General features: G+C 39.8%; 1 protein-coding gene, 1 long non-coding RNA gene and 3 pseudogenes across 9 annotated transcripts; 3 read left to right on the top strand and 2 right to left on the bottom strand.

Annotated features, from left to right (window-relative positions):
• The first annotated feature begins 10,929 nt into the window (after positions 1-10,929).
• On the top strand, positions 10,930-13,558 carry LOC142832806 (uncharacterized). Its single transcript, XR_012907276.1, has 2 exons — positions 10,930-10,995; positions 12,667-13,558. It is a non-coding gene; the product is annotated as an uncharacterized LOC142832806 (long non-coding RNA).
• Positions 13,559-92,869: 79,311 nt separating this feature from the next.
• Positions 92,870-93,147, top strand: LOC142832782 (large ribosomal subunit protein eL43-like; annotated as a pseudogene).
• A 23,024-nt stretch (positions 93,148-116,171) lies between these two features.
• Ccdc88a (coiled-coil domain containing 88A) lies at positions 116,172-275,935 on the top strand. Of its 8 annotated transcripts, XM_075942536.1 has the most exons (34): positions 116,172-116,308; positions 116,405-116,505; positions 156,435-156,543; positions 181,051-181,120; positions 183,383-183,441; positions 188,837-188,920; positions 189,735-189,875; positions 194,223-194,395; positions 197,860-197,941; positions 202,659-202,817; positions 203,147-203,293; positions 204,096-204,240; positions 211,361-211,545; positions 221,235-221,372; positions 222,652-223,722; positions 225,105-225,232; positions 232,820-232,961; positions 240,493-240,657; positions 243,742-243,903; positions 245,790-246,067; positions 246,284-246,427; positions 249,554-249,740; positions 257,528-257,673; positions 260,470-260,562; positions 260,688-260,902; positions 264,454-264,537; positions 265,496-265,699; positions 266,282-266,353; positions 268,057-268,137; positions 270,082-270,350; positions 270,536-270,642; positions 270,748-270,995; positions 275,101-275,198; positions 275,669-275,935. In XM_075942536.1, the coding sequence occupies exons 1-33, from the start codon at positions 116,246-116,248 to the stop codon at positions 275,163-275,165; spliced, it is 5,517 nt and encodes a 1,838-aa protein (XP_075798651.1). In that variant the 5' UTR covers positions 116,172-116,245; the 3' UTR covers positions 275,166-275,198; positions 275,669-275,935. The 8 variants fall into 8 exon arrangements, 7 of the variants coding, with proteins under 7 accessions (XP_075798651.1, XP_075798649.1, XP_075798648.1 ...); XR_012907212.1 differs by lacking the exon at positions 270,748-270,995; XM_075942534.1 differs by having other exon boundaries at positions 270,085-270,350; positions 270,536-270,995.
• Positions 161,984-162,508, bottom strand: LOC142832805 (large ribosomal subunit protein eL28 pseudogene; annotated as a pseudogene).
• Positions 275,936-282,825: 6,890 nt separating the features above from the next.
• LOC142832415 (prolyl-tRNA synthetase associated domain-containing protein 1-like) lies at positions 282,826-286,942 on the bottom strand (annotated as a pseudogene).
• Positions 286,943-288,358: the final 1,416 nt, after the last annotated feature.

Raw genomic sequence — 288,358 nt, 5'->3', positions numbered from 1 at the left:
CATATTTGAAGTCGTCCTGCATGTTGAGCCTCAAGGCTCTGCAGGCCCTCCCGGCCCTCCTGGCCCTCCGGGCCCTCCCGGCCCTCCCGACCCACCCTTCCTTCCCCTTTAGCCACCCATACCCTCCCAAACCCAATAAGAAATATTCAAAATCCTGGTAAGTTTCCCCACTGAACCAAATAAGCGTCCTGCTAGGGCAGATCCTTGGTTCAGTGTGAGCTGAACTCTGCTTCCTCCTTAGCAACAGAGTTCCCTGGGCATAGTGATGCGCTGTGAGCACACAATGGTGCTCAGCAGTAGTGCACCATGTGTATTCTGCGCATGCACATTTCAGACTCCACCAACAAAAGCATACAGTACTCAGCACATGTAGACAAATATTGTATGTTTTCTCTTTTAAGGATGTTCTCTTTTAAGGTTCTGATATGGCAACTACAATCATAATACACAGAGGTTTGGAACCTACAAAGGAACCAGGAGGGAGGAGAGTATCTCTCAAGGAAAGGAAGTAGTCTATAGTGTTTGAAAGCTAAAAGGAAAACTAGAATTGGATGGTTTAATAAAAGGGGGATGGGACAGAAAGGTAAAGAAGGGAAAATAGAGAGGGACAACCAATACTAAAGGTTCTTCGAAAAACTGTATGGAAACCGAGTACCCTAAAAGCTTCCTATACATATGTGAAAGGAACCCACATTGAGACAAAAAACAACAGGGGAGAAAAGGCTTCCGCTAGACATTTGTGCCACCAAATGAAACCTCCAGTGCCAGGAACAGGTTACCGCCTGTTGAGTCATAACCAAAGAGACCCATGGAAACCAGCAAACAGCACAGCTATTGCCAAGGCTCTTGGTTGCTCACAAAACCTGATGTTAGGGTCTTGTTTCTAAAGGTGACACTTCTGTCACTGAATATGGAGAAGTTGAGCTGCTGTCTAACTAGATTATTCACCTACTAACCAGAGTTCAGGGTACTGGAAGGTACTCTGTGTGCTCCTGGAGGAGAAAGAGAGTCCTCAATAGCTCTCAGCACAAACCCTTCAATCTAAAACCACACCTACATGGAAGGAAGCTCACAGACATCTGTAAGTTTATTTCTAGAGAATCTAGCACCCTCTTGTGTCTTTGCAGGCACCAGACATGCAGACATACATGCATGCAGACATACATGCATGCAGACAAAACATACATAGACATGGAAGAAATGTGATCTATAAATATTGAGACATAATTCATGTAGTAAATTCACTCTTTAAAAGTATACAACCTAGTAGTTTGTTTTAGTATGTTCTTAAAATTATGCAACCATCACCCTATTTATTTTAAAAATATTTTCATCGTTCGAGACAAAAACCCTTTATGTGTGAGTGGTTACTCTTCGTTCACCCAGACCCCACCCCCTATCAGTTACCAATATAACTTTTTGCTTCAAGTGTCTCATTCTGGGTATTTAATAGATATCAAATCATCTAATAAAGAAGTGTCCCATTCTCCAGTCCTTTGGCTACTTTCGACTGAGCTTAATGTTTGTGATATTTATTCATGTTTTAGGATGTATCAGCTCTCTACCTCTTTTCATGGCTAGAAACTAGACCATTGTATTAACATACCACCCTTTGTTTACCCACTCATCAAGCAGTAGGTAATTAGGGTTTCACCCTTCTTTCTTTTGTAAATGATCAGGTGCTAGTGGCTGCACTATCTTCATCTACAATTTCAGCAATAACATAGCAGGTTCCTGTTCTCCAGTATCTTTACACTTTCACATGTGTCCCAGCATCTGTGCATGCTAGACAAGTGCTCTACCTGTGACCTCAGCATGCAACATCTACTTCTCAATTTTTCTAGCAGATTTTGTTGTCCAGCTTCAACCTCATATATGTGACTCACACACACACACACACACACACACACACACACACACACACGCTTTCCTCTACCAAGTGCTGGGATTGCAGAGCTGTGCCACCATGACTGACTTATCTTTTGTATTTTCACCATCATAATGATATCAAGTATCAACTCATTGAGCTTTGATTTGCAGTACTTGAGGGTTGATGGTGTTAAAGAACTCCCAGTGTGCCAATAGGACATTTGGAAATCTTTCCCAGTCCCATAGCACGTGGGTGAGGTTCAAACCACGGATCATAAGGGAAAGACAAATATGACATGCAGATGGAAGGGGAGTGTAAAGAAGAGAAAAGGACATGAGGAAGGGAGAGAGAGAGTGAGGAGGGAGAAAGGAAAGAGGCTGAGACCTGCTTGCCTCAGTGGGGAAAAAAGAGAAAAAGACAGAAGGGGAAAGGAGGGAGGGAGGGAAGGAGGGAGGAAGAGAGCACTAGAGAGACTAGAAGTAGCCAGAGCATCTCTTAATGGGCCAGGGTACCATTTGCTGTACAGCCAGGCATAGGGCATGAGGTGCTGTGACAGGGTGTGCATAAATACTGACAAAATGTCTCTTGAGATCCATTGCTCTCTGTGACACTGGGCTCTCATTCTAGTGTTGAGTCATAGCAAATCTACACATTCTGAAGAAAATTTCCTATAGGCCTATATGTGGTTATATACAACACATGGGAATAAATCCAGCAGCAGGAGATATACAATGATTTCTTCTGGACCCAAAGGAATAAGGAAAACAGGGACTTGATCATCAGGTCCTTGTGTTTTCTATAATTACTGACTGTACTGAAAAATTGAAACGGCGTAAACAAATGCAGACAGATTGTAAATATATATATATATATATATATATATATATATATATATACAGCTTTAATGGAGAAATAGACGTAAAGAACCACCGTTCCAGTGGAGACCAGGAAAGTAGAAGCACGCTCACCAAATTTATGGGCAAACATTAGCCCGAGGCGAACACACCCCCTAAGGGGCGGGACTTATCCCTACATCTCCCCTTTTTGTCTAAATAAGACAGAACTAAACCAAATACGACTATATACAATAATAACAAATAATAAATATAACAAACAATATTGAGAACAAAAGTTTTGATAAACATTCTATCTCAAGGAATCTAAATAATGTAGAGAGTAACTACAATTATATAATCTTCAACTTCGTCAAAGATCTAAGAAGGGAATAAAAATTACTTAACGAACGAGATATATCCAAAATGTGCAACAATTGACAGAGACAACTGACTACCTGGGCAATCACCCAAAGTCTCGTATGCAATGTTGAGTCAACCAACTTTGGCTAAGGCATAACATAACTGACATACCATTATTAAAGGCAAGGAACTTTTCAAAACTATCTTACTCTGTCTTGGCAGGATATGACAGTCCTGTTTTATCCATTGATGCACGCTCTGTATCTCTGTCAGTGGTTGAAGCATGGGCATTTCTTTGCCCAAAGGCCAGTTCTGCCAAATAGAAAGGCTCCAGGTGGAGTGTCTTTGGTGCTCAACATTCTCTCAGGAATAGAGTGGTGTTGCCAGGAGCAATTGTGTCTCACTATCACGAAACTCTGAGTTAGATTAAAGGTCATTTTCTACAGCTCTTTGAAGAGGTTGAAGATTATCTATCTATACTAAGTATAATCTCTATATATCTAGAGAACCTGATTAGTCTAATTATTAATGACAAACTTAGTTGACTATCTATATAATTCTCAATAGCTATCTAACTTAAAGACTAAGACAATAAACAACTGTGTAACAAATGAGGATAATGACCTCCCAACCCCTAAATGATGTCCCTAAATCCAGCGACAAACTTTACTGGGAGAGGGGACGTCGTCCTCTAGAATTACTTCCAGCTGTCATGGGGGCGACGTTCTTTCTGGGGGATTCTGTGAAAGTAAAATGATGGTTAAATTTCAAGATCAATGTCTTTTAAAATTGCAAATAGTCTCTGAGTATTTTGTGGAGGTCTGGCCAGAATGTTGTACAAGATGTGCACCATTACAGAGAACCAAGTCGGGATCGTCTTGTGCAGCTGGTACCCAAAACAGGTCTTGTAGTAGCGCTATCAGTATCATGACGTCATATCAACCAGGTAGAGTTGTTGTTGTGGGGCCCCATCTTCTTCCTGGAAACTTCAAATGTCACTTCAGGAAAAACTCATTGTTCATTGTGAAAAACTTAAACATTAATCATATAGACATATATAGACACACACACACACACACACACACACATATATATATATATTCAATGAAAGGCATGATAGATATATTCAATGAAAAGTATGATAGATATGAAGAAAAGCAAAGATGTTTTCTAAACTCATATTTATTTCTGTCCCATATCATGGCTCCTGACATGAGACAGAAAGTCCAGAAACTCTGGGTTTTTCTCTTACTAACAGGCTTGGAATTGGAGAGGGACTGAGCCAGAGTCCAACTTCAAAACCATCTCTACATATTTATAAAGAAATGTTTAATAAGACATATATATATATATATTAATACTTACAAAATGTGTCCATCCATCAGTAATTAAATATTCAGGGTCCCTTAATTTCTTTGAAGATGAGTATTTTCCTGTGGCGATAAGAAAAGAACCCTGCCTCCAACCTATCTGTATTTCTTACCATCAGTATGCTCGCCATCCTTATGAAAGAATTGTTATTTATCTTTTCCAAATGGCTTCTCTTCTTCAAACCGAACCTTTATTAATTTTGACGGTATCCACAATTTTTCCTCACCTGTGGAGATAAGAGCAAAACCCCTTCCCCAATGTAGCACATCTCCTGGCTTCTATTGTGAGGTCAGCACATCCTTGAAATAAACTGGTTGATTTAGTTCGGTAGACTTTTCCATTATCCAATGTCTTTCTGCAGTCGTTGTTCCCTTCTCATTAGCATTGAGAAAATTCAAGGTTAACAAAGCATTATGTAACCTATTTCTGGGGGTGTTTTCCACCCTTTTCTGTTTGTTCAACACATCCTTTATAGTTCGATTTGATCTTTCTATGACTGCTTGACCTGTAGGATTGTATGGTATACCTGGAACATGCTTGATATTGTAATAATCAAAAAACTGTTTCATTTTCCTAGAGACATAAGCAGGACCATTATCCATCTTTATTTGTGTAGGTATACCCATGATAGCCATGGCTTCTAATAAATGGGTGATTACTGAATCAGCTTTTTCTGAATTTAAAGCAGTTGCCCACTGAAAGCCTGAATAAGTGTCAATGGTGTGATGAACATATTTTAATTTTCCAAATTCTGCAAAGTGGAACACATCCATCTGCCAGATTTCATTCCTTTGGGTGCCCTTTGGATTAGCCCCTGCAGGCAGTGGCATTTGGTTATAGAAAAAGCAAGTAGGGCATTTCTTTACAATCTCCTTAGCTTGTTGCATTGTAATTGAAAACTCTTTCTTCAAACCTTTGCTATTAACATGATGTTTTTTATGAAATTCAGAAGCACTACCAATCAATAATTGATCAATTTCTGCATTACCTTGTGCTAGAGGACCTGGCAGACCCGTATGGGATCGGATGTGTATTATGTACATAGGGCAAAGCCTGTTCCTGATCAAATCTTGAATCTGGAGGAACAATGAGGTTAGTTCTGTATCATCAGGTATAAATTCAGCACTTTCAATATGTAAAATAACTCTTTTTGCTTATTGTGAATCAGTGACTATATTAATAGGTTCTTTAAAATCCCTTAGCACCATAAGAATGGCATATAATTTCGCCTTATGGACAGAATTATAAGGACTTTGTTCCACCTTACCCAAGTCTTCTGATTTGTAACCTGCCTTCCCTGATTTATTGGCATCAGTGTAGAATGTACGGGCTCCAGTTATTGGAGCATCACAGACAATTCTAGGAAGAATCTAAGAAGTTCTCTTTATGAAGTTAAGCCTCTTGCTTTTTGGATAGTTGTTATTAATGTCTTCCAAAAAATTAGCACAAGCTCTTTGCAATGGTTCATTATCTTCCCATAATTTCTTTAGTTCATCAGCAGTGAAAGGCACTATAATTTCTGCTGGGTCTATGTCTGCTAGTTGACGAAGTCTCGGCTTGCCTTTTATAATTAACTCAGAGACTTTTTCCACATAAGTTTTCAGTTTCTTACTTGGTTTATGTGGTAAAAAGATCCATTCCAAAATAATATCATCTCTCTGCATTAAAATTCCTGTAGGAGAAATTTTTGATGGTAGTATGACGAGGATACAATCGAGCTCTGGATTCATCCTATCCACATGTGCCTGCTGTAATTTTTCTTCAATCATTGTCAGTTCCTTTTCTGCTTCAGCTGTTAATTCTCTGGGACTGTTTAAATCTTTATCAATATCCAAGGTTTTGTTCAAATGAATTATTAGATCAGGTGTTATTCCAATAGATGGTCATAGACTGGAAATGTCTCCTAACAATCTTTGAAAGTCATTAAGAGCCCGTAGGCGATCTTTTCTAATTTGTGCTTTTTGTGTCTTAATTTTTTGCAAACCTATTTTATAACCTAAATAATTAACAGAATCTCCCTTCTGAATTTTTTCAGGAACGATTTGCAATCCCCATTTAGGTAAAAGTATCTTTATTTCTTCAAACAGTCTGTTCAAGGTTTCCATGTTTGAATCGGATAACAAAATGTCGTCCATGTAATGGTATACTATAGATTTGGGAAATTTCTTGCGTATTATTTGCAATCATTGTTTCACAAAATATTGGCACAGGGAGGGGCTATTTAACATACCCTGGGGGAGGACAGCCCACTGGTACCTCCTCGAAGGTTGAGAATTGTTATAAGTAGGCACTGTGAAGGCAAATTTTTCTCTATCTTCTTTTTGCAAAGGTATAGTGAAAAAACAATCCTTTAAATCAATAACTATGAGAGGCCATCCTTTTGGTAATAAAGAGGGCAAAGGAATTCCAGATTGCAGAGGGCCCATAGGTTGAATAACCTTGTTGATAGCCCTGAGATCTGTCACCATTCTCCATTTACCTGATTTTTTCTTAACCACAAATAGAGGAGAATTCCAAGGGCTGGTAGATTCTTCTATATGTCCAGCATCTAATTGTTCTTATACCAGCTGTTCTAAAGCGTGTAACTTTTCCTCAGCTAAAGGCCATTGCTTTGTCCATATTGGTTTCTCAGTCAACCATTTTAGAGACAAGGCTGTTGGTATCTCTGAAGGGACATCAATTGCTTGTTCTTGTACAGTCCGAATGGCCGGTTTTCTCCGTTGGTAATATCTTTAATTATTATTCTCAGAAATATAGGATCTAGAAGTGTTGGGGACCAAGAATCCCCCCAACCAAATATACTGGTCAATCTTCCTCATTCTCTCTGCAAGGACAGCTTGCTGCCTGCTGCTGAAAGCACATTCAGTTGTGACACAGTTCTTGGAACAGCTTAACCACAAGATGGTTCAGAAAAATATAAAACAATTACTTCCCCCTTGGCCTAGGGCACAATAGTTTCCATTCCCCTCTAACCTTACCCCTCCCTGCCAGAACCATTCTATAAGAATAAACCCCTGCCTGCAATAAACGGAACCTAGACGCATGTCAGACTAACTCTGTCATTCTTTATACGGGCTTGGTTCTCTTTCTCTTTCCCCCCATTCCTACCCAGGTGATCTCGACTCGAGGCCCACGAATTACGTGGCCTGCTGGACAGGTCAATTGGCGCCCAATGTGGGGCTGCATGAGGATCGGTGGTCACAGGACAACCCCAATTGAAGGAAAATGCGTTCCGGAACGTGCTTTGGTAGAGATGCCCTGCATTGCTCATGCATCGTCTTTAGGTAAGTTCGGCTGTCTTATTAGGATGGGTAAGTCGGCTTCTAAAGAGGCCCTCTTTATAAGGGAGATAAGGAGTACTTTACGGGAAAGAGGAATAAGAGTTAAGAAAAAGGACCTCCTACAATTTTTCTGTTATACCGAGGAGAAATGTCCTTGGCTAGTCTTAAATTGCCCGGACTTTCACCCCCTAACATGGCATAAAGTAGGCAAAAGTATTAATGAACTTCTGAGAAAAGGTGAGGAGGTCCCTTAAGCATTTTTTAGTTTTTATGGTATAATTAGAGACATTCTTAAAGATTCTGAAAAGGAGGGGAAAGTCTCACATCTCCTGGAACTTTTTGAGGATTTCCTTAATGAGGACTAGAAATCAAATGAGACTGCCCAGTCCGACTTAATGACTCCCCCCAAAACCACACTTCAAAAGCCGGACCCCAAGCAGGTTGCATCTATAGATAAGTCCACTTCTCCAACACCCTCCCTCTTAGATGAAAAGATCCCTAAGAACCTTAAAAATCTCCATTTGCCTTTGACTGAGAAAACGCCCACAGAGGCTGCATCTTGGCCTTCTCTCTATTCTGTAATCCATAATAATGACAATGATGATTGGCTAGACCCCACTGAGGAGATAGACTTAGAAGAAGAGGCTGCTGCTTATGAGAGGGGAAAGTATGATTCGCCTCTTATAGCTCCCATAACAGCCCATGAAAGAAAAAGCAGTCCTCAAAGACTTGTATGGTCTCAGCCACCCCCTTATACATCAGTCCAGGATTATCAGGCTCAGCCATCAGCCCCTTCCTTCCCTATGACTTTGCCTTCCCACACCATGGAGACTCCTGGCCTGTATTGCCTTCCTTGTCTTTCCATTGTAGAACTTTAGAACTTTGGAGAGTGTTTTGACTTTGTCCGATGCCCTGAGGTTGTGTGGCTGTAGCCCTTAAGGGCCAATTCCACGGCCAATGGGTTTTAGACAGGACAGTGGCCAAGTGTGTATAGAGAATGACGGAGTCGGTCTGGGATGCGTCTGGGTTCTCTTTCTCTTTCCCCCCGTTCCTGCCCGGGTGGTCTCGGCTCGGGGCCCACGGATTGCGTGGCCTGCTGGACGGGTCAAGTGGCGCCCAACGTGGGGCCCCTTGGCCCGTCCGGCAGGCCGCGTGGTTCGTGGGCCTCAGGTCGGGGTTGCCTGGGTGGGGGTGGGAGGGGGAGGGCCTGGGCGCATCTCAGACTGACTCCCAAAAATTTCAAGTTAGAAAAGATTCCTTAAAAACATTACATGATTTTCAAAGGTTATTGGGTGATATTCAATGGTTACGGCCCTATTTACAGCTCACAAAAGGTGATATTCGTCCCCTTGAAGACACTCTTGCTGGGGATGCAGATCCCTTGTCCCCTCGGATACTTACCCCGGAAGCCCTTTTAGCCTTTAAAAGGGTGGAAGATGCTATTTTAAAACAACATATAGGATATTTCTGCCCTGAACAACCCCTACAGTTAATTTTCTTCCCTACAGAATTTTCCCCAACTGGCTTACTCTGGCAAGGCTCAGTTCTACTCCTCTGGGTCCATCTTCCTGTTGCCAAGCGAAAAGTGCTTCCTCTTTATCCCCTTTTGGTCTGTCAATTGATTATGCTGGGTTTAAGGACTGCAACCAAATATTTTGGCAAGGAACCTGATAAAGTTATACAACCTTATGATAAAACTAATCTAGAATGGCTGGCCCTTCATCATCCTGAATGGGCTGTTCTTGTTTGCTCATATAGAGGAAATTTTGATACTCAATTGCCTAGTGATAAATTGATTCAATTCTTTTCCCATACTCCCTTCATTTTTCTTCAAAATACAAAATTAGAGCCTATTCCAAATGCATTAACAATCTTCATTGATGGATCAAAAAATGGACGGGCTGCATATGTTCTTGATGGCATAACAACTGCCATCGACACCCCCTTTTGTTCTGCACAACTAGTAGAACTATATGCAGTGCTAACCGTGTTACAAAAATTCGAACACCATCCTGTTAATATTTATTCTGACAGTCATTATGTGGTTGGAGCGTTACAATAGTTGGAAATGGTCCCCACTATTCAACCACAAACACCCATTTTTGATATGTTTCATAAGATACAAAAATTTATTAGACAGAGAGACCACCCTTTTACATTGGACACATCCGCGTACATACAGGTCTCCCAGGCCCCTTGGCCTTAGGGAATGAGTTGGCGGATGCAGCCACCAAAATGCCCCAAGCATTTTTCTCAGAAATCAGAGGAATAGCAGCCGCAAAAGAGGCCCATCGACTCCATCATCTCAATGCTCAAACACTGCGTCATAAATTCCTTATTACAAGAGAACAAGCTAGGGAAATTGTCAAATCATGCAAAAATTGTTTGCCCTATTTACCAGACCCACATTTTGGGGTAAATCCACGAGGCCTTATGCCTGGACAACTCTGGCAAATGGATGTGACACATCTGCCTACCTTTGGGAAACTCAAATATATCCATGTTACCGTGGATACCTTCAGTGGGTTCATTGTTGCCTCTGCACATACCGGAGAGGCCACCAAGGATGTTATTAGCCACATGATGCAAGCTCTGGCTACCTTAGGTCAACCGACGTCTGTTAAAACAGATAATGGCCCTGGATATACTAGTTCAAAATTTAAACAGTTCTGCACAGCATTGGGAATCAAGCATGTCACCGGAATACCTTACAATCCTCAAGGACAAGGTATTGTTGAGAGAACCCACCAAACTTTAAAGAAAACCATTAACAAATTAAAAGCACAAGAGACATTGTTCCCCCACAAAGGTAACCAAAAATTGGTGCTTGCACAAGCCCTCTTTGTTCTAAATTTCCTGATGCTCGATGAACAAGGAAAATCGGCAGCAGACAGACACTGGCATCCCAAAACTCATCAGGGATATGCCAAGGTTCTATGGAAGGACCCCATAACTGGGCTATGGAATGGACCCGACCCAGTTCTAATCTGGGGTAAAGGTTCCGCTGCCATATATGATACAAAGGAAAAAGGAGCAAGATGGCTCCCAGTCAGGCTGGTTAAACCCTTCGCTGACACCAAATAGGCCCAGGGATGTACCTCCTGAGGAAATATTTTTCTGTTTATATTGCAGAAATGCCACGCTTGAAAATGCAAGATATATTCACAAAAAATATTGAGCCACTTTATGGAACCCTTGCTGTAACTTTGATGTTCCTGATTGTTCTTTTCTGCTGTTTTTGCCTTCGCTGTCACATGTCAGGCCAGGAATGCACTTGGTAAGATCACACATGGTAAGGATGTTATGCTTAAGAGCAGTCTGGTCCCTCTGGGCTGGGATAATTTTGGCCGGCTTTAAGCCCATTGACCTGGAAGGCATTATAAAGAGTCTGTATGGACCCCCTTGTGATTGCAAAGGAGGAGATGTTCTGTCCCCACCATCAACAAGTTTTAAAACTGTGGATTGTGGGACTAAGATGGCATACTTAGGGATCTCCACAACTGTTATAGGCTCCACCCAACAATGGACATGTGCTGCCAAACCTAAGCCTCTTTCCCATGATTCTCCATGTCCTAAAGACTGCAAATACACAGATCAGATGCATGCATGATGTTATTCTTCTTACTCAGAATGCATTAACAACGGCCAATCTTATTTTACTGCCCTGGTCACTCGTCACTGGAAAGGAAATGCTAGAGGTGACTGGTCAGTTCAGCCACAAATCCTAGGTTCCACTAACAAACTCTCACAGGCCTCATGCACAGTCCCCGTTGGCAAACTTGCATGCTGGAATAAAAACGCTCCAATCCATGTCTCCGATGGAGGAGGCCCCACGGATACAGTCTGTGAAGTTCAGATCCAAGAGGAGGTACAAAAATGGATTGACTCCCAGATTCCTCAGATTCATTATCACCCCTTACTACTTCCAAAACCTAGGGGTGTCGAAATTGATCCTCAAACGTTTGAGGTCCTTGAGGCCACTCATTACACCCTAAATATTACCAATCCTACATTGGCTCAGGACTGCTGGCTGTGCCTTGCCTATGGATCCTCCTGGCCTTTAGCATTACCGTCATCTTTTAATGGCACTTTTAAATCCTCCCTTGAGAACTGTATTCTTATGCCCCCTTTTAGGGTTCAACCTGTCGCATTTAATATGACATTATGCGTTTATAAGCATTATCAAAATAATAGCTTTGATATAGATGTAGGGCTTATTACCTTTACTGCCTGCAGTTTTTAATGCATCCTCTATGCTATGCCCCCCCACATGGGGCATGTGTTTGTGTGCGGTGGAAACATGGCTGTTCTCCCTATGAACTGGACAGGGCTTTGTGTCCTGGCAACTCTACTCCCTGATGTTGAATTACTACCAGGGAATGAACCAGTACCCATTCCCACTTTTGATTATTTTAGTCCCAGACATAAAAGAGCCGTTCAATTCATTTTCCTACTTGTGGGGCTAGGCGTTGCTGGCGCCCTGGGGACTGGAACTGCAGGATTGGCCACTAGCCTTTCTTCCTATACTAAGCTCTCCCAACAATTGGCAGATGACATTACTAAGGTCTATACCTCGGTACAGGATCTTCAAGATCAGATAGACTCCCTCGCGGAGGTCGTGCTTCAAAACCAGAGAGGTTTGGATTTGCTCACAGCAGATAAGGGCGGGCTATGCTTAACATTACAAGAAAGATGTTGTTTTTATGCCAATAAGTCCGGCGTTGTACGGGAACGAATAAAACATCATCAGGAGGAATTAGAACAATGCAGACGCGAGCTGCATGACCGGCCAATATGGACTGCTTGGGGAGGAATCCTCCCATACCTTCTTCCCTTTTTTGGTCCGCTTTTGGGACTCCTTTTGCTTATTTCCTTTGGGACGTGGGCTTTTAACCGTTAAACGCGTTTTATTAAGTCTCAAATACATTCTGCATTAAAACCTGTTTAGGTTCATTATCATCGCTTAGCTGCCAATGAAGAAGCTGCCAATGAAGAAGCTGCCAATGAAGAAGCTGCCAATGAAGAAGTTGCTGTGATCGAGCTACAGAAGATTTCCCTTCCTTCCCCTCAACCCTTATTCCTTTCCCACTCCCCACTTAGATTTCATACCCCAAGCCCAAGCCCAGGATGGAAATTCTGGACAAAATTGTAAAATTTGGCCTTGCTAGATCTGTCCCCATGGTGCTTTAACCCAAAAAAATCCCATGAGGAAGAAGACTGGAAAGTCAGTGACGGAAGAATTGTTTAAGCCTAGGCCCACCTAAGACAGGGCAATCCTAATGGGGAGAATGTCCCAAAGACGGGTAAAGGTCTAGCATCAGTCTTCTAACAGGCTCAGTCTCTCTCATGATTCTGACCTTGACACCAGCCATAGAGTTGCAGAACACCCACCGTCGAGGCCTTGCACGCTGAGGGCTAGTTCCCATTGCACCAGCTTAGGCTTGGATCAATTTTGTGTCTGCTCCGGCTACAGAGTCTTTGGTCTCTCGAATATCAAAGTAGCACCCAGATCCTAAATCCCAATTGGCTAATTTATATATATAGAGAGGGGGAGATGTTGGGGACCAACAAGCCCCCCGACCAAATATACTGGTCAATCTTCCTCATTCTCTCTGCAAGGACAGCTTGCTGCAAGAGCAGCCTGCTGCTGAAAGCACATTCAGTTGTGACACAGTTCTTGGAACGGCTTAACCACAAGATGGTTCAGAAAAATATAAAACAATTACTTCCCCCTTGGCCTAGGGCACAATAGTTTCCATTCCCCTCTAACCTTACCCCTCCCTGCCAGAACCATTCTATAAGAATAAATCCCTGCCTGCAATAAACGGAACTTAGACGCATGTCAGACTGACTCTGTCATTCTTCATACGTGCTTGGTTCTCTTTCTCTTTCCCCCCATTCCTACCCAAGTGATCTCGACTTGAGGCTCACAAATTACGTGGCCTTCTGGATGGGTCATAGAAGTAGCAGGAATGTTAATTTCGGTATTCCATTGTTGTAATAGGTCACGACCCCATAAATTCATTGCTATATTGGCTACATTTGGCTTTAATTTTCCTATTTGTCCCTCTGGCCCTATACATTCAACCCATCTCGTGCTCTGCCTTTCCAATTCCCAGGAGCTGAACATTTACATTCTGAAGAGGCCAATATGGATGCCAAGATTCTGGGGTAATGATACTTACATCAGCACCTGTGTCCAGCAGGCCAATAATAAAAATGCCATTTACACACACTCTCAGTTTAGGTCTTTGATCATTTATAGAAGTTTGCCAAAACACACATAACTTATCTTTCTGATCATTATTGCTTGTAACAGTAGGCATGGGGCTTCCTAATTGTCCTGACGAGGCACGTTCTCTCCAGAAACTGGAAATGACTGAACCATGTTTGCCATGGGGGCCTGTGAGGCCCCCCTCTCACGTTTTCCATCTATATCAGGTTGCCTTGTCTATCTCTTGTAGACCTGCATTCATTCATCCAATGTCTGCCTTTTCCACATCTTCTACATAAACCTGAAGGCTGAGTCCTTCTATTTCTGTTATTTCTAGGAGATACATTATTATTATTTCTGAAAGATGCATTATTATTATTATTATTATTATTTCTGAAAATCTGTTGTCTACAATTCCTTTTCATATGACCCATTTTGCCACAATTAAAACATTTGTTATTCTGGTGTCTCCTTTTACCATTGGAAATTGCTTCTTCTACCCATGCTTCAGTGCCATAATCAAATGTATCAACACTGAGTGTATGTAAGACCCATTTTTCCAAGGGCGCTGATCTGAGCTTTAAAGGCCCCAAAATCCTTTTGCATTCAACATTTGCATTTTCATAAGCCAAAGACTCAATCATTATACGTCTTGCTTCTGGGTCAGATATCACTATTTGTACAGCCTTAGTTAATCTTTGTAAAAAGTCACTAAAGGGTTCTCTCTGACCCTGTTTAACTCTGACAAATGATTCCATTCTCTGTCCTGGGTCTTGTACCCTGTCCCAAGCCCTTAAGGCTGCTGTAGTACACATGGAGAGTGTGTTTTCATCCAAATTAGCTTGTTCCTAAGGGTCGGAAAAGAGCCCTTCACCTAGAATTTTATCTAGGGAAATGTCAATTCCCTTTGCTTTTTCCTGCTGTTCTAAAAGTCTAGCCTCTTGCTTGAATAAGCATTTTCATTTCAATTGCGGTCCACTCTCAAGTACCGCAGAGCTCAGCTGGAGCCAGTCCGAGGGGGTTGCTCTGCTTGTCGTGGCCCAAGATCTTACCATCTCTTTAACAAAAGAGGCTTGCATCCCAAAAGTCATGACAGCCTGTTTAATTTCCTTGAGGTCATTCATACGGACAGGCTCCCATGTATCCTCCTTGATGACCCTAGGGTTTCTGGAACCAATCACCTTCTCTGTTGTTATTACTGGAAAGGCAGGTAGAGCTGTAAGTAGAGCTTTGTGGAAATTGTCCTGGAGAGATTTACCCACAGATGTAGTTAAAATTTGCCTTTCTACCCTTTGCTCTTCTTCATCAAAATTTAGAAATTCCTCAATCTTTTCAATTCGATTCACCATTGCCTTCTGCAATGTCTGAATCTCCTGTCCAGAATTATGTTCCAAAGCCTTCATTGAGGATTCTAAAGTATGAAGTTTGTCCGTTAGAGATAACATCTCATCTTTGGACATAATTTTTATGGCATAAACCGTGCCTTCTTGTATTGACAATCTTTCCGTCAATCTGTCATAAGCTTTAGACAAAATCCGTTTGTCACATTTAGCAGTTTTGATTCTCTCAGTCAATGTTTCATTTCCTACAGAAAGGGACTGAAGCTTACTATCCAAATCAGCTGTTCCCTCTTCCATAGTAATGAATTTCTCCTTAATATCAGCCACTAATGTTTCGGTTCCTACAGAAAGGGACTGAAGCTTATGATCCAAATCAGCTGTTCCCTCTTCCATAGTAATGAATTTCTCCTTAACATCAGCCTGGAGAACTTCAAACTGATTCTTGAGAAGATTGTTGTCATTCTCAATTGTTTATAAGCCTTCAATCTCTGCCTTAAGAATCCTGGATTTGTCTCGTAAAGACTTTATCATATTTCTATTATCAAACCATTTGGTGCCAATGAAAACTACGAATCCCAGAAGGATCCATAGATGTGGGGTGATAGACATGTCTTGTAAAATCTCCCACATGGTGCAATTAAAAAAACTGTTAAATTTTTGAATAGTAACATGTTCAGACATTTTATTTATAAAAGAAAATTTTTTTACCTGCAATGATCGGTTCCTGCCAGTGGTGGTCTCTGTTTTTGGAGCCTGTCCAGAACTAGCTCTTTAGACCAGGCTGGCCTCAAACTCACAGAGATCCACCTGCCTCAGCTTCCCAAGTGCTGGGATTAAAGGCATGCGCCACCACCGCCTGGCCGGCCTTGAACCCACAAAGATCCGCCTGCCTCTGCCTCCCAAGTGCAGGCAGAATGGGCCTGTGTGGCCGAGTGTGTCTCGGACTCGGCACTGGGGCCTGAGTCACGAACTAAAAAACAGCATCTGGGGGCATGCTGTGTTAGCTAGCAGGCTAGGAGCTCGAGTCGGGGGCAAAATAGCCCGACGTTGGATGTCAAAGTGTAACAGCGTAAATGAATGCAGACCGATTGTATACATTTTGTATACAGCTTTAATGGAGAAATAGACTTACAGAACCATTGTTCCTGCGGAGACCAGGAAAGCAGAAGCAGCAGCTGGGAGCACGCTCGCCAAATTTATAGGCAAACATTAGCCCGAGGCGAACATGCCCCCTTGCGGGACTTATCCCTACAAAGGTTAAGCTCAAAGGGCCCACAGTTAGGGTCTAAAGCTTGCTTTGTTGCTCTTGTGTTTTTTTTTTTCTTATTTGAAATGTTTGTATTAGAAAAAAAATGGGGGGGGGGTGAATTGGTGTCAAAAACAGAGGCTGCTCTCCCCAGGCTCTCAGCTCTGGGAGGGCACACTCAAGCAGGAGCTGCTAGCTCTACCCGGGCCTGAATCACTGAGGGTGGCAACACAGCCAAACAGGCATGGGAGTCTAACCCTGGCCAGCAGTGTAACTCCAACCAAGCCCCCACCCCATACTCTGTAGCTGGGGTTGACCAAAAGCAGCCAGATGAAGCAACCAGGAGTCTGCCCACCATAGGCACCAAGCAGTCAGGCTCTATAAGGATTTCCTTGTGATGAGGACCCATGGCCCAGCTCTGCATGACATGGCATGAGACAGGAAGACCCACACACAGGCCTGGAGATACCCACCCTGGGCTCTGAAGAGAAGGCAAGGGCCCACCTTGCACCTTGCAACACCAGCCAGAGGTTGTTATTAGAATGAGCAGATGTGTGGTATGATGCCTTAAGAGAGAGGGGGGGCAGGCTCAGGTCCTGTGGACAGAGACCAGAGAGGAAGGGAATGCTGGGCTGAGGTGGTGAGGGCTCACACCTTCACCCTTGGCAACCATGGGAGAGCAAGCTCTGCACTTTGGGCAGTACAGCGGAGATTGCCATGATGATGAGAGCACAGTGAGCCAATCCGGAGGATGAGAGTAGGAGACCTAGTCCCGCCCCTAATTTGCCACATGGCAGCATGGGCTGGGAAGAGATGCCCCCACCCACCCATTAATGCCTGGGGGCAGGTGAGAAACCAAGTCCTGTGGTCATAAGAGCAAGACAGCTGTCTCTGACCCCCACCAGCTGCAGCACTCAGGAGAGCAGGCCCAGGACCTCTCCAGGGCAGCACAATAGAGGCCTACCCTGTTAGTGCAGGTGTGGGTGAGCCAGCTCCGAAGATGTGACCAAGGGATATCTGTCCTCATTTTTCATCCGTTTTGTGGCAGTATGGGCAAGGGGAAGATGCCCCCACACACACTGCCCATCAATTCCAGAGGCAGGTGAGAGAGCAGGCCCTGCACCTTCCCCAGGCAACACAATAGAGCCAACCCTGTTGGTAGAGGTTGCTGTGGAATAATAACAATCATTTTGTACACTGTAAAGGTTTGTCACTTGAATTGGTTGAATAAAAAATTGACAGGCCGGTAGCCAGACAGGAAGTATAGGTGGGGACAAACTAAGGATGATGGGAAGGAGAAGGGTGGATTCAGAGGTGCCGCCACCAGCAGAAGATGAGGAAACAGGATGTGTAAGGACTGAGGTAACAAGCCATGAGCCACATACAAGAGGGTGGATAAGAAAAATGGGCTAATTTAAAGTGTAAGAGTCAGTTAGTAATAAGTCTGAGCTATCAGCTGAGTTTTTATAACTAATATTAAGACTCCATGTAGGTTATTTGGGAAATGATGTAGAAATAGGATAAAAAAGTAGGTTCAATAATTTACAGGTGAGCTTTATTTGTTTAAAGTATAAACAAAATATCACCACATTGGTGGGTAAAAAATTAAAATGCCTGCCAACAGAGGTGTGGGTGAGAGAGTCCCAAAGTTGTGAACAAGGGAGAGCTGTCCCCATTACTCATCTGTTATGAGATGGCATGGGCAGGAGAGGGTTGCCCTTCCCCACCACAACAATGCCTGGGGCAGGTGGAAGAGCCTTCCCTGACCCCCAACAGATGCAAGCAACACTTTGGAGAGCAGGTCCTGTACCTAATCAGGGGACCACAATAGAACTCACCCTGTTAGCAGAGGTGTGGATGAGCCAGCTTCAACGTTGTGAGCATGGCAGAGATGTCCCCACTTCTCATCTGTCTTGAGGTGGCATGGGCAGGGGAATGATGTCTTTTGCCTCTGCCCATCAACACCAGGGGCAGGTGGGAGAGATGACCCTATGGTCATAAGAGCGGGAGAACCGTCTCCGATCCCCACCAGCCGCAACACTCAAAGAGCAGGCCGTGGACCTTGCCAGGAGAGCACAATAGGTGTAGGTGAGCCAGCCCTGAAATTGTGACCATGGAGAGCTGTCCCCACTTTCCACTTGGCAGATCAACCCTCCAGATGCTCAGGCCCAGACCTAGGGTTATGACTTGGTCTGCCCCAACAGCCACCACATCTTTGATTTACCAGAGCATGTGAAGGAACCTGACCCACAGACCCAAAGCTGCAGGATCTCCACAATACAGGGTGCCAGTGGGATGTCCAGGAGGAGTCCTAGTGGGGGCCTAGCATCCAATGTGTAGTGGAGATCAGGGACCTTGAACCAGCAATGACTCTTTACAACAAACACTTGCAAGTAGAGATGTATGGACAAAGGGGTATACAGCCTGACTTGTTGGGTCATGCTGCAGCTTCCATGATACGATTTTTAATTCCTTCCCTTTTTGTTATTTTTCTTATTTTATTTTCTTCATTTCTTTCTCTTGAATTTTGTTTTATTGGGGTATAGGAGTGGAGTGCAGATGCGAAGGGATGGGAAATGAATAGGATCGAGATACACGATTGAAAGACACATAGAATAAGTAAATTTTGTTAAAAAGGAATAGAGGTGTTGTCTTAGTTAGGATTCTCTAGAGTAACAGAACTTATAGAATGAATTTCTCTCTCTCTCTTTTGCCTAGAGAAGTAGACTCAAATGCCAGTGAAGGAATGGACTCGCTAGTGAGGCAAGAGCAAACATGCAAAGAGAGAGGCTTCCTTCTTCCATGTTCTTGTAGAGGCCTCTAACAGAGAATGTGGCCCAGATTACAGGTGGATTTTCCCACAGAGGTTAAGAGCACTGCCTGCTCTTCCAAAGGTCCTGAGTTCAATTCCCAGCAACCACATGGTGGCTCACAACCATCTGTAATGAGATCTGGTGCCCTCTTCTGGCCTTCAGGCATACACAGACAGAATATTGTATACATAATAAATAAATAAAATATTTTTTTAAAAAAAGATCTGGATTAGAAGTGTATCTTCCCACTCCAAATTTAGCAGAAACACCTCACAGGCATGCCCTCCATTTTTTTTTTTTGGTTTTACTTAATTCCAGGTGTAGTTAAGTTGACAACTAAGAATAGCCATCACAGGGGCTGATGAGGTATTTCAGTGTAGAGTCCAAAGGCCTGTGTTTAGTCCCCTGGACTCACATTGCATACAGCTGATTTTACAGCTTGTCCACCAACCTTCACATGAATGCCTACACATGTGTGCATACATGCACACACACCACAAATAAATACATGTAAACAAAACAAGAATATTGTCTCACCAGTCGAGAGTCTTCAGTCAGATTCTCACCTCAAAGAGAGTAAAAGAAACTTTATTCTGAGCTAACTATGAGTGACCATGTCTCACAAAAGCACACTGGGTTCCCTCAAATGACACATTCCAAAGTGCAGTCAACAATATGAACTTTTTATAGAAAAGCAGAAGAAACTATTCAATCACTCGGGTGGACAGTGGTGGAACACACCTTTAATCCCAGCACTCAGGAGGCAGAGGCAGGTGGATCTCTGAGTCCAAGGCCAGCCTGGTTCACAGATCAAGTTCCAGGGCAGCCAGGGATACATAGAGAAATGTCTCAGGACAAAAACATAAACCGAGGCATTTACCAACTACGTGGCGGAGACAGCCGTAGAAACAGTCGCCTTAGTGGAGAAGACTGTGCTGTTACAGATTCAGTCTAATGATTTGACTTTCCCATTGGAAGCAAGTGGTCTACTAATAACACACCCCAAAGGCTTTGTGGGAGTCAAAAGCATGTTAGTTTACCACAGAGATGGGCAGCATGAGGCTATGAGGGGGACTCTAGAGAGCTCCAAATGCCTTGGGCTGTGGATGTACAACATTCCAGTTCTCCACAGGCATCAACCTTTTAGAATCCTCCTCACTTTCATTGACCTTTTCTGGGAACTTCTATTCCCACTGGAGTGGAGAGCTCCTATCCTTTCCCATGTTCCCTGGTGTGTGCGCACATGTGCATTTGTGCATATCATGAGGGTGCAGAGCACATGTATGCCAAGGTTATGTAGGAGGCCGAGGACAACTTTGTGGAGTAGCTCCTCGTACCTATGTGTGGGTTCCAGATACTGAACTCCGGTATTTAGGCTTGCACAGCGAGGTCAGCCCTCTTTCTGATCCCATTTAGGGTCTTCTGAGAACCATGGGTGCCTTCAAACTTAGACTTTACTTTCTGCAGGTGTCGGCTTCCATCCTGGCTGAGTAGTGAGACTTTAATGATTTTGAAGTTCCCTTACTGCTGTAGCATAACTTTTTCCTCTGCACATAATATGAACATCCCATCACCCTAGTGGAACAGAGGTGACCCTGGCCAGCTGGTCATTGTAACTAGTTAGGTGGTTAGTGCGCTTCATCTCTTGAGTGTGTTTCTGGCGAGGCTTATTCAGTTTTCCTTCCTAACTTTAAATATAGGAACCATAAAAAACATTCCCCTCAGGGCAATCATTCTTGATCATCTCCTTATATGCACTATTCTGTACGAGGCTTTATCTTTTGGGCTACCAATCAACTCCCAAATTGTGACATGGATGCTTAATATTAGTTATGAATGCTCAGCCTCGCTTAGGCTCATTTCTGGCTAGCTCTTTTAACTTAAATTAACCTGTTTCTCTTTATCTACCTTTTGCCTTTTTTTTTAACTCTTCTTCCTTTCTTCTTTCTGTATATGTTATTTTCACTGCTTCTGATATCTGACTGGCTGGCGGCGGCCTACCTACCTGGCACCTGGAGTCTCTCTCTCTTTCTTCCTCGCTCTCTCTTCTCTTCCATTCCCTTCCCTTCCCCTCCCCTCCCCTCCCTTCCCTTCCCTTTTCTTCCCTTCCCTTCCCTTCCCTTCCCTTCTCTTGTTCCTCTCCCAAGCCTACATTTCTCCTCCTATGTATTCTCTCTACTCTCCAGCCCAGCCTATCCCTCTACCATCTAGCTATTGGCCATTCAGCTTTTTATTTTATTAGGCCAGTTGGGTGCCTTAGGCAGGCAAGGTGAAACAAATGCAATACACCTTTACGTAATTAAATGCAAACCTTCCATCCTCACACAAATGCAGCATAAGCAGCCTTTACACAGTTACAGTAATTGCTGTATAAACAGTGTAACACATCTTTGCCCAGTTAAAATAATATTCCACAGCACAGTACACCATAATTACTTCAATTTTTAAAAATCCATAAACAAAGCTTGCATTCACCAAACTATTTATTTTAAATAATTTCCCCAATAAAAAGTTACCAAGCTGATTTTTTTCTTTTAAAGACAGGGTCTGTAGCCCAGGCTGGCCCTCCTGCCTCAGAGTCCTGTACTGTGCCAGCACACCAGAGCTTCCTGCTTGCCAGAGGTGTGTGCCCTCTGCCAGGTGCCGTGATGCTCCCAGCCCAGACAGATACATCTGTATCAACAGACAATTTCTATATGATACATAATTTTTATACACCTCTCTCGCAATGGAGAAGTTTCATATCCTTTGCCCACCTTTTTCTTTAGCTGAGATCCAGCAAAAAAGATGATTTATTATTGTACACATTACACTTGGCCGATAGGGAACAGAGCTAGTTCAAAATGCAACAGGTTCAGGGCAGAGGGCCAATGGGAATGTTCTGAACAAGGCAGTCTCTCAGGGATGGCCTCTGTGGTGCAAGGCTGCAATTCCAGACCCACTGAGACTTACTGAGAACGGTAGCATACATGTCACCTTGGAGCGCGTCCTGGTCTCCAGCATCCCTATTTCTGTTTCCTCAGCCTCTGTGTACACACCAGCTAGCTTACGTGGACTTCTGCCTGCACTCACTCCTCCCCTGCTGTGCTCTCAGGGCGCAGGAGTTTCAAGGAAGCTAGAACTAACAACAAGAGTTTTTAACCATATCTTATTGGGATATGGGGGGAATGATTTTGTTGTTGTTGTTGTTGCTGTCGTTTTTTTTTCTCTCATAGACCTGAAATCACTTTTTATCATTAGTAGGAGAATTTTGGTCAATATGTTACATGTCTATAATCTAGAACTTGGAAAGTGGAGGCAGGAAGATCAGGAGTTCAAGGACAGCTTTGGCTACAGAACAAACTTGATTGTTTGCCTTTAATGTTTGGCAAAGGGCACTCACTATGTAGCTTAGGCTGGCCTGAAACTCACTGTTATCCCAGCCTGGCCTCAGGACCCATGTGCCTCCCTAAGCCTCCCAAGAACTAGGATTATCAATGTTCCACACCATACTTGGCATATTACAACAAGTTTGAGGCCAGTTTTGGCTACTTTGTCTCACAAACAAACAAACCAAGTGAATTTGTTTTATACCTTACAATAACATTTCTCATTTGTTTTTGTTTTTGCTTTTTTAATCTAAAAAAATGTTTCGAAATGAGTGTGTTAGTATTTTGTAAAACCCGAACGGTCTTGTACACTACAGGTCTGTGCCACTACAGGTTGGTATAGGACCAGGGAACTGGGTCTGGAGACTTAAACACACACACACACACACAGACACACACACAGAGAGAGAGAGAGAGAGAGAGAGAGAGAGAGAGAGAGAGAGAGAGAGAGAGAGAGAGATGGGTCATTCTTGATACAAGAATGCCAAGTTTATTGTGCTCAGGGGAAGCTTATATAGGGCTCTGGCCATGCCCCAGCTCTTGGGATCTTTCAGCTGCACCCCCACCAGCCTGCTGTGAAGGTCTTGTGCTCAGAGCAGCTGCAGCCTGCTCAGAGCAGAGGAAAACAAGTTGTTTTCAAGAAATTCAGGGTCTGGGGAACCACATCCCCCAGCAGCTCCCAACAGTATTTGCCTGTGATCTTAGCACTGGGGAAGCAGGATTTCTGCAATGTGGAAACCAACTTCATTCATTTAATGAGTTCAGGGACAGGCAGGACTACATAGCAAGATGCTGTCTCAAACAAGAAAACAATATAAATATAAGGTTTTAAATGGAAAAATAAAAAATTTTGCTTATATGTGACACACCAGGATGGGTGACTAATTGCAAATTGACTAATTAAGCTAATTAACGTATACACTGTTTCCCTTTGTCTTGTGAGTTGCCTTTTTTTAAAATTTATAAATGCCCAACCAATAGCTCAGACTTATTACTAGCTAATTCTTAGATTTAAATTAACCCAATTTTCTATTTATGTTTTGCCACATGGGTCAAGACTTTTTACCTCATTTTGAACACGTCCTGATTGTTCAATGGTTGACTGACATCACTCCTGACTAACCCACGTCACCCGAGTTCTCAGTTTCATCGTTCCTCCTAACCTTATCCTGCCTGGCTATTGGTCAAACAGACTTTATTATTAACCAATAAGAGAATATATATTCACAGCATTTCCCCTTTCTGTCTAATCAAAAAGGAAGGATTTAACTTTAACATAGTAAAATTACATACCTTTCTGTACTGCAGTTCCTTTAAGAGTCTGTGGGAATCTGCCGTTCTGCTTAGATCATGGCAGCTGGCAGCCGGCTCTATCTCATGAGTAGCTGTCTGGAGATGCGTCTCTGCTTCACTGTCAGCATGAGGGATTAGGGAGTCTAGTACGGCTCCATTTCTGTGCATTTAGAACCTTTTTTTAAAAACTTTTTTAGGTTTTATGTGGATTCATGCCCAACAGTGGGTGCCATTTATAAGTGGAATGGAAGTTACTGCCCCACCAACAACTACCAAATAAACACACTGATACCTAATAGTACTTTTAAATACTCAACCAATAGCTCAGGGTTCTTACTATCTCTTACATTTAAATTAAGCCATATTTCTGTCTATGCTTTGCCACGTGGCTCAAGACTTTTTTACCTCATTTTCAACATATGCTGCTTGTTCAGAGGCTGACAGTATCTCTCCCAACTCTGCCCCCTCCTCCGTGAGGTGCCTTTTAATTTATTCCTTATGTCTTTTGCTTATTGGAGTTTTGTATTTCCCTGAGACTTGAAAATAGAAGGCAATAAGTTAATTTCCTCCTGCAGTGGACACCTGTGCTCCAGGCAGCGCTTGGATATGGCCACGGGTACAGGGATTTAATTACTAAGAAGAGGATGTTATCATTTTAGACTAAAACACCGTGACAGCTGAGGTGGATTACTGTCATTTATTTTCCGTTGGTCTGTCTTCAAAACCGGCTCAAAATAGAAATCCCATGGTGCTCTTGAGCCGGTCCTTTTATAGAAAGCCACTGGTGTGGTTTCTAATGAGCCTGTGAGCCACAAAGTGCCATCATCCAGCTCACTCTGAAACACTTGGCTTCCGAGTGTTACCTCCAGCCTTCCCCGCGTGCTTTTCAGTTTTGCTAGGAGCAGATCATTATGAAGCACAGGCTCCTCTTCGCTCTTTTCTTAAATGTGGGCAGTGAAGGTTCCTCAGCCATATACATGGTCTCATTATTTCAAATTCTTGAATTTGGCTCTCTCCCTATAATATGAGGCTTTTCTTGGTGTTCAGTATTTGAGGTTCTTATAATCAGGATGCTCACACAAAAATGTGTTTATCATGAAATAATACCAAACTCACAACAGATGTCCACTCTCACATGTGGATGCGGTGGGGTAAGTATAGAAACACGGCACGATGTGTGTTACAATATTTTCAGTGTTTCAACAGTAACACCCAACAGTCTTGAAGCCTCACAGCTCAGCTGCCAACCGTGTTACCCTTCTCTACCACACATGAACACAGTTCACATTCTAGACACACATAACAGAAAAGATTGAAACAGATACATTCAAATAAACACACACACACACACACACACACACACACACACCTACACTTCTACCATAGGACTAATATGAGGTTTAATTAGAACATATAAAAAAACGCTTCACACCATGCTAGTGTGTATCTAGCATTTGCTAAATACCAAGCACGGTGCCAAGTATTTTTTATGTGTGTTCTGTGACAGGCACCTGGACTGGTTCCAGACCTTGGTTATTGTGAATAGTGCCACAGTAAAGATGGCTCCACAGAAATGTGTTTGGCATTGCTGATTTAGTTCCTTCAGATCTGTACCCAGGAACACAATAGCTGGGACACATAGAAGCTATATTTTAAAGTCTCTCTGTTGTTTTGTTTGTTGGAAGCAGGGGTTCATGTGATTCAACTGGCCTTCTGAACTCACTACATAGCCAAGGGTGATCTTAGACTCCTCTTGCCTCCATTTCCCAAGTACCAGTGTTACAAGCATGTGCACTATTCCCTGTTTATATGGTATTGGGGATTGAAACCATTGCTTTGTCCTTGCTAAGCAAGCATTCTTGTTTATCCCTACGTAATTCCTTTATTTGTTTGTTTGGTTGGTTTTGGTTTTTCTAGCTGTCCTAGAACTAGCTCTAGTAGACCAGGCTGACCTTGAACTCTCAGAGATCTGCCTGCCTCTGCCTCTCAAATGCTGGGGATTTAAGGCATGCACCACCACTGTCTGGCCTACAATTTCTTTATTTTTCAACCTAGTGCAATGCTACAGCTGTAGTTAAAATTTTGTTTATGCATATGAGTGTTTTTTCCACTGTATGCGTACTGCTGGTATGTGCCTGGTGTCCACAGAGGCCAGAAAAAAGTACTGACGTAACTGGAGGTTTCTCTCCTGCCTGCCAGTTCCCAAATAACCACTCTGAGGTTTAATATTAATTGCAAACTATTTGGACTATTAGTTCAGTCTTGTTATTAACTAGCTCTTATAACTTAAATTAATCCATTTCTATTGTTTTATATTTTACCACAAAGCTTGTGGCTTGTTACCTCACATCTTGCTTCCCTGGTGGCTACTGGCATCTCCCTGACCTGCCTTCTTTCCCCTGTCTCTGTTTGAGTTTCCTGCCTAGTTATATTCTGCCCTGCCATAGGCCAAAGCAGTTTCTTTATTAACCAATGGTAATAAAACATATTCACACCATATAGAAGGGCATCACTGACTATACCAGATCCCTGGAACTTGAGTTACAGCCAGATGTGAGATGTCATGGAAATGCTGGAGCCCTCTCTATGATGTTTTCATCTTTTATATTTATTGTTCATTCAGGTAGCCCTTGATAGCCTGGTACTCGCTATGTACACCCAGACTAACCTCCAGCCTACAGTAATTCACCTGCCTCTGCCTCCAAAGCACTGAATTACAGGGATGAGCCAGCCTTGTCCAGCTCTCATCTTTTGATTGTAGTATTCTACATCCCTGATGTAAACAAGTCCATAACATATGTTCATATTCTCTGAGGAACATGTGAACAAGTTCAGGTTCTAATAACAAATCCAAAGTATAATTCCATCACAGTTTACTGACGTGGTTTGAAAGAAAATGGCCCCCAAAGGGAGTGGCACTATTGGGAGGTGTGGGCTTGTTGGAGTAGGTGTGGCTTTGTTGGAGGAAGTGTGTCACTGTGGGGGCAGGCTTTGAGGTCTCTTTTGCTCAAGCTGCCCTCAGTGTGATTCCAAGACCACTTTCTATTGCCTTCTGATCATGTCTGTCTGCATGCCTGATGGAGGAAGGTCATTGGCTAATAAAGGAACTGCCTTGGCCCATTTTATTGGTTAGAACATAGGTAGGTGGAGTAAACAGAACAGAATGCTGGGAGGAAGAGGAAGTGAGCTCAGACTCGATAGCTCTACTCTCGGGAGCAGACGCCTCAGAGAGATGCCATGCCCCAGCCCTGACCCAGGATGGACTTAGGCTAGAATCTTCCCGGTAAGACCGGTGCTCACAGATTATTAGAGATGGGTTGATCGGGATATCAGAATTAGCCAGTAAGGGCTAGAGCTAAAGAAGCAGCCCCGCCGCTCCTATTACTACACATGCCCCCTAATGGACTGAACCTCTGAACTGTAAGCAAGCCCCCTCAATTAAATGTTTTTCTTTATAAGAGTTTCCATGGTCATGGTGTTTCTTCACAGCAGTAGAAACCCTAAATAAGACAGTTGGGGAACCAATATGTTTATTGGACTTATTGATAGGTGAGGGATTTTTTTAAATTTATTTAGTTATTAAAGATTTCTGTCTCTTCCCCGCCACCGCCTCCCATTTCCCTCCCCCTCCCCCAATTAAGTCCCCCCCTCAGCCTGAAAAGCAATCAGGGTTCCCTGTCCTGTGGGAAGTCCAAGGAACCCCCACCTCCATCCAGGTCTAGCAAGTTGAGCATCCAAACTGCCTAGGCTCCCACAAAGCCAGTATGTGCAGTAGGATCAGAAACCCATTGCCATTGTTCTTGAGTTCTCAGTAGTCCTCATTGTCCTCTATGTTCAGAGAGTCCGGTTTTATCCCAGGCTTTTCCAGACCCAGGCCAGCTGGCCTTGGTGAGTTCCCAGTAGAACATCCCCATTGTCTCAGTGTGTGGGTGCACCCCTTGAGGTCCTGAGTTCCTTGCTCGTGCTCTCTCTCCTTCTGCTCCTGATTTAGACCTTGAGATTTCTGTCCGGTTCTCCAATGTGGGTCTCTGTCTCTGTCTCCTTTCATCGCCTGCTGAAGGTTAACATTCAGGAGGATGCCTATATGTTTTTCTTTGGGTTCTCCTTATTTAGCTTCTCTAGGATCACTAATTATAGGCTCAGTGTCCTTGGTTTATGGCTAGAAACCAAATATGAGTGAGTACATCCCATGTTAGGTGAGGGATTTTTTGTCAGGAGTGTGGGTGGCTCCAAAGCAGTCTCCCCAAAGGTCTTCACCCAGCCTGGATGATGGTTTTCCTATAGATGCCCTGCTTCCTCTACTCTTCCCCAGACCATCTGCCGCTCCCCAGGCCATACAGTTATCTCAGAATTGCATACAAATACTTGGGAGGAATGGCCAGATGCTTAGGTGCTTGGAGCTTGCTAACTTCGTAGAGGTCTGGGGAAATTGTGACTTCTTACTTTCACAGATGAAGCTTGAATGTTTGTCACTAAAAGACTGTGTTAGAATTCGGATCACAGCTAAGCATAGTGGTTCATGCCTTAAGTCCCCAGCACTCTGGAGATAGAGGCAGGAGGATCTCTGTGAGTTTGGGGTCAGCCTAATCTACATAGTTCCAGGACAACCTACCCAGTGAGACCCTACCTTGAAAACAGCAACAACAACAAAGAATTTGGATCTAACAAAGTATCTGGTCCAATCAACTCGAAGAGAGAAGGATAGTTTCTGAGGTTTCAGTGCTTGGCTGTGGAGGCCAATCATCCTGGTGGCAGAAGGCTGTGATAGGCTGTTCACCTCAAGACAGGAGGAAGAGGAGAGGGTCAAGGAAGTACAACCTCCAGAAGACAGGCCTTCAGTGACCTACTTACTCCAACTGGGCCTTGCTGCCTGATTTTACCTCAGAACAGCACCACTATATTATAACTCCCTCAAGAGGTTAATCCACTGATAGGTCAGGTCCCCAGAATCCAATCACCTTCCAAGAGCCTGTGAGCTGGAAGGAGCCAAGTCTCCAGGAGCCTGTGACAGGCATTTCCTATTCAAACTATGAAAGACTCTGTGAACATTCTATGAATAAGTTAATGATGACCTAGTAAACATGTCTCACATCAGCCTAAAAATAAAGCATTGCTCCTTTCTGACTCTGAGGAGGCGGTAAAGGTGTGACTCCCCACAGAAGAGGCTTTGTTTTTAACTCAGGATAAACATGCCTGAATTCTAGGTCAAATGCCTTAAAGTTATTATTAGCCATGGGTTTTAAAATACCAATGAAGCAGACATGTCATTTTAAAATATAATTTGTGGTCCATGTAGAATGTCACTAATGAACTACTTAATTGCATCTCTAAGCCGTACGAATTCAGCTTTCAAATAGAGGTGAAGGTCGGGACTGTGCTGCTCGGCGGTGTCTTTATTGAAGCTATAGGAATACTTTTGCAAGTTTTAATTATTGGTTCTTTGTAAAAATATTCTTACCCGGCTATTACATTATATAACGGCAAAGAGCTGGAGGAGGTTTCTTTGGGGTAGCGAATAAATAATCACCTGCCATATCTTCAGACGCTCCCGATGAGTCCTGCATTTTCAGCATTTGTGAATACAGTGTCTCAAATTTTCCATCCTCTGTAAGCTTTTGTGTTATGTTCCTCAAAAATCGGTAAAATATTCTCCAGCTCAGTTTAGAATAGAGGAAAAGAAATAGCAAAAATCCTTTCTCTTTCTAAATCCCATCTAAACCACATTTATTTGGTATATAGTACTATAACAATCTTTTTTTTACTTCTTTTTTATTTTTTTTAAAAAGAAAACAAGCTATCTTTTTTCATTATACATACCAATCCCAGTTTCCACTCCCTCCCATCGTCCTGTTCCCTACAAATCCCCCCATCCACTCCTCAGAGAGGATAAGGCATATTGCTTTAGGGAAGATCTGAGGCCCTCCCGACTATATCTAGTTTGAACACGATAGCCATCCAAAGAGAATAGGTTCCAAAAAAGTCAGTACAAACAATAGGGATAAATCCTGATGCCAATGCCAGTAGCCTCGCAGTTTGCCCCAGCCATGCAACTATCAACCCCATTCAGAGGGACTAGTTTGGTTCTATGCTGTTTTCTTCCCTGTCCAGCTGGAGTTGGTGGGCTCCCATTGGCTCAGGTAGGCTGTTTTCAGTGGGTGAACCCATCATGGTCTTGACCTCTTTGCTCATATTCTCACTCCTCCCACTCTTCAACTGAACTCTGGGAGCTCGGTCCAGGGCTCTGAAGCAGGTCTCTGTCTATGTTTCCATCAGTTGCTGGATGAAGGTTCTATGGTGATATTTAAGATAATCATCAGTCTGATTACAGGGCAAGGCCAGTTCAGGCACCCACTCCTCTATTGCTTAGGGTCTTAGCTGGGGTCATCCTTGTGGATTCCTGGGAATTTTTCTAGTGCCAGGTTTCTTGCTAGCCCCATAATGGCTCCCTCAATCAAGATATCTCTTTCCTTGCTCTCATCTCTGTTCTTCCTCCATCTCGACTATCCCATTCCCTCAAGTTCTCCTCCCCTCTCCCCGTCTCCTCTTCCCCTTCTGTCCTCCATATTCCTCCCACCCCCATGCTCCCAATTTTGCCAGGCAATCTTGTCTATTTCTCCATTTCAGGTCTATCTATGTATATTTAACTTGGGGCCTCTTTTACTTCTTGAGTTCATGTCGCCAAGAGCGCCATGCTGGACATGGTGATTGCAAGCTCGAGGGACACTGATTCTCGTGCCTTCTGTATGGAACTTGCTTATTTTCAGAATGGAACATTTGCTGTTGTTAGCTTGATATTTTTAGAGTCTCAAAACTTTTTTTTTTAGCCAAGGAGAACCTTGAACTTCTCCTCCTTCACCACCCAAATTTAGAGACTGTTGAGATTGCACACCCAACCTACATGTGGCTTGTTTTGTCTTTAAACGTTCAAGGTCTTTGTTTATTTTTTCCTTTTTTATTTTACCTACATTTTTAATCATTAGGGACCTTTTTACTATTTTATTTGTAATGTAGTTTTCTTATTTCTTTTCTCTTCCCTTCTGTATTTGTCTGTTTACTAAACCGACTCTTCAGTTTGTTTTCTTTGCACCTCCTCACCTACTGACCTCATCCTCGCTTCGCCTTTAATTACTGAATTTACACGTTTGGATAGCACACCTAATCTGCCGAAAATGCTTTTTATATGCCATGCTACTAATTGTAGTTATTCAAAGACATGTGACCTCAAGGACTGCTAAACTTTCCCCCGTATTTTTGGCCTAGCCTTCTTTGAGACAGAGTCTCACTCAGAAGCCCTCACTATGTAAACCAGGCTGACCTCAAACTCACAGCATTCCATCTGCCTCTGCTTTCTGAGTGCTGAGATTAAAGTCATGCACCACTGTAGAATGAATTCTAATTGTTCTGAATAATAAAAACGCAGAGTCAGATATAGGGGTTAATGCTGAAAGATAAGAGAAGTGGATCAGCCAACCACTAGAGAGTTCTTACCTCTACCAATGCTCAGACCGAAGGGGCAATTCTATCTCTACAAATCCTTAGACTGAATGTTGTTTCTACCAAATCTCAGACTGAATCTGAGCTCCTGTCTCCTCCCACCTTATACCTCTCTCTGCCCGGCCATATCGCTCCCATTTCCACCCCACTAGTGCTGGGATTAAAGGCCTGGGATCCCAAGTGCTGGGATAACCTTTATATGCACTCTGTTCAAGGTGGCCTTGAACTCACACAGATTGTCTGCCTCTACCTCTGGAGTGCTGGAACTAAAGGTGTGTGCCTCCAGCCTGGCCTCTATAGCTAACTAGTAGCTTAGCTCTGCATACTGATCTTCCAGCAAGCTTTATTTGTTAGATTGCAAACAAAATGTCACTACACACCACCGTGCCCAACTTGGTTTTTGCTTTACAGGTGGGGTATCTTGTATCACTGTCTGGATTCAAATCCTCTATATAGTGGAGCATGGACTTGAACTTCTTACCCTTCTGCCCCCACTTCTGAGCACTGGCACTACAGGCTCTCTCCACCATGCCTAGTTACGCTAGTTACACACCGTTGGTGACTGAACCCAAGGGCTTCATGTGTGCTAGGCAAACTATCAACCTCATTGTCACTCCTGGCCCTGAACAATTTTGATCTGATACTCCAGTAGAAAAAACATTTGAACACATTTCCTTTATTTTATGACTGTGTATGTCTGTAAACTAGGTACATATACATATACACACATGAATCGTTACATATATAATCATCATATACAATTTAAAAACAGAGCTACAGTTAAATTTAACAAAGGATAAAACTATTTAGGCTAAAGTTCCAACGCTTTTCCCTGAGTGCTAGCGGATCATCTTATGCACACAGGGATTCAGGTTTGTATTTTATTCATTGTTTATTCATCTGAGACAGCAAGAAGCCACATTCCAGGGAAAATGGTGAGGATTTTGAGATTCACATTTGGAACTCAGGACACTGAGTTCGGGATTCTCACCCAAAGGAGCTCTTCTTCCCACAGAGAGGAGCCATCCCTGACAAGGAAGAGGGCGGGGGCACGGGGTGGGGGGACCTCATTCCCCTGTGTAGAAGAGGGTGAGGTGGGGAGCACTTCTTGAGACCTCTTCAGTGATGACAGAAAAGTACATTTTTTATTATTTTACATTTTATTTAATTATTTTTTTCATGCATAGGTGGGTTTAGTTCAGCAGGAAGTTTGAAATTCTTCCCTTAAGCAAGGGCATTACCATTCTTACACTAGGACAGATGATTTCTGTCATTTCTTTTTTTTGTTGTTTATCTAGACAGGTTTCTCTGTGTCTGTTCCTGGCTGTCCTGGAAACTCGCTTTGTAGACCAGGCTGGCCTCAAATTCACTGTGATCCGCCTGCCTCTGCGTCCCAAATGCTGGGATTACAGGCGTGCGCCCCACCGCCCATCTCAGACTATTTCTTATACTGCTGAAGGTATAAAAGTTCTTGTGCTAGTGTGCTTTCTATTGCTGTGGGTAACACCATGATCAAAAGCAGCCACACTTTGTAGTCCATCAACAAGGGAAGTCAAGGTGGGAACTCAAGGAGGGAGTCTGGAGGCAGGAACTTCACCAGAGACTGTAGAGGAACACTGTGAATCCATCTTTAGCATAGCCCTAAAGACTGTTTACAGGCCATTCTGATGGAGACGTTCCTTAATTGAGGTTTCCTTTTGCCAGGTGGCCTTGCTCTCATCCAGCGGATGACAATCTGGCCAGCATAGTTCTGGGCTTTCCTCAGCACTATCAGCAAGCAGACTCACCTAAATGCTGTGTTCTGTCTGCTGAACTAACTTCAGCTTCTTGTCAGCTTCTGGTACTTCATCTGGAGCAGGAGGAGGGGACACTGAAGAGGAATGTATGTGCTCTGAGTCAGACTGAAGTGTTCGCATGTGGGGGCGTGTGTGCGCTCAAGTGTGTGGTGTATGTGTGTCTAGTCCTGTTTGCATGCGTGTGTGCAGATGCTTGTATACATCTGTGTGTAGAAGGAGCTGTGGGCTGCTTCCTGCTGCCCAGCTCCTGGGCGGCTAGCTTTACATCCAAAATAACAACACACAAATTGTATTTTTTTAAAGATTTTTATTTTTATGTATACAGGGTTCTTCCTGCATGTATCCTACCTTCAGTACAGAAGAGGGCACCAGATCTTATTACAGGTGGTTGTGAGCCACCATGTGGTTGCTGGGAATTGAACTCAGGACCTCTGGAAGAGTAGCCAGTGTTCTTTACCTCTGAGCCATCTCTCCAGCCGCCTAAATTGTATTCTTTTAAACACTGCCTGGCCCATTAGTTTCAGCCTCTTATTGGCTAACTCTCACTTCTTGATTAACCCATTTCTATTAATGAGTGTAGCACCACAAGGTGGTGGCTTACCAGGAAGGATCTTAACCTGCGTCCATCTTGGAGAGAAAAGCTATAGTGTCTGCCTCATTTCCCTTCTTCCCAGCATTCTGTTCTGTTTACTCTGCCTACCTAATTTTCTGTCCTATCAAAGGGCCAAGGCAGTTTCTTATTAACCAATGAAAGTAACACATAGACAGATGACCCTCCTCCATCATCTGTGTGGACACTAGAGGTGGGTGCCTTCTCGTACTCACTCTCCACCTATGTGATAAGGCAAAATCTGTCACTTGAACCCAGACCAGCTTGCTCTGTTGGTCCTCTGTCTCCTGGGATGACAGATGGGCCACCAACAGCATTTATATTAGAGCTATGGATCAGAATTCTGTTCCCCACAATTACATGAAAACTGCTTTACCCACTGAGCCACATATCTAGCCAAGATATTTATATTTTGTGGGATCAAAATTTTGTATTTCATTTGTATTTCCAATTTTGAACGTGCAAGTCTGCAAATGTATGTAGAAGAAGCACTGCTTCAGCAAGTCTCAGCATTATTTTGGCACTGAAATAGCATGCCAGTGTGTATGGGAAATAATTAAAGTTAGGAGGTGTTATCTGAGCCAAGTTAAAGGCAAACTCCCATGTCTGTTGGCTACCAGAAACAACTGGAGACTAAAGAATCTAAAAGTCAACTCTAGGCATCTTGTGACGGAAGAAATATTACTGACTCTGGCCACCAGAGGGCAGACCACTTAGAAAAAAAGGACAAATCTATAGCCACCAAGATCCACCTCAGGTCCAGTCATCTCCAGGAAACTTACTTTCTTGTTAGTTTCAGAGGGGAGAAGAGAGGGGCCTTGTTTTAAAACATAGTTATATATTTAGTTCCCTGGCAGTATGTTATTGTCACATAGACAGTCTTTTATGTTTTTTCCTTTTTTGTTTTTAAATATATTTTATTATTTTAAGGCCTTCAAAGTAACATATACGTATTTTGATTTTGCATCAATCTATAAGATAATTATTTTGGCGGGAAAATTGAGGTCTTTGGTATACTCATTTTTCCAATTGAACAACATGGTGTTGGAGCTGGGGATGCAGCTCCGCTGACAGACTGTATCTTCAGGATGGACAAAGATAGGTCTGTCCCCAGCACTCCATAGCAGCTGGTGTGTCAGTGCTGCGTGTAGTCCTGACACCAGAAATAGAGGGGGGACGATCAGAGGGCAGTGTTGCCATGGATACATGGTGAGCATTCAGGGCCAGCCTGCCCCAAGAGAGAAATGCTTTCTCCACTCATCTAAGACTTTGCGTCTCTCTTAAGAATTCTTTTTAGATCTACCTATTTTATCTTACGTGTGAGTGTCTCACCTTCATGCATAGGACGGAAGAGGGTGTTCCCTGAGCCTGGAGTTACTGATGCCTGTGACCCACCACGTGAATGCTGGTTCTTGTCCTCCATGAGAGTAGCAAGTACTCTACTGTTGAGCCATCTCTCCAGCCCCTCGGTTTTGTCTCATAGATTCCGATGCAGTTTACTGTTAAACAGGTGAATATCACTCATTAAAATTTTACATAGAGGGCTGGAGAGGTGGCTTAGAGGCTAAGAGCACTTGATGCTCTTGCAGAGGACTCAGGTTCCATTCCCAGCCAACAAGCCCTGCTTGTCTGTAATTGCAGTTCCAGGCTATCCAATGCCCTCTCTGGTCTACAAGAGCACCAAACAAAAACTCAGTACAATTACATATATTCAGGCAAACATTCACATTATAATTTTTTACATAGACATGACTTGGTGGTCAACATTCAATTGCTGTGTTTAATTAATTCTCTTAGGAGTTGATCTGGCCCCATCTCCAAAGTGCTGATGTAACAGGCTTGTGCTGCCATGCCTGGTTTATGTGAAGCTAGGACCGAATCCAGGGCACTGTGCTTGCCAGCCGAGCCCTCTTTTCTGTTGAGCTGCATCCTCAACCTCCCAGCTAGCTCTTCCTAATTTTCCTGCTTGTCAAACCTATGATACAAACAATATAAAATTTTTGTTTTGCCTTTATAATGTTTTGTTTTTTTCATATGTCATCACATGGGTTAAACTAGTTAGTTTATATAACATAATAATGATAAATAATACATTTTCACTCGATTCTGAATTTTTATTTTTAATCCTCCTTTTTGTTTAGTTTTACAATAGTAATATTTTTATTGAGACTATAAATGTTAAATTTTATTAGGTAACTTTTCAACATTTACTTAAAAGACCACGTAATTTTTCTTAATAAGTTAAAAAGGTCTACAAGAGCTAGTTCCAGGACTGGCACCAAAGCTACAGAGAAACCCTGTCTCAAAAAACAAAAAACAAAAAAAAAAAAATAAGTTAAAAAGAAATTAAAATTTTAAAAAAAGCTTGACTGGGTTGTATGTGTGGATAAAACTCTTTCCAGAAGCCCTATGTTCTTAAATAGAAATTCCACCACTGGATGGGCTAATTTCCTGTGAAAGTAATTTTTATTATTGAGTTGTTATTAAGTTGATGTGGCTACTTTATTAATATGTTCCTCTGTTATTTCAGTTTTTCACTCTGGAATAAGTTTCTTTGGTCTGGGTTAAAGTTGTAGTACATTATTGGACTATGTTTGCTAGTGTTTTGTTTTGAGATTTACAAAATTATCCTCCTTTTTAAAGTTTTTGGTGAACCACATCTTTGTTCCATTAGATGCTCAGAGTTTAGCTCATCGAAGATCTGCAAAACATCCAGTCATTTTTTGTGTTTCATTCTCCAGCATAATAATGATTTTATATTATTAAAATGCTCCTGACAGACTTCCAGAAATAATCCTGGATTGTTTGCTTGGTTTTTGAAACATATGTTCTTTATTGCTCTGCATTTCCATCACAGATAGTTTTTCTTTTATTACATTTTTTTCATTTATTTTACTTACCCATTACAGTTTTCCCTCCCTCCTCTCCTCCCATCCCTCCCCCACCTCCCATCTACCCCCCCCCCCCCAATTCCTCTTCCATTCAGAAAAGAACAGGCCTTCTATGGGAATCAATGAACCATGGCATATCGAGTTGAGACAGGACAAACTCCTCCTCCTGCATCAAAGCTGGGCAAGGCATCCCATCATAGGGAATAGGTTCCCAAAAGCCAGTTTATGCTCCAGGGACAAGTCCTGATCTCACTGCTAGGGACCCCACAAACAGACCGAGCTACACAGCTGTTACCCACACGCAGGGGGCCTATGATCCCATGCTGGTCTGCAGCTGTCAGTCCAGAGTCTGTGAGTTCCCGCTAGTTCAGATCAGATGCCTGTGAGTACCCAGGTCATGATCTTGACCCCCTGGCTTGTACAATCCCTCCTCCTTCTCTTCAACTGTACTCCTGGAGTTCAGGTCCAGTGCTTGGCTGTAGATCTCTGCATCTGCTCCCATCAGTTCCTGGATGAAGGCTCTATGCTGATGGTTGGGGTAGCCACCAATCTGATTGCAGGAAGGCCAACCAAGTCACCCTCTCCAATACTGCCAGAAGTCCCAGCTGGGGTCATCCTTGTGGATTCTTCTCCCTAACCTCAAAATGCACCCCATCTCCCACTCTATCTCACCCCCACCCCGACTAGCCCGATTCCTCACATTCCCCTCTCCCCAGCCTCTGCCCCCAGTTTACCCGGGAGATCTCATCTATTTCCCCTTCCTAGGGAAACCCATGCATCCCTCTTTGGGACCTCCTTGTTACCTAGCTTCTCCCTTCACAGAGATTTGCTGTGCTCTTTAAGGCTCTGACAATGTGATCCCCTCAGAGATTTGCTGGCTCTCCACGGCTCTGACCCTGTGCTCCCCTTACCTCTCCACAGCTCTGACCACATGATCTCCTCACAGAGATTTGCTGTGCTCTTTAAGGCTCTGACCGTGTGCTCCCCTCACAGAGATTTGCTTTGTATGCTTTTCCGTCAGTCACAGTCTTTCATTTCTTTCTGTCTTGGTAATTTTCCATCAATCTTACTGATTTTTTTTCTTGTTTGTTTTTTTTAAAAAATAAGGTGATTTGTTTTAACTACTACCTTGCCAAATATAATTCTGTAGATAAAATTGCCAGAGATGAAAATGATTAAGAAGAGATGGCAAAAAATGAATGAGAACCCTAAGTGGAGCCAGTACTTTGACATGAAAATTGAAGCTGTACATTAAACTGCTTTTCACAAAGGAATCCATTTCACCGAATCCATTACTGCAATTATGCTTTAAGCTTGCTAAAACTGCCCTTCAGTACCCAGCGTCTGCATGCAGCGGTGCATGCAGCTGCGCTGTTACTGCAGTGGGAAGGTTTGGCAGTTGTGTCAGGCAGCACCTCGCACACTTTGCTCCTGTGGGCAGCGTGGACGCATGCAGCGTGGCTGCGTATTTGAAAAGCAGGCAGTTTCAAATGACCTAGAAGCTCAAGGAATTATTTCAGTAAATTCTCCTTGGGTTAACGGCTCCAGAGTACTATTTTTAGAGACTGGAACAGCCATTTATTTGAAGCTAAATCATCTTTATGAATTCGTCTTTTAAGTCATAATTGTCAGTAGTTAGGAATAATGGTAGCTGAGTAATGACAAAAAGCCAGAAACTGATTTCAAACAAAATTGCCTGTGACCAAAATGCAGGCAGGGAAAGTTTTAAAATATAGGGCTAGTTGAATACTTAAAAATTCAATTTCAAGTTTGAAATATATATTTTCCTATCATGGAAAAAATTACTAACAGAGATGCCAAGTCTGGTGGCGGAGGAAGCTCCAGCCAGGGCTGACTGTCCAGGATGGGGAACAGAAGAGTTTAGTCATTTAGATCAGAACCGAGCTGCTTAGGCTGGTGTCTTGATGAAATACATTTTATTGTCTTGTCCCTCACTGATTGACAGTTTGTAGTATAATTTAAGCTTGTATGTTTACCCCAAGGAACACATTTTTCTAAGAAATGATAATACAGGAAATTATATGACCTGGGGCCAGTCAGGTGGCTCGGCAGGAAAAGGTGTTCACGGCAAGCCTGGTCACAGGAGCTCAATCGCAGGAACCCTATTGGTAGGAGGAGAGACCTGATCTCCTTCCTTTGTCCGCTGATGTCCACATGCTCAGCATGGTGATGTGTGTGCATGCACATAAAATAATAATAAATAAATGTGATAAAATTGTTAAATAGCAAGGTGGTGGTGGTGCACGCATTCAATTCCAGCACTCTAGAGGCAGAGGCAGGTGGATCTCTGTGAGTTCGAGGCCAGCCTGGTCTACAGAGTGAGTTCCAGGACAGGCTCCAAAGCCACACAGAGAAACCCTGTCTTGAAAAACTAGGAAAAAGAAATGAAAATGGTGTGGTAGTGTGGTGTTTAGGGAGTTCCTTGCTATTTTTTTTATTCTTTTTTTTTTTAGTTTGAGGATTTTGCACAGGGGTGCACTCATTTCATACATAAATACATTATATTTGCATCATTTTCACCTTCCCATCCCCCTCTCCAAACCTTCTATTTCTCCCCAGTTAGCCTCTGGAAATCATATCCTCTTGTATTTTTATTTTCTTTCACACGTGCATGCGCGCCCCCCACACACACACACACTAAATCCAATGAATGATACCCTTATTTACATGTGTTTCAAGCTGACTGACCATTTAGGATTGGGATCTCATCCCAGAAACAAACCCACTTCAAAGCAAACAAGTGGGTTCTGTCAGCCCTCAGCAGCCGTTCACTGCCTTTTCATCTGGGGTGGGACCTTGTTTTCCTCCATCTGCACTGACAGCGCCACTGGTGTGGTCTTTGCAGGTCTTACACAGACAGTCGTATCAATAGTTTATAGGAGCAACATTTCTTAAAAAGAGAGGGGGGGTGGGGCGGGAATATAACTCTTAGTTTTGAATATAGTTTGGGCAGTAATCTCATCAACTCAGGCTGTTGTTCGTTTGGTCCCTGCCCTAGCCACGCCCACTCCTTTTAACTCCTGACCTCTGCCCCGCCATCGCTCTCTTCCTGCTTTTCCTCTCACACGGGGCTTTGCCTCTCTCCTCCTCTCTCTCTCTCTCTCTCCTCCTCCTCCTCTCTCTCTCTCTCTCTCTCTCTCTCTCTCTCTCTCTCTCTTCCCCCCCCTTCTCTCTTTCCCTTTATTTCTTTCTCTCCTTGTTAATAAATTCTTATATGGCTATTTCCTGTGTTTACATGTCTGACCCGCCGCCACCGCCACCGACTGTAGACTGCTGGGACCCGCTGGAGTTTTCTGGGAGGGATATTTTTTAAGAATAAGACAGGCAACAAAACGAAACATTCTACACAATTCGAAGAGAAAGAACCTCTTCATTTTGCCTTTTGTTGCTTCTTGTTGATTTGTGTTGGAGTCTGCTCTATGCTGCCCAGGACAACTAAACTCCAAATCCCCCTTGTGCCTAAGATGATGGCCACACAGAACTGCATTCTGGGAAACAGAGAGCTGGAAGAGAAGCGTGGATGGGAAGACACCCACCTGATGCCAGGCACATTTCCATGTGGCTGTGGAGGAGCTCCCCATTCAGAGAAACGCTTTATAACCTGGATAACACTGTGTTGAGGAGCGCCACAGTGTTTCTTCTCCAACTGGTAACTCCCATTGGCTAAACTTGAATGGAAGCTAGCTGGCAGAAGTCTCTGGAAAAGAAGTGTTCAGACTTTTAGCCCTTACTTTGCAGTATAAAATACAACACCAAAGAGAGAGTTGACATATTAAAAAGTAATTGATGCGAATATAGTGTTAGTTAATTGGGTGGACGTTAAGTTGTTTTAAATAAATTACATTTGATAAAAATTTACTTCTGAACGGTTTGGGTAGCTGCAACTAGCCAACTCCTTTCTAGTCATTTAGTAGCAAGTCTGTTGTCGAGACTAAGTAGAATGTCAGAGCAGACCAAGAAGGAAGGGTGACCAGTGCAGGGTGCATCAGGGCAGATGCGAGGCAAGCAACTTGAAGGCCAGCAAAGGTTCTGAAAAATAAACTCACCTTTCCAACTAGAAAATATCAGCATTAGGAGTGAGGAAGGGGTACCACAATAAAAAGAAGCCCCTTTGTGTTAGGAAGCAAGAATCTGTGATTTACAGAAGACAAATCCATATAAAACTAGCAACTCTATGTAAAGTCTCCTTTATTATGGGAGAAGAATGCATCCATTCCAAACACAAAGGACTCATCCATGTTTAAACAGTGGTTTTAAACAGTGAACATTGAACAGCACTTTGGTGTTCCCTTTGGGCTAAAGGGAAGAATGCTTCCATAGATGCTTTTCTTAAGTGTGTGCAAAGTTCTCTCTCAGTTCTGGGTGTGAGGCAGTCAGCCCATTTCACAGCTAAGCCTAGGGAAACACTGGTGGGCTGAAAGCAACAAACGTGACAGGAGTCTCTATGGCTCAGTCATCCCCCTTTCAGGTTATAGGTTTAGAAACATTTGAAACACACCCATGGAGTACCACATAGACTCTTAGGAGATCACTATACAGAATATGTCTTCCAGCAATTTCCAAAGACGTTCTCCAAAGTTTTCCAGTCCCAAGTCCTCAGGAGCCTGTAAATGTGACCAAAGGACTTAGTGTGAGATTAAGGTTAAGGTCTTGGAATACAGAGAATGCTCTGGATTATCTAGGAGGGGCTAATCGAATTACTCAAGCCCTTGAAAGTGAAGGGCCTTTCAGAACTTCTATGGCCGTGGAGGATGGCCAGAATAAGGTGCACCATTGCTGCTTTGAAGACAGAGGAAGGTGGCCATGGGTCAAAGGAATGTGGATGGTGTTGAAAAGCTGAAGAAGACGAGAAGATTCTCCCTTAAGCCTTCACAAAAGAATGTGGTTGTGTCAGCTCCCTAAACTCAATTAAACCTATGCCTGACTTCTGCCTTAGCCAAGACATAATAAGTTCTGGTTGCTTTATGCACTGATATCTTCGGTCATTTGTCACCACAGAGTTGAAAAACAAACATACTCGAAAGACCACGATTCATCTATCACTCTGGCCTTTTGCTTCAGACACAGCCAGCACAAAAAGCAGCCCCGGTGCAGCAGCTTTCTAACACTGTAGCTGGCTTTAGCAATGCCTGGGCCGGCTGTGCCATGCCTTACCAGTTGGGACATATTTTGAACAAAGATTATGATTATGAGGGCTAAATCAGCACTTTTCGTGTGTGTGTGTGTGTGTGTGTGTGTGTGTGTGTGCGCACATGTGTGCTCATGTCCTCATCTGTGCCTGTGTCTATGGAGGCTGAGGTGGACTTCAAGTGTTCTCCTCTCTTACTCTCCTCCACCTTAGTTTTTGAGGCAGGATCTCTCTTTGTTTTACGGAGAGGGCCCGCTTGTTCTTCCTGGCCACCTGGCTTGCTTAGCCCCCAAATAACACACAGATATTGTATTAATTAAATCATTTCTTGGCCCATTAGCTCTAGATTCTTATTGGCTAACTCTCACATCTTGATTTAACCCATTTCTATTAATCTATATATTTCTTTTTTTTTTTTTTTTTGGTTTTTCGAGACAGGGTTTCTCTGTGGCTTTGGAGCCTGTCCTGGAACTAGCTCTTGTAGACCAGGCTGGTCTCGTACTCCCAGAGATCCGCCTGCCTCTGCCTCCCGAGTGCTGGGATTAAAGGCGTGCGCCACCACCGCCCGGCTCTGCCTATATATTTCCTGGCAGTGGTTTACCAAGAAAGATTCAGCATATCTGTCTCTGGTGGCTCCATGGCGTTCCTCTGACTCTGCTTTCTTCCTTCCAGAATTCAGTTCTGTCTTCTCTGCCTACCTTAGTTCTGCCCTATCAACTAGGCCAAGGCAGTTTCTTTATTCATTAACCAATGAAAGCAACATATAGACAGAAGGACCTCCTACACCATCTCTTTTAACCTGAAACTTGCTGCTTCTCTGGGGTTTTTGTTGTTTGTTTGTTTTTGTTTTATTTTTTTTGAGACAGGGTTTTTATGTTGCTTTGGAGCCTGTCCTAAAACTCGCTCTGTAGACCAGGCTTGCCTCGAGCTCACAGAGATCCACCTGCCTCTGCCTCCTGAGTGCTGGAATTAAAAGTGTGTGCCACCACCGCCTTGCATGAAATTTGCTGTTTCTGTTAGACTGGCTAGCCAGCAAGTCCCAAGGATTCCCCTGTCTTTTCCCTCATGTAGAGTGTTATAGGTGTAGACAGACACTTGGCTTTAATGTGAAATATGGTGTGCTGAAGCTACTCTGAGCCACCATTACCCACTGAGCCATCTCTCCAACCCTCAATTTTTTATTTCAACCTATGACTTGTAAGACACACATTTTAATATTAGTTGACATATGTAATATTTTCATGAAGCAGTACTTACCTTTATTTTAAGCATTGTTTTCTATATCCAAACTAAAATCAACCAAGAGACAAAGAAGGACATTTCATATTAGTCACAAGCAAAATCCATCAAGAGGAAATCTCAGTACTGAACATCTATACCCCAAATACAAGGGTACCCTCATATGTAAAAGAAACTTCTAAAGCTTAAATCATACATTAAACCTCATACACTAATAGTGGAAGACTTCAACACTCCATTCTCACCATTGGACAGGTCTGTCAGACAGAAAGTTAAGAGAGAACTAACAGATGTTATGAATCAAATGGACTTAACAGACATCTATAGAACATTCCATCCAAACATAAAAGAATATACCTTCTTCTCAGCACCTCATGGAACCTTCTCAAAAATTAATCACACACTAGTTAACAAAGCAAACTTCAAAACAATTGTAATAACCCCATGTATTTTATTGGATCGCCATGGCTTAAAATTAGAATTCAACAGCAACACTAATTTCAGAAAGTTCACAAACATACGGAAATTAAACAACGCTCACCTGAATCATCAGTGGATCAAGGAAGAAATTAAAGACTTCCTAAAATTCAAGGAAAATGACCACACAACATAATCAAATTTATGGGACACAATGAAAGCAGTGTTAAGAGGAAAGTTCATAGCATTAAATGCCTATATAACAAAGCTGAAAAAAATCCCACACTAGTGAGTTAATAAAACACCTGAAAATGCTAGAACAAAAATAAGCAAACTTGCCGGGCGGTGGTGGCGCACACCCTTAATCCTAGCACTCGGGAGGCAGAGGCAGGCGGATCTCTGTGAGTTCGAGACCAGCCTGATCTACAAGAGCTAGTTCCAGGACAGGCTCCAAAACCACAGAGAAACCCTGTCCCGAAAAACCAAAAAAAAAAAAAAAAAAAAAGCAAACTCACCCAGAAGGATTAGATGACAGGAAATAATCAAATTGAGAGCTGAAATCAACAAAATAGAAACAAAGAAAACAAAACAAAGAATCAATGAGACAAAGAGTTGGTTCTTTGAGAAAATCAACAAAATAGACTAACCTTTAACCAAACTAACCAAAAGGCAGTGAGAGAATATTCAAATTAACAAAATTAGAAATGAAAAGGGGGATATAATAACAGACATGGAGAAAATCCAGAGACTCACCAGAAAATCCAGAGGTCATTATTTCAAAATTGGAAAACTTAAGGAAATGGACAATTTTCTGGATAAATATCACTTACCAAAATTAAGTAAAGACCAGATAAATGAATTAAATAGACCTATAACTGCTAAATAAATAGAAACAGTCATCAAAAGTCTCTCATCCAAAAAAGTCCAGGGCCAGATGTTTCAGCACAGAATTCTACAAGATTTTCAAAGAAGCACTAATACCAATACTCCTCAAATCATTCCATACAATAGAAACAGAAGGAGCATTACCAAACTCTTTTCATGAAGCTACAATTACCGTGATATCCAAACTACACAACGATATTGCTAAGAAAGAGAATTACAGAACAATATCACTCATAAACATTGATGCAAAAATACTCAATAAAATACTGGCAAACCAAATCCAAGAACACATCAGAACCATCATCCACCATGATCAAGTTGGCCTCATCCTAGAGATGCAGTTCAACATATAAAAATCTGTCAACATAATCCACCATATAAGCAAACTGAAAAAATAAAACACACGATCATCTCATTAGATGATGAAAAATCCTTCGACAAAATACTACATCCTTCATGATAAAGGTCTTGGAGAGAACAGGAATACAAGGAACATACCTAAACATAATAAAGGCAATATACAGCAAGCTAACAGCCAACATTAAACTAAATGGGGAGACACTCACAGTGATCCCACTGAAATCAGGAACAAGGTAAGGTTGTCTACTCTTTCCATATCTATTCAATATAATATTCAAAAGAAGAAATCAAACTCTCACTATTTGCTAATGATATGATCGTTTACATAAATGACCCCCAAAAATTCTACCAAGGAACTTCTACAACTCATAAACACCTTAAGTAATGTAGCAGGATACAAGATTAACTCTAAAAAATCAGTAGCTTTCCTTTGCACAGATGATAAATGGGCTAAGAAATCAGAGAAATATCACCCTTCACAATAGCCACAAATAGCATAAAATATCTGGAGTAACTCTAACCAAACAAGTGGAAGACCTATATGATAAGAATTTTACATCTTTGAAGAAAGAAATTAAATTAAAGAAGACACCAGAAAATGATGTTCTCATGTTCTTGGGTAGGTAGAATTAACATAGTAAAAACGGCAATCTTACTGTTCCAGGGAGACCGCTTGTTCATCCCAGCCACCCAGAACCAAAATAATCACACAGAAACTGTATTAATTAAATCACTGCTTGGCCCATTAGCTCTAGCAACTTATTGGCTAATGCTTACATCTTAATTTAACCCATTTATAGTAATCTGTGTGTTGCCATGTGGCAGTGGCTTTACTGGGTAAAATTCCCAGCGTCTGTCTCTGGTGGCTCCATGGCATTCCTCTGATTCTTTCCTTCTCCCTCCCTGAATTCAGTTCCATCTTTCCTGCCTACCTAAGCTCTGCCCTATCAACAGGATAAGGCAGTTTCTTTATTCATTAATTGTAATTACAGCACATTGAGGGAACTCCCACATCATCTTACCAAAAGCAATCTACAGATTAAATGCAATGCCCATCCCAGCAAAATTTTTCACAGATCTAAAAAGAACAATACTCAGCTTCATATGGAAAAGCAAAAAACCCAAGATATCCAAAACAATCCTGAACAGTAAAGGAACTTCCGGAGGAATCACAATCCCTGACTTTAAACTCTACTACAGAGCTACAGTACTGAAAACAGCCTTGTATTGGCAAAAAAAAGAAAGAAAGAAAGAAAGAAAGAAAGAAAGAAGAAAAAAAAGACAGGAGAACCAATGGAACAGAATTGAAGACCCAGATATCAATCCACACACCTATGAACACCTGATTTTTGACAAAGAAGCAAAAAATATAAAATGGAAAAAGAAAGCATATTCAACAAATGGTGCTGTCATAACATAGATATCAACATGTAGAAGAATGAACATAGATCCATATCTATCACCATGCACAGAATTTAGTCCACCTGGATCAAAGACCTCAACATAAAAACAATCACACTGAACCTCACAGAAGAGAAAGTGGGAAGTACACTTGAACACATTAGCACAGGAGACCACTCCCTAAATATAGCCCCAGTATCACAGACACTGAGAGAAACAATTAATAAATGGGACCTCCTGAAACTGAAAAGCTTCTGTAAAGCAAAGAACAAGGTCAACAAGATGAAATGGCAAAGACTGGGGAAAGATCTTTACCAACCCCACATCAGAAAGATCTCCAAAATATATAAAGAACTCAATAAATTGGTCATCAAAAAAACAAATAATCCAATAAAAAATGAGGTACAGACCTAAACAGAGAACTCTCAATAGAGGAAGCCAAAATGGCTGAAAAATACTTAAGGAAATGCTCAACATCCTTAGCCATCAGAGAAATGAAAATCAAAACAACTCTGAGATTCCATCTTATACCAGTAAGCATGGCCAAGATCAAAAACACTGATGACAGCTTATACTGGAGAGGATGTGGGGTAAAGGGAACACTCCTCCATTGTTTGTGGGAGTGCAAACTGTTACAGCCCCTTTGGATATCAGTACAGTGATTTCTCAGAAAATTAGAAAACAACCTACCTCAAGACCCAACAATACCACTTTTGTGTATATACCCAAAGGATGCTCAATCATAACAAAAGGACATGTGTTCAACTATGTTCATAGCAGCATTGTTTGTCATAGCCAGAACTTGGAAACAACCTAAATGCTCCTCAACCGAAGAATGGATAAAAAAAAGATGTGGTACATTTACATAATAGAGTACTACACAGCAGAAAAAAATAATGATATCTTGAATTTTGTGGGCAAATGGATTGATCTAGAAAACACCATATCGAGTGAGATAACCCAGACCCAGGAAGACAAATATCATATGTACTCACTCAAAACTAGCTTTTAGACATAAAGCAAACAAATCAGCCTACAAATCACAACCTCAGAGAACCTAGACAACAAAGAAAACGTTAAGAGAGACATACATGAGTCTAATCTACATGGGAAGTAGAAAAAGACAAGCTCTCCTGAGTAAATTGGGTGCACGAGGATCATGAGAGAGAGTAGAAGGGAAGGGGAGAGGATGGGAGGGGAGTAGATTAAAATATATAGCTCAATAAAAACAATTTTTAAAAAGACATGAAAAACATAACAGATCACAAACTGATGTGGGAGTCCCTTCTGTGTGTTGCTTGTATTGATTAATGAATAAAAAGCTGCCTTGGCCTGATAGGACAGAACTTAGTAGGAGGAAAAAACAGAACTGAATTCTGGGAAGAAGAAAGCAGAGTCAGGGGAACACCATGAATCCTCCACCTGAGACAGACGTCTGTTAGAATTTTTGCCCATAATCCACTGCCATGTGGTGATATACGAATTAATAGAAATGGGTTAAATTAAGATGTAAGAATTAGCCAATAAGAAGTTAAAGCTAATGGGCCAAGCAGTGATTTAATTAATACAGTTTCTGTGTGGTTATTTCAGGGCTAAGCTAGCCAGGCGGCCGGGACAAACAAGTGGCCCTCCCATTACAACAACAAAGTTCAACTGAGTAATCCCCCAGGGTCAAGATGTAAAGTGTCTGATAGAATATTTTTCTCTTTTATTTTTATGGACCCCCTAACCATTTTTCCATAATACCTATAACATTATTTCATTTAAAATTTTCTTTTAGCCGGGAGATGGTGGCGCACGCCTTTAATCCCAGCACTCGGGAAGCAGAGGCAGGTGGATCTCTGTGAGTTTGAGACCAGCCTGGTCTATAGAGCTAGTTCCAGGACAGGCTCCAAAGCCACAGAGAAACCCTGTCTCGAAAAAGCAAAAAAAAAAAAATTTCTTTTAAATATTCATTTAAATATTCTTATTAATATGACAAAATGTATTTATTCGTTTAAAGTGAATCTTGGACCCAAGACAGTTTGGAAGTTAAGCTTAATGACAAAAAAAAAAAAAAAGCTTCTCAACAGTGAGAGGGCACTCTCTAGAAAAAAGGTCACCAGATTATGTTCTGCTTTTCTATTGCTCAGTTTGCTCATTTCTCCTTTTTATTTTTAATATTTCCCCTTTTGTCTCTAAGAAATAAATTATTTGCTTTTTTCCTATGTTTTAGGCTCATTTATTGCCACAGCTTCTCTGGCTACTATCTGTAATTGGAACATTATTTCAAAGTATTTCTTGTTTCATTATCCCCTTTGTATATAGGTTCAGGAGATTTCATTACATTTTCAAAGAAGGTTTTCTGTTTAAAATTATATCTGTTATAATTTTGCTAACTTTCTAGAGGTTGATAATGAATGAATGTTGAAATCAAAAATTATTTTTTGCTCTGTTATGCTGAGAAACAAACCTGCCCTCCAAATCATAGTAAGTTCAAAACAATAAAAGTTTACTAGTCATTTGTTGTGCATATGCATTGAAATTCTGTTCCTGAATCTGCGTTTTAGCATGTAGGCTGAAAGAGCAGCCCTTACAATGACATTTCAGCCCCTAGCTAAACCACAAGATTCCTCTTACACAGCTGCTTTTTCATAGGGGGTGGACATCAGCTCACACATATCAGAGGCCCAAGAAGGTCAAATGCTAAAAGTTGTAATTGATTTTTTCATACACTATATTCTGATTATGATTTTCCCTCACCTCCTCCCAAATACCCCCCACCTTCCCATATCCACACCCTTTCTTTTCTTTCTTTCTTTCTTTCTTTCTTTCTTTCTTTCTTTCTTTCTTTCTTTCTCTCATTAGAAAACAAACAGATATCTAAAAAGATAAGCATAAAGTTAGGTAAAATAAAAAACAAACAAGAATAGGACAAAACAAGCAAACAGAAAAGGCAGCCAAAGAAAAGGCACAAGAACACACATGGAAGCAGAGACACACACATCTGCACACACAGAAATCCTAATGTGGTGATAATTTGTGTTATAGCAAATAAGGCTTGCCTGAAGATCAGAGTGCGAAGCTAGCCATACTAATTACCCAGAGAGGCCAGGCAGTGGTGGCACACACCTTTAATCCCAGCACGCGGGAGGTGGAGACAGGAAGGGATATGGCTGGGCACAGGGAGAAATATAAGGTGGGAGGAGACAGGAAGTCATTGCATTTAGCCTGAGGGTTGTAGAGACAGACACCCTTCCTTATCTGGTCTGAGAATTTCAGAGGCAAGAACTCTGATGGCTGGCTGCTTTGCTTCTCTGATCTTTCAGCTTTCACTCCCCCCCCCAATATCTGACTCCAGGTTTTTATTATTAAGATAAAATAGAAGTCACACTATATGTATGGTTATAAAAAATAAAAATAATAAATAAAAAAAAAGCTCAGACAAAGCCAAAACATCCCATATCATCAAGTTCTGTTGGCCATCTCCTGCTGGCCATGGGGCCTGCTCTTAAGTGTGGTTTGTATCCAATGAGATTCTTCTGTTAGAGAAAATTAATTTTTCCTTAGGAAGAGTTATCAACTGGAGATAGCTTCTGGGTTAGGGATGGATACTTGTGTCCATTTTCCCCTCACAGTGCTGGGACCACATGTGATCTGGACCTGTGCAGGCCGTGTGCTACAGTCTCTGTGAGTTTATACGAGTGTCACTCCTGTTGTGTCTGGAAGGCACTGTTTCCTTGGTGTCTTTCAACCCTACTGTCTCTTACAATCTTTCTGCCTTCTCATCCGCAGGCTTCCCTGGACCCTGAGGGGAGGGATTTGATAGCAACATTCCTTTTGGGACTGTGTGCTCCAAGGTCTCTCACTCTCTGCAAGTTGTCCAGTTGTGTGTGTCTATATTTGTTCCCATCTACTGGGGGAGGAAGCTTCTCTGATGATGATTGAGCAACTCAGCTGATCTGTGAGAACAGCAAAATGTCACTAGGAGTCATTTTATGTTGTGTTCTTATAACGAAACAGTAATATTTGGTTTTCCCCCAAGGTCCCTGTCCTATCTAGTCTCATGTTCTTGACCACCAAGCAGTGTTGGGCATGGGTTTCTTTTCATGGAGTAGGCCTTAAATATGATCAGATAGTGGTTAGTTATTTCTACAATTCTGGTGCCACTATCTCACAAGTATATCTTGCAGATAGGTCATCATTGTAGATCAAAGCATTTGTAGCTGGGTTGGTGTCTGCCTTTCTTCTCTGGAGTACCTTCCAGTACCATGAACACTAGACATTAAAGGTGAAGGGTTTAGGTAGGCACTTGACTTTTCTCTGTTCCATGAGCTTTATAGGTGTTATTTTCAGCAATGGGGCCTTACTGTTTGCAGAGAGCAACCACTAGCCTTGGCAATAGCCTGAGTTATTTGGGGTTTCCAGGGTGCCTCTTTGGTCAATGACTCAACTAAAAATAACCTATACCTGGAATTAGAGGTTTCATTTGGTGAGAGATGCCTGGTGGGGCTTTGTCTCCACTATTATTTGATGATTTCATTTAGATTTCTTTCATATGTGTATTTTAAAGAAGCTTCTTGTGGTGGTCTGAAAGAAAATGACCCCCCCAAAAGGGAGTGGCACTATCAGGAGGTGTGGCTTTGTTGAAGTAGGTATGGCCTTGTTGGAAGAAGTATGTCACCATAGGGGTGGACTCATGTATGCTCAAGCAACACTAAGTGCTTCAGTCTACTTCCTGATGTCTTCTGATCAAAATGTAGGCAGCACCATGTCTACTGCATGCTGCCGTGTTTTATGCCATGATGATAATGGACCGAACCTCTGAATCGCAAGCCACCACCTCTGTTAAATGTTTTTCTTTATAAGAGTCACTGTGGTCATGGAGTCTCCACAGCAACAGAAGTTGTTTTCTTGTTATTCATTATTTGTTTTCTTTGATGTCCACTTTTTTGCTAGTTCTTTTTATATTTTAGATATTAGTCCTCTATGGATCGATAGTTGGTAAAAATGTTTTCCCATTCCACAGGCTGCTGCTTTGTCCAAATGATGGTGTCCTTTGCCTTACAGAGCTTTTTAGTTTTGTGAGGTTCCATTATTAATTGTTGATCTTAGTGCCTCCAATGAACAGTGTTCCTTTTAGAAAGTCCCCATGCCAATGAGTTCAAGACTTTTCCTCACTTTAGCTTCTATCAGGTTCAGTATATCTGCCCTATGTTAAAGTCATTGATCCATTTGGAATCAAGTTCGGTGCAGGGTGATAAGTATGAATCTATTTGTGGTGTAGGAGGTCCTTCTTTCTATGTGTTGCTTGTATTGGTTAATGAATAAAGAAATTGCCTTGGCCTGATAGAGGTAGAACTTAGGTAGGTGGGGAAGACAGAACTGAATTCTGGGAGGAAGAAAGCAGAGTCCGAGGAACGCCATGGAGCCACCAGAGACAGACATGCTGAATCTTTTGTATTAAGCCACTGCCATGTGGCGATATACAGATTAATAGAAATGGGTTAAATCAAGATGTGAGAGTTAGCCAATAAGAAGAAAGAGCTAATGGGCCAAGCAATGATTTAATTAATACAATATCTATGTGGTTATTTCAAGGCTAAGCAAGCCAGGCAGCCAGGACAAACAAGCAGGCTCTCCTCCAACAATTTTGAGTCTTGTACATGCAGACATTTAGTTTGACTAGCACTATTTTTTTTGATGGACTTAACCTCTGAACTATAAGCCACAACCTCAATTAAATATCTATCTTTTTTCCAATGTGTATTTCTGGCTTCTTTATAAAGAGCTAGATTTTCTTGTATGTGTGAATTTATGTCTGGGTCTTCAGTTCTGTTCCATTGATCAATACCATGCTGGGTTTTTTTTTGTTTTGTTTTGTTTTGTTTTGTTTTCTGTACCTCTGGAATACAGTTTGGTAGTAGGAATGATGCTGCCTCCAGCAGTTCTTTTTTTTTTTTCTTGTTTTTTTTTTTTGAGACATATTTTGCTGTAGCTTTGGAGCCTGTCTTGAACTAGTTCTTGTAGACCAGGCTGGCCTCGAACTGAGAGATCTGCCTCCCGAGTGTTGGGATTAAAGCCATGCACCACTACTGGCACATCCAGTAGTTCTTTTATTTATTCAGAATTGCATTAGCTATCCTGGACTTTTTCTGTTTCCAATATGAAGTTGAGTATTGTCCTTTCAATTTCTCTGAAGAGTTGTGTGGTAATTTTGATTGTATTGAATCTGTGGATTGCTTTTGGTAGGATGGCCATTTTTACTATGTTAATCCTATTGATCCATGAGCATGGGAGGTCCTTCCATCTTCTGATATCGTCTTCAATTTTTTCTTCAATGCCTTAAAGCTTTTATTATGCAAGCCTTTCACTTGCTTGGTTAGAGTTGTCGGAGACATTTTTTAGGCCATTGTGGAAGCTGTTGTTTTCCTGATTTCTTTCTTAGTCTGTCGTTCGTACTGATTTTTTTGTTAATGTTGAGACCTGTTGCTTTACAGAAAGTGTTTATCAGTTGTAGGAGATTTTTGGTGGATTTTTTTAATGTCATATATGTGTACAATCATATTATCTGAAAATAAAGATACTTTGACTTCTCTTCCTATTTGTATTCCCTTGATCTCCTTCAGTTGTCTTGGTTTCTTTATATCTTAAGAATGTGTGGGCTGTGGATTGCCTGGTAGGGAGTGCTTCTGGGTTCCTGCTGGGTGTGACCACTAGGGGTCCCCAGGTACACTGGGTTTCTAGGTATTGGGGGTTGTCACAAAGAATGGGGATGATCAAGAAGGGGTAGGAGCTGAAAGGGCCCTTGGGAAGGAGCAAACCTGGCTTTACCACAAGGTTTGGCAGAGTCTACAGGGGGTGATGCCATAGAGGGAGAACAGACCCTTGCAAGTGATCTGCTATAGGACCGAGGATCAGACTGGGGATTAGAAACAGGGGCTAGGAAGGAGAGTGAAGATTGCCTACCTGATTTCCAGGCCAGCATGGCCAGTGGGTTCCCAGGTGGAGACGTAAGTTTGATATGCTAATATGAGAGTTTTGAGGAACATAATTCTTTCCTAGGGAGGACAGCAAGCAAAGGAATTGAAGATGTATTAACCTGTTCCATGTCATCTTCTAGAATGCTACCACCAGACAGTTTGACCTTGCATCTCTGTCAGTTTCTATGGTCCTGAAGTAGCACCTGTAGATGAATCCAAAGGAAATGAAGTCAGTATAGCAAAGAGACACTTGGACTTTCTTGTTTTCTTGTTGCCAATTGGTGGGTGAAATAGACAGACAGACGCCTGTTGAATCGGTCTCCAGGGAGATCTGGGCATAGCTCCTTTTTCAAGTTGCTTAGTGCAGTGGTAAGAATAGAACATTATTCCTATAAGTGTTCTAGAGAGAGTGGAAGTGTAATTTAAGAAGGGGAAGAGCGTGTTCTAGCTGAAAGACTAAAGAGATGTTTCCATTAAATGACGAGTGGAGAAAGAATTCATTGTTTTGTGTGGCGCAGAGAATGATTTACAGTAGCCATATTCAGTTTTGAATGAGCAAGCTTAAGTATAGAGCAAGCTAAAGTAAAATAATACATAGTAAAATACACAAATAGTAGATAGACAGACAGACAGAGAAAAACATCAAACAGGGTATTCAAAGCATCTAATAGCTCTGTTGAGGCAGTTGGCTGGAGCTCCTGACAGACAGTCCTGAGAAGAGCAGAGTGCTCTTTGGTGAGGCTTTCAGGTTAAAGAAGGAATAACAACAGACAGAAATGACGTCATCAAATTGGGCATTTAGAACATTCAGCAGAGCCTGACTGGGGTGCGGAGGGAGCCAGATGAAGTTCCCAACTTCGCTTTCTTACCATGGATTAGTGTCCCATGGACGAAGTTCTGACTTCTTTTCCCCACCCGTAGGCCTGTTTAAAATTTTATTTATCTTTGTACGTATGAGTGTTTAGTTTGCATGCACGTAAATTCACCAATTGCATGCCTGGCGACCGAGGAGTCAAGAAGGGAGCGTGCAAGTGGAGTGATGGGCAGTTGTGAGTCACCACGTGGGTGCTAGGAACCTAACCCAGTTTCTCTGCAAGAACAGCAAAGGCCACTGTCTGGCATCTTTGCAGCCCCTCTGCTCTGAGCACTTCCCAGCATGGGCTAAACAGTAGCAACAACTATTGGAAACAGCTCCTAGCCCTGCTGTTGCTCTTGGTCTCTGCCCCCAAAATGCCCTCCCATTCCAGTGATCTCTCCCTGTATGTGGTACATATATACACACTGGAGTGCTGGAGGAAGGCTTGCAGCTTGTGGTACCTGCCTACTAGGGCGTGGCCTCTTAGATCATATATGCTGGCGCACAGCCTGCCTCAACCCCATTATCCTCCTTTTCGCCGGCTGCTCGTTCGGATTGCTGGATTCAATCTCTGTCCACCGTTCAAGCAGAGAATTCTGATTTGTGAGTTTACCCCTAAATAAATAACTATTTCTCAATTCTGAGCTACTGTGGGATTTCTTTTAAGCATCCGTTCATCACGTATCATTTGAGTATTTCTCAACTGTTACAAAAATGACATGAAATTTGAAGGCAAATGAATAGAACTAGGGGGAAAAATCATCCCGAGTGAGGTAATCCAGAAACACAAACATGGTATGCACTCACTTATAAGTGGATATTGGCTGTTAAGTAAATAATAATCATGCTACAATCCACAGACCAAGAGAGGCTGAGTAGCAGGAGAGCTCAGGGTGGAATACATGGATCTCCCTGGGATAGATTGTGCAGGTGGACCGGAGATGGTGGGGGGGGATGGGGACAGGAGGGATGAGGTGGTGCTGGAAGAACAGAGAGGGAGAGCACTGGAAGAGAATACTGGAAAGGGGGGCATTCCAGGGTCAGGTAGAAACCTGGCACAAGAGAATCTCCCAGGAATCTACAGGATGACCCCAGCTAAGACTCCCAGAAATAGCAGATGCATGGCCTGAACTATCCATCTCCTGTGACCAGAATAGTGCTTAGCCTAACTGTCATCAGAGCAACTGATGGAAACAGATGCAGACACACAGCCAAACTAGGCAGAGCTCAGGGAATCTATAGAAGAGGAAAGAAGATTGTAGGAGCCAGAGTGGTCAAGGACACCAAAACAAACAAACAAACAAGACAAACAGAAACCCACAGAACTAATTAACCTGGGCTCACAGAGACTGAACTGACAACCAGGGAGTTTGCATGGGACTGATCTAGGCCCTCTACATGTACGTTGCAGTTGAGTAGCTTGACTCTCTTGTGGGACTCCTAACAGAGATAACAGGGGCTATTTCTGACTCTTTTACTGTCTTTTACGACCCTACTCCTCATACTGCCCAGGCTTAGTGCATGTGGAGTTGCTTAGTCTTACTGCAACTTGATCTGCCATGCTTGTTGATACTCATGGGAGACCAACCCTTTCCTAAACAGAAACAGAGAATGGATTGAGGGTTGGGAACAGAGGGGGGTTGGGAGGAGGTGCTGGGAGGAGAGGAAGGAGGAAAAACTGTGGCCTGAATGTAAAATAAATTTATTAAAAATTAAAATAAAATAAAAATTTGTGTGTGTATCTATCAACCCCACCCCCCGTGTCTGTGTCAGTGTGTATGCGTGCACACGCAAACTCAGAAAGAACAACCTCCTCAGAAAGATGACATCAAACTCCTTTGAGACTGGACCTCCTTGGCCTGGAGCTCACCGGTTAGACACTTTAGCCACCAAGCCCCACCTCAATGTCAGGATTATAATCATGCATCACCATGCTAGGCATTTTCATTTGAGTTCAGGAAATCAAACTCAGATTGCCATGCTTATAGGGAAAGCATTTTACTAACCGAGCTATCAACCTTCCCTCATTTCATGGTGGCCTTATCTGGCTAGCTTCCATGAAGGTCGTCTTAGCTACGCTTCTATTTCTGTGCTACGATGCTGTGACTAAGGCAACTCCTGGAAGGAAGGGTTTATTTGGGGTTTACAGTTCTAGAGGGGTAAAAGTCCATTGCTGTCATGGCTGGAAAGTGTGGCAGCAAGCAGACAGCCGCTGGAGCAACAGTTGAGAGCTCGCATCTCTAAGTGCAGGAAGTTAGACAGGAAGCCAAGAGAGCGAACTCAAAATGACGTAAGTCTTCTGAAAGCTCTGAGTCCACCCCCAGTAACATGTTTCCCCCTGCAAGGCCATGCTAACTGGGGTTACCACTAACTGGGGCCCCAACATGCAAATCCCAGAGACAATGAAGGACATCTCATTCAAACCACTGCAAGAGCCTTCTGTCTGCACCCCAACATGGTGGAGAAACACACGCAGAAGAGCACACATGGGACAGAGTAACACAGCAAGTCTAGAAGCCGAATCCCTTTTATAGCAAGCTGCTCCCATGGTAACCAGTCTTTATAGTTCACTAGTCCTAACCCACTCTTGTAAGAGACGCGTTAACCCTTGAGAGGGTGTTGCCTGCGATACCTAATCACCTCTCTGTGATAACATTTACCTTCTGAACCCTTTCATCTGCTCTTTTGAGATAAACAGCATACAGTGTGCATCACCGTCACCCGCCACACAGCAATGCAGCAGTACTACCTAACTGCAGCGAGGCACCCATGCATCAACCTCCCCACCTCTCCCTGTCCTTCACTCTCTCCCTAGTCTCTGGTGACCACTGTTGTTTTGTTTTGGCTATTTGAGACAGGATGCCCCAGAACCTAGGCTGGCCTTGACCTTACTATTCTCCTGCCTCCGCATCCCAAAGCCGGGGGTCCGAGCTCGGAGGCACTGCATCCAGCACTCCAGTGCCATCAATGTACACTGTTTCAATGCCCTCGGTCTTTGTATCGCAACCATTTCACTTAACAACCTTCAGTTCTATCAGTGTTGTGACAGATGACATTCTTTCTATGAATGAATCATTGTGATGCGCATTATGTTAGTAAGTTGTTGTCTGTGGTTTGAGTTCACCGAGAGGTTGACTCTGGAAGCAGGGCCACCTGTCCCCCATTTCATACCCCAACATTCTTTCTCAAAGTGTCCCCTAGGACTCCCTATCTAGAGATGGTCCTTTAGCTTTGACAAAGACTGAAGAGAACAGTAAAGAGACCAAGAGCAACAGCAGGGCTAGGAGCTGTTTCCAATAGTTGTTGCTACTGTTTAGCCCATGCTGGGAAGTGCTCAGAGCAGAGGGGCTGCAAAGATGCCAGACAGTGGCCTTTGCTGTTCTTGCAGAGAAACTGGGTTAGGTTCCTAGCACCCACGTGGTGACTCACAACTGCCCATCACTCCACTTGCACACTCTCTTCTTGACTCTTCGGTTGCCAGGGTATAACTAATATAAGAAAAACTGTATACAATAATTATGCAATCTTTGGGGGTTGGAGCCTTGCTGGAGGATGTATGTCACTAGAAGTGGTATGGGAGGACTTGTAGCCTTGCCTCCCTTCCTCTCTCCTTCCTGGGTGTGTGCATGAAAATGTGACTAACCAACTTCCCACTTCTGCCATCCTAATTCCCCTGACTTCTGCCAAGACTTCCTTGGTGTTTGACCCCATCCCTCTGGAAGTATAAGCCAAAAATGAACCCCCTTTCTCTTTTAAGTAGATTCTGTGAAGGTATTTTGTCCAGGTAACTGAAAAGTAGCTAAGGCAGACAAAAGCAACTAATGCAGGCTAACACAGACCTTATTCCAGTCTTGGTTCATATGGCTCTCTATCGGAGAGGATTTTCTGAGCATCCTGGCTTAGCAATTGGCTTCTACTTGGCGCTCTCTACTCTTCCCCTAGCTGTAGTACTCATAACCACCTGGTACAGTTTTATCTAATTTTATTTTAGTGATCTCTCTGAGATGTGTTTACATACTATACAATATACTCTAATCATACTCATCCTGCTTCTAGTTCCCTTGTTCCTCCCGATTCTGTTTTGCTTTGTGTTGTGGAGGACGACCTTGATCTCCTGTCCCCCTGCCTCCACACCCCACATGCTAAGATTATAGGCATGTGCCACCACACCCGGCTTTATGCAGTGTTAGGGACAGAGCCCAGGTTTTGTGCGTGCTAGACAAGCCCTCTACCAAGAGAGCTATGGCACCAGCCCCTTCATTTGAATCTTAATTGGAATAAAACAACTTTAAAATGGCATTTTTGAGATAATTAGGGATATTTGAATATAGACCAGGATCAGATAATATTAAAGTGTTATGCTGTTTTGCTCGGTACGGCATTTGTGTGGAAAAAATGACAAGTCCTTGTGTATTAGAGATGAAAGGGAAGTATCTGTTAGGAAACTGAGACAATTTCCTTTATTCAAGGATGAGTCCGAGATGTTTGCCCTGAGCAACTGCAAGAGCAGAGCTGCTGTTCGTGGGATTGCTGAAGACTATGAGAAGAAGCAATTTTGCAGAGGAGGAGAGCAGGGTAAAATAATGGGTTTGGTTTGCACATGTCAAGCTTGAGACGTGGGTAGACACCCAAGCAGAGACGTTGAGTAAGCACTTGTATATAGCAGTCTCAAGTTCAAGGAGAGATAACCCTCTGGGAGTCATCATGGATACATGATATCCAAAGTGGTGAGACGGGTGAGAACATACAGGAGATAAAAGTCGTCTTCTTTTTTAAGAAAAAGGAAAAAAGGTCCAGAGAGATGGCTTAGTATGTAAAGGGCTTGCTGGGTGAGAACATACAGGAGATAAAAGTCGTCTTCTTTTTTAAGAAAAAGGAAAAAGGTCCAGAGAGATGGCTTAGTATGTAAAGGGCTTGCTGTGTAAGAGTGGAGATTTGAGTTCAGATTCCTTGACCCCAAGTTAAAAACTGGGAGAAGTGGTTCATGCCTGTAATCCCAACCTGGGGCAGATGAAAACAGGCGTCTCTCTGGGTCTTGCTGGCAAGCCAGTTTAATCCAACAGGCAGGCAGGATCTAGGCTCCATGAGATAAACTGTTCCAAATAATAGGATAGAGTGAGCGTGGTGATCCACACCTTTAATCCCAGAGGCAGAAGCATGCAGATCTCCATGACTTCAAGGCCAGCCTGGTGTACAGAGCTCCAGGCTGGCTAAAACTACACAGTGAGACCCTGCCTCTAAAAACAGAAACAAACACACAAATAAGGTGGAGAGTAGTTCGGGAAGACACTCAACGGCATCCTCTGGCCTCCATGTGCACACATGTGTATGTGTGCCTGCATATACATATGAGCACACGCACACACGCACACATTTTAAAAATGAAGGGACAGCCAGTTGGTTCCATGGGTAAAGGCCCTTCCTGCCAAGACTAATGATACAAGTTCTACTCCAGGACCCACAACGTAGAAGGAAAGAGCCAACTCCCGAGAGTTGTCCTCTGACTTGGCATATATGCACCTCACACAAATAAATAACAACAACAAAATTAAAATAGAGAAGGAGAATCCAAGCCTACTACTGTCTTAGTTAGTGTTTCTATTGCTGTGAAGAGACACCATGACCACAGCAACTCTTAAGGAAAACTATTAAACTGGGGAGGGGTGTCTTGTTTACAGTTCAGTTGATTGTCATCATGATGGGAAGCATGGTAGTGTGCAGGCAGATGTGGTTCTGGCTACATCTTCACCAGAAGGTAACAGAAAGTCAATTGACTGTCACACAGAGGGAAGTTTAAACAAAGAGACCTCAAACCCTGCCCCCACAGTGACACACTTCCTCCAACAAGGCCACACCTCTTAACAGTGTCACTCTTTTGGGAGCCACTTTCTTTCAAATGTGGGCCACCGCATTCCACTCCCTGGCCCACAAAGGCATGTAGCCATATCATAATGTAAAAAAATGCATCCAGTCCAGCTTCCAAAGTCCATATAGTCTATAACAGTCTCAAATTCATTTCAAAGTCCAAGGTCTCTTCTGGGATGAATGGCAATCTCATAACTGTAATCCCCTTGTAAAAAATCAAAACCAAAAAGCAGATCACAGTCTTCCAACATATGATGGCACAGGATGTACATTAGCATTCCAAAATGTAGGGAAGGGAGCACAGCGAGAAATCCTGGAGCAAACAGGACCAAAAACCACTGGAGCAAACTCCAAACTGTGCATCTCCATGTCTGATGTCAAAATGCTCTTCAGAGCTCCAACTCTGTTTGCTTTGTTGACTGCAACACACTTCTTTCTCCGGGCTGGTTCCACTCTCTGTTGGCAGTTATCCTCAGCAGGTGTTCCATGGCTCTGGCATTGCTAACATCTTGGGGTCTTCAAGGCAATCTAGGCTTCAACCTCACAGCTGTACAAAATGGCCTCCCTAAGCCTGCATTCAGGGACACGCTGATACATGCCTGGCTTCAGCAGCTTTATTCCACATGAGCAAAGCTGCCAAGTTCTGCTACTTGCTGGGACTGGAACATGAATGGCCCCTTCATTCAGTTATTTCTTCACCTGCCTTTTGTCCATTGCCTAAGCTTGGCTGTCCTGAAACTTGCTCTGTAGACCAGGCTGGTCTCAGACTCAGAGATCTGCCAGCCTCCGTCTTCCCAGTGCTGAGATTAAAGGTGTGTAATACCTCACCGGGCTCTAAGCTCTTCTTTATTTAGTTCCTTCTCACAAGTTGGAATTTTCTATGGGTATAATCTTTCCCTGAGGTTGCTACTCCCTTTATTCTGTTTCTTAATCTGTTTATCTCCTTGAACACAGAATTTAACTCTGTTCTATCTCCTAGTGCTCTTTTTCTTCTCAAAATTTTCATGCTGCTCATCTTGTTCCTTTGCATTATAAATCTTCATTAGAGTTACCACTAAGAACCATATGACAAAGTCTATACTAGACTGATTGAGATTTCTTCTGCCAATGGAATTAATTCAAACTTTTCACTTTAGCCTCAGGTAGACTCTTCAGACAAGAGCAAAAGGCAGCAACTTTCTTCACCAAAATATCGTAAGAACAATCTCTAGGCAACATACTAAAATTCTCCTCTGAAATCTCTTGATTCAGAGTTCATCAAATCACTGTCTTCTATGCTCCTATTAGTATGACCCATTAAGCAGCCCTTGTCCATTCCACTGCTTTCCTACCCCAAACTGTCAAAGCCCATATTACTATAAACAAAATTGATAAGTGTTTTGAAATCTCTGGTAGCTGGTTTCTCCATTGAGGCAATAAGCCAAATCAAATTGAATCAAAAGTTTAGGTTTAATTAGCAAAGCATTCCCAGGTTATCTCAGGGAAATGGAGGGGGAGAAATTACAACATGGTCTAGGGGCTGGGTTTTAAATGTTGTGTAGGTAAGGTCTTGAGTAGCTTCAGGGGAAATGCTGACCCTTTGGTGGGCTTTCTGAGGGCAGGGTTTGGAATGGGAGGAGTGGAGTCAAGAGTTTCCAGCCAGAACATCTGGGTGGGGTTTTGAATGGGGCCTGACAAAAAAATCTAGTCAAGCCTGTCATAACAATACCCCAGTCCCTGGTACCCCAGTACCTGGTCTTAGGGTTTTTATTGCTGTGAAGAGACACATGGAAACTTTTATTTAAAACAAATTTAATTGGGGTGTCTTACAGTTTCAGAGGTTCAGTCATTAACATCATGATGAGGAGCATGGCAGCGTGCAGGCAGACATGGCACTGGCTGCATCTTGACCAGAAGGTAGCAGGAAGTCAACTGTTTGTCACACTGAAGGAAGCTAAAGCAAAAGAGACCTCAAAGTCCACCCCCATAGTGGCACACTTCCTCCAACAAGGCCACACCTCCTAATAGTGTCATTCCCTTTGTGAGCGTTATTTTTTTTTTCAAACGACCACACTTATCTAAAGCATTCCTTAGTTTAATGGCCAGAAATGATAGAAAATGATCAAAGAATCGGGAGGTAGACCCACAGAGGTGAGAGGGTAAGTAGGAGAGTCTAAGAGCCGAGCAAAAACACACCCCTGCCCATAGCTCAAAGGATGGTCTTAAATGTAAATGTCTAACAAATGAATATAACAAAGTAATTTCTTTCCCTACATCAAAATATACAACTGAAAAGAATTGTTATGAAATATCTGGACTTCTATGGAAATCTTTAGAATAAAGTATCCATTATATACAAATTATGGTTTGAGTATTGCTAACTGTTGACAGTAATCTCAGGCTTTGACTCTGTTTGTATGATTATAGTTGGTAGCAATGCTCTCCATGGGTGTGATTCTGTCTTCATCTCTGGTTGACTGGGATCATTTGCAAGTGTGCTCCACTGAGAACATCCCCAAGCAACAGGAACTTTCTCTGCTAAAGTGTGTACCCTACCAAGAGGCAGCAACAGGAACTTCCTCTCCTAAAGTGTGTACCCTACCAAGAGGCAGCAACAGGAACTTCCTCTCCTAAAGTGTGTATCCTACCAAAAGGCAGCAACAGGAACTTCCTCTCCTAAAGTGTGTATCCTACCAAAAGGCAGCAACAGGAACTTCCTCTCCTAAAGTGTGTATCCTACCAAAAGGCAGCAACAGGAACTTCCTCTCCTAAAGTGTGTATCCTACCAAAAGGCAGCAACAGGAACTTCCTCTCCTAAAGTGTGTATCCTACCAAGAGGCAGCAACAGGAACTTCCTCTTCTAAAGTGTGTATCCTACCAAAAGGCAGCTCCCGTCCACATCAAATGAGACTGGACCTCTTGGCCTCAGTGTGGGACAACTAAGAAAGGTTGGCTCCACTCCAGAATTTCCCCCATGTGGTTACTGAGGGCTCGGATGAAGCCTCACTGGGCTCAGCTTCTCCAGTACACCATCCAGTTTTCCTCCCCTTCTCAAAGAGTTGTGCACCTGCAGTCAGCTTCTCCAGTCAGAGGAGTTACCTAAGGAGAAAGGAAGCCTCAGTGTCCTACTGGAGGGGCATTGTCCTCCACTGGTATTGGGCCATTTACAAAATAATTCTAGAAAGTACTACTTGTTGAAAAGCCAGGTCATTTTGTGCTGAAGAAGTTTTCATATTCTGGATTTGGCTGATCTAGTCCCATGTGCTTTTCTTAGCTGATATTTTCTGTAATCTAGTAGTATAGTGGCTTGATTAGAGCCCGATGAGACTGGAATCCTGAAATCCTTTTACTTTTCTTTGTACCTTGTAAAATTTATATACTGACTTCTGATGCTGAGAAAGGGAAAAAAAAATCAAAGCTCCCAAGATCAGAAGGCATTACTATGACTGCGTGGGCCCTTTTCTGATCCACACCATCACAGATGACATATGCAACCAAAAGCCACGCCACATTCACACTCAGAGCTGGGGACAAAAGAACATTTACCTTAAATACCGGGTCCCTTCCTCCCAGAGCAGAATTCGACCGTCTTGTTCTCGTCTCAAAAGGAAGCCAACACCATCTTTGTTACTAATTTTAAAAGCCATCCTGGCTTTCTTCTGTTAAACGGTTTGATTGTGGATCGCATTCTTTCACTGGCAGCTGGCGTGTTGTAAATCAATTAATCAACATGCATTTATCAGGCACCTGCTGTGTGATCAGTGTTGTTCTTGGAGTATTCACGCTGATGAAATTCTCTGTAAAACAATCAGGAAACTCTCTCTTGACTTCACTCTCCCCTCCGCCCCACCCCCAATCCTCAGGCCTGCGGTCCAAAATCAAACAAATGCTCCATTTTTGTATCCGTTGGCTGTTTTGAATGAACTGCACTCTGCTCTGCTCTGGGGAGAACTGATAACACCCTGAACAGTTATGATTTTTCTAAGGCAGTCAAAGCAGTTTTATGTATATAGACCTGCATAATTATGTTTTTTATAGGTTTCTCTTGAAGGGAAGCTGTTTGCTGTGATTTTTCCGTTAGTTTTCTATTTACTATTATTACAAACAACAAAAACCACCTTGAGCTGGCTGGTGTGGGGGGAACTTGCTGGAAGGAAGTGTAGCAGTTTTTCCTCACAGATTTCAGATGAGAACTGAAAGGCAGAAGCCCAGTGGCTCTGAGGACCCTGTCTGCAGCCTAGAACAGTGTCCTCTTACTTTGTCCCTTTGCTGAGACTACTGGCATATACCAGCACCCCCAGATTAGTCATCAGATTTTTTAGTGACTACATGTTGAAATAATAACATTTTCATCATGCTGTTTAAACAAACTGATCCATCTTACTTACTCTTTTTACTTTTGAAGAATTATAGCTGCGATTATTAAGGTCCATATGTAATACATGCTACATTTCTCTGCAATGGTGTCAGTTTGCAGCTACTGAGAATTTGTTCCTGAGCTGGGGCAGTTCTGCAAGACAGAGTGCAAGACCTGACAGAACAGATGTCCTCCAAGGAGTCACCTGTGCAATACGGGGGTGGGGAGATGGGGGGATAAAATCAGGTTTCCAGTGCAACACTATGTATGGAATTTGTGTGGACTCATTTTCAATTCTAGTTGTCTACCACACTTCACACTCATTCCCATTAAGGATTATTGAAAGCTATAGTCCCAGACTTTAATGTTTGATGCTAAAACATATCCAGTCAGTATTCATTAGCAAAGCCCTGTCCCTGCAAACCTGGAGGTCTTGCAGCAAGGAGAGAGATAATAAACAGATGACCAAAGGCATAGCAATCAGGAATTGACAGATGTTGGGGGGAGGGGGCTTAAGAACAAAGAGAACGAGAGAAAATTGTACGGGTTTCATCTGGACAACAGTGAAGGTTTGGTCAGGTGACCTTGAAGTAGTAGCTGGAACAAAGGGAAAGGGCAAGTCATGTGATTTAAGAAACACTAGTGTTTAGGGAGGTGAAATTATTTTAGTGTGTTTTGGGGTTCGTAAAGGCAGCTTTAGTGGTAAAACCCAGAGAACATGGGCAGTCTAGAGAAGGCAGTAAGAGCAGGGTATCAGAGTGAGATGGCTCCAGGCACTGAAGAGCCTTGGAGTAGCTGGGAACAAGCTCTTCCTCTGTGACATTGCTGCTTTGTCTGTTACTCTTTGTCTTAGGAACCTGCTTCTGCACCCCCTCCCTGTCATACCTCCTCAGGATTCGGGTGGCCGAAATTAGAACTGCCTCATCTCACTGCAGGTCCCTTGTCTCTCTTGTTTCCAAGGGTATCCTCACCAACACATAAGTAAACAAACATTTAAAAAGAGGAGGGGCATCCCACCTATGTTTTTTGCTATGATTCTTCAAATCGTACAGGATGACCCAATATTTTGTTTCCTTTTTTTCTCCTCACAGTTACATTAAAAAATTAACTCTTGCTTTATTTCTTTGCTTTATTGTATAAAAAAATAAGAGAAGTAAGACAAAAAATAAAAAATATGAAAAAGTAGTTGAAAAACTAAAGCTAGAACCATGATTTTCTTCCTGGGTTTTGGAATCTTTAAAAAGTTGTTTTTTTATTTTATTTTAAGAGTGTGGGTGATTTGCCTCCACATACATCTGTGTGCCCTGGAACTTGAGTCACAGATAGTTGTTAAACTTCTATGTGGGTGATAAAAATCAAATCTGGGTCCTGTGGAAGGACAGCCACTACTCTTAACTGCTGAGCCATTTCTCCAGCCCCAATTAATTGGAATATTAAAATATATGAAGTGTGTGTGTGTGTGTGTGTGTGCATTATTGTGTGTTATACATCATCATGAACACAAATGTGTGAACCTATGCAGAGGCCGGAACAAAATATCTGGTGTCCTCTCTACTTTTGTCTAACCTGTGATTTTGAGGTAGGTGCTCTCACTGAACCAGAAGCTCACTGTTTCAGCTAGGCTGACTGACCAGTGAGCTCTCGGGACCCATCAGCCTTGACACCCCAGTGCTGGTGTTTCAAGCATTCATGATCAAACCTAGCTTTTTACATGGGTGATGGAGATTTGCACACAGGTCTTTACCCTCGCAAGGCAAGTGTTCTTGTTCACTGACTCATCTCCCAGGCCCTGAAATTCTCCACACTTAAACACACAAAGAAACCAACATCTGTGAAACTTAGTAACAACATGAATATGCACACATGTTCCTAAAGCTTACCATATACATAATTTATAAAATATCTACATACTAATTACAAGTTATACATGATCAGTACCACTTTTTTAACATATTCTATTAATTTTTGAGAATTTCATACATGATACAATGTACTATGGTCATACTTACAGTCCCAGTCCTCCCAACTCCTCTCAGATCTGCCCCCAACTCCATGTCCTTTTTATTAATGGTCCACGGGTTTTGATTTGGGCTTCCCATATGCTCATGGGTATGGTTCCATCCCACGGGACTAGATATAACTACACACTTTCAGCAGATAACTTTTCTTTCCTTGGAGGCCATCAGCTATCAGTAGTTCCTCTACCAGGGACAAGATTTGTAAGCCCCTCCTCTCCATGTTGGAATATCTGCTAACTTGATCATATGCGGGCAACAGCAGATGCTGGGAGTTCATGCATGTATCACTCCTCCCATGTCCTGAAACTTTTCGTTCTAATCCTCCCTGACCTCTTGTTGGAGAAGGGAGCCGCTTGTTCCTCTTGGCTGCCCAGAACCAAAATAATCACACAGAAACTGTATTAATTATATCACTGCTTGGCCCATTAGCTCTAGCTTCTTATTAGCTTATTTCTTACATCTTAATTTAACCCATCTCCATTAATCTGTGCATCACCACGAGGTCATGATCTACCAGCAAAGTTTCAACACGTCTATCTCCGGCAGTGGATCCATGGCATCTCTCCGTCTCTGCCTTCTTCCTCCCAGCATTCAGTCCAGTTTTCTCCGCCTACCTAAGTTCTGCCCTATGAACAGGCCAAGGCAGTTTCTTTATTTATTAACCAATAAAAGCAACACACAGATAGAAGGACCTCCCACACCAACCTTTGATTCCTGTTGTCTTCCTGCCCTCTCTTCTCCGAGCATTGTGGAAGGGTGTGATCTAGCTTTGCAGCAGAGTGCCTTACAAACACTTTTTCTCTCAACTTTGGCCACTTGTGAGTTTTTCCGCTAACTGCCATCCAAAGAAACTTCTCTGAAGAGGTCTTCGGGCTGCATTAACAGATGAGTGTAGAGGTAGGCAGTTTGGTTCTGTGTCCATTAGCAAAATAGCAGAAGCTTCTAGGGTGTATGTGCTCTCCAGCCATGGGTTCTTGGCCAGATTCCAGGGCCAGGCAAGCATATCCTCCTACAGAGTAGGCTTTAAATCCAATTACAAAGTGACTGGTTACTCTCATAACATCGGTCCACTCTTGCACCAAGGTCCGTCTCTTGTCACTTTTAAAGCTTTTTTCAATTGTAACTTTTCAATGACTTCATTGACTTACTGAGGCCATAAGAAAATATCAGTTTGGGCAGCTTGAACAGTAAAAACTTATCCTCATAGCTCTGGGAATTAGAAGATCATGGTGGCACATGCTTGGTTTCTTCTATGCATGTTTCTGGGCGCCATGTATCTAAATTTTCTCTTTTTTCAAGGATACCAGTCATTCTGATTAGGACTTCCCAAGTGGCCTCATTTTAGCCAAATCGCCTCTTTCAAGGCACTGTCTGCAAATGCCCTTTCTGAAGTAGTAGAGCTAGGATTTCAGCAAATAAATTAATGGTACACAGCTCAACCCTTACCACTGTGACTTTACATAGAGCTGTAAAGTTGAGAAGCCCAGGGTTACCGAGGAGGCAACAATGCAGTAAGTTTTGACACGAGTGTGCTGGCGGTTCACCTTCGGCACAGTGGCTACACTTACAACTACTAGTGGCTCCGAGAGTTAGAATAGCAACTGGCTAACTTTCTCTCTTTGCTGGTGACCCGGAGCCCACCCCATCCATACCGCCCTAACTAAAACACCCACACTAAGTTCCTTCCTTCTACTTCTGGTCAACCAGTTGTTAATCCCACCTCTGTGAGCCCGGGTTAATGTTAATTAAAGCAAATCAACATATCTTTACATAGTCAGCAAATATAGAATGAACAAATGTAAGGAAGCTTTGCTTGGTTAAATAAATATTACACAACACACTGGTTAGGTTTTGTTTTTGTTTTTTTCTTTCCTTTTTTGTTTTTAAATCAAATTGACATAAACTAAGCTCATCTGGGAAGAGGAAACCCCAAATGAGAAAAGGCCTCCTTGAGATCTGCATGTAGGCAAGTCTGTGGGATATTTTCTTAATTAATTATTAATGTGAAAGGGCCCAGCTCTTTGTTAGCGGTGCTAACCTTGGGTTGTATAAGGAAACAAACTGAACAGGACAGGGAGAACAAGCCAGTAAACAGCACACTATCATGGTCCCTGCTACAGTTCCTGCCTCCAGGTTCCTGCCAGGACTTCTCTCAGTGCTGGATAAAGACCTCAGGGTTGAAAGGTGAGATAAACTTTTTCTTCCCCAAGTTCCTTTTGACCCTGGTGTTTATCACAAAACAGGAACCAAACTAGGACAATGGAAATAAGAGGAAGTAATTGGTCTTCTTTGTTCCTAAGAGAGAGAAGTCCCTGTCTCGTGCAGGAGTTGAGGAAGGGGAGTCAGAAAACTACAAGGAGGTTTCACTGAAATAGGCTCAGAGATCAATTAGACATTGCTTAATTTGTGCTAATATTCATGATAGTAGTGTCTAAAATATTGTTGAACTTTTCTGTCCTGCCAACCAACTCCCAATTAACCACACAGAAACTTATTATTAATTATAAATGCTCAGCAGATAGCTCAGGCTTATTACTAACTAGACCTTACAACTTCAATCAATCCATATTTCTTATCTATGCTCTACCATGTAACAGTACCTTTTTCCAGCACTGCATATTCATCCCCTGTTTCCTCTGCTTCTGGCTGGTGACTCTGCCCTCCTCTGCTTCTGGCTGGTGACTCTGCCCTCCTCTGCTTCTGGCTGGTGACTCTGCACTCCTCTGCTTCTGGCTGGCGATGGCCCTCCTTCTTCTCAGTGTTCTCTCAGTCTGGCTCTCCCGCCTAACCTCTTTCTACCTAGCTATTGGCCAGTTAGCTCTTTTTAAACTAATGAGAGAAAACTATCTTCACTCACGGTGTACACAAAAGGATTGCCCCACAGCAGAGTATCAACTGTTGTAGAAAGTGTCTACGAGCACGTGGTCAGGAAGCAATATGTGATTCTTTTCATTTTTCATTCCTCTAATTAATACGATGAATTGCCCATCTTCTTTATTTCTCAAAAAACCACATCGCTAGTGAAAGCGTCCATACATACTGTGCTTCCTTCCTTTATACTCCAATACTTGACAAAATATCTTGTTGTTTCTCCTTGCATTCTTTCTGCCTTTTGTTGCTCCAGGCGATACAAAATAGCTCATATAAGGCTTGAATTTTTTTCTGGGATGGAGAGAGTGAGGGAAGAATGCAAGGTTGGTAAGACTTTTACATGTGATCCTGTCTGGCTACAGAACCTAAGGGTGGCTATTATTTGTGGTAGGAACAAGATGGACTATATACCTGGCAAAGTTCTATTATGCAGTTAGTTGAATAAGTCTCGAGGACATGTCAAATGGAATTCTCCGGAGTTCTTTTGTTTCAACGCCCCAAATATATAAAATATTAGTCTCAAAATAAAACAATGTAAATTCATTTGATTATAATTTAAAGTTAAATATTATTACTTTAATATAGTAGAAATTTATTTCTAACATAATAAGCTATAAATGAAAAATATAAAAGTCTCAAATATAAGACAGTCTCTACAGAGTGGTAATAGCTTCTTTTTAAAAAGATTTGATTGTTATTTATGTGTATATATGTTTTGTCTATATGTATGAGTATAACGTGTGCATTCCTGGTGCCTACAAAAGCTATAAAAAGGCCCTGGATCCCTGGAACTCGAGTTACAGGTGATTGTGAGCTGCCACGTGGGTACTAGAACCAAAGCTGGGTTCTTTGCAAGAGCTCTTAACCACTGCGCATCTCTCCAGCCCTTAGCTATAACAGCTTCCCTTCAAACTGTAAAGTAAATTTCACTGCCTGCTCCCGGGAAGCTTTCGATGTCACTCCCAGGGATAGCATTCCGAGGTTATTGGCAAGTTGCCCTCTCCCTGGAGAAGGTGGTTGTGCAGTCTTTGTGGTTTCTGTGGCTCACACTGTGATAGTTACATCAGATTTACGTTAATAAATTATGCTCACACTACTCATATGGCCTGACATGGGAGTAAACTCCCAAGCCTACTAATTAAATTAGGAAGAAGAAGATTGCTTTCCATTAAAAGGTGAAATGCTTTTTATAACACTTACGCTTCTCCCAACTCTCATTGCTGTGTAAACTACATCCTGGAGAATGTGTGGCGCTATATTTAGCTAGCATGTGATGAGACCACCTCCTGCAAGGGCACAAGTGGCTTCTTGACAACTCTTTTGTTTTGCCAATGAATACCTTGTATTAAACATTAAAATGCCACGGTCTTCATAATTGTCACAGCTTAACTGGAAGTGACTTGGAAACACAATTTGTTTAAAAAATTTAGCAGGCTAAGGGCAATATGCTCTCTTGGTTTGGATTCTGGAATGAAAAGAGAATATTAGTGGAAACCTGGTAATCCCTGCCGCCTGCCATTCAGTTAATAATGACATATAGATGGTAATTGCCTCTCTGACAAGGGAACCCTGGCTGAACAAGATGTCCCCTTAGGGGGTACTGGGAAGAGGCTATGCAGGGATTCTGCACTGTCTTTTGCCATTTCCTGCTAATGTAAAAAGACTGAGAAATAAGAGGGCTTCCAAGTGAGCTGTTGAGAAATTTCTTAACTAGAGAGTAATTCCCCAAGTTAGGATTACATATATTCACGGAGTGATTATAAGTCTAAAAGTGATACTTTAAAAGCATGTTGTTATGGAAACAAAACACATGTGTAAATGGAAATGATGACTGTAACGCTAAATGAGACCTCGTCTAAAGCGCTTTTGAAATTGAAATTCTGTGTGTTAAGTATTTGGAAACTTCCAACAGGCACACCGAGGATGCTGTTGAACCCTCAAAGGATTGGCACGTGTTCTTATGGTGCCAATGGATGAAGTTGGATGACTGTCTTCTGTTGCTTGCTTTGTTTCTGAGTCTTTTTGTTCTGAGATCACCTTGTCATTTTACTTTGTTTGTTTGTTTGTTATGTTTTGTTTGTCGAGACAGGGTTTCTCTGCATAACAGTCCTGGCTGTCCTGGAGCCTGCTTTCTAGACCAGGCTGGTCTTGAACTCATCGAGATCCTTCTGCCTCTGCCTCCCGAGTGCCAAGATTAAAGGTGTGTGCCACCACCGCCCGGACACTTTGTCATTTTAAATAATTTTTTAAACTCATAGATTTATAGTTTCAGTTTCAAATTTTTAGAGAAATTAAAAGACTCTAAAAGACCACCCTGCAATTTGTTATCTGCTTCAATATACGTTCCCACTCCTCTTTGTTCAGAGATGCCCCTCAGAAGAGGGGCTCACTACTCTGCTCCAGTCAAATACGGTACCTCCTTCCTCTGAACATACTACCAAAGAGGGGTAAAATGCAAACCGACCGGAACAAAGAGGAAACCCTGGAGTCTAAAGAGGAGGAGAGGGCCAAAACTCGTGCTCAGCAATCAGGCCCCAGGAGCAGGGAGGCCCATCCTGACTCAGCCAGTAGCCCAGGTGCACTGAGAGTCTCATAGGAGTTCTTCCTGCACTCTGAAAAACTGAATTTTGTCCTCAAACGCGAAACTAATACAAAAGAGGGAGACAGGAAACACATTGGGGACTTGGCAAGAACCCCCAAATTAGGGAACCCTGCCCCTTCCTCTCAATTTTGTTGTCCCTACTAAACTAGTGAAAGTTCATACCTGCAATGAAGCACTACCCAGTGGGATGCAGGGGTGAGGCGGCCATGGTGAGAGACTATAGGGTGGACAAAGCTGAGGTCTGTTGCTAAGAAACAGAAGTTACAAGGGCAAGTGAGATCTCTGATGTTGGTGACTGGTTTATGAAATCCCCAGGTATAAAACTGGCAAAGATCCAGCTGAGGTCTGAAGGGAATTGTATCATCAGGAAACCACAGCTTGGAGACAAACTTGTGGCTGTTTATAGCTGAGGGCTACTCAGGCTCCAGAAAGGTTGGTTGGTGACATAGCATGGCCCTGGTATGTAATGGGCAGGGATGGTTTACTTTTCAGATGTGTAGACTCATGGCAACAAGACTGAGTCACAAAGCACTTACTTCAGAGTTAGGGAAGAAAATTTAGACAGCATTTGTGTTATAAGACCACAAGGAGCCCAAACTTCAGCTGCCATGAGGAACAGCCTACACCCCAGGATTCCCGTGTTAATGCGATACAGTCACTGAATGAGCCTGTATTGTTTTGTTGGATGATGAACTGTTGCTTTAAATTCAAGGGGTTTTTTGGAATTGCATATATGAAAAAGCAAGGTGTGCATGAGGACAGTGAATTGTGGTAGACATCTGTAATCCCGGTACTCAGGAAGCTGAGGCAGAAGAATAGCCACGAGCTTCAAGCCAGCCTGGGCTCCAGCGTGAAACTCTATCTTAAAATATAAAGCAAAACCAACAACAGTAAAAGGTACTACTGCAGGATTCTACGATGCCTGTGTCTTTCTTCATTTGGCTGGTGTCGGCCCTTTTTCTCTCCCAGCCCTAGAACAGCTCTTCCTGTGAGCATATGCCACAAGCCCACCTGGTCCTAGCTCTCCCTTCCCCAGATACTGACTGGGGATTGAACATGTGGTCCAAGCAGGAACTTGAGAGTCCTTCTCTGGAACTCATAAAGAGACACAAGGGAGAAAGAGGGCTCTCTCAAAGATTCTCAAAGAAGATGATGTAATCCTGGAGTTGTGGACTGTCTACTTCCCTGTAGTGATATTTTATTTGTATTTTAATAAAAGTTTGCCTGAAGGTTAGAAAAGCAAAACAGCCAGCCACTGGATCTCACCTCTACCTCAGTCCGAAGTGGCGATACTGCCTCCAGGAATCTCAGAATGAGACTCTCTGAGAGCTGTCTCCTCCCATCTTATATTCCTCTCTAGGGTTGGGATTAAAGGCGTGCACCACTACTGCCCAGTTTCTATAGTAAACTAGTGTGGCTACTGGGATTAAAGGTGTGTGTCACCACTGCCTGGTCTATAAGGCTGACCAGTGGGACTGTTTTACTCTCTAATCTTTAGGCAAGCTTTATTTATTAAAATACAGATGAAATATCACTACAGAGACCCTATCTCAAAATACTATATATATATATATATATATATATATATATATATATATGCATTTATATGTGTCTCTATAAAGTAAAAGAACACAAGCTATAATTGATAGCTGTTTTTAATGGCGAGGAACTAATTTCTGTTGTTTAAATTAGATAGTATCTCTTACTTTGTGATGACAGCCTTGGCTTACTGGGAGAGGTTAGGACAAACAAGAAAACAAAACATTTGCCTAAACTTAATGGCAATGGAATGGGAGAAGAGAGGATGAATCTGAGACTTTGGAAAGAAATGAAAAGGTTTAGATGTAGGGCCTGAGTCTAGATCAGTGGTTCCAACCTTCCTAGCACTGCAACCCTTTCATACGATTCCTCATGTTGTAGTGATCCCCGGCCATGAAATTATCTTCATGCTATTTCAGAACTGTAATTCTGCTACTCTCATGAATCATAATGTAAATACCTGATATGTTGGATGTCTGGTATGTGGCCAAAGGGTTGGTTGACCCTCAAGGGATCGTGACCCACAGGTTGAGAACCTCTGGTCTTTCTGACTTGAACCCCTGGGAATGATTCACAGCTGAGAATGGGGTACTCTTTTCCCCATCTCTTTACTTAGCTCCTACCTGTCTACATCTGGACTCCTAAAGCAAAGCCCTGTGGTTTGTATCTGAAAAGACAACATGAAGACCGATATCTTTTGCCCACTAGAATGCAAGGAACCTCTTTACATCACCTCCTGACCTCGGGAAGAAACAGTGTACCCCAAGCTGCTCTTGTGGTGGCTGATACATGCCATATGCTCACCAAACATTTGCTGGCTGAATAAATGAGCTATGTGCCCATCTGCTCACCTTAAAGCTGGCGACAAAACTGAACTGTGCCATCTTATTTTGAAGGCAAGAATAAGGAAGCAGGAAAAGATTTAAATGTATTCAAATGGTTTTCCATCCTATTATCTGCCAGCATAGAATTACTCTTTAAATCAGTTTTTAAGTTAGCATTCAAAGTAATGGATTTCCCTGTAGCATTTTCATACTTGTATGTAATTATACTTTTTAGTCCACCCCCTCCATTGGCTCCTCCCAGTCCTCTGTCCCTTCTTGCTGGTCCTCTTCTCCCAAATACTTCTCCTTTCTTGAGGCTTTCATGTTACAAGATTCTGTCATCACCACTCCCCTCCCCATCCTTAAGATCTTTTCCGTTTTAAGGTCTCTTTCCACTGTCATGACCTCCACCAACACATAAAGGAGGTCCTCAAGAACCCATAATAAAGAATAACAAATGTTTATCGGCGATCACTTACAATAGAAGGCCTCTGCGTTCCTCTGCTCTGTGGATGCTGGAGTTGAGAATGGAACACCGGCCACCAGTGGAGCGAAAGGACAAAAGGGGGGCAAGCATCTTCCTGTCTGTGCTTACAGTACCTCAGACCAGACCCTAATGGGCTGGCATCTAAAAGGCTATTCACTGAGTGAATTCCCGCCACACACACACACACACTCACAATACTAGAGCAGTGGTTCTCAATCTGTGGGTCACGACCCATTTGGGGGTCAAACATGACCCTTTCACAGGCTCACATATCAGATCCTGCATATCAGATATTTATAGTACAATTCATAAAAGTAGCAAAATTACATTGTGACGTAGCAATGAAAATAATTTCATGGTTGGGGTCACCACAACATGAGGAACTGCATTAAAGGGCTGCAACATTAGAAAGGTTGTGAGCCACTGCTCTAGAGTCTCAGTACGGAAGAAAGCAAGTGCTCTTTGTTTTTCTGAGTCTGGCTTATCTTGTTTAACATAGTGATACCTAGTTCTCCCCACCTTCTTCCAACTGTCATCATTTCCTCAGTCATTTCCTCAGTCTGCTGCTGTTCTTGTTTGGCATTTGTTGTCATAGTTAAGAGTCTGTTACTAAATCCAAACCCATAAAGATTTTTCCCTATTTCATTTCGAGAGTTTTATAGCTCTTACATTTAGGTCTTTGGCTCATTTATTAAAAATAAAAAACATAATATGAGAACAGGGGTCCAATATTACTCTTTGGCATAAAAATATACAGTTGTTCAAATTTCATATTTCTTGAAAAGATTATTCATATCCAGAATGAATTATTTTGGTACCTTAAAACAAGCAATTGGGGCTAGGCATTGGTGGTGCATGCTTTTAATCCCAGCACTTGGGAGGCAGAGGCAGGCAGATCTCTGTGAGTTTGAGGTCAGCCTGGTCTACAAGAGTTCCAGGTCAGGCTCTAAAGCTATAGCAAAACCCTGTCTCTAAAAAACAAAAACAAACAAACAAACAAAAAAGCAGTTGGGAACTAGTGATATAATTCAGTGGCTAAAGGCACCTCCCTCCAAGCCTGATGACCTGAGTTCAGTCTTCAGACCAATATGGTGGAAGGAGAGAATTGACTTTTCCAATCGTCCCCTCACCTCCACACGTGTGCTGTGGCATGTGCACCCTCTATACACAAAATAAAAAAATCACTTGGCTATAGCTGCCATATCCTTATTTCTGAAGTCTTGTTTCTAGTCCGCCTTGGTGATAAGTTTTGAGATTGAGTTGTAGAAGTCCTTTGACTTTGTTTTGTCTTTGCACGACTATTTTTGCTGTTTAGGGTCATTTGAGTTTGATATAAAATTTGAGGCGTGGGCCTTTTATTTCTTTAATAAAAAGTTATGTTCTTCACATACTGCAGATCATGAAGGCAGTCAGGCAGCTTTCCCACTCACAAATCCGGCGTATCTTCTCCTTTATTTTGATCTTTCATTCCTTTCAGTAGTGTTTACAACACTGGAATTATTCTGCTTCTCATTGGTTACATTTATCATTATCATTGGGTTCTCTTGATGCTACTGTGAGTAGAATCGATTGTTTTAATTTTCTTTAGAGATTGTAGGTAATTTAGTAACACAGTTGAGTTTTATGTGTTGGCCTTTTGTTTTAGAGTTTAGCTAAACTTGTTTATTAGCTCTGACAGTTTTAGGATTATGCCATCTACACATAGAGGTAACTTTACACTTTATTTCCTGATTGCATGACTCTTTCTTGCATGAGCTGTCTTTCCAGAACGCCCAGTGGGATGCTGAATAGAAGTGACAAGAGCAGCTGTCCTTTCTTCTGTTACTCCTGGTGTAAGCGGAAGTGCTCTGAGTTTTTAACTACGGAGAATGATGCTGACTGTGAGTTTTCACACACGGCCTTCAACAAATAGAAGCTTCTATTTGTAGATTGTTAAGTGTTTTGTCATGAAAGGATGTTTTTTGTTTGGTTGATTAGGATATCAGTCTGTAGTCCAGGTTATCCTAGAACTCAGCATATAGCCCAGGCTGGCCTCAAATGCACAGTGATCTTCCTGTCTTAGCTTCTCAAATGCTGTGTTTCCAGGTACATGACACTATGTCAGGCTTGCACGGATTCTGTTTATGTTTAGCTTCTCTAGTGTTCCTTGAATAAGGCCTAGTTGCTTGTTCATGGCATGTAACTTCTTCTATATGTGGTTGGATTAATTTACTAGTATTCTGTTGAGTATATTTGTATACATCTCCAGAAGAGATATTGATCTGTAGTTACCTTGTAATGTCTTTGGCTTTGAGTTTGGAACTTTATCCTCTGAACATGATACAGTTGCCATCTTAGAAGCAGATCTGTAATGAGTCTTTCTCTGTCCCTCCAGCTCCCAAATAATGACACAGAAACTTATTAATTATGAAAATTAGGGCTTAGCTTAGGCTTGTCCCACTAGCTCTTAAAGCTTAAATTACCCGTTTATATTAATCTACATTTTGACTTGCGGCTTTTTACCTTTTTTCCATTCTGTTTATCTGACTCCCTCGATGTCTTGTTAGCATCTCCTCTGCACCTTGATTATCACCTCCTACTTGCTCTCTGTATGCCCAGAAGTCCTGCCTATACTTCCCGACAAGCTATTGGCTGTTCAGCTTTTTATTACACCAATCACAGCAATACATTTTCACACAGCTTACAAATGTCCCACCACACAAATCAACTGTGATTACCTGTGTGAAGATGCCCCCACAATTGCACACATTCCTTTGTGAAAGGTAGACAAGAGCCCATGGACATACATCCAAAGCCCTGCCACTCAGGTTTGCTATATGAGCAGTTAGCAAGAGCTAGGGGGGAGGTTCTTCTTCAGTGTTGTTGCTGACTATGAGTTGCTGTGCTCCTGTCAGTAGCCTTGAATCGTGTAGACTTGTTCCTTTGGTTTGTTATTGGTGCTGTATCTGGCATAAGGAGCTGTTTGTTCATGTTTTCACAGGAAAAGCAACACAACACTTTGATATCAAGGTAACATGAGATTCTTGGGGTTCTTGCCTATGTTTTGGAATAGCTCGAAGATTGCTTGGTAGAAAGCAATAACAATCTGGGTCTAGTTTTCTTTTTTTTTCTGGGAAACTTTTGAGTATCCGTTTAGCTCCTTTTGTTGCATTAGGTGTAGTAGAAAATGTTACTCCTTCTTGAAGTGATTTTGGGAGTGTGTGTGTTTCTAGGAATTTGTCTATTTCTTTTAGGTTATAAATTTCTTTCTTTCTTTCCTTCCTTCCTTCTCCCGCCCCCTTTTCAATGCCTCACAGAGTCCAGGTCATCCTCAAACTTGCTTTGTAGTAGAAGATTGTTTGTGGAGACTGCTCATCCGTTTCTCAACTGCTCAGACCCAAATAATCACACAGAATCTATATTAATTAAAACACTGCTTGGCCAATAGCTTATGAATATTTTTAGCTAGATCTTACATCTTGAATTATCCCATTTCTATTATTTTGTATTTTAATACGAGGTTCCTGGTTTACTGGTAAATTTCCAGGCGCCTGTCTCCTTTGGCAGCTGCATGGCGTCTCATTGATTCCACCTACTTTCTCTCTATATCTCTGTTCAGATTTCCCACCTAGCTTTATTCTGCCCTGCCATAGGCCCAAAGCAGCTTCTTTATTAACCAATGGTAATAAAACATATTCACAGTATACCAAGGGGCATCCCACATCACCTCCCATTTTCTCTCTAAATGAAAAGGAAGGTTTTAACTTTAAATTACATATAACAAAACAAGTATCAAGCAAGAATTATAGTTTACAATATTTAGTCCATTTAGATTTGACAAATTAAGGAAAATACTCTATCATCTATCCTATCTTTGTGAGTCTAAAGTTTTATATCTAATTTATCCTTTATCATAACTAAGGAAAACTATAACTATCTTTCTTCAACTCTTCAAAGACCCCAGAAGGATAATATTAACAGGAAGTGCATTGTAAGCAACTTCCAAAACTCTAGAATTGACAGAGACATTATGCTACCTGGACAGTCACCCAAAGTTTTTCTGTAACATCTTCAGCCTACAGGCCTATAGTATCTGGCAGACTGTTCCATGAAGCAGGAAATTTCAAAGACAGTTTTGCCTATATTAGCAATTCATCAGTCACTTTCTTCTGTGTCCTGCGGAATGTCTGGCAGACTCTTTCATGAAGCAGAACCCTGAAGGACTGTCTTGCCTTCTTTAGACAAGCTCAGCAGTCATTTTCTGTGGGTCCTGCATGTCCGGTTTATATGGTATACTATCAAGCAGTCCAGGCAAGAGAAGTTTCTTGCCCAAATGGCTAGTCTTGTCACATTGAAGGCAAATTCCATAACGAGTTTCTTCAATGCCCATCAACTTCTCTGTAGTAATTGGTACTCCTAGAAGCAGACATGTCTCACTGTTGAGAAAAGTCTGTTCTTAAAACATTTTAAATACCATATTCTGTATGCCTTTGAAAGATTAAAAGTATACTTATCCATCTGAAATATATCTCTGTACATCTAGAAAACCTAACTAACATGACTACAAGTTTGACTATTATAAATGACTATTAATCTGTATTTTTCAACTATACACTACATTTTTAAGTGAGCTGCACAAACACAGTACCTTAAACAAGAGCAGAAATATATACAATAAAATTGACCTTAAATTTGTATCAATAGGATGACCTTCAAATTCTGACCCTCCTACCCTCACCGCTTGAGAGCTGGGATTACAGGTGTGTATCACACAAATGATTGACACAATACTGGGATTCAGACCCTGGGCTTTTTCTCCTCAACTACATTCTGAGTTTGATTCTTTTTATTTCTATAAATTGGTAATGATATATTCATTTTGAAAATACTATGGCTGAACTTTTAACTATGAAAAAAATTGAATACATACAAAGGTAAATAGATTAAAAACTTTTACCTACACTTCACCAAGATGAGCGGATATCAGGGTGTGCCACACTTCCTTCACAGCTTTTCTCTCCATTCCGGCGAATGCGGCCAGTCCTGTTCTGCCTAGAGAAGAAGGTATTTTTCAAAAGCATAGAGGACAAACACGAGTACGTGCAGCTAATGGCTTGCTGGCACTGAGCTAGCCCATGCCTTTTAGCTGTTCTCCTCTCTTACACGAGATCAAGTTTCCAGGCAAGTTTCTCCTGCTGGAGTATGATCTCCAGCCAACCGGAGGCACCTGGGAGCTGTAAAATATATTAGCATGTCTGGGTCCTACCGCAGAGGTTCTTATTTTATTGGTCTGGGATATGGTCTGGGCATCAAGAGATGTTTTAAAGCTTAATCTAACATATAGCCAAGATTGAGAGTTTCTGCTCTAAAGTATAAGAACTCCATTTTCTTCTATTTTTCCATTTGTAATACATTCCTGAGTCGTTCTTAGGGGAAAAATTCCCTGAGAACATGTGCTGTGAGACCCAGCTGCCTACTTACAGGGGTATTTACAAATAAGTAATGAATTTAAAGATGAAGTCAAACGAAAGCCAGGAATCAGTTCGGGAGTTAAGTCTGAAATCTGTTGAGTTGTTGCTAATCTTTCACGGAAAGAGACCTAAATCAGGATGTGGGGAGCGCAGCCAGGTGTAAGGAATGGAGGCTTAGTCAATGGGGAATTCTTTTGAGTTCCTTGGGGCTTTTGTCCAAAGCGGTGCTCTCAAAGCTGGCTGTACATCAGCAGCTGAAGCAATACGTTTTACTCGTGCGTTCTAATTTAATTTGCCAATGCCAAACAGTCTTACGTTTTAGTGAGCATGTAAACCACCCAGAGGGATGCTAAAACAATTGCTGGACACATCTTCAGAATATCTGCATCACTGGATCTGAGGTAGGGGTTCAAAATTTGCATCTTTAGCAAATTCTTGGGTCACATGTAAGAGTTACTGGCAGGTAAGCTGTTTCCGTGGGTGAACCCATCATGGTCTTGACCTCTTTGCTCATATTCTCATTCCTCCCACTCTTCAACCAGACTTTGGGAGCTCAGTCTAGTGCTCCGATGCAACTCTCTGTCTCTGTTTCAATCAACTGCTGGATGAGGTCAAGACCATGATGGGTTCACCCATGGAAACAGTTTACCTGAGCTAACGGGAGCTCACCAACCCCAGCCAGACAGGGAAGGAAAGAGAAAAAGTCCAAACTAGTCCCTCTGAATGTGGGTGACAGCTGTGTGGCTGGGGAGACTGCGGGCCACTGGCACTGGCACCAGGATTTATCCCTACTGTTTGTATTGGCTTTTGGGGAACCTATTCTCTTTGGATAGATGCTTTGCTCAACGTAGATATAGTAGGGAAAGCCTCGGACCTTCCCCAAAGCAATGTATCTTACCCTCTCCAAGGAGTGGATGAGGGGCGGGGGGGGGCGGGGGGGGAGTTAGGCGAAGGGAAGGGGAGGATGGAAGGGAGTGGGAACTGGAATTGGTATGTAAAATGAAAAAGATAGTTTGTTTTCTCTTTAAAAACGTAAAATAAAGGCACCTGCACCATGCCTGCCTGTTGCCTGTGCTTGCCGGCTGCAGGCCTTCTTCTGGGGCTGCTGCTGCCCACCCCTCTCTCAGGTGCAGGACTGGCTGAGGAAGAGCTCTGGGATACTTCTTCATCTGTCAACCCTACTTTTCCATCAGAGGGAGGGCAAGTTTCCACCACGGCACCTGCTGTGGCCATGGACGAAGGTGTCCTTGAAAAGCAGGGCTCCTGACCCAGTGTGGACTTCCCCAAGCTCGGCATCTGTGAGGACCAGTTCCAGGTGGATAGCCAGTGTCCTGGAAACATGAAATGCTGCCGCAATGGCTGTGGGAAGATGACTTGTGCCACACCCAAATTCTGAGCTGCAGTCACCACCAGCCTGAGGAATGGGACGAGAATGCTTCTGCCAGGCCGTGCATCTGGCATCATTCCCAGGGCCTCCCTTCCCTCTGGTCTTTGTGTTTCTTCCTAGACCTGCAAAAGCATCTCCCTTTTCTAACCAATAAAGAGCTCCCTTTCAGAAAAAAAAAAATTACAAAACCAAAAAAAGCACACTAGGAAAAAAGAAAAGAAAAAAGTTGCTGTCTTAGAGCAAGGTCCAAACATTAGTTTGTGGGGAAAATGTGTCCAGGTAATTTCAACATACATCAGGGGTGGAAAATTAGTGCCTTGGAACGCCATACTTTCTAATTAAAGTGTAGCAGAAACTACAGCAAACCTGGTCCTTTGGAACCACAGCATTTCAGGCGAATGAACAAATTTCAGATAGAGTCCTGGACACAGTCCATGAAGGCCTAACTCTATGCTGGGAAAAAGAATGGTTAAATTCAACTCTCAAATTCTGTCAGTAGAAGAAACACAACCGAAGAACGTTTTCCCCTTTCATGTAACTATCAGAGAAGTAAAGCAGCTCTTCCAGCACAGATTGTGTGGTACAGTGAGACACGAGGAAGAGGTTGCTTCTGCTGCTGACCAGCAGGGGTAAGTAGCTAGTCCTTGGGAGAGGAGAGGACAGTCAGTATCTTCAGTGGTGAGAAGCAAGCATGCTGCTTGTGGGAACTAGTGCTGACAGTCTGCTTATGCAGATAGAGCCTTCTGTGACAAGATATTCAAAGAAAGTATCCCCATCCCCAAGAAGCCACTGTTAGCTTAATATATTGTAGGTGGCTTGCTTTCGAGTTTTACATTATACATTTGTCCCTGATTTGAATTAACTCTGTAACACAGTTGTGTAATAAATATCATGCCAACCTTACAGCAGCATTGGCCAAGGAGTAGACATGCTGGGACAGTTGGGAGGAACTCTGGTCTTCAAGTCCCTGGTGTTTCCATACTTTAGGGGTTCATAACCACTCATGTTCCTCTGAAAGCCACCCCTCTCTACCACCCCTTCCCCACTCCACACCCTTTCATCCCACCATGTCCATGCTGAGTTTGGGTTCAGGCCATTTTCTCAAAATGCTCCTAAGTCACAGCGCCTAGTACCCAGCTATCCTGAAAGACCACTTTCCTCAGCCCTTATACTATGTGTAAATGGGGTGCAGGTCTCTGCAAAACAAACCCCCTCCCCCCCCTGCATTCTTGACTACTCAGTTGAATTCCCCGTTGGGTCTTTGCTTATTGCTCTGCGTGCAGGTCAATACAATGAATCTAGAAGCCTACTGTTGTAGATCAAAAGAACCCCTAAGTGACTTTTTGTTGGGAGTTAAATTACCTTTTTACTCTTTTCAACCAGCAAAGCAAGTGACTTGGAGCTAGCCAGATGCTAATATGTCAATAAATTAGTCTGCCTCCAAAGAAAAGGGACTCCACTCAAGAGCACACGTTTGTGGCAGAAGCTTGAGAAGTGCATAGGACGTGACAATAGCTAACAATAATTTATTACACATTCCAAAACAGCTGGGAGAAATGATTGGTAATGCTTTTTGTATAAGAAAGGAAGACATGTGAGGTGGATACATTGATTATCTTGATTCTATCATTACGTACCGTATACATGTGTCAAATATCACACTGTACTCCACTTACATATTATTGAAAAATAGAGTAAAAATTGCAAATATTATCACTATGATTTATCACAATGAAAGCTTGTGTCAGACCCAAATTTTTCATACTTCTAAACTGTGTATTAGTGAATGGGCCAAATGAGAACAGCCAGTTAACAGCTCCCGGAGACTTGATAAAGTCTACACTGCCTTGTCCTGATGGTCTAAGGAACGCATAGCAGAGAAGATGGACTTGGAGCTGATGCGGACTTATGCTGACAGAGGGCCTTCCGGTCAGTTCAAAAGAAGCAATTCTGCGTGGAGAAGGCTGACCTTGGTGCTACTATTCAGTCTCTGCAGCTGCCAGGCTGCCACGTTCTCTGGCGATGTTTGTGCACAGTGTAAGTACTTGCACAAGGGAACTCGAGTAACAACCATTTCACTGTGAAAATGAGCAGGTTCACATAGTGACATCAGACACTGCCCTAGCTGCCTTTGGAGGGTAACCTAAGACAAGGGACCTTCAGCTGCTAACTATTCATCCTCTACTGAGTGTGAACTCCTGATCAGCAGTGTCGAAAAGGGTAAATATTTGTCATTGCGGATTCATTTACACAAACACGCATGCACACTCACACACATACATATACATACACATACACTTACACATGCATATATACATAGACACACACACACACATGAATACGCACACACTTTCACAGAAACGCACACATAAAGACACACAGATGCACGCTCATACATACATACACACACCGACTCACACACATTCATATACACACAGAGACACATGCATGCACAGAGATACATAGAGAGACAGGCACACAGACACACACACACACACACACACACTTAGCACATTTTCAAACTCCAGGTAAATATTTAGCTAAAGATACTTCAGCCACTCTCTCTCTCTTTTTTTTTGGGGGGGGGGGGAACGGAGTATTTTTTTCTCCTAAATATAAAAGTGAGACTGACTTTAAAAATAGGTGCATTACTCAGAAATGGGCAAAGTGTCTTTCTGTTAGTTAAGGAGCAGAAAATCTCACTCAGTCTTAGTCATTTATGCCAAGAACAGAAGTTAGCATCTCATATTATCCCTGGGGATAAGAGGGAAAGATTTCGGCCATATGTACTCCGAACCCAGGGATTCAGAGAATTTTGAATCTCTCCATCCTCCTCTTTCCTGCTCCCTCCTGTCTCCCTCACAAGTTTGTGTTTCCATGCATTGGTGTGATTCTCTTCTGACACACCTTTGCACGAGGTGTGCAAACTCTTCCAGCTTACGTCCTTTTGGCCCTATCACCCCAGAGCCTAGGGGATCCACTTCAAGAACCGGTTACAGGAAGATGTGAGTTGCCTCGATTTGTGTCACTCACTGTAATAGCAATCCCTAAGCAATCTTCCCAGCAAAGGGTTCTGGTACTCTGCAAACCCTGGGTCACAGACTTGGTGTTTTGTTGATGACAGGGGACAATTACAAGAAGTAGGGTAGGAGTGCTTGCTTCTGTAGCACAGATGTTAAGGTTAATAGAATACAAAGATTAGTGCGAACCATGCATGGAGGGCATGTGACTTCATGAAGTTTCCCCAGTTTGCTTTCTTCTGAGACATGGTTCTGCTTTGGGGCCAGACTGGTATGGAATGTGCCACAGAGCCCAGGACAGCCTCCCAGCTGACAGCCTCTGGTCTCATCCTCTTGGGACCTGGGCTTACAGATATTTACCCTGTGTCCAGTCACATTCCCTACCTTTTAATTTTTTTTTTTAATCTTAAGTGTTGTTTCTTTATTTTCTAAACTGTGAGGCTCTGGATTTGTTCGTTAGTTTATTCCATGATGCATATGCCACACCATGAGTTATAATCCTTAACCATATGTAGTTTTTATTTGTCAGTTATACATCAAGAAGAAGTGGTCGGACTGGCTCAGAGGATGAATTGCTTGTTCTACAAGCATGAGCCTGGATCTGCAGTGTGATGGCTAAAGAAGCTCCATTTTTATGCTAGGTACCCATCTCGGTACCCACTATCCTTTGTCTGTGACTCCAGTCTGGGGAGGATAAGTTCCCAGTATCCGTGACTCAGTGACCGCCACCCAGACATGTACAGCTATGACGACTGCTTCGTTGCTTCAGCGACCTGGTTGCACAGATACCCACATATTCTTTTTTTTTTTTTTTGACTTTTGAGACAGGGTTTCTCCGTAGCTTTTGGTTCCTGTCCTGGAACTAGCTCTTGTAGACCAGGCTGGCCTCGAACTCACAGAGATCCGCCTGCCTCTGCCTCCCGAGTGCTGGGATTAAAGGTGTGCGCCAGCACTGCCCGCCCCCACAGATTCTTTTGATTGCTTTAACTACTTCACTTGGCAGAGCAAACCAGTTTTTGCTTGCTTGTGTAGCTATCCAAGGTCTTCTTGTGGTTTTGCCCTTGAAAAAGTCTCCCCTCAATCGCCTTCTCTCAGGGATCTCAAATTTGGCTCAGAGATCGTTCATCCTGCCAACAGGTAATCAATAAATCTTTTAATTATAACTGGATTAAGTCTACAGTCTTTTCCCAGGAAGTCACAAACTCTGTAACACCAGCGTCACCCCTGTAAGAGCCAGGAGATGCGGCATAGCCTATAGTCTCGAGCTGGGCGACTGGAGATGGGTGGGTCTCTGGAACTTGATGACCAGCTAGTCCAGACAAACGCCTAGGTTCATAAAGGCTTGCTCCAGGTTCAGTGAGAGGTTCTATCTCAAAAAACAAAATGGATGGCAATAGAGGACGACAGCACCCTGCATACACATCCACACATAGGCAGGAAAAGTTAAAAACGAAAGCTGTACTCCATTCCCCCAGGCTGCGGTTGCCATGGTCTCTGCAGCCCTTCCTGCTCTCCTTACACTGCTTCCTGTACTTGGGATCACCATATGTGCGTAAACTGAGTGTTATGAAAGATGAGAAATATTAAGACTTTCTGTATGCTTTGTTATTTGTATTTATTTTAATTAATTTAAGTTATATTTATTTATTTTTATTTTACTCCTGTGGTTCCAGGAATTGTGCATGCATTGAAGCGCTTTGCTGGCGAGCCTCAGGTCCAGCCCTGTCACCTTGGTGTTGGCCTTCTCCCTCTGTTTTCTGTGTCTCAGCATTCTGTAAGCCATCAATCAGCATTAGTCTATTTCATGTTTTGCAGTAGCTGGAATCATGGAGAACCACTGGCATAAAAACTTTCTGGGTTTCTTCTTCCAGCCGTCATTTATTTACTTGTTTTGCTTTGGGAGGCAGGGTTTCTCTGTGTAGCCCTGGCTGTCCTGGAACTGACTTTGTAGACCAGGCTGGCCTTGAATTTAGAGATCCGCCTGCCTCTGCCTCTGAAGTGCTGGGATTAGAGGCATTTGCCACCACTGCCGGGTTCTTTAAGTGGTTATTATGAGCAGCTGTGGGTTGCCCTGAGAGGAGGTGTGAGTGAATTTCATGAACAAAATTAATTTTCTAATTCAGTGCAGTCACCTGAATTTGAGAGTATAGAAACTGTTTGTTTACGTACTTGTCACCATACACAGGCAAGAAATGCTGAGTTTTCCAGGTGAACAAGCCCCTGATGAGTTTATCTCCGTCCTGTGGACAATAAAAGATTCCATGGATGCCATATGCAGTATTTAGCTCCCAAGGAGACCTACGGCCTACTTGGAACACATCCTATTCACTGTACCCACTGGAGAGTAGAGAGAACAGATTGCTGCTAATAGCTCGCGCCATGCAGTGTCTGCCAGACATAAAGTGCCAGGCCGGGCACTGACCACAGTCAATGTGGACACCATTTTTCTCCGCTTTTTTCAGTAAGCAAGAACTTCTTCAAAGTAGAACAAAGTGAACGAATTGTATGGGCACTATTAGACAATGATAAGTTATGGTTTATCTGACCACTATATTATAGGGACTAACTCATAGTTGATTTAAAAATGGTCAAGTGCTATCAGTTGTAATGTTAATGCTCATGGGTATCTTAGTTGCCTTTCCACTGCCGCGATAAAACACCACAAGCAAGGCAATTTAAGGAAGAATTTATATTGACCTATGGTTTCACAGGGTTAGGACCTATGTTTTCACAGGGACAGCATGGCAGAAGCAGCAGGCATGGTGGTTGGAGCTGAGAGCAGAGAGTCCACATCTTAAGTATAACATGAAGCTGTGAGAGCAAACCGAGAATGGCATGTCTTTAAACTCTCAAAACCCACCCCCAGTGACATACTTCCTCCAGCAAGGTCACACCTCCTAAGCCTTTCCAAGCAGTGCCACCCACTGGGACCAAGTGTTCAAATACGTGAGCTCATAGGACATGCTCTTTCAAACCACAGTAACAGGACACCTCAATGCTTTATTGGTATCTTCTGGGATAAATTTCTATACTGAATATATTCTGAAGAGTAGTAAAACATGTCATGCTTCTTTGTCAACTTCATTTTTGAAAAAAAAAACCTTTATTGATTCTTTGCGAATTTCACATCACACATCCTGATCTAACCTATCTCCCCTTCCCCCGACATTCACCCTCCACCCTAGCAATCTTCTCCCCAAATACAAAACAAAATTAAAAAAGGAAAACCAAAAACAAATAAAGCAAAAGAAGAAGGAGGAGGAGAAGAAGGAGAAGAAGGAAGAAGAAGAAGAAGAAGAAGAAGAAGAAGAAGAAGAAGAAGAAGAAGAAGAAGAAGAAGAAGAAGAAGAAGAAGAAGAAGAAGAAGAATCTGCTGTGGAAGGGCCCTTTGAGTTACAGCATCAATCCTTTAGCCCTTTCATCTTCACTTGTAAGTGTTCATTTGCCAAGTGTTCATGGACTCTGCTACCCCACCAATAATGAACTCTCACTGGGCCTTCTCTTGGATAGCCTGTTGTTGTCCTGTGTCATGGAGATCCTGTTAGTTTTGGATCTGTAGGTTCACCCCCTTCACATGCTCCAACAGTTCTTAGATGAGGTGGATGTTGGGGTGGGCCAACTGGTAGCCCTGAATCTGACCCTGAGTGGTAGCTGGGTTGGTCAACCCTCCAGCTTGCCCACATTGTCACCATCCAAGAGAGCTCTCCAGCTCTGCCTCAGCTGGGATGCTCACTGCAGCATACAGCAAGGGTCAAGGCTGGTTCTCCTGCTCTCAAGCCCTTGGGTTGGGCTCACCCACACTCATCTACCAGGGCCAGCTCCACAGTCTTGCCCCAGTGAGGTGCAGAGCCCTCTCTTTAGACTGATGTAGAGGGTAAAAGGGGAGGGTGGGGTCAGCTCTCCTGCTCTCTATGCTGCCCTGGTGGGGTGCAGGGTCCACCCTCCTATGTGCTGCAGCTGGTGAGGGACAGGACTATTTCTCCCACTCTCATGACCCCGGGGCCAGCTCTCTTGCCTGCAACAGGTAGCAAGCGGTGGGAGAGGGCATCAAGGGCAGACAAGGGGAGTCAGGATCAGCTCTGCTGCTCTCAAGCCCACAGGGCCAGCTCACCTGTGTCCCTGACAACAGGATCATCTCTAGGGGAGGTGCACTCTTGTGGTGAGGGTTGGGGCTGTCTTTCCCAAGTATGGATACTCTTGCTATAGTATCCAGCAAGGGTCAGGGCCAGTTTGTCCCAGGTCCAGTCAGGGGCAGGGCTGGCTCAACACAGCCCTCAGTTTTCAACACGCATGGTTCCTATGAGCCCTTGTGGTTGTATGGGCCGTGGACATCAACGTAGACCCCAGCTACAGCAGAATCATGGCCCCTGACTAGGCCCTAGGCAGCAGCCCAGGTGGCAGCACAGGCCACCAGGTCAGCATGGTTTGGCAATGGCATGGCCCTCAGGTACCAACATGGTCTCCGGCATCCTCATGGTCCTCGTTGGAACAGGAACCACAGCTACCAACTCAGTTCCTGGCTACTGGGTCATAGACCCAGACATGGCCCTTAACAACAGCCCTGGCCCAGAGAACACCATGGCCCTGGATGACTCAACATGGTCCTGGTGGTAGCATGACCCTCAGACACCCACATGGCCACAGGTTTTGGTCAAGAACCTGGGCATCCATGTGGCTTTTGTTAGCAACATTGGCCACAGACATCAGCACAAACCCTGGCTGTGGTAGGACCACAGACCCAGACATGACCTTGGCAGCAGCCCAGGCCTGGATGTCACTTTGGCTCTGGGTAGCAAGCAGCATAGGCTCCTCAGATCAGCATGGCCCCCAAGTCAGTATGGCCCTTGGACACCAACATGGCCCCAGGTGGCAACCCAGACTACAGGCCTCTGTACAGGCCTCAGTGGGACAGGAGCCACAAACATCAACTTAGGCCCCCTCGGCTGCTTCAGGGCCTCAGACCAAGAAAGACTTGGCCCATGGCAATGGCCCAAGCTGAGACATCACCTTGAACTCAGGTGGTTAGCAGGTCATTCGGGGCAGCCTGTTACTCACCACACTCACCTCTTCAGATCCACCTCTCTCAGCCCAAGAATCGCTCTTCCTCTTTCTCTTCCACCTTCTACTCCCTCACTGTGATGATGTCTGACCACCTGGCACCAGAAGCTAAAGACCCCGGGTGGTCTTGGTTGAGTCTTGCCCACCCCAGCCACAAGACATGGCACAGAGCCGTTGCTCCATTATTCTTATATAAGAGAGAATAGCGACACAGATACGGGAAAGAGCAAAATAAAGGCAACCTCCAAGCACCGGGTTTGCATTTGGTACACATACACACATAGGCAAAACCATTCATACACGTGACGTAAAAATAAATACATCATTAAAAAAATGAAAAATCTTTGACCTTGAGGTTTGAACTGGTGAGCCATTTTATATATCTCTGATAGCAGATAAAAATCATGTCTAATGTGACTCCTGATGGAAAAGGACTTTTTGGTTTTTGGGTTCAACTCAAAAGTTATCCTTTTCCTGATGATTTCTTGGTACCTTTTGTGATAATAAGCTTTAGCCATGAGTATAGCCTGATATTAAGCCTTATAAGATTTTCTGGTAAGTAGTCAGGCAGGATTCAGGTGGGCATGGCACCCCAAGCCATATGGGAAAGCATGCAAATTGCATAGAAATGTTTCAGATGAACACATACATCTGAATCTGGTGTCAATTTTTGGTTCTTGTAGCTATATAAAAGTATGCCGTATTCACTATATTATTATTTAACATGTTCTGAAGATTTGAAAGTTTTCAAGATATGAATTTGTAGAAAATGTTTGCATACGGGCATGAGGCTGTGGCGAGCGCTGCCAAGAGAATAATTCCTAGGTCAGTTTCCTGTGGTGTTTCTGGGTCAGTAGTGCCAAGACTAATATTCTTAAGTCAGGCTGCCAACTGCAGTCAGGACAATGAGAAATGCTGTAATTCAAAGCTGACGTATGTGACAGAGACCATAATGCAGATAGCCAAACAAGACGAAGGCCTCTGCCTGAAATGACCCCTCGGGGAAAGGGCTGGCACATGGCCACAGTTCCAGGTGTGTCTGGAAAGGAAGAACAATGGGGACATGAGCAATTGTGTTTACAGCGTGCCCCTTTTCTCTGGCTGTTTCAGGAGGACCTACATACACCGTAGCCAACAACGTGAACTCTGGAGTCAAACTCCTGGAGCCAAATTTTAGCTCTGGCACCTAACAATTAATTAACCACATTAGTTAGCTTAGAGACATCTCGGTTTCTTCACACAGGAAATGCAGATACAAGTATCACTTCCTTCCAGCTACAGGGTTGTTAGTAGTAATGAGTATACACAGTGCTCAGACTGTCGCTTTCCTAATTTCAAAGATTTGTTTTAGTTTTATTTTTTTAATTTTTTTTGGCTGTCGTTGTTGTTTGGTTTTTCAACATAGTATTTCCCAGTAGCTATGGAGCCAGTCCTGGAACACGCTCTGTAGACCAGGCTGGCCTCGAACTCACAAAGATCCACCTGCCTCTGCCTCCTGAGTGCTGGGATTAAAGGTGTGTGGCATTAACTCGCGCCCCCTCCTGTGTGTGTGTGTGTGTGTGTGTGTGCGCGTGCGTGCATGCGTGTGTGTGTGCATGCATGTGTGAATGTGTGTGCGTGTGTGTGCATGTATGTGTGAATGTGTATGTGTGTGCGTGTGTGTGTGCATGTATGTGTGAATGTGTATGTGTGTGCGTGTGTATGTGTACCTATGTGTGTGTATGTGCATGTATGTGTGAATGTGTATGTGTGTGAGTGTGTGTGTGTGCCTGTGTGTGTGAATGTGTATGTGTGTGCCTGTATGTGTGTGCATGTGTGTGTGAATGTGTATGTGTGTGCCTGTGTGTGTGTGTGTGCCAATGAGTGCAAATAAACAGAGTCCAGAAGAGAGTGTTGGGTCCCTAGGAGGTAGAGTTACAGGCTGTACTGGGCTGCCCAGGTCCTCTGCAAGAGCAGTACATGCCCTTAACACCTGAGCCATCTGTTCAACCTTCTAAATACAATTTTCCAAGAGAACTTTTACAAATTAATTAATAATTAATTAATTAATTAAGGGTCCTGGAAGAAATGACAAATTACAGAGCTGCCAGGGAAGGAACATATTAGTATCTTGCCATTTCGAAACTCAATCCCTCTAACCTTGATGGGGCATGTGGGAAGAATGCAGGAGCTGGTGGTTTGAATGACACATGGCCCTCACAGTTACGTGTATTTGAACACTTGGACCAAGTTGATGGAGCTCTTCTGGGAGGTTACAGAACTTTTAGAATATGAAACCTTGCTGGAGGAAGCTCATCATTGGGGTGGGCTTTGAGAACGTATAGCCCCATCCCACTTCCTGTTTGCTCACTCTGCTTCCTGCATGTGGAAGGACAACTTCCTGCTGTGACATTACCTACAGTCACTTAGTGGAGAAGGCTCTCCCCAGTTTCTCAACAGCTTTACTGCTTTGCTCTTTCTAGTCCAGTTCCCTTCTGAGGAGATATTTTAACACTATAAAAAAAATCTTATTTCTTCAATACTGCCAAAGCATTAGAGCTGGTTTTAGTCATAGGGAAAAGTCAGGCAGAACCCAAATGAAGTCCTTTCTACAGAATCACTGGCATGTGCTGTGCCAATGCATTGGGTTATGAGAGACAAAGAAAGGTTAAGAAGCTGCCCCAGGTTAAATAGTCCACAGAGACAAGTCAGGAAATGCACTGTGTGACTCTGGGTAGCATACCGGCCAGGAAACAAGATGACACAGTGTGATAGTCGACAAGATTCAAATGCAGCCTGTAGGTTAGCTGACCACTACTTTTTCTGTTTATCATATTGTTTTATTGTGATATGTAATTTAATAATCAGGGACACTGAGTGAAGACTAGAGAATTCTTTGTACTATTTGTGCCTGTCTGAGACTTCTTCATAATGCAGTTGAAAATAAAATATATTCCACTCACACAGCCTTTGAATACATATCACAAAAGTCTCTACTGCAGGATTAGCAATGGGCGTATTTTATCTGGAGCTTTGGTTTTTCTTGTTTTAAAGAAATGCAGTTGTGTGGGACTGGAGAGATGGCTCAGTGGTTAAGAGCACTGGCTGCACTTCCAGAGGTCCTGAGTTCAATTCCCAGCACCCACATGGTGACTCACAGCTATGTGTAATGAGATCTGGCACCCTCCTCTGGCATGCGGGCATACATGGAGGCAGAATATTATATACATAATAAATAAATCAATCTTTTTTTGAAAAAGAAAAATGCAGTTATCTCTGGGCTTGGGCTTAGGTTCCGTGACATGGCTAAATGCACCAAGAATGTTGGGGTCACTGGGAAATATGGGACCCACCATGGTGCTTCCTTCTGGGAAATGGTGAATGGCTAAATGCACCAAGAATGTTGGGGTCACTGGGAAATATGGGACCCACCATGGTGCTTCCTTCTGGGAAATGGTGAAGAAAATTAACTTCAGCCCATGTGCTAGGTCCTCTTGCTCCTTCTGTGGCAAGATCAAGATGGAGAGATGAACCTTTGACATCTGGCACTGTGGTCCCTGCATTAAAACAGTGGCTGGCTGGACCTGGACCTACAACACCATTTCTGCTGTCACAGTGAAGTCTCCACCAGAAGACAGAAGAAACTGAAAGATCAGTAGAAGAAGTGCTACCATTTGAGACTTGCCTGTAATAAATGGGTTAATTTACATAACAGCAACAACAACAACAAAGAAATACAGTTGTACTGCTGGGTCTTTTTTGTGTCTGCTCAAATAGGTCCTGTGGTGGTTTGAATGTAATTGGCCCTCATAATCCCATAGGGAGTGCCATTTTTAATTAGGAGGTATGGCTTTGTTGGAGTGGGTATGGCCTTGTAGAGGAATTGTGTCACTGGAGGGACAGGCTTTGAGGTTTCCTATGCTCAGAATATCACCCAGTGTCTCAGTCTACTTCCTGTTGCCTAGGAGATGTGGGGCTCTCAGCTACTACTCCATCACCACATCTGTCTGCAGGCTGCCATGCTCCCTGTCATGATGAGACTGTACTGAACCTCTGAAACTGTAAGCCATCAACTAAATGCTTTCCTTATAAGAGTTGCCGTAACCATGGTATCTCTTCACAGCAGTAGAAATCCTAACTAAAATAGATCCTTAGCCCGGCGGTGGTGGTACAGGCATTTAATCCCAACACTCAAAGAGGCAGAGGCAGGCAGATCTCTGTGAGTTCGAGGCCAGCCTGGTCAACAAGAGCTAGTTCCAGGATAGGCTCCGAAGCTACTGAGAAACCCTGTCTCGAAAAACCAAAAAAAAAAATCGTTTGGGGGGGCAGTTGGCTCATTGCATAATGACTCTGCTTGTTTCCTCTCTTTAAAGCAGGCTCCAGACATGTCTATATCTCTACTGTACCCCTTCATGCTTGGTCAAAGAAAATCAGACCACACAGAGACATGTGACCCAAACTGTGCATGTCAAATTCTTTCTACCAGAAATTTGACATTGGAACCATAAGATACTTATTGGCAGTGATCTTTTCTCCCCAGTGAAAGAAAGTTCAGATTGTCAAAGCTGAATTAGTCGTAACCTTATGAGTGGCCTGAACAGCAGAATTCGTTCCAACGTGAGAGATGAGGATCAAGTGGAAGCGTGGGGATAAGACAGGAGGAGGCACTTCCCAGGTTCCTGTTTGCTGATCATGTTTTTAACACGGTGCCTGCCTGAGGGGCCAGTGCCCTGGGATCCCACAAGACACTTCATTTTTCCTGCAGTGCTGGGAGAGGCTTGAACCCAAGGGCTTTGTGCTCATGAGACAGGTAGTCTAAGATCTACTTCACAGTCCACATTAAACATTTGAATTTGGCAACTGATGAGCCAAAACAGCACCACAGAAGTAGCAAATACAGGAAGCAGCTGCAAATCCTTGTCTTCAGAGCTGGAAGGGGTATCGGGATGTGGACATGACTCTAAGAACTTAAGGACTTGGATGCTCCAGTCCCAACACCACGAGTGTGAGGCAGAGGAGTGATCATGTAGTCACTGTCACACCAGATCAGGCCACTTTCTGCTAGTTGCAAATGAAGAGTTTCAATTAACAAAAGTTATTTTGTGAAAATTTTGCATGATGATATATGCAGATTAGTTTAAATAACTGTACGGCAATGAGTGCAACGTACCACAATAATCCACAGAGCTCTGCTTTCAAATCTTTACATGATTTCTAGCTCATTTTATGCACAAGACTACATTGCTAGGAACATCCTTTTATATTCTCCAATGTACATGCATCTGTGTATCTTTTTGCTCTGAGTAAATTCCCAAAACTTCTAGATCAGAAAATCACACACACTTGAAAATAAAGCTTCAGAGAATGGAAAATTTTAAATGATGGGGGAAAAGCACACAATTAGATGACATATCTCTTTGTCGTTGAAACTTTAGTCTCTTTTAGGAGATAAGGCTCTGGGCAGGAAGCGAGGCTGAGATATGGTCATAACCCTCATGAATGGCAGCAGAGCCAGGAAAGCTTGCCTTTTTTCAGTGGAGTGGATGAGACTGCCCTCACCTGTGCCAGGCCAGGTCTCCATCACTTACCTACACTTTCTATCAAGAGCTTGCTTCTTCTTGCTCTTTACCTGTGGAGAAAATGAAAAGTTGACGGTTTGGAACCCAGGAGTCCTCACCAGACCCCACCGTTCTGGAGCTTTCGGTTGTAACCTCTGGAACTTGGAGGGAAAGAAAACTTCCATTGATCACAATCTACTGAGTTTGTGCTAATTTTTATAGTAGCCCAGACTAAGATAATAACCATCACCTGTTTCTGACTTCCACTTTCTTCCCATTCATTTTTCTTTTTCTCCTCTTCCTTCTTCTTGAACAAGAAATAAATATACTTTCTTAGGGTTTTTATTGCTGTGAAGAGGCACCATGACCTCAACAATTCTTATAAAGGAAAGCATTTAATCAGGGCTGGCTTACAGTTCAGAGGTTTAGCCCATTATTGCCGTGGCAGGAAGCATAGTGGCATGCAGGCAAGTGTATTAGAGGAGTAGCTGAGAGTTTCTACATCCGGGTCCTCAGGCAGCAGGACAAGAGAATGCTACACTGGGCCTGGCTTGACCATTTGAAACTTCAAAGCCCACACCCAGTGGCATACTTCATCCAACAAGGCCACACCTTCTAATAGTGCCACTCCCTGAGAGCCTATTGCCCTCAGAGAGCCATTTTCATTCAACACATATCCAAGTATTTACTAATTTTCTTACATAGAGCGTATCATTCTATAAATATTCTTTTGCACCTTGCTTGCTCTTCCCAGGTAACAATAGTTCATGAAATCAGCCTATGTTCATTCCTGGAGATCTTCATCTCGAGAGTTCTTTAGTATTTCTTTCTGTTGCGTACACTGCTTATTTCATTATTATACCACTGGAGATTATTTTTAAACTGTATACAGCATAGGGCTGGAGAGACGGCTGAGTGGCCAAAAGCACGTACTGTTTATCTTAGTTATTCTTCTATTACTGTGAAGAGACACTGTGACCAAGGCAACTCATAAAAGAAAGCATTTAATCGGGAGCTTGATTGCAGTATCAGAGGTTTAGTCCATGGTAATTATAGTATGATTCATGGCAGCAAGCATACCAGGCACGGTGCTGGAACATGAGCTGAGGAGACACTGGGCCTGGCAAGAGCTTCTGGAACCTCAAAGCCCACCCCCAGTGGCACTGCTCCTCCAACAAGACCACACCTCCTAACTCTTCTCAAACAGCTCCACTCCCTGGTGACATATGAAACCATGGGGGACATTTTGTTCAAATACCACAGAAATGGAACTCAGGTCTTCAGGCCTAGACAGCCACTGCTTTGCCAGCTAAGCCATCTTATGGCTCAGTCTCATGTCTATTCCTATTTATCCATCTTAGTTTGGAAGACATTTGCATTCCAAGTTTGAAAATTTTATAAAAAAAATACCACATGGACACTCCTACACACTCACGTCTTGGCCATACATAGGAATATATTTCTTTTGAGTACCTCCCGAGTAGTAAAATTATTGTATGTAAAGTGTGATTTTCATGTAGGCTGGTATAAACAGTCTTGCAAAGTGTCAATTTGCTCTCTCACCTTACCTACTCCCACAAGGCCACGTCTCCAATTAGTGCCACTCCCTATAAGTCAGGCATTCAAATCCTTGAGTCTATGGGGGCCACACCTATTAAAACCAGCACAATAAGCATACATGAATTTGTAGATATGCAAAAAAGGAACATATTGTTTTAATTTTAAAATGTCCTTGACATTTGTCTCAAAAATCTACTTCTGGGAATTTATCATAAAGAAATAAGCAATGGAGAGGAGCAATAAGCAAGTGGGAGGAGGGGAGGTGATAAATAAATAAATAAAAGAAATAAGCAATGGTGAGAGTCCAGAGTTGAAGAGATGTTTGTTAATATACCATCTAAAATTTTAAAAAAATGTAGGAAGCAACAATATAAAATCATACTTAAAAGCAGTTCCCATCTAATTCAATTTTATGTTATCAAAGCTTAGTTATTGATGCATATATACGGCCCTGGTATATTGTTATATGTGAAAACAGCGATTCATCCTGTCTATACTCTTATCATATGCACGAATGTCTGTGTATACGTGTGCATGTGTGGTTGTGAGCCCAGAGTGACAGAAACACACTATTTAGAATCACCTATGTAGATGGGATTGTAGGTATAATATTTTTTCTTTCTCTGGTCATTTTTGTATTTACCTGTAATATCTGATTTTTCTATGCCAGATATATGTGTAAAACTCAGCTTATCTAAAAAATTTATAATTTTGTTGATTTTATTTATATTGAGTGTCTGTAGCCCAGCACTCCTGGGATAGACACAGGAGGAGGAGAAGTCCACACTTGCCTAATGGCAAGTTCGAGGTCAGCAGACTGTCTCATTAAGAGAAAGAAAAAAATTCCAGATGTAGATGTAAGAAGTTATACTTGTGTTTCGTACCAAATATGTTCGTTTTTGTGACTACCACACTAATGATACTTTTAAATTTTGTTCTTCTATACTTATTGAATTTTTTTATCCACGTGGTGGTGGCACACACCTTTAATCCCAGCACTTGAGGAGCAGAGGCAGGTGGATCTCTATGACTTTGAAGTCAGCCTGGCCTTCAGAGCTAGTCCAAGAAAGCCAGGGTTACATGGAGAAATACTGTTTCAAAAATTTTTTGTATTATATTATAGACACAGTTTTAGTAGGTTTTTCAAAAGAGTTTGATTTTAAAGTAGGATCAAAATACAGGCATGTTGGCTCATGTCTATAACCCCAGCACTCACGAGTTTGAGGCAGGATTGCCAAGAGTTCCAAGACAGTCTGGGTTACTAAAAGTCCCTGCTCAAGAAAGAAGGGAGGAAGGAAGGAAGGAAGGAAGGAAGGAAGGAAGGAAGGGAGGGAGGGAGGGAGGGAGGGAGGGAGGGAGGAAAGTAGGGAGGGAAGAAGGAAGGGGGGATGGAAGAGGAGGAGGAATCAAGCTATGTGGAGCAGGTAATAATGTAGAAAGAATAAGTCAATATCTTGCAGAGCTATGCACATAAGATCGCGCATAATGCACATGTCTTCGCACTACCAATGTAACAAACATTATTTTAGGGAAATCTAAACACCTGAGAATATAAAATGTGGAATGATGCTCTTGATAGTGATTTACTTTCTGCCACCAGAAAGCATCATGAGCAAGTTGTTGGATACTGAAGTGCTCAGAGCCCCCCATCTCACAAAATTTCAAGACAGGCAGCATTGATCTTCCACAAAGAAACTAAAGGCGCAGTTCAAACTGTAGCTTTAGCAGGAGGACTTCCTGTCTGCTTTCCCTGCAGTCCCACCCTTAAAAACCCCTTTGCACTGTCTCTCTCTGTCTCATCCTTCTGTGTCTTACTCTCCCATTTTTGCTTGCTTGTTTTAAACATTTATTTTTAATTTAATTTTATTATTTTATGTGTGTTTGTGCACTTTGTGTGTGCAGTGCACATGGAGGCCAGAAGAGGACCTCAGATCCTGGAATTAGGAATACAGAAGTACAAGAGCTGCTATGCCAGAACTGGGAATTGAACCGGGGCTCTCTAAAAGCAGCCAGGGCTATTAGGCACGGAGCCATCTTTTCAGCCATGTCTTGATTTTTGAGACAGCATCTCACTTAGCCTGGGCTGTCATTAAATTCAACACATAGTTGAGGCTAGCCTCAACTCCTTGATCCCCGTTCCTCCATCTGCTGAGTTCTGGAATTGTAGGGGTGCAGCGCCATCCTCAAGTCACACCCAGCAGGATAAAGTCAGGACATTTGACTTTCTTATTCAATGAACTCCAACTTTCATTTCTCACCATTGTCCAGTCTTGCAGCTACATGTTCTTTTTTAGCCACGTGAAGCCATTCAGGGTCCCTCGGTGCACTACGCTCTTCTATGCTTTCTCTCTCTCTCTCTCTCTCTCTCTCTCTCTCTCTCTCTCTCTCTCTCTCTCTCTCTCTCTTACCTGAAATTCTCCATGTTACCCTTCCCCAATCACACACTGGTTTTTCATGTGAAGGATGGCTTGACCGTGATGCTTGTCTTGACTTTCTCACTGAAAGTGAACCTTGCTAGCCCCTCAAGGGCACACAGCACGTTCCTTGACGGCTCACGTGTCAAAAAGGAAGTGTGCTAATCTTACACTGTCTGTGCCTGGAGTCTGCCTTACAGTAAATACTCATCTTGTGTGTGCAGAGAGTGAACAAGAAAAGAAGCTGAACAGGATGGCCCTCGGACTGTCCAGACACCCTGGCTACACGCTAGACTGGCGTCATACTGAGGTGTGTGGACGTGCTTCTATGGGTTCCGGAAACAGCAAACGTTTCTTACTATAAGATTGCTTTTAGACTCCTTGGAACTTCTTGGCAAATTTTAATTTCCTCGCGACTTAGTGGCCAGTATTCTAGAAGATGGTGGTGCTTCAGCGTAGATACACGATCTCAGGTTGCTTGGAGTTTTTCAGAAATCTGAGTAACATCAGGTCATTTGATTTGTAAACCAGGTGGGATTCTACTTTCCTGCCTCTCCCGAGACGGAGATGATCTATAAAGTATGTGTGCTCAGTCTATTTAATAACCAGCTCCAGTCTCGGTGAGACGGGTCTGCTGAAGTTAGCTTTCCAGGGTGCAGTGAGGAGAGAGGGAAGCATTCCTTTCACAATTTCACCTCAGACAGGATCACATGGAATGTCGAAAAACACATGATATATAGAAAAGCAGACACAGATGATATTTTCTCAAGGTGCTGGCCGCTCTACCATCTGCCACGTTTGCAGCTGGTTAAAAAAGAAAGAAGAAAAGAAATTAGTTTGGCAGGGTTTACTCTTACAAAAAGAATCATGTTGATTTTGCCAGTCCTATGTAATCTGATATGCCTTTTGCAAATTGAGTAAGAGGAAAAAGCTTTCGCATTTGTGCTCCAGGAAAAAATGTGGCCATTGTCCTTCTGACCCTTGTCATGTGAGTGTGTGCATTTGTGTGTGTGTGTGTGTGTGTGTGTGTGTGTGAGAGAGAGAGAGAGAGAGAGAGAGAGAGAGAGAGAGAGAGAGAGAGAGAGTTTTCAACTGTACGTTAGCTAGGCCCTTAGTAAACAAAAGAGACTGAGATAACTCATTGACTAATTCACAACAGCCACGCTGAAGAGCATATCTGTGGCCAGCACGGTATTGATGATATGCTATCAAATAGCTTCAAATAAAAGGAAGGTGATGAGATTTAAAGTTAACATTTTAGGCAGCCTCTGGAGTCAAAGTATACTCAGTGCAGAACCCTGTGTACTATACTTCTTCACAAGAGGTTTGTATACATCTGCACAAAGTAAAATTTGCTCATAAATTTTTTTCTTCCTCATTTAGAAATAAAACCCTCTCGTGAATGATATACTTCGAAGAACTGATTTACTTGATGATTAGAAAAAAATAAGTAAATTTGCTGGAGAGATTGTCTACTATCTCAGTCAATATCAGCTACCTACTATATTGCTTGCATAACTTTGAAGAGACTGATTGAGGTTTATGAAACGTAAGTAAAGGAGAGACTGGAGATATGGATCAGTCGCTAGGAACACAGGCTCTTCCTCCACCAGTCCTCCAGAGGAAGAGCCAGTGTTGGGACTGGTGTTCAATTCTCAGCATCAGCACGAAGGTTCACAACTATCTGTAACTCCAGTTCCAGGGAATTCAAAACCCTTTTCCGGCATCTGCCAGAACCACCAGGCATGCTAATGGTTCACGGGCATAAGTGCAGGCAAAATAGCTATACACATTTTAAAAGTTTTTTTTAAACATCAGTAGAAGATATAAATTCCAATTTCTTACTGATTTTTATTACAGGGAATGGGTATACATTCTCACTGAGTAGCTGATTTTTGCTGAATGTGGAGACACATGGAAGAGAATCACTAGCAATGTACTCCACACTCAAGTTAACCTTACTTTGTTATTTTCATTTTCAAACAATATCTCTTTATAAATTATATTTTGTGCTACTTAAAAATTATCCAAACAAAAGCTACAAAAATTGTTCATTGTAGCAAATATGACACAGAACTATGAATGAGATACTAAAGGATATTGGTCCTGAATATTTGTCTATAAAAAATAAGTTAAACTGGATATGGTGGTGCACATTTTAATTCCTACCCTGGCGTGGCAGAAACAGGCAGAGCCTTGAGTTCAAGGCCAGCATGGCTATGTGGTGAGACCATGTTTCGGAACAAAGTTAGTCACTACTGTGCATGAAAGATTGCAGACATCAAATGATATACCAGACATCGAGCTGTTAACATCCAAATCAGCTCCCTCTGTTTCTTCATGATAGTCTACCAATGGTTAAGCTTCTGCAAGCCGGAGAGATGGCTCGTCAATTAAGAACACTGGCCAGTCTTGCAGAGGACCTGAATCTGATTCCCAGCACCTACATAGTGGTTCACAGGCAACAGTAATTCCAGTTCCAGGGGACCCAATGCCCTCTTCTGAACTTTACAGGCACCAGGTTCACAGGCACGTGGTTCACAGATACACATTGAGGTAAAACACTCATTCCCATAAAAAATAAAAACAAGGAAATATTTTTAAAAACAAATTTAAACCTCTGTTTGAGAAGCTGAGACACTTGGTATGTCAGGAAATCTATAGACCCGGCTCTGGTTGTTACCCAAAGTTATATTGGGCAGTTCCATGCTCTATAGTCTTTTCTTGGAGATTTTCATCCCATTGCCTGCTGTCTGTGTCCATAAACTGATCTCTGCCAACTGCACTGTCTACAGTGTCTTTCTCTATGCTTCCCAGAGGGCAGGTAAGCACACACTGACAAGCACAGAGCCCCTGATAGCCACAGGGAAGCACGGTGAGAAATGTATGTACAGAAAGACTGGGCTATTTGCTTGGTCTCAGGTCATAATTAGAGTGGTTCCATGCTTTCTGGGTGCAACTCCAGTCCAGGGGCCCCTATTCTCCTCGGCTAAACACCTTGAATAGTCCCTGCAGTTCCAAATAGAGCCCAAAGAGACGGGGGGGGGGAGCAGGTTGGGGGAGCCTTTATGCACTAAGGAAAAGTATGATGTCGCATCTTCATTGCCACTATTGCTGGGCTTGCAGTCACCTCTGGGTGTGTTTCCAAAGCTTTAACTAGGAGGAACAATCCACCTTGATTATGGATAACAGGATCCTGGTATTGGGGTCCCAAACGGAATAAAAGGGGAAAAGGAGGAAGCATGAGCACCTGTTGGTTTCCTGACCGACCCCCGACACACTGTGACCTATAGTCCTTGTTAGATGTAGCCTAAATAAATCTTTCTTCCTTTAATTTGTTTCTGCCAGGTAGTTTCCTCCTGTCATGAGAAAACTAATACCAGTGATAATGGGACTGGAAACTGAAAGTTGTTTAAACTGTATCTGAAGCGCTTGAGGCATGGAATTCAGCTTCTACGCAACTCGTGTAGCTCTGGGAAATACACAATATTGAAGGTTAATTTACTTGTTTGGAAAGCGAACTAGTAAGCTAGGGAATTGTCAACTCTGTTTATTTTCTTTGCATTTAAGCATTCAAATAAGTTAGAGATTGACAAACTCTTTCTTGGGAACCAAACCTCGACCCACCGCCTCTCCTTGTATAGAGTTTAGCTATTCCTACTCTTTGTGTTGCAGTGACAGAGCCAAACAGCCAGGACATAGGCCTACGGACCACAGAGTCTCAAATATTTACATATGGCCTTTACAGAGAAGGTTACAAACCTCTGAACCGACTGAATGATCTTCTTGTCACTTCTTTTCTCCTTACTTAGACCCAGTCTTCTCTGTGTCTTTTACAGCCAATACATTTGTCTCACACGCATGCTCGTAGTAGGAAGTGACCACAGAGAAAGTCAGGGTGCACTGGGAAATACACAGTCTGTTGTTCCTTTGCGGAACTACAGCTCTCAGCATTCTCCTGGACTACGGACATATTCCCAGAAGCCTTTGCATTCCCCGTTAAAAAGCGAGGGCCACCACGAGCCGTGTCTCTCTCTTTCTCTCTCTCTCTCTCTCTCTCTCTCTCTCTTTCTCCCTCCCTCTCTCTCTCTCTCTCTCTCTCTCTCTCTCTCTCTCTCTCCCCCCCCCCGCCTTTCCTGTCGTGTCAGCACACCTGTACCTGCCCGTTGTTACCCCTCCCCCATTAAAAGTGCACCCACGTGGGACCTCCGCGTGTCTGTGTTTTCTTCCCCGTGTAATGTCTTTACCCTCTAACCCGCAGACAAGAAAGCCAGCCAGAAATTAGGAACAACACAGTCCTCTTCCACTTGTACTTTAAACTCAGAGTGCATTTTTGGCCTTTTTAAAAGACTTACTATTTAAATTTAACATGACTGTTGGAATTTACATCAAATATTTTAAAATTTGTTCACAAGGAGCTGGGAAGATAACTTGGTGGGTGAAATCACCTGCCACCATGATTGATGACTTGAGTTTGATTCCTGGGACTCACAAGAGGAAGGAAAGAACTAACTACTGCAAGTTGTCCTCTGACTACTGCATGCACACAGCAGGGCACACCCACACTCATGCACACTTCCACACCCACACTCATGCACACTTCCACACCCACACTCATGCACACTTCCACACCCACACTCATGCACACTTCCACACCCACACTCATGCACACTTCCACACCCACACTCATGCACACTTCCACACCCACACTCATGCACACTTCCACACCCACACTCATGCACACTTCCACACCCACACTCATGCACACTTCACCACACCCACACTCATGCACACTTCACCACACCCACACTCATGCACACAGCAGGGCACACCCACACTCATGCACACTTCCACACCCACACTCATGCACACTTCACCACACCCACACTCATGCACACTTCCTCACCCACACTCATGCACACTTCCACACCCACACTCATGCACACTTCCACACCCACACTCATGCACACTTCCACACCCACACTCATGCACACTTCCACACCCACACTCATGCACACAGCAGGGCACACCCACACTCATGCACACTTCACCACACCCACACTCATGCACACTTCCACACACCCACACTCATGCACACTTCCACACCCACACTCATGCACACTTCCACACACCCACACTCATGCACACTTCCTCACAGCCACACTCATGCACACTTCCACACCCACACTCATGCACACTTCCACACCCACACTCATGCACACTTCTACAACCACACTCATGCACACTTCACCACACCCACACTCATGCACACTTCACCACACACACACTCATGCACACTTCACCACACACACACTCATGCACACTTCACCACACACACACTCATGCACACTTCCACATCCACACTCATGCATACTTCCTCACACCCACACTCATGCACACTTCACCACAACCACACTCATGCACACTTCCACATCCACACTCATGCACACTTCCACACACACACTCATGCACACTTCCACATCCACACTCATGCATACTTCCTCACACCCACACTCATGCACACTTCACCACAACCACACTCATGCACACTTCCACACCCACACTCATGCATACTTCCTCACACCCACACTCATGCACACTTCCACACCCACACTCATGCATACTTCCTCACACCCACACTCATGCACACTTCCTCACACCCACACTCATTCACACTTCCACACCCACACTCATGCACACTTCCACACACCCACACTCATGCACACTTCCTCACACCCACACTCATTCACACTTCCACACCCACACTCATGCACACTTCCACACACACACTCATGCACACTTCCACACCCACACTCATGCATACTTCCTCACACCCACACTCATGCACACTTCCTCACACCCACACTCATTCACACTTCCACACCCACACTCATGCACACTTCCACACACCCACACTCATGCACACTTCCTCACAGCCACACTCATGCACACTTCCTCACACCCACACTCATGCACACTTCACCACACCCACACTCATGCACACAGCAGGGCACACCCACACTCATGCACACTTCCACACCCACACTCATGCACACTTCTACACACCCACACTCATGCACACTTCCTCACACCCACACTCATGCACACTTCCACACCCACACTCATGCACACTTCTACAACCACACTCATGCACACTTCACCACACCCACACTCATGCACACTTCACCACACACACACTCATGCACACTTCACCACACACACACTCATGCACACTTCCACATCCACACTCATGCATACTTCCTCACACCCACACTCATGCACACTTCACCACAACCACACTCATGCACACTTCCACACCCACACTCATGCACACTTCCACACACACACTCATGCACACTTCCACATCCACACTCATGCATACTTCCTCACACCCACACTCATGCACACTTCACCACAACCACACTCATGCACACTTCCACACCCACACTCATGCATACTTCCTCACACCCACACTCATGCACACTTCCACACCCACACTCATGCATACTTCCTCACACCCACACTCATGCACACTTCCTCACACCCACACTCATTCACACTTCCACACCCACACTCATGCACACTTCCACACACCCACACTCATGCACACTTCCTCACAGCCACACTCATGCATACTTCCTCACACCCACACTCATGCACACTTCACCACACCCACACTCATGCACACTTCCACACCCACACTCATGCACACTTCACCACACCCACACTCATGCACACTTCCACACATCCACACTCATACAATAGCAAATGTAATTTAAAATAAAAAATGTTCACCAGGAAGTTCTATATACTTTAATGCCATTCACAAAATGATATTAAAATTTTATTTATTGAGTAATTCAAACTGAGAAGCGTCATCTAATTTATATCATTCCTATATTTTCCAATGATCTTCTGAGAGTAGTATAAGTCATTTAAATATTATAGGAAATTGTAGGGTACATTGCTCTATGAGGAAAAGGTTTATACATTGTTTCGTTGCTTCTTCGTTATGTTACTAACTTTTTTCAGTTATGACAATAAAAATCATTCTTCTAGTAAAATAAAATAACTTTAGGTACATGAAACACAGATCAACTAGCAGAATACTTTATATTGTTATTTTAGGTTTAGAAACGAATCTGAGAACTCTTCTTTCTTTCCTTTTTAACTTATTTATAATTTTATGTATGAGTGCTCTGCATGTATATCTGCTGCCAAAGAGGGCATCACATCCTATTACATATAGATGGTTGTGAGAACCATGTAGTTGTTAGGAATTGAACTCAAGACCTCTAGAAGATCAGCCAGTGCTATTAACCTCTGAGTCATTGTTCCAGCCCCTGAGTGTAATTGGATGTTTCTCTCCCACCTACTTGTTCCCAAATAACCACTCAGAAGCTAAATTTAATTACAAAATGCTCAGCCAATAGCGCAGGCTTATTACTAATTCGCTCTTACATTTTTAAGCTAACCCATATTCTTTATTTATGCTCTGCCATATAGCAGTAACTTTGTTAGCATGGCATATTCATCTTCTGCTCCCTCCCTCTGTGTCTGGCTGACTGGTGACTCGGCCCTTCTCATTCCCATCATCCTTAGTTTGGTCACCACACCTATACTTCCTGCCTGGCTACTGACCAATCAGTATTTTATTAAACCAATTCAACTAACAAATATTTACAGTATACAAGAGGATTAATGTATAGCACCTGAGAACTCAAGATAATCTTGTAAGTAAATAACCATCAGATCGTGGTGGCGCACACCTTTAATCCCAGCACTCAGGGGGCAGAGGCAGGGGGATCGCTGTGAGTTTAGGCCATCCTGGTCTACAAAACAAGTTCTAGGACAGCCAGGGCTGTTACAGGCACCTTGTCTTGAACCCACTCCTTTCCCACCCACCCCCAAAAAAACAACTAACACATTTTAGAAAATAAAAACATTCATTTTCTAGTTTTTAAGGTTTTGTCTGAATTTTTAAATTTTTCAGCAGTAGACTATCAAATATACACTCACTATAGTAAGAAGCCTGTTTCCCTGTTGTTACTGCCAATCAACTAAGGAAAGTATTTAGTTATTTTAATCTACACTTATTTTTAGTGCTTTGAGGTGCAAATGGCAACTGGGCAGGTGGAGCACACCTTTAACCGCAGCACGCTGGAGGTGCAGATCTCTCTGCATTTGCGGGCAGGGTCTACAATGTGAGCTCACATCAACCAGAGCTACATGGTGAGACCCTGGCTCAAAACAGAACCAAAACCAAGGCCAAAACCAAAAAAACCTTTATATGAAAATCTTGTTTGCCTTTCCTTTTGTTTGTCTTTCTCTTCCTCTCTTCCTCTCTTCCTCTCTTCCTCTCTCCCTCCCTCCCTCCCTCCCTCCCTCCCTCCCTCCTTCCCTCTCTCCTTCCCTCCCTCCCTCCCTCCCTCCCTCCCTCCCTTTCTCCCTTTCCTCTTCCTTGCTGTTTATTACTTCTTTCAGGAGCTGGAAAGATAGATTAGTAGTTAAGAATGCTCTCTGCGGCCGGGCGGTGGTGGCGCACGCCTTTAATCCCAGCACTTGGGAGGCAGAGGCAGGCGGATCTCTGTGAGTTCAAGACCAGCCTGGCCTACAAGAGCTAGTTCCAGGACAGGCTCCAAAACGACAGAGAAACCCTGTCTCGAAAAACAAAACAAAACGAAAGAAAAAAAAAAGAATGCTCTCTGCTCTTGCAGAAGACACAAGTTTGGTTTTCAGAATTCATGTCGGGCAGTTTACAACCACCTGTAATTCCAGTTCCAGGGAGTCTGATGCCCTTTTAACTCCCTCTGGCACTGCATACACATAGTGCCCAGACATACATTCAGATAAATATACATATTCATTAAATAAATAACATTGGAAAAGCAAAACTATTATTTCAAACTGTTTTAACTGTATATTTCTAACATTCAGAAAACTAGAAAAAACAACTTTAAATGGGGACTGTAATAGATGGAGATATTGTCAGGCACAAAACAAGACAAGACTGTTCAAAGTAAGGCCACACTTAAACCAAAACCACTGGAGCCTGTGGGTGCACCTTCGCACTTCTTTTTTAATTAAAAAGATTTAGTATGTTTTTAATTGAAATAGGGTTGCACCATTTTCTCCCTTCCTTCCCTCCCTTTAGCCCCTTTGCCTCTCAGGCACCCTCCCCCGAAGACCTCCGGTGTCTCCCTAACTCAAGTTTATAGCCTCTCTTTATTATTCCTATATCCATCCATAAACATGTATGTACAAACATACATATAACCCATTGAATCCAGTTTTATTGTGTATACAGTGTCAGGCCCGACCACCTCATTATTGGGCAACCAGTGCAGGATCTCATTCCTGGGAGAGGCTAAGTCTTCTCACCGTAGTCCTCAGTTGCTTGTAGTTTTTGTCTAGGGGTGGGTCCCCACGAAAATCTTTTCGTGTTAGTAGATCTACTGATATTGCTTTGTTCAGGTGATTGTTTAGCCATTTCTATGAGAGACTTTCACAACAGACTTCCTGATGCTCTGTCTAACCATCTTTACACTCCCTCTTCCAAGACATTCCCTGATCCATAGACGCAAGAGTTACATCATAGATGTATCCATTGAGTTGCTCTCTGGGTTGCGTCCAGTTGTGGTTTTCTGTAATGTAAAGAGAGGTTTCTTTGATGAGGGCTGTCAGCTAGGCTTACCCAGGAAAGCTGGCTTGCACAGAGAAAGGGGTCACAGACTGTGGTCTTTGAACTTCTTCAGAGCCTCTGTGGGGCTGGAGAGATGACTTGGTGGTCAAGAGCACATGCTGCTCTTGTAGAGGACCTGGGTTCGGTTCCCAGCATGCACACGGTAGCTCACAGCCTCTGTAACACCAGTTCTACAGTAGCTAGTGCTCTTGTCTGGGATCTGAGGGTACCAGGCACACAAGTGATGTGCATGAAGGTGAACTGTACACATAAAATAAAAAGATTTTTAAAAGCCTCTGAATGTGTCTCCTTTGTTAAAGCACTTTTTCATTAGAGCAAAGATGATGATGGAATTTCTTATGAAAATGGCCAACTTATGTCCAGAATGCATTTTGAAATAAATATTAGTAGATTATAAAACATTTTTAGGAGATGTTTGTCAAATGGTGAAAAAAAATGGTGGACTGTAGTGTCATCTCCTAGGGAGGAGTTGCTTGGGAGGCCAGATCTTCCTGCTTCCACCAGCCAAATTTTAGGCCTTCCTCCTTTCAAGTCTAAGCAGGAAAATGGATAGAGTCTAGCTGTCTAAGATGAGATCCCATTTCCAAACAAAACAAAACATGCACATACTTTGGTAGTTTGAATGTAATTGGCTCCCATAATCTCATAGGGAGTGGCTCTATTAGGAGGTGTGACTTTACCAGAGTAGGTGTGGCCTTGTTGAAAGCAGTGTATCACTATGGGGTTGGGCTTTGAGGTCTCAGTTCCTAAGCCCAGGCTCAGTGGCACACAGCTCTTTCCTGCTCCTTGCAGATGAAGATGTAGAACTCTCAGCTCCATCTCTAGCACCATGTCTGCCTGCATGCTGCCATGTTCCCCGTCATGATGACAATGGACTGGACTAGAAGTCTGAAACCATAAGCTGCTCCCTCAGTGAAATGAGTTGCCTTTAAGTGTTGTCACGGTTACGGTGTCTCTTCACAGCAATAGAAACTACAACCAAGACACATACAAAAACTAAGAATAATTCGGGTGTTGAGAAGCATAATTCTATTACATATGGACTTGAGAAAAATAAAAAGATTACAAACGAAATAAGGTTTCATTTGGAAAAACTTGTACAGACTTGGGTAAAGGCTTTCTTGAGGGATTTTTTTTTTTGTGAATTCAATGTCCTGGGGCAAGTAGTTTAGTCCTTAAATTTTGCTTGAAGCAATACATCTCTAGGTAATGTCTCTCCAAGGTCATTAGCTAATTACAAGAGCTGCCAGAAGCTGCTTGCTGTGAGCTTCTTATGATATGGACATTAAATGTCCCAAAAGACCTTGTGCTGGAGGACTGGCAGCCAGTGTATGCTGCTTTTAAAACCCAGGGCCCGTGAGAGGGATCAGCAGGTGAGGGTGCTTTCAGTCAAGGCTCCCAACTTAAATTCTAGCTCGTGGACTCGTGTGGTGGAAGGGAGAACCCGCTTCTACAAGTTATCCCTGACACACACTCTCTCTCTCTCTCTCTCTCTCTTTCTCTCTCTCTCTCTCTCTCTCTCTCTCACACACACACACACACACACACACACACACACACACACACACACACCATTGAAGGTACATCTACTCCTAACACAAAATAAAAGGTTTGGTTTTTTTTGAGAGGCTGGGATAGGGAGGGTTTGAGACACGGTTTCACTACGGCCTGTAACTCACTCTGTAGATCAGGCTGGCCTTAAACTCATAGAAATCTGCCTGCCTCTGCCTCTGGAGTCCTGGGATTAAGGACATGCGCCTTGTAAAATTAATAAGTTTTAAATAGAGAGAGATCAGAACCTTTAGGCAATGAGACCTTATGGGAAAAAGCAAGATCCTGTGCCCTAGGAGGGGCTATGGTGCCCTGGGGACTTCCTTTCCCTGTTTTTGTGCTTAGCCCTGAGGCGATCAGTTTTTTTCTTGTTCTCCCCCACTAAGGCCTCAGAACAATAGAACGAACCAACTATAGACTGAAGCCTCTGAGCTTATGAACAAAAATAAGTTTTTCTTCATTTTTAGTGGATTGTCTCAAGTATTTTGTTTTTGTTTTTTTTGGGGGGGGGGGGGAATAAGGTTTTGCTGTATAACCCAGGAGAGTCTGGGCCTTGCTATGTAGCAGTCTGGTATTGATTTGATGATCTTCTGGCCTCAGGCTAGTTATTGGGAATTTAAACTTGTCAGCTGAATTGAGAGAAGATGCTTTGCTCTACTAATGGAGGTGCCCATCACTGAGAGGGTGACTCTAGACTCAGGAGGCACAGACAAGCAAAGCAGAGTCACTTAGGAGAAGGGCATGTGCCATTCAGAGCAAGTTACAGAAATAAAGTGGGGATTACTTACCATGTAGCCACAAAAGGTGAGTGCTCCATTTGCCTGTGGTAGAAGAGGTGACATTGGCTGTCATGAAGAGGTGACAGTTGAATCTCAGAGGATGGATAGGAGTTTGCCTGGCTGACAGGCAGTCTGAAGCGGGTGTCATGGCACCGGTGCGTGGAATATTATACTGAATCGGAGACGGTTCACTTTGGAGCACAGAATTGGGGCTTTGGGGAAGAACAGCTGATACCTGATGGAAAGAAGGACCCCTCCTTTCTTCTCTGTCATTTCTTGTTTTAGCGATCAATTCATTGGTCTAGGCAGACGTACAGCATGCTATGAAAACAGTACCCCCTCTTTACACCCGAGAGAACTATGCCCAAAGAAGTTAGACAGTGTGGTTGATTTTGATCTTTCTCCTTCAACACTGTGTTGGATAGTTATGACCGTATCACACATATGTTATTAGTTGAGCCTGAAAACTTGTTTCTTCCACCGAGAGGCTCTTGGAAAAGTCTATGAGAGATCAGATTTCTCCTCTTCCTTTCCCTGTCCTTCTGCCTTTCTTCTGTCCTCCCTCTCCCTATTTCTTCTCGCTCTCTCTCCCCTCCCTATCTCTTGATCACTTCCTCTCTTTCTTTCTTTGGCAGGTCATAATAGGCTACCCAAGATTGCCATAAACTCACTTTTGGACTCAAGTGATCTCGCTGCTTTAACCACTCAGGCAATGGAGACTACAGACATAGCTACCATGCCAAACTTGAGGGTGGGCATGCTGCTGATAGAAACATTCTTTTCAGGAGGCAATGATTTATTCTGTTTTGGAAAACTGTATTGAGATATAGTTTATATCCTACACAATTAACTCATTTAAGATCTATAATCCAGTGACTTTTAAACATACTTACACAGTTATATGTCTATTACTGAAATCGATTTTCTGATATTTAATTTTCTCAGAAGAAACCATGTACCTGCCCTCTTAGACACCCCCTTTTCAGCCCTGGGCAGACACTAATCTTCTGTGGGACTCTACAGTGCTTTGTCTTATGAGCATTTGCATAAAGGGACTCATACACTATGTTGTCCTTTGTGCCTGGCTCCTCACTTAACACAGCACTCTAGGTTCACCCAGGACGTAGCTCCTCTCACTACTTTACACTGTTTATTTACAATAGAGTTGGGTTCGGTTCTTACATTCCCTTTTCAACGGACATTTCAGATACTTCTACTCTGTGGGGGGTCTTAAATAACAGTACCGTTTTACTGTTTATAGATGTGGTCATTTCTCCAAATCTGTACTTAAAATATTTGTCCCCAAGGAGGTTGGTTGGAGGCAAGTCTGTTACTTCCTGTAGTATCCATCAAAATACACACTGGTTGTGGTGGGTAGGGGAGCTCCTGGTATACAGCTTGTGTTATAGATGTGTAGAATGTGGTGGGGACTCAGTTATAATATGTAGGATGGACCTTTCTGTAATGACTTCTCAATGGCGCACTCCAACCGTGTGTAGTGAAGAGGCCTGGTCAAGTAACTTAGGCTCTAACCAGATGGAGTGTTTTTCTCATGTCTTTTCCTGTTAGATTTACTATTTTGAGAAAGGATAGATGGAAACACGTCTTCAAAACACAAAACTGAAGAACATTAAAGAAGTCTTTACAAATATCTTCCTAACTGAAAGGAGGATAGAAAAGTTTTGAATCTAATTGTCCAGGACGTTGTAATTCAGAGACTCTTAAACGGTGCATAACGCACCGTCCCTCCTCTGCCAGACAGGGGAGTTTCCTGATTGCACTCTTGAGATATTATAAAGCATTTCTACGGCTGCTGTTAAACTAAAGAATGGCAAATTGCGAGGTTTTCAAATAAGTTCCTGCAGACCTCAGTCTGGTCTAAAGTTTCCTGTTTTTACAATTAACTCCTCATGTTTCTTTGTTGAAGTGTGTGTGTGTGTGTGTGTGTGTGTGTGTGTGTGTGTGTAACCTAAAGATAGACCAGGAAGCATCTGGACCCTCTGGTTCCAGAGGGGAATCCAGACTTTAGTGCAGGATAGGTTGGATACTTCATGGGTTTTCTCTTTTAAGTGAGACAGCTCAGCCTGTCTTAGAAGAACCCAAGTACAGGTAGGGATACTTTTGCATCATCAGGCTTCTGAGGGATTGTGAAGAGAAGTCCAAATGTCTGGCGTTGGTGTTCCTGAAAGTTAGGCTTCCATCTTGGTGCCTGATGGAGGAAGGTCATTGGTTAAATAAAAAGCTGCTTGGCTCTCATTGGTTAGGAGATAGGTGGGAGGAGTAAACAGGACAGAACGCTGGGAGGAAGAGGAAGTGAGGTCAGACTCCACAGCTCTGCTCTCCGGAGCAGACGCAGAGAGAGACCCCATGCTACCTGCTCCAGGGAAGATGCACGCCATGCCCCAGCTCCGACCCAGGATGGACTTAGGCTAGAATCTTCCCGGTAAGCGCACCTAGGGGCGCTACACAGATGATTAGAAATGGGCTAAATTAATATGTGACAATTAGCCAGTAAGGGCTAGAGCTAAGGGCCAAGCAGTGTTTAAAAGAATACAGTGTCTGTGTAATTATTTCGGGCATAAGCTAGCCGAGCCGAGCCGGCGGCTGGGGTTTTGGGGACATAGCCCCGCTGCCGCTCCATATTACTACAGGTGCCAACTCTCCCGCTACATCTCGCTCACCAAATAAAGAACTGTGATTAAGAACGAGTCAGCAAGAACAAAAGGAAAAGATTGCTTGCAACCAGGATGACTCAAGATCTGTGTATAGGCCAGGGAAATTCAAGGCTGTGTTCTGTACCACATGAATGCATGCTAATTTGAATTAAGATGATTTTGGAAGGGTGTTTATTTCCAGATTCTCCAAAAGCAAGGTATTTCTTCCTGGAACTGAACTCAAGTAAAACCTGCGATATTTCAAGCGTTTGGTAAAGATTTCGTGTTTGGGGGAATAATGATGAAAAGACCACTCCTCATAGTAGCAAAGCATTTACTATGAACTGCCACTTCACTGAATCGTATTGCTTTTCTGGTTTACATATGAAGGCAACGAAGTACAGAGGACTCAGTAATGTGTCTAGAGAGTCTTTCCATCAGAGGTCCAGAGGTCCTTCAGGCTCCAAGGAATTGTGCTGATTAATCCAGTTTATGACAAAGCATTTTTACTGATATAAAATATGAGGAGAGATAGCCCAGCAGTTAAGAGCACTGGCTGCTCATGCAGAGGACTAGGGTTTGACTCCCAGCACCCACATAATGGATCAGAGCTGCCTCTAACCCCTGTTTCAGGGGATCTCATGCCCTCTTTTGACCTCCACAGGGACCAAGTGTGTATGTGGCCAACAGACCTACATAAAAGGCTAATCATTCATACAATAAAAGTAAAATAAAGATACAAATATGAAAATAGATACAAAAAGTATGCATCATTAAAAAAATAAAATAGAGTAGTGGAAGTAGATAAGTACATGTAAACACCATGCAAACACGGAATGCACTGTAAAACAATACTATATTGCTTTGGAAAACATAGTGTTTTATACTCCATTTTATCCTGGGTATAACTTGGATATGAGAAGAAATAACGTTTGGACGTTAGGAAGAATAACATCTAATTTGCTGGGTTATTTTGATGCGCCCACTAGAGCATAACATAAATGATTTTTGACAAATGTTTGTCACACAGCTTGGATGACTTCCAAATATTTTCTCTTGTGGCTCTTAGTTTGGGATATTTTTCGATGACCAACCAATCCAAAAACAAAGCCCGAATCACCGTAGCACCCGTCAGGAAATGCCCTGTTGAAAGGCAGCTTTGATTACTCAAAAGCCTATATTTCACTCGAACTTTCAAGACTATTCTTGTTTAGAGGACGGACTTTTCTTTTCTTTTTGTGTGTGTCGGGGGGGGGGACGGACAAAATCAACCCCCTGTTCTGCCTTCCCAAGATATGCCTTTGCTTTTTGCTGCAGTTTTCCTACTCCTTTTCGCGGGCGAAAATGCATGTTTAACAGAGCAAATCAAAGTGTCCGAAAAAGGATGTCTGCATCCATCCTGTTTAAAAGAGATGGGTTTCGTTCCCTTTCCTTCGCACATCAAAGAAGGCACTCCGGGAGGAAATAAGCCATAATTAGGCACGAGCGAGCAAGCAGCAGACCCCCTTCCTCAGCCTAGCCCATCCCCGCCCCTGGGCCCTGGCAACCGTCCGGGGCGCGGGCGCGACGCGGTCCGTGGCCGCAGCTGCAGCCCCCTCGCGCCCGCGCGCGCGCCCGGTCCCGCGCGCGCACCAACACGCCGCCAGAACCTGGGCGGCGGCGGGCCGGCCGGGGGCGCGCGCTCGGGGGCGCGCTCATGCAGCGGTTTTCTTCTCCCACAATCCAGAGGCAGAGGCGTGGAGGGCGGGGAGTCGGCGGAAGGATATCGGCGCGGAGGGAGCGGCGCGCTCGCCCGACCGGCGGCGGGCGCGGGTGTGCTGCGGCACTGCGGTTCTGAGGCCGTTACCCCAGCTCCTCCAGAGGGCGGTGGAGGAGGCTGGAGCGCGGCGGCGGAGCGCCCGGGCGTCGCTGAGGCACCGGAGGCTGGCGGGGCTCCCGCGGCCGGACGGTCAGGGACACGCAGCGGAACCTTCGGTCCCGGGCAGGGCAAAAGGGCTGAGGCGAGCGCGAGCCCGCGGAGGGATGGTGAGCGCCCGGCGAGGGGGGAGCCGCGCCTGAGAAGGCGAGGACACGCTGCGGGCGGACGCTCCCGGCGCCCGTGCCCGCCGGCCGCTGAAACGCCCAGCGCCGCTCTCCAAGGGCCAGCCCGGCCGCCCCGCAGCCTCCGCGGCGCTCGCGATTCATCGGCGGCCGCTGCGCTGAACGACTCCCTCCGGGAGCGGGGCCACCTCGACGGGCTTTTTGTCTCGTGCCCCGGCCGCTCTTCGCGTCCTCCTCCTCCAGATGCCTTTCTTCTGCCCCTCCTCTCCGGGTGCAGACATTGCCAGCGCCGGCTGCGGCTCCGCGCGGGATTTGGGCTCGTTTCCCCTGGGGGGTTTTGAGGAGCGAGAGTCCTTCCCCCTCTTCGATGGGATTTTCCTGCCTTGCCGAAATGGACTTTCATTGATTTCGTCTTACTTCTACGTTTAGTGACCAATTCCCTAGGCGTTTTTGTGGTACTTCCCTTTTTCCTCCCCGCCCGAATATATAATCTGTAAAATGGAGAACGAAATCTTTACTCCCCTTCTGGAGCAGTTCATGACCAGCCCCTTGGTCACTTGGGTAAGTAGGATGTCCTTTATTGTGTATTTTGCTGTGTTATTTGCGGCTGCAGAGATGGAGGTGGGCGTTAACGCCGTGATAATCCTTGTGTTCTAGGTTAAAACGTTTGGACCTCTGGCTGCAGGAAATGGGACCAACCTGGATGAATACGTGGCTTTGGTGGATGGGGTATTCTTGAACCAGGTCATGCTCCAAATGTAAGTGTTTTCTTCTTCTCTCGCTAACTTATTTTCTGTGAAAAATAACATACTTTGAACTTAGATTTCACGTCATAAACCCTTAATTTGGTTCTTTGGCCAGAAAAAAAATCAGGTGGTTTAATTGGATCTTGGAAGGAGTGCCCTTCCTGCTTATTAACCAAGTAGTTATACCTCCTGAAATTGAGAAACTGAATCTTTCACTCTGCCAGTCCTGTCTGTATTGTCTGAAGTGCTGAAATTCAAACCACATTGTGATATCTTTGGCAATTTGGTAAAATGACGGAGACAGAGAAATCTTGTCTACGAAAGAAAAAGACTTAACTGTGAAGTTATGTGCAAAGGTGTGTTCTTATTAACCTTTTAAATCTAAGAATAAATGATTCAAAAATTGAAACTGGTGAAGTAACATTTCAGCGGTGAAAAATTCAGTTAACATTGCTGATTGGTCAAGAAGACTTCTGTAGCCAGCAATTTAAATATCTAAGTTTGATCAGATGACTTACCGTGTTATTGATGAGTTATTAAATTAGTATTTGGGGAATTATTTAAAGGTATTTTGAGGTTTATGTAAATAACTGAAGTCATGAGAGCTGGGTTAATTAAGTCTTTTGTTTGACATGTTGAGTTTCTGCTAAGAAGAAATGTGGCTTTTGAGATAGAAATGGAGTGTTGGAAGCATGTTAGTACCTAGATCAGAGAGGTCAAAGTGACTCCATTTTATCGCTATGGTATTGTTGCACAGGTGCACTGTAAGTACTTCAGTGGTTATCATTGCTGGTATTACAGTTGGGTTTGGACACTTCTTTCTTAATAGAGTCTCATTGCAACAGTAATCTTGCAACTTTTGATTTGAAGATATTTCTGTCTTATATATGTGAAAATTGATGCAGTATAAAAACTTGTTATTTAAATTCATATTCTATTAATTTTGCACATGTCAGTTCTGTATTTTCCTGGAAATTATTTTTCTTTCTAGATTTGTGCTGGTTAGTTTTTTGTCATCTTGACACAAGTGTCATCAGGAAAAGGGGGACCTCAGCTGAGATTTTAAACTACTCTGCCATTTTCGCATGTAGGCGAGTCTCTGGGGCATTTTCTTGGTTGCTGGAGGTGGGATGGCCCACCCCACTGCTGGCAGTGCCATCCCTGGGCAGGTGGTCAGTTGTATGAGAAAGGTTTAACATTTTTGTTTTATTTTTTAAACTTAGTACTTGGGTGAAGAGTTAAAAACATAATAGCTGCTTTCACTTTGAGTTCACACTCATTTAAAAAATACATATTTTGAAAATAGTGATGTTCCAAAAGAATAGCTGCCAGGTTCTCCCTAGCGCCTTGGGAGGGGACTAGCTGCTTTCTTAACCTCAGGTCTACTTCTGTGTTTTCAGTTCCACCTCTCAGTTTCTCTAAGTGATTTTTAGTGTCCTAATTCTGTTCTGAATGACCTATATAAGGGAAATAAAAGGAAAAGTACTATTCTTTGCTTTCTTAAAAGAATAGTTTATTAAAATTGGGTCAACACAGTATGTTTAAGCAGTAGAGCAACAAAATACCTTATTACTATTTTGTTTATTTATTTTTAGGTACAGAGTCTTGTTTTTCCCTGGCTATATAGATCAGGCTGGTCTGGAACTCTTGGAGAGCCACCTGCCTCTGCCTTACAGTTTCTGGGATTAAACGCATGTCTCACCACAATACATTATTTTTATGAACTATGGTTAGAAAATGTGCTGCATAGTTTATTCAGTTGGCTGCATGACTTAATGAACTCTATTAAAGTGCCATTTGAAACTCTGTGTCATGAAAGGATAGTTAACCTAAAGATGAACCTTAATTAAAAAACATTTCTAGATTACATTTAGTTATAGAATTTGTGAGCAAGAATCCTTTGTAAATGAAATGGTGTATTTTTCTTTGTGTTCCTTATACTTGAAGTTTATTGAGCTTGGATCTGTGGGTTTCATTTTTATCAAATTTGGAAAAAAATGAAGGCATTGTTTCTTTAAATATAGTGTGTGTGTGTGTGTGTGTGTGTGTGTGTGTGTGTGTGTGTGTGTACGTGTACCTGAACTTACTTGTCTTTCCTCCTTTTGGAAGCCCAGTTACATGTATATTAAGTTCCTAGATGTGTTTAAAGCTTATTGAGAGGTTCATGGATGTGTTTTTGTTGTTGTTTTTTCTTTGATTTTGACTAGTCTGTTGTGGTATCTGTGAATATTTTCTATTATGTTTACTCCTACCCAGCATGTATTTCATTTTAGACATAGTTTGCTCTGTAGAAAACTTGCCATTATACCTTCCATGTCCAGGTTTTCTGTTTTATCTCTTTAGATTCTTAAACATGGGACATAGTTATAATTGTCTTATTGCCCATATATACTAATTGTGTCATTTCATTTAGTTGGTTTTGATTGAGTTTTCTCCTTAGTATGAATTATGTTTCTTTGCTTTTGTATCCTGGTGATTTTTATTTGATGATCTTGTTGGATATTGGATATTTTATTATTCCACAAAATATCGATATTTTGAGCTTTATTCTGGGATGTATTTATGTTACTCAGAAACAGTTTTATCTTTTCAGAATTTGCATTTAGTTAATTAATTGATTATTTTGGGACAGGGTCTTTTTATGTGGCCCTGACTTTCCTAGAACTTACTGAATAGACCAGACTGGTCTTACAGAGATCTGCCTGCCTCTGCCTCCCAAGTACTAGAATCAAAAGTGAACACATCCATAGTGGCAGTAAGTTTGTTAAGCAGTACCTTTTTGTACTACTGAGTCAAAACTCTTACAAGTACAGTAATTGGTGGGAACAGTAACTGTGTTGTTACCTGAAATAACTTTTTGGTTTTTTTCAGTGACTTTGCATAGTTTCTTCACACTTAGAGGTACTGACAGCTCAGAAGTCTGTAGGGATATCCTCTGCAATCTTTTTCTTGTTTAGCTCTCTTCTCTGTGATATTCTTCATGAGTATTTAGCTGCATTATCTCCAGACTTCATTCCCTCTACTCAGCTAATGTACTACCTAGGTTCCCTCCTCCCTGTTCACGGACTAGAGATCTTCTAGGCAGTAAGATGCGACTGTTGTTGGGTTCAGGCTTGGTACCCATCTATCAAGGATCATGGTTTTTGTTGTCCAGTATCTTGAAAAATACTTCTATGTTTTGTCTTCCCCCTGGTGCCCAATTGTCTCAGGAAGTAGAAATCAGCTTATATACTTTAATGACATTTTCGCTCTTACTGCTTTCATATGGAATATAGATGTTTTTGTTTATTTGTTTGGATTTTGATTTTTTTGTTTTGTTTTGTTTTCCAAAACAGTGTTTCTCTGTAGCTTTGGAGCCTGTCCTGGAACTCGCTTTGTAAAACAGACTTACCTCGAACTCACAGAGATCTGCTTGTCTCTGCTTCCCGAGTGCTGGGATCAAAGGCGTGCACCACCACCGCCTGGCTCAGAATATAGATTTTTATTAGGGGAGACTTACTTTGGAAATATTTTTGTTCAAAGTATTTGCTAAGAATAAGAATGTTTATTATGTCAGCGATGCTGGTGTTACCAGTGTGGACCCAGACTCTGAAAATGAGGCGACTGCGTTGTGACGTTTTCTATTAATTACTTTGTCATAGAACTTTGTCCTTTGTTCAGTGATGTGTAATTCATTATATTTAGAGCTAAATCTTGGATTTCATTGAGTAGCCCCTAGAATCAAAGAATGTCACAGCATTAGCCATCTTTAACAGGAGGGAAAAGCTCTGCAGAACTCTGGAATGATAAGCCAGCTACTATCTATGCTTCAGGGCATTTTCCTACTTTAACTGACTGAAATAGTTTTTTTTTCCATGACGCTTACAAGACATAAGACTTGATATCAATAAAGTAGAAACCCTCCTCTTGTGTTGTATCTCCCATGAGGGAAAGTGGTCTGAATGACAGGCTGTGGTTTTGCACATACTGTCGTCAGCATTGCTTGCAGTTTGGTTTTCAGTAACTTTCAGGGTAATGTCCATCATGTTGAGAGTTTGTTCATTGCCCTGCTGTAGACTGATGTCTTCAAGAGCAGTATGTAGTGGTCGATGGTTCTCTGTGTAACTAATCCTAAACTTGAGATTATGAGAACTAGAGAAGAATAGGGTGATTAGTTACATGTGCACATACATTTAAGTGTTTCACTGAGAATTATCTTTGTAATGTTAAGTATGAGAAACATCCTTACAGGATAAATGGAACTTAAGACTTTCTTAACTGTTTTTTTAGAAAGATATGTGTTGACTTTCCTTTTGGTTCTATGAAACAGTTTGATACTAACTGAGTAATAGTTTCAAATTTAAAAATAATATTTGAGATTTTATTAGGACATTTAATTCATCAGTATCAATTTGTTTTCATATTGGTGTGATATAAAGACAGAAATTATAGTTTTAAGATTTAAGGTGTAGACTTGTTATTTTAATAAAATAGTTAACCAGTTGTTGATATTCGAAAATAATCTTTCTCATTTCTGACTTTACTTCTATGCTTTCTTCAGCCATATAATGATATTTTAATAATTTATAAAGTGGGTTAATGAAAGAGATCTGCCCCTAATATTTGTGAGACCTAGGGAAGACATTGATTTATAATAGGTATAATATTATACCTATTATATAAGACAATCTAGCAAATGGTTAAATGTATTTTAGCATTTTACCATGATTGTGTGTGTGTGTGTGTGTGTGTGTGTGTGTATATATATATATATATATATATATATATATATATATAATCTCGTAATATCTTTAAAGGGTTTATATTTATAATTAGTAAAATTTAGAATTTATAAATTGACCATTCACAGTAGAGCATGATTGAGCACAGACTCCTTTCATCATTCCAGGCTCCTCTGTTACCACAGAGGTTTCATGCAAAGGCATACCTAGTGTGTCCAATTCAGGCTCTTAGAATCACTTTTCCAAATTGCTGCTCCTTTGCATTCACCTGTAGTGCATTCCATCCTAAGCACAGACTTGGGGGGAAGTTAAAAGTGTCGTCTGCAAGAGAGGAGTTGGTATGTATCATCTTGTTTATATGCACTTCTTTAGTGGAAGTGTGTGGCCCAGTGAGGCCAAGAGTGGAAGTCAGAACAGAAATGTTTTGCCAGTATCTAGATATAGTACTGGGTGAGATGAATGAAGGGATGGTTCATTCAAAGGTAATTTCATTAAGTGGGTAGTTTCTGAGTGCTGTCTGCGAGGTCATGGGATATGCTCATTTCTCTACCAATAAAGTCTTTTATGCTAAGTGGTAGAAGTAGGATCTTAATACAGTGTTGGCCTAAAGAGGGAAGTGGTGTTTTACATGGAAGAACTTTTGTAGGTCCAGGAATGTGGTTACCTAGTGTGTAAAGTCCCTGAGCTTGAGTCCCAGCCCTGGGTGGGTGGAGACATTTTAAGGAGGACATAACTGAACAGGAGTCATAAACAGCAGAATAGAAGGAAAGACATTTTAAACATATACAGTAAACAAAAAGCATGAAGATGTAAATAAAAGTGGTAAAATTAATAGACTTGAGGGAGATGGAGAAATTGGCAAAACTATTGGTGAGAGGTCACAAAGGGAGTTAAATACAAGTATAGTTAGGGCAGGCCCATTGAAAGTTCGGAAATCACATATTCATGTAAGAAGAGCCAGTCAACATGGTTGGTTAAGCAATACTCTTTAGCTGCTCAGGAACTGGCAAAAACATCTGTAAAATAAAATTTATTTATAATTGGAAGTACAGGATAAAAGAAAATATATTACAAATTCTAAAGTGAGTGAATTCTTTTTGGAATATATTTTATTTTTGGTTAGCATACATCATGACTTCTTGTCTTTGTTAGGGTTTCTGTTGCTGCAACAAAACACCATGACCAAAAAGCAAGTTGGGGAGGAACACTTCATCACTGAAGGGATTCAGCACAGGAACTCAAACAGGAAAGAATCCTGGAGGCAGGAGTTGATGCAGAGGTCATGGAGGGGTGCTGCTTACTGGCTTCCTCCTCATGGCTTACTCAGCCTGCTTTCTCATAGAATCCAGGACCAGCTGCCCAGGGATGGCACCACCCACCATGGGCTGGGCCTACCCCTATTGATCACTAAATGAGAAATGCCTTACAGCTGGATCTCAAGAAGGCATTTCCTCAGCTGAGACTCCTTCCTCTGATGACTCTAGCTTGTGTCACATTGACACTCAAAACCACCCAGTCCAGCCTCTTTAGATTTCATAAAGTTATTGAGCATGAGATTGTACACACTGATCAATAAATGGTCACTGTAATGCCATGGTTACTATTACTCCTCTCAGACCTCCTCTATACACAACTGAGAGTGTGTAAACCAAAAGCATCATAAGATTGTACACACTGATCAATAAATGGTCACTGTAATGCCATGGTTACTATTACTCCTCTCAGACCTCCTCTATACACAACTGAGAGTGTGTAAACCAAAAGCATTCGTCAGCACAGTCACACACACAAACACAAATCAAAGACTCATGAGTACTTAGGAGATGAAAGACCTCCTACATTGTTTTGACCACATCATATATCACACTAGCTTGGTTTAGTTGATTTGGTAAAAATTGCTTCCCATGGCTTGCTCAGCACACCTTCTTAGAGAACCCAGGACCATCCATCAGCCAAAGGATGACACCACCCACCATGGGCTGGGCCTTCCCCCATTGGTCACATAATGAGGAGATGCCTTACAGCAGGATCTCGAGGAGGCATTTCCTCATTTGAGGCTCCTTCCTCCGATGACTCTAGCTTGTGCCATATTGACACTCAAAACCACCCAGTACAGTTTCATTATATCATTTATGAATGATAAGTCAAAATAATTGTACTTTGTTAATATTTTCTTCCCTGCTGTACTCCGTCATCCTCTCCCCTCCCCTCCTCTTTTTTGTCTTTCTGCAGTTAGTTTTCCAGTAATTGAATTCTTTAGTAGTAGTGTGTGAGCATTGAGGAAGAAAAGCAGATGGCATCAAAGGGCGGCTGGTAGACTAGAGCAGAGCTCAAACTTTTCCACTGATGACCTCTTTGCACTTGAGAAATTTTTCCATGAGCTTAGCTGTATAGCTGTATAGAACAGGTATACAAGTCAAGCATAAATATACAAATCAGGAATAAATCGTTTATTTTAAAGCAATTCTTTGATATTCATATAACTATCATTTATTAAAAACAAAAGCAAATTCACATGCTAAGTATAAAGATATGTTTACTTTTACATAAAGAGTAAAGTCTTGGCTGAATACTTGATACTGTAGGATATAAAGCATCTTTAGCATTTTTCAGAGATGATCATTATTTTAATAGGGCCATTAGAAATTCTGATTTTTAATCCCAAGCCAAAATTTATTGTCATTGAGCAGCTTTTTTAAAAAAATGAAACTTGACTCAGCAATTTTAAAAATCAAATACTTTAACATAATACCATATAAAAATACACAAATTTGATACATTCTAAAGAATGATCACAGGAAAATATTAATAGTATTTGTTTCCCATAATTAAACCTTCATTGGTTCTTTAAGAGCAGAAAACAGGGTATATCCATTCAAAACGCTGACGTTTATGGCACACAATAGTCTTGAATCTGAACCAAGATGTTTTAGCAATGTGATCATTGTCATGGCATGGTGTGATGACATGCACTGTGCAGTGTATGTATGCAGTGTAGAGTCAAGGCTGAAGTGCAGTTTCATGGCCCAGCAGGTAAGTGCTGCCAGAGATGTCTTGGTTTCATTACACATTTTATTTCGGAAGTTTTGGTTGCTGTATATTCAGAAACCTTTCACTGTTGCCAGATTTTTTTTGACCTTATATTTAATTATGTGACGTCCCTATGGGATTGTAACCTACATTTTTAAGAAACTGGACTTAAGAAACATTTTTTTTTCAGTTTCTTACAAAACTAAACTTTGTCTTACCATATGAACTAGCAATCCACTCATAGGAATTTGTCCCAATGAGGTGAAAACTGGGTTTTAAATACAACAAAAAAATATATTATAGGACCTTTATTCTTAGTTTCCCCAAACTGAAAGCAAACACTATATCCTTTTAAAAAAATAAATGTATAAACTGCTGTATCCATGCAGTGGAATACTGCCAATAATTTGTAAACCCTGATTTCAGTTTTATGACTCCAAACAGGGTTGAAACTCACATTAAGAATTTGGAACCAGATGTTGTAGTAAGAATAAAGGACAAATAGGTTTTAAAAGAAACAATGAAAGGGGATAGAAAATTGAAGTTTTGGGGACTTGGAGAATTTGAAATTTGATTAGTGATGAAGGCCAGAATATAGACAATTGCTAGCAGGTACATAAATTGACTAGAGTAGAGATAACTGAAGTTGAGAAGGAACTAAATTCATTATTCTTTATGAAGCCCATGATTTCTTGGTTACCACTAGAGGTAGAAATGACTATGAATTCAAAATTAAAGTAGAAAACAAGGCAGTAATTGGCTGATTTATCAGTGCTTTTAACAATGATTTTGTATAAAAAACTTCTAATTTACAGGTTTATAAATATAATCTTTTTCTATTTGGTTTTGAGCCTAGCCTTTAATGGCCGAGTCATCTCTTCAGCCCATAATCTTTATGTTGAAAAATAAAAATTTGTAAACTATCTTAGTAATGCTTCAGAAAAATGTGTTAATATTACCGTGTGACTGATTTTCCTAGTAAAGACTACAGAAGAAGTTAAAATTCACTATGTCGTTGGCAACATTACCCGTCCCCTACTGTGGACACTGAGAGGTGCTGGGTCTTAGTCTTTTATTAAGACATGGGTTATTTACAGAGAATGAAGGATAAAGAAGTTGTACAGAAATACATTTTTACAAAGTATGGTTAAAAGAATAAATGAACTGTAATAAAATGCCAGATTATAAATAGTTGGAGTAGATTAGTGAGCCCTGATATTTGCAAGGTTATGTTTGACCGTGGAAGTGTGGCTACTTATGGAAACCAGTATATGGAAGAATTTAGATTTGAATCAGTCCTTGAAGGATAACTGGGTTAATTTGCCTTTATTTTTATTACTTGCACCTAAAAACATTTAAATATATAAAACATCAGTGTATATAGTTTTCTTTGAGAACATTCAGTAGCTGTGTGTCTTAGTCAGTGTTCTGTTGCCGTCAGGAGACACTGACCATAGCAACTCTTATAAAGAAAACATTTAATTGGGACTTGCCTACGGTTTCAGAGATTTATTCTCATGGCAGACAGACATGATAACTGAGAGCTCAACACATCCAGTTGCAAAGGCAGCAAGGAAAGAAGAGACACTGGGTCTGGCTTGAGCTTTTGAAACTTCAAAGCCCACCCCCAATGACATTCTTCCTCCAAGGCCACGACTACCCCCAAAAGATCACACCTGCTAATCCCTGTCAAGAAGCACCACTTTCTAATGACCAAGCATTCAGATCTTTGGAGGAGACCATTCCCAATCACTGTATATTTGCACATTTGTTTAAATTTTCCTTACTGATAAAAGTGCATATTTCACTCGAATTCATTTAGTGAATAAGAATTTTCAGGTTTTGTTATTCCAGTTACTCTTTAGGATGTTGGAGTACTTTTCACATGGGTGCTGAGTCTTGAACTCAGATGATCAGGCTTGTATTGTTGGTCAGCAAACACTGTTATCTGATGAGCCATCTGCCAAACCCAATTCATATTTTAGTTAGCTACTAGTGATCTTTGTGCCATACTTCTAAATAATTGTGAAGGTTCAAAGTTGTGTCTGTGCTAAGAAGTGTTAAGCACCTTTTCAGAGTTAGGACAGTACTAATTTCAGCAAATTTTACTATTGAAAGAATCATATAATCACTCTGCTTTATAATTATTCTATCAACTGTAAGATGTATAGTTGCTTGGTTGTTTTCAGAGAAGGTATCACTGTGGAACTCTGGCTGGTCTGGAGCTGGTAAGCAATCTGCCTGCTTCTGCCTCTTGAGTGCTAGGATTAAAGTGTACACTACCACATCCAGCCCATAATTGTATTTGAGTTGTATTTTGGAAGAAAATTCTGATCTTATTTGTAACATGAGGGCCTGCTTGTTGGGGTTTCTGTCCCGCCAAGTTCCTGCAGTCAAGTTCCAAAGAAAAATCAAGTTCCAAAGAAAATCACACTATAAACTAATTGGCCCATTAGCTTAGGCTTCTTATTAACTCTTATAACTTATATTAACCCATTATTCTTATCTATGTTAGACACATGGCTCAGTACCTTTTTCAGTGGGGCAGGTCACATTCTGTTTCTTCGGTGTCTGGACAGGACTGCAGAGAGAGCTTCCTTCTTCCCAGAATACTCCTGTTCTCATTGTCCCTCCTCTACTTCTGGTCTGGTTGTCCTGCCTATACTTCCTGCCTGGCTACTGGCCAATCAGCATTTATTTAAAACATAATTGATAGAATACAAAATTGCCCTACACCACTTACTTGCATAGTTAACCAGAGGGTTGTATTGTTTTTCTGCAATGGAGAAATTTGTTTCGGTACTTAATATTAAAACTTCTAAAAAGCTGGGCACGGTGGTATATTCCTGTAATATCAATACTTGGGATGCTGAGGCAAGATCTCTAGGTTGCAATTAGCCTAGGTTACATAGTAACTTTGAAGTCTACATGGGCTACAAATCCTGTCTGGAAAAACCCAATCCTGTCCTCTCTTCCAGGCTTTTTAAAAGATATAATCCAGGCTGGCCTCCAACTCATGATCTTCCTGCCTGTCTTCAGTATTTGCTTACTGTCAGGTGCTACCATAGTCAGCACATTTTTTTGTTTTGTTTTTTTAAAAAAAGTGCTTGGGTTTGTGTCTATGCCTTGTGTGAATTCCCTCAGAGGCCAGAAGTGTGACTTGGATTATTTGGAACTGTAGTTACTGACAATAAGTTGTGACCTGCTCTTTAAACTCTTGGGGCATTTTCCAGCCTACGTTTTTTCTTTTAAATACTATGTTCAACAATATTGGTTGTCCTCAGTTCATTTGGACATATTCTAAATCTTCTACAACTTACAAACTAGTGTCTCATTTTACTAGAGTCGAAGTGTACTAAACAGGTTGTTTCTCTTGTAGACTCTGCTGCAAGTTTGTTTCTGTACCTTTCTTCTAACCTGAGTTTCAGTAGATCATAACTTTTGCAGTCTTGCTCGTGTTTGTCTGGACCTTTTTGCTTTATGCTTTACTATTTTTATTGTATTTATTGTTTTTTGCCTGTCTTTACCAGGACTTAAATAAATATCTTTTTATCTTGTCTTAAATTGGTGGCATATAATGAAATGCTTAGTATTAATCCATTTGAAGTCTGTTTTACTGGTAGATTGAAAAAGCCCACTTTTAAATTTGTTGCCCAAAGACTAGATTTTGAGCAAATGTGGCCCAGGTTACTAATGAAGGCAGGCCTCTCTGACTTTGTCTTAGGGTTCAAGGGCGGTGGGTTAAAGCTTCACAGATGGTTGCCATAACCTTATCGCCTTGTGCTGATTGTGTGGTGACTCACAACAGTCTAAGAACATGAGTTGATTTGCCCAATACTGTGGTTCTCAAACACTCTAGAGGCTCTGGAGGTTGTCTGTGAGATCAGAATTATTTTTATACTATTAAAATGCCATTTGCACCAGACTAAGAGAATTGTGGGAAGAGGGAAGGCAAAGATGCAGTTGCCATCCAAGTGTTACAAAAGTGCTGATTATGAAATAAAGGTTGGGTAGGTATATGTGTTTGGGGCACTTGAGCTAAGTAAAGAGACCTGATCTGTAAATAAATAAGTAAATAGTGGGTAAATTGTTGCCACCTTGATATGATCAAAACTTCTACTACCTTGTACTGGTAGTTAATAGATTCTTCACACGGTGCTTGTAGTTAAAAATTTGTTTTCACATAAAAATGATGAAGTAGTAAAAGTTACTGCCTAGAGTACAGCTTGTCTTTTATTTTGTTTGAGGTGGGTTCTTGTTTTGCAGCCTAGGCTGGACTTGAACTCAGTGTGTAGCCCAGGCTAGCCTTAATCCTTTTAGTCTCTTAATGTGCTGAGATTACAGGTGTAAGCCACTGTGCCTGGTCAAGCTTGTCTAGTTAATATACATATTTTAAAATATTTATTTTTATTTTAATGTGGTTTGCCTACAAGTGTCTCTTACCTGTTGCTGCAAAAGTCAGAAGAGGGTGTCTGATTCCCTGGAACTAGGGTTGCAAGCAGTGTGAGGAGCCAGGAGGGTGTTTCCAGTCCTCTGCTAGAGCAGCCAGTGCTCCTAAGCACTGAACCCCTATTTGATATTTAATATGTCTTTTTAATGGAAACTATGCCAAAAATACTTGTGTTGCTATCGCTAGAAATACTTAGATGAAATTTTGAATTGTAAGCTAAACAAGTCCAGGGTTTTTGGACACTTATTTTTGCTTGAAAGAACAACTGATGATGATTATTTGGGACAGACACATACTCTTAAATAACTTAAACAACTTTTTTTTAAAGAAAAACAACTAATTGTATTTGTTGCTAAAATGATATCTGAGTTACAGAAACGATTGACATCTCAATATTTAAATACTTAGCATGTTTACTTTTTTATTTTACATGTATGAGTGTTTTGCCTGCCTGTGTGTATGTGTTACGTGTGTCTGGTGCCCAAAAACAGAAGAAAGTGAATTTCCTGAAACCGGAGTTACAGATTTTTGTGAGGTACCATGTGGGTGCTGGGAACTGAACTGAGTCCTCTTCAAGAACAAGTATGTGAATTTTATAGTTCTAATAAAATATCTCAACATTTGAAATGTATGCATAATTCAGTGAATCACATTTTGTTTTGACACAGTCTCTCAACATAGCCTAGACTTGCCACAAACTTATATACAAGGTTTTCTTAAATTCCTGATTTTTCTGCCTCAGTCTTTCCCAGCTCTGGGTTTATAGCTCTGCATCACTATGCCCAGCTATAAAGCAGTATATTTAAAATTACCTGTCTATTAGCTAAGAAAACCACATACGTCCTTGTATTGTATTGTAGGTAGACCAGTGCATTTTTTCTTTCCCTCCTTTCTTACACCCTTCCCTCCTCTTTCTCCTTTCCTCACTACTCTTCCCTTCCCTTTCTCCTTTCTTTCTTTCCCTTCCCTCATTCTTTCTCTACCTCCCTCCCAATGCGTGGTACTGGACCAATAGGTTTTAATTTCAAATTAAGAAAAGATAAGTTTCATAATCCACATTGCAAATAAGTGTTAAGATAGCAGTACCTCTTACTGGATTTTGAGAGCATCAAATAGTAATATCAATACAATTTGAAAAGGCTATAATATATGACTACATCATTCTTCTGGTTGTATGTTTGTGTGAAAATAAATTTTTTCTTTTTATACTTTAAGCAAAACAGTGTATAAACACACTGAATACAGATGCACATAGTTGATTTCCTGAAATCAGGAAAGAAAGAAAGATAGCATAGCTCTCCTGGTATTTTATACAGTTATGCAACACCCAAAGGTAAGACCTGTATGGCATTGGACTTCGATGATTGCTGTATCTCTGTGATGTTTTCAAAATCACTGCTTCTGTGTGTTAAATGAGGGACTGTGAGGCTGCACTTGATAGATCTTTCTGGGCCAATGAGAGAAACCAAGATTTTTTTTCTATCTTTTGAAGAAATAACTTGATATATCTGAAAATACGCCTGTAATTTCTGTGATAGTTATATTATGTATCTTTCCAAGAGTTACTGTAAACACACACACACACACACACACACACACACACACTCACACACTCACGTTGTTAATGTTTGGTTATATTGTTGCCATGCACAGTGAGTGAGTTTATGAGAAGGTTAGAGGGAAAATTAAACCAAAGGACTTTTTTTTTTAAAGTAACTTTTCTTCCTGATCATACTCAAGGATGAGCTATTTAGTATTTAAATAATTCTTAATGGTGATTATATTTATCTAGTTGTTTTCATAAAGCAAAATTTTGGTTTATGTGTGTTTTAATTTAGATATATGAATCAGTTATTTCAAATGTTTCATAATTAAATACAAATGTCCATATTTACAAAATGTAAAATTATCACAAAAATAAAAACAAATTGTATACAGGTATTTTTAAGTTACAGGGGCGTGATCACAAAAATGTACACAACAAAAATGGACACAAATTTAGCAACATACTGAAGCATTGGTGGTTAAGCACCAACGTTTAAGTACCAGCACAGAACAGATGGCCTGAGAGGAGACACAACAGGCCTGGAGTCTGGAGAAAAGAGCATAATACCATTAAAACTATCAGGTTTCTGTTTTTCATAGATATAGTCAACGAAGAGATAAAGGTGTAATCCTGGTTTGTACCACTGAAAAGTTTAGACTACTCACTTTGTAAATGTGCTGATCTTTCCTTTACATTTTTCTTAATTATAAAGTGTATGTGGGCAGTGGTAGGTAACATCCTTACCTGCATAGTCTTTAATTGGAATTGGCGCAGCATGTTGTGAGTCATTTACCTATGATTACTTGTTTGAGGCTCTGTTTTACTGACAGATTGGTTTAACCTCTTACAAGACCATTTTTGAGCTATATTGCTAGGCTGTTTGCCACTAGAACATTCTTTTTCTCGTGAAAAGAGATGGCGGTCTGTGATTAGGTTGTTTGCAAATAGCTGTGTTTGATTGGAAAGGAATTGTTCATCTTGTACATGTTACATGTGTAGCATTTAGAGACTAATCTTTTTTAAAAGTCTTTTCCAAAAATAATATAAGAATTTTTGATTATTAATTTTTTAGCATTGGAAATATTGAAATGAAAGATAGGCTATTTAGAATACTTAATATACTATATAGTTTTCTTTTAGAAAATTCTGGAGTATTTTAAAGAATATTTTACTGAGATTTGTATACATATATATTTAAATAACAAAATATACAAAGGAATAGGGGTATTTATGTCTATCTAAGGTATATTCTTTTTTTTTTTTTTTTTGGTTTTTTGAGACAGGGTTTCTCTGTGGCTTTGGTGCCTGTCCTGGAACTAGTTCTGGCCTCGAACTCCCAGAGATCCGCCTGCCTCTGTCTCCCGAGTGCTGGGATTAGAGGCGTGCGCCACCACCGCCCGGCCTAAGGTATATTCTTTATAGATTAGTTGTTGATTAGAATTCTTAGGTTCTGTAAAAGGGATAGTATGGCTTCATAAGTGTGTACTTCAGCTACATAACTATCAGACAGAATTACTAGTATTTGCCCCTAGGAGTAAATAAAATGGATAAGGTTCATAAAGCAGAAAGGTTTTTTGGTTGCTTTTCAGTATTTTTTAAAAAGGTGTTTGCATGGTTAAAGGCTTATAGTGAAAACCAGTGCTCCTCTGTTATACCCCTCCTCTCATCTCACTGCAGATCTCCGGCAAAAGAAGTTACAGCCTTTTTATAAGTAGTATTTTTTTTCTGTTTCTAGACACACACACAGACACAGATATACATACATGTGTATATGTTTGCACACAAAGTACTTTCTCTCTGGCAAACAATAGAAAAGTACTGTTTACAGAGAAGTTATATAGAATAAGAGTACCCATATATCTACCTACTTTTATCTGTTCATGTATCATTTTTAAACTTTGATCTATTGACTTCTTTTAGTAGTATGTAGTAATCTGTGTTTTTCCTTATCATATCCTTCTAACATGGTTTTCACAAGATAGACAGCAATCAGTTTCTACATTATTGTTACTATAAAATATTTAGTACACAACTAGATATTTCTTTTCCTGGAGTTACTGAAATTGATATTTTTGTGCGTGTGATTCTCCGTAAATTCATTCTTTAAAAGTAAAATATTTTTCATGGGTTTAAGATTTGAGGCTCTTTTCTTGTGGACTATTTTACCCAAGAGCAGTATATATCACATAAAGAATCACATCCTTGGGGTGAAAAGGTTTGCTTTCCATGACCCTAACATATGTCAGTGTGACTCAAAATTAGGCATGCATCACATCAGAAACCTGAGCCTTATAATTGAAAGTTTATTGCTCTGTCTACTCACGCCTAGAGTGCTAATGACTATCATATTTTCCAAGGCCAGAGAGTTTATGGTTTTAGAACAGTGATGTGATGTCCACTTACTCTAATCAGGTAGGAACCTCTCGGCTCTATTTTCATAATAAAAAGAGCATTCAGTTAGATACAGGATAGATAGAAAACTAAAACTAGTAGGGTTCAGCCTTATTCAAGTAACTCTACTTTCTGTTGAACACTTTTCAAGTCTGGATAATCATATAAATTTCCTCAGATTTCATGTGTGTACTTAACAGATTTGTTCGTACAAAACAGTTTTAATGAAACAAATTTATTTTTTTAAATCCCTTTTCTTAAAGAGCCCCATTGAATATAAGGATTAATTTTAGGTGTTCTTTCCCTACTGTTTTGCTTTTTCTAGCTTAACTTGTCATTTTTATTTCCCCTCTAGTTTTTAAAGTAATTTTCTCTCATATCATTAATACATAAAATGTTGGGGATTAGTACTCTGAACTCTCAGGATGCTGGGGCAGGAGGATTACGAGTGTGAAACTAGCTTGGACTACATAGTGAGATCCCATGTTAAAAAAAACAACTCCCTTTTGTAGATTTAGAATTATCTTGATTGTTTAAAGCAGTTTTTCTCAGAAGCTTAATAGAAAAAAAAACTTTAACACCTAACAATTGTTTTTAACATGAAGTTCTTGAAATATTTTGGTCAAACCAAAGGTTAAGGTATGAATACATGGAAGTTCTTAGAAGAGCAAAAGAATTTTGAGATGTCATGTGTAAATGTTGGGTATGACTCACCACGTACCATCATCACAAGGCTACTACAATGGTACCTTGTTGATGCAGGCCAGGGCATCCTTTCTGTAATTCTTTCCTACGTATCTGTCTATAAGTTGTGGTTTGAATGTCAAATGCTTGTCATGGGCTTACAAGTTTGAACACATGGCCTCTATCTGATATCACTGTTAGGAAAGTTATGGACTCTTTAGGAACAAGCATCTTACTGGAGGATTTGAGTTTCAGGGCTGAGTTTTTGGAGTTTATCGTCAGCCTCATTTCCTTCTACTTGCTGCTTTTAAGATTCAGATGCCACTCTAAGTCAAACTCAGTGCTTTCTCCCTGAAGTTGCTTTTGAGTATTTCATCACAGCAAAAGGAAAGGAAATCAAGAGATAAAATTAATAATGAGAAGTGGGGCAATGCTGGGGGAACTCCTTTAGCCAATGGCCTTTGAGATGCTGGACCACTTTGGGCATGTTGGGCATGACCTTGGGTACCATAAAAACAGATGTATAATTGTGCACACTCTCTCTTGGTTGCTGGACTCAGTTCCTGTTATCCTGCTTGTGCAGAGGACTGTTGATCTGCGAGTCTACCCCTAAATAAAAAGCCCTTTATTATACCCCCCCCAAAAAAACTTTGAGGTTTGGGTATGTCCTTGTCATGATCAAGGCATGGAATTATAATATATATGGAATTATTATTAAGTATGTACAGTTATTTTAGTATCTATACGTTTTCAGTAGTGACATTGAAATTATATTGTTAGATTTAAATAACCCATATTCATAATAAAACATCTTTGTGATGGCAGCTGGCAGGAAAAAGCAAGTACATCATCTTTAGCTTGACTGCCTAGTGTGGAAACAGAATTGGAATATCTCAAAAATAAAATAAATGGTGATTTATTATTTACTTGGGTTTTGTAGATGATATTGATGGAACTTCCTATTGGCCTTTTGTTTCCTTAAGTGAGAATAAAGTCAAAGAGCTCAGTAGATCTAAGTAGAGTGTAAATTTGGAATTCAGTTTAGTGGTTTATATTACTTCTAGGTATCAGTAAAATATTTTCTAGTTCTAAACATTGTCAGTGTATGAATACAAATGATCAAGGTTATGAAATGCATAAAAGGCCTCAAATATATAACACAAATTTATATGAAAGCTTGAAGGTAGCTAGAGAGCTGTGGTATTTACTGGATGCTTATGGTTGCAAGTAAAGTGTGTGTGTTTACACATAGGCATATCTAATATTTTGTTTTGTTGCGAACATAGAAAAAGATTTCCTCCAGATTTCTGCAGTTGTAACCGTGACTTTCTGACCATGCTTCTGTTGTCTTTGTTTGCAATTATGTGCAATCTGACTTCTGGGATAAAGTATCATTTTTATAAGGAACTAGTTCTAATTGATCATTTTCCTTCAAAGACTTAGCGAATTTTCTATTTAAATTCTCATTTGCCTTGGGCTGTTTGTCTTTATTCATTGTTCTCTTGTTGTAAGCATGAGCCAGTCACAGGTTTAGCCTGTCTTAGCAATATTCAATATTTTGCTTTGCATACCCCATACCTTGATTTAGGAATCTTGTTATTCAGTAGAATAATTGTCATCAGTATTTACTTTGTGTGAGATAAAAGTATGAGGGGAGTGACTGTTTCAGGCTGCCAAGTAGATTGGAGAATGACAAATTAAAAGAGTTGATATTAGAAAGCAACTATTAAAACAGTTGTTGTGTAGTCAGTGATTATTTTTATTTAATCAGCAGTGTTTGTGTCTGGAATTATGCCCTTAGAAATAAAATGTTATGAGATCCTGTGCTTCTCTCAGGGAGCTTTCAGGTTAAATGAGAGACCAAGAGTCAGAAAAACATAGGATAAAACTATGTACCAAGTCAGGGAACAGTTATTATACCATGACTTAGACCTGAAAGAATATGTAGTCTAGGATTTGGGGGATTATTCTTAGGAAATATAACAGGAAACTCTCCATATTAACATGGAGGGATTGGAGAAAACCCTGACAGAGTGAAGTCCTGGGCGAATGTGTGGTGTTAATAAGAGCTGGCCACGTTAATGACCTGTAGCCTCAGACCCATGGAGGAATGGCAAAGCCTTCCTCTTTCCTGTGGTCCACGTGTGGATGTTGACTGTGTGTCTTCCATGGTTTTCTCCCCTTGAATGTTTATGACCTAAAGACTGCAGACTGGCTAAACCCTGCTTTCTTGTTTATCTGTATGTAATAACTTTTATCTCCTGTTCTGCCGTATGCAGTGTCCTGCCTCTCTGTTCAAATCCATGCTGAGTGGGAGTGCTGAGACTTCTCCAGCTAGAGCCCAGCCCACCAGCTTTCTGCCTGTGTATCTCTGTCTGCCTGTCTTTTTCTTCATTCCCTTGTTGCTCCCAGTTATATTTATCTTGACAGTCAGGCTATATAACATTGGACATGGCATTAACATATTAAAAGAAAAGGATCAGACTAGATTTTAAAAATAGACCTGTACTTGGAAGTTGGGTATATCATTAACTCTTTAATAAGTGGTATTGAGGTAATTGGAGAAAAGCTACAAATTTTCTTCAGGAACTTTTAAGACTGATTAATAGACAGCCCTTATATAGTGATAGGGTGAGCAGACCTGCTTTTCATCCCACCCAGCTCCCGCATGGCTAGCTTTACACCCGAAATAACAACATGGAAACTGTATTCATTTAAACACTGCCTGGCCCGTTAGCTCTAACCTCTTATTGGCTAATTCTCACATCTTGATTAACCCATTTCTAATAATCTGTGTAGCACCACGAGGGGGTGGCTTACCGGGAAAGATTCAGCATGTCTGACCTGGCAGCTGGCTCCATCGCATCTCTGACCCAGAGAGGAGAAGCATGGCGATTGTCTCACTTCCCTCTTCCTCCCAGCATTCTGTTCTGTCTACTCCTCCCACCTATGGGCTGACCTATCAAATAGCCAAGGCAGTTTCTTTATTAATCAATGAAATCAACACAAAACAGAAGACCCTCCCACATCACCCTTACGAATTAGTTTCGCATGATTGCTAAAGAACATTACACAAAATTTAAGTGATTGTATACATATAGTGAGTATTCTGCTATCAAGTGTATTGGTTACTTTTTGTTATTCTGTTATTCAAGGAAGGAAAGATTTCTCTTAATTTATGGTTTCAGAGAGTTCTGTTCATGTTTGGTCCCATAGCAGTGGAGGTATCTTGCAGAGGGTAGCTGTTTATATGTTGGAGGCTCAGGAAGCAGAGAAGTAAACCAAGTAATGGGCAGCGATAATCCATGTGAAAGGACATGCCCCTATTGACAGACTTCTCCAGCTAGGTCCCACCTCCCAGAGTTTTCAAAACCTCCTAAATAGCATAATTAACTGGGAATTAAGTATTCAAAACATGAGCTGTAGGAAATGGGGGACACTTCAGATTCAAACTGTGACATTTAGCCCCCAATAGCACATGATCATCTCATAATGCAAAATGCATCTAATTCTTAAATATTCAACTTTGTTCAAAAAGCCTTGCATTCAAAATCTCCTCTAAGACTCAAGGCAAATGCCCATAAAAAGATACAAAAGTAGGAGAAAGGCTTGTTGGGAAGAGTGTTTCCTAAATTGATTTCTTTATTTCATTCACTTGCTTTATTTGAGTCCTCTGTGTGCTCAGTTGATTATCCCCTTGTGTGTGTGTGTGTGTGTGTGTGTGTGTGTGTGTGTGTGTATACACACGGTGCACTTGTGGTAAGCAGAAGACAACTTTTGGGAGTCCTTTCCTTCCTTCTACCGTGCATTCCAGGGATCAAACTTGGGTCAGGTTTGACAGAATATGCTTTTTTGGGCTGAGCAATGTCGTTGGCCTCTCAGTGATCTTTTTTAGACTTAATTTGATGTATGAGAGTATTTGTCTACACATACATACATATACCGTGTATATGTCTGTTGCCTGTAGAAGTCAGAAGAAGGCATTGACATCAGGTTCCCTGGACTTGAGTTACAGATGGTTGTGAATCACCCCTCTGGGGAATCAAATCTGGGTTTTCTGCAAGAACATCAACTGCTCTTAACCATTGAACCATCTCTCCAGCCCCTCGGTGATCTTTTTTTTTTTATATATATAAAGTAAGGATTTGAAATTATTTTTTTTTCACGTTCCAGCTAGCTTACTTTCTGGGATTTCTAGAATTTAGGTGTTAGGAACTTGTGGAGAAGTTGTTGTGTGTCATTGTCTCATTTTTTTTGTTTATTTGTTGTATTTTTGAGTCTCTGTATCAACATTTTAGTAATAAAAAGGGAATGGGAAGTGATATAAATAAAGGTATAAATAATTAGAGTAAAATGTATGAGTTGTACATAAGAGAAGCAGTAAAGAAAGTGTTATAGAATAATTGAAGAGAAAGAAACAGTAATAAATACCTTTTCACACATGATATAAATTAAAACTCAACCTAACAAAGTACAAAAGTACATGACTAAAGCATAAAAATGAAGCCAGGTGCGGTGGCACATGCCTTTAATCCCAGCATTCAGGAGGCATAGTGAGGCTGATCTTTGTGAGTTCGAAGCCAGCCTGGTCTACAAAGCTTGTTCCTGGACAACCAGGGCTGCTACAGACAAACTCTGTCTTGAAAAACAAAACAAAAGAAAACAAACAAACAACAAAAGAGAGTAATAAAATGAAGTAGCCAGTTTTGTAACCTTGGCCTTTACTCCTTTCTAGTTAGGTGAGAGGGTTTCATCCTATGAACTTGTCTTTTTTTTTTTTTATCAGATCTCTACAGATGTGTGAGATGTGGAGAGGCTGCTATTTGCAGTAATTCAAGCAAGGGTTTATTACTAAAATTCCACTTTTGCCTGAATTTTCCTATCTGAAATAATTTTTTGAAGCATGTTCTTTTCATGCTAAGGTTCTGAAAGGGCGTGGAGTGCTAGCTCACCTATGTTTAAATGTGTTGAGAGGTTATTTCCCAGGCTGCTGCTGCTCCCCCTGGATACTGTACCCTGAGACGCCTGGAACTTGTTCAGACAATGGTGGAGGTGATTGGGAGACAGGGCATTGTCTTCTCTGGTGACTATTTCCTGGACAACTTGGGAAGCTTTACTTCACTAACACCACATTTCTGTCTCCGCAGCTTCCTCTGCTCCAGCAATTTCTTTATATATAGCCTGGTGCTAGTCTCTGTCTCTGTAGCCTGGAGTGGGTCTCATGGTGCCTGGAAGAACATTTCTCTGCCATCTACTGCTGACTCCGGCTTGGCACATGCCGCATGGTGTTGCTAGGCGCCAGTTGGCTGCTGCTGTGTGAAGAAATACCCATCTATGCTTATTACTATTTTTTGGCTCTCTTTCTCTTTTTAAAAATTAGTTATTCTTGTTTTATGTCTATGAGTATTTGCCTGCATGTGTGTTTGTGCACCGTGTGTGTTCATTGCACACAGAAGCCTGTGTCAGATCAGTTGGAGCTGGACTTACAGTTGTGAGGCACTGTGTGAGTGTTGGGGATTGAAATAGAGTCATATAGAAGAGCAGCAAGTGCCATCTCTCCAGCCCTGTCATTTGAAGTATTGTTTTGTTTTGTTTTTGAAAAGATCCATTCTGACTGGGGTAAGATGAAATCTAGCTTTAATTTGCCCGATGAATAAGAATATTGAACATTTAAAAGTATTTATTACCCATTAATATTTCTTTTTGTTTTTGAAATTTAAAAAATAGTATTTGTGTGTCTGTGTATTAGTGTGTGCACATGTGTGCCTGTGTGTGCCCTTGAAGGCCAAAGAAGGTATCAGATACCTTGGACCTAGCCACCCAGTGTGGGTACTGGGAGGGGAATTGAGTCCTTTTTAAAAGAGCAGCAAGTGCTCTTAGCTGCAGAGATATCGCTCTAACTCCATTTATACTTCTTGTTTTGAGAATTGTTTGTTCAGTTTCGTAGTCCCTTTTTTTGTGTGTGGAATTCTATTTTTTTTAGTTGAAAATAATTTTTTCATGCAATATATTCTGATCACAGTTTCCCCTTCTTCATCTCCTTTCTGATTCTTTCCACATCCCCAGCCATCAAACTCCATGCAGTCTTCAAAAAACAGGCAAATAAAATAAAATAACAATAAAAGGAAAAAATTAAAAATCTACAAAAATAATGACAAACACACATACTCACAAACACAAAATCAGAAATTTTAATATATAACGAAAAGACCAATTAGAATTTTAAAAAATACACTAACAAAGCATTAGAAGGCAAAAATGAAGTCTCCAAAAATACCATTGAGTTCTGTTTGTGTTGGCCATTACTGTTGGCTATAGTGCCTGCCCGGAAGTGTAGTTTGCATGCCCAATTGTGCTCCTTTGAATGCAGATACCAATTGAAGATAGATTATTAGTTTGGGGTGGGAGCTTGTGTCGACTTCCCCGTCTGTCTTGGATCTGTGCAGGCTCTGTGCATACTGCTACAGTCTCTATGAATTCATGTGTGCCAGACCTGTTGTGTCTGGAAGCTACTGTTTCCTTGTGTTATCCATCCCCTCTGGTTCTTACATTTGTTCTGCCTCTTCTTCCACATAGCTCCCTGAGTCTTGAGGGGAGGGACTTGATGAAGACATCCCATTTAGGACTGAATGTTTCAAGGTTCTCACTCTGCACATTGTTCAGCTGTGAGTCTCTATATTAATTCCCGTCTACTGCGGGAGAAAGCTTCTCTGATGCTGGCTGAGGAGGCACTGATCTATGGGTATAGCAAAATGTTGCTAAGAGCCATTTTATTGAAATGTTCCTTTAGCAGAACAATAGTATCTGCTTTTCTTCTAGGTTCGTGGCCTATCTAGTCTCAGGTTTTTGACCACGTAAGCAGTATCGGGCATGGTTCCATCTCATGAATTGGACTTTAATTTTTTTTATTGGGTTGTTTGTTTCCTTGATGTTTTAGATCTTCTTGAGTTTTTGCATGTGTTCTGGAGTCTATAATCTTCATATTAATCCTCCATTAGATATATGTGGCAAATATTTTCTCCTCTTCTATAAGTTGCCTCTTCAATCAGTGTAGTGATACTTTATGTTTTAACAAACAAAACTTGCCTGAAGATCAGAGTGCAGAGCTAAGCCACTAGAGGCCAAATGGTGGTGGCTCATACCTTTAATCCCAGTATTTGGGAGTCCCACACCTTTAATCCCAGCTTTAGGGAGGTGGAGACATGAAGGGATAAGGCTGGTTGGAAAGAGGAACCTAAGGTGGGAGGAGACAGGAGCTCAAATGTAGTCTGAGGCAGCAGTCGGACACAGACAGTATGAGGATGTAGTCAGAAGATGCGTTCTGAAGAGGCAGTCTGAGGCTAAGATTGCCTCTTTGATCTGAGCTTTGGTAGAGGTGAGAACTCTAGTGACTGGCCGCACTGCTTCTCTGATCTCTCAGCTTTCACCCCATAATATCTGACTCGAGTATTTTTATTCAGAACAATTAGAATTTGTGCTACAACTCAGTTGACAGTTTCCTTTACAGAAACTTTAAAAATACTATTTAATTTTATGTATGGATATTTATTTAATTTTTGTGTTTCACTTACGTGTGTGTATGTGCACAGCATGTGTTCTTGGTGCCTGTGGAGACCAGAAGAGTATGTTGTTTCTCCTGGGGTTGGAGTGAAGGGTCATTGTGAGACTCCATGTGGGTGCTGGAAACCAAACCCAGGTTCTCTTCAAGAGCAGCAAGTGCTCTTAATTGCTGAGCCATTTCTCCAGGTCCCAGGAACTTAACTTCATGTAATCCCTTTAATCAGTTTTTGGCCATATTTCCTGAGCTACTTATGTCTTATTTATGAAGTCCTTATCTGTGCCTACATCTTGTAGTATATTCCCTACTTTTTCTTGTAGTATTTTCAGAATTCAGGTTTTCTCTTGAGGTCCTTAATCCATTTGGAGGTTTGCATACAGTGAGCGATGGATACAGTTTCATTCTTACATGTAGAGGTCCAGTTTAACAAATATCATTTTTTGAAAAGACTTATTCAAAGTGCACTTTGGCTTCTATGTAACAATTAATCAGGTAGTTATGGTTGCATGGATTTATATCTGGTAGGTTCTCTGTTGTTTCCCATTGATCTGTGTTTGTGGTAATATCATGCTCTTTTTATGAAATGAACTGTAAGATTTTTTTTATATTTCTGTCAAGAATGGGGTGGTAGTACTGTTTGTGATTACATTGAATATGTAGATTGCTTTAGTTAGAATAGCTATTTTTATATTACTCTTGCCCATCCATGAGTGTGGAGTCCTTCCATCTTCTAGGCCAGTGGTACTCATCCTTCCTAATATGTGATCCTTGAATACAGTTTCTCATGTTGTGGTGACCTTCAGCCTAAAATTATTTTTGTTACTACTTCATAACTGTAATTTTGCTACTACAACTATCTATTTTCCAATGGTTTTAGATGACCCCTGTAAATGAGTCATTCTAGCACACAGCCCCAGGTGAGGGGTTTACGACCCACAAGTTGAGAACTGCACACTATTTACTGTTCCAAAATTTTTATTGTACAAGTCTTTAACTTTTTGGATTAAGTTTTTTCCAGGTTTTTCTGTTTGTTGTTTTGTTTTTTAGGTTACTGTGAACAGGATCGTTTCCTCAGTTTCTTTCACAGTATGTTTGTCATTGATATATAGAAAGGCTACTGATTTTGTTTGTTAATATTGTATCATGCCACTTTGCTGAAAGTGAGTAACAACTGTAGGAGTTTGCTTCGGGATCTTTTATGTATGGAATCCTGTAGTAATAAGGAGCGGCGGCGGGGCTGCGTCCCCAAAACCCCAGCTGCCTGCCCGGCTAGCTTTACCCCCGAAATAATTACACAGACGCTGTATTCTTTTAATCACTGCTTGGCCCTTAGCTCTAGCCCTTACTGGCTAATTCTGATATCCCAATCAACCCATCTCTAACAATCTGTGAGCACCGGTCTTACCGGGAAGATTCTAGCCTATATCCATCCTGGGTTGGAGCTTCATCGTGTGTCTGCCCAGGAGCCAGGAGCATGGCGTCTCTCTGAGGTATCTGCTCCCGAGAGGAGAGCTGTGGAGTCTGAGCTCACTTCCTCTTCCTCCCGGCATTCTGTTCTGTTTACTCCACTCACCTAAGGGAGGGCCTATCCAATGGGCCTAGCAGTTTCTTTATTGCTTAGCCAATGAAATCAACAGATTGATATATGACACTCCCACATCAGAATCCTATCTATATTTTGACTTCTCGTCCATTTGTGCCCCTTATATATACTATATACTTGTTCTGAATTATTGCTCTCAATAAGATTTAGGGCATAATGTTGAAAAGTAGTGGAGAGAGTGGACATCTTTGTTTTGTTGATGGTTTTAATGGAATGCTTTTGAGTTTTTCTTCATGTAGCATGATGTTTGTTGACTACGAACTTGCATGCACCATTGTTATGTTGAGATGTTTTCCCTGCATTTGTAGTCTCTCTGTTACTTTTATTATGAAAGGGTGTTAGAATCATTTTTGGCGAAGGCCAAAGAGGCTCTTTTGCATCTACTGAGATGATCATGTGATTCTGTTCATGGGTCCATTTATGTGGTGGATTATGTTTATTGATTACAGTTGTTGAGCATTTGTGGAATGAAATGACTTCATCATGGTTGATAATCTTTTTGCATATTTTTTGAGACAGGATTTCACTGTGTGGAATTCATGGAAATTCGCCTGCCTCTGATTCCTGAGTACTAGGATTAAAGGCATGTTTCCACCATGCCTGTTTGATATGTTCTTGAATCTTCTTTGTAAGTGATAAGGAATTTTGCATCTGCATTTGTCAGGGAGATTGCTTATAATTTTGGTTGTGTCTTTATCTGGTTTTGCTATTAGTCTAATACTGGCTTCGTTAAGAGAATTTGGAAGCATTTCTTCTATTTCTAGTAAATGTAATAATTCAGGAAGCATTAGTGTTAGTTCTTTACAGGTGTGGTAAAATTCTGTGGTGAATCCATTTGGTCCCAGGACTGTTTTAGTCAGTAGGTCTTTTATTGCTGCTTCAGTCTAGTTTGTGGTAGATCTGTTTAATATTTTTTTAAATCTTTTCTTGATTAACTTAGTTGGTCATGTGCATTTAGAAATTCATCAATTTCTTTTAGATTTTCCAACTTGATGGACTATAAGTTTTTAAAGTATATCCATGAGACTGGATTTCATTGGCAACAGATAATAGTGTCTCTCTATTTGCCCCTAATCTTGTTAATTTGGGTCTTTTCTCTCATGGTTTATTTGTCTAAGGGTTTATCAATAATTTCTAATTTATTTATTTCTACCCTGATCTTACTTAGTTTATTCTATCTCCTAGTTTTGAGTTTAGTTTGTTCTTGTTTTTTAAGGCCTTGAGAATACACACCTTTAAGTTGTTTATTTGAGACTTTTCTGAAGACTTCTCTGATTTTGTGATCTGTGAATTTAGAGCTGTGAATTCTCTGGACCTTTTGTGTGTGACACACACACTGTTGATTTTTAGCTCTATAGCCTTGGTAAGATAGACTGCATAGAATTACTTTTATTTTCCTGTATGTTGAGACAGCTTTGTGTCCTAGTATGTGGCTAGTTTTAGAACCTCATGGATTGCTGAGAAGGATGTCTGGTCTGCAGTATTGAGTTGAATGTTCTATATATATGTTAGTTCTGTTTGATATATAGTGTCATTTAGCTCCATTTTTTCTCTGTTCATTTTTTGCTTGAAGACCTGTCTTGATAACTGTATTGGACTTAATGTGTGATTTTTTTTTTTGTTTTTGTTTTTCGAGATAAGGTTTCTCTGTAGCTTTGGAGCCTATCCTGGAACTAGCTCTTGTAGACCAGGCTGGCCTTGAACTCACAGAGATCTTCCTGCCTCTGCCTCCCAAGTGCTTGGATTAAAGGTGTGTGCCACCACCACGTGGCTAATGTTTGATTTTTAAATCGATCTTTGTTTTATGAAATTGGGTACATATTGTAAAAAGAGGGCCCATTTGTGCTTCCTGGCCACCCTGCTAGCTTAGCTCTGAAATAACCACACAGAAATTGTATTCATTAAAACACTGCTTGGCCCATTAGCTCTAGTTTCTTATTGACTAATTTTTTTTTCTTTCTTTTTTTTTTTTTTTTTTGGATTTTCAAGACAGCATTTGGTGCCTGTTCTGGAACTAGCTCTTGTAGACCAGGCTGGCCTCGAACTCACTAAGATCCGCCTGCCTCTGCCTCCCAAGTGCTGGAATTCAAGGTGTGTGCCACCACTGCCCAGCTTTGTTGGCTAATTTTTTGTTTATTTATTTATTTTGTTTTTTTCGAGACAGGGTTTCTCTGTAGCTTTGTAACCTGTCCTGGAACTAGCTCTTGTAAACCAGGCTGGCCTCAAACTCACTAAGATCTGCCTGCCTCTGCCTCCCAAGTGCTGGAATTGAAGGTGTGTACCATCTTAATTTAACCCATTTCTATTAATCTGTATATCGCCACATGGCAGTGGCTTACTGGGAAAGATTCTAACTGGCGTCCATCTCAGGCAGAGGATCCATGGCTTCTCCCTGACTCTGCTTTCTTCTTCCCAGCATTCAGTTCTGTTTTCCCTGCCTACCTAAGTTCTGCCCTATCAAAAGACTAAGGCAGTTTCTTTATTCATTAACCAATGAAAGCAACACATAAATAAAAAGACCTCCAACACCAGGTACACCTGTGTTTTGTATGATTGTTTAGAATAATAATGTCCTCTTGATAGATTGTTTTTCTTACTTTCATCACTTCTAATTTGTGTTGGTCTATTTTATCATATATCAAATAGTGACTCCTGCTTATTTTCTGGTTTCATTTAGTTTGAACACCTTTGTCCATCTTTCTTTCAAAGGTATTGTCTAGTTTTGGTGGCAAGATAGTTTGCTTGGAGGCAAGACAAAGGATCCTGTGTACTGCTCCAATAATTCAAGTTTGTGTGTTTTGATGGGGAAGTTGAGTCTCTTGCTATTCAGTTATTGAAAAGTTTGTATTAATTCTTTTCATTTTGTTGTTTTTCTTAGTCCTTACTTGCTCAACAACTATCTTATTACCGTTGTTCTTTCTGTGTCACTTCTTAGATTTAATCAGTCTCTTGTGTTTGATGCATTCCCTCCATTAATCTTTGTAGAGAGCTGGCTTAGTTCTTTCTCACCAATTACTGTACCCTGCTTTTTTTCATGGGAAGTTTCTTTCTTCCTTTGTGACAGGTAGTTCTTCTGGCAATAGTAATCAGATTTGGCATCTTTGAAATTTCAGGACTTGAAGTACATTGCTTCAGCTCTTCTGGATTTTAAGTTTCCTTTGAAAAGTCAGCTGTTAATCTGACAGGCTTGCCTTGGTTCTGTGTATTTCTTGTTTTAAGCATGGCATAGTTTGCCTTGGTGAAGGGCTGTTCTTTCTGGTTCTGTTTGGTGTTCTGTAGGCCTCTTGTGCCTGGATTGGCATCTCTTTACTTATATCTAGAAATTTTTCTTCTATGAATTTTTTTCTTAAAATACTTGCTATGGCTTTAACATAGACTTATTCTCTTATGTTCACACTTTTTAAACTTCGCTTTTTCATAATATCCTACAAATCTTGTATGGTCTGTTGCTGTATTTAAAAAAATGTTATTGACTTTAAGAAATAGTCTCATTTCTTTACCTTATTCTCAAGTCCTGTTAGATGTCCTGTATTTATTCTTTTTTTTTACTATTTGCTCTCAGGGGCCCCACCACCCAACTCCCAAATAAATACATGGAATCTTATTAATGCCTGGCCTTAGCATGTTTCTTGCCAACTTTCCTTAAATTATCCTGACTACTTTTTGTCTCTGGGCTTTTACCTTTCTCTATTCTATGTGTCTTTCTTTACTTATTACTGTATGGCTTTCTGTGTAGCTGGGTGGCTGACCCCTGATGTCCTCTCACCTTCATTTCCTGTTCCTTGATCCTCTCTTCCCAGATTTCTCCTCCTATTCTTTCTGCCAGCCATCCCAACCTAGCCTTTCTCCTGCCAGTTACAGTTCATTCAGCTCTTAGACGAATCAGGTGTTTTAGACAGGCAAAGCGGCACAGCTTTGCATCATTTTATAAATATTCCACAGGATAAACAAATGTGACACATCTTAAAATAATATTTCACAACAGTGTTCTGTGTAGGATATTAGTCCTCTATGTGATCAATTCTGTTATTTGGCCTTAAGTTTTTAATTGAGTTTTTCATTGCAATTTGTTATTTCTTCTGTATATCTATTTTTTTGTTGAATTCCATTGTATCCTGTGTTGAGTTCCTATTTATTTCATTCATCTGTTTTTTATTTCTTTTTAAGGCGATTGTTTGAATTTGTTCAAATATTTATACATGTCATGGGGAGCCTGTTACTATGGGGTTGTTGATTTTTTTCTTCTCTCATACAATACATCCTGATTGCTTCCTCCCCTCCCCTCCCCTACATCCCTTCTCCTTCTGGTCCACTGCTCCTCCATTTCCTTTCAGAAAAGAGCAGGCCTCCCAGTGTTATCAGCCCAACTTGCCATAACAAGGTACAATAAAAGTAGGCATAAACCCTCATATCAAAGCTGGATGAAGTAGCAGGCAAAAGAATCAGAGACACCTGAGCTAAACAACCACAGTATGTGTGCGAGGGCCTATGTGCAGGTCCGTGCAGGCTCCATGATTGTTGCTGCAGTCTCTGTGAGCCCCCACGAGCCCTGCTTGGTTGCTTCTGTGGGCTGTTTTCTCCTGGTATCTTTGAACTCTCTGGCTCCTATAAACCCCCACCCCCACTCCCATTTTTGGAGGATTCCCTTGCCAAATGCTTGTTTGTGGGTCTCAGTATCTGTTCCCATCTGCTGCCGGAGGAAGCCTCTCTGATGATGATTGGTTTAGGCATTAATCCATGAGTATAGCAGAATATCATTAGAAATCATTTCATTGGCTTTTTTTTTGTCAGTTGTGTTTGTTATACCCTAGGTCTCTGGGTTATCCAGCTTCCTGATCCTGGCCATCTGGGTAGTGTCCACATAGTCTCCCTCTCATGGCTTGTGCCTCAAGTTATACCAGTCATTTGTTGACCACTCTCTCAAGTTCTGAGCCAGCATTGCCCCAGTGCATCTTGTGGGCAGGACAGGTTGTCGGTCATAAGTTTTGTGGGTAGGTTGGTGTCCCAGGTCCACCACTGGGAACCTTGCCTGGTTACAGATGGCCTGTTCAGGTTCCATATCCTCCTTCACTAGGAGTCCTCACTAGGGTCACCCTCATAGGTTCTAGGAAATTCTACTGTACTAGGTTTCTGCATTACCCGCAAATGCCAGTCATCTCCCCATACTCTCTTCCTCTGTTCCTCCCTCCCTCCCCCACCTGATTCCTCTAGTTCCCATCCCCACCTGCCCCCAGTGCACTCACAAAATCTATTCTATTACCCCTTCCCAGTGAGAACCATGATCCCCAGACCTCTCTTCTTTATCTAAGTTCTCTGGGTCTGCGGATAGTAATGGATTACCCTTTAATAATAGCTAACTAATGTCTACTCATAAGTGAGTACATATCATGTTTGTCTTTCTGGGTCTGGGTTGCCTCTCTCAGGATGGTTTTTTTTTTCTAGTTCCAACCATTTGCCTGTACATTTCATTGATGTGGGAGTGTCATATATCAGTCTGTTGATTTCATTGGTCAAGTAATAAAGAAACTGCTTGGCCCTGATAGGTTAAAACATAGGTGGGTGGAGTAAACAGAACAGAATGCTGGGAGGAAGAGGAAGTGAGCTCAGAGGCCATGTTCCCCTCTCCCGGGCAGACGCGATGAAGCTCTGACCCAGGATGGATGTAGGCCAGAATCTTCCCGGTAAGCACACCTTGGGGTGCTACATACATTATTAGAAATGGGCTAGTCCAATGCGAGAGTTAGCTGAGAAGAGGCTAGATATAATGGGCCAAGCAGTGTTTAAAAGAATACAATTTGTGTGTTGTTATTTCTGGTGTAAAGCTAGCCATGCGGGACGAAAAGCAGGCCCGCAGCTCCCACAACATTTCATGATGTCATTTTTTGACATCTAAGCAATATTCCATTGTGTAAACGTACCACATTTTTATTATTTGTTCTTCATGTGAGGAATAACTAAGTTGTTTCCAGTTTCTGGCTATTATGAAAGCCTCTAAGCACATAATTGAGCAAGTGCTCTTGTGGTAGCTTCTTTTGGGTGTTTGCTCAGTAGTGGTATAGCTGGATCTTGAAGTGTATGGATTCCCAGTTTTCTGAGGAACCACCTCATTGATTTCCATAGTGACCGCACAAGTTTGTACTTCCACCAGCAATGGAAGAGTGTTCCCCTTGCTGCACAACCTTGCTAGTGTTAGCTGTCACTTGTGTTTTTCATCTTAGTCATTCTGACAGGTGTTTTGATTTACATTTTCCTGATGGCTAAGGATGTTGAACATTACCTAAGTGTTTCACAGTTATTAGAGATTTTTCTAACAAGAATTCTCTGTTTAACTCTGTACCCCCTTTTATTTTTTTTAAACTGGGTTGTTTGGTTTGTTCATATCTAGTTTCTTGAGTTCCTTATATATTTTGGATATTAGCCCTTTGTCAGATGTGGAGTTGGTGAAGATTTTGTCCCCTTCTGTAGGCTGTCATTTTTACCTTATTGAAGGTGTCCTTTGCCTTACAGAAGCTTTTCAGTTTTGTGAGGTCCCTTCATTAATTGTTGATCTTAGTGCCTGTACTATCAGTGTTCTGTTTAGGAAGTTGTGTTCCATGCTGATACCTTCCAGGCTATTCCCTAATTTTTTTTCTGTCCAGTTTAGTGTGTCTCATTTAATATTGAGATACATGATCCATTTAGTCTTGAATTTTTTGCAGGGTAATAAATATGGGTCTATTTGCATTCTTTTACATGCAGGCATCCAGTTAGATCAGCACTATTTGTTGAGCATGCTTTGGCCTCTTTATCAAAAATCAGGTGACCTTGTAGTGATGCACAGATTAATAGAGATGGGTTGATTTAGGATTTAAGATCTAGCTAGAAATAAGCTTAAACTGTTGACCAAACAGCATTGCAATTAAAAACAAAAAAACAAACAAACAAAAAATCAGGTGTCCATATGTGCATGAATATATGTCTGGGTCTTTGATTGGATTCCATTGATCAACATTCTGTTTCTTTTATGCTGATACCCCGTGGTTTTTATTACTATAGCTCTGTAGTACAACTTGAAGTCAGGGATAGCGATACCCCTGAACGTTCTTTTATTGTTCAGGATTGTTTTCGCTATCCTGGAGTTGAGCATTGTTCTTTCAAGGTCTGTAAAGAATTGTATTGGAATTTTGATGGTGATTGAATGGAATCTGTAGATTGCTTTTGGTAGGATGGCCATTTTTACTGTGTTGATTCTACCAATCCATTGAGCGTGGGAGATCTTTCTGTTTTCTGATATCCTATTTAGTTTTTTTTTTTCTTCAAATCCTTGAAGTTCTTGTCATATGGGTCTTTCACTAGGTTAGAGTTAGACTAAGGTATTTTATATTGTTTTTGGCTATTGTGAAGGGTGTTGTTTCCCTGATTTCTTTCTCAGTCTTTCTGTCATCTGTTTATAGGAGGGATACTGATTTTCTTTTGAGTTAATCTTGTGTCCAGCCACATCACGGAAGGTGTTTATCAGCGATAGAAATTCCCTAGTAGAATTTTCGAGGTTGCTTATGTATACTATCCTATCTTCTGCAAATAGTGATACTTTGACTTCTTCCTTTCTAATTTGTATCCCCTTGATCTTCTTCAACTGTCTTATTGCTCTAGATAGAACTTCCAGAACTATATTGAATAGATCTGGAGAGAGTGGACAGAATTGTCATGTCCCTGATTTTAGTGGAATTGCTTTGAGTTTCTCTTCATTAGATTTGATGTTGTCTATAGGGTTCCTGTAAATTGCCTTTATTATGTTGAGGTATGTCCTTTGTATTCTTACTCTCTCCAAGACTTTTATCATGAAGGGATACTGGATTTTGTCAGAGGCATTTTTGGCATCTAGTGAGATGATCATTTGGTTTTTTTTTCTTTCAGTTTGTTTAGATGGTGGATTATATTGACAGATTTTCATTTATTGAATCATTCCTGCATCTCTGAAATGAAGCCTACTTGATCATGGTAGATAATCTTTTGTATTTATTCTTGGATTCAGTTTGCGAATATTTCATTGAGTATTTTTGCATCTGTATTCATGAGGGAAAAAATGGTCTGTAATTCTGTTTTGTTTTTAATCTTTTTGTGGTTTGGGTATGGGGTGACTGTGACCTCATAAAATGAATCTGGCAATGTTCCTTCTCTTTCTGTTTTGTGGAATAATTTAAAGAGTATTGGCATTAATTCTTCTTTTCACACTGGAACTATCAGGCCCTGAACTTTTTTGTTGGGCTTTTTTTTTTTTAATGACTGCTTCTATATATTAGGGGTTATTGATCTATTTAAGTTGTTTATCTGGTCTTGATTTAACTTTGGTAAGTGGTATCTATTGAGAAAATTGTTCATTTCTTTTAGATTTTCCAATTTTGTGGAGTACAGGTTTTTGAAGTATGACCTGATGGTTCTTTGCATTTCCTGTGTGTCTGTTGTTATGGTCCTCTTTTCATTTCTGATTTTGTTAATTTGGATATTCTCTTCATCTTTTAGTTAGTTGGGTATAGTAATCTGGACCGGCATCTGTGGTCCCTTAGAGCCTGCAGGGCATCTGTCCAGGCCATTCTGGCTTTTAGAGTCTGTATTGAGAAATTGGGTATAATTCTAATAGGTTTGCCTTTATATGTTACTTGTCTTTTTTCCCTTTCAACTTTTAATATTCTTTTTCTGTTCTGTATGTTTAGTGTTTTGATTATTATGTGGCAAGGTGTCTTTCTTTTCTGGTTCAATCTTTTTGGTGTTCTTGTTCTTTTATAGGTCATGTCCTTCTTTAGGATAGAGAAATTTTCTTCTATGATTTTGTTGAAAATATTTTCTGGGCCTTTGAGCTGGAATTCTCCTTCTATTCTGATTACTCTATTTTTGGTTTGTTTTGTTTTTAAAGGTTTGTTTGTTTATTATGTATACAGCGTTCTGCCTACATACATCCCTACAGGCCAGAAGAGGGCACCAGATTTCATTTCAGATGGTTGTGAGCCACCAAGTGGTTGCTGGGAATTGAACTCAGGACCTCTGGAAGAAAAGTCAGTGCTCTTAACCTTTTAGCTATCTCTCCAACTCCTATTTCTATTACTCTTATGTGTAGTGTTTTCATAGTGTCCCAGATTTCTTAGATGTTTGTGTCAGGGGTTTTTATTATTATTATTATTTAATGGTTTCTTTGACCAATGTATATATTTCTTAGACCTGAGATTACTTTTCCCTCTCTTGTATTCTGTTGGCAATGCTTGCATCTGTATTTCCTCTTAGCTTACCTAGGTTTTCCATCTCCAGGATTCCCTCAGTTTGTTTTCTTTATTGTTTCTCTTTGTGTTTTCAGGTCTTGAATGGTTTAATGCATTTCCTCAACTGTTTGTTTAGATTTCTTTAAAGGATTTTTTCATTTGCTATTAAGGATCTCATCATCTTCATAAAATTGGTTTTAAAGTAGTTTTCTTGTGTTTCACCTCTGTTGAAATATTAGGTGCTTGCTGGTGATGACTGGGCAACTGGGTTTGGGGTCTAGGTGCTGATTTCTGAGTTTGTCTTTGTTGGATGGCTGATTTGTTCCTTGGTCTCTGTTTCCTCTCTGGTCTTTTGACTAGAGTCGCCTGTGATTGAACTGTACCCATGTTGGGGACTGAACTTCAGATGACTGGATTTGTGGGCCAGAATATGGCTACAAGGAGGGGAGGAGTAGTTGAGGGTAGGCTGGGTGGGCACTTAGAGAGTGGGGGCAGTCTGCCAATGGGTGGTCTCCTTGGAGTTCTGGTAGCTGGCATGGAAAGGAGGCTTTTGCTGGATTTGTGGAATGGGTATGTGGGGTTGTTGATTTTTGAAGAGACGTTTTTGTGTGATGGCTTTATATGTTACTGGTGTTTTATATGAAGATCTGCTTATCTGAAGTTTGTTGGTTGATTCTTTCCAGCACAGCTAAGTAGAATAAGCATGCTTCTGTGCTTCATGTTTCCTTTGCCTCATGAGCCCTAGCAGTGTTCATTGTTGCTTAAAGCTTAGCTGTGGAATTAGTGTTAGTTGTAGGGAGAGGTAGTTGAAGGTGATGTCAGTTTGGAAGAGAGGAGCACAGCCCTATAAGCCTGAGGCGGTGGGCCACGGTAGTGTGGGGATTTACACTGAGGGCAGTGTTGGTGTTTTCTGATCTTCAGAGCCTAAAGTTGGTAAGGTTTGTGGAAGTGTGCATTGAAGTAGAGTATCCCTTGGCTTCATTACTTCACAAGCCAGGGTGTGTGTGGAGTGTTATGTAGCAGAGTGGATCATGTCCTGTTGCTTCCCTTCATTGGCAGAGGTGTGAACTGGAGGTGGATTACGTGTTGGCTTTTTTGACTACCCAGGCTACTTTGGAGAGGAGATAACAGGGAAACTGGGTCTCTTTGGGGGTTCTTAGTCTTACTAATGAAAAAATTAAGAGTTTATTTAAATGGAAGCTCAAGAACAATTTTATTAGAACCAAACCCCCTGCCCCCAGCAGACAAGGGTAAAACCTAATAGAGGAAGGAAAGAAAAAGGCCATATCAATTTAAGTGGGTATAGAGGGTCACATGGTAGACTTCTGAGAAAGACTAAGGAAGCCCAAAATGTTGGGAGGAAGGCCCAAATTCTTAAGGAGAGCATATTTAGAAAAAAGGTATTAGAAAAGAAATAAGCACTTTGCTAAATAATCCAGGACAACCTTACAGGTCTGTTCTCCATAAGTAATTACACTTGGTGTGGGTTCTGGGAAGAAAATGTTTAATCTCTCACGAAATGACTAAATTATTCTACTTATTTCTTTAGCCTGCCTTCCCAAAGATAATGAATAACGAGGTTCAGATAGAGTGTTAACCTCTACCTAGGCCAGAGAGTCTATTCTCTTAACTAGGAGTTTTTCTATTCTGATATCCTAGTAACCAAGCAATGTTTCACCTTCTTAGCTGGAATGGGTGTCACTGAGTGGTGAAGGTATTGCCCAGAAGCAGGAGGCTGTCCATCACTTTTTTTCTCTGGGGCAGATCTAGTGGGCAGTTGAAGTTTGTACCAGAAGGACGGGTATGAACCTTACCTTTTCCTGTCTTTAGTCTGTGCTGGCTTGGATGGGAAGTGTGTGCCATGTTTACATTTTGTTTTAGATTTTTTTATTGTTTTTATTGAGCTATACATTTTTCTTCACTCTCATCCCTTCCTCCCCTCTTCCTTTCAGCCCTTTCCCATGATCTCCACGTGCCCAATCTACTCAGATCTTATTTTATTTCTCCTTCCTATATAGATCCATGTATGTCTCTGTTAAGGTCCTCTTTGTTATCTAGTTTCTCTGGGGTGGTAGCCTGTAGGCTGTTTTTTCTTTTCTTTATGTCCAAAAGCCACTCATGAGTGAATACATATTACGTTTGTCTTTCTGGGTCTGGGTTACCTCACTCAATATGTTTTTTCTATTTCTGTCCATTTGCCTGTAAATAGCAAGATGTCATTATTTTTTTACTGCTGTGTAGTAATCCATTGTGTAAATGAACCACATTTTCTTTATTCATTCTTCGGCTGAGGGACATCTAGGTTGTTTCCAGGTTCTGGCTATTACAAATAATACTGCTATGAACATAGTTGAGCACATGTCCTTGTGGTGTGATTGAGCGTCTTTTAGGTATGTACCCAAAAGCAGTATTGCTGGGTCTTGAGGTAGATTGTTTCCTAATTTTCTGAGAAATTGCCTTACTGATATCCAAAGGGGCTGTACCAGTATGCATTCCCACCAGCAATGCAGAAGTGTTCCCCTTTACCCCACATCTCTCTAGCGTAAGCTGTCATCAGTGTTTTTGATCCTGGCCATTCTGACAGGTGTAAAATGGACTCTCAGAGTTATTTTGATTTGCATTTCTCTGATGACTAAGGATGTTGAACAGTTCCTTAAGTGTCTTTCAACCATCTTAGATCCGTCTGTTGAGAGTTCTCTGTTTAGGTCTGTACTCCATTTTTTTATTGGATTATTTGTTCTTTTGATGTCACGTTTCTTGAGTTCTTTGTGTATTTTGGAGATCAGTCCTCTGTCCAATGTAGAGTTGGTGAAGATCTTTTCCCATTCTGTAAGCTGCCGTTTGTTTGTCTTGTTGAATGTGTCCTTTGCTTTACAGTAGCTTCTCATTTCAGAAGGTCCCATTTATAAATTGTTTCTCTCAGTGTCTGTGCTACTGGGGTTATATTTAGGGAGTAGTCTTTTGTGCCAGTGTGTTCAAGTGTACTTCCCACTTTCTCTTCTGTGAGGTTCAGTGTGGCTGGCTTTATGTTGATGTCATTGATCTATTTGGACTTGAGTTTTGTGCATGGTGATAGATATAGGTCTATTTTCATTCTTCTGCATGTTGATATCCAGTTATATTCATTTGTTGAATATGCTTTATTTTTTCTGTTTTTTTTTTTGCTTCTTTGTCAAAAATCAGGTGTTCGTAGGTGTGTGGATTGATATCTGGGTCTTCAGTTCGGTTCCATTGGTCCTCCTGTCTGTTTTTATGCCAATACCAGGCTGTTTTCAGTACTGTAGTTCTGTAGTAGAGTTTGAAGTCAGAGATAATCAAAGTTCTTTTATTGTACAATCCTATACAGGATTGCTTTGGCTATCTTGGCTTTTTTGTTGTTGTTTTTCCATATGAAGTTGAGAGTATTGTTATTTCGAGGTGTGTGAGGAATTTTCCTAGGATTATGATTAGATTTATTTTTGTCTTGCCTCCTCCACCTATGGTATTGGAGATTGACTGTCAGACCGCAACATTGTACTTTACTGTTCTTCCACACTCCAAGGCTTATAGTGGCTGTTTTAAAATAACTATCTGATACTTCTTTTTCTCATTTATTTTTTTTAAATCTTTTTATTGAGCTATATATTTTTCTCCACTCCCCTCTCTTCATCTTCCCTCCCTTTCTATACTCTCCCATGGTCTTCATGCTCCCAAGAGTGTTTTTAATGATTGCTTCCATTTTCTTGCCAGGTCATGGATTGTTTTTCATTTGTTGTATTTAGTAATTATTTTATTGTATGCTGGATATTAGGGTCATTATATTTTGTGCCAGCAACTGTTCAGCAGCAGGCTACTTTATATTGTAGACTTAGCCCTTCAATGGGTTATCAATATTGTTCTCCATGTTGTCTTGTTTGCTCTTAATAAACTCGCTCAAAGCTTATGTTCTAGCCAGAACCTTCTGCTCTTCGATCACACCCCCCCTTTTTTTTTAATATGGATGGATGTTTTGCCTGCATGCATGTCTTTGTACCATGCGTGTCCCTGGTACTCAAAGAGGCCAGAAAAAGGCATGGAATCCTCTGTGACTGGAATTACTGAGAGTTGTGAGCTACCACTGGGTGCTGAGAATCAAACCCTGGTTCTCTGGAAGAACAGCCAGTGCTTCTAACCTCTGAACCATCTCTCCAGTCCCAGTACCAATTTTCAGTTTTTCATTCTTAACCATATCATGAGTTTCTACTATAATTTTTTCTTCTTTAAAATATGTATCCCTTTGGTTTTATTTAATTTCCAAAATTTACACAAGGTTAAAGCACCAACTTCTGTCATCTACTTCATTTTTTAATTTCTGGGATGTTTCTTGATGAAATATAATTCACATTACAGTATGAGAATAAATAACCACTCAGAATAATAACCTATATTTTTTTAACCTATATTTTGAATCCTTTGTGTAAGTAGATTTATTTTAGGAGGATGGAATTAGGAGGTTATTTTTTCCAAGAATAAAAAGTGACATGACAATTAAGGACATCTGATTTTGGTTTCAGATATATTTTGCCACCAATTAAGGAATATTATATGTATTGGTATTAGAAGCACAGAATATATAAGAAAGCAATAATTTGTTTCATATCACTTATTAGCACAAACGGATGCATAATTTTAAAAATAAACTATTGTATTTTATATCTTGTTTCAATATAATTAAAAAGGTGTCCCCCCCCCCCCAATTTCTTTCAGTAATCCTAAATCGGAGAGTCAGAGAGTAAATAAAAAAGTCAACAATGATGCTTCACTTAGAATTCATAATCTATCCATTTTGGTGAAACAGATAAAATTTTATTATCAGGTAAGTGGCTGTTTTCTTTTAAATTAGTATTTTGTACACATATTTTTAAAATGATTATTAAGAACTTTCATAAATGTAATAGTTTGGTGGCCTACATGAGTTACATTTTTGATGTGTGCTTTTTTTGACACTAAGTTGGATACATATTTCAGTTGTTAATTCTGAGCATTATTTTTTTTAAATATCTGGATATTTTGCCTGCATGTATGCCTGTGTATCATGTGCATGCCTGGTGAGTATGGAGGCCAGAAGGAGACAGAGCCCCTGAAACTGGAATAACAGATGGTTGTGAACCACCATGTGGCTGCTGTGAAATGAGCCAGAATACTCAGAAAGAGCAACCAGTGCTCATAACATCTGAGCCATTTCTCTAGCCCCAAACCTTAATTCTTAATGCCACTAATGTATCACTTAAGATTGGTGTATTTGCTTTACACAAACTTTTGTTTCATAAGCAATATTTAAATGTTTATTTTAGTATGCTTTGTTCTGTTTCATGTATGAGTTATGGAGAAGTGTGCTTTTAAAATATACAAAGTTTTTTATGTAATTAAATTCTTTGTCATTTAGAAAATTTAGTTTATATGCTTCTGATTTTTTGACTTTTTTTGGAGTGCAGGTTGGTTTGGTTCGGTTTTTTGTTTGTTTGTTTGTTTGTTTGAGACAGTCTTTCTTTGTAGCCATGGCTCTCCTGGAACTTGCTTTATAGACCAGGATGGCTTTGAATTCAGAGATCTGCCTGCCTCTGCCTCCTGAGTGCAGGGGCTAAAGGCATGGCTATCAAGCCTGGCTCCAAATTTGAGTTGAATATATAAACTCAGACAAAAACAGACACCTCTCAACATGGGGCTTAAACCTACAACCCTGGGATTAGGAGTCCCATGTTCAGGACAGGGGAAGAGATTCCCCCCCACCACCACCATCAATACCTGAGGCAGGTGGGAGAACTGGCCCTAAGAGAATAAGGGCAGGAGAGCTGCCCCTGCGTCTCACATAGACAGCACAATAGATCCAGCCCCATTGGCAGAGGTTTGGGTGAGATGGAAGAGCTGTGCCCATTACTCATCTGTCATGTGGCAACATGGGTGGGGGAGAAATACCCCCACTCTATCCATCAATGCATGAGGCAGGAGGAAGAGCTGACCCTGAGGTCATATAACTGGAGAGTATAGCACTCAGGAGAGTGACCCCTATGCCACAGTTGGGCATCACAGTAGAGCTGACCCTGAAGGTGTAGGTGTGGGAGAACTAATTCTGAGGACATGAAAACAGGAGAGTTCTCCTGGACCAAGGGCCTAGCCCCTTGGTCATCACTGCAAGGGGTGGACTAGCCAAGGCAATACAGGAGAGATCACTCTGGTGATGAGGGCAAGGGAAAACTAGCAGGTTGACCAACCCTGTAACTACCCTGGCCCAGAACCAGGGTTATGTGTTGGCCCACCCCAACATCTACCCCATCTGTAATCTGCTGGAGCATGTGAAGGGACCCAAAGCTTCAGGATCTCCACAACACGGGGCAACATCAGGATAATCAAGAGGAGTCCCAGTGAGGCCCAGTATTTGATAGTGTAGCAGAAACCAGAGGCCTCAAACCAGACCTCTTTACAATAAACATTTGCAAGTAAAGATATATGGATAAAAAGGTTTTACTGTATGACTTACTATGTCACATTACAGCTTCCATAACAAGATTTGTCCTTTCTTTCTCCTAAGTTTTATTTTATTTTATTTGGTGGGGGGAGGGGAGGTTGCAAGGACAGAGGGCAGATATGAAGGGACAGGGAAATAAATGTGATGGAGATGCATGGTGTGAAAGGCACAAAGAATGAATAAAAAGAAAGTTAAAAGAGTTTCTTGCTCTACCAACTGAGGTAGATGGGCAAGTAACTTTTCTTTATAATTACCTAGTATAGCTTTATTGATTTCTCTCTTGAGCTTTTGACTATTGAGAAAGAAGAGTTGAAGTGCTACTTTAAGCTGAAGGATTTACCAAGTTTTCCTTTATATACTTTGAAGCATTATTAGTAGGTGCAGATGAACATAAAATTGTTTTGGAGAATGATGACAGAGGTTTCTTTCCCACCCGGTTCCGCAGCCATTCAGTTCTAAAGAAACACACAGAGGCTTACATTAATTATAAACTGGTTGGCTGGCCTATTAGCTCAGGCTTCTTATTAACTAACTCGTATATCCGAAAATTCTTGTCTGTGTTAGCCATGTGGCTTGGTACCTTTTATCAGTGAGGCATTCTCATCTTGCTTCCTCTGTGTCTGGGTGATGACTGCAGACTCAGCCTTCGTCTTCCCAGAATTCTATTTTGGTCACCCCACCTATACTTCCTTCCTGGTTGCTCACCTGTACTTCCTGCCTGACTACTGGCCAGTCAACATTTTATTAAACCAATAGAAGTGACAAATCTTTTCAGGGTACAAGACCATTGTTTCATAGCAGAGAACTGGATCATTGTGTCTACAATTCTCCCTGATTATTGGTTGAAGTATTCTGAGGAAAATCTTTTATTTCTTGTTTCACAATTTCATGTACGTATATACAGTGTGTCTTAATTATATCCAATTACCCTCACTTGCTATGCCCTCCCACTCCTCCTAGAAACCCCTCCCCCACCAAGTCGTTTTAGTGCTGCCTGCTGGGTGATTGATCTTGTTGGCAGCCTGTTCCTAAGTACAGTAGTGATGTCATGTCCAGAAGACTGCATTGGAGACCCTCTGGCTCTTAGTTGGGTTCTTTCTGCTCTTTCTTTCTCGGTGTTCTTGAAATTAATATTTTTATATGAAATTTGTTTCTCATCCACTCTGAAAATACTTAAGTGCTCATCATACTTAACAAAGGCCAAAGTTAGCCTGTATCTGTGTCCTTTTGTAAAATAGTGCTATAACCATGAAATAGATTAAATAATCTTTATGACTTTTAAACTCTTCTTGATTTGTATTTTTTCTCTAAAGATTTATTTATTATATGAGTGTTTGTCTGAATATATGTGTGTGCACCATGTGTGTGGGCAGGAGCCTACAGAAGCCAGAAGAGGGTGTGTTATCCTCTGGGACTGTAGTTGCAGGTAGTTGTGAACTGCCATGTGGGTGCTGGGAATGAAATTTCTGCAAAAACAGCAAGTCATCTTAACCACTGAGCCATCTCTTCAGCGTCTCTATTTTCTTCCAATTTGACAAAGTATTTTTCACATCAAACCAGTGTTTCTTTTCTTTTTTGAGACAAGGTTTCTCTGTAGCTTTGGTGCCTATCCTGGAACTAGCTCTGTAGACCAGGCTGGCCTCGAATTCATAGAGATCCGCCTGCCTCTGCCTCCCAAGTGCTGGGATTAAAGGCGTGTGCCACCACCGCCCCGGCTAAACCAGTGGTTCTTTAAACCAGGCTGCTGATTTCTTTTCTCCCATGTGAGTGTCCAGTATGCAAGGTGATCAGAAGAGGGGGGTCAGATCATTTGGAACTGGTGGTACTGATGGTTGTAAATACCATGTGAGTAATGGGAATCAAATGTAGGTCTCTGTAAAAGCAACAAGTGTAGTAATATGGAGCGGCGGGGCTGCGTCCCCAACACCCCAGCCGCCTGCTCCGGCTAGCTTATGCCCCCAAATAATTACACAGACACTGTATTATTTTAAACACTGCTTTGGCCCATTCCTATCTAGCCTCTTCTAGGCTAATTCTCACATCCCGATCAACCCATCTCTAATAATCTGTGAGCACCGGTCTTACCGGGAAGATTCTAGCCTAAGTCCATCCTGGGTCGGAGCTTCATAGCGTGCGTCTTCCCTGGAGCAGGTAGCATGGCGTCTCTCCTGCGTCTGCTCCGGAGAGGAGAGCTGTGGAGTCTGACCTCACTTCCTCTTCCTCCCGGCATTCTGTTCTGTTTACTCCTCCCACCTATCTCCTAACCAATGAGAGCCAAGCAGCTTCTTTTATTTTAACCAATGACCTTCCTCCATCAAACAAGTACTTTTAACTACTGAGCCATCTCTTCAGTCCTTTTTGATTTTTAAGACTTTAGTTTATGTGTATCCATGTTTTGCCTATATTTATGCCTGTTTAGCACATGTGTGCAGTGCCTATGGATATCAGAAAAGGGCATCATATCCCTTGGAACTAGAGTTACAGAAGGTTGTTAATTGCCATGTGGGTCCTCTGCAAGAGCAGCAAACAGTCTTAGCCACTGAGCCATCTGTCTCTTCAGCTCCTACAATTGTATATTCTTGACTAATTATCTTATAGTTTGTTGACAGTAAAGATCGTTCTCTCTTCTGATTGCTTTGACTTGATATCAACTCTTTTCAGAATTACATATTGCTATTCTTAATTGTTTCAGCTTCCACTTAATTCTCTTTTTACTTTCATTCTTTTTTGTAGCTAGAAAACAGTAGGATTTTCTTAATTCAGTAAGTTATTTTTGTGTGTGTTTGCTGTATTGTGCAGTGAGTACCACTGTCCTGTGTCCTCAGCCCTGGAACGCATCTTTTAATTTAGTTAGGACGTCTACATTTAGTTATATACTGACTTATTTGCTGACTTCTGTAAACTTGCTTTCCTCTTTGGAAAAAAAGAAACGACATCATTCTTTCTCTCTTGTTTACCTTAGAGGTTTGGTGTTTTACTGAGTTGGACATATTTTATTTTTTCCTTTTTGTCATCTGTTTCTCTCTTCTAAGTTTTATTCTTTCCTAATCTAAAAATTGTGACTTTTCTTTCCCCCTTTAACTACGTTAATTATCTTCTGCAGTGCTGGTTTAGTAGCTATGCATTGCTTTAGTCTGTGCTGCACTTACAACATTTTTATTCTGTTGATTTTAAAAGAGTCTGCTAGAATTTTATCAACACATGAAAACACTAAACCAAAAACAAATTGAAACAATGGAAAGAATATATTTAAAACATCCAGAAAAAAACAGAATAGACATATATCTACCCATCATTAACTGTGCATGTACTTGGAATAAAACCTGGAGTCAAAATAGTAACAACAGCTGATGGAGATAAAAAGAACTATTTGTTCATCAGGAAAGAAACAATTCAAGAGTAAAATATAGTTTGAACTTAGGGCATCAAAGAACATACTTTATAGAAAAAGGAAACATGAATAGAATATAAAATATTTATAGTAACAAAATGAAATTTAGGTCAAAAGCATAAAATGTGACAAATGAAGTAATTATTTAATAAAGGAGACAGTTTAACAAAGAAAAACAAGAGTCTGCTAGTTATAGTCACGTTGGTTGGCCGTTCTTTACTCTCAGCCCTTGGAATGTGTTGTGTATTTTCCTGACTAGCGTTTTCCACTGAGAGGCTTAGTGCTATTCTGATGAGTTTTCTTTTTAAGTGAACTGGTGTTTTTTCTTGCAACTTTTAAAATTGTTTCATTTTGTGGTTTTAGCATTTTAACAACATGTATTTCTTTTTCTTTTTTTTTTTCTTTCTTTCTTTTTTTTTTTTTTTTTGATGGTTGAAAAAAGTCAGTAGACTCTTTATTGCTTCTGGGGTGTAGGGCTCAGGAGCTCTTGGTGGGACGGGTCCGTTTCCTCTTCACCACCACAGGCTTCTGGCTTCGTAGGATGGCACTGGCCCTGTGGAAGGCTGCTATGCGCAGATCAGGGCGGTACTTGTTCTTTCGGATCATGTGCCTGATGCTGCTCAGGGTGGCCCGTGCATTCTTGTTGATGGTGGTCCTTACGTAAGAAGTAGCTGGTTTGCGCTGACCGGATCTGCGTTTCATGACCACCACGACCCCTTTGCCGTTGGCCGCTGACTCCACTCCCACTGTCTTGCGGTGAATCAGCCCGTTGTAGCGGAAGGAGTTGCGGGCTTTCAGATTATTGGGTTCGGTGCTGTACGTCTGCTTATTCCTCTTGATCAGGAAACTGGAGCAGTTCCGAACGACCATCCATTGCAGATGCGCAGACATGGCGGCACCTCCTCTTCTATGGCGGACGGAGACGGAAAGAAATTTCTTTTGTGTCTGATATGTTGAGGGTTCTTAATGGGTCCTGTACTTGGATATTCCCAAGATTTTCTTAGATTTGGGGAATTTTCTAGTATTAATTTTTTAAAATGTTTTGTATGCTTTTTAAGTTTGTGTTTTGACAACTTCTTGTGTATTCTTTGGATCCTCAGGATCAGTTTCTTGGTTGTGGCCTAGATGTCTTTATAGTTTTGGTTATTTTTGGTTTTTTGGAGGGTATGTGGCTGTAATATTTCCTTTTCTCTATCTTCAATCATTGACTATCTCTCATTTGGCGCTGCTAGTCAATCTGATTTTTTGTTTTATTTGATTCATTGCAATTTTCACTTCTTTACGTTTCTGGGTTCACTTCCGTTTGTTTCTTTGGTGTGTTATCCGTTTGCTTGCTGGATTTCTTATCTGTATTGCTGAGCTTGTTGTCTAGGTCCCGAATCTACTTTCATACTTTACTCATCAGTTTGTGTGACGTCTCTTTGAGGTTATTGATCAGTTTTAAACTAGACTGTTGTGTTGTTTTACATTTCAACCATTTCTGTATCTTTTAATTCATTCAATGATATTTTATTGTGAATTTTCTTTTTAAAACTTTTTTTTCATTTTTAGACAGGCTCTCACTATGTAGATTACTCTGAAGCTCATTATGTAGGCCATGCTGACCTCAGACTCATAGAGATTCTTCTGCCTTTCCTTTAGAGTGCTGGGGTAGAGCCATGGGCCTTCACACATGTCCCCTAAGCTTGAACTTATACAGGAGGGGGCCTGTTGCTTTTCTCATGTTTAAATTGCAAACATGAAAATTTGCAATTTATACCTTTGTCAGGTATGTTATGTCTTTACTAAGGATTCATCTTAGGCGGAAACGTTCTCTCACATGCTTAATTCCTGTTGCATCTCAGAAAGGAGAAAACAAACTGCCTCAACTGCAGACACAGCAAGACAAAGCATATGCACAGAAATAAAAATTAACTATAAATGATATACCACTAAATGCTGTAGATAAGAAAATGGGAAAATTCATGTTAATTATGAAGTTTATAACTAGGATAAAAGTAATAGTAAATGTGTAAACTAAAGGATGCTGTCAGGAAAAGAATGAATGAAAAAGGAAGGCAAAATGAGACAAAAAAAGAAAGACAGAATTTTTAAGCACAAGATGAAAAGAAGTAACAGAACAAATGTGATTAAGTAAATCTACAAAAAGGATTAGAAATAAGATCATAGATAAATTGTTTTTAAAAAATAATATAAGAGGTAAAAATAATTCTTTTTTATCAGCATGTGCACTTTATTGAATCCACTGTGGATAGATGTATGAAGGTAACATTTGCATATGTGTAGAGTAAGAAAGAATTATGGGGTAGGCAGCTCTGGACTGTGTAGCACAGGGCAGGACTGAATCCAAAATGTGGAATTCTTTGTGAAAAGGCTTGAAAGACTGCCACAGAGGTAGTGGAGACAATAATGGTACAGATAGAGACCAGTAGGATGCTGAAGATCAGGGAACTGATATTCACACATTTGCCAGTGGAGGCATAGGTCTGGGCTCCAATCACATGGCCCATCATCTTGCTGTCCTTGGTCTTCACAGATTAGGCATAGGCAACGAAACCCAGGCAACAGATATTCAAAAAGAGTTCATTGAGCAGGGACCAGACGACATGGTCAGGCACAGAGACATTTCTGGGCATGTTGATCACATCTGAGTTATGGGATTATCCCAGTTCAGTCTCCCCATACTCCTCTTTGATTGTCTCATAGCTTGGGAATTATGGCTCATGGTATTGACTCGAATAATCTCCTTGTCTGGTGGATGGCTGCTGCTACCTTCCCTGGCCAGTAAGAATAATTCTAAGAATAATAAAACATGTTTAAAAAATAGACCAAATAGTTCAAAGAAATGACAAAGAATTGAGGCACTTTGCTCTGAATACTTGAAAGGAACCTGCCTCTTTTTATTACCCTGATTTTTATTATTTATTTATTTACTTAATTTTTAATGCATAGAGTCTTCTATAACTTTGCTATCTTACTAAAAATTTCTTCACTTTCTTGTTTTCTAGTGTTCATACCTGGTTTGGGTTTTGAGGTAATACTACTTTCTTAGAAAAAGTCTGGAAGTGTTTCCAGATATTTTGTGGCATCCCTTTATGTTGGCCAAATGATACCAAGACCAAGGTCTTGAGACATCTTGAGTTTCTAAGTCTCATTAATAAAATAATTCAAGAATGGATTCAATGGGAAGTGCCAGTAAAATTAAAAGTTTAAAAGAAATACACTCTAAGACAGGCAAGCTGCAGATTTCAGCTGCTGCACAGAAGATACTAGAAGAGAGAAAGAAAACACATACAGAGGTAGCCACACAGTGAGAAATGTGTATGTGAGTGCTTTAGAATAAAAAATTGAAGACTGAAATATTAGGAAATCCCAAAGTGTTGTGGAGCACATATGTAGAACAGAGAAAGACAAAAAGGAAATATTACACTTTTCTGAGTTATAAGAAGAATAGGTCCAAGTCATTTGGTTGTGCTCTTTAAGAGACTGCACCTTAGGGGGCATGAATTCTGAGAAGGTAAAGAGGGTTAGTTATTCCACCTATCTCTTCAGCATGGCTTATGGTGAACCTGCTTCCTTAGTGATCTCCACATAGACCAGAGGTTGATTAGAAGTAGTTTTTTCCTAATGGCCTTTATTGCTACTCTAATGGAAACACTCCTTCCTTTTCTATTTTATGAAATAATTTGTTCTTTAATGATCTAGTAATATTCAACAGTGACCATGCACTAAGCTTAAAAAATAAAAACAAAGACAACTATTACTTTTTCAGTATCAGTTCTTGGTGTAGGTCTACTTATGTTTTTTATACCTCCTCTTGGTTTAATTTTAGTAGATCATCAGTGCCAAGAAATGTATCCTTTTTTTCCTAGGTTTTGCAATTTGTCAGAATATAAATTTTCAAAGTCTTCTCTAATAATCTATATTTTATTTCTCTCATAATGTCCCCCTTTTCATCTCTCAGTTTACTTATTTTGGGTCATCTCTTGAAATTTTATTTTAAAATTAGCTAGTTAAGCAGTAGATTTTCTTACTGCTTTTTCGTAAGTTTTGGTTGACCATCTTCTCCATCTCCAGACCTTATTCCCAGCTTAAACCTTTCCAACCCAGATTTATTCCCTTTCACTTTTATATCACATGTCTTCTACTTACCAGCTAACCCCATCCAAATCTTTTCCCCCGTCATGTACTTCTTTTTACTTTCCAGGTTTCTATTGCACTTATTCCCATATAAATACACATATATAATAATTAGAAGCTAGGATCCACATATGAGAGAGGACATGTAGTATTTGTCTTCATGGGCCTAGGTTATATCCCTTAAATATAACCTCTTGCTGTTTCATCCATTTTCCTTTAGATTCCTTAATTTTATTTTTTCTTTATGAATAAATAAAATTCCATTGTGTATATGTACCATGTTTGCATTATCTCTTTATCAGTTGATCGAAATATAGATACCATTTTCTGGCTGTTGTGAATAACATCTCAGTAAACATGGATCCAAGTATATATGTTAGGATATAGAATCGTATGGGTATATACCTCAACGTCACATAGTTGAATCATATGGTAGTTCTGTTTTTAGTTCTCTTGGTACCTTGTAATATTTGCATCAGTCCCATAATCAATAACTAAGGGTTCCCTTCTCCACACATCCTCTCCAGCACTTGTCATTCAGTTTTCTGGTGACAGCCATTTTGACTGGAGTAATATGGTGTATCAGTTACTTTTCTGAGCTGTGCTGGCTAGTTTTATGTCAACTTAACACAAGTTATAATCATCTGAAAGAAAAAACTCAGTTGAGAAACTCCCTCCATAAGATAGGGCTACAGGCAAGCCTGTATGGCAGTGGTTCTCAACCTTTGGGAGATATCCTATATATCAGATATTTACATTATGACTCATAACAGTAGCAAAATTACAATTATGAAGTAGAAACGAATAATTTTATCACTGAGGGTCACCACAACATGAGAAACTGTATGTAATTAGTGATTTTATGGGGACAGTCCTTTGTGGGTGGGGACACCCTTAGACTGGTGGACCTGGGTTCTTAAGAAAATAGACTGAGCAAGCTATAGGGAGTAAGTCAATACGCACCATTCCTCCATGGCCCCTGCATCAGCACCTGCCTCTAAGATCCTGCCCTGCTTGAATTCTTGCCCTGACTTCCTCCAGTGATAGCCTTTGTTGTGAAAGTGTAAGCCAAATAAAGCCTTTTCTCTCTATCTTGCTTTTTGTCACGGTGTTTTCATCATGGTAATAGTAATCCTAACTAGGATAGTTGCTGTGATAAAATATCATCACTAAGACAAGTTAAAGAAGAAGTTTATTTTGTCTTATGCTTCCAGAAAGATAACAGTCCTTCATGACTGGGAAGCATGGCAGTAAGCCACAGGGATGACAACAGAGCAGGAAGCTGAGAAATCATATCTATTACTGCATGCACAAAACAGAGCCAACTGGAAGTAGGATTTTATTTATTTATTTATTTAAGTTTTTTGAGATGGGGTTCTTTTGTAGCTGTAGAGCCTGTCCTGGAACTAGTTCTTGTAGACCAGGCTGGCCTCTAACTAACAGAGATCCACCTGCCTCTGCCTCCTGAGTGCTGGAATTAAAGGTATGCGCCACCATCACCCAGCTGGAAGTAGGGTTTTAAAACCTACCCCAAGTGACATACTTTCTTCAGCAAGGTTGCACCTCCTAAATCTTCCCATACAGCACAAAATGCCTGAGTATTAAGGGGACATTCTTATTTCTCTTCTGGAGCATGGATTATATCCCTTAACATAATTTCCATCTGTTTTTTACTGGGAAATACAAATATTCTTACCTGTGACTAATTAAAACTCCATGTGTACATGTGTGACATCTGCTGACAACATCTGGGTTGGCTCCTTTCCTCACTCTATCGAATAAAGCAGCAGTGAACATGGATGATAGTAAGATATAGGATCCTTTGGGTATATATCTGTATATGCTACAATGCTACAACTGGGTTATATGGTAATTCTGTTCAGCTTTTTAAGAAACCTCCATGCTGAGTGGTGCTAGTATACACCTTTAAATCCCAGCACTTGGGAGGCAAGTGGATCTCTGAGTTCGAGGCCAGCCTAGCTTTCTACATAGTGGGTTCAAGGCAATCGAGACTACACAAAGAAAGCCTGTCTAAAAACTCTCCACAATGATTTCCATAACAGTGCACTAGTTGCCACTCTAACTAATTGTGAATAAGGTTTTATTCTGTCTCCATATCCCTGCCACTGTGTGCTGCCACATAGTAAGGTATTTAAAGCTAAGGGTGTTAGACATTTTTGAAAATATCTCTTGTATTTTTTCTTTTGAGAATTCTCGGTTCAGTTTTATGTTTCTTGTATAGTCTAGATACTGATGTATAACTGGCAAAGATTTCCCTCCCATTCTGTACATTATCTGTTCACCCCTCTTCCTTTGCTGTTCAGAAGTTTACTTCATGAGACTCCATTTGCCGTATAGTCTACGTAACTACAGCTGCGCCCAGAAATTCCTCACCTTTGTGATGTGGTACAGTGCTTCTTTCTGCTTTCCTCCAGCAGCTTTCTCTGTTTGTTTGAAGTAGATTTCTGTGTAGGGCAACAGATAAGAAGCCGGTTTTATTCTACCTTTGTGTTTCTAGTTTTTTCCCCAGTAACATTTGTTGGAAAAATAGAGACTGTCTTTTCTCTAGTGAGTTTTTGACATCTTTGGAGGGAAAAACCAAAACATCAAACTGTGTGGGTTTATGTTTGTCTTTTATTCTGATTCAGTCTGATTATATCTGCTTTTGTGCCTGTGCCATGCTGCTTTTTATTCCTGTGCTTCTATAGTATAACTTGAAATCAAGTATGGTGATTCATTGGTTTCATAGGTTTCTTTGCTTCCAAATTAATTTTACAATTTTTTTCTATTTCTACGAGAATAGCATGGGTGTTTTGATGGAGGTTGTATTTAATCTGTATAAGGCTTCTGGAAATATAGCCATTTCACAGTATTGATTCTTATAACCAGCATTGAGAGTTTTTTCCCTCTTTCTAGTGTCTTCTTCAATTCTTTTCTTTAAGTATTTTAAAGTTTTCGTTGTAGTGGCATTTTACCACTTGATTACGTTTATTTTAAGGTATTTTATTTGTTCTGTTTGAATGGGATTGTTTTTTTGATTTCTTCCTCAGCCTGCTTACTATATATATATTGGAAGGCTACATGCTCTGTTTGGTTTTGTTTTTGAATGAGCATGAATGCATTGATAATTTTTAAAATTATGTTTATATTTATATTACATGTGTAAGTGTTGTGCCTGCATGTATGTCTGTACACTGTGTGCTTGTCTGATGTCCTGTGGTGGTCATAAGAGAGCATCTGTTCCCTGGAACTGAAGTTACAGATGGTTGTGAGCTGCCATGTGGGTGCTGGGAATTGAACCCAGGCCCAGTTCTTTTAACCACTGAGTCATCTTTCCAGCCCTATGTGTATATTTTATATCCTTCTACTTTGCTGAAAGTTTTTTACTGTTGTTTAAATATCAGATTAGTTGATTTTTTTTAAAGGTTTATTTCTGTGTGGTATGGGTGTGTGTGGGTGTGTGTGGGGTGTGTGAGTGCAGTATGGAATGGAATGAGTGTATGTTGCTGAGTGCGGTGTGGATGCCCGCAGAGGATAGAAGAGAATGTCTCATTTTTCTGGAGCTGGAATTGTAAGCAGTTGTAAACTTCCATTTGCGTGGTGGGAAGGAACTAAACTTGGGTCTTCTGAAAGAGTGGCAAGAGCTCCAAACTTCTGAGCCATCTTTCTGATCCTTGCTGAAAGTTTTTACAAGTTCCAAGGTTTTTTTTATTGTAGTGTATTATGTATACAATTATGTTATCTTCAAATAAAAATACTTGGTTACCCTTTCATTTTGTGTTCCTTTTGTTTGTGTGCCTCTCATGTCTTGCTGTATATAAAATTTCCAGCATTATACTGAGTAAGAGTGTATCAAGTGGACACTTTCTTTCTCCTTATTTGGTAGCGATACCCTGTTATTTTTCCCCCTCCATTTAATATGATATTTATGTTTGTCACAAATATTCTTGATTATGCTGAGATTTATCTTCTATTCTGAGTTTCTTCAGGCTTGCTTGTTTGTTTTCAAAAGCCATCTATCAAGATGGCCAGTAGGACTGTAAGATGACTTAGTGGTTAGAGCACTTGCTGCTCTTGCAGAGTACCTGGGTTCACTTCTCAACACCCACTAGGTACTTTCACCTGTCTGTAACTCCAGTTCCAGGAGATCCAGTGCCCTGGTCTGGCCTCCTCAGGCACTAGGCACCCAGTTGGTGCCTTACATACGTGTAAGCAAACACTTACATGTATGAAATAAAATTAAAATAAATAAATCTTTAAAAAAATGATTTAAAGAGATTTCTGTCCTTGAGTCTATGTGGTATATATTACATTTAGTGGTTTGAGTTTGTTGAACCATCTCTGTGTCCCTTGAATTAAGATCATAATGAATGATTTTTTTTCTATTTGTTGAGATTTTTTGCAGTCTTCTTCACTAGGGATTTTATCCTAGTTTGTTTTCTAATCTATAGTAAAACCCATAATCGAAACCAACTTGTGGAATAAAGGGTTTGTTTGGCTTACACGTCCACATTTATAGTCCATCATTGAGAGAAGTTAGGGCAGGAACTCTATCAGGAATCTGGAGGCAGGAACTCAAACAAAGCTTGTTCTTCTTTATTCAGCCCACTACCTGCCCAAAGGTGGCACTGTCCATGGTGACCTAAGTCCTCTCACATCCACCATTCATAGTATTGTTTTTAAAATGTCACAGGGGCTGGAGAGATGGCTCGGGCATTAAAGGCTAGGCTCACAACCAAAAATATAAAAATGCCACAGACTGTCCTATACCCATCAAATCTTCCAGAGTTTTGGGTAGTGGGGACCAAACTCAGGTCCTCTGTAAGAGCTAACCACATCCGCCTTAGGGCTGCTACTGTTGCATCCTATGGGTGAGGCATGTTTTATTTTCATTTATTTATTTTTGGTTTCCTTTTTATTTTTTAGGCCAATCGGATAGAGGTGTTTTCTCAGTCGAGGTTCCTGCTTCCCCAATATAGCATTTTCTCACTAGGTCACTTCTCAGGGACTTTGGGTGTTTTGAGAGTGAAGTAGTGGATTCCTTGTTCGGAGCTGGCCTGCTATCTTACCCTCAAACCCTGGTGCTTCACATTATCTTCCAAATAGAGCTACTGTTTATATCTGGTAGACAGTTAAAACATCTTTCGTAGAGTCTTTTGAAAAGGTATATGAACTTTAGCTGATACATGTTTGTGTATAGATAAAAATAAACTAACATTTTTATATAAAATTTAATAGTACCAACTAAAGATATTAAGGATGAAGTTACTTTCTATATCCTTTGAGATGCATGCAGTGTTTTTATTACTATAATGATTTCCAGAGTTTTTTTATAATATTTTATATTTTTTTTATTTCTCAAAATCATTTGGACTGTCTTTATGCCAGAATTGAATCTTTTTTCCAGGGAAATTTTACTTTTAATAGCCTTAGAAATGCTCATATTTTCTACATTTGAGGACTTGCATGTCTTCAAAAATTTCAACATTCCACATTTACTAATACTCTTCACTCTTTTTTTTTTTTGAGACAGGGTTTCTCAGTAGCTTTGAGCTCCATCCTCTACACCAGGTTGGCCTCGAACTCACAGAGATCCGCCTAACTCTGCCTCCTGAGTGCTGGGATTAAAGGCATGTGCCACCACCACCGAGCCTACTAATACTTTTCATTCCTGCTTTATTTTTGTGTTTTTTTTATTGATAAAGGAAGAATAAAGAAAGAAAAAAACAAATTTCCACCTCCTCTCAGCCTCCCCTTTCCCTCGCCCTCCTCCCACTCTTCTCCCCCTCCTTCCACTCTTCTCCCCCTCCTCCCACCCCTCTCCCCTTCCCCCCACTCCTCTCCCCCTCCCTCTCCAGTCCAAAGAGCAGTCAGGGTTCCCTACCCTGTGGTAAGTCCTAGGTCCTCCCCCCTCCGTCCATATCTAGGAAGGTGAACATCCAAACTGGCTAGGCTCCCACCAAGCCAGCAGATTGCATAGGATCAAAACTACGTGCCATTGTCCTTGGCGTCTCATCAGCCCTCATTGTTCGTCATGATCAGAGAGTTCAGTTTTATCCCATGGTTTTTTTGGTAATAGTCCAGCTGGCCTTGGTGAGCTCCCAGTAGATCAGCTCCACTGTCTCAGTGGGTGGGTGCACCCCTCGTGGTCCCGACTTCTTTGCTCATGTTCTCCCTCCTTCTGCTCCTCATTGGGACCTTGGGAACTCAGTCCAGTGCTCCAGTGTGGGTCTCTGTCTCTATCTCCATCCATCGCCAGATGAAAGTTCTAAGATGATATGCAAGATATTCGTCAGTATTGCACTAGGATGGGGTCATTTCAGGTTCCCTATCCTCAGCTGCCCAAGGAACTAACTGGGGACCTCAGCTTGGGCACCTGGGAGCCCCTCTAGGGTCAATTCTCCTGCCCACCCTAAAGTGGGTCCCTTAACTAAGAATTGTGGTTCCGTGCTCCCCTATCCAACCTTCCTTTATCCCGATCCTCCTGTTTCCCCAAGTCCCCCCTCCTTCCCTTCTACCTTTTCTCTCCCCATCTCCCCTTACCCCCTTCCCACCCCACCCCCAAGATCCCACTTTTCTCCCCGGCAATTCTACTTCCCTTATCCAAGAGGATAACGATATGTTTTTCCTTGTGTTCACCTTCTTACTTAGCTTCTTTAGGTTCACCAATTGTAGATCTGTGACCCCTATTTATGGCTAGAAACCAATTATGAGTGAGTACATCCCATGTTCTTCTTTTTGGGTCTGGGATACCTCACTCAGGATAGTGTTTTCTATTTCCATCCATTTGCATGCAAAATTCGAGAAGTCATTGTTTTTTACCGCAGCGTAGTACTCTAGTGTGTATATATTCCATACTTTCTTCATCCATTCTTCCATTGAAGGGCATCTAGGTTGTTTCCAGGTTCTGGCTATTACAAATAATACTGCTATGAACATAGTTGAACAAATGCTTTTGGCATGTGATAGAGCATCTCTTGGGTAAATTCCCAAGAGTGGTATTGCTGGGTCCAGGGGTAGGTTGATCCCGAATTTTCTGAGAAACCGAAACACTGACTTCCACAGTGGTTGCACACGATTGCATTCCCACCAGCAATGGATGAGGGTACCCCTTCCTCCACAGCCTCTCCAGCAAAGGCTATCCTTGGTGTTTTTGACTTTAGCCATTCTGACAGGTGTAAGATGGTATCTCAAAGTTGTTTTGATTTGCATTTCCCTGATTGCTAAGGAAGTTGAGCACGACCTTAAGTATCTTTTGGCCATTTGAAGTTCTTCTGTTGAGAATTCTCTGTTCAGTTCAGTGCCCCATTTTTTAATTGGGTTAATTAGCATTTTAAAGTCTAGTTTCCTGAGTTCTCTATATATTTTGGAGATCAGACCTTTGTCTGTTGCGGGGTTGGTGAAGATCTTCTCCCAGTCAGTAGGTTGCCTTTGTGTCTTAGTGACAGTGTCCTTTGCTTTACAGAAGCTTCTCAGTTTTAGTAGGTCCCATTTATTCAATGTTGCCCTTAATGCCTGTGTTTCTGGGGTTATACCTAAGAAGCGATCACCTGTGCCCATCTGTTGTAGGGTATTTCCCACTTTCTCTTCTATCAGGTTCAGTGTTTTCGGGCTGATAATGAGGTCTTTAATCCATTTGGACTTGAGTTTTGTGCACGGTGATAGATATGGGTCTATTTTCATTCTTCTACAGGTTGACATCCAGTTGTGCCAGCACCATTTGTTGAAGATGCTTTCTTTCTTCCATTGTATACTTTTAGCTCCTTTATCGAAAATGAGGTGTTCATAGGTTTGTGGGGTAAAATCCGGGTCTTCTATACGATTCCATTGGTCGACTTCTCTGTTTTTATGCCAGTACCACCCTGTTTTCATTACTGTAGCTCTGTAATAGAGTTTGAAGTCAGGGATGGTAATGCCTCCAGAAGATCCTTTATTGTATAGGATTGTTTTGGCTATCCTGGGTTTTTTGTTTTTCCATATAAAGTTGATTATTGTCCTCTCCATATCTGTGAAGAATTTTGATGGGATCTTGATGGGGATTGCATTGAATCTATAAATTGCCTTAGGTAGAATTGCCATTTTTACTATGTTGATCCTCCCAATCCAAGAGCAAGGGATGTCCATCCATTTTTTGGTATCCTCATCAATTTCTTTCTTCAATGCCTTAAAGTTCTTGTCAAATAGATCTTTCACTTCCTTGGTTAGATTTACCCCAAGATATTTTATGCTGTTTGTGGCTATCGTGAATGGAGAAGCTTCTCTGATTTCCCTCTCTGCTTCCATATCCTTTGTGTATAAGAGGGCGACTGATTTTTTGGAGTTGATCTTGTATCCTGCCACATTACTAAAGCTGTTTATCAGCTGTAAAAGTTCTTTGGTGGAGTTTTGGGGGTCGCTTATGTACACTATCATATCATCTGCGAATAACGAAAGTTTAACTTCTTCCTTTCCAATTCGAATCCCCTTGATCCCATTATGTTGTCTTATTGTATTGCTAGAACTTCCAGCACTATATTGAAGAGGTATGGCGAAAGTGGACAGCCTTGTCGTGTTCCTGAGTTAAGCGGGATGGCTTTGAGTTTCTCTCCGTTTAATTTGATGTTAGCTGTCGGCTTGCTGTATATAGCTTTTATTATATTTAGGTATGACCCTTGTATCCCTAATCTCTCCAAGACTTTTAACATAAATGGATGTTGAATTTTGTCGAATGCTTTTTCAGCATCTAATGAAATGATCATATGGTTTTTTTCTTTCAGTTTATTTATATGATGGATTACATTGATAGATTTTCGTATGTTGAACCAGCCCTGCATCTCCGGAATGAAGCCTACTTGATCATAATGGATAATTTTTCGGATGTGTTCTTGGATTCGGTTTGCCAGTATTTTGTTGAGGATTTTGGCATCGATATTCATGAGTGAGATCGGCCTGTAATTCTCTTTCCTGGTTGAGTCTTTGTGTGGTTTTGGTATCAGAGTAACTGTAGCTTCATAAAAGGAATTTGGTAATGACCCTTCTGTTTCTATATTGTGAAATACATTAAGGAGTATAGGTATTAGGTCTTCTTGGAAGTTCTGGTAGAATTCCGCATTGAAACCATCTGGTCCTGGGCTTTTTTTGGTAGGGAGGTTTTTGATAACCTCTTCTAATTCTTCGCGACTAACAGGTCTATTTAGATTGTTCACCTGGTCCTGATTTAACTTTGGTAAATGATATTTATCTAAGAAAGTATCCATTTCCTTTACATTTTCCAGTTTTGTGGCATATAGGCTTTTGTAGTAAGATCTAATGATTCTCTGAATTTCCTCTGTGTCTGTGGTTATGTCCCCCTTTTCATTTCTGATCTTATTAATTTGCAAATTCTCTCTCTGCCGTTTGATTAGTTTGGATAGGGGTTTGTCAATCTTGTTGATTTTCTCCAGGAACCAGCTTTTTGTTTCATTGATTCTTTGGATTGTTCTCTGTGTTTCTATTTTATTGATTTCAGCCCTCAGTTTGATTATTTCCAGTCTCCTACTCCTCCTAGGTGAGTCTGCTTCTTTTTTTTTCTAGAGCTTTCAGGTGGGCTGTTAAGTCTCCAATGTGAGCTTTCTCTGTTTTCTTTAAGTGGGCACTTAGTGCTATGAACTTTCCTCTTAGGACTGATTTCATAGTGTCCCATAAGTTTGAGTATGTTGTTTCTTTATTTTCATTGAATTCCAGGAAGACTTTAATTTCTTTCTTTATTTCTTCCTTAATCCAGGTATGGTTCAGTAGTTGACTGTTCAGTTTCCATGACTTTGTGGGCTTTCCGGGGGTAGCCTTGTTGTTGAATTCTAACTTTAATCCATGGTGATCTGATAAGACACAGGTGGTTAGTAATACTTTTTTTGTAACTGTGGATGTTTGCTTTGTTACCGACTATGTGGTCGATTTTCGAGAAGGTTCCTTGAGCTGCAGAGAAGAAGGTGTATTCTTTCCTATTTGGGTGGAATGTTCTATAGATGTCTGTTAAGTCCATTTGTTTCATTACCTCCATTAATTGTCTTATTTCTCTGTTAGGTTTCTGTCTGATTGACCTGTCCATTGGTGAGAGAGGAGTGTTGAAGTCTCCTACTATTAGAGTGTGCGGTTTGATGGCTGCCTTGAATTTTAGCAATGTTTCTTTTATGTACGTGGGTGCTTTTATATTAGGGGCATAGATGTTCAGGATTGAGACTTCATCCTGATGAACTGTTCCTGTTATGAATATAAAATGCCCCTCTCCATCTCTTCTGATTGATTTAAGTTTGAAGTCAACTTTGTTAGAGATTAGTATGGCCACACCTGCTTGTTTCTTAGGTCCATTTGCTTGATAGGCCTTTTCCCAACCCTTTACTCTGAGTAGGTGCCTGTCTTTGTGGTTGAGGTGTGTTTCTTGTAAACAGCAGAATGTTGGATCCTGTTTTCTTATCCAATCTCTTAGCCTGTGCCTTTTTATAGGTGAGTTGAGACCATTGACATTAAGTGATATTAATGACCAGTGGTTGTTAACTCCGGTCATTTTTTTTTAGTCGTAGAGTTTGTGTGTATCCCTTCTTTGGTTTGTGTTGGTGAAGGGTCTCTAGATGTCTGAGTTATTGTGGTCATTATTGGATTCCTTGGTTAGTGATTTTCCTTCTATTACTTTCTGTAAGGCTGGATTTGTGGCTGCATATTGTTTGAATTTGTTTTTATCCTGGAAAATTTTATTTTCTCCATTTATAGTGAACGAAAGCTTGGCTGGGTATAGTAATCTGGGCTTGCATCCATGGTCTCTCAGTTTCTGCAGTACATCTATCCAGGACCTTCTGGCTTTCATGGTTTCCATGGAAAAGTCAGGTGTAAGTCTGATAGGTTTACCTTTGTAAGTAATTTGGCCTTTTTCCTTTGCCGCTCTTAATATTTTTTCCTTATTCTGAATGCTTTGTGTTTTGATAATTATATGGCGAGGGGATGGTTTTTTTTTGATCCAGCCTATTCGGTGTTCTGTATGCTTCTTGCACCTTCATAGGTATATCTTTCTTTAAGTAGGGAAAGTTTTCTTCTATAATTTTATTAAATATATTTTCTGGACCATTGAGCTGCACTTCTTCTCCTTCTTCTACTCCTATTATTCTTAGGTTTGGTCTTTTTATTGTGTCCCATATTTCCTGAATGTTTTGTGATGAGAGTTTGTTGGACTTGCTGTTTTCTTTGATCATAGTGTTTATTTTCTCTATGGTATCTTCAGAATCTGAGAGTCTTCTATCTCTTGTATTCTGCTGGTTATGCTTGTTTCTGTAGTCTCTATTCGTTTACCTAGATTTTCCATGTCCAGCCTGCCCTCTGTTTGTGTTTTCTTCTTTGCCTCTATTTCAGTTTTCAAGTCTTGAACTGTTTCCATTATCTGTTTGATTGTTTTTCCTTGGTTTTCTAGGGTATCATTCACTGATTTATTCAATTCTTCAAACTTTCTGTTATATTTCTCATCCATTTCTATAAGGGCGTTTTTTACATGCTGTTTAAGGGCGTCAATCACTTTCATGAAGTCAATCTTTTCTCCTTCTTGATTAAGGTGTTCATGTCCTTCCGTTGTGAGGTCGCTGGATTCTGGTGGCTTCATGTTGTTTTTCAGTTTGTTGGGCGAATTCTTGCCTTGGCGTCTGCCCATCTCTTCTTCCAAATACTCCCTTATGGGTTTTCTTTTACCAGATCAGGTCTCCTTGCCTACCCAACGCGGCCTCCCCAATGTTGGCTCTCCTGGCACCAAGGGATCAGGTCTCCGTGCCCAACCCTGGCTCGTCCCAACGCTGGTTCTCCCCAACGCTGGTTCTCCTGGGGCCGAGAGATCAGGCCTCCGTGCTGGTTGGGCAGCTCGCAAACAAAGCGCCTACTCTCCTTGGTGCAGGCAGGCCACAGAAACAAAGGCAGTGGAGCCCGCCCGGGCGCCCGGAGGACTGGGACCCAGCTCCCAATGCCACGCACCAAAAGAGGGCGGGGGGGGGGGGCCGCCCAAGTGGGGAGGGCTCTGGACGGAAGCTGGGTGGGCCAGGAAGAAAGAGGCAGTATCCAGGGAATAGAGGTCCTGCAGAGAGCCCAAGAAAGACAGGAGGCCAAGGGACCCCCGAGATCCCTGTCCCTGGCTGGCGCCGCGGGCCAGAAACTCACCCCAAAGCTGGTTCTCCTGGGGCCGAGAGATCAGGCCTCCGTGCTGGTTGGGCAGCTCGCAAACAAAGCGCCTACTCTCCTTGGTGCAGGCAGGCCACAGAAACAAAGGCAGTGGAGCCCGCCCGGGCGCCCGGAGGACTGGGACCCAGCTCCCAATGCCACGCACCAAAAGAGGGCGGAGGGGGGGGACCCAAGTGGGGAGGGCTCTGGACGGAAGCTGGGTGGGCCAGGAAGAAAGAGGCAGTATCCAGGGAATAGAGGTCCTGCAGAGAGCCCAAGAAAGACAGGAGGCCAAGGGACCCCCGAGATCCCCGTCCCTGGCTGGCGCCGCGGGCCAGAAACTCACCCCAAAGCTGGTTCTCCTGGGGCCGAGAGATCAGGCCTCCGTGCTGGTTGGGCAGCTCGCAAACAAAGCGCCTACTCTCCTTGGTGCAGGCAGGCCACAGAAACAAAGGCAGTGGAGCCCGCCCGGGCGCCCGCCCGGAGGACTGGGACCCAGCTCCCAATGCCTCGCACCAAAAGAGGGCGGGGGCCCAAGTGTGGAGGGCTCTGGACGGAAGCTGGGTGGGCCAGGAAGAAAGAGGCAGTAACCAGGGAATAGAGGTCCTGCAGAGAGCCCAAGAAAGACAGGAGGCCAAGGGACCCCCGAGATCCCCGTTATTTTTGTTTTTTTATATTTAAAATTTTTATTTATGTGTATATGAGTGCCACATTGTGCAGATGTCTCTGTAGCCAGAATAGGGAAACCCTTGGATAGTTAGAGGTAGTTGTGAGGTACCTGAAGTCGTGCTGGGATCTAAACTCAGGTCCTCTGAATAAAGAGCACATCAACCTCTGAGCCATCTCTCCAGCCCTTCTTGCTTTATTTTTATCTGTAGCACTCACGACCTAAAGTATGTGTTTATTATTTTGTTTACTCTTATTAAAATGTATGCTCCCTCAGAGCTGGTGATTGCTTAGAATAATATATGACAAATAGTGAGCCTTCAGTATTTGTTGAACAAATGCTTCAATTTTCTAAAATATTTCTCTTTCAGGTATATTGCAGTTTTTACCTTTTCATCAATTTTATAGGCTTATCACATATATCAAATCAAAATTATCTTAACTAGTTCATTTATATGTTGTCCTTGCTCTGTTTTATGATCTTCTTAGTAAAGTCATGTTTATCTTGTGTTCATTTCCATATCCTTGCCCCGGTTTCTTTAATACCTTGATATGACAATCTTTAGAGTTAGGTGAAATTCTACAGGCCTGGGAATAACACAATAAAGGATTAATTATGGTAGTACTTTTATATCTTTCTTGGGGGGGTATTTTTTGGGGGGGTTGTTTTGTTTTGTTTTGAGACTTGGTCTCTATGTAACCTTGGTGTTCCTGGATCTTACTATGTAGACCTGGTATGCTTTGAGCTCAATGCTCTGCCTGCCTCTGCTGAGTGCTGAGTTAAAGGTATACATCACCACTACTAGCTTGGAACTCTTAGTGTAGGCCAGGTTGGCCTTCAACTTGCAGCGCTCCTCTGACCTCAAGTTCTGGGGTCGCAGGCATGTGACACCATTGCAGCTTATATGTTGTATATGTTTGAAAATACTACTTGTAAGACTAGATTAGGGAAATAGATGGATGGTTTACGAAAACAAATCTAAGATCTAAAATATCCTAGGGTAGCCAACTAGAAATTAATTTTCTTTTAACAAGATCTCCTGAGTAAATTGAGAGCATGGGGTCCTTGGGAGAGAGTTGAAGGGAAGGGGAGAGGCAGGAAGAGGAGCAGAGAAAAATGTAGAGCTCAATAAGAATCAATTAAAAAATAATTTTCTTTAAAAAAAATTGTGTAATTTTTAACTGTCTTTCTATTCCATATTACTATTATCAGAATTAAATTAACACTGTAAATTAAAAATAATTTTCATATTGATTTCAAGATAGTTTCAACAATTTAATGATTTTGTACTTTTGTTTAACTTTCTATTCTCTCCAACAAAAGTTGTTATAAACATAAGCTTAGAGTTCAGATTATATTGCTATTTGGTACACTATACTAAGCATTCATATTGTATGTTAATTTTACATAATAGTAAATTTAGCAATTATATCAAAATATAAGCAGACTCATGGTGTAAATGTCAGGGTGTGTTTGCATGAGGTCACTGCTGACTGCGGTGATGAGGGAGCATGAAGTCATCTTCTCATTGTGGGAACAGTGACTTGGGAGAAGTAGGGAACAATAGAATGGGAGGGTGGGTTACTGAGAAGAGAATGAATAAACAAGAGTTGTGGACTGTGCTGAAGATTATCACTCATTTGGACAGTTTTGCTTGTAACAGTTGACGGATACAGAGTGTCACATGGCAAGTCAATGGGTTAATGTTTCTGATTATCAATATTGACTCGTGTTCCTCAAAAATAAGTTTTTATTTTTTATCTGTAAAGTCTTTAAGATAAAACTTTTTCCCATAAGCTTTATTTAAGAGGGTGAATTTAAAAGTTTTATATTCAGAGGAAGGTTATTTTCATGAAATATGGTATAGACAAAATAGTGATTGCTGCCGGGTGGTGGTGGCGGCTTAACATTCAATGTTGATACCAGCACCGAGGAAGCAGAGGCAGGCAGATCTCTGTGATTTCTAGGCCAGCCTGATCTACAGAGTGAGTTCCAAGATAGCCAGGGCTGTTATTCAGAGAAACACCATCTCAAAAAACTAAAAAGAAAAAAGTAGCAATTGCTTTAAAATAAATATTTATGTTTTTAAAAACTTAAAGTGATAGTCTTCATTTTGCTTCAATGAAAAGAATCTAAAAATCAAAATAAATTGAGGTTTTTCCCTTTTAAGTTATTTACTTTATATTTTGAGATAGGGTTTCATTCTTTAGCTGAGGCTATCTCAGACTCAATATTTAAGCCAGGCTGATCTCAGACTTGTAAAAAGAACTCCTTTCTCAGCCTCACAGGTGAGAGAGTTATAGATATGAGCCACCATGCTTGATCATTTAAGTCTGTCATAACTTATTTAATTCATAAGGTGCAAAACTTAAGACATAATAGATCCTTTGCATGTTTGTTTTTAATGTAGCACGCCCACAGAAGTGTGTACAAATCCTAAATGATAATGTGGTGAGTCTTACCTAGTCAGCATTAGCCGTATAGTTACTAACTACTGGATATCATTTTACAGGAGACTTTGCAGCAGTTGATTATGATGTCATTGCCAAATGTCTTAATCATTGGCAAAAATCCCTTTTCTGGTAAGTTTTAAGTTGCTATGATGGGATAATAATGCCTTATGTTTTTGTAACACTAGTAATGTTTACCAGGGGCTTGATTATTTATCTCCATTCTCAGTAGGTTTTTCCACAACATCAGTAGGAAAAGTTGGGAATGATATTTCTGTTTGTAGAGAGAAAAGAAACTCACAATATTTAAGTTGTTGGTGAGATACACGTCAACACTAAATCAGTAATCTTCTCTGCCGTATTAAGCTGGTATTTTGGTGATATATTATGGTTTTTATTATCTCAGTCCAAGCAGTCATGTTAGAAAACAAATGATGTTGAAACTTGTTTTTAAGTTTTATACTTAAATGCTTATTTACTATTGCCAAAATTGTTGGAGCTCTGGATTTTCTTGTTTGTTTGCTAGTTCATTTTTATAATCATAAAAGGCATTCCAGCCTTTAAATTGAAAGTTTTACTAGTAAACATTTTAATTTATATTAAACAGCTTTAGTGGAAGGATGAAAGGCAGGTTTTTAGATTATTTAAATTATTATACTCAAAAACTCATGCTCTTTTACAATATTTTATTTTTATTTGTATTTTGCTGTTTCTGGAACATGCTCCTAGGGCCTTGTATACACCAGACAGTTGCTGTACCCATCCACCCTAGAATTTAATGTTTGAACAATTACCTAGTAGCTATGAAACATTTCAGGAAAGGACTTAATCCTTGCAGGCTGCATGATATTCAAATTGAATATGTCCTCTTTTACTTGAACCCTTGCCCAGTTGAAACAAAAAATAAAATCCAAATAGAAGGCAGTATGTAAGCAGCTGTTTTTTATAGAGGAAACTACCAATTAAATTCATTAGTAATAAACTCAGGAATTCAGTTACCTAGATAATCTTTTTTTAACCTAGATAATCTTTAGAGATACACAGGGAGATTAGCATGCAGAATGGAATTGTTTTTTATTTCATATGTATTTAGTAACTAACTACAAGTCATAGGGTAGAAATGGTTCATGTGCTAGAAAATCTTGTGGTTTGGTGAAAGATCCAAAGATGAATGTGAGATCATATAATTCATATGACAGAGATACGTACAAAATACTAAGGCATGTAAAAACATAGAGTGTTAATTATTCTTAAAATTATCAGGGTTAGAGTTGGGACTCTGGTGACATGTTCAAGAAGGACTGCACATATGAGATCTGTTTATGGTGGTGGAAGTGGTTCACTAAGGAATTGAGGAGGGGAAGGAAAGCAACTTGTAGCCAAAGTTACAACCGAAGAGTGTGTACTGATTGTTGAAATGACCTAGTAAGTCTAGAAAAAAATAGCTTCATGGAAAATAAGATGAAGTCTCTTATTCATCACAGGTAAGTTAACCTGATAGTGAAAATCTTTCTGAATTTTGTTTGTGGTTGTGTTCAGCCAAATGTTTTAAGACAATCTTAATTGAATGCATGTTAACAAAGATTGTTCTGCAGTTCTGTTAAAAGTTCTGGATAACTTTTATCCAGTTTTTAACATACAGATCTTTCTTTTCTTAAATTTATTATTGTGAAACAGGATCTCACACTGTAGACTCAAACTAGCTTGGAATTCACTGTGTAGCCCAGGGTAGCTCATGTAGTTCTACTTCAGTCTCTGGGGTGTTGGGATTATAGGTATGAACTACCATACCCAGTTTATTTTATTAGACTCACTGTGATGTACATTTAAGGTTTCGATCCTTAGGAACCTGTGCAGTGAGAAATATATTTAAATTGTATCAGTAGATGAACCATAATGTTTATATTTTACTAAAAACTACTAAAGAGGGGCAGACCCAAGCAACTCTGATATGTTCTTATATCAGCATAATCTAGAGGGATGGTAAATACAATTTAGAGAAAAGGTGTAGGTGCAGTTAGCATACTTAGCTTAAAGCTTCTTTATCTACACTGTAACTCTTAAGAAGGGGTATCCTAGCCAGGTGGTGGTGGCGCACACCGTTAGTCCCAGCACTCGGGAGGCAGAGGCAGGCGGATCTTTATGAGTTCTAGGTCAGCCTGGTCTACAAGAGCTAGTTCCAGGACAGGCTCCAATTAGAAGGAGTATCCTTGCCATGTCTCCTGCTGACATCATATTATGCACACAGAAACCACATGTTTAAATTACACCATTTATTTACAAAATTCATCTTTTGGTCAAGTTGTGGTGATTGACTCTTAGAGTTGATTGTTCCAGTTTCTGAAAGAGTTGAAACAAAGCTAAATGCTATATTCACTTGTGTTTTTATTTCAGAACAAGGCACAGAAGAAGTTAAAAAGTTGCTTTTACTCTTACTGGGTTGTGCAGTTCAGGTAAGTTAATGTTTTTCTTCATATTTTCATTCTTATAAACTGTCTTTGAGCTTCTGTCTAGTTTTCTGAAAGACTTGATAATTTTGAGTGTATCATCTTAAAATGAAATTATGTATGAGAGCATTTCCTTTATTTCAGAAGTTAGCTATAGCATCATGTCATGTATTAAAAGCTTTTAGTTAAGTTTTTCCTATTTAGATGCTTCTAATGACTCAGATCTTTATGCTTCTTCAGAGGCATCTCCCATACATCTCTTAGTTTGGTTGTACAAGCTTATGCTTCAGAAGAGAATAGAAGAGGGACTAATAGTGAGGAGAGGATTGGGGATTGAAGCAATAGTTTGAGAGCACTGACTTCTCTTTCAGAGGACACAGGTTTGTTTCCCAGCACACATGTGGTAGCACATAGCTGTCTGCAACTCTAGTATCATGGACTCCAGCACCTTCTTTTGGCCTTTGTGGGTACCAGGCACATACATGGTACGCAGGCACATGCCCCTCCACATAAAAATAAATAAATCTTAAAATACAGAATTTGTGGGAAATGTTTTGTGTATGGTATTTGTTTATGTATATGACTGTACAGGTATGCATGTAGACATGTGGAGGTCAGAGGTCAGTATCGTGTCAGTCACCTTATTTCTTCTTTTATTGGTTTATTTTTTTATTTTTTTTTCCAAGATAGGGTTTCTCTGTAGCTTTGGAGCCTGTCCTGGAGCTAGCTCTTGTAGGCCAGGCTGGCCTCAAACTCATAGACATCTACCTGCCTCTGCCTCCCAAGTACTGGGATTAAAGGCGTGCCTCACCACCACCCGGCTAAGTCACTTTATTTCTTGAGATAGGGTGTCTCACTGAACCTAGAACTCCCTGATTCAGTGCTACTTGCTGGCCACCAAATCCCAGGGATCCTCCCGTCTCTGCCTCCTATCATTGGAATTACAGTTTCATACCCAGCAAGCACTTTCCTTACAAATAATACTCTGTTTTATTGCTCCTTTATAAATGTTTGTATCAATATTAACTGCCAAGATTTATTGAATATGTACTTTGCCAGGTGTTATATTTTATTAAGGTTTTCTTATATTATTGAACATTTGCAAGAATAGTATGCTACTTTAATAATTACAGTGGGAGTCTATATATCTGCAACAAATTGAGATTGTCACTTTAGATTTAGATCAATTTGCTAATAGGCTAAAGAACGCTGGCATGACTTCCAAATCTACTATGCTAAATTTTTCATTAATTAGCGTAAAAAGTGTGTGTGTGTGTGTGTATACATGAACATACCATGACACACTTGTGTAAGTAAGAGGACAACCTTGTTGAGATTGTTTACCTGTGCCTCATTTTTTTTTTAAATTTCTGGGAGTTCTTCTGTCTCTGCCCAATCTTTGTAAGAGCCCTAGGATTAAAGTTGCACACAAAATCCAGGGGTTCCTATCGCAGGCTATCACACTTGTCTGGCAGACATTTTACCCACTGAGCTATATCTGAAGCCCAGTACTTTTTAAGAGAATAATTGTTGCATGATTAACAAAAACCCAGAGATAGATAGTAGGGTTCAACCTGAAGATCAGAAAAGCAAAGCAGGCAAGCTACCAGAGAGGTCTTACCTCTAGGAAATCTTCAGACTGAAAGAGAGTTAGTACCTGTCTCTTTTCGCCTTTTATTCCTCTTAAGTGCTGGAACTAAAGGTGTGCACCACCACTGCCCCAGCCTCTATGGCTAACTAGCGAGGCTGCTGATATTAAAGGTGTGTGCCACCACTGCCTGGCTTGTATGGCTGACTAGTGTGGCTGTTCTGTGTTCTGTTCTTATGGCAAGCTTTATCTATTAAAATACAAATTATATACCACTATATTTCCCCTTTTCTAAAATAAAAAAGAAGACTTTAACTAATGTAAGAAAAACTATATACAATAAATACAATAACTATACACAATATATACACGCAGTAAATACATCAACAATGTCTAGTTCATTTGCATTTGACAAATTCAGAGAAAATACTCCATGTCTATCTTATCTTGGTGAGTCCAAAGTCTTATACCGAATTTACTTTCTATCATAACTTGCTTTTTGTATTGGGTAAACAAAGAAAACTATAACTTCAACTCCTTCAGAGACCCAAGAAGGAAATAATATTAACTGAGTAAGTAAGAAGTATGAGCAAGCAACTTCCAAAAAAATGTGAAATGACAGAAACAGCTGCCTGGACAGTCACTCAAAGTCCCTCTGCATTTTGGGGTGTCCGTCTTTGGCCTACAGGCCTACCATATTTGACAGACTTTTCTTGTGAAGCAGAATATTCTAAAGGTCTGTTCTGCCTTGTCTTTACAATGCCTGGCAGTCACTTTCTTTTGTATCTTGTTTGTCCAATTAGGACAACATACTGTCAGCAGTCGAGGCAAGGACATTTTCTTGCCCAGTGGCTTACTTTTGCCACAAAAAAAGGAAATTCCATGTGGAATTTCTTTGATGCCCATTATTTCTCTCAAGTAGACTTGTGCTTCCAGGAGCATACATGTCTCGTTATCATTAAACAAAAAAGTACATATGTTATTAAAACATCTTAAATACCATATTCTGTAGATCTCTGAAATGTTTGAAGATGACCTGTCTTTCTAAAATATATCTTTATTTGACCTTGAAAACATATCTGATGTGACTTCAATTATCTAGGTGACTAACCTGCATTACATTGTTAAATAAGTTATAATGGTACAATACCTTGAACAAAAGTAGAAATGTATATATAGCATGTTCTACAAAATTAATCTCAATTCTGTATCAATACACAAAATTTGTATACAATATACAAAAATCCAATCCAATGTAAAATGTTTAAAACTAGTAGTTGCTTTTTAAAAGTAGATTCAGTAATCTAACTTTTTAGTTTATTAATAAATTATTTCAATCTACAGTTATACTAGCTCTTCATAGAATGAAATATTTGGGGTCTTGTTTTAGGGCTTGATTTTCCTTTTTTTTTTTTTTCTGAGACAGGGTTTCATGTATCTCAGACTGGCCCTACACTTGTGTAGCTCTGTTTTTCCTTAAATTCCTGATTCTTCTACTTCCATCTTCCAATGCTGGGATTGCAGGCATGTACACTATACCCAGTGTTTACAGTGCTTGAAATTGAACCTTGTATTCATGTGTGCTAGGCAAGCACTTTCCCAATTTAGCTACATCCCCAGCGTATGAAATGAGATTTTTGTAAATAAACAAGTTCACTGGTGATATTTAACATACATGTATGTAATTTATTTACATATATTTTATATTCTAGTTTGTGTTGACTCTTAGTGATGACTTTGGAGATATAATATTTAATTTACATGTAGCAATTAAATATGTATGTGGATAAGTGTGACTGTACACAGACACACACACACATATGGTAGGTAGTGATCAGATCAGGATTATTGGTGTACCTACTACCTCAAGACATTATTTCTTTGTTTTAAGGGCATACACAATTGTCTATACTGAAGATTTTGAAGTACTCAGTTAATTGTTGTTCACAATAATAATCCTACTGTACTATATATGACATAAATTATCCTATCCATTTATCTCTATATTTGTATCAATTCTCTGGTCTAATCTATTCCCACCATCTTCTTCTTAACACCCTTTCTAGCCCTAGTAATCACTATGGGCTGTGTTCATATGTAAATTAATTCATTACATTTCTGTATTGTGTTGTACATGATTGTTTACCTAACAGCTGATTAAATAGTAAGATAAATATAATGTCTGATGTTTCTGCTCTTCTAATTTGGTCATCAGGTCTTTAGTTGGAAACACTATTTTTACTCATTTACAGCTACTATATATACTACATTTCTTTTAAAAAAAAACCTTTCTTGATGAATGTTACATTGTATAAATGGTGAGCTTCTCAAGGTAGTGCTAGTGAAGAAACAGAGGCTTGCAGGGCTTATAAAAGGAAATGTTGGTTTCTTTTTAAACTGTAACAAAATCATAAAACAGTGGAATTGGGGTACTTTGAATAAATTTTATTTATTACATTTCATAATAACCCTGCCATTTTATGTTCTGATTGCCAAAAAAAACTATTTATAAGTCAGTAATTACAGAAATGTTGAATTAAAAGGTTGGGATTGTTTCTGAAAAGTTAGTTTACATACACTGTGAATACACAGTTAATTCTCAGTTGTTCTTACAGACCTGTTAATATTTCCTAGACCAAAAAAGTCAGTGTTTTTAAGCCTATTGATCTCTATTCCATTTCCTCCAAAACTCCTCAGTTCCTAATCAGACCTAGGAATTGTGCTTTCTGGTAGTTTACTTTAAAACATTTTTATATTGTAACAATACTTTAGTTTTTACTGGGATATAGAACTCTGGATGAAAGTGTAGAGTATGTTCAGATTGTGTAATGACAGAAATAGAGCATTAGCAACTTAAGTAACATGAATCAGAGCTTTGTAAGTTTCTTACTGATCACAGAGCCAGTTTTTCTTCTTCAGGGTTTATTGTCTCCTCTGGCTCTGTAATTGGCCCAGGGGATGCATCTTAGCTTGGCACAAGGCGGTGCTGTCTATTTGTATGCCCCTCTCATTTGGTAGCTGCAGGAATACAGTTGTATCCGCAGTTGAATTTCAATATACGGGATGTAGACAGAAACAGAGATGAAGATGTTTATTGTTATTTAATCCTTATTGGGAAAAGATTATGTTTATATTTTATGTTTTTAGCAGAAATAAAACTTTAAAGAGTTGATAACAAGGAATTGCTGCCTTGTTCCTATTTGGTTACAAATGTTTTTATAATTATTAAATTTTGTCCCTGGTTTCTTTGTTGCAGTAGAAACAAACCAGGTATTTATTGTATTACTTTATAAATGTTGACCTGGGCCATCAGAGTTAGTTTCTTTTATTAAGATTGATAGGCTGAATATGAGAATAAATTGTAAGCTTGAAGTAAAAATTGCCGAATTTTTCCCCCAAGAAGAAAGGCGGTGTTGTTTGGTGACAGTCAGGGACTGACTGAGAGTTTTGGCAGTATTCCGAATTCTGCCACTGACTCACTGTGGTTTTTGGCAGTCACTTGTTCTCTCTGAAACAAGTTCTTGATTCTTTACTTCTCTGTTTGTTAAGTTAGCATAATAATATCCTGACCTCAGATGTGCTGTGTAATATGTTCCTACTTCAGAACTTTCCAGTGTAAAACTGTAGAGTTCAGAGTCTGGCTCTTAAATATTTCAAAATCATTGTATCTTCATTAGGTAAGTATATCAGAGGTTGTTTAAATGTAGAACAAAACCCTCAATGTACTGTTGAAATGTTGTAAAGCTTGATGCTTATAGGTAGCATTTTAAGGACAATATAGAGTCTGAATGGTACCCCCTTCATTTTTTTCAGTGTCAGAAAAAGGAAGAATTTATTGAAAGAATTCAAGGTTTAGATTTTGATACAAAAGCAGCAGTTGCCGCACATATTCAAGAGGTAACTACTTATATATACTTAATGTGTTTTTATGAAGTTTGCAGTGTGCTTTCTAATAATATCTCCCCAAATACTTAGTTACAAGATAAACAAGAACAATTAAAGATCAAATATAAATCAACCTTACTTTTATGTAAATTGACTTTCTTTCGAGATAGATAATCCGCAGTGACATGTGTTATGTATGGCACAGTGCTTTCCACACATTTACTTTTTCTTCTCTAAGAGGACATGAGGATATTGAATGAATTTTGTTTTTATTAGGTAGCACACAATGAATGATAGGCATAAAGATAATAAACTTAGTCTGTGTGTCTTTTTCTTAAATGAATGATCATTTTTATTGAGCTGTTATTCGAATTGCACAAATACATTGATTATTTAAAAATATTCATATAAAACAAATTTGAGGCATAATGTACCATGTCAAATTGTAGATGTTAATGTAATTTTTAATTAAAATTTACTTTAAAAGCTTCCACTTCCATAACTATTTACTCATGAGCTATAAATCTTACAATGTCTTTTGTAGAGTTAGGTTATATATTAAATTTTGCGTGTTGGGAGAGAATTCTAAAATTGTGTAAATTGGTTATACTTAAAATATTCTCAGATGACTATTTCGTGTCATCTTTTTCTCTTAGTTAATTTCAGAGTCCAGATGAGAGTTTATTTTTTCAGTTAAAATGTTTAGTTTTGTCATTTATTTCAAATCTACTTCTTTCTGCTTTTATAATTGAGCTGATTTCGTACTAAACTGAAATCAATATTTAATTATTAGCCATTCTTTGATTGTTTGATTGCCTCTTTAAAGGTAACTCATAATCAGGAAAATGTGTTTGACCTGCAATGGATGGAGGTGACAGATATGTCTCAGGAAGATATAGAACCACTCTTGAAGAATATGGCATCACATCTAAAAAGACTGATAGATGAGAGAGATGAACATTCAGAGGTTGGTTCTTTCATTGTATTATGGAAGTTTGCTTTCTTAAAAGAAAAAATGTTTTCTAGAATGGATATTGTTTTTTAGTGGCAGATAATAAACTTTAGTCATTCTTTGGTGTCAGTGCAGCGTATTGGTTCTAGGACCTTCTTAAGTACTTGAGAGGCCCAGGAAGGTGGACCTCTGAGTTCAAGGCTAGCCTGATCTAAAGAGTGAGTTCCAGAACAGATGTAGCTACACAGAGAAACCCTGACACAAAACGGATACTAAAGCCAAAAATGCTTAGTTTCTTTTCTTAAAAAAGGTACAGTGTTTACATATAAAACTACAGATATCGGGGCTGGAGAGATGGCTCAGAGGTTAAGAGCATTGCCTGCTCTTCCAAAGGTCCTGAGTTCAATTTCCAGCAACCACATGGTGGCTCACAACCATCTGTAATGAGGTCTGGTGCCCTCTTCTGGCCTTCAGGCACAACGCAGAAAGAATATTGTATACATAATAAATAAATAAATATTTTTTTTAAAAAAAGTAAAAAAAACTACAGATATCTTGTATATTGTAAATCATCTTTTAATTACCTATAATAATGCATAGTATGTAAATAATAGAAAAATAGTTGATATGCTGCATTATTTAGGGTGGTGGCAAGAAAAAACCTGTACATGTACAGTGCAAACACAGAGATTCCTCCTTATTATCTTCTATCCACAATTGGTTTAATTTGCAGATGTGAAAACTAGGTGGTGCATGAACTATAATGTCTTTCTTTTTTTGTTTTGTTTTTTTTGTTTTGTTTTGTTTTGCATGTGTGTGTGTAAAACACAAGAATTAGAGAAGAAATAAAAGAGCCTTGGATTTCTTTTTTTTTTTTAAAGATTTACTTAGTTATCATGTATATAGTATTCTGCTTAAATGTATGCCTGCAGGACAGAAGAGTGCACTAGATCTCCTTACAGATGGATGTGAGCCACCATGTGGTTGCTGGGAATTGAACTCAGGACCTCGGGAAGAGCAGCCAGTGCTCTTAATTTCTGAGCCATCTCTCCAGTCCCCGAACCTTGGATTTCTAATAAGCGCATTATTATTAGGTTTTTTCTCTCTTTTTTTTAAATCATTATTATTCTGATTTTGTTCCTGTTTTTCAAGTTACCCCATTACTTTGGCAATAGTGCAGAACTGTGAAACTGAATATATAGTTGATATAAGTGGAAAATGCATTGCCTTGAAGCATAAGAATTTGCTAAATTTCTTGATTTTGTTGCCCATTTGATCCCAAGTTAGTTGGGGAGGGGACAAGCAGTTAGGGAATCAGTGGTCAAACAACCCTTTTGTTTTATTTTATTCTTTAAAATTATTTTTACAAGGTCTCGCGTACCCCAGACAGATCTCAAAGTTAACATGTGTCTGAGGCTGACCATGAATTCCTCTTCTTGCTTCCAATTACCAAGTACTGTGATTTTAGGTGTGAGCAGCCAAGCCAAGGTTCCAGAGACCTTGCTAGTCAAATTGATCTAGAGGGAATCCATTTTAAATTTAATCATCTCATCTTTATGTGATGGTTCTAGTATCTCAGATTACTACTCAGGTTGATTTGAAAATTAAACTCCTGTAGCATATCAACAATCAGCAGTTATAACCAAAGTTTACAAACCAGTCTCTTTAGTTTTATTACAGACGTTATTATTACCAGGTTTCCTGGTGATCATTGTCTAATACTTAGGTGCATTTAATTGTTCCTATGCAAAAAGTTTATTAAGAATTTTAGTTGATACCAACTTGGTAAATTATTCTAAAATTTGTATTTTAGAAAAATGTATGGTGGAGGAACTTAGTAGAAAAAGTCAGTAATGTACAGAAGCTTCTTATAGACTTAGCTTTAACTATCAAAGAGAAATTTAGAATTGTTAATAGGTTTAGACCTCTTACAAGTTTAGAAAACAGCAGTAGTCAGCCATAAATAACTTAGTACTCGATGAACAAGTACATCTCACATATACAATGGGAAAACGTTTGTTTAATTAAAACAAACACATATAGACCAGGTTTCAAATAGCAGGAGTAGCCAAATATTGTAGTCCTTTTATCTGAAGATAATGAATACAGCTGGCAAATACCAAGAGCTTTCTGACTATTGAAGATCTAGATGCAAATAATATTGTATAAAAGGAGCACTTACTGTTTGTCTTTGCATATGTAATACTTGAACTTCCTCTACAAAATGGCCATAGCATTTAGGCAAAGCTTAGTATAGAGCATATAAGCCCTCAAATACATATGTATCCATAATTATAGACATAATGGTAGCGAATATAATCAATATATATTTAACAAGAGTCATAAAATACTCATTTAAATCAGAGGATTAAGATACTTTGAAAGATTTGCTTTCTCATCATGCAGTGGTAGCGAATGCCACTTGGGAGGCAGAGGCGGGTAGATCTCAGTGAGTTCAAGGGTGGCCTGGTCTACAAAGCAAGTTCGAGGACAGCCAACACTGTTATAAAGAGAAACATTGTCTCAGGGGGAAAAATACTTTGTCTAAGTAATAAAGTAAACCAGTTTTTAAAGAAAACTTTGCTTTAAACATAGAAAATTATATCCTGCTTCTGTATTAGTATATATTTTGACCTTGGGAATTTTTTTCTTTTTTTTCCCCCAGATAGGGTTTTACTTTGTTGCTCTGGCTGTCCTGGAACTCACTATGCAAAAACCAGGCTGCCCTGGAACTCACAGAGAGCCACCTGCTCTGCTTCCTAAGTGCCAAGATTAACATGTGTCATTCTCCCCAGCCATGGGGATTTCTTTAAATACCCTTTAGTAATAGCCAGCCTAACCATACATTTACCAGTTATTTTTACGTTTCATCTGTCACAAGCCTTGTTGTGATATACTTTATTTAAATTTCCTGCTTTGTCCTTATATAAAGTACAGCTCCAGGCTGCCCTGACCCATTGGTTATTGGAATATACCACCATGGACTGCTGTATTTTTCTTGGTTCTAAATTACTCGTATGTTACATAGTGAAATATTTTTAACACCTTTTTTGTGCTTCATACTATGCTAGATGAGAGGATGAAAGATACAGAGGAGGAATAACAGATTATTTCTGGTTTATTGAGGAAAAAAACTACATTATTTTTAAGTAGAAATGAAGGCTAGTATATAATTAGGTACTAATTGGTTTGTATAGGAATCAAATGTTCATTAACTATTATCTCCTAAGTACTATTATTAAAATCAGGGAGTGTTAGAAAAATTAAAGATAATTAAGACAACAAGAAAAATGAACAAAAAGTTGACTCTGGAAATGGAGCCTTCGTCCACTGTGGAGAATAATGTTGCATTGTCCATAAAGACAGGAATTTCCAAGATGTGCTTCTGGATGGGAGGACAGGTGTCTGCCAGGGACATATAAAGTCACCTTCAGGAGTAACAAGGAAGGAATTTGGTGCTTCTCTCTCTCTTTTTTTTAAACATAGAAGCTGTGTGCATATCTTTGAAGAACAAAAAGGAAAAATAGAAGTTTATGCATGTTTTGAGTGAAAATTATATAATAATGAAGCAGCTAACCCTAGGTGATTAGTTGGAGAAGAGGTCATTGATTGAGAAGTGATGATAGCAGGGTTTTTTTTTTCCATTTTACATACTAACCCCAGTTCCCTTCCCTCCCCTTCAACCAGCCCCCATCCACTCCTCAGAGAGGAGTAAGGCCTCCTTGGGGGGGTCAACAAAGTCTGGCATACCAAGGTGAGGCAGGACCAAGCCCCTCCCCCCTGCAGCAAATAACCATTTTTGCTATTAGCTATCATAATTGGATATCACAGTTGTAGACAGATCACTTTTTGATTTTCTTTCTTGTGTCGACATGTCTTTTATACCTTTCCAATAGTTGTTATCTTATTATTTTGTCATGTGATTTCTTTTATTTAAAAAGAAAACCTAGGGCGATGAAAAAAAAGCATTGATGTGTTTCAGTGTTACCTGCTAAATACCTCATGCATAAACTGTTGAATTAAAACTTGAAATGACAGCTAATATTAAAAAGAAAAAAAAAGGTGTTTTTGTTGTTGTTATTTCCTTTTTTCAGAGACAGAGTCTCGCCATGTAGCCATGGCTGAACCAAAAGTCACTAGTAGACCACACTGGCCTTAAACTCACAGTGAACCACCCACCACCTTCATCTGTGCCTCCGAAGTGCTGGGATTTAGGGTTTGCACCACCTCACCTGGCAAAGTCTAGATGCTTTTGATTAATGAGTTGATCAAAATCAATCAGTGACTAGTGTTGCCATGTCTAGGTTACTGATGTTTAGAACAACACTAAAACCGATTCTGTGTTTACCCTGTAATTCTCAGACTATCGTAGAGCTCTCTGAAGAGCGAGATGGTCTTCATTTTCTACCCCATGCCTCTTCATCTGCGCAGTCACCCTGCGGTTCTCCGGGCATGAAGCGGACAGAGAGTCGACAGCACCTCTCAGTGGAACTGGCTGATGCTAAGGCCAAGATCCGAAGACTGAGACAGGAACTGTAAGTCCCTGAGTTTCAGTGTTCTCTGAAACCATGTGGTAACAAAGATGACTTTAGCGGTATTTTAAGTTTGACAATAAACCATTGTCCTGTCTTAACCTAAATCAAATTATTTATTAGTGTTTTGTCAAACTGAGAAAAATTTGCCTACAATCCTCAAGGATAAGCAAGAGAACTCAGCAATTCATGGTCATTCTCAGATACAAAGTAAATCTGAGCTTAGACTGGACTATGTGAAACCCTGCCTGAATAATAGTAGGAATGACAATAATGTTTTCAGAGACTGAATTGTTGACATAGATTATTACAAAAATAATTTTATATGTACAATGTTGTCATTGATGTGCCAGTCATCTACTTAATAAAATATTCAGATTTCATTAGTACTGATAAAATTGTACTTACTAAGTTATCAAAGCTCACTACAGAAAATACAGTATAAATTTTACATATTCACTTTTGGAGGAACCACAAGTGAAAGCAAGACCAATCTTTGCTGAAGATTTTGTGTTTTGTACTTTAAGGAGAACAAAGGAATTTTGATTTATAGGTTTTTTCTTTTTTAAAATTTGTTTTCCTGGAATTTGAGCTTCAGAATGTAGGTTTTAAATTTAAATACACAGAATAGTAATTACTTTTGTTTATTAATTATTTAAAGTAACTTAGAAAAGTGAATTGGATATGTAAGGTAGAAAAAGCATTAAATAGTCTGTAGGAAAATTTGAAAACAAAAAATAATCTTTCATTTGTGGATATCTGCATTATTATGTGTCTATTGAAGTGAACACACCCAGGATATTCTATAAACAGCTGCACCAGGAAAATTAGAGAAGAGATTGCTGTTATTAGTTTGACTGGCAGCTAATGGATAGCCTAAACAGTGAGCACTAGTTCTTTCCATATAATTTAGCCCAATCTTCTCCAGTCTTTAGATGAAGCATGCAATTAGAGCTGCAGTGCTGGCTGTGAATTCATTTACCATGTTGCATTATATTAGAGTTTAATTTTCAAATAGAATTTACTTGGCCTTGGAATATATTAAAAATTCAAACAACCTTGAGAAGATTGACAAAAATTGTTTTTGTGTGTAATGATTTGAAAATATAAGTGGAGGCTTTTGAGTGAGCGAAGATAGCAGATGCATGCAGCAAGTATTTCAGTAGCTGCAGTTTATCAAACCCCATCTCTTTGAAAACGTCTTCTTTTATATATTTCTTAAGAGGACATTTACCAAATCTTTCTTTTGTTTCAAAAGAGACAAATATTTCCTGTAGTGGATTAGCAGCAGAAATCTTGGTTTAAAAAAAAAGTCCAGACTGTTTATACCTAAAGGAAACTATAAAATAATTAGAATGTTATGGGTAATACCAAATAGTATAATTGATTTTGATTTACAGAGTAAAAGTATGATTTATGATTAAATGGAATAACTAATTCTTTATAAATTAAGATTTTTATACAATAATTAACATTATTGAAGACTTCCTTCAGTAGTCCTTTCAACCACCATTGGTTATATGTTTTGGGAGTTTCTTTAATATAATGATTTAATTATTTTATTAAAAAAGAAAATACTTTTGCTAAGATATAATTCAGAATCTGACAAAACAAAATGAGAGTTAGAAATAAGAGTGCAGTCAAGATAGTGCTTGCTGTTAAGGCTGACAGCCTGAGTTTGATTGCTAGAACCCACATGGTGGAAAGAAGGAGAGAACCTTTCTCAGTCAAGTTGTTCTCTAACCTCCACCCATACACCACGACACTCAGCCTCCTTCCTTCAGCAAATGAATAAATCGGGGGGGGGGCTGAAGAGGGGCTAATAATTTACAAATAAGAAATTTAAATAGCATGATGTTAACGTTCTTTAGCAGAGCAGTTTGACAGTAGATATCGAGAACCAAGACTATAGTTTTCTTTTAGAAATATGTCCAGACATATAATACAGACTTTTTAGAGTACTCTTTAAAAATATATATGTATATATGTGTGTGTGTGTGTGTGTGTGTGTGTGTGTGTGTGTGTGTGTGTGTATACAGCATTCCTCCCATGTGTGCCTGAAAGCCAGAAGGGGGCACCAAGTCTCATTATAGATGGCTGTGAGCCACCATGTAGTTGCTGGGAATTGAACTCAGGACCTCTGGAAGAGCAGTCAGTGCTCTTAACCACTGAGCCGTCTCTCCAGCCCCTAGAGTACTCTTGTAAATTAAACACTACTCATTATATTGAAAACTAAAACCTACTTAGTAAATTATATTTCTTTTATCAGAAAAATTTGTGGGTTTTGAACACAGAAAAACATGAAGATATGTAAAAGTAAGCTGTTTATTCAGTGCCCTTTATTATTAGACAACAGAAAGCAGAAAATAGTTAAGTACAGTCTTCCTTTGAGAAGATTAGCCCTGATAGAAAAATTATGAAAAAATTAAAAAATAAAACAGTTCAAAAATTAATAAAAATTGAGATATATTGCTGAGCATGGTAGTGCATGCCTTTTAATTTCAGCACTTAATTTCAGAACAAGAGGCAGAGATATGGATTTTTTTGAGGTCAGCCTGGTCTACATAGTGTGTTCCTGGGTAGCTAGCATTGCGTAGTGAGACCTTGTGTCAGTATATGTGAACACCTATGTATATATATGTATGTATCTAACAATGTGTTAAGTAATATGTAGAGATTTGGGGTATATATATGGCAAATAGTAAGTGTATGGCTTCCTTTAGGCCATTGTAAATGTAGAAATTAGTTTGGTTTTCCTTTATGAGGAATTCCCCATACACAGTATATATAAAAATCATTCATGCTTAATTGTTGTTGAATTTGCAGAGTTGGAGAGAAAGTTAAGGTAGGAGGACAGATGAAGAGATAGAAAGTATATACTAACCAGTAAGGAATTAGTTATTGTCCTTTTAACATCATTGGTGAAAGTTTGATAACATCTAGTCATATATTCATAGTATCTTTTTCTTGCTTTTATTTCCCCTAAGTGTTCTGGTTAGGGATAACACTCTGTTCAGTTAGGTTTTTGTTCTGCAACAGTGAATTACTGTATAGCTCTGGCATTTACTGCATAGATCAGACTGGCCTCAAGTTCATGGAGATCTGCTGGTCTCTGCCTACTTAGTGCTGGGATTAAAGGTGGGTACCGTCTTGTCCAGCAGTGCTTTTCTTACTTTCATTTTATGTGTATGAGTGCTTCTCTGCAAACATGTATGTGTACTAAATGTATGTCTGGTACCTATAGGAGCAAGAAGAAAGCATTGGAATGCTTGGAATTAGAATTACAGACACTTCTGAGTCATTATGTTGGTGCTGGTTACTGAACCCTGGTCCTCTGCAAGTTCAGCAAGTACTCTTAACTGCTGAATCATCTACAACCCTCAGTTACTATGTGTCTTAATGTTGTGTTGATCACAGATTCTGGAAGAGTATGCTTATTCTTTAATAAATATCTTTTTGCATTTAAGGGAAGAAAAGACTGAACAGTTACTGGACTGTAAACAAGAACTTGAACAAATAGAAATGGAATTCAAGAGGCTGCAACAAGAGGTGTGTACCTAGATTTATTATATTGGAGAATGAAATAGTTGGAAATTGATTTATCTCATTGTAATTTATAACCATGACCTCTCAGTTACCTCATATATTTCTATAAAGTCTGGTGACTTTTTATTGCCTTTACCAAAACGCAGAGCCAGAGCTAGAAATCAAGGTCTATTGTTCCTACTATTCAAACTTCTCCAAGATTCAAAGTAGTCCTTTTAGACTGGGGCAGTTCTAAATCTGTCCCTCTTTTTTATGTCTTTGTCATCTATCGCTGGTTTACCCACATACCTCAGTGTACTGAATTGAGCTGTTATGGGTCTGTATGTAGTCTCCCATAGTGACTATATTAGGTTACATATACATTAAAATTTTTATTTATTCTTTTCCCATATACTATATCCCAAATGCAGTTTCTTCTCCTTTCACTCCTCCCATACTGCCTCTCTCCCCCCAGATCCACTCCCCTCCATTCTCCTTCAGAAAAGAGCAGTCCTCCCAGGAATATCAACTGAACATAGCATAACAAATTACAATAAAACTAGGTACATACCCTCATATCAATACTTGACGAGACAACCCATTAGGAAGAAAGGGTTCCAAGAACTGACAAAAGAGTCAGAAACACTCCGCATTCCCTCTGTTAGGAGTTCCATATGAATATCAGGCTATGCAACAGTAGCATAAATGCAGAGGACCTAGCTCAGATCCGTGTTTGTTGCTTCAGTGATGGAGGAAGGTCATTGGTTAAAAAATAAACTGCCTTGGCCCATTTTATTGGTTAGAACATAGGTGGGTGGAGTAAACAGAACAGAATGCTGGGAGGAAGAGGAAGTGAGCTCAGACTCGACAGCTCTGCTCTCTGGAGCAGAGGCCATGCTCCCCTCTCCCGGGCAGACATGCGATGAAGCTCTGACTCAGGATGGACATAGGCTAGAATCTTCCCGGTAAGCGTACCTCAGTGCTACACACATTATTAGAAATGGGCTAGTCCAGGTGCGAGAGTTAGCCAAGAAGAGGCTAGATATAATGGGCCAAGCAGTGTTTAAAAGAATACAATTTGTGTGTTGTTATTTCGGGTAAAGCTAGCCGGTGGTGGGAGCTGGGTGGCGGAATGCAGCCCGCAGCTCCCATTACACTTCAGTCTCTGTAACCCCATGAACCTGCTTAGTTGGTTCTGTGGGACATTTTCTTGTGGTGTCCTTGACCCTTCTGGCTCCTGAAGTCATTCCTCCCTGAGCTCCACTTAATGTTTGGCTCTGGGTCTCTCTGTATCTACTCCAGTCCATTGCTGGGTGATGCTTCTCTGATGACAGTTGGGCAAGGCTCCAGTCTATGAATATAAGAGAATATCATTAGGAATCATTTCATTTGACTTGTTTTATTTGTTTGTTTTTGGCCGATTGTGTTTTATTCTATCCTAGGTGTAGTAATGAGGTGCTGGGCTACCCAACCTCTGGTACCTGACCATCTAGGCAGTTCATTGATTGACCACTCCCACAATTTCTGTGCCCCATTACCCCAGCATATTTTGTAGGCAGAACAAATTGTAGGTCAAACATTTGTGGCTGGGTTAATGTCCTCCTAGTCCCACCACTGGAAGCTTGCCTAGTTAAGAAGATGGCTGGTTCAGGCTCCATATCCCCTATTACTAGGAGTCTTCACTAGTCACCCTTGTAGGTTCCAGGGAGTTTCCATTGCACTAACTTTCTAAAATGCCTCCCCAAATGTCCCCAGTTCCAGTTTTTCCACTACTCTCTTCCTCCATCCCCCCAACTGACCCTTGAGCCTGATCCCTCCTATTTCCATCCTCACCTGCCCTCAGCCCACCCGTAAAATCCATTTCCCCTTCCCAGGGAGATCAATATGTCCACCCCCCAAGTCCTCCTTATTTCTTTTTTTGTTTTGTTTGTTTGTTTGTTTTTGTTTTTTTGATTTTCGAGACAGGGTTTCTCCAAAGCTTTTGGTTCCTGTCCTGGAACTAGCTCTTCTAGACCAGGCTGGCCTCGAACTCACAGAGATCCACCTGCCTCTGCCTCCCGAATGCTGGGATTAAAGGCGTGCACCACCACCGCCCGGCCCTCCTTGTTTCTTAGCCTCTCTTGGTCTGTGGATTGTAGCTTAACATCCAGTGTCACTTATGAGTGAGTGTATACCATGTCTGTCTTTCTGGGTCTGGTTACCTCACTCAGGATGATTTTTTTTTTCTAGTTCCATTCATTTGCCTGCAAATTTCATGATGTCGTTGTTTTTAACAATTGAGTAATACTCCATTGTGTAAATGTACCACTTTTTGTTTTTATTCTTTGGTTGAGGGACATCTCTGTTGTTTCCAGCTTCTGGCTATTATGAATAAAGCTGCTATGAACCATAGTCAAGCAAATGTCCTCATGTATGGTGGAGCTTTCTTTGGGTATAAGCCCAAGAGTGGTATAGCTGGGTCTTTAGGTAGATCTATTCCCAGTTTTCTGAGGAACCACCACATTGATTTCCATAGTGACTGTACGAGTTTACATTCCCACCAGGAGTGTTCCCCTTGTTCCACGTCCTTGCCTGCAGGAGCTATCACTTGTAGTATTGATCTTAGCCGTGTCCTTGCCTATATGAGCTGTCATTTGTGTTATTGATCTTAGCCATTCTGACAGGTATAAGATGGAATCTCAAAGTCGTTTTGATTTGCATATACCTGATGGCTAAGGATGTTGAACGTTTCAAGTGTTTCTCAGCCATTTGAAATTCCTCTGTTGAGAATTTTCTGCTTTCCCAATGTGATTATGTTAGGTGGTATGTATCAAAATGGTTTTTTGTATTTGTCTTTTGGGTTCCCCCCCGCTTGAGCCATAGGTATTAAGATTTTTTTTAAGAGATTGTTAGAAAAGAAGGAGGAAATAGAATAGTGTGCATAAGAAGCTGGTGAAATAATCAAATTATATGTTTGTATTAAAATGTCATAACGTGCCAGGTGGTGGTGGCGCATGCCTTTAATCCCAGCACTTGGGAGGCAGAGACAGGTGGATCTCTCTGTGAGTTCAAGGCCAGCCTGGTCTACCATGAGTTCCAGGATAGTCAGGGGCTGTTACACAGAAAAATACTGACTAAAAAACAAACAAACAAAACAACTAAAGTTTCATAGGAAAATCCATTATGTTTTTAATTAATATATGTTAATCTTAAAAACTAGTAACAAGAGGGTTTTTTAATATTTTTTGTATTTTTAAAGAATTTGCTTCTTTTAATTACTGTTTTCCTTAGTTTTTCATTGGATATCTAAGCTTTCATGGGAAAATCTATTATGTTTTTAATTAAAATATGTTAATCTTAAAAACTAGTAACAAGAGGGTTTTTTTATTTTTTGTATTTTTAAAGAATTTACTTCTTTTAATCACTGTTTTCCTTAGTTTTTCATTGGATATCCAAGCCATAAATGCCAAGGATTGGAGTAAGGCTGGACAGTTATGTCTTTCTCTTATATACCTTGTCTGCTATTTTGAATGTTAAAAATTATATGTGAGATCATAAACTGAGACCATCCTACATGAATGAGCTCTAACTCTTATTCCACTTTTTTTGATAACAGAGGTTTGTGTATGCGTGCACACACTTCTTTTGCTCCCAAAAGAGAGGCTCTCTAAAACAAATAAGACTAGTAGAAGGAAGAAAATTTCATTTTTTATTTTTGCAAATCTCTTTATGCCTGATATAGAAGACTTACGATGTGGGCTGCAGAGGTGGTTCAGTGGGAAAGGCCCTGACTACCAATTCTGATGAGCTGAGTTCAGTCCCTAGGACCCTTGCAAGGAGAGAAGCAGCTTCTGTCGGCTGTCCTTTAACCTCTGTATTACTCACAAAATAATTTTAGTTAAAAAAACTTTCAAACTCTTACAGGCCAGTGACATCATGAGAGACTAAAAGTGAAAAGAAATCATGAAAATAGTTTTGACCTTATAAATTTCTGAATATTTTAGAGGTCCACAAAATTGCTCTGTATATTTTTAGGACTTCTGTTGTGATTGCAGAATTTCTTAAAAGATTATATTGTAATAGTTAAATGCAAGTAAGATACAGAAATATTTTACTTAGAAGCATTTGAAAAATTCAGCTACATTTTAGTAGGCCACATATGTGGGTAAAAACTTTTTCTAAAGTAGTAATTTAGTTGTATCACTTAGATTTTCTATATGTTTATAGTCGTGTATTTTCAAGTTACACTTTTATTAATCTTGTGTTTCTTGGTATTTTGCCTACATGTATGTCTATGTATCAAATGAGTGCAGTGCCCGCAGAGGCCAGAAGGTGACAGATCCCCTGGGACTGGACTTATACATGGTTGTTAACCACCATGTTGGTGGTAGGAATCGAACAAGGTTCTCTGGAAGAGCAGTGCTCTTAACAGCTCTGAGCCATCCCTAAAGTTAACTTTTATAAGCTTTAATTTTATTGTGAATGTTGTGTTAAGTAGAGGTTCGCTTAATTTACAATTCCTTTTTTAAAAACATTGCTAATAGAGAACATTATGTAAAATTTGTATATAAACATATATAAAACCCTTTTAAAATTGGCTCAAGGGATATGTCCTCATTTTTAAGACACTTATTATTTATGTACAGTTTCCTTTTAAATATATATGACTTATGACTTTTATTAAATTAATGAACTTGTCTGAACAACAAATAATGTTTAAAGGGGAAAGTTAATATGAAAGCATTATTTTATTTATATTTAGAACATGAATTTGCTTTCGGATGCTCGATCTGCTCGAATGTACCGAGATGAATTGGATGCACTTCGAGAGAAGGCAGTCCGAGTTGATAAGCTTGAAAGTGAACTCAGCAGATATAAGGAGAGACTTCATGACATTGAATTTTATAAGGCAAGAGTTGAGGTATGCATAGTTATTCATACTTTTTTCTTAGAGTGTTAAGATTTTCAAAATTCATTTTATAAACAAGGAATTGAATATAGAGGAAACATTAAGTTGAATTCATAATATGTTTAATTCTGGGGCAGGGAGGTAGAAAGTGGGTGAAGCAAAAAAAAAAAAAATCAACAATATAGTGCTAGTGCTTGGTAGCTTTCCTCCTGCACAGAAATGTCATAAGAATGGGTTAGTGTGTTTATTTGCAATGATGGATTGTTATATTCTACAACCTTATGAAACATATATTAGCACATTTCTAATTCATTTTTTAAACCTATTTGAAATATTTATAGGAATTAAAAGAAGATAATCAAGTTTTATTAGAAACAAAAACCATGTTGGAAGACCAACTAGAAGGAACTCGAGCTCGTTCTGACAAATTACATGAGTTAGAGAAAGAGAATTTACAACTAAAGGCTAAATTGCATGATATGGAAATGGTAAGTTTGATGGGATTGGTCAGTTTTCCTGCTTTCTGAGGAAGAATCCCATGATTCATCTAAATCCTCGATAATGACAAGGATGGCTAGAGTTCTTAATAAGGCTTTAACATAGATAAGATAGCTATAATTATATATTTTATATATATAAATTTTTATATTAAATTATATATTATATAACTTAAGATATCACTACCGTTACATAAAATAAATATACAGTAATATTTTCTGTTTTAATTAAAGATGGATGTTACTTACTAAGTTTTACCTTTCAAAAACAGTAAATCTATTTTATAACTTCTGTCTTAAAATGCAGAAGTTTTATAGATGTCAGGTAAAATTTAGCAGTGGCCATAATTATGTTGTTTGATGACTAAAATAATATACTGAGTGTGAAGGAACGTTTTCATTTTGTCCCTAAAGATTATTTGAAAAGGCCACATATCCAGGAATATATAGGAGCACAAATTAGGCTTGATGGGTTAAAAAAAGAAAAGAGGACACAAACTTGGGCAGGTGGGTAGTAAGCAGGAGATTTAGGAGTTGGAAGAGGGGGAATGAAAACAATCCAGATGTGTATAAAATCCTCAGAGAACTAGGTTTTTAAGATCATTTTAAAAGGTTGTCTGGTACCTGGTAAATAATGATCAGTGATGATTATAATAACTAAGTATTGCCTTCAGTGCAAAAATTGTAAGGAACTAAAGATATAATCAGTTTAAAATATGTAAAAAATAATGAATAATGAATGAAAACTACAGTACTTACTAGCTTTCTTTTCCTATTCTGTGCAATTGAATAGGAAAGAGATCTGGATAGAAAGAAGATAGAAGAATTAATGGAAGAAAATATGACTTTGGAAATGGCACAGAAACAAAGTATGGATGAGTCGCTGCACCTTGGGTGGGAGCTGGAACAGATATCCAGAACGAGTGAGCTTGCTGAAGGTAGTCTCAGTTGTACTTCATTTAATATAGTGTTGTAATTCTTTATTTTCTCTAGCCAAAGATCGTACAAAACTACCAGTTGTCTCCAAAACTGCTATCTCACAAAGTCATATCTTGTTTTTACTTTTTTTAGGTCTTGTTTTTTACTCTGTATCTTAAAACTCAACTTTATTTGTTCTGGGAAAGGGGACTTTTAAAAAACTTGAATTTCTACACTTCTGTTTAAAATGGTCTTAAATAATTCTATTATAGCTTTATTTAGTATGTATATTAAATTAGTATACATTAGACAATATATAGCTTTTAAAAAGTATCTTAAAAAACAAAAAATAAATTCGTACTTATGCCACTTTTTTTTCCTGGACACTTTCTTAAAAATTAAATTCATGCGCATCTCTGTGAGTGCAAGGCCAGCCTGGTCTACAAAAGCTAGTTCCAGGACAGATTCCAAAGCTACAGAGAAACCCTGTCTCAAAAAACAAAACAAAACAAAACAAAACAAAACAAAACAAAAGTTAAATATATTACAGTTGTTTGCATTGGGTGTGTTAATGCTGCTAACACATTTTGTTAATCATAGCCAGTTAAATTTATTCAAAGCTGATTAGTTCCATAATTCCTAATTTACACAGTATTAGATTATTTACCTGAAGTTCTTGAACAAATATTTATTAAACACTTAGAAATACAGCACACTATAATGGGCTTGAGGACATAGTTATCAGGTAGATATAAGCTCTGAAAGAATTTCTAGACTAGTTTTTATAGTTATTTGTGCAGATAGAAGCCTCATCCTGTGTATTATCTATTAGATTTTTCTGATATTTTACTTGAGAATTTAATAATAAAATTCTGGTGTCCTGTGTACTGGTTATTACATAATAAGTAGTGAACCCATGGTTTTACTTAAAGTATTTGTAATTTTTGGAGGGGTGAGGTTGTAGACAATTCACTCTATAGACTAAGCTGGCCTCAAACTCACAAAGATCTGTCTGCCTCTGCTAAGTGCTGGGATTAAAGGTGTGTACCAGCACCACCTGGCTAAATATTTGTAACTTTTTGTTTTACTTCTATAAATTGAGTTACAAGCAAGCAGCACAGATTTAAGTTTTCTGCTATTAAAAAGCCTATCTATGTGTGCTTACCTACTTGTAGAGGACAGAGGACAACCATGAATATTCTTCCTCAGGAGCCACTGTCATTTCCTTCCCCCTTGAAAACAGGGTCTCTCACTAGTTGAAAATTCTACAAGCAGGCTCACTGTCTGGCTGGTTAGTTTGGGGGATTGACCTGTTGGCCTCCGCAGTGCTACAATTATAAGTGCGTGCCACCCTAGCTCGCTTTTTTATCCCATGGTTCTGGGGTTTGAACTCAGATTCTCAAGCACTTTTCACAGTTCATAAAACTTCAGTTCATAGAAGTGCTCAACAGATGAAGTATAGAGGGAATGTAACTGAACATAATGAAAGCCGTGAGTCACAAGTTGTTGCTGTCACCATATACCCGACAATGAAAATATTAAACCTTTTGTTATTCTGTCATTACTAAGACAAAATTGGATATACTTGCCACTTCTTTTCAACATAATATTAGAATTCTACAAGAGTAGTTACACAAGAAAAAATAATGAAAGGCATCCAAGTTAGAAAGGAGTTAAATTGTGTTTACCACAACATAAACTTACACATACCATAAAATTGTAAGTTTAAAAACAAAAAACTTAACTCGATAAAGATTAGGAATATAAAGTCAAAATAAGAACAGATTATTTAATAAAACAATCTCACTTATAGTGTCTATTAAGAAGAAACAGGACTGGAGAGATGTCTCAGTGGTTAACAGCATTGGCTTCTCATCCAGAGACTCCAACTTCAATTCCCAGCACCCACATGCTATCTCACAATTGATTGTAACTCCAGCTCAGGGGAATTTCACATTCTCTGTTGGGTCCCGGTTGCCAAGACCCAAAATAATCACACAGAAACTTTATTATTTGCAATCCTATTTGGCCAGTAGCTTAAGCGTATGCTAGCTAGCTCTTATATCTTAAATTAACCCATTTTCATTATTTTATATTTTACCCATGAGGCTCGTGGTTTACCATGGCATCCGCTCAACTCTGCCTACTCTCTTCTCCTCTCTCTGCTTGGAATTCCCGTCTTGCTTTATTCTGCTAAGCCACGGGTCCTGACAGCTTTATTCATTAACCAATAAAAGCCACACATAGACAGAAAGACTTCCCACACCAACTCTCATATAGACATACATACAGACATAACACCAGTGCACATAAAATAAAATCAAAAAAGTTGTTTAAAAAAGAAGAAATTAGACTGGCAAGATAGCTTGTAGGTAATTGTACCTGCAACCAGTCCTGATGACTTGAGTTCAGTCTCCAAGACCCAAATGGTAAAAGGAGAAAAACAACACATTCAGTGCCCACACACAAAAAATAAAAATGTTTAAAAATGTAGTTTAAAAATATTTTTATAAAGGACATTGATCCTATAATTTGTGATCCTAGAGAAGCTAAATAAGAAGGTAAACCCAAAGAAAAACATATAGACATCCTCCTGAATATTAACCTTCATCAGGCGATGAAAGGAGACAGAGACAGAGACCCACATTGGAGCACCGGACTGAAATCCCAAGGTCCAAATCAGAAGCAGAAGGAGAGAGAGCACGAGCAAGGAACTCAGGACCGCGAGGGGTGCACCCACACACTGAGACAATGGGGATGTTCTATCGGGAATTCACCATGGCCAGCTGGCCTGGGTCTGAAAAAGCCTGGGATAAAATCGGACTCGCTGAACATAGCGGACAATGAGGACTGCTAAGAAGTCAAGAACAATGGCACTGGGTTTTGATCCTACTGCACGTACTGGCTTGGGGGGAGCCTAGGCAGTTTGGATGCTTACCTTACTAGACCTGGATGGAGGTGGGTGGTCCTTGGACTTCCCACAGGGCAGGGAACCCTGATTGCTCTTCAGGCTGACAAGGGAGGGGGACTTAATTGGGGGAGGGGGAGGCAAATGGGAGGCGGTGGCGGGGAGGAGGCAGAAATATTTAATAAATAAATTAATTAATTAATAAAAAAGAAACCTAGCTAAACAAAAAATAAAACACCTCTGGATTAAAATAAATAAATAAATAAAAATATTTTAAGTTCCTAAAAAATAAAACATGTAAAAAAAAATTTAACTGGGGCTACAGAGATGAGTCAGTGGTTAAAAGTGCTTGCTGCTCTTCCAGAGGACAGGAGTTATTAGCATCCATGCTGGGCAGTTCACAACCTCCTATAACTCTAGCACCAGATTATTTGGATTTAGCATACTCCTCTGGCCTTAAAAGGCACCCATACACATTAGACATCCTCATGCACAAACATAGACACAGATACACATAAACAAAAAATGAAAATGAACTTTATTTTCAGTTGAGATAGGGTTTCTCTGTGTAACTGTTCTAACTGTCCTGGAACTTTCTCTGTGGACCAGGCTGACCTCAAACTCGAGTGCTGACACCACCACCATCCAGCAAAAGTAAACCTTTTAGAACACTAAAATAAAAGGAAGTGAAAGATGATTATGCTAAAACTGTAGGACATCACTGAAAAAGAAGAGGAATAGAGTGGTATAACATATTCAGTAACAAAAATTGATGTTATTAAAATGTTCATACTATCCACAGTGATCTGTAGATTCACTGCAGTCTACTAAAATACAGTTAGTCCCAGAAATGATAAACAATATTGGATGTGATGGTTATAGACATGACTCCAGATTATCACAAGTTCAAATCTTGTCTAGGTAGTGAATTCAAGACCAGCCTGAGATAAGAGAGTCCATTTTGAGAAACAAAGACATAAAAAGGGGAATGCTAATATTGATGTAAAAATATAAAGAACTATGAATAACTAAACATTCTGAAGGCTATAGAACACAGGGGAATCATAATGCGTGATTTTAAAAGTCTACACAAATATACAAACAAAATAGCGTACTGTACAAACAAAAATAGCAACAACCAAAACAAAATAACAAACAAATGTAACAGAATAACAAGCCCAAGGATAAATCCATGCATTATTTTCAACTGAATTCTGACAAACATGACAGGGAAATGACACCGAAAAGCATAAGTTTTTTAACAAATGATGCTGGGAAAATTACATTCTATTGTAAAAGAGTAAATTAGACTGTGGTTTCACACAGGTATAAAAGGATGAAAGGCTTAAATAAATAGAAGACCTGAAACTGTAAAACTACCAAAGAAAACACAGGGAGAAAGTGTCATGGTCTTGGTATAGACACTTTTTAAAAATATATATATATACCCAAACCGGGCGATGGTGGCGCATGCCTTTAATCCCAGCACTCGGGAGGCAGAGGCAGGCGGATCTCTGTGAGTTCGAGACCAGCCTGGTCTACAGAGCTAGTTCCAGGACAGGCTCCAAAGCCACAGAGAAACCCTGTCTCGAAAAACCAAATAAATAAATAAATAAATACCCAGATCACAAACAGCAAAAACAAAAAAAGTTTCTGTACAAAATGAAACATTCAAGATAGTTTATAGCATAATATGTTTGCAAAATACACATTTGATCTGTAAGAACCTCAATAGTTAAAAAACAAATAACCTTATTAAATACTGATCTGAGAACCAGGAGAAGTAGTTGGGTAGTAGAGTTCTTTCATAGCATGCACAAAAGAGCCGAGTTTAATTCCCAGGACCACACGTATACACACAAAAGAGGCAAAGAATATCAGTAGTAGGCATTTCTTAAAAACATGACAGTACATAAAAACACGTTGAGTGCCTTAATCATCATAAAGATGAAAAGCCACAGTCTATCTGCACTCCCCATTGTTACAGTGGCTATTAAAAACACGGAAGATAAGCACATACATCACTTTTCTCTTTGTTGTGATGTCTGACAAAATAGCTTAAGGATGGAAGAGTTGTTTGGGCTCATGCTTTAAAAGGGTACCGTCCATCCTGGCAAAGATGACAGTGCAGGAGCATGAGATAGATAGTGCCGTTGTAGACACAGTTGGACAGGAGAGGGAGACTAGCCCTGGTGCTCAGCTCCATTCAGCCTTTGACCCCAGCCAATAAGATTCACTCACATTTCTCCTTACTCTTAGCCACACTCAGAACTGTATCTCCTAGGTGATTCCAAATATAACCAAATAGACAAATGAAAATTAGTCATCACACTGAGGTTGTGGAGAAGAGGAACTTAATGCATACTCTTTTAATTGCAGTGTAAATTAGTATACCCAATGTGGAAAATAGGTTTCTCAAAAAAACAGCAAACAAAATAACATGTGATCCAGCAGTCCTACTCCTGGGAATATACATAGCCAAAATTTGTAAAGTTTATGAAAGATATCTGCACTTTCATGTTTATTTTAATAGTATTCACAGTCATCTAGGTTAGTGCATTTGTCGTGTGTAAAGGTAAATACTATATGATAGAGCATGCTTGAACTTGAGGGATATTATGTCATATGTAATGAACCATGTGAAAAGGTAAATACTACATGATAGAGCATGCAAGAACTTGAAGGATATTATGTTATATTGTAATAAACCATGTGAAAAAGTAAATACTACATGATCTTGTGGGATCTTTAAAAGTTTGCTTGTGTTCCAGGACAGGAACCAAAAAGCTACGGAGAAACCCTGTCTCGAAAATCAAAAATAAAATAAAAGTTTGCTCGTTAAAATGAGCTGTTGGACAAAGGGCACAGGATTTCAGATAGGAATAAGTTTATAAAGTCTGTTGTACATCAGTGGTTACAGTTAATAGCAGTCATTTATTTGTATGCTTGAGAATTGCTAACAAAGTAAAATTTAATGTTTTAGCCACAAAAATATGTATAGTAATACATATCTCTCATACCCTCCTTTCGCTATTCCATAGGTGTCTATGTGTGTGTTAGAAATATAAATTTTACTTGTCAGTTAAAAATAAGTATGTTGGTACTAACATGAGAACCTAAATAAATTATGTGAAAAGGTACATTTAAGATTAACATAAATAAGCCAGGTGGTGGTGGTGCATGCCTTTAACCCCAGCAATTGGGAGGCAGAGGCAGGCGAATCTCTGAGTTCAAGTCCAAACCTGATCTATAGAGCAAGTCCTAGGACTGCCAGGGCTATAACTTTTCAAAACAAATCCTGTCTTGAAAAACAAAATAATAAGAAATAACATAGAAAATTTCCATAATTCTCAATTTTTTGACATTCTTCAATGATAATAATAGAAAATTATAGGAATTAGTTATTTTGTAGATCAAACCATTATATATAATTTGAATAAACTGTCCAAAGTGCCATATTGTAACAAGTGAACTTATTTTGTTCTTGTTTAAATATCTAGTCCAGGTTGAATTGACAGTGATGCTATACTCAAGAATGATGGGAGTAGAGAAATTGCTCAGAAGCTAAGAGCACTGCCTGCTCTTCCAGAGGTCCTGAGTTCAATTCCCAGCAACCATGTGGTGGCTCACAACCATCTGTAATGGGATCTGGTGCCCTCTTCTAGCATGTAGGCATACATGCAGGCAGAGCACTAATCCATAGATAAATAATTTTTTTAAAAAAACCTACTTATGAAGATGCTTTGTCATGACAAAATAGAGCAGATGGTGGTGGTCTTTGCTCCTAACTGAACGTTAGCATCTTAATCCAGAATATGAACAGTATATAAGATCTTCAAATCGTTTTTAAGGGTTCTTCTTCAGCTGCCTTTTAATCTTTGAAATTGCTCCAAAATTTTATTATATGCCTTATATTTCTTATTTGAGTCAAGGTGATCTTGTAAAGATTGCAGGATAATAGCTGTAATTTATAGAGTAACCCGAGATTCGTTGACATGGACATGGCCGTTACCAAATAATTTCTCATGAGTTAGAATTCTATAGTCTCTTTAGTCTAAACTGTATATGTTAGAAGCTCAAGACTTTGTTTCATTTAGTTTTTTAATAGTGTCTCCTATATAACTTATGTTTTTATGAGGTTAAAGATCAATGTCCGGATACATTAGAAGTCAACATTTTTAATATTAAAGAGTAAAAATAATTTACCAGTGACATATTTTTCAATATTATAGCACCACAGAAATCCTTGGGCCATGAGGTAAATGAGTTGACTTCCAGTAAGTTATTAAAGTTGGAGATGGAAAACCAAAGTTTGACAAAAACTGTAGAAGAACTTCGGAGTACTATGGACTCTGCAGAAGGCAACACTTCCAAAATCCTGAAAGTTGAAAAAGAAAACCAGAGACTGAATAAAAAGGTAAATAAAAATTCAATTTTTATTGTAATGTTCAATGTTAATATATAAATGTTAATATTATATAAATGTTAATACATTTATTTTCCATTTGTAATGTATTGTTTAAGCTCTTTTCAAGTATTCTTAAATGGAATGGTTGCACCAAGCCCTCTGACTGTCATCCAGACTCAGTCAGTAATAGTGAGCTGAATTTGGGGCTGGGCATACAGCTCAGTGGTAGAGCAATTGCCTAGTAATATGGAGAATTCCTTTGTTCAATCCTCAGTACTTCAAAGAAAGAAATTTAAGAACCCAACTTGCAGCTAATCTTACTTTATTACTTCCTGTTTCCTCCTCGTGACCAGTGTATCACTTTGAAAACAAAACATTAGAATGTTATTCTCCAAAAAGTAAGGAGTTTTTAGAAAACAAGAACAATGATGTCACAGCAGAAAAATTAACTTTTTAAAGGTTTTATTGTTTTTTTTTTATTGAGAAAAGGAAGAAAAAAAACAAGTTTCCACCTCCTCCCAGCCTCCCATTTCCCTCCCCCTTCTCCCACCCTTCTCCTCCTCCTTCCACTCTTCTCCCCCTCCTCCCACTCCTCTCCCCCTCCCTCTCCAGTCCAAAGAGCAGTCAGGGTTCCCTGCCCTGTGGTAAGTCCTACGTCCTCCCCCCTCTGTCCATATCTAGGAAGATGAACATCCAAACTGGCTAGGCTCCCACAAAGCCAGCACATTGCATAGGATCAAAACCCTGTGCCATTGTCCTTGGCTTCTCATCAGCCCTCATGTTCAGAGAGTCCAGTTTTAACCCATGCTTTTTCAGTCACAGTCCAGCTGGCCTTGGTGAGCTCCCAGTAGATCAGCTCCACTGTCTCAGTGGGTGGGTGCACCCCTCGTGGTCCCGACTTCTTTGCTCATGTTCTCCCTCCTTCTGCTCCTCATTGGGACCTTGGGAGCTCAGTCCAGTGCTCCAGTGTGGGTCTCTGTCTCTTATCTCCATCCATCACCAGATGAAGGTTCTATGATGATATGCAAGATATTCGTCAGTATTGCTATAGGCTAGGGTCATTTCAGGTTCCCTATCCTCAGCTGCCCAAGTAACTAACTGGGGACCTCGGCTTGGGCTCCTGGGAGCCACTCTAGGTTCAAGTCTCTTGCCAACCCTAAGGTGGCTCCCTTAACTAAGAATTGTGCTTCCGTGCTCCCCTATCCAACTTTCCTTTATCCCAATCCTCCTTTTTCCCCAAGTTCCCCCCATCCTCCCCTTCTCCCTTTTCTCTCCCCATCTCCCCTTACCACCATCCAACCCCACCCCCAAGATCCCAATTTTCTCCCCGGCAATTTTGTCTACTTCCCATAGCCAAGAAGGTAACTATATGTTTTTCCTTTGGTTCACCTTCTTATTTAGCTTCTTTAGGGTCACCAATTGTAGACTCCGTGACCCTTATTTATGGCTAGAAACCAATTATGAGTGAGTACATCCCATATTCATCTTTTTGGGTCTGGGTTACCTCACTCAGAATAGTGTTTTCTATTTCCATCCATTTGCATGCAAAATTCGAGAAGTCATTGTTTTTTACCGCAGCGTAGTACTCTAATGTGTAGATATTCCACATTTTCTTCATCCATTCTTCCACTGAGGGGCATCTAGGTTGTTTCCAGGTTCTGGCTATTACAAATAATACTGCTATGAACATGGTTCAACAAAAAAATGCTCTTGTCATATGATAGGGCATCTCTTGGGTGTATTCCCAGGAGTGGTATTGCTGGGTCCAGGGGTAGGTTGATCCCGAATTTCCTGAGAAACCGAAACACTGATTTCCAGAGTGGTTGCACAAGATTGCATTCCCACCAGCAATGGATGAGGGTACCCCTTCCTCCACAACCTCTCCAGCAAAGGCTATCCTTGGTGTTTTTTATTTTAGCCATTCTGACAGGTGTAAGATGATATCTCAAAGTTGTTTTGATTTGCATTTCCCTGATCGCTAAGGAGGTTGAGCATGACCTTAAGTGTCTTTTGGCCATTTGAACTTCCTCTGCTGAGAATTCTCTGTTCGGTTCAGTGCCCCATTTTTCAATTGGGTTGATTAGCATTTTAAAGTCTAGTTTCCTGAGTTCTCTATATATTTTGGAGATCAGACCTTTGTCTGTTGCGGGGTTGGTGAAGATCTTCTCCCAGTCAGTAGGTTGCCTTTTTGTCTTGGTGACAGTGTCCTTTGCTTTACAGAAGCTTCTCAGTTTTAGTAGGTCCCATTTATTCAATGTTGCCCTTAATGTCTGTGCTGTTGGGGTTACACATAGGAAGCGATCTCCTGTGCCCATCTGTTGTAGGGTACTTCCCACTTTCTCTTCTATCAGGTTCAATGTGTTCTGACTGATAGTGAGGTCTTTAATCCATTTGGACTTGAGTTTTGTGCATGGTGATAGATATGGGTCTATTTTCATTCTTTTACAGGTTGACATCCAGTTATGCCAGCACCATTTGTTGAAGATGCTTTCTTTCTTCCATTGTATACTTTTGGCTCCTTTATCAAAAATGACGTGTTCATAGGTTTGTGGGTTAAAATTCGGATCTTCTATACGATTCCATTGGTCGACTTCTCTGTTTTTATGCCAGTACCACACTGTTTTCATCACTGTAGCTCTGTAATAGAGTTTGAAGTCAGGGATGGTAATGCCTCCAGACAATCCTTTATTGTATAGGATTGTTTTGGCTATCCTGGGTTTTTTGTTTTTCCATATAAAGTTGATTATTGTCCTCTCCAGATCTGTGAAGAATTTTGATGGGACCTTGATGGGGATTGCATTGAATCTATAAATTGCCTTTGGTAGAATTGCCATTTTTACTATGTTGATCCTCCCAATCCAAAAGCAAGGGAGTTCCTTCCATTTTCTGGTATACTCCTCAATTTCTTTCTTTAATGCCTTAAAGTTCTTGTCAAATAGATCTTTCACTTCCTTGGTTAGATTTACCCCAAGATATTTTATGCTGTTTGTGGCTATCGTGAAAGGTGAAGCTTCTCTGATTTCCCTCTCTGCTTCCATATCCTTTGTGTATAAGAGGGCGACTGATTTTTTGGAGTTGATCTTGTATCCTGCCACATTACTAAAGGTGTTTATCAGCTGTAAAAGTTCTTTGGTGGAGTTTTGGGGGTCGCTTATGTACACTATCATATCATCTGCAAATAACGAAAGTTTCACTTCTTCCTTTCCAATTCGAATCCCCTTGATCCCCTTATGTTTTCTTATTGCTATTGCTAGAACTTCAAGCACTATATTGAAGAGGTATGGTGAGAGTGGACAGCCTTGTCGTGTTCCTGAGTTTAGTGGGATGGCTTTGAGTTTCTCTCCATTTAATTTGATGTTAGCTGTCGGCTTGCTGTATATAGCTTTTATTATATTTAGGTATGACCCTTGTATCCCTAATCTCTCCAATACTTTTATCATAAATGGATGTTGAATTTTGTCAAATGCTTTTTCAGCATCTAATGAAATGATCATATGGTTTTTTTTCTTTCAGTTTATTTATATGATGGATTACATTGATAGATTTTCGTATGTTGAACCAGCCCTGCATCCCTGGGATGAAGCCTACTTGATCATAATGGATAATTTTTCTGATGTGTTCTTGGATTCGGTTTGCCAGTATTTTGTTGAGGATTTTTGCATCAATGTTCATGAGTGAGATTGGTCTATAATTCTCTTTCTTGGTTGAGTCTTTGTGCAGTTTTGGTATCAGAGTAACTGTAGCTTCATAAAAGGAAATTGGCAATGCCTCTTCTGTTTCTATATTGTGAAATACATTAAGGAGTATAGGTATTAGGTCTTCTTGGAAGTTCTGGTAGAATTCCGCATTGAAACCATCTGGTCCTGGGCTTTTTTTTTTTTGGTAGGGAGGTTTTTGATAACCTCTTCTAATTCTTCGCGACTAACAGGTCTATTTAGATTGTTCACCTGGTCCTGATTTAACTTTCGTATATGGTATTTATCTTAAAAAAGTGTCCATTTCCTTTACATTTTCCAGTTTTGTGGCATATAGGCTTTTGTAGTAAGATCTAATGATTCTCTGAATTTCCTCTGTGGTTATGTCCCCCTTTTCATTTCTGATCTTATTAATTTGCAAATTCTCTCTCTGCCGTTTGATTAGTTTGGATAGGGGTTTGTCAATCTTGTTGATTTTCTCCAGGAACCAGCTTTTTGTTTCGTTGATCCTTTGTATTGTTTTCTGTGTTTCTATTTTTTTGATTTCAGCCCTCAGTTTGATTATTTCCAGTCTTCTACTCCTCCTAGGTGAGTCTGCTTGTTTTTTTTCTAGAGCTTTCAGGTGGGCTGTTAAGTCTCCAATGTGAGCTTTCTCTGTTTTCTTTAAGTGGGCACTTAGTGCTATGAACTTTCCTCTTAGGACTGATTTCATAGTGTCCCATAAGTTTGAGTATGTTGTTTCTTTATTTTCATTGAATTCCAGGAAGACTTTAATTTCTTTCTTTATTTCTTCCTTAATCCAGGTATGGTTCAGTAGTTGACTGTTCAGTTTCCATGAATTTGTAGGCTTTCTGGGGGTAGCATTGTTGTTGAATTCTAACTTTAATCCATGGTGATCTGATAAGACAGAGGTGGTTACTAATATATTTTTGTAACTGTGGATGTTTGCTTTGTTACCGAGTATGTGGTCGATTTTTGAGAAAGTTCCATGAGCTGCAGAGAAGAATGTATATTCTTTCCTATTTGGGTGGAATGTTCTATAGATGTCTGTTAAGTCCATTTGATTCATTACCTCCTTTAATTCTCTTATTTCTCTGTTAGGTTTCTGTCTGATTGACCTGTCCATTGGTGAGAGAGGAGTGTTGAAGTCTCCTATTAGTGTGTGCGGTTTGATGGCTGCCTTGAGTTTTAGCAATGTTTCTTTTATGTACGTGGGTGCTTTTATATTAGGGGCATAGATGTTCAGGATTGAGACTTCATCCTGATGAACTGTTCCTGTTATGAGTATAAAATGCCCCTCTCCATCTCTTCTGATTGATTTAAGTTTGAAGTCAACTTTGTTAGAGATTAGTATGGCCACACCTGCTTGTTTCTTAGGTCCATTTGCTTGATAAGCCTTTTCCCAGCCCTTTACTCTGAGTAGGTGCCTGTCTTTGTGGTTGAGATGTGTTTCTTATAAAGAGCAGAATGTTGGATCCTGTTTTTTTATCCAATCTCTTAGCCTGTGCCTTTTTATAGGTGAGTTGAATCCATTGACATTAAGTGATATTAATGACCAGTGGTTGTTAACTCCGGTCACTTTTTTAGTCGTAGAGTTTGTGTGTTTCCCTTCTTTGATTTGTGTTGGTGAAGGGTCTCTAGATGTCTGAGTTATTGTGGTCATTGTTGGACTCTTTGGTTAGTGATTTTCCTTCTATTACTTTCTGTAAAGCTGGATTTGTGGCTGTGTATTGTTTAAATTTGTTTTTATCCTGGAAAATTTTATTTTCTCCATTTATAGTGAACGAAGGCTTGGCTGGGTATAGTAATCTGGGCTTGCATCCATGGTCTCTCAGTTTCTGCAGTACATCTATCCAGGACCTTCTGGCTTTCATGGTTTCCATGGAGAAGTCAGGTGTAAGTCTGATAGGTTTACCTTTATAAGTAATTTGGCCTTTTTCCTTTGCAGCTCTTAATATTCTTTCCTTATTCTGTATGCTTTGTGTTTTGATAATTATATGGCGAGGGGATGGTTTTTTTTTGATCCAGCCTATTCGGTGTTCTGTATGCTTCTTGAATCTTCATAGGTATATCTTTCTTTAGATTGGGAAAGTTTTCTTCTATAATTTTAATAAATATATTTTCTGGACCATTGAGCTGCACTTCTTCTCCTTCTTCTACTCCTATTATTCTTAGGTTTGGTCTTTTTATTGTGTCCCATATTTCCTGTATGTTTTGTGATGAAAGTTTGTTGGACTTGCTGTTTTCTTTGATCAGTGTGTTTATTTTCTCTATGGTATCTTCAGAATCTGAAATTCTTTCTTCTAACTCTTGTATTCTGTTGGTTATGCTTGTTTCTGTAGACTCTGTTTGTTTGCTTAAATTTTCCATGTCCAGCCGGCCCTCTGTTTGTGTTTTCTTCTTTGCCTCCATTTCAGTTTTCAAGTCTTGAACTGTTTCCATTATCTGTTTGATTGTTTTTCCTTGGTTTTCTAGGGTATCATTCACTGATTTATTCAATTCTTCAAACTTTCTGTTATATTTCTCATCCATTTCTATAAGGGCGTTTTTTACATGCTGTTTAAGGGCGTCAATCACTTTCATGAAGTCAATCTTTTCTACTTCTTCTTGATTAAGGTGTTCATGTCCTCCCGTTGTGAGGTTGCTGGTTTCTGGTGGCTTCATGTTGCTTTTCAGCTTGTTGGGCGAATTCTTGCCTTGGCGTCTGCCCATCTCTTCTTCCAAATGCTCCCTTATGGATCTTCTTTTACTGGATCAGGTCTCCTTGCCTACCCAATGCTGGCTCTCCCCAATGTTGGCTCTCCCCAACGCTGGCTCTCCTGGCCCCAAGAGATCAGGCCTCCGTGCTGATGGGGCAGCTCGCAAACAAAGCGCCTACCCTGTTTGGTGCAGCCAGGCCATAGAAGCAAAGGAACTCCCACCCGTTTGGGTGCCCCGAGGATTCGGACCCAGTGCCCAGATAGGCTTTGCTGGGTGATGTTATGTGCCGAAAGAGGGCGGTGGGGCCGAAGTGGGGAGGGTTCTGGATGGAAGCTGGGTGTGCTAGGAAGAAAGAGGCGATATGCCGGGAGTAGAGGCCCTGCAGAGAGCCCAAGAAAGATAGGGGGCCAAGGAACCTCTGAGCTCCGTGTCCCAGGCTGGCTCCAGGCGGGGCCAGAAACTCACCCCAATGCTGTCTCTCCTGGCGCCGAGAGCTCAGGCCTCCGTGCTGATGGAGCAGCTCGCAAACAAAGCACCTACCCTGCTTGGTGCAGGCAGGCCATCAAAGGTTTTATTGTTTGTTTTTAGTTTATGTATATGGGTGTTTTGTCAGCTTGCATGTCTGTGCACTGTATGCAGTGTCTGCGGAGGCCAGAAGAAAGCATCAGATACCCTGGAACTGGCATTGCAGGCAATTATGAACTTCCCTGTGGGTTCTAGGACTCCAATTCTTGTCTTCTGCCAGAGCAGCTAGTGCTCTTAATTCCTTAGCCCTATCTCCAGGCCTCTTACTCTCCCAAATTAACTTTTTGTTGTTAAAAACAAATCTGTATTGCCCAGGTTATTCTCAAATCTCATGAATTCTAAGCAGTCATCCTACCTCAGCCTCCTAAGAGTCTAAGACTGTAGAGCACTACTTTATTTTAAAAAAAAAAAATCCTTTGGAGGCCAGACGCCTTTAATCCCAGCACTCAAGAGGCAGAGACAGAAAGATCTCTTGAGTTCGAGGCCAGCTTGATCTATAGAGGGAGTTCCAGGACAGGCATCAAAGCTATAGAGAAACCCTGTCTTAAAAAACTAAAAAATAAATAAAAAAAGTAAAAGAAAAAAATCCTTTGAAAAGTACTTCAAAAGTTTTTGTCAAGTTTTTCCACTTTTCTGACTTTATTGTGGTTTTTTTTTTTTTTTTTTTTTTTTTGGTTTTTCGAGACAGGGTTTCTCTGTGGCTTTGGAGCCTGTCCTGGAACTAGCTTTGTAGACCAGGCTGGTCTCGAACTCACAGAGATCCGCCTGCCTCTGCCTCCCGAGTGCTGGGATTAAAGGCGTGCACCACCACCACCCGGCTGGTTTTTATTTTTTACATTGAGTTTTTTGTTTGTTTGCTTGAGATAGGGCTCACTGGCGTGGAACTTGCTATGTAGACTAGGTTGGCTTCAAACTCATGGGGATTGAGTGCTGGGACTAAAAGATTATGTGCTACTATGGCTGGCTATGTTGTGCAGTAGGCTGACCATAGCTAAGAGATGTATAATTAATTACTGTATTACCAAAGTCTTCGAATTAGCATGTAAGTCCCCTCCGTTTCTCCTAGCGTGTTTTCTGCTGACAGAATTAGGTATGTTATAATTTGTCCACAGTCTAGATTATGTTGCTTGCTTCCCTTGTTTTGTCACTTAGCAAGTTCTTTTGTATTCTGTATTTCTTCTTTTATCTACAGACTAAATGTGCTTTAAAATGATTTTTTTAACCAAGAATATTTGTAGAGTATGTGTATATTTAATTTAGGAGGCATGTCTTGTTGTCTGCTTTCTGTTTTTTGTGATGTTACAGAAAGTTTAGTTCCTGTGATTAATTAGAGGTTTATCAAATTCTGATATGCTAATTATATTATTGTTTCATAATTTGTTAATCGAATTTATTACAAAGAAAGCTTCCTTTTGAAAGCTCCTGCTCTTAGATATGATTTACTCAAATCATGAGCTGACTGAAGAGCTCTGGTTCCCTATGCCCTGAGAGGACTCAGACTGTTGGTTATGTAGTGTTTGTTTGAGCTCATGGATTTTAAAATATTTGAGGCAATTCAGCCTACCATATTTATTTTACTTACTATCCAACCGTGGGCTGGTCAGAGCCTTCTAAAAATATTTTTTAGATTATATCATTTCCCCTACTATTTCTCTCTCTACACCCTCCCATGTACCTGCTTCCTTATTTGATTTCAAAATACCTGACATGAAAAAGTTATAAATAGGAAAAACTTACTTTACTCACGGTTTCAGAACTTCTCAGTCTACAGTGGACTTGCTCTGTGGCTTTTTAAAATAGTTTTTATTTTTATGTATGTGGGTACTTTTCCTCTATGTGTGTCTGTGCACTGTGTGAAGAGGGCATCAGATCCCCAGGAACTAGAGTTATTATTGGTGACGAGCCTCCACATGGGTGCTGAAAACTGAAACCTGGCCCTTTAGAAAAACAACCCTAACCACTGGGCCATTTCTCTGGCTCCTCCATTGCTTCTTGGCTTGTGATGAGGCAGAACTCAATGGTCAGGAGCACGGAGGTGAGCAAAGGAAGAGAGAGAGTGGAGGGTGCAAGGACTCTAGCTTGTTACTTCCTGTAGCCCCTTTCTTGTAACACCATAGACTGGCAAGAATAGAGCTCAGTGGCTGAAGTACTTGACTAGTGTGGTCAGTGCCACAACATGAGGGGTTTAATCCCCACTACTGCATAATAAGTAAACATTTGAAGTTTTGTCAGGAGGTGTGCAAGGTCTCACTATTCACATGTTGCAGTGCCTGGCTGAAAATGTAAGATTTTGCTGCAGTTTATTTCTTCAATATTATTCTTTTTTTTCCTCCTTTTATTTTAGCCTTTTATTTTTGTTCTTGCCTTTTATTTTTGCCAAGTCTCTTGTTTGCTGTTTTATCAAACTCCACATCTCTCTTTTTTGCCTTCCTGATCTTTTATGACTTCTTCCTTTCTTACTAAACTTTCTAGGCTAATGAAGATTGTATACTACAAATCCACTATAGCCAAGAGTTTTCCAGTGAGATCTGGGCAGTCCTCATTAGTACATGATACTCGCTTTTTGCTGTGCCTTTGTATTTCAAAATACAAATTTGTTTTAACATGAAGAGAGAAAAAGAGTTTGTCAATTTTATTAAACTAAATTAACATGGAATGCTACTTGAAATTCTATATGAGATTCTTAACTTTTACCATTTGGATATTAAAATGATTTTAACTTTAGCCTTTTGATATGAAATGTTTTGTCTGAAATGTATTTATTATGTTTTGTGATAGGTTGAAATTCTTGAAAATGAAATTATTCAAGAAAAACAAAGTCTTCAGAATTGTCAAAATTTAAGCAAGGATCTAATGAAAGAGAAAGCTCAGCTTGAAAAAACAATTGAAACGCTTAGAGAAAATTCGGAGAGGCAGGTTTGTGTATTTCTCGCTCAAACAGTTGTTTTAAAGATAATGTTTATACACCACTGCACGGAAACCTCCTAGAACACTCTAGATTTCTGATTAGCTGCAATGAGCTCCCTTTTATGTATAGTTGTGCTTCTGCCATTTCACTGTAACCTGCCGTTTTTACAGTTCAAAACTTTTAAGTCATCCTCTGTATCCCCGTTTGCAGAAATCAGCAGTCTATAAATTCTGAGTGGTCTGTTGTTGTCAGTAGCGTCCAGGCCATGCACGTGAATGGTTGTGTTGCCTACACGAGTTCCCCTTGCAGATCCACTGCTGCCTGTCACCCTTGTGTCGCAGTGTCACCTGCTCTTCCTTGATAATGGCCCTAAGCTGCAGAATAGTAACATTAGCTACTCATATGTCATAGTAAGTACTGCCGTAAGATGAGAAGTTTCAAGTTTTCCATGTAGTGAAGAAAGGAAAAATACAGTGAGACCTATGATAAGATTATTGTTAATCTTCTTACTGTACCTAATAAATTATCAGCATGGTGTGTGGAAACAAAGCAGTACGTACAGACCCCGAACTCTTTGCAGTTTCGGACACTCATGGAAGATCTTGAAATCCTATGTCATATATTTTAGAAACTTTGAAGAAAAACTTAGAAAATTTAAATTGCTAGTTTGCTTAATAATGATAATTTATTATAAATGTTTTTCAGTTCCTGTGCTTTTAGGTGTCTGTAGAATAATTTCCCTGAAGATTTTAAAGAGAAGTTGTAGAAAATGCACAGTACACCCTCCCCAATAACAAGGGAGAAGTGAGATGACAGAACAGGTTATGCTGCAAGTTGGATAATTTGTTTTTATATGTACTAGCTCATATTGTTATTTATATGTTACCCAATTAAAAGTTTCTTTTAGAAATGATTACACATACACACAAACAAGTAATGTACAAGGACCCATCTTGTGTAGGTAGGCAATATAAAGATTATTTAATGAAAATTAAAACCTTAGGTCTTTAAAGATATTTGAAGTAGATTTACTCTAAACAATCTGAAGATTATTTTAATTGTAAATACTTTTCTTTTAGACATTCCTTTAGATTGTAAAACCCCTGAAAACATGAACTTTAGTGGCCTGACAGTACATATACAAAGTGACCTTTCAGTAAATATTTTTCATATTAAAACAGTAAGCCATGCACTCTAGTATCCATGTTCTTTCCTTGTTAGGATTTGATAGTTTAAAGACTATGTTTATTCATTGTAAGCTTACATTTTATTCTTTGTTTTAATTAGATTAAAATATTGGAGCAGGAAAATGAACATCTGAATCAAACAGTGTCTTCCTTACGGCAACGCTCCCAGATTAGTGCTGAGGCCAGGGTGAAAGACATTGAAAAAGAAAATAAAATTCTCCATGAATCTATCAAAGAGACAAGTGGAAAACTAAGCAAGATTGAATTTGAAAAAAGACAAATAAAAAAAGAATTGGAGCATTATAAAGAAAAAGGAGAGCGAGCAGAAGAGCTTGAAAATGAGTTGCAACATCTTGGAAAAGAAAATGAATTGTTACAGAAGAAGATAACTAATTTAAAGATTACTTGTGAAAAAATTGAGGCATTAGAACAAGAAAATTCGGAGCTAGAGAAAGAAAATAGAAAATTAAAAAAAACTTTGGATAGCTTTAAAAACCTTACTTTTCAGTTAGAATCCCTAGAAAAAGAGAATTCCCAACTTGATGAGGAAAACTTGGAGCTGCGAAGGAGTGTGGAGTCTTTGAAGTGCGCAAGCATGAAAATGGCCCAGCTCCAGCTGGAGAACAAGGAGCTGGAGAGTGAGAAGGAGCAGCTAAAGAAGGGCCTGGAGCTCATGAAAGCCTCTTTCAAGAAGACAGAACGCTTGGAAGTGAGCTACCAGGGGCTAGACACAGAAAATCAAAGGCTACAGAAAGCTCTGGAAAATAGCAATAAAAAAATCCAACAATTAGAGAGTGAGCTACAAGACTTAGAGATGGAAAATCAAACATTACAAAAAAACCTAGAAGAACTGAAAATATCTAGCAAAAGACTTGAACAACTAGAAAAAGAAAATAAATCATTAGAGCAAGAGATGTCTCAACTCGAAAAGGACAAGAAACAGCTGGAGAAAGAAAATAAGAGACTCCGGCAACAAGCAGAAATAAAAGATACCACATTAGAAGAAAATAATGCGAAAATTGGAAATCTGGAAAAAGAAAACAAAACTTTATTTAAAGAGATTAGTGTATATAAAGAGTCCTGTGTTCGTCTGAAAGAATTAGAGAAAGAAAACAAGGAGCTTGTAAAAAGAGCAACTATTGACATGAAAACCTTGGTGACGTTACGTGAGGTAAGTGTGTTCACCTCAGCTCAGCTATTGACATGAAAACCTTGGTGACGTTACAGGAGGTGAGTGTGTTCGCCTCAGCTCAGCTATTGACATGAAAACCTTGGTGACATTACAGGAGGTGAGTGTGTTCACCTCAGCTCAGCTATTGACATGAAAACCTTGGTGACATTACAGGAGGTGAGTGTGTTCACCTCAGCTCAGCTATTGACATGAAAACCTTGGTGACATTACAGGAGGTGAGTGTGTTCACCTCAGCTCAGCTATTGACATGAAAACCTTGGTGACGTTACAGGAGGTGAGTGTGTTCACCTAAGCTCAACTATTGACATTGTTATCTTGGTACCCCACATTTATTGAACCTATTTTTCACTTGGATCATCTTTTCTATACTTCAGTGAATTTTGGAATTGGAACTAGAAACAATTTCTAACTTTCCTACTTAGATGAAAAGTTTAAATTGCATTTTAAAAATGTTAGTAATAAGGTATTATTAATTAGAGTGATTTTACCAGAGGAGTAAAGGAATCACATGTAGATTATACTCAAATAAATCGATATAATTTTCACAACCATCATTAAATATTGTTTAACTTTCATATTAGCAAACAAGTTCAGAAATATTAACTCAGAATCACAGAATTAATAAAAGAATTAAATTTCTGCATTCAATCTCAGATCTTTCCAACTCCAAAGCCCTGTGATTTTTAAGATGCCTGAGAATGGAAATCAGGTTCAACTTAAACTGCAACACTGCACTATAGAAAATTCTGACATAAGATTAGGTTGGTGATATCTCTTATAATACTTGCTACATCAGAATATGTCAGAAAATAGGGTCTGTACTCATTCTCAGGTATGGGAATGGATGTTGGCATGAGGACTGGGATACCTTACAGTTCTATGGTCTGCATTTCTATTGGAAGGCATTAAGAAGGAACTTCCCAGTATGAGCAGCAGGCCAATAAACATGTTCCTGATTCTTCAGATCAATGTGTTAGGCCTATTCTAGGAACCAATGTGCACGTATGTTTTTGTGCTTCTTTAAAGACCTTGAGTATGTTGGAGGTTCCTTACAGTTTTCAAACCTGTCTTGTGTGTTTACTAGGAAAGAGTTTCTTCTCATTTTATAACATAGCATTATAAAGAAGTAGCAGCACATGGAAAGAGTTTGTTTCTAATAAAAGTGTTTTTCCAACAGTAATTTGAACAAGAGATTATTAAATGGTTTCAGCTTGGGTGTAATATACTACTTAGCTACTTCTTGGTAATAAGGACAGTGTCAGTGACCTTATCTGGTTGAAGTTGACTTCTGCTGTAGTGATTAGAGTCTTGAGTGACTTTCTTTTCTTGACATATGAGTTGTGCATTCTTTTTAAAATAAGGACTTAGTGAGTGAAAAATTGAAGACACAACAAATGAACAATGATCTCGAAAAACTAACGCATGAGCTTGAGAAGATAGGTTTAAATAAAGAACGACTCTTGCACGACGAGCAAAGTACTGATGACAGGTGAGTACTGTGTGTGTTTAGCAAATCACTGTAGTTTTCATCTGGCGAAACTTTGCCCAAACAGTAATATCTTCTTGTTTCTGGTTTCTTCCGTCTTTTGGAGAAAGTTCTGTAAGAACAGAAAGAATTGAATAAAGACCACCAATAACTAATGAGAAAACAATTTATATAAAAGCAAGATGCCAAAAGGAGCAGAAGATTAGAAACCACCTTTGAGAGTAGAGTGAAGAACCAACAAACAAAACATTCCTTTCAGGAAATATGTTAACTAACCTTTTCTTTTTCATTCGGCTAAGTGGCTCAGTTCTTTTATTTTGTTGCCAGACATGGACCAAAAGGAGAAAAATATAAAACAAAGAAAAATACATATTGAGATGCAATTAGTGTCTAAAAATGATGTGGACAAACAGTATAAAAATCACTCTTTAACTTTTAAAGTGGTTGATACTGATTTCTTTTAAAATTTTTGTTCTTCAATGTTAATCATAGTTTTTTAGTTAGGAATAACCTGATTTTGTTTTGTTTTACAAAACAGGGTTTCTCTGTACAGCCGTCGCTGTCCTGGAACTTGTTCTGTAGACCACGCTGGCCTTGCACTCACAGAGATCTACAAAGTAGTCTTTTATTTAGTATCCAAAGGGCCATGTGTTTCAACTAGACTTTTGTGGGCCAATAAGAAGGCTCAGTAAGTAGAGGCTCCTGAGGCCAAGTCTGTAAGCATAAATCTCAGGACTCACATGGTAGAAGGGAAACCAAGTCTTGCAAGTTTTCTTCTGACCTCCATACACATGCTGTGGCTCACATGCTCCTACACATGTGCACACATACATATACACAAATAAATGTAATTAGCCTTTTTCTATAATAATGTTATTTGAGGCTGGGGAGATGGCTCAGTGGATAAAGCCCTCACTTGGCAATCATGGAGACCAGAGTTCGGATCTTCAGGACTAACGTGAAAGCCATGTGGGACATAGTGGCCACCTATAATCTTCAAGGCAAGCTTGCTAGATGGACAAACTGAAATTGTTCATTTTCTGGTTCATCAAGAGACTAAGCCTCAGTACATAAGAGTGATCTAGGAAGACACCAGATGTCTACTAGAATACATAATCACACACCATACACACAGAAAATAAAAATAATTCTGTTTTGTGTAGAATCCGTTTTAATTCATTGGTACCATACATTGATACAAGTTACATTGTATTATTTACTATTCTAGCTTTGTTTGTTTTGTTTTTTGTTTTTTTTTTATTTTTTCGAGACTGGGTTTCTCTGTGGCTTTCGAGCCTGTCCTGGAACTAGCTCTGTAGACCAGGCTGGTCTCGAACTCACAGAGATCCGCCTGCCTCTGCTTCCCGAGTGCTGGGATTAAAGGCGTGCGCCACAATCGCCCGGCATACTATTCTAGCTTTGATATCTTATGCATGTATGTTAATACAGATTAATATATACAAATTAGGAAGAACTAATGCTTATTATTTGGTATTTAATAATGCAGTTTTGGGACTAATCAGTAGGTTAATATTTAAATGGTCAGCTCTGTAATACAAAGAAATAATTTTAGGCATTTTCCTACTCAGTTATAAGTCGGGCAGCCAGGAGCCTAGAGATGGCACAATGGCCTGGCAGTCGTTGGTGCACATCTCTAATCCCAGCACCTTAAAGATAGAGGCGGCCAGATCTCTGAGTTCGAGACCAGCCTTGTCTACAGAGAGAGCTCTAGGACAGCCAGGACTACATGGAGAAACCCTGTTTTGAAACAAAACAAGAACAACAAAAATAGTTGTTGCTCTTAGAGAGGACAGAGGTTTTATTCCCAGCACCCTTGTGATTGTGCAGAACCATTCCTAATTCTAGGGTCCTATCACTTTTTTCTGATGTCATGGACATATATTTAGGCAAACATAACATAAAAATAAATAAATCTTAAAAATATTTAAAATTTAAAAACAAGTCAGGCAACTGTTATTAAATTAACTTCCTGAGGAAATTCTTCATTTGATTTAATCAGAATGTTAATTGCCAATTTAATCGACTATCTTTAGATTCTAAATGTATATCATTTCTTTATTCAAATTACTTTCAGTTTATAGAACACTATATTTCAGTTTGTTGACAAAGCATGTTTTGACCTAAGTGACACTTTCATTAAAAACTTAAGAGCCCAGTTTCTTAGACTTGTCACCTCTTCCAATCCTTATTGTGCAGGAACGTGGTATTTATTGGTTCTTAGAGCAATTTAAAACCTGCAAACAAGATGTAAAACATCCATTATTCTGTGTTTGTTTATTATCATTGTTATTATTGTTTTTTCAAGACAGAGTTTCTCTGTGCAGCCCTGGCTGTCCTGGAACTTGTTCTGTAGACCAGATTGGCCTTGAACTCTCAGAGATCCACCTGCCTCTGCCTCTGAGTGCTGGGATTAAAGGCCTGCATGACCACACCCAGCTCCACGTGTTTGTTTATGTAATGAGAGCTTTTGGGATTAGGGGGAAAAAAACAGTATATTGTCAACTAAAACTTTCAGGAAATGTGATTGGAAACATTTGATAACTAAATTTGGGGAAAACAGAAAAGAATGCCATGTCTTAAGCCACTAAATCAGCTTCTTTTAACTAGTAAGCTTTTATGTTACAAATAAAATAGAGGCACACAGGTACAAATACTTTTAATCTTTAATATTCTCCATCTTGGAATTTATGCCTCTCAGCGTGAGGTGATGTTCCTAATCCCTTTGTTACACTTGTCTTTTTAATTAATGTCACTGCCACTAAAGTTTGGTTTCTTATCGTTAAAGCATATATAGGTTACTGGTGGGATCAAATATGTAAATACATAACAAAGTAAGTCATTGCTACAGTTGAGAACAGATGCTTTTGTCTCTTTATCCTATTTTCTTCTTAAATATAGTTGTTTCTTGGAATTTATATTTTCTGAAATTTTATCTGCTCACCCGAGATTTTTATTTTTCTCTATGTATTGTGTAACACTTCCAGAACTGATTCAACTATCAGAATTAAACACAGCCAAAATCAGGCCCAGTAAATGTATTAAAAACTGCTTTAGAATCAATCCAGCAACAAAATGAATGAGGTTTGTTCCAGTATTCATGAAACTTAAAATCTTTTCTGGCAGAAAATATAAAAATTAACTATAGATGCTGAAAAGAGGCTATGCCAGACTTGGTTAACTCTCTAATGGAGACCTTATCCTTTTTGAAGAGTGGATGGGGTGGATAGATGGAAGGTGTGGGGAGCAGGAGGAGGAACTGTAGTCAGTATGTAAATTGAAAAAACTTTTAAGTAAAAATTTTAAGAAAAAATAGCTATGTGGCTAAGAGTACTTGCTGTATTTACAGAGGACCATGTTCACTTCTCAGCACCCATGCTGTATGACCCTTTTGGCCTTTATAAGCACCTGTACATTTGGCATATATACATTTATGCACATAAAGTGTTAACTATAGTAACAGGAAGATGGTGTAGTGGGATATTCACATTGTTACCCAGAGACTGCCAATAAACTTTACCTTGAATCAGAGAAGTGGTGGTGAAGCCACTAGTGACATCCTCTCTGTCTCCTTCCTTGATCCAAAAAGACCCATGAATCTTTCTAAGCCCCTCCCTACAACTTCCTTTGTCTCTATCCGTATCCTGGGTCCTCCAAAACCTCTATGACTACTTCTAGTCAGCTATTTCCTAAATCTGCCCTCTGAATCAAGGTAAACTTTATTTCTGGTCCGTATGTCAGTGCAAACAAATATCCTGCAACATTTCCCCCTTTTGTCTAAATAAAAAAAGAAAGGTTTTAACTGTAAAACTACACATAATAAGAGTGATTTCTAGGTATTGCCTAAATAAAAAGGAAAGGTTTTAACTTTGACAAAATAAAACTGTTTGCAATAAGAGCAATTATCAATTAAGAATTACATTTGCAATGTCCAATCAATTTTTATTTGACAAATTCAGAGAAAAGACTCAATCTGTCCTATCATGGTGACTCCAAAGTTTCGTACCTAATTTATTTTATATCATAACTTGTATTATCAACCTAGAAAAATCTTTAGACCTTAAAACATTTTCTCAGATAACCAACTTAAGCTTTTATGTCTCTCAGTCTTATACTTTACATCTCTTTTGTGAGTTTCTTTTCTTAATTTGGTAACATGGAAAACTGTAACTATAGCTTCAACCCCATCAAAACCCAAGAAATATATATTACATGAATAAACAGGAAGTGCAAAGCAAGCAACTTCTAAAACTATAGAAATGACAGAGACATCTGACTGCCTAGACCGTCACCCAAGGTTTTTCTGCAATGTTGGGACATCCATCTTTGGCCTACAGGTCTAGAATATTTGACAGACTTTTCTGTGAAGCAGGAAGTTTGAAAGACTGTCCTACCTTGTCTTGGCAAAGTTCAGCAGTCAACTTCCTTGGTTTTGTGCTTGTCTAGTTTGGACAGCATACTGTCAGCAGTCATGGCAAGGGTAGTTTCTTGCCCAGTGGCTAACTTTGCCACAATGAAAGCAAGCTCCATGTGGAGGTTCTTTGAAGTCCATCATCTTTTTTGAGGTAAATTGTTGCTGCCATTAGATGTGTCTCACTTTCATGAAAAGCCTATTATTAAAACATATTAAATTCCATAGTCTGTAGATCTCTGAAATGTTTGAAGACCATCCATCTGTTTAGCCTGGAAAATATACCTGTTATGACTATAACTTTGATTGTTATAGATGATAAACTCCTAACCTGCATTTCTTTATTATCCTAAATAGTTTTTGATAGTAGCTTTCAACAACTAGAACTTTACATTTTTAAATGAACTACATAGGTTGAATACCTTAAACAGAGAAAACATATACAGTGTGTTCTAACAAAGACAACCTTAGGTCGGGCGGGCGGTGGTGACGCACGCCTTTAATCTCAGCACTCAGGAGGCAGAGACAGGCGGATCTCTGGGAGTTCAAGGCCAGCCTGGTCTACAAGAGCTAGTTCCTGGACGGGCACCAAAGCTACAGAGAAACCCTGTCTCGAAAAACTAAAAAAAAAAAAAGCCTTAAATTTGTGTCAGTATACAAAAATCCATACCAATATAAAATATTTGAGATTAATAGTTGCTTTTTAGTTTAAGATTAGATTCAATAATATACACTTTTACACTGTTGTTCCTGTATCCCCCTTTTTCTTTTCAGAATGAAATCCCTGATTCTAATCTCCTTTGCTTAGTTTCCTTCCTGACTATGACCAATTACAGCTTGCAACCAAACCCCTTAAACAATACTAAACATCCATAGTCCACTGAACAACCAAAAACCACTCACTACCTCTTGGGAATGTGGGTGTCATGTTCTTAAAATTAATTCCTGTTGTCTGAAGGCAACGGCATCTTTAGGGAACCCTGAGGAAATTAAGATTATGGTCAAGTCCTGGGAAAACTAGCTGTTGTCCAGTCTCAGTGTAATGGGAAGGGCAGGGCTTATCCGAAGTCCTGACTGTAGTAGTCTGTGAGGTGGACCATCTTAATTAGCCACTTTGAAGTTGTCCTGAGCAGTTTAGAGTCCAAAGCTGGTCTTTGGGTCATTTTGTCAGCTTATCCAAGTGGATTCATCATTGTGGGACCCTACCATCTTAGAGACCTCAAAGGTCACTGTCAGGAATGGTCACGATTCCCTGCAGAAAACTTAAAATATTTTAAATGTCATATGCAGCAGATCTCTGAAAAGTTAAAGGACCATAATCTGTTAAAGTATATCCATGGTACACAAACTTTCCTATTTACCTGCTTCAGACTCAAGCCTGAAGTCATGTACAAGAAGCTAGATGAAGCTTATTTCTAGAATTAATTAGTACTCTATATGACCATTAATATCACAACAGAATGTTTATATATAGATATACAATAATCTTATAAATTGTACCTTTAAAAAGTTTTAAAAAGTCAAAACCAAAGGATTATGACATTAATGATGACAGAATAGTCTCTTAATTTTGGTTTTCTTCTGTCCCATACCAGGTGGCTCTTCTTACATGAGACAGACTTTGGATTCTTGTAAAGAAGAGAGCCATCCTCCAAATCCAAAGCCAGCCTTAATTTTTAAGGGAGTTGGTACTACAGAAGTAACATTTGCATTATATGTCTGTAGAGTACATTAGAAACAAACATTTGGGGAGGTTTATAAAATTCTATCATGTTGGAAATGTACTATACTGTTAGGCCAGTTTACTTTTCTTCTGGGGATATTTTTCGCTTGATTATTTGTCCTTTCGATGTTTCATTTGTCCAATGGTTCTGTCTTTAGATTCCTTCGTAGAGGGTTTTGTGTAGCTCATACTGGATTTTAACTAGTGATATTGCTGATAATGACCTCGAACCCTGCTCCTGATGTTTTTACTCTCAGGTGCTGAGATTACAAGTATGCACCACCACACCCAGCTCTATCTTTGGGAGCTTTAGGTATAAAAATTGCCAAGCTGGGCGGTGGTGGCGCATGCCTTTAATCCCAACACTCGGGAGGCGGAGCAAGCGGATCTCTATGAGTTCGAGGCCAGCCTGGTCTACGAGAGCTAGTTCCAAGACAGGAACCAAAAGCTACAGAGAAACCCTGTCTTGAAAATAAAAAAAAAAAATTGCATTAACTGAAACCTTTATTTTTACTATATACTCTGCAATTGCTGTGCAAGTGTGAGAACCTGAGTTTGTATCCTTAGTACCCATGTAGAAAGCTGGGTATTAAGTATGTGTGCCTGCAACCCTGGGTGGGAGCAGAGATTAGGGATTGTGTAATAGGAGGACGAGGAAGACCTTGGGATGTGATGGCCATCCTGCTTGACTGAAAAACTCTAGATTCAGTGAGAGACCCTGTCGGGACTAAGATAGCGACAGAAAATGATAACCCCTCTGTTCATCGCACGTAAATGTGTACACATATGCATACATCACATATGCATAATTTTTAAAACTACTTAATAACTGATTTATGAATTCTAACATATTGTAAAGTAACTAGAATATTGGTATTTGTCTGACTCTCACCACTATGTGCCATGATTATAGCATTGTCTTTCTTACTGTAACTGTTTAAAGAAACAGCCAGTATTGACGTGTTTAGTTTTGCTTCTTGTTTGGTCTTACTATGCAGCCCTGACTGGCCTAGAACTCTCTTTGTGCCTTTCAAATTTTGGAATAAAAGGTGTGTGTCACCATGCCCAACTTACGTTGAATTCTAAGTCTTAACTGCTCATATTGGCCATTATGTAAAAATGCATGCATAATATCACAGACATATATGTGATATAATAGATACATCAACTTTTTTCTATTTTAGTCTTATAAAACTAAAAGAAATATTTGGAGATTTAGCTATTCAGTTTCCCTTTTTGAGCATTAATAGTTCTTTTAGTAGTCTTGACAGTAATTAGAGTTCTATTTAGTTACTAAAGTTTGATCTGTGACTACCACTAAGGGGAGGATAATTTACATCAAACATGAAGGCTTATAGATCTCAGTGTTGTAGTCATAGATTGTCTCTAAAAATGTTTTGACATCTAGTGACAAACTATTACTCTTATACTTGGATAGTAGGTACAAACTTTTGGAATCAAAATTAGAATCCACTCTTAAGAAGTCCCTTGAAATAAAAGAAGAAAAAATTGCTGCTTTGGAAGCTCGGTTGGAAGAGTCTACAAATTATAATCAACAGTTGCGCCAAGAACTTAAAACAGTAAGTTTTTTTTTCCAAAATAACTTTATAAGTGCTTGAACAGAAAAACATGAAAAATAAAAACTCAACTGTAATTTATATTAGTATTTCATTCTGTTTCATATATTTGGGAGTATACTTAAACATATCTTTATTTGTTTGAAGATGCTACAATCTACTCAGTGTTTTCAAGTATGTAGTAGTCCCTCTTAGAGGTGAAGACATAAAGGATTGTAGAAATGGGATGGACAAGAAGCAGGCTTATTTTGTTTCAGAAACTCAGTTTTTGAGATACTGATATCTTTCCCTGGTGCATTTTTCCTATTGAGCCTCCAGGTAGATTTTAATAAAGATACAGCTGTGAAGATGCAGAGGACAAACATAGATAGTTTGTGTAGGAAAACAGCTGGTCTGCTCACAAATAAGATGCTATCTAGGGGGGGCTGGAGAGATGCCTCAGAGGTTAAGAGCATTGCCTGCTCTTCCAAAGGTCCTGAGTTCAATTCCCAGCATCCACATGGTGGCTCACAACCATCTGTAATGGGGTCTGGTGCCCTCTTCTGGCCTGTAGGCATACACACAGACAGAATATTGTATACGTAATAAATAAATATTTAAAAAAAAAAAGATGCTATCTAGGTCTGCTTTGTGAGATTTGGAATTATTGAGTGAAGTTAAGCACTGTGTTCACTAGGTGAGTAACTTGAAGTGTAAAGGGCTCACCTATTTGAAGGGGAACGAGAAGGGTTCCATTCTGTGTTACTCTTCCCTTTTTAGCCTCTGCATTGCTCCAGACGTTGGCTTTCTCTTAATTTTCCATTTTTTCTAGACAGGATCTCTTGTAGCATAGGTTGTCCTTAAATTTATCCTGTAGCCAATGATAGCCTTGAACTGATCATCCTATATCTTTCCTAAGCACAAGGATTATAGAAGTGTTCCACATGACAAACAGATGGAGATGAGTTACTGTAGGCCACATTTTAGACTATTCTATTCACAATAGCCCTAGGAAGTACAAATAGATGGTTAGGCAGTGCTACGGGTCTCTCCTTATAATTATGTGAGATTCTTTAATTTTTTTTCATTTATTTGTATTTACAGACTCTCTCTCTCTTTCTCTCTCTCTCTCTCTCTCTCTCTCTCTCTCTCTCACACACACACACACACACACACACACACACACACACACACACTGGGGTAGGAGCACACCACAGCATGCCTGTTGCCTATGGAGATCAAAGGACAACTGGTGGGAGGTCTCTCCTTTCTACCATATGGGTCCTGGGGATCAAACTCGGTTGTCAGGTTTGGCAGCAAACATCTTGAATGAACTGTCTTGCTGGTCCATGAGATTTATTTGTACCAGATTATGGTTCAAGCAAAACAGAAGATTTACACTGGAGTAGGAGAGCACTACCCTGGTTTGGGACTTGATGCTTCATAGCAGTCATTAAGCCTTACAACTCCAAAAGCATAAATCTAAAATCTTCCAAAATGTGCATCCTGATTATAAGAGTTGCTGCCTGTAGAGAAATCCAGTAATCCTTGCTTCTATTAGGTAATTAGTTTTCCTATTGGAGATAGTCTACCAATCATGGGTCTCCCCCATAAGCATTATTGCCTAATAATCAAATATTCTAGTTTTATTATGCTTCTAGAGCAGCTGTTTTCAACCCATGTGTTACAACCCCTTTGGACGCTACATATCATGTTTTATATTATAATTTGTAACAGCAGAATTACAGTTATGAAGTAGCAATGAAATAATTTTATTGTTGGGGTCACCACAACATTAAGAACTGCATTGAAGTATTGATGCATTATGAAGGTTGAGAGCCACTGTTCTAGAGGAACAGTTAACCAAATTAGGGTTTCTTTGGCAGAAAGGGAAGACTTTTTGTTCACCGTATACCCACAGTATCTTTTCTAGTGTTTGTTGCTGATTTTGCCATTATAGAACCTACTACACTGGTTCAGCATTGTGCTTTGTTAGCATAAATAATTATTAATCAGCTTTGGGTCCTGAATTTTGTACTCTATTAAACAATATTAGTAGGTCACAAATAATGATAACTTCATGAAGCTACTCAGCAAGAAAATAAGTAGGTTTGTACATGAGTTAGTTTTTGTGTTTTAAGCCTAAATATCAGAGATACCAAATTCCATCTTTATCTTTAACTTTGGTCATTTTTCATAATGCTATAAACTGACTTATTCCTGTATACATGAATTCAAATGGAATTCATGTAACTTCCTAAGCTTTCAATACTGTACATGAAGAGTTGTATTACTTGAAAATAGACCCTGAAATTTAGACATAAACAATGTAAACTAAGGTATAGAAATATAAAAGGGAATTTTAAAAATCCAAAGGAAAGCAGAACAAAACAGAGAACAAAGTACAGATTGGACAAATAGAAAATAAACAGTGAAAGGGAAGTTTGTAACCAAATCATATTATATTTACTGTAAGAAGGTCTAAACATTTCTGTTCTAAAGCAGAGATGATTACACTCAATGGAAAAGTAAAACCTAATGAAATGCCACCTACAAGAAATTTTGATGAAAAATAATATACCATTGTAACACTAATCAAAAGAAAGCTATTATGTATAAAGATTAGTTTTATAGTAATGATTTATCTTATCTAAAAATTATAAAATGATCATTTTAGCTTCATGACACAGCAAGATTAAATGTTCTCATGTCTAACAACAGTTTCAAACTATGGCGATATTGATAGAACTACATGGAGAATGACCTGTCTGCAACTCTAGTTAAAGGATTTAATACCAATCTTACATATAAAAGGAACTTTATTAAATAAATAAGGGTGTTTTATAGATGACCTACACCAAATATCATCCTTAATGATAAAAGACTATTACTTTAAGGGGAAAAGCAAAGCTGTTCCTCTCAGTGTTTCTATTAAACACTGTGTTGTTGGTCTTAATGTTTTAGGATAAGGAAAAGAAATGCTGATTTTTTTAAGATTTTGTTTTTGTGTATATTTGTGTGGGTGTATGTGTGGGTGCCTGTGGAGGCCAGAAGAGGGTGTTGGATCCCCTGAAGCTGTACTTAAAGTTGGCTGTGAACTACCTGATCTGGCTGGAATCAAACTTGAATGCTTTGGAAGAGCAATAAGCTCTCTTAACCACTAAGCCATTTCTTTAGCCCCAGAAATACAAATTTGAAAGGATGAAATATAGATAATTTTTTTGACTTCTGACATGATTATTTTGGCAAGAAATTCTAAAGAATTTATAGAAAATTATATGAAGTGTGTTTCATCAAGTGTCATAGGTTAAAGACTAGTATATAAAACTCTTAGCCATATTTGTATATATTAGCAATTAGTAATTAGAGAATAAAATTTAAGAGAAAAATACCATTTATAGTACCATAAAATACCATGAAGTACTTTAAAGAACTCTGCGTTAATAAAAGATAAAGAATACCTTAGTAAATGGAAGGGAGTTCCATATCATAAAATGTTCTATGTAATTAATAGGACATATCTTAGGCTTGGATATAGCTCAGTGGTTCAGCACTTGTGAAGCTTGCACAAAGGCTAGATTCATTCCGCAGTACCAGAAAAAGTAAACAAGCAGATCACATGTGAATCTGTTAACTCAGCGTATTACTGAACATACCTTAAATTAGATCAGTAGATAGATTAATTAGCTAATTGCTAAATTTTGGGTAGAATATAGCCATTTTTTAAAGATTTATTATATATACAGTGTGAGAGCCATCATGTGGTTCCTGGGAATTGAACTCAGGACCTCCTGGAGAACAGTCAGTGCTCTTAACCTCTAAGCTATCCCTCCATCCTGAATATAGCTATTTTAAAAATATTAATTTTGCTAATCCATGAACAAGGGAGAACTTTTCCATCTGCTAGAATCCTTATGTCTTCTGTGTTTTAAAGGTTTCTTTGTAAAGCCTCTTAGATTTACTACTAGATATTCTGTCTTTTTTTTTAGTTTTTGTAAATGGGGATGCTTTCCTAATTCCTGTGTCAGCATATTCACTCTCAGTATATAGAAGAACTGGTTTCTGGATGATGATTTTGTACATGGCTATTTTAATAAAAATATTTATCAATCAGATCTAAGTGTTTTTGATAAAACCCCTAAGGTCTTTTCCATATAGGATCATGTTCTCAAAAAGTATGGATAGTTTGACTTCTTTTCTGTTTGCTCTTTTTTTATTCCTTTGTCTTGCCTTACTGGTATAGCTAAGACTTCAAGTCTAAATGAATAACAGTGGAGAAGATAGACATTCTTGCTTCCTTCCATATTTTAAAGGAAACAGTTTCAGTTTTGCCCTGGTTAGTATAATGTTGGCTATAGGTTTGTTGAATATAACATTTATTATGTTGAGGTATGTGCATATATATTATATTTATTTATATATATTTCTTCAGGGGTTTTTCATGAAGAGACGTTAAACTTTATGAGAAATTATTTCTGCACCTGTTGAGGGGATGCAATTTGTGTCCCAGAGGCTATTTAGGTGCTGCATTACTTGATCTATTTATTTGATGTGTGTATGCCAGACCGTTCATACATCCCTGGATGAAACCAGCTTGATCATGTTATCTGATTTTTTAAAATTATTTGTATGTATTGTGTGTCTGTGTATGTCTGTGTGTCTCTAGTATGATGATTTAAGTTACAGGCACCTATGGAGACCAGAAGAGAGGATGTTGAAACCTTTGGAACTGGAGTTAGAAGCATTTAGTTTTTAGAAACCCAACATGGGTGATGGGAAATTAACTCAGATCCTGTGAAAGAGCAGCAAGCTACTCTCAAGCAAGCCATCTCTCCAGCTCCTTGTCTAATGTTCTTCAAGTGAGAGCAGTTGAGGAATACAGTTCTGGTCTCCAAAAGCATGTGAACATATGTGTACACAAGCAAACATCTATACCCATATACACAAAAAATTAATTTAAAACTGGAATTAACACAGTGACCCTGAGCTGATAATTGAATAAAGAAAGTTTGGCATACCCATATAGTAAAAAACAATACAACAGTACAAAAGGGGAAAAATTATTGATTCATTTAATAAATTCATTAGTAAAGCTTAAAATATGATCAGAAAAATATACATTAAAAGATTACATATTTTGTAATTACATTTATATGAAGTTTTAGAGCATGCAAACCTAAATTTGGTGGGAAAAAGCAAAGCAATATTGCTTTGTGAGTAGTAATCCTTCCAGAGTGATTGAAATCCTCTTCCCATGTTGTTAACTTCCATGGTATATATTGTTCTAAGAAATAGACTGCATATCTCTTATAATCAGTACATTAGAAACTATATATATAGATTATACCTCAGTGCTGAAAGGTTACACTATCTTTAATAATCACTGAAAATTCGATTTTACAATTTATAATACTATTTTTAATTGCTTTAAACTTTAATGAACTTTAAATTTTAAAGTGACTCTGCATTGCTTTGTTGTATACTATTCTGACTTGAACTTTATTTCCTATGTGAATATAAGGATTTTGACGAATGATATATAAGCTAAAAGAACACGTGAATAGACTATAACTCAGGAACCTTGAATTATGTTTTTAGCTCTCCTATTTTTGGTTGTCATTTTCCCCTCTTGTTATCAAATACAATTGAATTCTTCTTGCAAAACAAAAACAGTACATACCTGACATAACATTTTTCTTGTTATGTTACATCAGCTCTCCTTAATATTGCATTTGACCACAGCCTTTGTAAGCCTAGGAAAAAGACTGTATGGGAAAATAGGAGTATTCAAGATCACTGACCAAACTTTACATTCCATTCCATCTTGGCTTTTTTTCTTATCATTTTCTAACTCACTAGTAATGCTAGTTTACTGCTAAATTAAAGACTTCCTTAAGTTTTGTACAACATGAACTATTTTAATCATTTCTACCCTTAATATAAACTATGGTGATAATTTTGAATGTACTGTAAATATCTAAAATAAACTAGTAAGTCAAGATAAGTATAATAGTAAATCTGAATTAAAGAGGGACTAAGGAGATAGCTCAGCAGTTCAGAGTATACACTGTTCTTCCAGAGGATCTGAGTTTGATTCCTAGCACCCACAATAAGTGGACCACAGCCACCTGTAACTTCAACTTCAGGGTATCTGAAGCCTCTGGCCTTTGAGGGTTCCTATACTCAAATGCACAGGTGGACACACATACACACACATTTAAAAATAACATATTTAGGGGCTAAGGAGATGGCTCAGCAATAAAGAGCACTGACTGCTCTTCCAGAGATTCTGGGTTTGATTCCCAGCATCTACATAGCAACTCACAACTGTTCCATAACTCCAGTTCCAGAGGGTCTTCTGCCCTTGGCAGGAACTACATGCACATGGTGTGCATACCTTCATGAGGCAAACATTCACACACAGAATTTGTTTTTAATCTTAAAAATAAATTTTAAAAATATCTAATTACAGAGAGGTGTTGAATTGGCAATTTTGATCATTAAAGTGATCAGGATTTTTCATGTTAGTAGTGGTTCAAGCCTATGTATTACTCATTGTTTTCTGGGGTTATTGCAACCTAAGTCAATTTGAGGCCTAGTGTGGTGGCTGACATCTGTAGATTTAGGACTTGTGGTAGAAAATGGAGTTCAAGACCAGCCTGGGGCTGCATAAGGCCTGTCTCAAAACAACAAACAAAACAGTCAACTCAAAACTAAAAGCTTCCTTCTGAAGATACATCCTTGCATTAGTTATTACAAGATAAATTACATGATGATGTATATGGATCAAAAGCTAAATGAATGTTACTTTATTAATATAATTAGCCTATATTAATTAAGTCTAGGTAATATATTATCCTTAGGAAATTAGATTCCCAAAGATACTCCCCTAACTAATTTAGGAATCTTTTAAAGTCAGTGTTAACAAGTAGCAAATATTTATTTGCTTTTCACATAGGGATCTCTAAATTGGTTAGCAGTTGCTGTAAAAGTAATTTTTAATATTAAGTAGCATATCAGCGTTTGGTTAATCTGTTATTGGGGGCCATTTTCTTCATTGTTGTTGTTTATTAGCTTTTATTTTTTTATCCTGGATTGTCCTTTCCTAGTAAGCATGAATTGTACATATGAATGTTGTTTGGTGTAATGTTTGATGTGTGCATGTAACCCAAGAATGTGTTGACATTAGCACTCCCTAGGAAGGCTGCTGAGGCCCATTCCCATTACAAGTAGGAACACTCAGAGGAACCAACAACTATCTTGTCCTTCTTCTAGAATAATGTACATTACAGTAGTTTTATGGGGGGGGGGGGTGAGAGTTATGGAACTGCCCAAACTTTGGTCCTCTGGAAGAGCAAGAAGTGCTCTTAACCACTGAACTGCCTCTCCAGCCCCCAAACTTGCATTTCAAAAAGCTTTTGGTAATCACACATATATCATATTTTTAGATAAAGTATCTGTAATATTCACCAAACCAATACAGACCCAAAGTAATTGAGAAATATAAAAATATTGATTTTTTTTCTTCCCATTAAAATATTTTAAATAATTTTAGGTGAAAAAAAATTATGAAGCTCTCAAACAGAGACAAGATGAGGAAACGATGGTACAGAGCTCCCTGCCTGTCTCTGGGGAAGATAACAAGTGGGAGCGAGAAAGTCAAGAAACCACCAGAGAGCTCCTGAAAGTTAAAGACAGGTTAATTGAAGTAGAAAGAAATGTAAGTATTTAAAAACTCTTAGTAGGGACAAAATTCTTCTGAAATAATGAATTGTTGGATATATTGATCTCTCATAAATTTATTTTGTACTTTCTTGTCTAGTTTATCATATAAAAAGTATGCTTTGCTCCTTACCCTCTTGTAAGTTACTCCCAAGTGTAATCAATGTTCCATCCATCATGTCTGCGAAACCAATATCATGTAGACAGTGCTATCAAGTTCTGCCAGGTAAAATGTGGCCCATAGGATTATGTGCAGTAGCCTCTGTGTGTCTTTCAGGCTGACTTGGTTGTTTTCTTCCAGGGAACTCCTTCAGCAGTACAAAATCAACACTGATTTTTTTATAGTGGAGTCTGGTGGCTGGAGTCTTGTACTCCACCTACCTTTGAAGTCCCAGTGAAGAGCAGGAGGCTTCTCTTTAATAATTACAACTACTGTCTCAGAACCTAGCTTGCCTATAACTTTATGCCCTCTCCTGCTGTTAGTCAATTTTGTATCTTTTTGCTTTGTTTTTTGTTTGTTTGTTTTCTTTTTTCTTTCTGGTTGGCTGTAGAAGAAATAAAAACAGCAAACAGTAACTGTAAGCATTACAGCTCAGGTGGAAATGTATCCACGCCGGGAGTCAAAGAATACCACAAAGTCACACCACACAACAAACCTCACACAAGAGATTGGGAGGGAAACAAACAGGAGAGTGGCCATCTCTACTCAGGCTAGAAACAGCAGAGAACTGAACAGAATAAGGCCTTATACAGAGTTTCTTGGGAAGGGGGTGGAGCTTTCCAGGGTGGAGATTAGGGGATTTCATGTCCAGAGATTGGGTTTTTTACTCTGTGGGATGGGAGCAGGGTCCAGAAGTTAGGATATTCTGTGGGTGAAACCTAGCAGTTAGAGGTCCTCAGATGAGGGGCCTGGCCACTTGAGGGGCTTACCGTTACCATGACACGGTATGAATGCTATCCTGTTTTTGAGATTTCCACCACCAAAACAATTCATCTTGGAGGACTAAAACCATTTGTTTGCCAAAATGTAATGTGAATGGCCTCTATCTCAGTTCCCTTAGAGTTTCCCACTGTCTGTGTTTCTCTGCTCTCCAGAATCACACTAGATTGGCCCTTGCTTATTAGTGTAGTGCTTTTCTAGCCCAAAATTTCAAACTCTTCCCTATTGCTCTTGGATTCTACTTCCAAAGGCCTGAGGAGTGTGTGGCCAGGTTATCACAACAACAGGCCCACTTTGTAACAATACTCTCCAGTAGTTACAAAGATACCTGTGAGAAGCAACTTGAAGGGTCACAGTTCAAGGATAGAGTCCATCAAGGCAGGGAAATCATGGCAGCAGGAGCCTGAGGCCCTGCTCATACTGCATCTGCAATCAGGAAGCAGAGACACTATTATTACTCAGCTCACCTTTGTACTCCAGTCCCTGTGATGGTGCTGCGTCCGTTAACCCCATTCCCTCATAGACATTGTTGACATTCATTTTTAACCATCACATCATACATGACTGACTTGGCTACATGGTGAGTTCAAGACCAGCCTGGACTATATGATACTCACATCAAAACAGTGAGAGGAAAAAAAAACAGTGAGAGAGAGAGAGAGAGAGAGAGAGAGAGAGAGAGAGAGAGAGAATATATGTGTGTGTATATGTGTGTGTGTGTATGAACAAGACAGTGTTCCATGTTTTTTCATCCATGATTTTTTCATCCTTTCAACAAGTTAAAAAGAGAACAGTATAATTACCTACCTCAGCTTCTGTGGGTATTTGCTTGTTGCTGTTTCTGTTGTTTGAGACAGGTTCTCCATACTTCGCTCAGACTGTCTCCCAGTTGCTGATGTTTCAGGCTATTATTAGAGCCACATCCACCCTGATTTCTCAGTTTGATTTTATGGGGTCAAAGCACAACCTCTGTTTTGTACAGTGAAATGTTGTTTATACAATATAAAAGTGAAGTGTTCTTTAGAAGTCTTCTATTAAAGATACAACAGCTATTGTGATTCTTTGGATCATTTTTCTGTCTAGTCAGTACTACATAGCCTAATTAGTTTTTTTTATATATTAAAGTTTTATTTATGTTATATGGTAGATTCTTTGGTTATGCTTTTTAGTACAAATTTAGATTTTATGGAATGTAATTTATAAGTAATTTATCTTAAATGTATAATATATATGCCTAATATTTTAATGTCTGTGACCAATATAGTAATTCACTTGTTTAACTGTAAGAAGAAATATGGTCATATGTACTGGAAAAATTGAAAATGATAAAAATTTTTGGATATACTTCAGAAGTCTTTAGAGATGAAATATAGTGTTAGTGAGAGTTTCATATTATGGATAAAGGAAAACAAAACATAATGCCAGTTAGGTCTATTATGAACTGCATTTATTTACCCAGGATCACCACTTACCCTAGTCTAGTCACGTATTCTACCGCTAACCCATACCTTCAGCACTGAAAGAAAATACTTTAGGACATCAAAAAGCAGAAAGAACACAGGCACAATAGCATTTTAAGGTTGTGGCAGTATTGTGTCATTATGGATTAAATATTTACAACTTGTGATTGAAGAGAAAGGTTTTTCTTCAATCAGGGTTCCCTGATCTGTGGGAAGCCCAAGGACCGCCCACCTCTATCCAGGTCTCGTAAGGTGAGCGTCCAAACTGCCTAGGCTCCCCCAAAGCCAGTACGTGCAGTAGGATCAAAAACCCACTGCCATTGTTCTTGAGTTCCCAGTCTTCCTCATTGTCCGCTATGTTCAGCTAGTCCGGATTTATCCCATGCTTTTTCAGACCCAGGCCAGCTGGCCTTGGTGAGTTCCCAATAGAACATCCCCATTGTCTCAGTGTGTGGGTGCAGGAACCCTGATTGCTCTTCGAGCAGATGAGGGAGGGGGACTTGATCGGGGGAGGGGGAGGGAAATGGGAGGCGGTGGCGGGGAGGAGGCAGAAATCCTTAATAAATAAATAAATTTAAAAAAAAAGATTGTTCAAGCTCATTTTTTAAAATACTGTTACCTATTAAAGAAAAATGTCCCATGTTTATTTTTAATAAGTGTGGTATCTTTTTCTTGTTTTAAGAATGCTACACTGCAAGCAGAGAAGCAAGCGCTGAAAACTCAACTGAAGCAGCTTGAAACACAGAACAATAATTTGCAGGCCCAGATTCTTGCACTTCAGAGGCAGACAGTGTCATTACAGGAGCAGAATACCACTCTTCAAACACAGAATGCCAAACTTCAGGTTGTACTAACCACTTAAATTATGCAATATTATAGAAAGGGAACCTAGACATAGAAACATTGTTCCTTAGTGAATTTAAGAATTGAAGATAGATGGAAATATTTTTGTTTGCTTCTATGCCAGACTCTTTATTTATTTTTTTTATTTTTATTTTTTTTATTTTTTATTTTTTTTATTAATTTATTTATTAAAGATTTCTGTCTCTTCCCCGCCACCGCCTCCCATTTCCCTCCCCCTCCCCCAATTAAGTCTCCCCCCAGCCCGAAAAGCAATCAGGGTTCCCTGTCCTGTGGGAAGTCCAAGGAACCCCCACCTCCATCCAGGTCTAGTAAGTTGAGCATCCAAACTGCCTAGGCTCCCACAAAGCCAGTGCGTGCAGTAGGATCAGAAACCCATTGCCATTGTTCTTGAGTTCTCAGTAGTCCTCATTGTCCGCTATGTTCAGAGAGTCCGGTTTTATCCCAGGCTTTTCCAGACCCAGGCCAGCTGGCCTTGGTGAGTTCCCAGTAGAACATCCCCATTGTCTCAGTGTGTGGGTGCACCCCTTGAGGTCCTGAGTTCCATGCTCGTGCTCTCTCTCCTTCTGCTCCTGATTTGGACCTTGAGATTTCAGTCCTGTGCTCCAATTTGGGTCTCTGTCTCTGTCTCCTTTCATCGCTTGCTGAAGGTTAATATTCAGGAGGATGCCTATATGTTTTTCTTTGGGTTCTCCTTATTTAGCTTATCTAGGATCACTAATTATAAGCTCAATGTCCTTGGTTTATGGCTAGAAACCAAATATGAGTGAGTACATCCCATGTTCCTCTTTTTGGGTCTGTATGCCAGACTCTTTAATGTGAATGTTTTTTAAATGTCAACGTTTATATAAATTACTAAATTCACCCACAGTATAAGTGAAAATGATCTTACTTATATTTAGTTTAGAATCTTTCTATCCTTTCAACAAGGTGATTCTAATTAGTTGGTACAAACCCCTTATTTCAGAGTATGATTGCAACATAGTATTCTTTATTTCATTCTTAAAACATTCTTAGTTTAGTTATTGAAATGCATACAGCATAGCAATTTTGTCTTTAGATTTTTTGTCTAAAGGATATATTTGATGTAACCAAAAAGATCCATCTTCAATTTAACAATGCCAGTGCCAGTTCACACAGAACAGTCCAGGAGGGAGGAAAAGAAACTGGTTCCTTCTTTAAATCTAAATGTTCTCTCAGTGGTGAAGTAAACGCTAATTTAGACTTCTCAGAGACTTTCCAAAGACAGTTTTCAGCTCCAAAATTAAACAGGTAGCCTTAATTCTTTGAGAGGCTACAACCCAAATTACTCAAAATAGGAATGTCTGCAGTGATTTAATTAGATAGAATTTATTTAAGTTAACACTGTAACTTTTTGTTAAAAAGAGTAACAAGTGGGTTGAGGAAATAGCTAAGTCAGGCAGTAAAGCACTTCCAAGCAGACTGATCACAGAAAAACCAGTCATGGTAGTAAATACTTGCAATTCCAGCACTGAGGAGGCACAGACAGGTGATCCCTGTAGCTCACTTACTAGCCAGCCTTGCCTAACAGTAAGTTCTGGGCTAGGAAGAGATCCTGCCCTCTAAAAAAAAATAATAATAATAATAAGACTAGCAAGATGGCTCAACAGACAGAGCTCAGGCCCTGCAGTCTGCACAGGAGACGCGTGGAACTCACTCTACAAGCTGTACTCTCACTATCACATGCATGCCACCACATACATAAACTTTTGTTCTCTCTACTGCTTGCTCTCTTAGTCATTTGCTCTCCCAGAGGTCTGTCTGTGTCTTCCTTCTAAATGCTGGGATTAAAGGCATGTACCACCATGCCTTTTCCTTATACTGTTAATAATATACACATTCTTACAGGTTGAAAATTCCACCCTTAATTCACAAAGTACTTCACTTATGAACCAGAATGCACAGCTTCTCATCCAACAGTCTTCCTTAGAAAATGAAAACGAATCTATAATCAAAGAACGAGAAGACTTGAAATCTCTTTATGATTCTCTGATAAAAGATCACGAAAAGCTGGAACTTCTTCATGAGCGACAGGCTTCAGATTATGAGTCTCTCATCTCTAAACATGGAACCTTAAAGTCTGCCCACAAGAATCTTGAGGTGGAACATAAAGACCTTGAAGACCGGTAACTTATATTTTATTGTGTTAATTTAAAACAAATTTTCTCTGGGTAGTATAATAAATTTTATACATTAGACCCATCTAAGATAATTTTTGAAGGGAATTTATATAAATTTATATGTCTTTTTATGTGATGCTTGTTAAATTTATCATTTCCTTTCCTAAAATATTTTCTTTGTTAGAACTATTTAATGCTAAATACCTAACTTTCCCTCCCCAGTTACAATCAGTTATTAAAACAGAAAGGACAATTGGAAGATTTGGAAAAAATGATCAAAATGGAACAAGAAAAAATGCTGCTTGAAAGCAAAAACCATGAGATGGTAGCTGCAGAGTACAAGAAACTTTGTGGTGAAAATGATAGGTAATGATACTATGTATTTTATTTTCTATGTCTTCTCTCTAGAGAGAAAGTGTGTGTGTGTGTGTGTGTGTGTGTGTGTGTGTGTGTGTTTATAATAGCATCCACAATTTTGACTTACCATGGAATTTTTATCATCTCAGCGGTGTACCTGTTTGTATGAATGTTTGTGTGTGTGTGTATATTCTGGTGCACATGTATACAACTCAACTTTATAATTATCTTGTGCTTACTTTCTTTTTAAAAGGTCCTAACGCACTAGAACCACCTTCATCTTGATACTCTGAAATTCTGAATTTAGTTTTCTATAGATGTTACAGCTAAATATTCTGTTGTGAAGATATTGGACTTAAGTAATCACAGTACAGGGTTAAAATAGACTGTAATAGAGGATGCTGTATGGATAGTACAAGCACTTAAGACCATATTGTGACAAGTTATATAATAGAAAGGTGCGGTCATTTTATTATATATTAAACTTCAGAGAAGTATAAAGGTCTCATCTTGTAGCTAACTATTGCTGGTATTTTAAGAAGTGGCTGGAATCATGGACTTTAGTTGGGCTTTCCAAGCATCAAATTGTACATTTCTGTGGCATCTCCAGAACAACTTGGCTAAAATGAAAAAGAAATCTTGTATGATGAGTTTAACCAAAATAATGTCCCAGGCTTGGAATGAAGTAAAGTATTTTCTGTGTCTCAGGTCTGTTCTTGCCCAGCATTTATTTATTAATGTCTGTGTTCTCTCGAAAATTCAAAAAAAAATAAATAAATAAAAGGCTTTATTAAGTAAAACATGAGCTATCACTACACACACACACACACACACACACACACACACACACACACACTGATGATTCTAAATATCCTGTGTAATCACAGATAATACCACAGAAAGTTCTTTCTTAGACTCTGTTGTTTTGACCTCTGCTGTTTACTGGATTTCATTTGGCACTGTTGTTTTAAAGGAAGATATAAAAAATTCAGAACTACTTTAGCACTTGTTTTTAGGAGGTTTTTGGTTTTGGTGTGTGTGTCGTTATATATGTGTTTACATGTTTGTGTGGGAGCATGGAAGTAAGAGGTTGGCATCAAATATCTTTAACTGCACTTCACCATTTTTTCCATTTTCATGTGTATGTGTGTGGTGTGCATGTTGTGTATGCATATTTGCATGAGTGGGACACCTGGGAGTACATGTGGAAGTACAAGGTCGATGGTGAAAATTATTCTTTAATACTCTTTCTCTTAATTCATTTTTGCTAAGATCTCTCAAATCAAACTCAGAGCTCACAGATATAGCTAGTCTGACTAGTACGTTTGCCTTGGGGATCTCCTGTGTTCAACTTCCCAGAACAAAACATTACACTGGGCCACCAGGGCCACTTCACACTTAGGTTTGCTCTGGGGATTACAACAGGTTCTCAGGCTTGCACTGCAAGCCATTTAGCCACTCAGCCATCTTCTTTATTTATTTATTTTAAACTTTAAAATCTTATTTTCTGTGTATTAATGTTTTGCTCACATGCACGTCTGTGCACTGTGTGCATGCCTAGTACCCTTGGAGGTCAGAAGAGGATGTTAGATCACCTGAAAATGGGGCGGTAGGCCTCTTTAAGCAGCCATGTGGGTGCTGAGAATCAAACCAGGAACAACGTAGGAAGAGCAAGGACTATTAACTGCTGAGCTGTCCTTCCAGAATGCCACCTTATGTTTTTGAGAGAAGTTCTTTAACTGAACCTAGAGCTCTTCGTTTGCCTCTCTTTAATGACAGCCATTTAATTCATTTTAGAATTTGTGATAAATTAGAAGACTTCCTACACTGTCTCTCTCTGCTACCTATTCCCTGTGAAGTATCAGTGAAAAATTTTTATTGTCATAAGTATTGATATATACCAGGTAGCTATATGGGTGGTAATGCTTTTGTTCATGGATTTCACCTATTTATAATACATTTACCAGATGTATAAAGAGTTTGCCATTTTATCATCATTTCATGATTTTTTAGCAAATATTTCATAGCTTAGATTTTTGTAAGCTGACTTGAATTCTTTGATGAATGAATTGAGTGAACTATTAGGTATTCTGGACAAAGACCACCTAGACAAGATTGTGATTTGTTCACTGTGCCCCTTTTGTGGATTCCTGATCTTAATGATACAAGATAAATTTTGCATGTTACTAAAAAATTTAAATCTCACAGTAGTAATACCGCTGCCAATGTAGTAAGTTAGATCAGGCCAAATTAGTAAGACCAGAGCAAAGCAACTCCTGGGTGACCCTTGGGAGGGCAGGGGAGGAATCACATGGCAAATACAGCTAGTAGGCCTGATACAGCCTGTAGGCATGGTGTTGAGCAGCCCCAGGGAGGAGCTGAACTTTTGATGGACTTTCTGAGGGGCAGGGTTTGAAATGGGAGGAGTGAGACCAGGGTGTGGAATGGGGCCCCAACATGGAGCTCTCCAATATTCCAGCCTTTTGGGGTATATATGGACAGAGGTAGGGCTTCCACCTTAAGAGTTCCAACTATTTCTCTAGACCAAATCCAGCTATCTACCTGTGTCATACATAACAGCCCCAAACCTAAAAAAGTTAAATGTTTTTGAAGAGTTAGTGGGATGGGGGAAAGTAGAATGCTACAGGGAATGCGTATGGCCTACTATGTCCTATGTACTTACTTTCTCGTTAAAAAATTATCAGTCTCTGTCCTTAGAGGTCAGTAATATTTTGTTTTGAAGGTAGATTGTGAGGAGGAAGAGAAATAGCTATAGCTTGATTTTTACAAAGTGATAAGTGGGGATTACATAAAAATTATTTGCCACAATTGCAGAAAGCTGCATACCTTTAATTTGTGTGCTGCCTGTATTTCTCACTTTTCAACCAGCATATTGGTTTAGTATTTAATACTGGATTGATTTGCTTAACCTGATCTTTGTTCATGTTTAATTTAGAGTCTGAAATTTCCATGAAATCATAACCAGATTGGTCATTTTTTTCATAAAATCTAATTACTGATCAATTAGTAACTAGCAAAATAATTTTTATATTTTCTAAACATGTCTGAATGATTTTAACAGCATGTTCATATTGTGAAAAGTATTGAAATATTTCTGATGATTTTTAATTATAGGTTAAATCATACATATGGTCAACTTTTAAAAGAGACTGAAATTTTACAAACTGACCATAAAAATGTGAAAAGTCTTCTAAATAATTCTAAATTGGAACAAACAAGATTAGAAGCTGAATTTTCAAAGCTAAAGGAGCAATATCAGCAGCTGGATATCACATCAACCAAGCTAAATAACCAGTGTGAGGTGAGCACCAACAGACTTACACATTGTTTCTCCTTTTAGGTGTCAAGTCGTGCCTAAAAAGTAACGAGTCATATTGCAATGACGGTCTTGGTATACACAAGTAATTAAGAAAAACTATTTATTTCATACCTTTTTATTAATTGTATAAACTTAAAATGTCCAGATGCTTTGAAATGTGTCACATTGTGCTCTTGATTATTAAAAAATGTTTTTGTGGTGGGTGTGGTGATGTGTGCCTTTAATCACAGCACTCAGGAGGCAGAGGCAGGTGCATCTTAGTGAGTTCGGGGCTAGCCTGGTCTACAAAGTGAGTTCCATGATAGCCGGAGCTGCTACACGGAGAACCCTGTCTTGAAAAACAAAAAAAGAAAAAGAAAGAGAAAAAGAAAAATGATTTTGTACATGTAGCATGAAATCATAAACCAATAGGATGAAAAATTAGTTTGTAATCATGTACACTTTAATACCCAACATAGCTCAGAAAATTCAAAGCATTCATTCTGCCTGTGATTTCATTATAAAAATATTTATATAGTTAGGATTCTACTAGAATGGTAGAGTGAGAAACATGGTACTAAATCAAGTCCTTAATAAACAGCAAAACAATTGCATAAAGCTGGGGTGGGAGAGCCCCATTTTAGGACTCCAGAACTCAAAGAGTGGCCTACAGAAAATCAAGGTACACATCTGTTTAGTAGCATGCAGCACTTGTACCTGTGGCTTCTCTGCTCTGTTCTTCTCTTCCCCTTCCCTGGTGCATGCTGACTTGATTTGGAGCAAAGTCGTTGGAGTAGGGTAGAGAAAGAAAGGAGAAGTTCAGGTTTTCTTTTAGCTTATTATTTTATGTATATGAGAATTTTGCCTTATGTGTGTATAGTGCCTGAAAAGGCCAAGAGACTAAAATTTCCAGGAATTAGAATTATAGATAGTTGTGAGCTACCAACTAGGAGCTGGGACTCAAACCTGGACCCTCTGGAAGAGCAGCCAGTGCTTGTCACCGTGGAGCCATCTCTCTAGCCCCATTTTTCTACAAATAATACATAATATTATTTAGCAAACATTTAAATAAACCATGCATTGTACAAAGTTGATAGTTGCCTCATGGAGGTGGTGGTTTACATGTACTTATAATAAATAATCATTCTTCCTGGTCTTCTGTACCACCTGAGAAGTTTCAAATGTTGGCTTTCTTTTTCCCTTTGAGCAAGGGTGGGTAGTGGTTATGAGGGATTGTTTACTGTTAGTTCTGAGAGAGCACATTTCTGCTAGGAATACTGACTTGATTTGGAAAAGAGTAGAGAAAGCCCCTGTTGCTGAGAGTCATCAAAATTAACCTTTAGATAGCCTTAGGTTGAAATACTTTACCCAGTACATGACGGAAAGAAACTTGGGGAGTGGTTCAGATGAATGCATTCCATCATGGCAGAGAAAAATATGGGAGGGATATGAAACAGCTGATCATCTTTCATCCTCACTCAAGAAGCAGAGATAAATAAAGGAGTTTCAAAGAAACAAAGGGATGCTAAGAAGATATTTAGAATCAAAGTGAGTAGAGCCTTCATCAACCAGTAACTGATGAGATCTACAACCAAGCAACAAGCCAAGCTCTGGTAATCCAAATGAAGAGAGGGAGAAGGGGCTATATGAGCAAGGGATCATGACAGAGAAATACAAAGACAGCTGAACCAAGCTTGTGAAAGCTCAGGAACTCTAAACCAACAGCTCTGGAGTGATGTGGGATGTCCTTCTGTACATGTGTTGCTTTTATCGGTTGATTCAGTCAATGGCTTAACAAAGTAAAGCCAGACATGAAATAAAGAGAGGGTAGGTGGAGTCGGGAGATGCCAAAGGAGGCAGGCTCCATGTAGCAGCTGAAGAAGCAAGAGATAACAAACCATGAACCTTGTGTCAAAATATAAATTAATAAAAGTGGGTTAAGATGTAAGAAGACTGAGCAAATAGGCCAAAAAGTATGGTAATTAATATACTTTCTGTGCGATTATTTGGGTCTGGGCAGCCGCAAAACGAATAAGCAATTTCTACTTAAAATGGTTAGTAAGGAGGCTGCTAGTTTGTTCCCAGCCGCTTAGCCCCAAAATAATCACACAGAAACTGTATTAATTAAATCACTGCTTGGCCCGTTAGCTCTAGCTTCTTACTGACTAGCTCTTACATATTAATTTAACCCATTTCTATTAAGCTGTATATCTCCACGTGGCTATGGCTTACTAGCTAAAGTTCCCAATGCCTGTCTCTGGTTGCTCCACGGCTTCTCCCTGACCCCACCCTTCTTTCTTCCAGCATTCAGCTTAGTTTTCCCTGCCTAGCTAAGTTCTGCCCTCCTATAGGTCCAAAGCAGTTTCTTTATTCGTTAATGGTAATCACAACATACAGAGAGAAATCTCACATCACCTCCCCTTTTCTGTTTAAATAAAAAGGAAGGTTTTAACTTTAACATAGTAAAATTACATATAACAAAACATGTATCAAGTAAGAATTAAAGTTACAAGATTCATATCTACGTTATCTTTTATTCTAACTAAGAAAAACTATAACTATAAATTATTCAACTCCATCAAAGACTCCAGAGGATACACTGTTACCTAAGTAAACAGGGAAGTGTGTTGTAAGCAACTTCCAAAACACTAGAATTGACATCTCGCTGCCTGGATAGTCACCCAAAGTTTTTCTATAATGTTGGAGCATCCATCTTCAGCCTACAGGCCCATAGTATCCAGCAGACTTTTCCACGAAGCAGGAAATTTCAAAGACAGTTCTGCCTATATTGGCAGTTCGTCAGTCACTTTCTTCTGTGCCCTGAATGTGTCTGGCAGACGTTTTCATGAAGCAGGAACCCAAAAAAATTGTCTCACCTTTAGGCAAGTTTAGCAGTCATTTCTCTGCAGGTCCTGCATGTCCAGTTAAGTAGTCCAGGCAAGAGCAGTCTCTTGCCCAAATGGCTAGCAAACTCCATAAGGAGCCTCTTTGATATCATCATCCTCTTGAAGTTATTGGTACTGTCATAAGCAGATGTGTCTCACTGTCATGAAAAATCCTAAGTTCTTAAACATTTTAAATGCCATATTCTGTAGTCTTTGAAAGATTTGAAGAATGCCTATCCATCTGAAATACATCTCTGTAGATCTGGAAAATCTAACTAACATGACTACAAGCTTGATGATTATCTATTAACCTATATTTCTTAATTATACATTATGTTTTTAAGTGAGCTGGACAAACACAGTACCTTAATCAAGAGCAGAAATAAACATATAAAAATTGACCTTAAATTTGTATCAGTAGTCTGAAAAAGCATGGGATAAATCCGGACTAGCTGAACATAGAGGACAATGAGGAATACTGAGAACTCAGGAACAATCGCAGTGGGTTTTTGATCCTACTGCACGTACTGGCTTTGGGGGAGCCTAGGCAGTTTGGATGCTAACCTTTGGAGACCTGGATAGAGGTGGGCGGTCCTTGGGCTTCCCACAGGTCAGGGAACCCAGATTGCTCTTCCAGCAGATGAGGGAGGGTGACTTGATCGGGGGAGGGAGAGGGAAATGGGAGGCGGATGAGGGGGGGAGGCAGAAATCCTTAATAAATAAATAAATAAATAAATAAAAGAAAAAAAGGATTTACATAGAACTAAAAAAAAATTTGTATCAGTAAACCAAGATCCATGTCAATGCAAATTATTCATATCTATATCATATCCCCCTTTAAATGTAAACAAACATTTATAGACAGAATTTGGGAATATGGGCATAGTTTTCTCCATACTGCTTCCTGCTGTTTGGGGGCATTGTTAATCAGGTCTTTCATGGTCTATCCTATGTGTTAGGTCCACCTCAGTTAGAAGTCGGGCGAAGTAATTTTTTGAGGGGTGTCAAACCATATTAACCTGGAATGAATCCACAGGTTCTCATCCTCTGTGGAAACAAAAGAAGAACCTCTTTTCCAAAGCAACATATCCTTAGACCCAAATTCTGAAGTCAAGATACCTTTATAATACATATCCTAGTTTAGCTTAGTAGCCTGTACAATGAAATGTCTCTCTGTGCTTAGCTCCTTCACAGCCAAAAAATTCAAAGAAATCACAATAATATAGATAATCCAGACTTTCTGTGAATTTTTCCATCTTTACATGACTTGTTTTTCTTTACTCCTTTTAATCTATGACTGTCTGTTCTCTGTGTCTTTAAAGACTTTGTTTTATTTTTTAAAAACCCATTTACTTCTTTTTATGACTCTCAGTACTCTTTTTCTTCTCTCTCCCAAGCCTATGTACATTTATCCAACACTGTGACCCATTTAGAGGTCTTTTATGTCTGACTCTGTCCTATTGTGTATTTGCATTTCTTTACTATCTTGACAAACTTTTAAAATGGTAAGCAGCTTGTTTGCAGCAGCTCTGGACGCTAGCTCCACCTCTCACCACTTTCAGAACGGTGGAGGTACCATTACTGCTATCTCTGGGACTGCCAGGTAGGAGCCATGCTCAGCACTTTAACTCTGAGAATGAGCATACAGCACATATCCCTTTTTATCTGAATAATAGCTAAATATGCCATGCAGTGCATTGCATGGCCTGGAAATATCTCTGTGTATGGCAGTAGGAATCCGCCATGCTCTCCTGCCCATGCATACCTAGCAGTCCTGATCCTGCTGCCTGCCCAGGTGGGGGGCCCTGAGCTGCAGGCATGGACTCAGCTACTTTCCCAGGCAGACATACAAGCACCCAGGCCCACAAACCCTATTTAAATGCTCCATAGCCGGACCCACAGAATTTGCATCGGCAGCACAGCCCAGAAAGCTGGCATTTCAGAATGGCCATGGCTTTTTTTTCTGCTACTGCTGAGTCAGGAAAACCTCTCTTAAGGGAGCTGCAGTGTGCCACCAGCAAACAAAGTCCATTCAGAAAAAAAATGTGACAAAACTTTGTTCTTTTGTGTCTAGAATTCCTTTTCAAGCCCTCTCAGGTTTTACGTGGATTTAGTTGGCCTTGTGGGCACAAATTTGTAGTAAGGAGGCCGCTAGTTTGTCCCTGGCTGCTTAGCCCCAGAATAATCACACAGAAACTGTATTAATTAAATCACTGGTTGGCCCATTAACTCTAGCTTCTTATTGGCTAACTCTTACATATTAATTTAACCCATTTCTATTAATCTTTATATTCCCGGTTGTGGCTTGCTGGCTAAAGTTCCCAGCGCCTGTCTCTGGCTGCTCCACGTCTTCTCCCTGACTCCGCCCTTCTTTCTCCCAGCATTCAGCTTAGTTTTCCCTGCCTAGCTAAGTCCTACCCTGCTATAGGTCCAAAGCAGTTTCTTTATTCATTAATGGTAATCACAGTATATAGAGGGATATGCCACATCAGGTTTAGGCAAACAGACCAATGAACTGGTGAGAAATTGAACTAGGAGTTCCAAGAAATGAAACAACTACAGTGGGTTTGGTAAGATAACACATGTCCCTGATGATCTATAAGGCTACTCAGCAAACATTAGAGTGTGTGTGAACTGTCTGCTCTAGGTGTTTGTAATATTTTTTCTTTTTTTTTTTTTTTTTTTTGGTTTTTCAAGACAGGGTTTCTCTGTAGCTTTGGTGCCTGTCCTGGAACTAGCTCTTGTAGACCAGGCTGGCCTCGAACTCCCAGAGATCCGCCTGCCTCTGCCTCCCGAGTGCTGGGATTAAAGGCGTGCACCACCACCGCCCGGCTGTTTGTAATAATTTGAGTAAAGTATTAGCCCTTGATTGAATACAAAATGATAGAATAAGATTTGGAGAGGTAGAGAGGCCAGGATGAGAGTCAGTTTTGGTAGGGAAGGATGGTAAATAGAGAGCAGCACACAGCTTTTCTGAAGGACAGTTCTTGCTCTGTTTCTTGATCTGGGCACTAGTTTAACATGTAACCCCTGGCAATTTACTGAATTATGTTACATTTACATTGTTTTCTGTTTTCTGACTATCTTTTGTCACAGTAATGCTACATAAACAACAATAGAACCTCAGTGATAATGGGAAATGGGGGGCTCAAGAAGATATTGATATATCCACTAATATTTAAGCTCAAGTGTTCACTTCTGCATCTTTAGTTGGAAAAGACACTGTAGGGCAGGTTGGTCTGTGGTGTTTGTGCTGTCTCTTCTCTGTTCGTCATAATTTCCATCTTCTAGAAGGCCCCAGTGCTTTGAGTGGAAACACACAATGCCTGGTGCCTAGGTTTGAAATTTTCATGTGTAATTTTCACTTTTATTTTTCTATTGTTGTGGAAAAAAAGCATTGTGACCAAGGTAAATTATAGAAGATGTTTATTTGAGGTTATAGTTTCAAAGAGATCTGAGGAGGGATGTCCTGGGAGGGATGTGTGGTAGCCAGGGATCAGAGGCTGTCATGGGAGGGATGCGTGGTAGCAAGCAGCAGGCATAGTGGCTGGAGCAGGATGGTGAGAATTAGAAATCTAGAAGACTTTGAAACCTCAAAGTCTACCAGGAGTGACAAACAGTAAGGCCACATTTTCTAAACTTCCCCAAACAGTGCCACCAACTAGGGGCCAAGTGGTCAAACATCTGAGCCATAGTGGTCACATTCTTATTCAAACCACTATAACAGGCTGTAGATTTCACTGCTTGATAGGAAGAGTGAGAATTCATACTACAGGAGTAGAGATTTAGCTCAGTTGATAAGAGTTCCTTCTAGGATGTATGAAGCCCTGGGATCAATCCCCAGCATTGCATAAACTAGACATGGTGAGATATAGGTGGGGAAATCAGAAGTTCAGGGTCGTCATCAGCTATATAGCAAGTTATGTGGCTGGGGTTACATGAGTCCATGTCTCAAAAACCAAACAAAACTTTAGATAGGGAAGAAAATGAATGCATTCAGTTTTTTGACAAGTCTTATTACATTTTAATTTTATAATATGAAAATAGACAAAACATGATACAGTACTACCATTGTATCTTACTGTTATGTATTATGTGTATTCCTTATGTATATTCCTAAGTACCATTCTTTCTGGTACCTTTGAGAACTCTTAAATATCTACCTTCCCCTTTAGAAAGTAGGGCATAGTAGTTGTTAGACTTGTTCTGCTTGTTTCACTGCTTTTAATACAGATTTCTAGTCTGTTTAAAAAGACTGTTGAAGCCTGATGCTGGGGTTCAGAAATCCACCCTAAAAGGAATGATAACCTTTTAGGACAATTCCTTTGAGTTTTGTAAACTGTGGCTTAGCTAGTGTATATTTCCAATTTCTGCTGACTTTTTACAAAAAGTCTAAATTAACTTGATACCAATCATTGATTAAATTACTTTACTCCCTTTGATCAAGCCAACCCAAATTATTCGCAGACTTAATATGCTTACATGAATACATTGGTTGGGAAAAGGATAAGCCGTGTTAAGTAACTACCATGTTACAACCAGGTACTTTACCTAAATTATTTAATTTTTGCTGCAATATAGGCAGGATAGAAGCTATCCCCATTGTATAGATTCGAGAATTAACTATCCTATTAAGCATCTATTTCTTAGTTACTAAATAAAGGTAAGATATTTGAATGTAGCTTTTGAATAAATCTGAATATAGAAGGCAATGATTTTGGAACTGGATATATTATACCCAATATTTGTAAGACTTAAGATATACTTATTAGCAGGTTATTTAGCATAGTGTCAGTGTTCTGATCAAGTGATTCTTCATGAAATACTTAATATATTTTAGATGTTTCAGGTAATTTGTATAAAATGGAAATCTGTCTTCAAAAATAAATATTTGTGTCTAAACAGTTGCTCAGCCAACTTAAAGGAAATTTAGAGGAAGAAAATCGTCACCTATTGGATCAGATCCAGACACTGATGCTGCAGAACAGAACGCTGCTGGAACAAAACATGGAGAGCAAGGATCTCTTTCATGTTGAACAACGACAGTACATGTAGGTACCAAAGAGTTTTGTATTCGTGATGTTACTGCTGTGCCTACTGGCAGAGAACAATCCATGCACATTTTTCTTGATGTTATTACATCATTATTTCAGTTCATATTTTTTATTTAAAATTATCTTATTGCTTAGACAAATTTTTGGTACTCTAGTGAACTGGACAACAGGCATTTCCATTTGGGAGTGAATTTGGGAGTGTCTTACAGTAATGAGCCGGTGAGTGAATTTGGCACTCTATTGCTGACAGATGGAATTTAGCATTCTTATCCTTTCCATTCTTCTCAAGATGTTGAGAAATAGCACCTTCTTTCTCATATGAGTGGTAGAATCTTTAGGTAGATCAGGAGATGGCGTTTTGGGCCTCAAATTCTCAAGATTCTACTACCAGTCCCAAATAGACTTGTGTAGCACCATGTTGAGTCTCTCAGGATCACATTGATTTGTGAGGGAGTCAGATTGTAAATCTTCTCCTTTACATCACCAGATGTCAGTCTTCCGTCAGGTAAGAACCCTGCCAGAGTAGGGCAGAGCTGACTGGGACAGGCCCTTCCCAGGGTGAGCATGAGACCGTGCTGGTGATACTGTCAGCCAAGAAATAACTTAGGGGAGATGTGCTGCCCTAATAGGATTTTTCAAGATTCTTATATTCTAAGCATTCTGCTAATAACCAGAATACTAATACTAGAAAGCATGTGGGACCTGCCCTAAGAGAATTATTATAAACAAGATATATGCCTGTAGTCTCAGCAGTTAACAGACTGCTTGACTTTACAAGTTCAAGACCCAGATGGACTGTAGAGAGGTCTCATATAAAGCAGTCATTGGTAGTCCTTGCCTGAAAGCAACCCAACCCTCTTGTAATAGTCAAAAAGATCAGAAGGTCTAAGTCATCCTTGGCATAGAGAGAAACAAGGTCAGCCTGGGCTACATCAGACCCTATCTCAAAAAATTTAAAAAAAGACCCCCCTCATCTAAAGTAAAACAAAAAACAAGAAATGCAGATATATTGTGTATACGTGTAATAATTCTGTAATGAGAGATGAATCTTAAGGGCTACAGAAATTTAGCAAATGCTAAATTACTTGTGTCTGAGAGATGCAAAATGAACTTTTTTTTTTACCAGGCTGGCCTTGAACTCACAGAGATCCACCTGCCTCTGCCTCACAAGTGCTGAGATTAAAGGCATGTGTAAAATTAAGCTACAGGTAAGCACCTTAAATTCAAGGCATTTCTAACTGATTGTCTCTATCCTGCGACTCTGGCAGGACTGACAGCAAACAAGTATTCCTAAAGTTGGCAGCTTGTAATTATATTCATCAGATAAAATGAAAATAGTCGTGGGAGCTGTGACCTTCTGTAGTGTAGCCGTTAGCTTCTCAGCTATCAACTATCTCTACCATGTGGGTTCCAGGAATCAGAGGCTCAGAGTTATCGGGCTTGGCAGTCAAAGTAACAGTGAGCCTTTTCTCCAACCCTATCCTCAATGTAACCCTGGCTGATCTAGAACTCATTATGTACATCATCTTGGCTTCAAAGTGGGTAATTCTCCTAGAGTGATAGAATTATAGTCATGAATTGTCATACCCTGCTTAATATAGCCTTCATCTTCATGAGGATTTTTCAGATGTTTAAGATAGAAATGTTTTCCCTTTTTAAGTTTATTATATTTCCACAATACTTTATTTGGTTATTATTATTGCCTTGTAATAGTCACACACACACACACACACATACACACATATATAATATGTTCTCTTTCCTACTGTATTAGAAGCAAAACACTTTTAACTTTTCATCTTTAATATAAACTTCATACCTTCCTCAATGTAGAGCATCATTAAATAATTGTTGTACAATTAGTATTTTTGGTATTGAAAGCTTTTTTAAAGACCCTGCTCTGTGATCTTCAATGTTTCTGTATGTAATAAACACTTCTTAGTTAGGGTTTCTATTGCTGTAAGAGACACCATGATCACAGCAACACTTATAAAGGAACATTTAATTGGGGTTAACTTACAGTTGAGAGGTTTAGTCCATTATCATCATGCAAGGGGCATGCATGTAGACATGATGCTGGAGAACTTCTCCATCTTGATCTCAAGCAGCAGGAAGTGAATCATCATGCTGGATGTGGCTTGAGCATATGTGTTACCCACCTCCACGGTAACCCAGTTTCTCCAACAAGGCTGCACGTACTCCAGCTGGGCCACACCTCTTAATAGCGCCACTTCCTATGGACCTAGCATTCAAACATACATCTATGGGAGTCATACCTATTTAAACCATCACAATTAGCAAGAACATAAAATGAGACTAAGATGTGAAGAATAGAATAATACTCATCCATTGGGGGAAGGAGTGTCAGAACTAAATCTTTAAAGGTAAGTTAAGCATGAGTAATTCAGCCTAAAAGGAAAGAATATTTGCATGAAGAAGTGGGAAAATAAATATCTAACAGTTTTTATTTATTTTTAAAAAAGCATGCTTCATTATAAAAATGTTTGAGATGCTAAAAGGCTAGGGAAAAAACAAAGCTGTTGACAATTATATGATGAGATTATATTTAGAAAATTTCAAATAAATCCTCTTGTAAAATTGAAACTTCTAAGCACTACATACCTTTATTTAAATACATTTAAAGGAGAGCTATGGAAGAAACTCATGTTCCTTATTTAGGTCTCAGTTACTAATAATGGTCTGTGGTGTTTATGTTTTGGAATGAAGATCATGGTCGTGAGTCATCTTATAAGATATTATGCATATTCTAAAATGTAATTTCCATTTTTATAGTGATAAATTAAATGAATTGAGACGACAAAAAGAGAAATTAGAAGAGAAAATTATGGATCAATACAAATTTTATGACCCATCTCCTCCTAGAAGGTACCACTAATCAAATTTTATGGATCTTGTTTTGAAGAAAACCTTATCTGTAGTATTGTTGAGGCTTTTCATTTTATGAGGTTTATTGTTGAACTTTAGACTAAGAATTCTTTTAATTCTATTAGGAGAGGCAACTGGATTACTCTAAAAATGAGAAAATTGATAAAGTCCAAGAAAGATATTAATCGGGAACGTCAGAAATCTCTAACATTAACGCCTACCCGCTCAGACTCCAGTGAAGGATTTCTTCAGCTGCCTCATCAAGATAGTCAAGATAGCTCGTCAGTAGGGTCAAACTCTTTAGAAGATGGCCAAACTCTGGGGACCAAGAAGAGCAGCAGTGAGTGCTAAGTGTTTAAACAGAGTATTGATTTAAAATCTTGTCTAAAGATTTCTTTTAAACAACTTCCAACAGTCTTTTAGCTTGATGAATGATATTTCATTTTGACTTTGTTTCTAAAATTAATTGCAGACTACAGTAGTGTACAACTACCTGGTTTTCTGACATGTACATAGAGATAGCTCTCATTATACTAGAAAAGTAAAATATATAAAAAGAACATTGAAATAACAGCTTGGCTATATCTGCTCCTAAAAAGTGCTGTTAAATAGGCTTCACAGAAGAATTGTAAGGATAAGAAATAAGAATGAGATTTCATTTCATTAGTATTTATAACTTACACAAAATAAGGTGCTTTATAATACGGTTTTTGCTCATATGCTTTGGGATATAAAATTGGAACACAGTTATTGTATTGGGGAAGTAAAGAAAAATAAATACTAATTTGAAGAGGTACTATAGAATTGTCTAAAGTTAAGGAATATTTGCTAAGGTTTGATTAAAATGAAATAAAGATAGGGAAATGTAAATGTATAAAGTTATAATTTAGTTTTTGTTAGACTTAAAGTCCCACATAATACTGATAAAATTTATAGACTTTTTAGTTCATTACTGCTGGTGTGTGTTTTAGCTAAATAGCAAGACCAAAGAAAGAGCCTGAAAAGTATATATTTTAAGAAAAGGAGAAAAAGAATTCAATACTCATGTCTTTGAAAATGTCTACAAAGTTGATTGTATTCTCATGAAATACCTAAAAAGTATATACTTTGATCACATCATTATCAGTGTCACTAAATTCATACATGTTGCCAGGTGTGGTGATACATACCTGTAATCTCAGTGGAAGCGAGAAGATTGGAGTTCAGAATCTTCTAGTGGTATATAGCAAGATAGCAAGTTCAAGGCCAGCCTGGCTACATGAAACCTTTTTTTTTTTTTTTGGCTTTTTAACACAGATTTTTCTGTGTAGCCCACCTGCCCCTGCCTCCTGAGTGCTGGAATTGAAGATATACACCACCACCACCACCAGGCTTAAAATAGTCTTTCTAACAGACTACACTATTCTTTTGAAATAAAAAGTAAACAAAGGCAGATGCTGCTTCTCTCAGAAGTAGGCTATCCATGTGGATGGCTCTCAAAATACTCAAAAAAACAAAAGGTACGATGTTATGACCTCATGAATTGTCTCCAAAAGGAGGTGGTATTTGGACGGTAACATATATTTCACAATACAGTTTTAGCAGCCTAGATAGTCAATCAGTGATAACAACAAAAAATACAGATGCATACATAGCTTACATCTCTAGAAAGCAGTACAGTCCTATAGCTCCATGGAAGATGATTATTACCAGGGTCTTTTGCCATCTAGCCTTGTTCCCCTAATTGATAAGTACTGGTGTGGTGAGGTCGTCAAGTTTTCCTTTTCACGTAGCTAGCAAGTCAGCTTATCTGCTACCTTCAGACACCTTCTGGCATCCTACTAAGAAAATGTAATATATGTCCTTTAATTATTTTAAGTTACAGATGTATAATTTAGACATGAGCGCCCACACACACCACATGCTGCAAAGGTCTTTTTAAAAAAAAAAAAATATTATCCTATCTGTCCAAAGTGTAAGTCATTCTTTCATACTACCTCCTGGAACATTCAGGATAAAAATCAGAAAGAAACAATATTCTCCTTTTCTTCAATTGTTCAATTTTAGATTTTGATTTTTTAATAAACATAAACTCAGTACTATGTACCCTTGATATATGTATGCTTTGGGAAAAGAACATTATATGTCTCAAACATAATTGCCATGAGAAGAATCACATCCCTGGCAAATTTTAAATTCTTTTTATCCTGTCCATTTTGGAAGAATGTCTGTCTGTCATGTCAGTAAAGCAGTCTTTGAAAAACAGCTGAAAACAGAAAAAGGAAAAAAAAGAAAAGTATCACATATGACATGTGCATGCTGCACCCATTCAGCTTTGTTTCAGCTAAGTGTCCATTTTTACATTGCGTTTGGTTCATTCCTTTTTGATCATTAAGACCAGCTATGTTTATCAAGCATGAAAAGATATATGTCAAATTAAAAAGCTTAGATGAATCATGACTCTGCTCACAGCAGTCAGACAAGTTAAGAAGCTAGTTTAGTTTGCACCTCTTTCAATGAATACTTAGCAATTTATAAAAAAAATAGCTTTTAATATTTATTTGCTGATGACAACCTTCTGAGAAAGAACATAGTTATTAAGGTTGTATATAATGCTTTCATAAACATAATTATTTTTATATTAAGCCCTACTGAGATGTAGCTTAGTGTTTGTTCTAATGATTCCTATACTTGAGCAATAGTACTTTAATTCACAAAAAATATTTTTGTGGAGTGCTTCTTTTTGTATTTTTTTGCATAAATCTACCCTATGGGCCCTTCAAAATATATTTTAAACTTGTTGTTTATTATTATGTTATTTTATGTGCATGAATGTTTTGCCTGCCCTTATGTCTGATATCACATGCATGCCTGGTGCCTTCAAAAGCCAGAAGGGGGCACTGGATCCCCTAGAACTGGAATTGCAGACAGTTGTGAGTTACCATGTGGGTGCTTGGAATTGAACTCGGGTTTTCTGAAGAGCAGTCAGTGTTCTTAACTGCTGAGCCCTCTCTCTTTCAGCCCCCAAATACCTTTAAATGTTTCCCTCCCATTTTGCTTGCCTTGGGGTTCCTTTTTTGTTACTTTTTTTTTAAAGAACTTAGTGCTAACACTTATTGCTGATGTCAGACTATTCTTTTTCCTCCTTCTCTCAATCAACTTTTTGTAAAATGAGCCTGATATACCTGCTGTTTTATCTTTAGGAAGACTTGTTAAAAAAAAAAAAAGACTTGTTGAAAGAGTGTGTATCTCCACAGCGCTGCTAAACAGTGCACTGGATTCCAGTTGAAATCAGTGTTTTCTTTATTAAACTTTAGGAGACTAACAAAAAAATAGGCTTTTTTAAAAAGCTCATTTTGCTTTAAATATCTAACCACCCTAATTTTGGTTGATATGTGTGTATTATCTGCATCTGTATAAGACATAGATATACACATATATATATATTACTAAAATTCTCTTGGTGGGATATGTGTGTTCCTAACTTTTTTAAAGAAAGCCTTTATACTTAAAATTTGTAAATAAAATAGATGCTTGTGAGCCTTCTATGCTTCATACTTTATAAGCCACTGGTAGCTGGATTTTAAAAGTGTACTATTACAGTTTAACTAGGAAATTCGGTTTCTTCCTAAGTAATTCTGAGTTCCTGTTTTTATAGGACTGTAGCCAGTGCTTTCAAAATACATGTTCCTCATGGTTGTCTTCAGTGCTTTCTAAGTGTTTACAGTATCAGAGTGCATGCTTCCTGTTTCACTATCCTCCGCAGCGTGAGGTATTAGCTGTAATGTAGCGTACATAGTGAGACCAACATTCATTCCTGTCCTTAATTTCAACATTTAACTCCCATCTGTTCTTCTCCCTTTTTTCTTTCATTTCCCTGTTTCTGTTTTTCCTCATGCTCTGACATTAAAGTGGTTGCACTGAAAAGACTGCCCTTTTTGAGGAACAGACCGAAGGATAAAGACAAAATGAAGGCCTGCTACCGTCGTTCCATGTGTAAGACTTTATGACAGTTCAGCTTCTTTCAAATGACCACACTGGCTTCCATCACTAATTTTTCACTAACCTTTCTCTGGACTGTACTAATTGCTTATTTTGCAAAGTGCAGTCTTCCTTTAATATGAGGAGCTGGAAGAATATTTTTTTCAGAAAGGCATTGAATTTGCATTATATGTATATTCATACATATATATGCATATGTTTAGTAATACATGTAATATACTTGTAAATGTCCAGTGCATTCTTAAAACTGGCAAAAACAAGCAAACTTAATTTTATATGCCATACAGCTTTTCCCCCCAAAGAAGTTTAAGGAAAAATATAACAAACCCTTCAGCATTAGGAATTTATTTTCTTAATGAACCTAATTAAATGAATGAATGAATAAAGTGGCCTATAACCCTTGAAAATGTTTGTCATTCTTTATGTAATAATCATGGCTTTCTCTTTTTAAGTGAAATGGGTAATGACATAATCACATTAAATGTCTGTTACTTTGAGTATCTCTTCCAGGTTTTTATACATTGGTATATTTACTTGAGTTATAAAGATGAAGAATTTATTCAGTAACCTGCTCTGACCAAGGACTCTTTCATTTTCAATAATGGCACTGTAATACTGCTCTCCATCTTATTTCATTCCATTTTGCCACCACAAAACTACATTGTGAAGGCTTCTAATTCATAGCACAAAAGCATGGCAGTTGTATATAGTAAAATTCCTGTCTGTCTTCTAAAGGCAGTGGGGTGGGGGTGGTAAGAGTCCTGGAGTTTATCAGCCTTCGGCATCATTTCATTCAGTTGAATGCATGTCATTACTCAAATGGGCTTGTAGTTACAGTTTGGGGCCCATTTGCATTAATTCATAGACAAAACCAGATCATTTATAATACACAATAGAAGTAAGAGCCAGTCCATTAACCATGCTGATTCATTTGCTCTCATTTGCATCCCAGCCATGAATGACCTGGTGCAGTCCATGGTCCTAGCAGGAGGACAGTGGACAGGTAGTACTGAAAATTTGGAGGTCCCTGATGATATTTCAACGGGTAAAAGGAGAAAAGAATTGGGAGCTATGGCCTTCTCTACTACAGCCATCAACTTTTCAACTGTCAACTCCTCTGCAGCCTTCCGATCCAAGCAGTTGGTTAATAATAAAGGTATAGGCTGTCTGCTCTTTGCACTGTGCTGTGATACTGTTGGCAACGGAAATTCTAATATGACTTTCCTATGTACTTTTTTTTCCTCAAACAACCTGAAGTAATTATCAAGCCATGTTTAGATTTGATATGGGGAAAATTCCAAGTTATTTCAAACTTTTAAAATAGTATGTAAATAATGAAAATCTTTCATAGGCCTCCTCTCATAATAAATAGCTAATGAGGTTACATGAAGAGAAGAAAACCAAATAAAAAGTGGAGAAGAGGAGGGAGCGGTATGTTTCTTCTTAAAACCCAAAAGCACTGCAACTTAAGAGAGCTACATAGAACCACCCAGGCTTTTGCTTTGCTTTGCAGGGTTACAGAAGAGATTGTTTTATTGCTTCTAGTGTTTTCTTAACAAGTCAGTTCTTATCAGAGCTACTCTTTTCTTCTAGTTCCAGTTTCTACCTGAATCTGTGAATACATTAAATCAAGATGCACTTGTGTGACTGAAAAAGAATATCCACATTCTGTATAAATATTATAGCAAAAGTGTTTTAGTACAAAATATATTTATATCCATTTTGCTATTTCATGTAGATACTACATCCTTTGAAGACGTAAGTCCACAGGGTATTAGTGATGATTCTAGTACGGGATCCAGAGTTTATGGTAAGCAATGAACTTAACTTAGATGGTATACGTTAAATACTGAATGGGAATGCTGAGATGCTTGCAGTGAGTCAGTGGATGTGGCATCACTTCTGTTTCTTCTAATCTAATATGCATTCTTCCCTCTTAAGATTATTGTTTCATGTGAATATTCTCTTTTAATCAAGGTCATTTACAAAGTATGCCTACATAATCTTCAGAGGTAATTTTGTTACCATTCTCAAATACAGTTAATTATAAGAGTTACATTTCATCACTGGGTTTTAAATACTTATTTTGATAAAAGATAAATTTTAGATTTTTTAATTTCTATTTGGAAAGTCCTGTTACTAAATGAAATTATTACTAGTAACAAATAGATAACATGCTAAAAGAAACTTTATGAGTAAGCAGGTATGTAAGAAGTTACATGGAGCAGTGTTAACTGTATAGCTTCCCTTGTATAGATAAGAATATAAGATGTATGAGGCTAGAGAGATAGCTCAGCAGTTAAGAGTGCATACTGTGCCGGGCAGTAGTGGCACACACCTTTAATCACAGCACTTGGGAGGCAGAGACTGGTGGATCTTTGTGAGTTCAGTACCACCCTGGTCTACAGAGTAAGTCCCAGGATAGGCTTCAAATAAACCCTGTGTCAAAAGAAAAAAAAAAGCATTCCTACTACTGTTGCAGAGGACTCATATTAGTACCCATCATCCACAGGGAGTAGTTCACAAACTGCCTCTAAATTCAGGGGCACTGACACCCTCTTCTGGCCTTTACAGATACTGCATTCACATGCATAAGTCCGTACTATATTCTATAAAGAATATAGGTTATTATATGTTATTAGAGACATATATGTTATTAGAGACAACAGAATGGCTCACACAGGTACTTGAGTTCAACCCACAGAATCCATTTAATGGTGGATGGAAAGAAAATTCCAGATTTGCCCTCTGACCTACCCCCATGTGCACAGGCACTTGTGCATGTAAATGATAATAATTATAAATTAAAACTTTTCTTAAATATGTAGGATGTTGGGGGCTAGGAAGATGGCTCAATAGTTCATTTGCTACTCTTGCAAAGGAACTGGGTTCAGTTCCTAGCACCCACGTGGTGGCCCACAACCATCTGCAACACCAGTTCCGGAGGATCTGATGCCCTTCTCTCACTTTTGAGGGCATCAGGCACAAATATGGTACATATACACTCAGGAAAAACTAATACACATAAAATTAAAACAAAATAATGTGGGGCGTGTGTGTGTGTTGCTAACAGAGTAGATGGTCACATTCCTCCACTTCATGGCATCTCTGAAGCATGGAGGTTCCTTACCTCTTCTGTTGTAAGTTACCAAATCTGTAGCATTTGGCAGAGATGAGGGGAACATGGAATTTTATTAAATTGAAAAAGTTGTGGTATCCATCTCTAGAAATCATTTTCAAATATAAATGTGATCTTTTTCCTCCTTTCTTTCTCCCTCCCTCTCCATCTTTTAATTGCAGCTGTTTTTCCAGAAGTGCGTGTTTCAAAGCATCTTAGTGAACTACTTAAAGATGTCTTTTCTTTCTAATCTGTATGATTCACCATTCTGTGAGCATGCCCAGGCTGAGACAGTATGCATGATCATTTTCTCAAAGCCTTCTGTGGCCAGCATGTAAAATTCAGTGCTATCAGATGGATGTTTCATTATACTGTCTCCTGATTTTTTCATTTAGCTTCAAGACCAGCCAGCCTTGATAGTGGCAGAACTTCCACTAGCAATAGCAATAATAATGCTTCACTCCATGAAGTCAAAGGTATGCTGTAGGTAAATTAACTCATGTGCTCCCTCTGGTTTCCAGTATTGTTTACAAGTAGGACAGTTCAGTGGTAGAGCACCTTGTGCTTAGTATGCACAAGGCCCTGTCTGAGTTTAGCTCTAGAACAAGGGTGGAAAACGTTGGAAATGGGATGAACTTTCTGATGAAAAGTGCAAAATCCAAATTATCTATGTTTGAAACATAGTTCTCTGGAATGCTTGCACTTTTACATTGTGATACGGATGTATTTCAATGTAGAAAATGTAAAATCAGGAGCATTTATTTTGGTTTCAGTTCTTCATTTTCACAGATAAAATAGTCTTCACTGTAATCTTTGTTTCAGAATTATCCGTAGGCCCGTATTTTCAGTGACATTTTGTGCTTGACATCTAAATGGGTGTCCTTCAGTTTCTTCATGATGCATGTTCATTAAACTTGCCTTGTTTGTATTTTAGAAATATTGTTAGCTTACTCTGTCAACAGAATACATACCTCTTTTTTATTTTTTGTGTGTATATGTGTATGTCACAAAGGAATTATATGGATGCACATATGGCTCATATAAAGAATTATTTCAATATTCTTTTATTTTGTCTTTTAATGTGTATTCCAAGGTGAGGGTTCTAATAGCTGGAACCCTTAACTAGTACCTTTTTCTTTAAAATATATTATTGCCTTTACAGACTCTTGTGTTTGTTAAACACTTCCATAGCTATTCTCTATGCTCTAGAATTGTACAACTACAATGAATGCATTTGTTCTGTTGCTTTTTGATTATAACATTATTTGTCTTAGTCATTATTATAATTAATTTTATGACTTATTACAATGATCAGAAACATGATTTTGAGGGGAATCAATTTTTCTTTTTATAAATCATATCTGATAATATAGTCTGAAACTATGAAAAATCCCTTCTGATTTGAAAATATAAGAAAGTCTTAGTTCTAAAAAATAATATAATTTTAGAAAATTCTTCCATGACTGCCTTACTCTTTATGATGGAATAATTTTCTCTCATGATGTACTGTACAATTTATTGCTGATAATCTGTCCTATAAAGGAATAATGCATATGCTTACAAACTTTATTCTAGAACGAGTGTCCCTGCTATATGATTCAACCTCAAGTAAACTTAAGGTTGTGTGGTAGCAGTACTAACAGTGAACATCAGAACCAATCAGATATTCCAGATATTGAAGAAAGACTAAGCCACACATGGTGACATACCTGTAATCCCAGCATTTGGGATGGTGAAACAGGAGAATTGCAAGTTCTAGGCCAGCTTGGCGTACATACCACGTTCCAAACAAGTATAGGCTATCCAGTGAGATGCTTTCTGAAATACTTTGTTTTCTTTTTTATGGGACCTGTCTAATTATTTTATGTTTGACTTCCCTTTGTGTATGCTGTTTAAATTTTTTTAGACATTTTAGAATTTTTCATTTAATATGAAATCTTCGAATAAGCAGTTGAATCAAGACTTCATAAAGACAGAATTAAAATACTTTTTGCATTTACATGTTTTGGGCTTTAACATTCTGAAATAATTTGAAATACCTTCTTTTTGTAAACTGAGATATTTTATAGTTATTAGAACCTAAATTGTTAATGTTTATTACTCTATTCATTCATTTAGTCTTCAGTATATTGAATGATTGTTTAACGTGAAACTTTCTTTTGGCTTTGACTTTGGTGATAAAAGTATATTTTGCCCTTATAGAACTTAGAATATTTGTCAGTTTAATAAAGCCAGAAAAGCAGCTGTGGCATGCAGTTCTTAGACTGAGGAACAAGTAAAATAGCTTTCCTAAGCATGTCTAAGTGAAGTTTAGAGTCAGTGTGGCTACCTACAGAATTAGAGCTCTGCTAACAAATTTTACATAATATTATTATCTCATTTGTATTATTCAAGTCTCAACATAGCATTTACTCCGAAAGCAGGTGCAGTTAATAACCAAAGCAGGCCACAAAGCCACAGCAGTGGAGAATTTAGTCTGCTTCATGATCATGAGGCTTGGTCCAGCAGTGGTAGCAGTCCAATCCAGTATCTGAGAAGACAGACCAGGTCAAGTCCTATGCTCCAGCACAAAATGTCTGAAACAGTAGAAAGTCGAGCACATCACAAGATTAAAGCTGGTTCCCCTGGAAGTGAGGTTGTTACCCTACAACAGTTCTTGGAAGAAAGCAACAAGCTTACCTCAATACAGGTTAGTTCAACAAATGGTGACCTTGATTTAACACTAGTTAAATGTCTTGTGGATGAGCCTTAGAATTTTTTTTTAATTATGGAGCACTAAGAGATAACAGCACCTCAATAGTGTATAGTTCAGTTTATCAGGAGACTCCATATATGGTTATATTCAGTAATCTGTATTGTTTTTTCTTCCAACAGTTGAAGTCCTCAAGTCAAGAGAATCTTTTAGATGAAGTAATGAAAAGTTTGTCTGTCTCTTCTGACTTTCTGGGAAAAGACAAACCAGTTAGCTGTGCCCTGGCCAGGTCAGTAAGTGGAAAAACTCCAGGGGACTTCTATGATAGACGGACAACTAAACCTGAATTTTTGAGACCGGGTCCTCGAAAAACTGAAGATGCCTCCTCCATTAGTTCTGCAGGGAAACCTACACCAAGCACTCAAGGAAAAATAAAACTAGTAAAAGAAACCTGTGTGTCAAGACAATCAAAAGATAGCAATCCTTATGCCACTTTACCTCGTGCAAGCAGTGTGATCTCTACTGCTGAAGGAACAACACGAAGGACCAGCATCCATGATTTTTTGACCAAGGACAGTAGACTGCCCGTGTCAGTTGATTCAGCACCACCTACTGCTGATAGCAGCATCACTGCAGCATCTAGTGAGTACCATTTACAGCAGTGGTCTTCGGATGTGCTGACACATGCTGGAGGGCGTCAGCTCCCAGGTGGTTTAGCTGCAGGCACATCTGAGTCTCTTTATACCCAGACTAGAAAACCAAAACCAGGAAGGCCACATTTCTTAAGACAAACTTTTGCCACTGTCAAAATGTCTGATGATGCATTTGGAATATCAGCTAACAGTAGTCATGGGCCATTTACTGTGGTTCATTCATCTCAAACGTTTCTATCCCTGAACACAGAGTTGGTTAGTAACATAAGTGGGTTACCTCCAAAGTCACTCACTACAGTAACTGACCAGGTCTCTGCCTCTTGGGGTAAAGCTGCACAGAAACATAATGAACAGTTCTGTGATAGTCAGAACCCTAGTAACAGTAACCCACAGTCCTCTGTAGATAGCAACAGTCTTCTCACTCCTGCCTGCCTCTACCCTGATGACACTGAAGCTGCATTATCAGTTTCAGAGGATAGTCAGACTGTTTGGTATGAATATGGTTGTGTTTGATCAAAATATGTTGATGTTATTTGCTAGGTTTATATTTTTAAGATTGTTACATAGAGTTCAGCTGTATAAAAAGGCATGTATATAAACATGTGTAACCACACCAAAGTCTGCATGAAATAGTAATTACATTGTACTTTTTTGCACGCCTTTAAAAAACCAACCATACATGTTTTTCTTTCACATCTTTTGTCACTTGATAAAGATGATATTCTTTGATATCATGAAGCATGTTAAAATAGTGCATGTTCTGTTACCAAGAAAGCGTATCCAAGTCGTTTTTTGGCTGCTTCTAAAAAGAGTGTTCATTTGCTCTTCCTGCCTCCTCTGTCTCACTCTTCCTTATTTCCTGAGTGTGCACTTCATGTTGCATATGTATAGTATTAATAATGGAAATGGTTTTGAAAATGTCATTTTTCTTTTGTCACTTAATCATGTTATCTGTCCTGTTCTCTTTCCAAAGAAATAATTCAACTTTATTTGGACTAATTCTCATATTCATAAAACATTGTTCAAATTTAAAATATTGTTTAATCATAAATGTGTTATTCTTAAATTTTTCCATCAAACTTAAATGTGATTTGCACAGTGACTAGGAACATTAGTGTTATAGTCACCTTCTTGGTGCCGATCTTTTCCTGCTAAACACAATAGCTCAAGACCACTATTTTTTTTTTTTGGAGTCCCTTAATAAAATTTTTTCCAGTTTTTTTACATATGAATCAAAGAGAAATAAACCTAGTTATTCATTATCTTGGGATTTGTATTTTTACTTCTATTCAGAAGCATAGCAAGTTTTTTTAAATGATGAAAAATTTAACTTGTCATTTGCTACTAAATTAAATGTGTACATCTATAATGCAGACTCTTTAAAAGTTAATACATTGTGTTAGAGTATAAAATTAGGACTTGGGAGCCTGAAAATAAAAAAGTAGATAGTCTTCATTCTAAAATTTGTTGTATTAAAAACATAGTCTGAGCCAGGTGGAATGTTCCTTGAATCCCAGCATTCGGGGAAAGCAGAGACAGGTGAATCTCTGTGAGTTCGAGGCCAGCCTGATCTACAGAACAAGTTCTAGTAGAGGCTCCAATTCTTTTTTTTTTTTTTAATTTTATTAAGTATACAGTGTTCTGCCTGCATGCATGCCTGCAGGCCAGAAGAGGGTACCAGATCTGATTACAAATGATTGTGGGCTACCATGTGGTTGCTGGAAATTGAACTCAGGACCTTTGGAAGAGCAGGCAGTGCTTTTAACCACTGAGCCATCTCTCCAGAAGGCTCCAATTCTATAGAGAAACCCTGTCTCAAAAAAAAAAAAACTTGAAAAAATATAGTCTGGAGCTAGAGAGATGGTTCAGTGATTAAGAGCACTGATTGCCCTTCCAGAGGACCTGAGTTCAATTTTCAACACCCACATGGCAGCTCACAATTAACTGTCTGTAACTCCAGTTCCAGAGAATCTGACATCCTCACACAGTCATACATACAGACAAAACAACAATGCACACAAAATAATAAGTAAATTTTTAGAAATTTTTTTTAAAAAAACAAACAGTCTTGCCTGATGTAGTAGTGTATGTCTTTAATCCAGCACACCCAGCACTGTGGGAGGCAGAGGTTGGTGATCTCTGAGTTCCAGGCCAGCCAGGGAGGAACCTTGTCGCAAACACTCCAAACAAAAGCAGAAAAGCAAGTCTTTAGCTCTCCATCCCCCAAAACAAAACTCATACAAGATGGAGATACTATTGATAAACATGGACTCCAGTTTCATATCATTTTGTCTTTCTGTGTTCATGTCACTCTGAAGCAAATCAGCTTCAGTCTTTCCGATTATTTAAAAATTCATAATCCTGACTGACTTATTTCTATAGTATATATAGCTGTCTCAGGAGCGTTTTTTCCAATTTTGATTCAGCTTAAATGTTACTGGTAATAGCTCAGCCTAGGTGGGTGCCATAGGCACTCTATGAGTGAAGGAGAGTACTGTACACTCACTGTATTGCACTGTTACTATTAATACTGAATGGAAGGGAACATCTTCAACAAGTCCTTGTTTAATTAAATTTGTATTGTTTGTGAAAAGGTTATCCTCTTGTATGTACACGGGGTCACTGAGTGGGTAGACCCTTCTGTTTATATCGCTGCCCCTGCTTTTCTTTTCTTCCAGCTACTATTAAAAATAGTGCTGGCACAGGTACCAGATGAACACATGCTGCAGTTTTATATAGTTTAGTGCCACCTAATACAGTTTCTGCGTGAATATAGCATTGCTTTGTACTATCAGCTTTTGTTTAGTCAGTATTAATAGTTAAGATATTTTTGTGCAGCCGGGCGATGGTGGCGCACGCCTTTAATCCCAGCACTCGGGAGGCAGAGGCAGGCGGATCTCTGTGAGTTCAAGACCAGCCTGGTCTACAAGAGCTAGTTCCAGGACAGGCTCCAAAGCCACAGAGAAACCCTGTCTCGAAAAACCAAAAAAAAAAAAAAAAAAAAAAGATATTTTTGTGCTATTATTTTTACTTTTTTCATAGCCTACTAATAAAATTCAATGGTAAACAGCTGATATTAATGGGGACTATATGACAGAAATGCTTTACTTAGTTTTTGATATCATAAAACTGGCCTTTGCACTTTTTACATTTAAATTGTTGCTAATTTTGTTAATTAAAACACATTTAAATTATGTATTTTATTAAAAGCTATATGGGTTATTTTATGAAAGTAAACTTAAGTACTTTCTCCCTAATGTCTGTAAGGATATATCCAGCATGTTTTCAAAAATACATACACATTGCCTGTAAGACATGTCCATGTTTCCCGAGAGTGGCCTAAAATCACAATGTAGACTTCCTCCAGAAAACATCACATGCTATGGAGCCAAGGTTTCGTCAAACACTATTCATGTGTTATGTTTTCAGTGGTGGGGGAAATAGAGTTCGTAGTAATCATATAGGAAAAATGTTTCCCAAAAGATGATTATGTCAGCATTAAGAAGGAAGCACCTGTGATCAAGCCACCTGCATTTACTTCCCCTGAAATAACTCCATGTCTTGTAACTCACAAAGATGGTTAGAAGATTCAGTACCCTGGTTTCCATAAATAATAAAACTGATAGCTATTATAAATTCCTGGCCTGGCCTTTTGTAAATTATATCCTTATGACTAGTGTGATCCTGAGCAGCTTCGGGTATAGGTATACCTTGGCCCTGGTGTTCACAGTAAATAGTACCACAGTGTAGATGTTTCTATTATTGTACTGCAAGACTTTCTAACATAAAATGATGTGATGACCATTACCATATTACTATAGTATAAGAATATGGTAAGTATGCAAGCCTCTGAAACCAAGATGGAGAAAAGGTAACTCTTAAATTTATAAAAAATAGTTACCACGTTCATAGCTGTGTTGCTTAAAGCTTTAAAATATTTTTTAAGAAGGCTTTCACATAATAGATATCTGTCAGATTAATAATTTTCTCAGGTTCAAATTCCTCTATGTCCTGCTTACTGAGCATTTTCGTCTTCATGAATTGTGTTATATTTAACCTTTGACTAAATAACATGAGCTACTTTTCTCCCACAGATGTGAACAAAGTACAAGAAAGCAGAAATTCAAAAAGCAGGTCTAGGGAGCAACAGAGCTCCTAATTCAGTGACCCACTGCATGACGTGGGCCAAGTGGTGAGTTTCCTGCTTGAATCGTAATTGAAATTGGTCTCATTTCTACAGACTAACAGAATTACATATGATAACAGTGCATACTACATTAACAGATTCAGTTTTGCTTGCTGAATCCATTGACTTTCTCTCCTGCTTACTTAGTAAAGACTAGTTGGCTGCCATAGGTTTTTGCCTGTCTGTGTGGGTGGCAAACCTAAGTATTTTCTCTCAATTTATATTTAATTTTAGTTGTGAATAATGTGAAGTCTGTCTTCTATGCGTTACAACTTCTGAATAATTGGTAAGAATGGACTAAACATCTATCTTACACAGAACAGCTCAGATGCTGCCTTTGGTTTTCTGTCATTCTCATCTCCGTATAAATAGCTGGTGCATGCTGTTGTTACACTAGCTTCGCTGACTTTATATCCCTCTATCTTCAAGCTGTTCTTATGTTTTCTTTCTTCTTTCTGTCTTTCAACAAAATACAGAGAGAAAAGTGTCCTTCAGTTTCTCAGTATGAAGACTTTATTTCTGAAGTAACAAGACACCTTGCAACTATAGGAACTATTAAAAAAAAATCATAAGGCGATTTTAACACATCCCTTCGTGAATAGAGCAGGCAAGAATACAAACTTCATTCCTTCCTTGAATCAAGGAGCACTACTGGATCCAACTGCCAGAAGTTTTAGAAGGTTTTAGATACTATACTGTACAGTGCTTTAAGCTCTACTGAATAAAGGACATTCTCTCACTAAGGATGAGTGTTTTAAGGTCAAGTATTCTGAGAACAGCCTACTTCTTTCAACATTTATTAATTTATCCATGTTTGCTTACTGCTTCTGCTAAGTATTACCCAAAAGCTAGCCATTTCTATTTAGTTGTGTAAATCTGAATGAAGTGCTGTAGTATTTTGTGGGAATGTACTATATACAAGACACAGAGAGAACTGTTCTGGCATGTCAGGGTTTTTTTGGTTAGCAGACTGCATGTGTTGGTACGCTCTTTACTGGTTTTGTTTTTATAGCCAATTGTTTGGGTGCACTGCAAAGGAAATTCAGTTCATAAGATATGCAGAAAATTCCATAATGACATATTAGAGTTATAAAAACTATATGATATTAATCTTACAACTTTCTCTGCTAAGTTGCACTAGGCATTCATAAATGGATCCAAAATAAAATAATTTTTCTGAAACTTTTTTTAGTGAGATGGTTTTCCAGAAAATAGTATTCCCAAGATAAAGCAATTGTGTTTTAACTCATTTCCATTCTTTGCTATTGGGTTATGTATGTGTTTTTTTAAACGTGAGAGCTGATTATTGCTTAACAAGTTTTCTTATGGTAAAATAATGTAAATCATTTCTATGATCTACATTTTTTCAGGAACTCATTTACTATTAAGGTTGTCATTTATTACTAAGAATTTTTCTGGTTTTGTCCTTTATATTATATTAAACTTGATAACTATTATTATAGGTAACTTTGAAATATTTGTATGTGTTTGTTACCTTAAACATTTGGGGGAAAAAAAGCACAAAAATGTAGATTTAGTTAACCCAGAGAAACACGAATTTTTTTAGTAGTAGCAGTTTTATATCACAGTTTTATTTTCTTATGAAGTTCAAAAAACACATTGCTACTCATTAAGACAAGTTCATTATTTAACGTGAAAACCAGAATAATCTTTTGAAATAAAAAAATACTATTTTTATTTTAACAGTATACTTCTTAAGCTCTTACTACCAGCTCTAAAGAACTTTTTGGAATAATTACATATTCCATAACGTGGTTTTAAGGTGTGTCATCACTAACCCAGTAGCCATGACAAAGGTCTCTTTTCTTTGCTCCCCATCTTTGTCTCTCTCCCCCTCCCCCACTCTCTGTAATAGGCCACCTTTGGAAAGACCATCAATAAAAAAGACATAAAATGCTTAGTTGACCAGAAATTGAAAGTTAGAGAACTTGGATTTATTTAATTCAGTGTTGCCATAAAATAGGCTTTGCCAGAAAATAATGCTATAAAATGAAATCACTTTGAAACTCTTGAATGAAAGGTGCTATATATATATGTAAATACAAAGGATTCTTACTGAAACCCAAATGCTGCACAACAGAAATACTGAAAATCTATTCTCTAGACTTGGAAATCTCACTGCATCATGAGTCCTTGAGTTCAAGTATCAAATTGGGAAATGGGTACATGGCAGTCTAGAGACATTTGCATGTAAAATATGTAAATTCACTTGATCGAGAAGTTGAGAGTAAGTATAGAATTATGTTTTAGCTAAAAATAGTAAGTGGGTAAGTTAGATTTATATTACTAGCATCCAATTTGCACAATTAGCACACATCCCAGGACAATTCATGAGTGTGAGGTGACCTAATGAGGGTGAGTGATAATGCAGTTTGACCTCTTTATACGGATATCCTAAAGCAGAGCCTGCTGGTTAACGAGCATGACCACTTCAGCTGAAAGCGTCTGTGATGCATTAAAGTGGAGTAGGCCGACCCTGAGAAGAAGAGGAAACCAAGTGAATACAATGAAACTATTAAAATGTTCATAATTCATTACCTTCCTCATACTGTTTCAAGAAAGGACTAAACAATAACCACAAGAAGTTTTTTTCTAGAAAATCTAGTTCAGAAGCAGACTTCGTAGGAAGCTAAGCCAAGTGGAAATGAACCAGAACTGATTTTCTAAACAGGCTTAAACCAGCCTTTAGTTGTCTGGTTCTTTCTATTCCTTAACCAACCCCTACACCTCTAAGAACACTTTTAAAAAAAGCAGAATACCAGCACCAGCCCAGAACTCTAATAATATCCCTCCTGGCTGGCCATGGCAATGTTTTGACCCAAGTTTTTTGAGTTGGTGGTTACCAAAGAGTTCACAAGACAGGTTCATGTGTAGCACCTTTCATGCAAGGCATGTCAAAAGCCTATTTAAAAATCACTGTGTGTATTATAGAATTGTAGCCACCTCACAAATGGAGCACTACAGCCTGTACTGTCTTTAACAGTTCATGTCAGGAAGTGAAACCAATACTGTACCAAACCTGGAATTATAATGGGAATTATGTATTCTAAATTACTTTTGTATTTAAGTTACTCTTTATGAGAAAAGTGAATTGTTTTCTTTACAGCTATTTGTCCTGAGATGTATGTTTTTCTTTAAGTCTTGAATATGAATACCACAAAAAGAGCCCATTTTATAATATAAACCTTGATGTACACGTTAAGCTATTTGGACAATGAAAATGCCTTAAGAGGAATGCTTAATAGATAATGTTGCACTTGTAACATCCTTTGACAAAACCTGATTTTAAATTGTCCTTTTTATTTCTACTAGTTTTTTTCTGTGTTTGCCATTGTACTCACAACTGTTATTAAGTACCAAATCAAATAAAAAGCTGTAACATTTCCTTAAAAATTAATGCTAAAAGGGAGGTAGAGTTGAATGGCAAAACGGTTTTACTTGGTGGTGCCTAATATCAGCCCCAGGATTCCATGCATGGCAAGATACCATTGTTTGGACTGTCTTTCACAGTCACTTTCCCCTCCTTTGACTCTCCTTACAAATATATATGCTGGATTAACTGATATAAAGAAATAAAAAGGTGAATTTTTTAAACAAATTGTTATAATCATTTTAAAATTGCATATTAGTCACGTGTTAGTTTTTGCCCTGGAGAACTTTTTCATTCTTTATGTATTTTACCCTAATCATTTTTGGTTATTAAGAGGCTTGAGGAGAAAGTCAAGTTTTGTCAATCCTAAAATATGTTTAAATGCAATCTATAGTCATTTCCCTTATCCATGAAGGGTATGCTCTAACACTCCCAATGAATGCCTGAATCGGCTGGTCTTTTTGTTTTATTTTTTCCCCATACATTTAACACTGAGAGCTTACATCATAAATTAGGCACAGTAAGGGGAACAGTAGTCACTAATAATAAAACAGAGGTATAACAATACTGTTGGGGATTTTTGTTTTGTTTTCTCAGGGTTGATTTTGTTTTTGTTTTGCGGGGTGAGGGGTACTGCTGGAGATTTTACCTGGCCTGAAGCATGGGAGATAGGCTCAGTCTCCCACTAATCTGTAGGCCAGCTCCTTTCTCAAAACTTGTTATTGTGCTGTATCCTTGTGATGTGACAGAAAATAATTAGGTGGTGAGATGATGTGATATAGGAAATACATTGTTGAACTAGTAGGTAAGGGTTGTTTGAACACCATCACTGTGAGAACACAGATACTGTGACAGGTAGTGTATATGGCATGGATATGCTAGGCAAAGCCATGGTTCAACGACTTCTGCCACTCAAAATGGCATGCAATTTAAAACTTACTGTTTAATTTTGGAATTTTCCATTTAATTTTGGATCACTTAACCACAGGTTACAAAAATGTCAGAAAGTAAAACTGCCAAGAATGTGACAAGCTGCAAAATTAATGTCTTTGTGGGGGCTGGAGTGATGGTTCTGTGAGTAAGAGCATTGGCTGCTCTCGCAGAGGAACCAGGTTCAATTTCCACATGGCAGCTCACAACTGTCTGTACCTCCAGCTCGAGGAAATCCCAGCGCCCTCTCTTGGCCTCCACAGGCAATGTGAACAGGTAGTGCACAGACATTCATGCAGATAAAACACATAAGATAAAAATAAACCTTAAAAAATAATTTTCATGTTTTATTTTTACTTACACACTTGAGGCAGCCAGCTGAGTCTTGCCACATCATTCTTCCAAAGCCTGTTTTCACTACAAACAAGACAACCAGGGTCTACAAAGCCTGTTTTCACTACAAACAAGACATCCAGGGTCTACCAAGCCTGTTTTCACTACAAACAAGACATCCAGGGTCTACCAAGCCTGTTTTCACTACAAACAAGACAACCAGGGTCTACAAAGCCTGTTTTCACTACAAACAAGACATCCAGGGTCTACCAAGCCTGTTTTCACTACAAACAAGACATCCAGGGTCTACCAAGCCTGTTTTCACTACAAACAAGACAACCAGGGTCTACCAAGCCTGTTTTCACTACAAACAAGACATCCAGGGTCTACAAAGCCTGTTTTCACTACAAACAAGACATCCAGGGTCTACAAAGCCTGTTTTCACTACAAACAAGACATCCAGGGTCTACCAAGCCTGTTTTCACTACAAACAAGACATCCAGGGTCTACAAAGCCTGTTTTCACTACAAACAAGACATCCAGGGTCTGCAAAGCCTGTTTTCACTACAAACAAGACAACCAGGGTCTACAAAGCCTGTTTTCACTACAAACAAGACATCCAGGGTCTATAAAGCCTGTTTTCACTACAAACAAGACATCCAGGGTCTGCAAAGCCTGTTTTCACTACAAACAAGACATCCAGGGTCTGCAAAGCCTGTTTTCACTACAAACAAGACAACCAGGGTCTACAAAGCCTGTTTTCACTACAAACAAGACATCCAGGGTCTACCAAGCCTGTTTTCACTACAAACAAGACATCCAGGGTCTACCAAGCCTGTTTTCACTACAAACAAGACATCCAGGGTCTACAAAGCCTGTTTTCACTACAAACAAGACATCCAGGGTCTGCAAAGCCTGTTTTCACTACAAACAAGACAACCAGGGTCTACAAAGCCTGTTTTCACTACAAACAAGACATCCAGGGTCTATAAAGCCTGTTTTCACTACAAACAAGACATCCAGGGTCTGCAAAGCCTGTTTTCACTACAAACAAGACATCCAGGGTCTGCAAAGCCTGTTTTCACTACAAACAAGACATCCAGGGTCTGCAAAGCCTGTTTTCACTACAAACAAGACATCCAGGGTCTACCAAGCCTGTTTTCACTACAAACAAGACATCCAAGATCTGCAAAGCCTGTTTTCACTACAAACAAGACATCCAGGGTCTACAAAGCCTGTTTTCACTACAAACAAGATATCAAAGTTCTACAAATTCTGGTCCTGATGCTTTATTTTATGCACCTAAAACTGCATAAAATAAAACTCTTTTTCTTAGAGATAGAGTACGGGGAAGATAAAACAAACAAGCATGGAACCTCTAAAACAAGGCAATCATCACTTTTTTTTGCCTTTCTGAAACACAAGCTGGTACAAATTACAGAACCTCTACTAGATAGTATTTTTCAAAGATTAAACAAAACTATAGTTCTTTTAATAACATCTCACTTGATTGTTAGGGAGATAATGGCAAGAGCAATTTTTATATAGTCTAGCCTGTGTCAGATCCTCACTGAATAAACAACTAAATTTTTTCTAGTTTTAGTTTTTCAGATGCCATAACTGAAAGAATATTGCATTAGGATTTTCTAGAGGAACATAACCAAGAGAATATATATTACCAAGGGGATTTACTAAATCAGCTTACATTTGGCCTGGGTATCTGAACAGTGGCTGTTTTACATGCTGGGAAAGTCTGAGAACCTGGTAGGTGCAGAAGACCTAGAAGATTCTTGAAGAGCCTCTGATCTGAAGCCCACATGGGCAAATGTTGATAAAGGATGGCAGTAGCAGCGATGGGACTCACCAAGGAGCACTGCTCCTTCCTGGAACTTCTGAGTCTAGGCTGTGGGTGTCTTCCTCACTTAGTCCTTCCTAGATATGTGCTCACAGACCTGCCCAGAGGAGTGTTTGTTTCCTGATCAAATTCACAACCAAGATTCACCATCACAGAGATTAATAAAGTTATTCTAAAATAGGATAGAAAATTAGGATAGAGGACAAAAGAAACTGACATTTGTAGCACGAATAATAAAAACCCAGATACAAATATTGGACTTCAACCTGAAGATCAGAAAAGCAAAGCAGCCAACCACTAGAGAGACCTTTTACCTCTACCCAGTCTTGAGACTGAACGGGGTGAGATCCTGTCTCTGAATCCTCAGACTCCACACACTACTGAGTTCCTGTCTGTTCCCTTTATATTCCTCTCTCCACCTAGCCACATCACTCCTTTTTCACTCCTGTCTCCACTTCCCTAGTGCTGGGATCGCCTTTGTATTGACCCGTTTCTCTTTTAGACAGATTCTAGCTTGTGTAGCCCAGGATGGCCTTGAACTCAGATCTGTCTGCTTCTGTCTCGGGAGTCCTGGGATTAAAGTTATATGCCACTACTCCCTGACTTGTATGGCTGCTTTGCCCTCTCCTCTTCAGGAAAGCTTTATTTTTTAAAATACAAATAGTATACCGCTATAGCCTTTCTGTTTCTAAATAAATCCTGATGCCATAAGGTATATTTTCCTCCTGAGTATTTTTTTAACTTTATTACATTGGTGTCAGTCTCTCTGGAACTGGAATTACAAAACAGTTGTGAGCTGCTGTGTGGGTGCTGGGACTTGAACCCGGGTCCTCTAGAAGAGCAGTCAGTGCTTTTAACCACTGAGCCATCTCATCAGTCCCTTGCGCCTGAGTTTTAAAATGTAACTTTAATAGTTTGATCATGCCAGGTGATGATGGTGCACGCCTTTAATTCCAGCACTCAGGAGGCAGAGGCAGGTGGATCTCTGTGAGTTCAAGGCCAGCCTGGTCTACAACAGCTAGTTCCAGGACAGGCTCTAAAGCTACAGAGAAATCCTGTCACAAAAAACAAAAAACGTTGCCGGGCGGTGGTGGCGCACGCCTTTAATCCCAGCACTGTGACTTCCACAACCACAGGCAGGCACACGTGATATGTAGGCAAAAATCTTAAGATGAACGATAATCTCCAAATCAAAGACAAAAGTAATAAAACAGCTGACAGAAATGAGTTTATTATAAGCATTAGCCTAATTGGCTTGTTTTTGGACACAGTATCTGAATATGTAGTCCTTGGGTGACCTAGAACTCAAGAGACCAGCCTGCTCTGCCTAGAGAACTAGACCATGCCTAGCTCCCAGTCAGCTTTTAATCGAAGTTTAGAATTATGGGATCATGTCCTGTAGCATTTACAAATATGAGCAAGTCTTCAAGACTCAATTCCATGGTTGCAGCATTAGTCACTGGATGGAAGTATACTTCTTCATGTCCACCTTCCAAAAATGCTGAATCCTAAACAAACTTAACCATCTCTATCATCACAGAAGAGTGCCAAGGTGTGGCACAGCCTTGACCAATTTTCACTTTTTCTAGCATGGCTGTTTCATCAGCAAACCGAAGATTTCCACTCCCAACTCCTAACTGCTTGCCAAGATCATTTAATTTGTCTATCATGAAGAACTGCTACCAGCCAGTAGTTTTTCTTCTTTTTCTTACTGTGTGCTCCTTTCAAATGTTGAATATGAAGCATCATTTCTTCTACTGTAAACACCTGCAAAATATCACACACATAAAGTAGCACACATACACACATATGTACAACCACAGTTGTACCTAATTTGCCTGGTGGCTGAAAGACTTGGGGAGTACTCTGCTCTGAATTTAACTAGTAGAGACCCATCTCTATTCATTATAAATGTTTTTTATTTTGCTTGAGGTTGAGCTTTTGGTGCTGGGGATGGAACCAGAGCACTATGCATGCTAGACAAATTGGGTCCCTCTGATCTAAACCCTCAGTTTCCAAATACTTTATAGACCTTGTACCCTGTTAAAATGGTACTCTGGGTAGGGTTAGGAACAAGAGTTCAGATAACTGCACAGCAAAACCCTGTCGGAGAAACAAGCCTTAAGTCATTACAGTTGCTAACCTCAGGATCTCGGTTTTTCTTAGGCCAGTTTTCTATCCCAGAACACTAACAAAGCCGCAGGTGCCTGAAAAGCTTACTGCTTTTGAATTTTTTGCAGTAAAAGTTTGTGGCTGTCCTTAATATTTTCTTCCAGAATACCTGACAATCTCCACTATACAAGAACACTGCAGGAGAACTTAAGACCCTGGGTTAGTACATAAAGAACATTAAAGGAAAAAAAGGCACCGTACACATGAATGTAACTAACTGGAAGGAAGGTCAGAAAGCAATTTTGTGTGACCTTTGTAAAGATGGGGAATAGTAACCATGTATTTTTCTCATTATAAAATGTGTACCTCAAGCCATACCTAACTTCATGGTAGTTTCCATAAACTACCTTGCAAATCTCCAGTACAATAACTCATGTTAAAATTATTAAGGTATTTTTGTTTATGACACGTACAGGTGTGCAGGGGCAAAAGAAGGCTGAGTCCACTGGAGCTGCAGTTTTAAACAGGCAGTTAAGAGCTCAATGTGGATACTGGAAATCAAATTCGTGTCATCTGCAAGAGAAGTACGTGCTCTTAACGGCGAAACCAATTCTCCAGACCCAGGACTTTTCTGTAATTGTTTGCGAAATGATTGTTGCCTTGCTGCGGTGGTATCCGAACTATCCAAAGTAGTAAAAATCAAACCCACCTTAATGACCGGCTTTGGTCTTTGGTACCTGGTACAGCACAGGTACTTATATAGGTTTGCCACTTAAGTGGAGGCGTTGCAGCTAAGTACCTTCATCTGCATAAGGCGGCAACCCATCCCGCCTTCTTTAAGTCACACCCATCATCCCAAGACAAGTTCATGATAACCGTAGTTTCAAATCGAAAGACCTGCAAGTTCCTGTTGGATCCAAGAAACACGCTATGGCCCCGACGCCGGCCCCGAAGCCTCACCTCGGAGTGCTACACGAGCTCGGTGAGGATGGTGAGGGGGCCTAACCTCTGCTCTAACTCCGCCCACAGCTCGGGCGGCGCAGTTTTTCCCCTACGCCCGAAGGCTGACAGAGGCGCCTGCCCGGAAGTGTCGCAACTTCCCCGGCGCTTGGCACAGAGCACGGCCTGGCGCCCAGGTCTAGCCCGACTGAGGACCACCTGAGTCGCCGTTCACACCCGTGGAAAGCTCCACATAGGGTGCTCGTCCCGGGGCTGCGGCACTGTGATTTCATAGCTTTCCAACTATAATTTGTAGCGTACCGTTTTTTCTTTTTAAATTGTATGTGTATGGGCGTTTTATTTTTATTTATTTTTGCGTGCATTTCCGCGCACCACATGTGCGTGAGGAGGCTGAAAGAGGGTGTTCAATTTCCTACAGGTAGAGTTACGTATGGTGACTTATGTGGGTTCTTCCGCTGCAAGAACAGCCAGTACTCCAACCCGTTTTGGTATTAGAAATATTAGTAGTGCAACGATTCACTCTTTGCCGTGGTCATCTTAATACCTTTTGGCCGGGGATCTGCAGCCATGTTGGGACCACTTGCCATTGAGTTTCCAATTCCACCTTAGTATTCCACTTAAAGATTTAAATTAAGTGGGAGTGCAAGCTGATACAGCCCCTTTGGATGTCAGTGTGGCTGGCGATTTCTCAGAAAATCAGGAAACAACCTTCCTCAAGACCCAGTAATGCCACTTTTGGGTATCTATCCAAAGGATGCTCAATCGTGCCACAAGGACATGTGCTCAGCTATGTTCATAGCAGCTTTGTTTTTCATAGCCAGAACCTGGAAACAACCTAAATGCCCCTTGATTGAAGAATGGATAAGGAAAATGTGGTACATTTACACAATGGAGTACTACACAGCAGAAAAATATAACGACAGCTTGAATTTTGCAGGAAAATGGATGGAGCTAGAAAACGTTATTTTGAGTGATGTAACCCAGACACAGAGAGACAATTATCACATGTACTCACTCATAGGTAGTTTTTAAACATAAAGCAAAGAAAGCCAGCCTACAAACCACAATCCCAGAGAACTTAGACAACATATAATCTACATGGGAAGTAGAAAGTGAAAAAGACAAAATCTCCTGAGTAAATGGGAGCATGGGGACCTTGGGGGAAGATTGAAGGGGGGAGAGGAGAGGCAGGGAGGGGAGCAGAGAAAAATGTAGAGCTCAATAAATATCAATTAAAAAGTAAAAAAAAAAATTTAGATTAAGGCTCATATACAAAATGAAACATTGATATGCTCAGAGTTGTGTTTACAGTTTCTCTCAGAGCTCAGGATTGCAAAATTTTTTAACTTTTTAGCGTAAACCTATCTTTTGTATTATTTTTGTGTTTTGTCTGTATGTCTGCACCACCTTCGGAGACCAGAAGAGGGCGCAGGATGCCCTGGAAATGGAGTTAAAGATAGTCAGGAACTACCTTGTAGGTGCAGGCTCAGGTCCTTTGGAAGAGCAGTCAGTGCTCTTAGCCACAGAGTATCTCTCCAGCCCTTTAAAATGTCCCTTAAGACAGCAATTTGATGTTTTATATATATATTGTTTGGGTCATGGAATGATGGTCTTGTGGTGCACAGACTGGTATCAAACTCATCCTGAATAGCAACACGATAGTGACCAGGGAGCCATCCCAAATTCCTTCTTTTATTATTTCCTTGTTTTGTGTATCTGTGTTCATTAGACGATTGAAGCCTCCTTATATTTATATTCTATATTTTGCTTTTTTTTCCCTGTTGCTAGCCTAATTCCTATTTTAATAAATATTTCATGTAGCAGGATCATAATTGTTTGCTTACTGGGTGCAGGGAATGGAACCAATGGCCTCATGCATGTTAGATAAGCACTGTACCACTGAGCTACCCAAGCCTGGATCACCATTTTTAGCCACTTCCACATTGATGAAGATGTTTATTGTTAGTCAATTCTGGTATTCTTGACTTGTTTACCAAAATAACGATTCTAGATTTACTAGCCATGTGTAAATTAACCTACTGCGCATTTTCGGTGGAGGCTGGGGGAACACTTGTGGCAATCAGTTCTCTCCTTTGCCTGTGCAGGTTCCAAAATCAAGCTCAAGTCATAAGGCTTGGCAGAGAGTGCTTTCCCAAACTTTAATGGCATTTTTGACAGAATTCTTAGAAGATAATTTTTGATCAAAGGGACATTTTGTTGTTTAATATGTATTTTTCTGGTGTGTGTGTGTGTGTGTGTGTGTGTGTGTGTGTGTGTGTGTGAGAGAGAGAGAGAGAGAGAGAGAGAGAGAGAGAGACTGAAAAAAATAGCAAAGGAGACAGCTTAATGTTTTGTTTCGGTTTGAGGAGCTTATTTTGTTTTGAGACAGTGGCTCACTCTAGCCCAGACTGGGGTGGAACTCAGAGATCAGTCTAGTGCTGCCACCAACTACTGGGTGGGACCTAAGATGCCTGGCACCTTTTTGGGTTCTTTGTTTTTCTAATTACAGGATACCTAGACATTTTTCTCATGGTTATTATTTTTCGTTAGTTTTGAGCTAATTTTGCTCATATTCTAGGTTCTTTTAGAGCAGTGAATCTCAAGCCCTTCCGAATGCTACAATCCTTTAATTCAGTTCTTAAGTCATGGTGCCCAGCCACCCATAAATTATTCCATTGCTACTTTTTAACTCTAAATTTTCTACTTATGAGTCATAATGTGAATGTTTTTAGAAATAGGTTTGCCGAAGGGGTTGCAACCCACAGGTTAAGAACCACCAATTTTTGATAAAAATCAGAGAGGAAAAGTGAGAGAAAGGTATGGCTGGTTTTGCTTACTTCATTCTCTCCTTTCTCTCACTTATTTTTAGACTGATTTTCTCTACAGAAGTGTCCTTCTTTTCTGTTTTTCTGGTCTAAGTTTAGAAAATTAACTTCCAGCAATAAAACATCCATTTTATTGATGGGGGAGAGTCTTCTGTTTTGTGTTAATTTCATTGGTTAAATAAAGAGACTGCCTTGGCTCTTTAATAGGACATAAAATTAGGTAGGCGGAGTAAACAGAACAGAATGTTGGGAGAAAGAAGCTGAGTCAAGGAGTCGCCATGATTCTCCCACTCCAGACAGACGCAGGTTAAGATCTTTCATGGTAAGCCAGCTCGTGGAGCTACACAGATTATTAGAAATGGGTTAGATCGATATGTAAGAGCTAGCCAATAAGAAACTGGAACTAATGGGCCAGGCAGTGTTTAAAAGAATATAGTGTCGGGGGCTGGAGAAATGGCTCAGTGGTTAAGAGCACTGACTACTCTTCCTGAGGACCCGGGTTCAATTCCCAGCACCCACATGGCAGCTCACAACTGTCTGAAGATCCAGTTCCAGGGGATCTGACACCTTCACACCAATGCACATAAAATAAAGTTAAATAAACCATAAAAAATAAAAAAAAAGAATACAGTGTCCATGTAATTATTTCGGGGCATAAGCTAGCCATGTGGGTGGCCGGGTGCCGGGGACGCAGCCCCGCCGTTCCTATTACAACATTTTATTTCCTGAGCATGATGGCATACACTTATGATCTGTGTTT

The sequence above is a fragment of the Microtus pennsylvanicus genome, chromosome 12, assembly GCF_037038515.1.
Source record: "Microtus pennsylvanicus isolate mMicPen1 chromosome 12, mMicPen1.hap1, whole genome shotgun sequence".
NCBI classification, from domain to species: Eukaryota; Metazoa; Chordata; class Mammalia; order Rodentia; family Cricetidae; genus Microtus; species Microtus pennsylvanicus.
Note: the sequence above shows the minus strand (reverse complement) of the source record. Positions and strands in the feature narration are given on the sequence as shown.

Bases quoted from the DNA above. Each gene is read 5' to 3' on its own strand.
- Ccdc88a (XM_075942531.1), top strand. From the start codon at position 116,246: ATGGAGAACGAAATCTTTACTCCCCTTCTGGAGCAGTTCATGACCAGC. The intron at 194,396-197,859 runs GTAAGTCCCTGA...TTTGCATTTAAG, and splicing joins CGAAGACTGAGACAGGAACT to GGAAGAAAAGACTGAACAGT. The intron at 240,658-243,741 runs GTAAGTATTTAA...TCTTGTTTTAAG, and splicing joins TAATTGAAGTAGAAAGAAAT to AATGCTACACTGCAAGCAGA.